Source organism: Podarcis melisellensis, assembly GCF_964234715.1.
Source record: "Podarcis melisellensis genome assembly, chromosome: 7".
Lineage (NCBI taxonomy): Eukaryota > Metazoa > Chordata > Lepidosauria > Squamata > Lacertidae > Podarcis > Podarcis melisellensis.
The window spans coordinates 15,071,437-15,282,308 of record NC_138539.1 but is presented as its reverse complement, the minus strand read 5'-3'; the positions used below and the strand labels follow the sequence as shown (position 1 = coordinate 15,282,308).

At 44.8% G+C, this 210,872-nt stretch overlaps 3 protein-coding genes and 1 long non-coding RNA gene across 4 annotated transcripts; 2 read left to right on the top strand and 2 right to left on the bottom strand.

The window, feature by feature from the left end:
- Positions 1-6,627: 6,627 nt before the first annotated feature.
- MRPL13 (mitochondrial ribosomal protein L13) lies at positions 6,628-43,776 on the bottom strand. Its single transcript, XM_081919061.1, has 7 exons — positions 43,642-43,776; positions 41,437-41,560; positions 39,619-39,712; positions 38,178-38,238; positions 26,610-26,696; positions 25,620-25,741; positions 6,628-6,896 (listed from the first exon to the last, which is right to left on the bottom strand). Exons 1-7 carry the CDS (start codon positions 43,666-43,668, stop codon positions 6,872-6,874), a joined length of 540 nt encoding a protein of 179 aa, XP_081775187.1. The 5' UTR covers positions 43,669-43,776; the 3' UTR covers positions 6,628-6,871.
- Positions 43,777-43,805: 29 nt separating this feature from the next.
- MTBP (MDM2 binding protein) lies at positions 43,806-77,720 on the top strand. Its single transcript, XM_081918725.1, has 22 exons — positions 43,806-43,925; positions 45,193-45,273; positions 45,818-45,891; positions 45,975-46,126; positions 47,745-47,803; positions 49,087-49,231; positions 49,829-49,943; positions 51,453-51,593; positions 52,190-52,284; positions 53,132-53,204; positions 54,727-54,844; positions 55,804-55,977; positions 57,664-57,774; positions 59,871-60,029; positions 62,450-62,537; positions 62,654-62,788; positions 65,954-66,049; positions 72,379-72,645; positions 74,172-74,421; positions 75,453-75,566; positions 76,851-76,916; positions 77,341-77,720. Exons 1-22 carry the CDS (start codon positions 43,856-43,858, stop codon positions 77,377-77,379), a joined length of 2,622 nt encoding a protein of 873 aa, XP_081774851.1. The 5' UTR covers positions 43,806-43,855; the 3' UTR covers positions 77,380-77,720.
- A 479-nt stretch (positions 77,721-78,199) lies between these two features.
- On the bottom strand, positions 78,200-186,326 carry SNTB1 (syntrophin beta 1). Its single transcript, XM_081918849.1, has 7 exons — positions 185,461-186,326; positions 120,574-120,790; positions 109,474-109,681; positions 93,228-93,367; positions 84,002-84,198; positions 82,361-82,551; positions 78,200-81,294 (listed from the first exon to the last, which is right to left on the bottom strand). Exons 1-7 carry the CDS (start codon positions 186,104-186,106, stop codon positions 81,202-81,204), a joined length of 1,692 nt encoding a protein of 563 aa, XP_081774975.1. The 5' UTR covers positions 186,107-186,326; the 3' UTR covers positions 78,200-81,201.
- Positions 186,327-186,382: 56 nt separating this feature from the next.
- Positions 186,383-187,140, top strand: LOC309374272. Its single transcript, XR_014170477.1, has 2 exons — positions 186,383-186,662; positions 186,718-187,140. It is a non-coding gene; the product is annotated as an uncharacterized lncRNA (long non-coding RNA).
- The last annotated feature ends 23,732 nt before the right edge of the window (positions 187,141-210,872 follow it).

The following is a 210,872-nucleotide window of genomic DNA, read 5'->3' as shown; positions in this document are numbered from 1 at the left end:
AGTTCAGGGCCATTTCATAGCTCACAAGATGTACCTCTCCGCTGCATCAACCCTAAATCTGTTCTGGACAGATTTGGGGAGAACATGTTGCACGCACGGGGGAAATAGAGGACGGGAAGTTCTGTTGTAAGTGCATAAATCCTTGCACTGATGGCAGTGGTGTAGCGTGGGTTGCCAGTACCCAAGGGGGTGGGAGGGAGGGAAAGGGATGGAATACACATGTGCATTTAACTGCCTAACAGCATCCACCTCACCCAGATCGCAGCCGCAGAGATAAGAAAAGAGGGGTCGTTTTGTTGTCTGGAGTGGTCACTTCCTGGTTCACATGGAGAAGCCCAGCAGAGCCCAGTGACAGAAACACACAGCTGTATTGAGACAGCACTGCGTGTTGAAATTTTGCACCCCCTAACAATTTTGCGCCCCAGGCAACCATCCCTGTCCCTCCTATGTCCTCTGTGGGGCACACTAGTTGAATAGCACCCTACGTTTCCAGAGGGTTTCTCTGCCTTAGCAGAGGGGCAATGCTGTTGCTGGTTTTTGGCACTTTCCACAACGCTGGCATGGATCCCAAATGCACCATTCGAACAACATCAGTTGCAGGTAAGCAACCTGGCATTTGTTGTACAATAACTCCCACTTATCACCCATCTAATCTTTGTGTTTCCCCAGCCTAGTATGCTACAATCATCTGTCTTGTTTATCTGAAGTCATGCTCACCTTGAGTATTTAGATGCCTCGTGCCTGTATATTGCATTACTATAGGAAAATACCTCCCCTGCAAGTGAAAACCTTTTCCCATATAAAACTTGCTTAAAGACTGCCATGAGCTATTCTCCAGCAAGATGGCCACATATGTCTATGTGCTGCATATTTATTCCAGAAATGGTGTCCTTTGTAGCCAACTCATTCCTCTCATTCTCTTATAATTAGGTCAGAATATGTTGGAAAACTGAGGCTGCTGAAAGACTCTGATTATTTTCCCCACTGATAATTTATGTCAGAAATGTTGGAATGATATAGTATAGATTAATTGATTCTGATTACATTTCATGCCATGATGTATGTACATTCTTATGCTGATATTCTTTGCCAGAAAATGCTGATTTCTCAAGCTTCTGCACACCAGAAGAAATAAATGAGGGTCTTTCTTCTAGATTTTAAAAGCAAATTGGTGGCCTGATAGCCTGATGTACACTGGGATCTGGAATAGGAGGCCTTGGCCCTTTGCTGTGCACTAGAGTTCTGATCCAGATCATCAGGCCTCAAGCACATGCTGTTTGCATTGGGGGTAAAGCTTCCATTTGGTCCAGTAGGAACTTTTATTTCCAGTGCAAATAGCAGGGACAAAGATGTGCTTCCCCAAGTCCACATTCCCAGCATGTTCACATTCTTGTTTCACCTGTGCTGCCTTGGTCATCTCCCCAGAATGGAAGATGGCAAGATCTCCAAGGATGTGCTCTGAAGGGAGTTGGCTTCGGGTACAAGGCCTGTTGGCAGACCAACTCTGCACTACAAAGATGTCTGCAAACGAGATGTGAAGGCTAGCAACATCAATGACCGCAGTGCCTGGAGGCAGCCAGGTTTTGCATCTGCAGCAGTGACCGGCAGAGGAAGGACGGCTAAGAGAAGCACAGACAGAAGAAACACCATGGTACACCTGTATCAGCACAAGCGGAGGCCTTCAACTGCCTTAGCTGCAACAAAACATGTCTCTCCTACTTTGGTCTCTACAGCATTGTATCTCTTCAATGGTTCGACTTCACCCCATTGTCTCCTGAGGTCAGATGAGTGCTAGCTTCTGAAATAAGTCCATGTCTGTGTTTCCCAAACTAAGATGCTGCAAGAGGGCCTGAGATGTGCCGTAAAAGTAAACTACCATGTTGGGCAGCCAGCACTCTATGGCTGTCAGAAGCATTGTAGTTAGGGGCGGGGAGAGTGAGGAGAACCTATTTGGTTACTGATCTGCCTCCTCTTTTTTTAATATTAATTTTTATTAATTTTTCAATGTATCATTTTCAACAATAATTAAACATACTTTCATATCTTATACCCTATATCCATCAATCACATCTGAAAAATTTCCAATCTATCCACTTAATATACATTTCTTACTTCCACTATTACATTTAAATGTCATAACTAATATCTCTATTCTTTCTGTACTTTGCAATGTTTCATATATTTTTCCTTACAAAACTTCTTGTAGTCCTACTAGCGTAATTTGTTGATTACAGTTGCTCTTCAAATAGTTCATATATTTCTTCCAATCTTCTGTGAATCTCTGGTCCCACAGGTTTCGAATCCTTCCTGTCATTTTGTCCAATTCTGCATAGTCCATTAATTTTGTCTGCCATTCTTCTTTTGTTGGGATTTCTTCTTGATTCCATTTCTGGGCTCTTGCCGTGATCTGCCTCTAGACCAACATACATGCATCATCAAGTGGGAGTAAGGAGGTACCAAGATGCCATAGCAACAGCTTGCACGGCATCTCATAAGCACAGGGAGAGCTGCCCTAGAAACGTCACCATTGGCCCAAATTAGGGTCCACCCTTCAGTAAGGACTATGGCAAATGGAACAGGAGGGTGCTAGCAGGGACTAGTTAAGTGCACTATCCCACAGTTGCCAGGAGTCCTCCCCATTGCTCTGGAAACTGATTAGGCAAATTAAGCAGATATATTGGTTGGGTCCCAGCTAAGGTTGGTTTAGCCGATTCCTGTGTTGCAGGAGGTTGGATTGCATGACCCTCTGGGTCCCTTCCAACGCTACAGTTCTACGATGATATGAAACAAAGTGAAACTCAGTTAATCTGGATCAAATATGAATAGAGAAAGGGAATTAAGTGTGGCTTCGGTTTCAGTTTCGGAGGGAAAAACACTGCACCAGATGGCAAAGTCTGGAAAACAACGCACTAGAGGTTGTAATAAATCAGTGCTGCCTGTTACTGAAGACATCTTACAGTTTGTAGGCTAAAGATCAATTTTGTACCCAAAACGAAATGGAATCCTTGTATAGTGGCTTGAATTGGTATGCACACACACCTGGCCAAAGATGCACTGCGCCCAAATTGCCTCAGTAGACACACATATTGGTCCACATTATGTTCCTTGATGCTGATTTTTGTTGCTCCGGTAAGGTTCCTAAAATTACATACTCTGTAATATCCTGTCCAAGATTTTGACAGTATGTTTTAACCCAACCCCCCACAAAATCATGACCTAATATTGCAGCTGGTGGGTGTTTTTTTGCAGTGATTAAGATTTACCTTAGATGAATATCTGGACTATTAGCTAAGCATACAGTATTAACAAGCAATCTGAAAGCAGTGTAAATTGCAGTTCATGACTGATTGGCTGTAGACAGCATCCAAAGATATGCTAGGACCTGTTGGAACTGTTCCCAAAATTAAATGTGAGAGGGAATGGCTCCTAGTATTTCATATGCTGTGCAGGATTACGCACAGTGCAAGGCCAATTTGCTAAATGGCCTGCAATGTAAATATTTGCATAAACAGTTATGCAGGATTGACAATAGGAGAGGGCCAGAACTTTCTCTGAAAAACTTCCTCACTGAGTATGGCTCACTATCCAACAGCAAGCAGAGGGAGAACTCAGAAAGACAAAGAAAGTAAAATAAGATACTGTATAGGATTATGCCCAAACCTTGCTGTGATACTCTGCACATTCAGATATCCACATTCAGATATGCCAATTTCCTTTCATTCTTGTGCTTTGCTGTTTGGCGTCCGTCATTTTCAGGCAGAGACCATGCAGGGAGGGAGGGAGGGAGGGAGGGAGGGAGGGAGGGAGGGAGGGAGGTTGGACAAAGCAGAGATTAGAAATATTCCCACAGGTACCAATGGGAATCGTGGATTTGTTACGCAAATGCTTGCCTAATGATTTCCAGGGAATGTGTTGCATTCTGTGAGCAGGACCTATTTATTTGTTGTTGTTGTTTAGTTGTTTAGTCGTGTCCAACTCTTTATGACCCCATGGACCAGAGCACGCCAGGCACTCCTGTCTTCCACTGCCTCCCGCAGTTTGGTCAAACTCATGCTGGTAGCTTCGAAAACACTGTCCAACCATCTCGTCCTCTGTCGTCCCCTTCTCCTTGTGCCCTCCATCTTTCCCAACATCAGGGTCTTTTCCAGGGAGTCTTCTCTTCTCATGAGGTGGCCAAAGTATTGGAGCCTCAGCTTCAGGATCTGTCCTTCCAGTGAGCACTCAGGGCTGATTTCCTTAAGAATGGATAGGTTTGATCTTCTTGCAGCCCATGGGACTCTCAAGAGTCTCCTCCAGCACCATAACTCAAAAGCATCAATTCTTCGGCGATCAGCTTTCTTTATGGTCCAGCTCTCACTTCCATACATCACTACTGAGAAAACCATGGCTTTAACTATATGTACCTTTGTTGGCAAGGTGATGTCTCTGCTTTTTAAGACGCTGTCTAGGTTTGCCATCGCCTTTCTCCCAAGGAGCAGGCGTCTTTTAATTTTGTGACTGCTGTAACTATCTGCAGTGATCATGGAGCCCAAGAAAGTAAAATCTCTCACTGTCTCCATTTCTTCCCCTTCTGTTTGCCAGGAGGTGATGGGCCCAGTGGCCATGATCTTCGTTTTTTTGATGTTGAGCTTCAGACCATATTTTGCGCTCTCTTCTTTCACCCTCATTAAAAGGTTCTTTAATTCCTCCTCACTATCTGTGGAAAGTAACACATTCCTCTGTTTGACCAGGCTTGGATCAAAGATTTCCAAGAAGCGATAGAGCAGAGTTAAGTGGACAACTGAGTAGACTTGGGAAAATGCTCAGAGAGAAACTGACCGTAGTTCACCAGGAGGGCAGCATGCCCAAGTCACAGCTTTTGCGTGAGAATGATCATAATGAACAGTGGGCTATAATTTTTAATGACGGCTGTGCTATGCAGGCTGTATGAAGTTCACACCGCATATTACTCTCACACGTTTTTTTCCCCTTGACCAAAATTTATCACTCGTAACTTGGCTTCTTTAACTCCAGCCAACAGTGTTAAGACCTAAGTGCATGTCATAAAACAGGAACAACTGCCAAAACATTTGTTATGGCCACTGGGATTGACTTTTTGTAGCATCAGAAGAGGTAAATCATACCTGTAGTCTTGATAACTATATTCGATTTGTTCAAATTATTGGACAAATCACAGGGAAACTGTGTTGCACCCAGGAAAGGAGAAAACCTCATGCCCTCTGAAAACAGTTCAGTAAGAATGCCCATTTTGCAGATTTTAGAACATTTTTATTTATCATTTTATACATGTGCCAAAAGAAGCAAGAGGCAGATGTGTAGCTTCAAGATTTCTTCCAAAACCCAGTCACTTTTTAATCTTAGGAGAGTTGCCGATTTTGCCAGATGTTCTAAAAAGTCAGAGCAACTCTGAAGCATTTAACACAGGAGGAACAACTAAGAGGGCCTAACTCAAACACCTAGATCTTGTCCTCTCAAAAGATTCCTGCCGAACAAGAAGTTCAGATTCAGTCTAGGTGTGCTCATTCCATATGCTGCCAAGACACACCTTGTGTTCCATGGCTGGAATTTTGCTGTCAAGAGTCTCCTGGAACTGTTCCAATATGCTGGAGGAGAGGTCCGACAGTAGACCTCATTTCACCGCTGCAAAACTCTCCCCATAAGCAGAGTGGCATTTCAAGGCTTTTCAGCCCAGCAGACCTCAGGAACAGAGCTACACCCCGAGTTAACTACACTGGCGTTAATCCAGAGCTATGCACCTAACAGCAGTGTGCTGAGTGTTTCTATCTACTTGTCACTACACTTTTGTCTTTCAGTGGATGGCGAAAACCATTCTCTCTTGTTGGGCATCAGAATGCTGCTGTGTTCCTTCTCTAGTTTCCTTGCTTCTATGTACCGTATTTTTCACTCCATAAGACAATTTTCCTCTTAAAAAGGGGGATTGTGTGTGCGTCTTATGGAGAGAATGGCGCTGCGCAGAGATGGGGAGATTTTATTTTTTTTCTCCTCTAAAACTAGGTGCGTCTTATGGTTGGGTGCATTTTATAGAGCGAAAAATATGGTAACTGGTTACTGTATTGTGGTGTACGGAGCTGGATTGCTGTGGTTTTTATTTTTGTTTGTACTTTAATTGCATGCATTTTTACTGTTTCTGCCTTAATTGCCTGCATGCATGCTGCTCTAGGGGCCTATGGAGAAAGCGCAGCAAACAAAACAAATTCCAACTACAGCTAGCTACCCAATAAATGGTTGGTGATGTTAACTTGTACACTGGTAATCTACTTTATATGTGAGACAAGGGACCCTGAATCCAAGTTTAACCTCACTCTCCTTTTCGGCAGAAGGAAGCACGGCACTGTCTCTAATGACAGCCCTAGCTGTCTATCAATCCTGTTCTGCATGCCCAGTTCCCGCTCCAGTAAGGGGATGCGTGTACAAAAGTCTTTGCTAGAGCAGGATGCCTAAACTTAAGCGTGAGATCATTGGCTAACTGCAGGCTTCAGCAGGAATACGACAATCTAACAGCCAGCACACTTGCTCAAATGTTTTACGTATTATACAGTTACGCGTGCCACAAAACAAGTTCACCCAAAGGCCAGTACACTGTATAAAAAGAAGTAGATACTGCAGTTAATTTCAGAAAAGTATTTTTTATTGTCAGCCCCGTTCCCCCGTCCACGGAAGAAAAAGGGAATTACCAAGCATAAACAAATGAAGTAATACTGCCCTAAACCTGAAAAAAAAATCAAGTTTGCTTTAGAGGAGACAATTAAAGCTTTATGCAATTAACTAAACTGTGAAATGCTGGATGGCTTTTATCTTCTAGAAGACGAAGCATGTAGGCTCCTGTTCCCATTCTTTCACACTCTTCCTGCTATGCTGGTCGAAAATCTTTAGGTCTGCAAATTAAAAAAAAAAAAGCAGGGATGAATAGATGTGCTAGGACAGCTTGTCAAATAAAACAAAGAAGAAGAAATAAAAAGATCATAAACTATTATTACGGCGGTAATATTACTCTTATTACAGGTTGGGAACCTGTGGTCATTCCTCGCCCTTATTGGTAGCTAAAATAACAGAGCATCAGTCTGTGCTATGGAAAAAATATATGTGAAAAAATGTACCAAAGAACAAGCAGAAAAATTAGGAGGTGGTCATTTATGGAGTTTCTTCTAACTTATTTCTGCTCATCTAAAGGCAACTAACAAAGTGAACTGTGTAGTCCTGGTCCCATCCCACTCAAAACCAAACACACATACACTCTCTCCCTGCAGCTAAAGATGCTTTGGGACACAATAACCTGAAATGAAATACAGCGGACCCTCTGGATACAAATTTAATTCGTTCCAGGGGTCCGTGCAGACCCCGAAAAATCTGCATCCAGAGGAGCCGCTTCTGTGCATGCGTAAGCGGCGAAACCCGGAAAAATAATTTTGAGTCTGCTGCTTTCATAACCCGAAGTTTACGTTACTCGAGAGGTATACTGTATTCAACTTGCGTTTTTCTCAGAACAGACCAACTGAGAAGAATGAGTATGACTCAAGTTAGGTCCATTAATTTCAAGAAACCTACTCGTGAGCAAAACTTAGTTGACCACCACTCATGGGAAATAAACAAGCCATTAGCAGAGATAAATGAGATAACTGCAACATACAGACCGAGAACTGCATAATATGTTGGATATGAAAACTGGAAAGCACCATCAGATCATCTCGTTTCGCAAATACAACAAGGGAGGGAGCCTCCCAATTCCCATGACCCAGGAGAGCTCTGGGTTCTGCTGAGCAGATGGGAAATGCAGAAATTGGCAATCACATTGCTCAGCTGATAAAAATGAAACAAGGCTGCATGCATCAAATCAGTATACCACACAAGCTCTCCAATGATCTGGAGGCCAGACCCTGCTATTTAACCCCCCCCCCCCCCGTGCAAATATGGCAGTTATTAAAAAGTGTTTATAATAGTTAGACATAGACTATGATGTAGATGCTCACCCGGTGCTGCTACATCGACACATATTTAATTAAGTTCTTTACCCTTCTCCCCAGTGATGCATGGGAATCCACTGGTCAACATTATTGAGTTGCTTCACTCCCTCCCTCCCTTCCCATTCTCTGCTTCTGCTCTTGTAGTGGAGTCATGAGCTGGCAGCTGTAAAAGACAAGTGCTAATTGGAACATTACTATGCTGTTTTGTTACGTGGGGCTGGGAACAGGCTAGGCTATTCTGCAGCATTTCAGAGTCAACACCAGCTATCTGAACAGTGACTTGAGAAGCAGCTGCTGCTCTAAATACAGTGGTACCTCAGGTTACAGATGCTTCAGGTTACAGATGCTTCAGGTTACAGACTCCACTAACCCAGAAATAGCACCTTGGGTTAAGAACTTTGCTTCAGGATGAGAAGAGAAATTGCGCGGCAGCAGCAGGAGGCCCCATTAGTGGTGCTTCAGGTTAAGAACAGTTTCAGGTTAAGAACGCCCTCCAGAATGAATGAAGTTCTTAACCCGAGGTACCACTGTACCACTTTCCCCCCATTACCAAAGGAGCGCGTTAGAAACTGAGATATGAAAGCTAGGAGCTAAATGGCACCTTAAACCTAGGTTATGTGTGCCACAAAGCCGATTCCCCTCGCAGGGAGTTGATGTTGCGGGCAGATCATAAGCCCAACATGTGCATCACAGGGAGTTCCTGGCTGCATCATTTCATATCGGCCAGTCCGATCGGCTGAGGGGGGCATGGCTTAGCTCATTTAAACGAGCCGCAGCCAGGCTCTCACCCTCTTTTACCTTGCTCCCGTTAGGAATCAGGGGGCGTGTCCTCTGTCCAAAGCCCAGACGGTGGCCAGGGCCATAGCAGCACACGGAAACGCCATTTACCTTCCTGCTGGAGCGGTACCTATTTATCTACTTGCACTTTGACGTGCTTTTGAACTGCTAGGTTGGCAGGACTGCTAGTTTAACCCACAGTTTATTAAATGGAAATGCTGCATCTCACAGGCAAATGACTAGGAATGTTTTCATCACTCCTGCAAATTTTCCTTGCTGCTTTTTAAGCATGCTCGATATTCACGGAATATAATTAATCTGTATGTGTATATATATATATATATATATATATATATATATATATATATATATATATTTGCTTTCGTAGATTTTCACGGGTACAGGAATGCAGGTTTTGGTGTCCTCGGGTGTCTTCCCGTGTAGAAGTTGGGGTGTCTAGGCGACGTTTCGACGAGGTCTCACTCGTCATCTTCAGGCTGGTGCTTTCGGCTTCTTGTTACTGGAACAGAGCAGGATCTCAGTGTTTGAGTTCCTATAAATACTGTTGAGGGGGTGTGGTGTATAGCCTCCAATGTTCTGGGCAGAGAGGAAGTTCCCAGGCTAGTGTGCCTTTTCTTCTTTTGTTCCTTAATTACTTGAGGGATATCTTGAGTGATTTCTTGAGTGATATCCTGAGTACCACTTAGGTGGGTCATTAGGTGTGGATTGGTTGCTAAAGTCTTTGTGTCTTGACCTCTTGAACTTTGTGAAGAGTTTTTCTGAGAAGATGGCTGTACTGCACTTAGTTGTGCTCTGGCTTGGCTTCGTGTATAGGGGCGAGCTGTGGTCTTGTGGCCTGTGTCAGCCAGATCTGTGTAGGGATTGCAGGGGGGTGCAGCATCCGGAGGTGCCACCATGGTTTGGCTACTGGATGGTGTCTGTAATTTATCTGTGGAGAGGGTCTGGGTTTGGGTCTGGTGTGGTTGATTGGTGATGGCGTTCTGTGTGCCTCTGGATCTGGTGTCAGTTTTTGTGGGGAGGGCTAATTTCCAGATGTCTGGCAAGCGGGATGTGTCGTCACGCTTGTTCATGTTGTGAGGGTGTTTCTATAGACCCTCTCCACAGATAAATTACAGACACCATCAAGAGGTCAAGACACAAAGACTTTAGCAACCAATCCACACCTAATGACCCACCTAAGTGGTACTCAGGATATCACTCAAGAAATCACTCAAGATATCCCTCAAGTAATTAAGGAACAAAAGAAGAAAAGGCACACTAGCCTGGGAACTTCCTCTCTGCCCAGAACATTGGAGGCTATACACCACACCCCCTCAACAGTATTTATAGGAACTCAAACACTGAGATCCTGCTCTGTTCCAGTAACAAGAAGCCGAAAGCACCAGCCTGAAGATGACGAGTGAGACCTCGTCGAAACGTCGCCTAGACACCCCAACTTTTACACGGGAAGACACCCGAGGACACCAAAACCTGCATTCCTGTACCCGTGAAAATCTACGAAAGCAAATATATATATATATATATACACACACACACACACCCGAGGACACCAAAACCTGCATTCCTGTACCCGTGAAAATCTACGAAAGCACACACACACATATATATACAGTGGTGCCTCGCAAGACGAAATTAATCCGTTCCGTGAGGCTCTTCGTATAGCGGTTTTTTCGTCTTGCGAAGCAAGCCCATTGACAGCTTAGCGGATTAGCTGTTAAGCGGCTTATCAGCGGAACAGCGGCTTAGGAAAAGGGAGAAAAAAGCGAAAAAAAACCACGGGGGGATGCAACCCCATAGGGGAATTCGTTTTACGAAGCGCCTCCAAAACGGAAAACCCTTTCGTCTAGCGGGTTTTTCGTCTTGCGAGGCGTTCGTCTTGCGGGGCACCACTGTATATAGAGCCATTCAAGCATGTGGAATTTGGCAGAACTGCAGGAGTCTAAAGTTTGACAGCAGGCGACAGAATAGAGGGAAGGGTCAGGCAATGGTGGCAGGAACTGTGTGAACTCAGTTCTTAGGCTTTAAAAAAATTTGCAGATGGGTTTAAAGAAAAAGATCACAAGCATCCACTTCCAACTTAACAGAAGTGAGCGGAACTTCTGGATGAGCTGCAGAGAAAGAGTTAATGTGCCCCAAAATTTAAGGCGACCAATCCCTTTCTCTGAAACCCTGTTAGGTTTTCAAAAGCTACTGGTACTTTTTTGTCCTTTCCAAAGAGTTTTAGGCACAAATGCAGCCCAGGCCCAAAGAAGACTGCTTGTGGCAGCAGAGGTCTCCATGTTTTTTCGGCAGAAATATAGATTTACGAAACAAAACATCTCCAATCCCAAGAAAGCCCTTAAGAGCGTTAATCGATATCCCTATGAGCGATGGCCGTATGAAACCTGGGGCATTCCTCTTTCACTCTCTGAGTTTCCCTTAACAAAACATAAAAATTCTTCTGCACTTGGAACAAATCAGCACAGTGTAATCGAAGAAAGTACATGACCTTGGACAACTGGAAGCTGTGGGTTAGAAATCTGGGCAAATGGGAGGGGGAAAACTGGTTTAGAGAATTTATGAATAAATGGATGCCTTATAGGGCCTGTGAAAGCCTCTGTCTTCATCAGAGGATAAAAAGTGGGTTGCGATGAGGGCCAGTCTGTTTTACCAGTTCCTCACCACCCTACTGTGCCCATAACTGAAAGCTATAACTGAAAGAACCACCTGATGTGATCGCAATTAATTTAACTCATCGAGCATTAATAACTTGCAGCTTTGAAAAAGTAGCCCAATGGACTGATCTAGAGACCTGTGTCAGGTACTGCTTCTGCTATGGATTTCTTCTGCATAAAAGATATTGCATTACATCCTTCATTAAATTATCTTCCCACTGATATATAATTGTATGGTATCACTCCAAAAGAAAGTGGTGCTATGAGCCATCAAACCTCAGAAATGCACTTTTTCCTAAAGGTTCCCACAATTTTGGCCACCAGTGTAGCTTAAAAATGATCTCAGGGCCAAGAAAGAACATTCTCCAAAACCATGAACATAGGGTAGATAATACTGGCTTAGATGAAGCAATAGACTGACTCGATTTAAGGCAGTTTTGTATGTTCGACAGCCACTATTTTAAAGGGAAAAACACTTCCCAAACTAAACACTGTCTTCCCGTCCTGTGTACGATGCTATTTAACACCCCCAGAGCCTTGTTAAAACGTATTTTCAGTGGGTACAAAAAATACGTGCACTAGAAAATTTGCTGACGAAACTGCTGAAATAAGTGAAAGCAAACCGTGGTAGTTTTTAGCCCAATCTCAATAGAGTCACTGTGGAGTTTGCTCCTTAGCAAAACTGCAGGCATCGCATTCCAGTTAAGGTGACCCTATTTTTGCCTAGCAATGCTCTGCAGACCAAAAGCTGGGGTTTGGCTGAAGCTGTATGGTGGGAGTAGCAGCCTATTTTATTTTTAACAGCATAGTAAACATAATTAACAAGACTCTGCGGTCTCTAATGACAAGGCGTATCCCCACATTATTTCCATGCAAATAAGCACAAGGGCGGATAAAAACTGGAACTGTGTTGTATAAAGGCAGGAAGAACGCCCAAGAGAGAAAGGATGCATCTCTGTGTTCCTATGCAAAGCTAGTTTTAAAGAATGCCAAAAAAAAAATCGCATTAACTATCATAGGAGTTGAGAAGGAGGGTGAAACCCTCTTCTCCATCCCAATTATGAAAATACAAGAGCGGAGGAAATCAAGGCATAGGTCTTTATCCAAATGGCATGGTGCATCCAACACAGAGAGATAAGCCAACATTTCACTTGGATAAATGGGAGTTATTCCTTCTTTCTGGATTATAGTGACACAGAAGGTGTCCAGATTTCAAAAAGCACAGTGGTACCTCTGGTTATGAACTTAATTCATTCCAGAGGTCCGTTCTTAACCTGAAACCGTTCTTAACCTGAGGTACCACTTTAGCTAATGGGGCCTCCCACTGCCGCACGATTCTGATCCTGAAGTAAAGTTCTTAACCCGAGGTACTTCTGGGTGAGCAGAGTCTGTAACCTGAAGCGTTTGTAACATGAGGCACCCCTGTAATGGAATCTTTAAAAATGTTTCTCAGATTATTTTCATTCAAAACTCCATTACATCACAACATCAAGGAACATATTCAACGTTATGTCAAAATTAGCAAAACCAATTTCCCCTTCACTTCTAACACGTACTTGGAAGACTATCACAGCTTTCTTAGCTGTCTTTAAGTCTATGAAACATTACCCCACAAATACAGAAATACCAAGATTTGTCAGCAGAAGTTGCTTACTAAGCCAGCAATATGCACCTGGCATGACGACTTTGAAGCCTTCAAAATGGCATTTTTTCTATTTGCCTGCAGGTCCTTGTCAAGTGAGAAAAATGACTCCCATCCGTGTAGTGAGTGGCAGGTATTCATCACCTCCTTGCCGTGGACAAACCTGACTTTTCTGACAGGGCTTAAGTTTTTCTGAAGCACTGCATGAGGTCAGTGCCTTGCAGCTAATCTATTAGCGGTGTACACCAACAAATCTGACACGAAGAGATTAAGTAACAGGACAAACGCGAAGTTGAAAAGGGCACTAATGAGTCTGAACTCCGGTTTGGGTGAATGGCTGGGAGAACTTTTCCAGACATGGAATCGAGAGAGACACTCAGAAAGTCTCTGCAGAGTTGTGCAGCCGTTTCACCCACAGGGCTGCTCCTACTTCCATTCATGCGGATTTCTTGCAGAAATAACTCCCAAGTGTTTTACAATCCATGGCTGGCTCCTGAGGGCAATGCCAGTCTTGACAAACAAACAATAACAATGCACTCTCTCTACAAATTCTGCACTGAAATTAGTGGTTGGACAATTTCTGCAGAAAAAGCTGCTGAAGTCTGAAGACTGGGTGGTTAAAGAATACTAGGCGTTTGAGCTACATATGAATCCTGCCCAGTTCTAGTACAGCAGGAGGACAGCCAAAACTGGAAGGGAGAGGAGACGCAAGAGGGAAGGGAGCCAAAGAATGGTGCACAGAGTGTGCAACCTGAAAGAGATCCCTCTCATCTGTGCTATCCAGAATTGGCCTCCAGTCATTTACGGACTCATAGTTAAAACCGTGTTTATGGAAGACAATCTTACTCAGCAACGAGTGATTGAAGAAGACGACGAAGAGGAAGAGGAGGAGGAAGAGGAAGAAGAAAGCCAAGAAAGTGGGGGAGGCTAAGCAGCGTGCAAAAATATAGCTTTTTGAAAGGAACAGAAAGAGACAAAAATCCGCATGATTCAAAATGGCCAACCAACTCTAAAATGTCTAGTACAGTCATACCTCATGCTACGTTTGCTTCATGTTATGTTTTTTCAGGTTGCGTTCCGCAGCGACCCGGAAGTACCGGAAAGGGTTACTTCCAGGTTTCGTCGCTCACGCATGGCAGACGCAGGCGCACAAAATGATGTCACGTGCATGCGCAGAAGCGGCGAATCACAACCCGCGCATGCACAGACGCGCCACTGCGGGTTGCGTTCTATTCATGTTGCGAACAGGCCTCCGGAACGGATCCTGTTCGCAACCAGAGGTACCACTGTATGCATCTTTGAGCTTCTGGTCTTATTAGAGCGAAAAGGGACCTGAAGAATCAAGATCTTTGTGCTGTTGCTGGTTTATGTTTTTCTGCACATAGAATTGAGTATGGAATGGATGGAACACGCAGCCTGCTCCCCAAATGCCCCCTTCAAAGCTGCACTGGCCCTGGCGGTCCCAGATGACAAGGAGAAAAGAAATTCCATCTCCTTCAAGAACTTGAGATTGAATCAGGCCATTTGCTTTGCTTTAGACCAGTCTTTGTTCCAGCTGCAGTCGAGAAATTAAAAACCATCAAGGAGAAATCCATGCTCACAAGAATGTGGAATTATTATTAGTTGATGACAGCAATGCTGCCCTGTAATAAAGTGTCACTACTTCTCTTTCAGGCTTGCTTAACAAAATATGTTTTCAACAGGCTCTTTAATGTTCTATTTTATCTGTATATATAAATAGAGGGGGGCGGGAATGTAAATACCAATTTATTTCAGTCAATGTAATCATTCACGTACCACACTAAGCCAAACCATAAAGGTAAAGGTAAAGGGACCCCTGACCATTAGGTCCAGTCTTGGCCGACTCTGGGGTTGCAGCGCTCATCTCGCTTTATTGACTGAGGGAGCTGGCGTACAGCTTCCAGGTCATGTGGCCAGCATGACTAAGCCACTTCTGGCAAACCAGAGCAGTGCACGGAAACGCCGTTTACCTTCCCGCCAGAGTGGTACCTGTTTATCTACTTGCACTTTGACGTGCTTTCGACCTGCTAGGTTGGCAGGAGCAGGGACTGAGCAATGGGAGCTCACCCCGTCGCGGGGATTCGAACTGCCGACCTTCCGATCAGCAAGTCCTAGGCTCTGTGGTTTAACCCACAGCCGCACCCATGTCCCACCTCCCTTTAGGAGTCAGAGCCAAAATGGCAGTACTGTTCTACAGTCACAGGCCAGATTAGAACCAGACTGCAACAGGTCCTGTGTATATTGAGTCCCATCAGGGGAAAAGGCAGGGTTGCCATTAATTTGATTCTGAATTGATTTTAGAATGAATTGGTTTTAGAATGTATTTCAATTAATTGATTGTGATGTTATGTAAACTGTGTTATTTTTACTGTTGTTAGCCACTCTGAGCCTGGCTTCGGCTGGGGAGGGCGGGATATAAATAATTTATTACTATTATTGTTATTGTTATTATTATTATTATTGATGCATATATTGTGATAACAATATTAAGAGAGCAAAGTTTTCAAGAATATACTGGTGGGGAATGGGAAATCAATGCATTGCTTATTTTTTACCAAGCAATATTCCTGCTTCAGTTCCTTCTGTATCTGTTTAATCACAAGAGAATGTAAATATTTTACTATTTTGATGCGCCTCTCATGGTTCACTAGGTAGTGCTTATGCACTTCATCTGACAGGAACAAAGACATCCTTGCAAACTGGAATTTTAACCTGGGGGTAAGGTTAGAGAGAAAGGCAGTTGAAGACTTAAAGAGGGGTGCATTACAGGGATAAATAAATCATGGGATTAAGTTTAAACAGCCAAAAAGGCTTATATGTGGATTTGCTGACCTTTCGGATTCTTAAAATTTTATTTTGAGCCTTCATATTAGAGCAACACTCTTGGCATCTAGCCACTGGGCAAATTTGAGAGCTCCAAGGGAATGAGAGTCCCTCTTTAGAAGTACCTGATTACCTGTGCAGTGCTTCCCCGGGGGAAAAGCGAACGTTGGTACTTAACCGTGATAAGTTCCTTCTCTATACGGACAACTGGGTTGTTTCTGCCCATCTCACCACTGGCAGGAATTTTTTAAAAAACAAAACTTTGAGGATACTTCAGGGCAGGGTGGGTTTGATTTAAATCAAATCGATTTAAATCATGATTTAAATCACTAGTCAGTAAGACTTGATTTAAATCACTAGTCAGTAAGACTCAATTCAAATCTTCTTCTTTTTTACAGAAAGACTCATTTTTGCTGGTATAATCTTAATATTTACAACCAGATGAAGGTTTCATTTTTGGAATATTAAATTATCAGAGTAGTTTTTACAGTTATATCAAAAATTACTGATTTGGTTGTATCATTAGAAATACGTAAGACAGGTAATTATGAAATTATTGCGAGGTTTTGTAAGGTTTTCTGCTGTACATTATTGGACAGAGAAAAACAATCATTTCCTTAATAACAATTTAAGCAATTTATTGAACTAAAGCAATGACATTATAGCATATGTATCCATGATTGTTAACTGATGTGCTTAAGCTTTTTTAAAAAACAAACAAACAAAAACAAAATCAAAACTTAGACTGAGTTTTAGCACACATGAAAAACCTAAAGCAAATCCTGATTTCCTGATGAATAGCCTTTGGACTATAATGTAACTTAAATAGAAAACTATCTTTAGAAAGATTTTTCCTCCAAAAGCATTTTATTTTAAAAATCATTTAAATAAAAAAAATATGATTTTAAAAAAATGATTTTATTTTATTTTTTAAAAAATCATTGATTTTTATCCACCCTGCTTCAGGGGAGAGACAAGTCCCTCGTCCCAGCTCAACTCATGCTTAAGCAAGTAACTGCAATAGCGACTAAGGAATAGGAGGGGAACACAGCGATTTCAAAGAAACTGTTATGTACTGAGTTGAATAGGATCCAAAAGGCAGCAGTCTGATTGGCCCTAGAACAATAGGATTCAGAATGCAGCAGTCTGATTGGTCCTAGAACAATAGGATTCAGAATGCAGCAGTCTGATTGGTCCTAGAACAATAGGATTCAGAATGCAGCAGTCTGATTGGTCCTAGAACAATAGGATTCAGAATGCAGCAGTCTGATTGGTCCTAGAATAGGATTCAGAATGCAGCAGTCTGATTGGTCCACAGACATTCTGGGGAACCTTCATTCCTCCTCACCACTATGAGCTGAATAAAGAGCATGAAATCCACTCTCGACTCCGAGTATATTTCAGGAACATGCCCCCCTGATCACTGCATGAAAGGAAAGGTTCCTAGTGGACCCTTTAACTAGCACAGGAGAAAGGGAAAATGGAAATAAGCCTCATAATGGGCTGAGAAGGCCAGAAAAGCTGGGATGGAAAGATAGGAGGCCCCTGGACCTTGGGGCAAAAGTCTCATACCCCACTGGGCAACCCTCCGAGATTCAGTGTCCAATAGTCTGATAGGTCTGTAGCAAGCAGGGTGGGGAGACTGTGGAGGCCATGGGGAGGTTCAAAGTCTGTCCTAGACAGGCAATCCACTCGCCCAACTTTCCAGCCCAACTTCCTGAAGTGCTGGAGCTGCAGTTTGCCTGAAACCTCCTCGGCTTGGGCTGCTGTTAAATTCAAGGGAATTCCGCAGGCGGCCTGGGATCCCAGATTCCACTGAGGAACAAATAATAATAATTATTATTATTTATTTATACTCTGCCGATCTGGCTGGGTTTCCCCAGCCACTCTGGGTGGCTTCCAACACAATATTAAAATACAGTAATGTATCGAACATTAAAAGCTTCCCTAAACATGGCTGCCTTCAGATGTCTTCTAAAAGTTTGGTAGTTATTTTCCTCATTGACATCTGGTGGGAGGGCGTTCCACAGGGCAGGTGCCACTACCGAGGAATCCAGAGGAAGCGAGGAAGCTCCATCTCTCAGAAAAGAAAGTCTCCTCCTTTCTGCTGGGTTTCCCCTCTGACCCTTTCCAAGGCTTTCCTCCCAAGTCCGGAGGCCTTCCAAGGGCTGTAGGCCCGAAGGGAGCTGAAAAAGTGGTTCCAAGAAACGAAGACAAAGGAAGAACAAAGGAAAGAAAAATCCCTTCCAATATGGCTCTCCCGCCTTCTTCTTTTGCCCAGAGCACGCAAGAGACCTCATACCAGCGGTGAATGCAGGAAATGGAACAGGGGCATACTTCTTGCCTGAAGTATCCCTCAAATATATATATTTTAAGACTTCCTGCCGGTGGTGAGATGGGCGGAGACAAGCCCACATCATGGATCCCAATTTTCCCCCAAGGGAGAAATAGCCTCTGTTCAGGTTTAGGCTGCTTGCAGCAAAGTACTTCGTTATTTTCTATCCCCCTAGAGTGCTTGGTTTTTGCAAAACTCCACTGCAAAATTTAGTTATGATTCAGGTATGTTAACCCAGAGCTCAATATTTCTCACTGCAATTTGTACTTAGTGCAAGATTTGTTGAGAAGGTAATTAACTGTGGCATTCATAGGGGTACTCAAGGATTAAGCAGATTTTGAACCGGGGACTCAAATCCATTTGAGTTCAGGCTTAGTAGGCTGGTTATAAAATTTACTGCTTAGGTTCTGCTCAAACCCAAGTTGGAACGGTTCGATTTAACCTGCCACATAACAGTTTCCAGAAGAAGCAGAGTGAAAGCCAATAGCTTTTATTTCAGCTTCCTGTCTCACACTTGCATTCATGACTGAAAGCAACCAAAATTGAAAATGGGTAAAAAAGCCTCTTGCTAATGCAGTCTGGTGAACATTCAGCCTGGACAGAATAAAAGGATAGCTCAACAGAGGAAAAATTTGGTCACGTAAAACTTACTTTGCACTTCAAAATAGTGAACAGTTGCACAGTTCAAAGCACCTCAAGTAAAACAGAATACAAAAAATGTGGCTTTGCTAGTCAAGCCAAAATTTATGGTCACCAGGTTCCTTCATGGCAGAAGCAATATTACTGCCCAGTATCAGTTGGTTACAGACTCTCACAACCCAACCCACCCTACCTGTGAAGAAAAGAGCTGGGGAGCATGTTGGCTTTTGTTGATGTTTGGCAGAGCAGCTCAGAGCACCTCATTTGAGCAGCAGCCAAATAAAACCCACCTCTATTTACTGTGGGGAGGAAAGATGAATAATAAGAAGAATAAATTTTATTTATACCCCGCCCTCCCCGGCTCAGGGCGGCTAACACCAGCAAAATTACAATAAAAACATAATGGGGGGGGGACACACAACAAAACAATTTAAAATACAGCCTCATTTTAAAAGTAGCCCATGGATCAAAACCGTAAGGGGAGGGAGAAAACATAAGAGTCAGACTGAGTCAAAACCAAAGGCCAGGCGGAACAGCTCTGTCTTGCAGGCCCTGCGGAAAGATGTCAAGTCCTGCAGGGCCCTAGTCTCTTGTGACAGAGTGTTCCACCAAGTCGGGGCCAGTACTGAAAAGGCCCTGGCCCTAGTTGAGACCAATCTAACCACCTCGCGGCTTGGGACCTCCAAAGTGTTGTCATTTGTGGATCTTAAGGTCCTCCGCGGGGCATACCAGGAGAGGCGGTCCATAGGTATGTGGGTCCTAGGGAAAGAGAACACCAGTTTCGTCTGCTGTTGCTTGGTGGGAGCGGGGGGAAGAAGGGGAGACGCTCAGCGTGCTTCTGCTGAGCAGCAACCATCCTGGGTGATTTGGCCATGCAGCTGCCAAACAACCCCAGTCTTCCTCCTAACCTTGGATTGCTACACGGCTGTTGGGATGATCACGCTTCAAAGCTGCAAAGGAGGCTACTCATTTGGCACGCACAGCAAATGAAGACACTCATTAAGCTGCGACCCAGCAAACGTTGTGCTCCCACTTCTGAGAAACAAAAGCCAAAATAATTTTGTAGAACTTTTACTACAGAGAAACCAGGAAACACAGCCATGCTCAGCTCATCTTTCCTCTGAAGTAACAAAAAACAGCAGGTAAGCGGGCACTTACCGTGCATGATTCCCTGGGGCAAGTTATTTTATGCTCAGTCTCTCTCAGGCAGCTGGAGTGCAAGGGGCCTGTAATTTTCCAGTTAAAACGGTGCCTAATATTCACAACTGAAGGCAGACACTTTTCATACACATTTTACTAATTATAAGCTGTGCCATTAAGTACCATTTCCCTGCTTAATTCCACATGGCATTTCTCTGCGTTAAAACCACTGGCTTCCTGTAACCTTCTTAATTGTGGTGGTAACAGACTCCAATTTCACAGCATAAAACTGCGAAGGTCTAACATTAGCAGTAGTTTTATGAAAACATATCCTGGCTTCCATGTGAGGAGAAGCTTCAATATCAATTTGGCTGGAGTCTTATGGCATCTCCCAACCCATTTCCATTCCGCCCCCCCCCCTATATTTTTTTCAGAACTCTCCTTTCTGCACTAAGGATTCTTGCCGCCTCTTAATCCCCAAGTATGTAGTGCTTTGATTGCTTCCTTGTTCTTACGCAACGAGGGGTCAAGTGCTTTCCCCCTTTCTCAGCAGTGCGAATAAAAGCTTTCTGACCTCTCTCACTTCCTCTTTTGGGCTAAGCAAGATACTTAAATGTTTCTTGAGTGGGGAGGGGGAATCTGAAGGAGAGTCAAGCCTAATAGTGTTGTTGTCAGGAGCTTGTCCTACACTCGAGTAGGACCCTGGCAGAGATGCATGCCTGGCTGGCATGTTCCCTCCCTCCTGGTTGATCGTCTGGGAGCTTCAAAAGCTTTCTTCAGCCCGAACATCACAGCGACCGATGCCAACCGACAATGGGACACTTAGGGATCCGCAGAGTTTGCGCATCATGTGTGACAGACCTCAGCAACTCAGCATTTTGGCTAGTCTACTTTATTTACGTATTAACACACACGGAGCACTGCAACATGGCTCCCTCTCTCTCTAGCATCAGACAGCAATGAGAAAAAAAACAAAGGACAATTGTCCCACTTCACGGAACAAAGTAACACAAACATCCTGTTTCCGTCACTTCCCACTCTGTGGAGTCAAAATATACACCGTAATGTGATAGACAAAAATCCCATGACTGCAATCGTGGAGCAGGAATTCTAACAGTTGTAACAATCACTTCTGCAGAAACAAGATAAACTTCGTATTTCTCCCCATCTCGATTCTGAAGGGAAACGCTAAGCCAAGACTCTGACTGCTCAGAGACCAAAGGGGTCCAGGACAGGGCACCCAGTGGTCAAGAGGCAGATACCGGTGTTCAAAATTAGCCAGGCACCAGGCACATTTTGCACCTGGCTTTTGACCACTTGCAACCAAGTGAAGATCTGGAGCTGCGTGCCTGGGGATCCTTGGATCTGGAGTAATACCCCATCCCGCAGAATTCTCTCAGTTATATTTTATCTGCACAACTGGAATGAATTTCTGGAACCTGAATGCTTTTGTCTGTGCATCCTGAGCAGGAGCTGTTGCCATTAAGAAAAAGAGGTCGGGATAGGCCAATATCTATGTGGATTGTCCCTGGATTAAGTTCTCAAAGTTCTCAACCTAGCTCAAGGTTGTGATATGAACTAAAGGTAAAGGTAAAGGTACCCCTGCCCGTACGGGCCAGTCTTGCCAGACTCTGGGGTTGTGCGCCCATCTCACTTAAGAGGCCAGGGGCCAGTGCTGTCCGGAGACACTTCCGGGTCACATGGCCAGCGTGACATCGCTGCTCTGGCGAGCCAGAGCTGCACACGGAAATGCCGTTTACCTTCCCGCTGGTAAGCGGTCCCTATTTATCTACTTGCACCCGGAGGTGCTTTCAAACTGCTAGGTTGGCAGGCGCTGGGACTGAGCAGCGGGAGCGCACCCCGCAGCAGGGATTCGAACTGCCGACCTTTCGATCGGCAAGTCCTAGGCGCTGAGGCTTTAACCCACAGCGCCATCTGTGTCCGTGATATGAACTAGCCAGATGTTTAACGGAAAATCAATCACAGTCTGCCCATCATTTGAAAAATAAGACTTTAGAGCTGTCTTGCCCCAAAATGGCAACTAGACATTCCATTTAGAGCCTATAACCTTGGTTTAAGGAGTCATTTGGCCCCTAGCTTAAATATCTGAGTGAGATACATGTATGTCATGCACAGTAACCACCAAACTGTCTCCACAACACCCGTTATCTATTTGTTTCTCATCCTCTGTGGGCAACAATCTAGAAACAAACCTTTCAGGCAATCAAGGAGGAAAGAAAGGAAAAAGAGACAAAGGACAACCAGGAACCAATGGTGAAGGAACCAGCAACTCAGGCATCAATCCTGGTAGACTCTTAATTCCTTGCCTTTTAGCTATTATAGTGCTCACCAAGGTATCTGGATTTTGAAACAACCAGGAATATAGCCAGATGAAAGTATGCAAAATGAAGTTAGTTTATGGAAATCTGCATGCTTTCCATTGTTCCAGACACTGGGTGCAGACAGAAGGATATATATTCAGCATTTATATATTGGGGCTTTTTTTTTTAATAGATGTTCAAAGTACTTCAAAAACAAGCTTCCCTCCTACCGCATTTTTCGCTCCATAAGACACACTTTTTCCCTCCTAAAAAGTAAGGGGAGTCTTGGCTTCTCCCACAGCCGCGTGCAGCCTCTCCTGTCTGAAGAGGTTGCGCACTGCTAAAAAGGGATGGATCCTGCTCGCTGTCTTGGCTTCTTTTCTCTTTGATGCTGGGGGGGGGCAGGCTTCCCCCGGCAGCCCCAGAAGCTCTTGGGGGGGGTGTGTGTGTGGGAAATAATATTTTTTTTTCTTGATTTCCCCCTCTAAAAACTATGGTCCGGTGCGCCTTATGGAGCGAAAAATACAGTATGTTATAGACCAAAGAGGGCTACATGGCCATTCAGTATCACTGTTCTGACATAGTGGACTGCAGAAGGAGAGAGACAAGCAGCTAAGGGGGTTTGTAGTTGTGGCGAGATTCTGAGATGTCTTGGCTCGCAGTCTAAGTTCATACACTACAGCAGATAATATTAGAAGGGTGAAATGCTTCACAGAGGGGAAAAGGGTCAGACACCTGGACTCTCCTGGAACTTTTTCCTTGACTCGTCGTTATTCCAAAGTTAGCAGACTGTAAAGTCCTATTTGGAAGGAGAATGGCTTTAAATAATCAGGCTCATAGGGAACCAGCTCCAGCTCTTGAGAATTCTCTTTCGGGTGGTCTCTGTCTTTCTGATTTTCTCTGTCCTACGTAATCACAGGATGGAATAATTCTGGATATGCCACAATAAGATGGAAATACTGTACTTGTAAACAGCAGTACATTTCAAATTCTGCTCGTTATAAGAGCATAGCAGGATTGAGAAAGAGGTAGGAGCATACTAAGTTTCCAAAACACTTTTTATCTCCTCCCTAAACAAAAGAAATTAAGCCCATATAATATACTGAATAAATAAAATAATAATTTTATTACTTATAACCCGCCCATGTGACTGGGCTTCTGCCACTCTGAGTGGCTTATAGCATATATAAAAACATAGTAAAACATCCAGCATTAAAAACTTCTTGATACAGGGCTGCCGTCAGATGTCTTCTAAAACTTGTGCAATTCTTTATTTCCTTGACATTGGATGGGAGGGCCTTCCCCAGGGAGGGCGCCACTACCGAGAAGGCCCTCCGCCTGGTTCCCTGTAACTTGGCTTCTTGCAGTGAGGGAACCACCAGAAGACCCATGGAGGAGGAATATCTGATTTTAACTTTTCCTTTCTTCCTACAACCACAATGCCCAACTATCTTTTTTTAAGTCCAAGGCTCAACAGTTAATGAAGGTGAAGACTCATTCAGTGAGCGAAATAACTTTCTTTAGGTAAGGCAGAATTCTTTCAAAGCATTGCAGTGAAAGGGAGGCTCCGTCCCTGCCATGTTTGGTACCTACGAAGAGCCTGTGGAAGACCAGAAAGCAGGATTTGAGCACAAGAGCATGCTCCCTTCCTGTGGTTTCCAGAAAACTGGTATTCAGAATCATTGCTGCCTCCAACTGTGGGTGCAGAGTATTGATTCCTTATGTTCTCCCATCACTCTTATATCACGTGCAGAGAATCTGAAGTGAAAGTAAGGTCAGTATGGAATTCTTATTTAGAACTCTGATGTATGGGCCTTGCTACTACAGTAGTACCTCGTGTTACGTACCATCCCCCTTACAAATGCTTCGGATTACACGCTCCGCTAACCCGGAAGTAGATGCCCCTTGCTGCGACCTTTGCGGATGTGAGCGGAAGTCACGCTCTGGCGGCGCAGCAGCAATGGGAGGCGCAATTAGTGAAAGCACGCCTCATGTTACGAACAGACCTCTGGAACGGATATAATTAATAATAATAATAATAATAATAATAATAATAATAATAATAATAATAATATATTTATATCCCGCCCATCTCTGGGCAGCTTCCAACAGAACACTAAAATACAATAACCTATTAAACATTAAAAGCTTCCCTAAACAGGGCTGCCTTCAGATGTCTTCTAAAAGTTTGGTAGTTGTTTTTCTCTTTGACATCTGGTGGGAGGGCATTCCACAGGGCGGGTGCCACCACCAAGAAGACTGGTACCCGGTAACTTGGCTTCTCGCAGCGAGGGAACCACCAGAGGGTACGTAACACGACGTACCACTGTAATCATATCATGTTCCAGGAAGCTCATCAAATGTTTTGCAAGACATTTTATTCCTGCATCATTACTGTACATTGATATCTCAGCAGTGGGTCTTTTACTAACAGATATCAGTTGCTTCCCAGATTGTCATTCGTAAAGGTGGCACCACGCAGAATGCATAGAGCTCATACTGACCGCTGCTGATTCCAATTGCACAGGTGTATTTTTATAGACACAGCGACGGTCAAACTTCTATGGCGGGAGAGATGGTCGTGGGAAGAGAAGAGGCATCTACCCTGCACTGAAAAACAAGCTCTGCTTGGGTAGCATCACCTCAAATGCCACTGAAAAGGCAATATTCTAGCGGGTAGATATTGAGCATGGAAGGTCTGCTCTGCATGCTAGATTTGGCTCTAGTGTCCTTCACAAAACACCCTTAATACTTGGCGCAAGTATTGGTTTCAAGATTGCATTCTGGTTTGGTAAAGGAATATCTCCTCAGCTTCCTGCTTTCTTCTCTTTGTAAATAAAGCTTAAGACACATATTATGGACTGCTTTCAAGGCTGCAACTTAATCCACCCAAAGCCTTACAAATACCTGTGTGTAAAGTATTCCACACGAAAGCAGGCTACTATATTTTATAACCATTGTGTTTATAAAACTATTCTGAAAACATTTTCCTAGAGGACCAAAAACAGGCATGCCTTGATTTCTATTATTTTAAAAGGAAATGCGCGCGCACACACCCTCTCTCACGAAATAAGAACAAAATCTACTCTCAGAGTAATCCAAAAACTGAAGAGACAAATCTATATGGCGTATCCGTCTTCATCTTTGCTTCAAAGGCATTTTTAAAAACATTTCTCTAGCCGCTTAGAAGCTAACGCATTCTTTAAAAGCTAATCCATCACGTGCGGTTATAAAAGCCCTGTGCAAGGACTTTTAGGCACTTACGGATTCCAGAGCCTTGGGAAAGCATCGATTTCCTCTTGCGTATATTCGTCAAACCTCTTGGGCACTCTGCGGGGCTGCGGAAGCACCTCTACAAGATTCTTGCGTATTTCTTCAGGGATTACCTGAGGAAGAAGGAAACACAGCCAGCCACTGGCCATCAATTGCCGTATTTTCTGCTCTATAAGATGCACCTGAACCTAAGACACACCTAGTTTTTAGAGGAAGAAAACAAGAAAAGCCAGCAAGAGCCGCAGACACGTTCGCTCGGCGCGGCTCTTTAAAGATAGAGCGGCTCTTGCTGGCTTTTCCGGGAGGTGGGAGAAGGGACTGATGGGCTGCCCTCCGTCCCTTCTCCCACCTCCCTGAAAAGCCAGAGCAAGCTGCACAGCTATCTCTGAAGCCAGCACAGCAAGAGGGAGAGCTGTGCAGCGGTTCTTGCTCTGCTGGCTTCCCAGTGAAGCAGATGAGGGACGGAAGGGAGCCCTTAGGCTTTGCACAGCTATCGCTGAAGCCAGCACAACAAGTGGCGCTAGAGGCGCTGTGCAGCTCTCCCTCTTGTTTTGAGTGTTATGCTGAAGTCTGTCTGTTTTTCCTATTTATTTTGCATTTCTGTGGCTCTTTTTGCACTGTGTGGAACCAAGTTCAGCTACTGATTGATTGATTGATTGATTGATTAGTTTGGTGACTGCAGTACATTGTTTATTGCTTTCATTTTATGGATCAGTGGTCTCATTAGATAGTAAAATCCATGTTAAATTGCTGTTTTAGGGGTTGTTTTTAAAAGTCTGGAACAGATTAATCCATTTTACGTTACTTTCTATGGGAAAGTGCGCCTTGATTTTGGAACGCTTTGGTTTTAGAACGGACTTTTGGAACGGATTAAGTTTGAGAACCAAGGTACCACTGTACATGGATTGAAAATGTAGGTTAGAATTTGCATGGATACAGTCGAGATTGGTACACAAGAAACAATACTGGCAACAAACTTACATCATCTGCAAAGATGTGCAGCCTTTGCATCATCGTTCTTCTGAGAAGGTTTTTGGGGAGCATTCCATACGTAGCCAGTTTTACAATCTGCAAAAGAAAACACATAACATTGGCTATCTCAAGGTCTCAGAAATCTTCAGCCTTCTAATACAGAATTAAATAAGAGAATTTTATTTTATCTTTCATTTTAAATAAAAAGATAAAGTTTTAAACACCCACCTCTCTTAATTGGCCTGACTTGAACCCCTAGCTGCACCTAAAATGTTTTCTCAAGGCTCTGTCTGCACCTAATTTTTTTTTAAAAAAAAAAAACCAAAAAACTTTTGTTTGCTGTTTTGGGCACTTTAAAGAAGTCATAGACAGCAATGCTTGTGTGTCAATGCTTCCTTCTTCGTCCCTTTACAATGTGGCTGGGAATGTCAGGTTGCGTGGTGAGTTCCCGCCCCCCCCAGTGGAAATAATGACACATGACACAATTATTAAGGCTAATGGGTTAAATAAGGCCACAACTTTATTGGTTACAGGTGATGAGCGGTATTGGCTTAGGCATTGGTCCTAACCGACTATATCCGACTCCAGCCCGTCCGCTTGAAGTCCAGGAAGGGTTTACCACCAGTAGGGGGAGTCCTGCTGATGCACATCAACTAGGAACTCCCCTGGGGTCACCGATTGGGGTGTGTGCCTTAGGACCTCACCTCCCCAGGCTTCAGACAGGGCCACACACCCCGGAATCCTTTATCGGACTACCCATTAATATGTGGGGCAGGTGATGGCGCTACCTCCCCTCTTCCATCTACAGAACAATACCAATGCCTAACCACCAATACCCAGGAAGTTGTGATGATTTGCTACGAGGTAGGCGAAAACCAAGTGGCTGGTGCCAATTTGCCAAGTGGAAAAATTCCTACCAGGTCCCTCAATGGCGAACAACCAAGGTCCATAGCAAGGTCAAGGAACGAAAACCTTATAGGGCAGAAGGGTGGGAAAAGCAGGAACAGATGGCGGGCGGCAAAGAGGGAGATCCCCGGGTGCGTCCTGCCTTAAATAGGGCAGGCCACGCCCCTGAGCCAGCCGATTGGCTAGCCAGGGGGTGATGCGGCTGGGAATCCCCCCAATCGCGCAGGAGCTGGGCTCCAGCCGCTGAATGTGTGGTGGGGCTGTGAAGCCCGCAACCCCACCTCCTCTGTAGGGCGGAAGTCGCTCTGCCTTCAAAGAGGAAGAATCAGTCCTTCGAGCTTCCTGTTGTATCATCTTCCCCAGCCCACCTCATCACTGTTTGCAATGAATCTCTTGCGTCTCCCCTAGCAGGCTCTCTTCCACAAATATTCCTGAAGGGAATGTTTACTATCGGAAATGACAAGAGCCTTCATTATGGGATTTCCCCCATTGCTCTTGCCAGGTAGCTATGACACTCACATAGCTACATTAAAAATCCCTGCTAAATTATGATTTATTTCATGTTATTAAACATGGCTGCATTAAATGTGTGCCAAATCTGTTTTTTAAACACAGAAAACCTTCAGTGTCTTTAAAAAGGAAATCCCTATATAATTTTAAAAAGTGGTGACCAGACATTCTGTTTTTGCGCCTACAATTCAAGACCCAGGGGCAGTGATGTTCCTTGCTTTCGCATCCCAGTTTCTAACCCTGGCCTTAACTATTCTGAGCTACAAAGCACTTTCAATTCTTCTCTCTCTCTTCCAATCCTGTTGGCACAACACACTAAGGATTGGTCAGTTAATGGCTGTTTCTGACTATCCCCATTATAAGTAAATGCTGACTACACTGTAAATATTTAGAGATGAACGACAGATACATTTATCTAAATAATTCTTTCCAAATGTACAAGTGTATTTGGTTTCAGTTTTAAAAACAGAGCCTGCACCCCTTGTAGCTACACACTCATAAATTCCCTTCCAAAATATAATATGTTGTGCCTCCTTAATCTGAATAATATTTTTAAAGAATCACATGTGAGCAATATATATCTGGCTTCTTTTTTTAAATGTAAGATCATTTTAGAATAATTTCAAGTTTTGATCTGTTTATAGAAAGACAGCTTTGCCTACCTGAAGAATGGCAGAAGGACTGCAATTCTAACCATGTCTATTCTGAAGTAGCTCCCATTGAACTCAATTGTGCTTTTTCCCTCTTAGTGAGGTTAGGACTGCAGCCTTAGACAGCACCACAAATCACACAAAACACAGTAATGTCTAGTTCATCTCACCTTGTATCCTATTATCATTATATGGAGTTGAACATATATAGTTCAAGTTATTTTGGGGGAGGAAGGGTGGGATGTCAAATGAATAAATAATGATAATAATAAATAGGACACAAAACAAATTTAACTTGATATTAAAGAAGGGCAGCAACAGGTGGGGAATGCAGGACACATCTCCCAGTTTTAAGGTACTGTGTAGCTTTGTCTTTAACTGCGGGTATTGAAGCCTATAAAAATTATTTGCTTAGCGATTTGCTCAAGATGAACAGGCCCATTAATAGCAAAGGTGAATAAGATCTATGGGCCAATATTCATCTATACAAAGGAACAACAGCTGAGTGCTAACAACAACAACAACAACAACAACAACAACAACAACAACAACAACATGCCAACCATCTGACCAGTGTTAAGAGACTCAGATATATAAGCTAGGGGCCAAATGACTCCTTAAACCAAGGTTATAGGCTTTAAATGGAATGTCTAGTTGCCATTTGGGGGCAAGACGGCTCTAAAGTAATATTTTTCAAATGATGGGCTGACTGCGATTGATTCTCCGTTAAACATCTGGCCAGTTCAGATGACAACCTTGAGCTAGGTTGAGAACTTTGAGAACTTAAAGAAGGAAAGTCACTTGATCCAGGGACAATCCACATATATACTGGCCTACTCCAACCTCTTTTTCTTAATAGCGACAGCTCCTGCACAGAAAAATAGCATTTTGGTTCCAGAAATTCATTCCAGTTGTGCAGATAAAATCTAACTGATAGAATTCCTGTAGGATGAGGTATTAGTCCAGATCCAATGATTCCCAGGCATGCATCTCCAGGTGGTGGAAATGGCAGGCCCATTCTGGTACCCAGGCATCTTCACTTGGTTGCAAGTGGTCAAAAGCCAGGGGCAAAATGTGCCTGGCGCCTGGCTAATTTCAAACACTGCACCTGGCTGGGTTGCGCCAGCTCTGGGAGACTTCCAGCGAATCATAAAACCACAGTAAAACATCACACCTTAAAAGCTTGACCCTAAAGATCTGAATATGCCCATATGCTCCTTTGCATAAAAACTGGAAAGCTGTACAGACTTTACCCAAAGGGAAACTGTTATATAAAAGCAAACCTCAAAACAGAGGACTTCTAATTCTAGAACTGTGGCTCTACCGTGCCGATCTGTCAAAGAGTGTACTTTTTAAAAAAATGCAATCAGCAATTTAAGATCAGCTTACAGGATCAAGATGTGTGTCTGCAGCTTAGGTTGAAAAGTGCGAAATAAAGTGATGAAAAAATAACCAACAAATAATCGGAATTGTGAAAATCAGAACAGACATTAGTCATTGCAAAATGCTGCTATATGTGTAATTTAATATCCTGTGTAAGGTTTCTAATTTAGGAACTAATCTAAAGTAACTTCCTCTGCAGTTAATAGTCACTAAACAATTCTGGAATACGGTCAACAAAAGTAATTGGAAAACTCTGGAGGGAGAGAGGATCCTTTGCTTCAATTTTTTTTTTTGCAGTGCATATCAATGTTAAACTTCAATTCCCAATAACCAGCTATGCAGAAAAACTCATGACGAGTGCAAGTTCTGTTATACTTGTCAGATCTCTTGAGCAACACAATCCTCTTCCTTTTTACTCAAAAATTACTGTTTCCAGTAAAGCTTACTTACTCCCAAGCAAGTGCATATGAGAACCATAAGAAACCTATATTAATTGCTGGTGTTCCCACTCTGAACATGGTTTAGTTCCCCAGCTTTTCTAATGAACACCCCAGAATTGAGGTCCTTGAGACCCTTCAGCCCCTGTGTGCAAAACACACTGAAAAATATTTTGCCCATTTTGTTTTAAAACGTCTACTTTTATTTTATTTTTTTTACATAAACCTGCCTTCAGATTTGGAGTTAAGAACTCTTGGAGTGCATTATAATAAGAACTGCTGTGTCGTTTTGCATCTGGAATTGCTTTCTTGTCAGGGCAGTTTCAACGGTTTTACGTCTAGGATTTGTTTACAGTAGAAACTACTATATTTTTCAGGTGCTTTTTGTGTGTGTGTGTGTGCATTAAATCCTGAATAAAAGCCACAAAAGATGCCATAAATGTTAGTTTTCAATAGACAGTTTACAAAGCCAGTAAGAGCAATGCAATCTGGAAGGAACATAAAAGCCACAAGTCAAAAGCCAGAAACGTTCACTTCCAAGCTTCAAGTCGTCACGTGCTCCTCTTTCAAATACAATGGAGAGAGCTCTATAGATTTCCACATATGCCGGCAGAGTGGTTTTACACAAATGCACCTCATATTACAGTTGGCTTAAAAAACCCACCTTGGCTAAATTAAGGGAGATTCAAGGTATTTTTCTTTTCTTCAAATCAGGCTCCTGGGGCGCTACCTTGAATCGGGGGGAAAGAGATTCAATCCTCGCCCTGTACTGCAACGGTCCTCAATACTACTCAAATTGCACCCCTGTATTCTGCCTTCATGTTTCCCCCTCTACAGTTTATAGCTGCTCTAGGGACATGGGTTCATTCCAGTCTCCTGATCCAAGCTGAGCCACCCTCAAATACGCTAGGAGATTCAATCGCAGAGTTTTCTCACATAACATGCAGTTCGGCCCTCTTGATGACATGGTTTGGACTGGAGGGGCATATTTATTCTAGAAATGCATACCCCTCACTCATCACCAGTGTGTTCCCATGTTGGCTTGCAAGCAAAAATGAAAACTACAATGCAGCTACTAAATATACTGCCATCAATAAAACAAAGAAAAACCACCACCAGAGATTTATGAACTCCCACTTACATACAGCGGGAGAACGTGGAAAGAGAGACTTTTCAGTTGCTTATATCCTCAGGACTCACTGTCAGTCCCAATAACATCAGAATAGCAACATCAGTTCATAAGGCAACATCTATTTCATCTTTAATTATTTGATTGTTGATATCATGCTCTTTAGCAACAAATTGCCACCTCTTTAAGTGAAACGTGCTCTCTGCTGGATCGTGGCACAACTTGTGAACAGGAGTTAGATGCATTAACCAAAGCAGAGAAAGATTTAAGTCGCAAATGAATTTAACTCACAAATGAGATGTGGGCGTATGCATCCCTTTCTCAACCCATGCAGAGTTCGTCACCTTCTGCATAGTTTGTCACTGACCCAGGTTTGGAAGATTAGCACTAAACATAATTTCTGAATTCAGACATCATGGTAGACAGTAAACCACATGCAAAGGGAGCAAGGGGCTGAATCCTTTCTCAGTTCCCCAAATTATGGTGTGGGGCATTGTCAGTACAAAGCGGACACTAGCTGAGTCAACCAACTCTTGATTTCATTTGGTTGACATTCTTCAAAAAAGTAGTTCTGTGGTTCTTCAGTTTTGCATTTCTATTTACATGTGTCTTGGCCTGTACACAGGAATTAGCAGCTGAGAAGCATTATGGGGTGAGGAAGTCCAACTCCTTGAAATCAGGGACTATCAGATGGGGACCCCCCTTGACAGGACGTTGAGTCCTTGGGCTGCTAGTTGCTTATCCCTCTTCTAAAATATAATATAAAAACTCAACAGGGAGAAAAAAGCAAAATGCTAACATTAAGCAGTTCCTGAAAAGTTTGGACAAGCTCTCTAGTAAGGAACTAATAAAACTGCCAAACAGACAGCTGTGAAGAAAATATATAATATATATATAATTTAAAAATGTGTATATATAAATACACCCATATAATAGTTGGAAAGGCAGAGATCTGGAAGAAGTAACTAAACTTTCCAAGAAAATCTGGCCGACTCATTATTATTTGAGAAGACATGGGTATAATGAAGCAAATTCAAGAAGAAAAATCTGGTTCAAAAATTGAATAATACTGATTCCAGCACACAAAAAACCACTGGGAAAGTGATTTGTTAAGAGAGATAGTGTATGGTATCAGCAAAAAAAGGTGAAAAGAGGAACTACCGACCCTTGAAGAGTGGAGAATGAAACTTATGGATTACGCAGAATTGGACAAAATGACTGGGGAAATTAGATACCAAAAGGATCACAAGTTCATCGAGGACTGGGGAAAGTTTACGGATTATCTGAAAAACATATGTGATGAACAGACGTTAGTGGGTTTTAAAGAGGCTTTGTGATAGTTAAAGGTGTATTGTAAAAAAGAAATAGAGATGAAAGGATAATATTAATTGGCAATATAACATATTGAAAATGGATAAAAATAGAAAATATGGATGATTGATGGAGGAGCTGGTGGAAGTACAAAAAACTGGAAATTTGAGAATATGGTTGTGTTGATCAATTTGAAAAAGAAAATTTAATAAAAACTTATTATAATAGGGAAAAAAGGTGAAAAGAAAACCCAGTTATTGATGGAAGTCTTTGGATAAAGTGCCATCCTTCTTTTAAATACGCTGGTGAGAGCTGGTTTGCTAATTGACTAATGGAAGCATTAGAACCAAAAAGCTGCCTGCATCAGCCCTAAATACCGTATTTTCCCATGTATACAGAAGACGACCTTTTCTTCTGATTTTTTTTGTGATAAATTGAGGGTCGTCTTATAGACGGGTTAATATGCTAAGTAAGTGAGGGCCAATGCTGCGGCAGTAGCAGGGAAATGTCGGAGAGGAGGCTGCTTACCCGCTCTTCCCAGCTTAGGAAGAGTATTTGGTTTGTGCCAGTATGCAGTGTATTACGGCACCAGTTCCATCAGCCACAGCGGGGGATCATCGAAAAGCTGCTCAACAGCTCAGCGAACTTATAAAAGAAGCTCAACAACTGTTGAGGGCTCCCAAAAAGAGGGGTCTTGTACATGGGGCATAGCTGTCAACTTACAGATTTGAAAATAAGGGACCAGCAGCCTCGAAAATAAGGGATCAGCAGCCAAAACAAGGGATCAACAATTACTTTGATAAAATACCGTATTTTTTGCACCATAACACTCACTTTTTTCCTCCTAAAAAGTAAGGGGAAATGTCTGTGCGTGTTATGGAGGGAATGCCTATGGGTGGCATGCCTACGGATTTTCCTCCTCTAAAAACTATGTGCGTGTTATGGTCGGGTGCGTGTTATAGAGTGAAAAATACGGTACATATTTTGTTGCATGCAAATGGCTCTAGATACCTATTAGGTCCATAAATTACCATATAGCATATATTCAACAACAACAAAAACAGCAACAATTTGACAAAGGACAGCTGGACATAGAAAGGGCCCCATTACCTTCAGTAGCTTATTTAAGGGACATCATCAATAAGGGACAGCAGCGGGACATGGCGCTGGGATAAGGGACTGTCCCACCAAATAAGGGACTCTTGACAGCTATGACATGGGGCCGTGTTATACACGAAGAAATACGGTAAAATGAAGTGCAAGGAATGAAAAGGAAGGTGCCTTATATAAAACTGGACCCCCTAGTCTATCTAGCTCAGTACAGTATCTTCATTGATCGAAACCTTTGAGAATCACTGCCAGTCTTTTCCAGCCCTACCTAGAAATGCCAGAGATGGAACTGGAGTCTTTCTGTGTGCAAAGTGTCGACTTCCACTATGCTACTGCCCTTCTGAGTCATTGGCTTTGTAGTTAAAGGTTAGTCTCAGACTGGGAAACCTCATCTTCCCAGAAGAGCTATAGGGAAAGAATAACAAAATGGGTGCACATTTAGGCAGAGAGGTTGTCTTACATAAGCAGAAGAGATTTATCTTAGAGAAGAGAAATTAAAAGAAAAAAATGTATATAGCAAGGAGTATAATAAAGGCACAGTTTCTCTGAAATACATAGAATTGCAAGGTGGGGGGGGGGGGGGAGAGACACGTTATAGAGGATTAGGCTACTTTTCCATTTGTAAAAACTATACAGTTTTAAGCTAAATGGACTTGCCTGCCAAATTTGATAGACCTTAGTTCCAACTGCCTTATTTCTGGATTTCTTCTACAAAACAATTTGACTTCTAAAGTAGAGTTGTACAGCCGTGTTTCTTTCAAGAAGGGAATTGCAATTATCGCATGGTGGAATAGAAGTTTGCATCTTTCCCCCACAATATCTTCTTCCAAATACATGAAGATAAGCAATTTTTATGGGAGAACAAATGAAATAAGTGCACATTCATTCCCAAATGAATGGAGCTCTTTCCGAGACAAAACAAACTTGTTAAACAACACAGCTGATTACAGCTCTGATCCTTACACAATTTATTCCAAATTTTACTTTCAAAACTGATGCTACATTCTGCACTTTTAGGCAGTGTGCCCCACCACCCAATGTCCTTTTCTCCAAAGCCCCTTTCACATCCATCTCCCTGCTTCATTTTCTTTTACTAGTCTCCCAGCTGATCTCGCTCTTCCTTTCTATTTCCCTGAGCTCTCCTTCTCCAAAACGCTCTGCTAATCAATGTACTCAGCTCTGAATATTGGGACAGAGGAAGACAAAACCAGAGCCCATTCGATATTAAAAGCAGACCTTTTAATGATTTTTTTGGAACAAGGTTTTTCTCCACTTGTTCCTCTGTTAGGCAAGTCTCTGCTGAAAAGTTATTAACTGGGATAGTCTATCACAGGGATGTCCAACCGGTCGACCGCAATTGACAGGTCAACCCCTGGTTGATATTAGTCGATCGCGGGGTCATTTTCCTCTGCGGGAAAAGAATACTCTTTCCTGTATTTTCGCACGATTTCAAGAACGGAAGACGGTGCTCCCCGCCCCCCCATAGGCAGAAGTATTTGCTGTTTCCCCTAAAAAAGTCAACATCTTAGGTCGCCCCCCCCCCAAATGAGTAGATCACTGCTAGATTTTTTATCTGGGAGCGGATCGCATTCTCTTGGAAGTTGGACGTCCTTGGTCTATTACATTCCCTGGGTCCTGACATGATCTAAGGTGAGTTTTAACAACCGCACTGCCAGCACGTAATCCAGAGCAAATGGCAGCAGCACAATTTTTCCGTGTCTAACTTTGAGGCATGTTAAGTTCTGCTGCCCTCAAGTGTTCACTGGCCAACATGTGCAACTGACGCAAAAAATAAAACTGAAAACCTATTTGTCACAAAAGGCTGATTTAGTCAAAGAATCTATCATTCATCTGTAAGCACCAAGTTGGTTTCTGAAAACTTTTATTTTAAACTGCATCATTATTATTACTACTACTGCTGCTGCTGCTACGTGACTTACCGTACATTTCCATGTATAAGACTATATTTTTTTTCTTGAAAAATCATGCTAAAAAATTGGGGTCGTCTTATACATGGGACGTGGGTGGCGCTGTGGGTTAAACCATAGAGCCTAGGACTTGCTGATCAGGTCAGCGGTCCTGTCGCTCAGTCCCTGCTCCTGCCAACCTAGAAGTTTGAAAGCACATCAACTGCTTCACCAGAAGTGGCTTAGTCATGCTGGCCACATGACCCGGAAGCTGTACGCTGGCTCCCTCGGTCAATAAAGCGAGATGAGCACTGCAACCCCAGAGTCGGCCATGACTGGACCTAATGGTCAGGGGTCCCTTTACTTTTTTATACATGGGTAGTGAATAGGGTGGACGTTTGATTGGTTGCTGCTGCATCTGTTAGCGGCTATTGTGCATGTGATTGGTTGCTGCATCGATGGGTGGTGTTGACTGGCTGACGCTGCAGCAATTGGGCGGGAGATCGGCAGCTTCTGCCGGCGAGGGGACAGACAGGAGGCGGATTTCGTGATGCGTGCGGGTGAGCAATTTATGGCAACCCCCCCAAAAAAAGTTCAACAACCCTGTGTAATGTCCCCCCATTTTCTGAATTTTGAGTCCCCCAAAATAGGGGGCATCTTATAGACGGAAAAGTATGTTAACTAACAGGTAGCTCATCTAGGAGAAGAAAAATTCTGATCCTAAACATCTACTGCCTTGCAGAATATCCATGGGGGGGGGGAAGGTTCAGGAGTAAACCCTGCACAAATCACTCAGACTCAATACACCAAGTACCCCCCAAAACATGGACAGAACATGGCCCTTAACAAGTGTGATAAATATCAAGGATTTAAGGTTTTTTTTATAAAAAAATTATTTATTAAAATGACTATGAAATTTCTCTTCAAAATACTTTGGCTAACGCCACAGAATCTGAATAACGAGAGGAGGGAAGGCAGTTTAACAAGAGATATAGAAGCTGTTCAACCACAGGCAACAGCATGGCAGAAGGCATGGAAAGGAGCTTTGGCGGCACAGAAACATTGAGAATGGCCACATGGGAGAGAACAGAAAGTTAAAAAGTTTGGCGTAAAGACTGAGAGCTGTAAAATGAGGACCGGAAAACTGACGTTGGTGGAATGCATGGGATGGAGCCAGAGGTGCGTCTTCAGAAGACTGGGGCAGCCGCTGCTTCAGAAACGAAATAAACACACGGCGTTTTGAATTGCATTGCATTGTGGGCACTTCCTGTATAGGGCCTGCAATGGAATTAACCACTCCCTCAGTCCCATATAATCTAGCCTCATAATGGCACTCCCCATTCATGCAATAAAGGAGAGCTGATCATGGTTACCCACCAACTATTATGTCCAATAGAGACACCACAGTTTTATCATTCTAATCTCATGCAGCAAGCACCTTCAACTGCAAAGATGTGACAGTCTTTTAATGATTGCATGGGAAGGCTCTCAATGCTAGGACCTAGCCACTGCTTCATGTGGGAGGCAAATGAGGCGCTGTGGGTTAAACCACAGAGCCTAGGACTTGCCGATCAGAAGGTCAGTGGTTCGAATCCCCGCAGTGGGGTGAGCTCCCGTTGCTCGGTCCCTGCTCCTGCCAACCTAGCAGTTCGAAAGCACGTCAAAGTATTGATGTTTTAACTTGTAACACGTGAGCCGCTTTGAGGTCATTTGTAACAGAAAGCAATATATAATCATAGAATTGTAGAGTTGCGAGGGATGCGGGTGGGGCTGTGGGTTAAACCACAGAGCCTAGGGCTTGCCAATCAGAAGGTCAGCAGTTTGAATCCCTGCAACGGGGTGAGCTCCCGTTGCTCAGTTCCTGCTCCTGCCAACCTAGCAGTTCGAAAGCATGTCAAAGTGCAAGTATATAAATAGGTACCACTCCGGCGGGAAGGTAAACAGCATTTCCGTGCGCTGCTCTGGTTCACCAGAAGCGGCTTAGTCATGCTGGCCACATGACCCGGAAGCTGTACGGCGGCTCCCTCGGCCAATAAAGTGAGATGTGCGCCACAACCCCAGAGTCGGCCATGACTGGACCTAATGGTCAGGGGTCCCTTTACCTTTATCGCCGAGATGAGAGCACATGCCACTGTGGCACTCTGCCTGCAATATGGTCCACTTGAAATGAAGGCAGAACATTGCAAAGGGAAGTCATTGAGAGAGGCAGGAGGATAGAAGGGGTGCTCACTTACTGCAGTTGGGTCCCTTAGATGAAGCTGAGCTGCCGTCACCTGTTTGAAGCCACCAGGGTATCTATAATACAAAACGACAATATCCAGAAAATTTTGGAAGCGTATCTAAATAAGAGAACGATAGCATAGATTGCCATCTTGCAAATAAAAACATGCATATGCTTAATGTAAGCTCGCTCACTAGTGAACTGCATTGTTTATGGTTTTATAAGTATTTTATTGATGTTGATTCATATCATCTCGTCGTTTCACTGATATTTTCGGAACCAACCATATTCAAGTGACTGATTTGTGTTAACTGCTTTCCATATTTCTAGTTGCGGGTAGGTAGCCGTGTTGGTCTGCCGTAGTCGAAAGAAAATTTAAAAAATCCTTCCAGTAGCACCTTAGAGACCAACTAAGTTTGTTATTGGTATGAGCTTTCGTGTGCATGCACACTTCTTCAGATACCCAAAAGCTGATACCAGTAACAAACTTAGTTGGTCTCTACGGTGCTACTGGAAGGATTTATTTTTATTTTTATTAATATTCCATATTGAATTTTGAATGGCTGTATCCTCTCCTGGGACTTGCTGGTGAAGGGCAGATAAGAATAATATTAATAATTTGTATGCTATGTCATGAGAGCTCCAAGTTTGGAGCTGGAAAGGAAGGCGGGGCTTGCTGGATTGGCCCTGTGTGCCTCAGCAGTGCAGAGGCCAAACATCCCCTTGCCTGCTTCTGCGTTTTGGAGCTGGAGAGGCAGTTTTCTCCCTCCCCTTCTGCAACTCCAAGGTTGGAAGGAAGGCTCAGACTTAGAATGGTTGCTCAAGGACGGCAGCGCATTTGCTGTAGTGAGCAAAAATGTAGACCACCCTGTCACTGGGATATTTGCTAAAAAAAACCCCACCCTTTACTATGGGAGTTGCACAAGCATTTCCAATAAATAGCATAAGGTAAAGGTAAAGGGACCCCTGACCATTAGGTCCAGTCGTGGCCGACTCTGGGGTTGCGGCGCTCATCTTGCTTTATTGGCCGAGGGAGCCAGCGTACAGCTTCCGGGTCATGTGGCCAGCATGACTAAGCTGGTTCCGGTGAACCAGAGCAGCGCATGGAAACGCCGTTTACCTTCCCGCCGGAGTGGTACCTATTTATCTACTTGCACTCCGTGCTTTCGAACTGCTAGGTTGGCAGGAGCAGGGACCGAGCAACGGGAGCTCACCCCGTCGTGAGGATTCGAACCGCCGACCTTCTGATTGGCAAGTCCTAGGCTCTGTGGTTTAACCCACAGCGCCACCTGCGTCCCTATAAATATTAGCATATCTTATGCTAAAAATACAAAGGTTCCCTTTTCCGACTTTCTACTAGTAACAACTTTCAAAGCCATTTACAGTATATCCGTATTTTACCAACAGTACTGATTTGTTCCATGTTTTTAATCCTTAAGATGTTAAAAGCTTACCCAGTATGTGATGAATACACCTTCTGCTCCCATTTGTTGCCGGAAAAAGCAATGTGCCTTGTGTTTATTATGACAACATGATCTCCAAGGTCACCTAAAAAAAAGAAAGAAAAAGGTTTTCAGTTAACAGGATCATCAGCCACCAAACTACTCCAAGGTGTATAGCACAATTTCCTCCGGACAAACCATAAACTGTAACCAAGGGCAAGACACGAAGTCAAACCATAGCTTAGTTCACAGCAGTGCAGCAGCAGCAACAGGACCTGAGGAGGAGCACAGTAGTGATTACCTCCTCTTCAGGAGCCTGCAAACTTGTGTGCTCACGCTAAGCATGATTTGGCTTAGTATTATGTGTGAACTGAACCCATATCAAGGAACTATTTATGATCCTGTGCAATGTTGAAGTAACACGCATCAAAAGCATTAGTTTTCATGGCATCCATTACAGTGGTACCTTGATCTAAGAACAGTCCTGTTAACGAATGATTCGGGCAATGCATTCACTCCACAAAACCGGAAGTAGGTGTTCTAGCTAGCAAACTTTGCCCCGGAAGCCGAACGGTGGAAAGGCACCGGCGGCGGGAGGCCTCATTAGGGAAAGTGCGCCTCGGTTTAAGAACGCTTTCGGCTTAAGAACGGACCTCCGGAACGAATTAAGTTCGTAAAGGGAGGTACCACTGTACTGGCAAAGCTCATAAGTCATGCCCTCATTGGCTAGAGAGGGGTGTGCAATGTGCAGTCAGCAAGCTACTCAATTTGTGAAGCGTGCATTTGGTTTAGGTTTCAGTAGCCGCAGCAGCAGCAGGGGCAGCAGCATTTCAACTTTTTTTTAAGAAGAGAACATGAGAGTAATTCTGCATTTGCTCTGCATCTATCCTCAGATCTACTACATACAAAATATATTCTGCTCATAAGCAACTGGTTTTCCTACATCAAAATGGGTGTATTTCACGGATAAGTGGCTGGGATTCTTGCAAAGCATGCTGAATTAGATGGGCCTTCATAAGATTCAGGAAAGTATTTCAGAAAGAAGGCATACCCGGGATCATTCAACACAGATTAATTATGCCTTAATAGTAAGGAGGGGATGTGGGTGGCATTGTGGGTTAAACCACAGAGCCTAGGACTTGCCGATCAGAAGGTCAGCGGTTCGAATCCCCATGACAGGGTGAGCTCCCGTTGCTTGGTCCCTGCTTCTGCCAACCTAGCAGTTCTAAAGCATGTTGAAGTGAAAGATAAATAGGTACCGCTCCAGCGGAAAGGGTAAGCGGAATTTTCGTGTGCTGCTCTGGTTCACCAGAAGCTGCTTAGTCATGCTGGCCACATGACCTGGAAGCTGTATGGCGGCTCCCTCGGCCAGTAAAGCGAGTTGAGCGCCGCAACCCCTGAATTGGCCATGACTGGACCTAATGGTCAGGGGTCCTTTTACCTTTAATAGTAAGGAGATGTCATGCAATGTACTTAATTTGAAAAGTTACATGCAGACTGCTAACTGAGAGGACTCCAGTTCAACAACAACAAAACTCAGTTCATTCCACTCCAGCTTTAAACTGTCAATGTGATGCCCATGGGATCACTCTCTGGTCACAGAGACCCCCTCTGATGCCCTCAGATTTCACTCTCTGCCCTCCCTCTGAAATTAGGCTTGAAAGAATTCTATTGTACCCAACAGAACAGGTGACAGTGTTTGTGGTGCCCACAATTCCTCCAGCCTGAAAATGTGTTCATTGGCCCAAAAAGATTGTTGATCCCTGCTTTAAACAATAAAAACAAATCAGTGCTGATATAGCAAACATTTGAATCCTGAGCAGAACTCACTTAGTGCATGGTACACAGGCTTATGCCTCCCCTGAAGTCTGATGGCAGTGATGGCTGCAATTTTTCCTGGCGGTTGCATCTTCGCATCTATAAGATACCAGGCTCGAGCAAATGTGGCCCATTGCTTTAAAGGAATAATGGATCATGGTTAGCATATAGAAATATTATTATTCCTAGTAAACAAAAATATTTGTGCTCATCTCAGTGAGCCATCCCCAGCGCACATTCCTAGATCCATATGACATTAAGGACTGTGGTTTGTCTATTAGGACTGGTTGCATTAAATAAAATAGAACACCAACGTGCCTAAAAACACATTTTTGATGCCCTGGGACACAGAAGATGGTCAACAATGAGAGATTCCAACATGTAGTTGGAAAGCAACAGTGGTATCCATGCCATAATTTCTCCAGGTTTTTTTTTTTTACCTCAATCCTATGCAGTATAGGTGCACCAATATAACTGAAAATAATAGGCCTAAGTGCACCTAACTCTGCATAGACCGCACACACCTACTTGGGAGTAAGACCTTTAAAGCCCTATGCAGCCTAGGTCCCATGTACCTACGGGACCGCCTCTCCTGGTATATCCCGCGGAGGACCTTAAGGTCTACAAATGACAACACTTTGGAGGTGCCAAGTTGCAAGGTTGAGATTGGTCTCAACTAGGGCAAGGGCCTTTTCAGTACTGGCCCCGACTTGGTCGAACGCTCTGTCACAAGAGACTAGGGCCCTGTGGGACTTGACATCTTTCCGCAGGGCCTGCAAGAAAGAGCTGTTTCGCCTGGCCTTTGGTTTGGACTCAGCCTGACCCTTATGTTTCCCTCCCCTTACGGTTTTGAACTATGGGCTACTATTAAAATGAGGCTGCATTTTAAATTGTATTTTAACCCGTATTTTAATTTTTTTTTCTTTCCTCCCCTATTATGTTTTTATTGTGATTTTACTGATGTTAGCTGCCCTGAGCCCAGCTCTGGCTGAGGAGAGCAGGGTATAAATAAAAATCTATTCTTGTTTATTATTATTATTATTATAGTCAGTGGGAATCAGTTCAAAGTAAGCATGCATCAGGCTGAAGCCATATTTTAAAAAGTCATTCAGAAGTTGACATTCAGAACAAATTCAGATGTAAAGAACAACATTATAATAAAAATGAAGTTCTGTAGCACGTTAATACATATGGTATATGCCATAATTAGAGTTCCTAACATAACCCTCAATTAATTAGTTAAGCGGGAGGGGTGTCAGGTAATTTCCAGATTTTCACTGATTCCGCAGCATACAACAGCCCAGCCAGCATAGTCAATGGTCATGGCAGTTGCAGTCAAGCAAAAAAATCTGGAGGGTCAACAGTGCCCAGCCTACTGGAAGTCCGCAAGCAGGACCCAACTTGTGACTCCCCAGCATACTGCCTCCGACAGTGGAGGGCAGCACATAACCATCTTGGTTGAAACAGGCAAGAGAAGGAACAAGTCCTTTCCTGGTCACTTTTCTGGGGAGTCTACGCAAGGAGGTGCCCCCGAAAGTCTACTCTTCCAGAAAGAGAAAGAAACCAGTAAGCATTGCATTTTTACACCCAGAAGGAAATGGGGAGACACTGTTATATGGCACCCCGACCTCAATGGTGGAGGCATAACATGGTTTTACCTAAAGAGCTTGGGCTTGCGATTTATACAACCGTGGAATCACACGTTCCCACTAAATATATATGAGCTTATTTGGTAACGTTCATATCTGACATATCTGGTACCAAATACAAACCTTGCGTTCCACTATGGGATATATTTTGCATCACCTGTTCTGCTCTGAGCATTTTTTATTATTATTATTATTATTATTATTATTATTATTATTATTATTATTATTAACGTTGTGATCTCAGGAGGAAGGGTGGTACAGTATAACAATTCAGTTAATAGCAATAATAATAATCATGTGACTTTATTCTTAACTACAACATCAACACATTTCAGCAACGGTTACAGATCCCTTTACGCCCCAGCTGCCCGATTTAAAACGGAAGACACATTTGCAGCGCGCCGAGTCCCTCCAGACCTTTTGCAATACATTAAGGGCAACCCCCCCCCCCTTAAAGAATGCGGATTCACTCCGGATTAAGGCGCGCAGCCAGCCCGGCCCGGCCCCGGACTCCAGCAGCCCTGCGTGGTGCCTTTCCGAGGGGGAGGCCGGGGCTCCCTCCTGGTACCTGCGCGGCCTTGGTGAAGCTGGCCATGGCGGCTCCCGGAGGCTGAGGCCTCGCCGTCCAAGGGGCCTCTCTTGCCGGCCGCCAGCGGAAGGAGGGCGGCGTGCGGCGGCCGAGGCCTGTAGCTCCTCCTCGGGAAGCGGAAGCGGCGGCGAGGCGGGAGCGCCGCCGAGGGAGAGGCGGAGGCGGGAAGCGGGCGCCCGGCGACGGGGCCCTGATGGACCGCCACCTCCTCTTCGTGAGCTGGCGAGGACGGCGAGGGGAGGCCGGAGCCGAAGGCCGCCCAGGTGCGCTTTCTTACCGTGTGAACCTCGCTGGCTTATGCCAGGTTTCGTTCACGTGTGCGCGTGTGAATGTTGCGTCTTTCTTGCAGGTTTCATTCACGTGTACGCGCGTGAACGCCGTGTATGTAATCACAGATTTAATTCACGTGTATGCATGTGAATGCGTGTTTATTCCAGGTTTAATTCACGTGTACACGTGTGAATGCCGTGTGTTTCTTGCCGGTTTAATTCACGTGTGGATGTGTGAAGGCTGTGTGTTTATCACAGGTTTAATTCACGTGTATGCATGTGAATGCTGTCTGTTTATTGCAGGTTTGATACGTGTGTGAATGTCGTGTGTTTATCGCAGGTTTAATTCACGTGTATGCATGTGAATGTCATGTATTTATTGCAGGTTTAATTCACGTGTATGCATGTGAATGTCGTGTGTTTATTGCAGGTTTGATATGTGTGTGAATGTTGTGTGTTTATTGCAGGTTTAATTCATGTGTACACGTGTGAATGTTTGTTTATTGCAAGTTTCATTCAAGTGCACACGTGTGAATGTCGTGTGTTTCTTGCAGGTTTCATTCACGTGTACACATGTGGACCTCGTTTGCATATTGTCTCCCTCCCATGTTGGCATGTGAACCTCATTTGCTTATTGCAGCGTAATTCATGTGCATGTGTGTGAACTTTGTGTGTTTTTTGCAGGTTTAATGCACATGTACAGTGTGAACCTATTGTTTATTGCTGGTTCAATTCAGGTGTACAGTGTGAATCTCATTTGCTTATTGCCGATTTAATTCATGTGTATGCATGTGAACCTTATTGGTTAATTGCAAGTTTCATTCACATGTATCTGTGTAAACTTCGTGTGTTTATTGCAGATTCAATAAACGTGTACGCATGTGAACCTTGTTTGCTTATTGTTGCTCGCTCATGCTAGCATATGAACCTCGTTTGCTTATTGCAGTATCATTCACATTTATGTGTGAACCTCGTGTGTTTATTGCTGGTTTAATTCATGTGTATGCATGTGGACCTTCTTGGTTTATTGCAAATTTCATTCACGTGTATGCGTGTGAATGTCATGTTTATTGCAGATTTCATTTATGTATACGCATGTGAACCTCATTTGCTTATTGTCATCCTGGTTCATAGCTATATACTAGAGATATTTTGGCATGCATACTACTGTAAATTTAAGGAATGCTTAATAAGGATGGAACGTGGATTCTTGTGTTCCTATGATGCTTCTTGCACATAAACAAAAATTCGTATTTTGCAGGTTTGACTGCTGAAAGTATTTATAACTTATTAGAAACAAACTGCAGTACCTCACTAAACACAAAAGTTGAAGATTTCCCAGGTAAGTGAAACAGCAAATATTAGCATATGCCATGTTTTCAGACATTGGGGACTCACAGGGGATGGGTAGGTCCAACCTGTGCTGCTTGTGAACCTCCCAGAAAAATCTCTATAAATTGTAAATGTTTTCAGGTCTGTGCTTGAGATGCCACTTACTGTAATTTATAAAGTCACAGCAGTCATTTATTGAGGGCCTCACAGGTTTAGTTAACTGTATATGGCCACTAGAAAACAAGGAAAAACAGCAGCAACTCGCAAACCTTTTTCATGCAAGAGCTGGGGTGATGGGGAGAAAAAAGAGGATAATTAATAATGTAACAAAAAGACAATTGTTTACAGTAATATTTTGCATTTTGTTATTTTGTGTATATTTTTTGACATAGCATCTTGCAGTTCATGAGTCAGCCTTTGCAGTCCATTAAACATATCTGAAGAAGGAAATAGGGTTTGGATACAAGCTACTAATACTCTTTCTTTCTTTCTTTCTTTCTTTCTTTCTTTCTTTCTTTCTTTCTTTCTTTCTTTCTTTTCCTTCCTTTCTTTAGCATGTTCACTTGTTGGGACTCCAGGTGTGAAAGGATGGTATTTTGCAATTCAGTCAATATGTGGGTTTTCTCAGGTAAGTTAGTACAAGTTGCATCATTATCTAAAATGTTAATATAACTTGGCCGACCCTTACAAAATTTCCTTTTGATTGGATAGTTTTGCAGTTGTGACTGGGAGGACATCAATTTTGACCTGGAGGCGGAAGAAAGCAGAATCTCTATTCAAAGAAATATCGAAGCGTGCCTTGGCGATTTTCAAAGTTTTGAGGACGACGACAGTAATAGCCGGGAATCCCTATCCCTGATTGAGTAAGCTGATTCAATATCTGATAATACACCCAAATAGTACAGTTTCAGGACCAGAAAACCTAGGCTGCAAACCAGAAAACCATGGGAATCATTGACTTTAGTAGGGTTGCACATAATTCACCTGGAGAGTCTGCAGTGGAGCACAGCATCTTAGGCGGGAGGCAATGCAAAGGTGGGGGGGAAGTAGTTTTATTGCCACTGTACAAAAATGAAGCTGGGATACATACCAGGGAAGAACAAGGGCAAGATAGCTTGTCTTAGGATGCTGTTAGCTGAGTGAGAACGGTGAAATAGCCAGGCTGAGGTCAGAAGGCCTCTGTGTGTTTTATAACTTTAGTTTCAACCAAATGAGTCCCTCAAGATAATTCACAGGAACCATAAGCAGTGAGACAATACAGGCACGCCAGTTTTACAACGCAATTGTGATACAGAAGCAGTTATAAAGAGGACATACCGTACCTTTTGAGAACTTGGCTAGCTTCTTCGGTTGTCAGAACACGTGAAATGCATTCGTGGACTGTGAAAACGTGATTATGTTAGGCTGTTATGAGGCTGCATACAACAGCAGTTTTGAATAGGTCTTGGCCTTGTAAGCCTGGCAGTTTCTTGGAGAGGTTTTGACTAGTTCAATGTTAAAACATTATTTATTTCAGATATAAATGGTGCATGGCAAGTCTTGTTAATTTTACAAGAAGACTCTAAATCGCAACACAAGGGGGAGCCAGTGTGTTTTCACTGAAACATGTCAAACAAAAGTTGCTTCATCTCTTTAGCCTGAAATTCTAAACGTACATACTTATGAATAAACCCAATTGAACTCAGTTAGGTTTGTTCTGAATAAACGTACATAGGATTGTGTTATAAGTAGCAAAACAGTGTTAGTAAATGACTTGTTAGAGGGACATTTTTACAGTTTGACTTGGCATCTGACTGCTCTAATAACCAGTGAATAATTTTTTTAAAACATAAAATTTAAATCATGGGTAGGCAAACTAAGGCCTGGGGGCCGCATCCGGCCCAATTGCCTTCTAAATCCAGCCCACAGACGGTCTGGGAATCAGCGTGTTTTTACATGAGTAGAATGTGTCCTTTTATTTAAAATGCATCTCTGGGTTATTTGTGGGGCCTGCCTGGTGTTTTTACATGAGTAGAATGTGTGCTTTTATTTAAAATGCATCTCTGGGTTATTTGTGAGGCATAGGAATTTGTCCATTTTTCCCCCTTCAAAATATAGTCCGGCCCCCCACAAGGTCTGAGGGACAGTGGACTGGCCCCCTGCTGAAAAAGTTTGCTGACCCCTGATTTAAATCATCCTTGCGTGGATGTTTTCATAGGATCTTTATGGGCTCCCTAACCCATGGGACTCTCAAGAGTCTCCTCCAGCACCATAATTCAAAAGCATCAATTCTTCGGCGATCAGCCTTCTTTGTGGTCCAGCTCTCACTTCCATTGGTACCAGACATCAAATAAGAAGCGAGCCTACTCGTCTGTTTCACACACTGAAAACATGTTGATACTTTGCAATTCAAATATGTGGATTGCATAACGCTTGGAATATTTTAAAGCATTTTATTCTTGAAAGATGATAGCTTATTTATTTTCATTGTTTGTGTTTCAGTCTCTATGAAGAGTCTGCAGAGAGTATACATCTGTTAGCAGATAAACTTCCTGCTCCTGGTAATCTTTTTTTAATAATCAAATCTTTCCCCCTGAAATATCTTTTTTAAAAATGCATTTGGGGTATAACAGATCTATTCCTTTTTTTTGGTATGGCAATCCTTTTTCAAATAAGCGTGCATGTCGTCTCTCCTGTATATAATCCACTCGTATTTGGCAAGTAGTTTTGCATTACTGGAAAGTTTGATACTGTCACCAGCTGTTCTTGTGCTTCCTTGTGTCAGGGAACTGCCCTCAGAGCCAGAGGGAGAGGGAGGGCTCCAGAGGGATTCCGGAGAGCGTCCCGGGAGGGAGAGAAGCAGCCCATCTTCTGGGGAAGGAAATCAGCGTAGCACCAGTGGAGAAGGGGAGCAGATGGGGGAAATCGGCGAGGTGGCTCCATGACTCCTCGCCGGGGACCAGCGGGGAGAGCACGGGTCCTCCGCTGCCCACACCCTCCCTGCGCGGAAGGCTTCCGCGCAGGGAGAGTAGGCAGAGACTAGGCGTCAGAGAGCTTCTTTGCTGGAAGAAGTTCAAGAAGCGCCCACTGACGGATTCTGCCAGCGATTGAGACAGCCACTCCGGACAGAAAGGGTTCACTCAGGCAACCCAGCCAGGTGTGGAGCCGATTTACGCACGAGCAACCCCTAGAACCATTACATTCTGCTTACGTATTTCCATAGTCTGGGAGCAAAATGGCAACAGGTTTCTGCAGCAAAGCAGTCTGGTAGAAGAAATACAGTGTGGCAAAATTTAGTTTTTTAAAAAACAAAAGTGATCAGGAATCATAATGGAAATAAGTCAACACTTTATCTGTGGCTACTGTGATAGACTTGCAAATGGACTTGGAAGATGATGCTGCTTGCTACAGACACAGCTGAACAGTATTTATTTAGCCATTTTTATATCACTGAGTTATCTGTGCCTTCCAGGGCATATTTACAGATCTGTGTTAGAGGAATGAAAGGGAGGGTCATGAAGCAAGAAGATTGATATACAGTGGAAGGAAAATTGGAACTGCAAAGATATCAAGAAGCTTAAATGCAGCTTTTTCTGGGGTTATCTGTAGGAGAATAGCAGTGAAAGTGTGATGTCTAAGTTAGGTCGCGTCTCTTAAAACATCTTTCTGAATTTGAGTGTTCTGCAACTAGATGTTTGAGAAATGCTGCAAACAAGGCTATAAATTTTGACAAACTGCTTGATAATAGCTTTTGGGGGATAAAATGGCTTTACCCTATCTTGTGCTTAATAGTGAGGGGTTTTGCTGCACATGTGTGTTTTATCTATTGAAATTGCTTCTACAGGAAGAACAATGGTTGATGTCATATTGCATTCTTCAGAAAGAGATGCCCCTAGATTAAAAGATTGCTTACCTGCCATTGGTGCCTTGAAACACCTGAGAGAATGGCATGGAGCAAAAATAACTATTGTAGCAAGTGAAAGCAAAATGTGAGTAGTGCCATTTAAACAAGAGAACTAATTTTAGTGTTTGTGTCACTTTATGTAAAAATATTTTAACGTCTCAGTTCATAAATTGTAATATTTTGGCAGGCACCCTTATAAACAAAATGTAAGTTTGCACTTAAAGAGGAAACAAGACCAGCACAACTCCAAAACATTGACTAAAGCTTTGTTTCTTTCTGGTAGATTTCTTCTCTGCTCTGATTTATGTTTAAATTGTATACGGGGTTTGAGGCTTTTCTGGCAATAAGGAATCGTGTTCTCAGGTGTCAGAGTGAACTTGTTATGCCCATCAAGCTGTCTTTTGATTTCCTAGAGGGTTAGGAAGTCTTGATCTAGACACCTGAATGCTAAGGGAGACTTGTGAGACCACTGAATTTGAATTATAAGATCATTGAGTGACTTTGGTTAAATGAAGGCATATAGATAATGCCTGCAACTACTAAGATATATTACTTTTACAAAATATAAAGCAGTACGGGGCTGATAGCTGTTGTTGTACCGTTGTCTTAAACATTGAAGTGTAAAGATATAAAGACTTGAGTAAAGAACGCACAACTCACTTGTGTTTTCTTTCTGCAACAGTTGGCAGAAAATCGCATGCTATCTTTCTGCAGATATTGTGGCTCCCGAGAATCTAAAAAACAGCATTGATTCCAGAGACTTGTGGAGAGGAAAGATTCAGATATGGGAGCGAAAGGTATCGGTGTGAAACCCTCCGTGGGTGCATGTTGACTCAACCTGTATCAAACTAATGAAAAATGCATGCTAAGCTCATACACGGAAAGGCTTCAAAGCTCTTGATTGAATTTAGTGAATCAGAGAGAAAAATGTGTTGCTTTAAGCATAGTGATCAAGGTGTGTGTGGCTGAAACAGCCTGGTATTCTGGTTTGGGTGGGCAGAGGTTGCAGATTTGAGATAGCAACCCAAGCATGCTAACTCTGTATGTCCTTGATTGTGCAGATGAGCTGCAAACCCAGAAAATGTTTTCTCCCCAGTTGTCCAATTGCTTCACTGGCAGAGCCCACACAGCCCGGTGCCAGATAGGACAAAGGAAGATAATAGGGCTATCCAACGATGGCATGCTTCAAGTTCCCTGCGAGAGAAACCATATTTAAGCACCATCAGTCACTACAAGCGCAGTGTGTAGATCCCAAATCTGCACGTACAGTCGTACCTTGAAAGTCAGACGGAATCTGTTCCGGGAGTCCATTCAGCTTCCAAAACGTTTGAAAACCAAATGGCGACTTCTGATTGGCTGCAGGAAGCTCCTGCAGCCAATCAGAAGCCCCATCGGATGTTTGGGTTCCAAAAGAATATTCGCACACCCGAAGAATCACTGTAGTGTTTGGGAGCCAAAAAGTCCAAGTTCCAGGGCATTTGGGGTCCAAGTTACGACTGTATATGCACCTTGGATGGTGAAGATACCAACACAGAGGGACAGAGAAGTGAAGGCGATAGAAAAGCATCTAAACAGTAAAGAGACTTGAGGCACACAAAGGAGGCAGGTCTCCCATTTCCTGTTGTGCACATGCCTTCCTCTCTTCTTACCACAGCAGGAGATTTTGAGTTGGGGTGAGGAATAATACTTGTGCATTTAAAGAAGGATTAGGTCCAGTGCCGAGGGCCTTCTGGCGGTTCCCTCACTGCGAGAAGTAAGGTTACAGGGAACCAGGTAGAGGGCCTTCTTGGTAGTGGCGCCCGCCCTGTGAAACGCCCTCCCACCAGATGTCAAAGAGAACAACAACTACCAGACTTTTAGAAGACATCTGAAGGCAGCCCTGTTTAGGGAAGTTTTTAATGTTTGAAGTTTTATTCTGTTTTTAATGTTCTGATGAAAGCTGCCCAGAGTGGCTGGGAAGCCCAGCCAGATGGGTGGGGTAGAAATAATATATTATTATTATTATTATTATTATTATTATTAGTCAGCATTCAGATCTGGACTCTCTGCTATCCACTTCTTTCCCCAGAATGAAGGGCAGGGGATGTAGGTGGGACCAGCTTATCTGAGCACACAAGCAAGGAAAAAGCTTTTGAAAGTGTTTTTTTTAAAAAAATTAAAAAATCTAGTAATGCATTGTTTTTAATTCCATTTGTTGTGTTTTCTTTTTTCACCTTAAGTGTTTTTGTCTAATTTAAAAAGAAATAAATGCAACTCCTGCTATAGATTTTTCTGCACTTACTTTTTTCTATTTCTGTTTTCTTCAGTTTGGATCTGAAATTACTTTTCCAGACTTCTGTATAAAAGGCACTGCATCAGGAAGGCAGCTCGGCACCTCGGCTTTAAATTCTTACTTTACTGCCGATGAAACTGGACGTAGGCAGAATACTAATGCTTGTTTGTCGGAGGTAAAGCCTGTGTTTTACGTGTCTTTGAAACGGCACCTCTCCTCTTTAGGAATCAATAGTGGTTAAATCTAGACAATAGGCATGCGGTAAAATTGAAGATTTGTTTTAAGGAGACTGGAAAACATTCACAGGCAAAAATGAAAGAGAATATTTGAAAATATGGCTGCAGGTTCTCTCTATGCTGAAAAGGGGGAAAGGATCACACTTACCTAATCACATGAAAACATCAAAGGGAAGAAGGGAAAGACAAAAAGTAGGGAAGAGAAATACAAGTAACTGTAGCAACATGTGTTTAAAGCGTGGCTGCTGTTGGGGATAAAAAAAATGAGGATTATTTTTGGGTTAAGAAATTCAGTTGAGCCTAGGTTGTGCTCATCGTGGTTGATTTTCCTTTCCATTACCTTGTGACTTGGCTGTTTCAGAGGGTATTTTAACTATGGGGCTTTTTGACTGTGCAAGAGAAAAGGAAGTACAGAAATCTCTTTGTGTGGTTTTAAAAAAATATTATGGCCATAAACATATAGAATCATCTCATTTAGAGGTATTGGTGGTATATGTGTTTGCCTAATAACCCTTTCATCTTAATTTCTTCTTAGGTTTTCCATTATTATTGCCCTGCATTGAAATTTGTACAGATAGTGATACTGTCACATCTGCCTTCATCTTTAGTGTCGGGTCTTCAGTTTGAGCTGTATCCTTTTGTTACCAGACTCATTTTGCGTGATTTAGATGCTTTGAGTGCATGTAGAGCAGGCACGTCCAAAGTTTGTTTCGGGGGGCCTAATCTGGCCCGCCGGTCGGTTTATTTCCTGGGGTAAAATCCTAGAAAAACCTCAATAACTTCAATCCTTTAAAAAAAGGTTAACAACTTTGGTTGGCCCCTACGGCCCTTTACTTCCTCAAATCTGGCCCTCTTTGAAAAAAGTTTGGGCACCACTGATGTAGAGCATGAGACCCTTGTATCTCAGGGTGGTGGGTGGGAGCCACACGTTGGGCATTGGAGAGAGTAGGAGTAGATGACCTTCGTTGGTCCCTTCCAACTCTACAGTTCTGTGAAGAAATGTGTCAGGGAACTGCCATCAGCTCAGAGGCGAGAGGTGGAAGGGCAGGTGTGTTACAGGGAGCCTCTGAAGATCTTGCAAAGCAGTTCTTCCTCTGGCGAGGAGGGAAGCCCCACCTCCAGTGGGGAGGGAATGCTGGGATCAGAAGATGCTAGGGAGAGCCTCAACACTGAGCCTGAGCAAAGCGGAAGGGGGGCAAGTCCCCCTTTGCCAGCGCCCATTCTGCACAGTAGTCTTCAGCGCAGAAAGGGGAGGAGAAGGTTGGGGGTCATACGGCTGTTATGCTGGGGAGGGTATAAGGACCACCCACTCCCAGATTCTGCTAGCGACTGAGCAGACATGAACTTGCGATGCTCTGCACTGTAAATAGTTTGTAAAGATAATAAAGCCTGGAAAAGACAGGTTGGAGTCTTGCCTGTTTGCTCTCGAGCAACCACACCAGCACCTGACAAAATGGTTCTTTAACTCTCTGTGTAGGAGCTTGGCAAGAACGGATGCTGAAGAGAAATCTCTGCTATTTTGGAATCAGATTTCTTCTCTGCGTGGAAAGGTATCTTGTCTCTTGCAGTGCTTTTTTCGGGGGGGGGGCGCATACCCCTAAACACTTTGTAAATCTAAGTTTGGCCTCACTGAGGGGCAGTATGTCAATATGAGTAGGAAAATAAGAGTACCCCTAAACATTTTTTTAAAGAAAAAAAGGATTGGTCTCTTGGGAAAATCAAGTACAGTGGTACCTCGAGTTATATACACTTCAGGTTACATACGCTTCAGGTTACAGACTCCTCTAACCCAGAATTAATTCCTCGGGTTTAGAACTTTGCTTCAGGATGAGAACAGAAATTGTGCTCCGGCGGTGCGGCGGCAGCAGGAGGCCTCATTAGCTAAAGTGGTGCCTCAGGTTAAGAACAGTTTCAGGTTAAGAACGGACCTCCAGAACGAATTAAGTACGTAACCAGAGGCACCACTGTGTAATGTTAAGTTTTATATGTATGCTGGTCTCTGGTGTGTAACTTTATTTCTCGGGTAAATATGAGGAATGAGCACATTAGCTTAAATACAAATAAGCATAGTTTCCATTTGGGGTAGAGAGTTTCTTGGAAAGGTAGAAAATGCTTTGCTTTGCAGCACAGTAGTATCTGAGGACTATTCACAAACCTTCTAAGTATAAATTATATATTTAATGCAGTGTTTCTCAACCTTTGGTCTCCAGCTAGACTACAGAACCCATGTTCCGTAGCTTGCAGTACCAGTGGACAGAGATAATGGGAGTTGTAGTCCAACAACAGCTTTGCCACTCTAGGTTGAGAAGCATTGATTTAATGAATGTACAGTGGTACCTTGGGTTAATTACTTAATTCGTTCCGGAGGTCCATACTTAACCTGAAACTGTTCTTAACCTGAAGCACCACTTTAGCTAATGGGGCCTCCCGCTGCTGCCGCACTGCCGGAGCATGATTTCTGTTCTCAACCTAAAGCAAAGTTCTTAACCTGAAGCAGGGAGATTAATTGGAAGTCGGTTTTAAATTTCTTTTCTATAAATTTTATAATTGTGTTCAATGCCAGGAGTGATAGTTATGTTAATCTTCTTATATCTTATAGTGTGGTGGTTTGTTTGATTTTTCTGTTATTTGTTTGTTTGATTGTACGTTTGTTTACTTGTATGTACGTCTGTTTTTCATAAATGTATTTGTTTTAAATGACTAAAGATATATTTTTTAAAAAGGGAAAAAAAGAATCAAGCAGATTTAGTGGTCTGGATGTTGTTGCTTTCACTTGATTCAGAACATGTAAGGCGTTATGGCAGCCATCTTAACATGTGCAGATAAAAGTTCACACAAGTGACCTGTTTGCATGACCCCCCTAATGCAGGAGGAAGGGATTAGCGAAGTTGCTCTTTCGTGACTAGAGAAGCCATGGGGTGTCCCCCCCCCCATTTTCGAGGTAGAGCAGCGTTCTTTTGTCACGGTTTCAACTGTCCTTGAAAGATCAGTCATACTACCTAACCCTTTAAAAATCTTTCTCCTATGATGTTTATTTGGTAATGGAAAAGTGTACATATGCTTTTTCTGCAGGTGGGAGCCTTATTTTTATTGCCTTGCAGAGTAAGCAGCGTGTTGGTTCCTTTACCCGCGCAGCTGAGCTCAAAAAAATGGAAGGAATATATAGCCCAGAAACCCAGACTCATTAATGGTACATTGTCTTTCTTTACTACATTTGCACTCTTTCGCTGTCCTGCTGGCCCACTTTTTCAATTACCCCTGCCCCCAATTGCTCTTTTTTTTCTCTTGAAACTCTTGGTAGATCTTTATTGATTGTATGTGAACCTTGCATAAAAAAAATACCTCTTTGGAAGCTTTTTTTAGGTAAAGGTAAAGGTACCCCTGCCCGTACGGGCCAGTCTTGACAGACTCTGGGGTTGTGCGCCCATCTCACTTAAGAGGCCAGGGGCCAGCGCTGTCCGGAGACTCTTCCGGGTCACGTGGCCAACGTGACATCGCTGCTCTGGCGAGCCAGAGCTGCACACGGAAACGCCGTTTACCTTCCCGCTGGTAAGCGGTCCCTATTTATCTACTTGCACCCGGAGGTGCTTTCGAACTGCTAGGTTGGCAGGCGCTGGGACCGAGCAGCGGGAGCGCACCCCGCAGCAGGGATTCGAACCGCCGACCTTTAGATCGGCAAGTCCTAGGCGCTGAGGCTTTAACCCACAGCGCCACCTGTGTCCCTAAGCTTTTTCTAAGCCAGTATAAAAAATAAATGCTTCCATTTCCTTAAGTATACAAATAAGAGCTCACATGCTAGGATGACCTAATAACATAACCTTATATGTGTTTACTCAGAAGTAATCCCCAGTGTATACAGTGGGCTTGCTTCCTAGCCAGCAGATATAACATTGCAGCCTAAATATATTAATCTAAATAATTTATCAGGTTTTCTTTAAATTTATGAAGAAATTTTGTGTGTGTGTGTGTTTTTAATTAACGAAAGTTCAAATGTATTTACTTCTCTTATTAGAGGAACCCTGGCTATCCTAAATCTAGAACTTATTAAGGTTTATTCTAGATTTTCTGTATGTGTTTATTGAACAAATTACTGTTTACTTTAGTAAGGTCTGAAGTCTTTAGTTGCACAACTTCTTGTTTTCTAATTAGTTCCAGAAGTTGAACTGAAAGGAGAAACTTGCAACTATTATTTCTTGGTACAAGGCAACGGCCGTGGAGGTTGCAAAGCAACATTGATCTATTCAGCCAGTCAGATCAATGGATCACTCACTCTTGCGAAAACAACCGGGAAATTTACCACAAAGACAGGAGAAAGTGAAGCATGTAAGTATTATGGCGCATTACTTTCCTTCCAAGTAGAACAAGATGTGGACTGCACCAATTTCTTTTTAAAAATAGAGATCTAATATGTTCAACGTTTGGAGTCTTAGATCCAAGATAATAAGGATATTAATCATTTTAACCAATTCTAACGTCTAAGAACTAATCAAGCCTGTGAGCTTGCCTGTTAGTCGGGGAATGAGATCTGTGTACAGGCTTGTTCTCCTGAGTGTTTTCTCACTGACTTTGATGAGACAGATCTTGGAATAGCTATTATACACACTGCTATGTATTACAATTGCACGGGTTAGAGGAGCTTTTGCCAGTCTGCAGCCCTCCTGGTGGGAGTTGTGGTCCAAAACAAACAGAGGGCACCAGGTTGTCAAAGATGGAGTTAGATGTTTTCTTTCATTGCATTTCCCAGCAAAATATGTCTCCGAATTAGAACATTGCAGGGGGTTTGCTAGAGCTGGCCAGGACATTGGTGACTTTTCCCGTGTTTGTTGACAGATCAAACAACATGTGGACAAGGGTGGCCCATCTTAACCGGTCCGGAAAGCTGCTAATAAGCATCCCATTCATATTTATTCCCAATTTTTTTTTGGGGGGGGGCTTTTTCAGGTATAGAAAGGGATCAGTCTGAATATAGAAATACATCATTGAATGTTAATAGTAGTACTTATTAGGCATCTCGTTAAGCATTGTCAGTCGCATTGCTAGATTCCATAATTCAATATGCAGTGGTACCTTGGATTAAGAACTTAATTCGTTCTGGAGGTCTGTTCTTAACCTGAAACTGTTCTTAACCTGAGGTGCCACTTTAGCTAATGGGGCCTCCCGCTGCCATGCGATTTCTGTTCTCATCCTGAAGCAAAGATCTTAACCCAACGTACTATTTCTGGGTTAGCGGAATCTGTAACCTTGAAGTGTTTGTAACCTGAGGTACCACTGTATTTGCATAATGCCAAACTAGCACTTTGGTAAGCCTTTAGAGCTTAAGAGGGACTATTTCAATCCTACTACAGTGGTACTTCTGGTTACGAACTTAATTTGTTCCAGAGGTCCGTTCTTAACCTGAAACCGTTCTTAACCTGAGGTACCACTTTAGCTAATGGGGCCTCGCACCGCCGCCGTGTGATTTCTGTTCTCATCCTGAAGCAAAGTTCCCAACCTGAGGTACTATTTCTGGGTTAGTGGAGTCTGTAACTTGAATCTCCTGTAATCCGAGGTACCACTGTAATGCTTAGCCTGGTAAAGAGGAGACTGGGAGGAGATATAATAGCTATCTTCAAATATCTCAAGGGCTACTACATGGAATATGGAACAAGCTTGTTTTCTCCTGCTCTGGGGGCTAGGACCCGTACCAATCGATAAGCTGCAAGAAAAGAGATTCTGGCTAAACATCAGGAAGAATTTTCTGACAGTCAGAGCTGTTTGACAGTGGAACGGACTCCCTCGGGAGTTTGTAGACTCTTCTTCCTTGGAGGTTTTTAAGCAAAGGTTTGGTGGTCATCTGCCCAAGAGGGGTTGGACTAGATGGCACTTCGTGTCCCTTCTAACTCTACGATTCTATATTGCTTTCTGTCATAAATGATCTCAAAGCGACTCATGTGATTCTAAGATTCTAATTTGATCAGCATTTTTTAAGAACACCTCTCATCTCTCCCTGCCCTTCCCCTATCAACACAGGTTTGTTTGAAGAATTCATCAGATCTCTCCCACATTTCTGCGGAGAACAGATTCTACAGAGAGAGAAGAAATTGGCTCGTGCCCAAGCATTGGCTTTGAATCACTGCCGGAGTGAGTAACAGAGAGAACTGATATAAACCACATTTATCTTAATTTGGAGTTTAATTTGACACTATTTACATTAATAAGCCCTGGAGAAGCTCGTAAGTTCAAATATTGTTTAAAAGCGTTGTCATCAAGAAAAATTACAACTGCACATCAGGTAACTCAAACCAGGCTTAGGATAATGGGTCCTGTCACCCCTGAATTGCTTCAAATCACATGTTCTGTTTTGTTTTTTTGAGGGCAGGGGAGTCTTTGCCTGCTTGCAAAGCAGATAGCCGCTCTGATTGCAGGGCAGATAGCTAAATCAGAGGGTGCGATGAAAGTTTAAAACGAAAACCAAATACCCAGTACAGATTTTGTCGTTTCAGCAGGGCAGAAGTAGTCTGTAGGAACACCAGGATAAGTGGTTTGTTGTATATTGTTGAAACAATCACTTCCTTACTGGAGCTAACGTAATACGAAGATTAAATAAAAACATTTAGCAAGCAAGAAATAGAAAACAGGGCTAGTTATGAACCCAGTGCTCTACACAGTGAGAGGAGTTTAAATGATCACTTCAGATTGTCACCCAGCTCCTGGGAGGGGGGACACTAGGGGAAGCAGAGCTGCCATTCTTCTCCCTACCTCATGGATTAATTCAAGTCAAGGAAATAAATGCGTCTGTACAGCTGCACTTGAAATTCAATCCCATTGGGACCATTGACTGACTTCTCAATTTGTGTGAACCTCGTTAAGATTGACTTTAAGGCTGCAATCCTATACAGGCTTACTTAGGAGTATGTTCCAATGAAACCCCACTAAGATCAATGTGATGTGTATTCCAAATAAATAAAAAATGCTGCGTGAATCTTTCTTCGGCTGACTACAAGCACCTTCCATTTTCTTCTGAACAACAAGCTAAGCGCTAAGGGAGGATATATTTTTTTTGGTACCCATTTGACAAAAGCTCCAGGTGAGGCCTTGGAAAAGGAGCACCCCCTGCAACCTCTTTTTTAAGCATATGTGGGGAGCAGCCACATAGCCTTCAACTACAGGAACAGCAGAAGCAGGGGGAGAATATAGCTGCCAGCTATTTTCCTGCATGCTTTGGTGAATTGATAGAGCAAATAGCTAAAGGTAAAGGGACCCCTGACCGTTAGGTCCAGTCGTGGCCGACTCTGGGGTTGTGGTGCTCATCTCGCTTTATTGGCTGAGGGAGCCAGCGTACAGCTTCTAGGTCATGTGGCCAGCATGACTAAGCCGCTTCTGGCAAACCAGAGCAGCGCACGGAAACACCATTTACCTTCCCGCCGGAGTGATACCTATTTATCTACTTGCACTTTTTGGCGTGCTTTCAAACTGCTAGGTTGGCAGGAGTAGGGCCCGAGGAACGGGAGCTCACCCCATCACGGGGATTCGAACTGCCAACATTCTGATCGGCAAGTCCTAGGCTCTGTGGTTTAACCCACAGCGCCACCTGTGTCCCAGAGCAAATAGCTAGGCGGTAGCAAGTGGCCGGGTTAAAAAAAACCACACTTCCCACTGCTCCTTCCCAAACTTCCTGTGGCAACTGTTGGAAGTAGACACAAAATTCATGAATTGATATGCCTCATTTGCTGAATTAGTGAACGGTTTGCATTTTATGTAGATTACACTGTTGAGGTTTGTGACAGCCGAGAGATGGGAATTCTATCCATATTGCTTGACAATTTGTTCTTGACTGGTTCCTTCTGATTTCAATGCTGCACCGGAATCACTGCTTGTCTTAATCTAGTTCAGTGAATCATGAAGACTTTATTTAATTAAAAGAATACCTTGGAGAAAAGTGCATTATTAATTGTCTGCTAGAAACGACAAACATACATTGTTGTTATTGGTTGCAAATGAGAAGAGATTACTGGAACAAATGCATATTTTTTTCCTAGGTAGCTTTTTGTAAAGGTGGTTCACATTTGCCTCCAGATTGCTTTTCTTTCTTTTCTTGGCAGCAACATTTGGTCAGAGGTGATGTTGTTACTTTAGTAAATTGTTATTGATTAACATCACTACATACCTTGCATTGAGAGTACCATGTCAGTAACCGAAGAAGAAGAAAAGCTGAGGTTTTGTGTTCTCTATTGCAGAAAGGCAGGAATCTGCCAGACAGCTCCCGGCGGTTTCAAGCGACGAACTGAAAACCTTGCTGACATGTACCAGAGAACATTATTTAGAGTTGTGGAGCACCAGCCAGCTAAATCGTCCTGTAGCACCTGTCAAAGCCAAAGTCCAGGGTACAGCTTGTGGTAGGCATAATTTGGTTGCATAGTTATTATCACTTGGGGAAATGCTGGCTTTTGATACTTGAGGTGTATATTTTAGGATCTGCCTGATTTCTGTGATTGTCAGTTGTTTTAAGCTGTTTTTAATACAGTGGTACCTCAGGTTACATACACTTCAGGTTACATATGCTTCAGGTTACAGACCCCGCTAACCCAGAAATATTACCTCAGGTTAAGAACTTTGCTTCAGGATGAGAACAGAAATTGTGCTCCGGCGGTGCGGCGGAAGCAGGAGGCCCCATTAGCTAAAGTGGTGCTTCAGGTTAAGAACAGTTTCAGGTTAAGAACAGACCTCCGAAACGAATTAAGTACTTAACCCGAGGTACCACTGTATTGTGTTTCAATATTGCAACCCACCCTGGGACCTTAGGGTGAAGGGCAGGTAATAAATCATCCTCATCATCCTCAATATGTATACAGTCGTACCTTGGAAGTCAAACGGAATTCCGACTTCCAAAGCGTTCGGAAACCAAAGTGTGGTTTCTGATTGGCTACAGGAAGCTCCTGCAGCCAATCGGAAGCTGTGGAAGCCCTGTTGGACGTTCAGGTTCCTAAAGAACGTTCACAAACTGGAACAATCACTCCCAGGTTTGCAGGAGCCGAAACATTCGAGAACTAAGCTGTCCAAAAACCAAGGTACGCCTGTACCTATCAATCATGACATTCTTTCCCTTAAGGATATCAGTGAGCGTGCTACTCCCTTGGTGAGAGCAGGGAAACAAGCTAGAGAGCAGCAAAAACTGGAGAACTAAGCAAGTCAGAATGTGAAGACGTGATTTAAAGTTTTTAAGCTGATTTAATATCCTGGCTTGTTTAGAAGCAACTAATCATAGTTTCCCTCTTCAGATGTAACAGTAAGCTGCAGTAAAAGGCAGCTTACTTGGCGTGGCTGGAATGAAGCGAGTAAAAGAAGTTTGTTTGTATCTTGGCTTTTTAATATTACTGTTCATCCAACTTTTGAACCACACTCCTTCAAATCAAGCTCTTAGTGTGGTTTACAATTGTGTCATGTAAAACAGCCTAAAAGCAATAAAACATGGATTACAGAGTTAAAACGACCACTGTAACAACCAGCAAAAATGTTAAAGGGAATGCTCATCAACACCCTGGTACAATGCCAGCAGAATTAAAGCAGCAGGCCTTAACCAGTCAAATCAGATTCCTCCAACAGCCTGGGTGAACAAGTGTGCCTTAATCTGGCACTAGAAACACAGAGATATAGGATGCAGTGGCTAACTTCTCTCGCCTTGAAGGCCACATTGAGGGTTCACCACCTTTCTTGAGGGCTGTGCGCCAGCATGTGCACACACTCATGGGGCACACACAGTACACAAGCACAGAGGGAATGGGGGGAAACAAGCACCTTAATTCCAAGAAAGAGGTGCAATGCAAGTCTTCCAGACTAGTCATGAGAAAAAAAAGTGTGCCTTTTTAATGAGTTACCAAAAAAGTGGTGTTTGGTTGATTTCTTTCTTTGTTTGAATCCAATTATTCCAATTGGTTGAGCAGAGCTTAAGATTGACATTCAAGCACAGTGGTACCTCGGGTTAAGAACTTAATTCGTTCCGGAGGTCTGTTCTTAACCTGAAGCTGTTCTTAACCTGAAGCACCACTTTAGCTAATGGGGCCTCCTGCTGCCGCCATGCGATTTCTATTCTAATTCTGAAGCAAAGTTCTTAACCCGAGGTACTATTTCTAGATTAGCAGAGTCTGTAACCTGAAGCGTCTGTAACCCGAGGTAAAGGTAAAGGGACCCCTAACCATTAGGTCTAGTCGTGACCAACTCTGGGGTTGCGGTGCTCATCTTGCTTTATTGGCCGAGGGAGCCGGCGTCCAGCTTCCGAGTCATATGGCCAGCATGACTAAGTCACTTCTGGCGAACCAGAGCAGTGCACGGAAATGCCGTTTACATTCCTGCCAGAGCGGTACCTATTTATCTACTTGTACTTTGACGTGTTTTTGAACTGTTAGGTTGGCAGGTACCACTATGCCGAGGTACCACTGTACAAAATGCATAAAACAAAATGCACAGCACATGTTTTAGAGAAAAGTTAATATTTTAAGATGCTTTTCTGATCTTGCTATGTTCTAACGCTCTTCGTTGATCATTCCAGCTGTTTGCTTTTGTTGATGCTGCAAAGTACAGTCGGAGCTAATAGGATTCATTATAATGGTGTAGGCAGTAGTTTCCATAGGTGTTGCAGAAACTGTACAAAACGCTTAGAAAAATGCAAACTTTTGAGTTATACAGGACTCCCATGAGGTATAATGGGACGCTGGTATATTCTCTGCTACATTGGATTTTGCAAGGAGTTATGGTATTGTTTTGACTTTATTCCTCCTCCCCCACCCCCTTTCCCCCACCTCCAACGTCTCACATTTAGAGCTGAAAGATTCAAATCCTTTGAAGTGGCCAGAAAGAAATGTCCTGCAGAACTTGGAAAGCACTGAAAAAATTAAACAAAAAGCGAGGTAACATTAACGTGGCTTAAATGTTGGCAGTTTTTTTATAAACCCCACTACCTATTCAACATCAGCTATCGGTGTAGTTAGTGATTTTTGTTCATCTGTTTTGTTTCCCTCGCCAGGGTTTCTGAATTACTTGCCCGTAAAGAAGGCCAAAAGGGCCCTGCGATATCACTTGATGCCAAAGAGCTGCTGAAGTATTTCACCCCAGAAGGCCTGCCCATTGGGGATCTGCAGCCTTTACACGTTCAAAAAAGGTAAGGCCTTGTTAGGCATACAGCACACTGTTAAATAGTTCATTCTTTAAGATGGTAATCCTGAAGGATAGGATTGCCTTTTAGAATCTATGTGAGATGTTTTTTCTAATACCTCCTTCAGGTGCCTAATAGTAATTTCTCTGAAGGATAGGATTGCCTTTTTGAATCTATGTGAGATGTTTTTTCTAATACCTCCTTCAGGTGCCTAATAGTAATTTCTCTGTGTACCGCACCTGCAAAATCAATAACAGGACGGGGGGGGGGGAATCTTTTCAGCTCCATAGACCATTTCCTTATCAGGATTGTTGGGGGGGGGGTGCAAGTTTAACGGGTGGGTGGGGCTGCCCACTTGTCAATCACCTGGCATCCTTTGAGAGTTTGGTTGCCCCAACCATTTGCCAAAACTCCTTGCGTGGGGTTCCCACATGCCAGCTGACATGTCAGGCTCTTGGGAACTGCAGTGCAAGGGGCATTGCAGTTCGGAAGTGCTCAGCGTAAGGCTGGCAAAGCGCTTTTTTCCCTCCCCTCCCCCTGAATGGAGCAGGAAATATGAAGCCTGCATTTTACAGGCTGCGCGTGCCTGCTTTCTGCTGGGATCAAGTGCACACAGCCAAACTGAGCAGGATTTCACCCAGCTGTTTGTCAGCTGTCCAGCAGGTTGAATCCTGACAAGACAGAAGTACTGTTCTTAGGGGACAGGGGGTGGGTGGGTGTGGAGGACTCCCTGGTCCTGAATGGGGTAACTGTGCCCCTGAAGGACCGGGTGCGCAGCCTGGAAGTCATTTTGGACTCACAGCTGTCCATGGAGGCGCAGGTCAATTCTGTATCCAGGGCAGCTGTCTGCCAGCTCCCCCCGGGTACGCAGGCTGAGACCCTACCTGCCCGTGGACTTTCTCACCAGAGTGGTGCATGCTCTAGTTATCTCCTGAAACTACAACTAATCCACAATGCGGCAGCTAGACTGGTGACTGGGGGCGGCCGTCGAGACCGCATAACACCGGTCTTGAAAGACCTACATTGGCTCCCAGTACGTTTCCGAGCACAATTCAAAGTGCTGGTGTTGACCTTTAAAGCCCTAAATGGCCTCGGCCCAGTATACCTGAAGGAGCGTCTCCACCCCCATTGTTCAGTCTGGAAGCTGAGGTCCAGCGCCGAGGGCCTTCTGGCGGTTCCCTCACTGCGAGAAGCAAAGCTACAGGGAACCAGGCAGAGGGCCTTCTCAGTGGTGGTGCCCACCCTGTGGAACGCCCTCCCATCAGATGTCAAAGAGATAAACAACTATCTGACGTTTAGAAGACATCTGAAGGAAGCCCTGTTCAGGGAAGTTTTAAAGGTCATCACCAACACTTTGAATTGTGCTCGAAAACTTATTGCGAGCCAATGTAAGTCTTTCAGGACCAGTGTTATGTGGTCTCGGCAGCCTCTCCCAGTCACCAGTCTGGCTGCCGCATTCTGGATTAGTTGTAGTTTCCGGGTCACCTTCAAAGGTAGCCCCACATAGAGCGCATTGAAGTAGTCCAAGCGGGAGATAACCAGAGCATGCACCACTCTGGTGAGGCAGTCCGCGGTCAGGTAGGGTCTCAGCCTGCGTACCAGATGGAGCTGGTAAACAGCTGCCCTAGACACGGATTTAACCTGTGCCTCCATGGACAGCTGTGAGTCCAAAATGACTCCCAGGCTGCGCACCTGGTCCTTCAGGGGCACAGTTACCCCATTCAGGACCAGGAAATCCTCCACACCTGCCCGCCTCCTGTCCCCCAGAAACAGTACTTCTGTCTTGTCAGGATTCAATCTCAATCTGTTAGCCGCCATCCATCCTCCAACCGCCTCCAGACACTATGATTGTTTCCCCCTGTGTTTTTAATTGTTTAGGGATGTTTGTAATGTGTGACATTTTAATGTATTTTTAATCTTTGTTGGAAGCTGTCCAGAGTGGCTGGGGAAACCCAGCCAGATGGGCGGGGTACAAATATTATTTTTATTTTTATTTTTATTTTTATTTTTATTTATTAATTTCCTGCTGCATTGTCTGTGCACACTTGTTTCCTGCTGGAAATAGGCACACATAGCCCAAGAAAGACTGTAAAGCATTCTTGTTTCGGCGCTCTTTCCCAGAGCTAGTGCAGAAACAAGCACTTTGCAAGCTCTATGTTTTTTTCCAAGCATTGGCTTGGGTGGCATGGGGGGGGAGAGGGGGTTTGGCTGTGCATGCCTGTTTAGGGAAGTTTTTAATATTTAATGCTGTACTGTTTTTAACATTTGATTGGGAGGCACCCAGAGTGGCTGGGGAAACTCAGCCAGATGGGCGGGGTACAGTGGTGCCCCGCAAGACGAACGCCTCGCAAGACGAAAAACCCGCTAGACGAAAGGGTTTTCTGTTTTGGAGGCGCTTCGTAAAACGAATTCCCCTATGGGGTTGCTTCGCAAGACGAAAAAAATCTTGCATCCCCCTGCGGTTTTTTTTCGCTTTTTTCTTCCTTTTCTTAAGCCGCTAAGCCGCTTATCAGCTGTTCCGCTGATAAGCCGCTTAACAGCTGATCGCTGGAAGCCGCTTGACAGCTGTAGCGCTAATCCGCTAAGCTGTCAATGGGCTTGCTTCGCAAGACGAAAAAACCGCTATACGAAGAGCCTCACGGAACGGATTAATTTCGTCTTGCGAGGCACCACTGTATAAATAATAAATAATAATTATTATTATTATTATTATTATTATTATTATTATTATCTGCTGGGAACAGGTGCGCACAGCTAAACTGAGCAGGATTAAACCCTGGCTTGTCAGCTGTCAATTGGGTGTTAACTCCTCCTACTTTTGGCTGCGCATGCCTGTTGCCTGCTGGGAGTCAGGCACCCAGGACCAATGCAGAATTGAACCCCACCTTCCCACCCGCTAGCTGACAGCATAAGTGACACCCACCGGTTGGAAGGTGGGTGTGGTTTGGGGGAAACGGCCTCACGGGCCAAGATTGGGCCATGGGCTGTAGGTTCCCCACCCCTATTGCATACTATGAATTGAGGTTTAACCGTGCCAGAGTAATTTTAATAATATGGTGCCAATGTGGCAGACAGTTGCCGTTCTTCCTGTAAAAAGGTTATCCTCCGTTCTAGAAATAAGCCATAGCTGCAAATTAAAATCACTTCTTTCTCCCTCCCCACCCTGTTCAGTGAATATACTTTCCTTCTGACGCCAGAGCTGACTCCTCGAAAACTCAGAAGCTTGCCCTTTGAAAAGGCTGCTGGCTGCCATTATCACGGTCTCGAGTAAGTTCCTTTATAAGTGAGTGATGTGACCTGTTCACGCGGTCCTCTTACTCAGTGTAAATCCAATGTACACACACACTTCACATTTAGTCCTATTATTATGCGAGTGGAAGCATCATTTGAATTTGCTAGCATCTTGCAATAATTAATTGTCTGGAATGAAAGCGTTACGCCTTTGATTTGAATAGTTATACGTTTTTATGGTAATGGGTGCTTAAGATGTTATGACAGTAACGTTTCACTTTCAAATCAAAGCAATAAGGAAAATTGCTGACAGCCCATGAATTAAGTCTGCGGTTCTATTATGCCAGGATGGGGAGGTAGACAGCGGAGGAGGCCTTGGAACAGAGAATATATGCTGTGATGCCTACATTAAAGGATATTGAGCCCAGTGATGGGCTGAGACTCCATGCACATCTTCTCTAACAGCAGCTCTGCATACTCACAGAGGCTGCAGGGTATTTATACTACATCTGGATCCTGCAATGGAAAACACAGCTGTCCTGGGCTTCTGGCATTTTTGAATCATTCCATGCTTGGAAACGGGGCCCCTATCATATAACAGAGGAGCAACCATCATTTTCTTTAGAAGTACAGTGGTACCTTGGGTTACATACGCTTCAGGTTACATACACTTCGGGTTACAGACTCCACTAACCCAGAAATATTACCTCAGGTTAAGAACTTTGTTTCAGGATGAGAACAGAAATCGTGCTCCGGCGGTGCGGTAGCAGTGGGAGGCCCCATTAGCTAAAGTGGTGCTTCAGGTTAAGAACAGTTTCAGGTTAAGAACGGACCTCCAGAACGAATTAAGTACTTAACCCGAGGTACCACTGTAGCAGGTTGACCATGTTCTATACACTAAAAAAAGCTCTCTGATAGTTTTATCACAGTGGGTGTCATAGAATCTAGTGTAGTGTACCCTATTTGACATGAAGATGGCTCTAACTCAAACTGTTAGAGTATATTGAACTGGCTAGATTAAGTTACAGATAGGTAGCCGTGTTGGTCTGCCATAGTCAAAACAAACAAACAAAAAATTCCTTCCAGTACCACCTTAAAGACCAACTAAGTTAGTTCTTGGTATGAGCTTTCGTGTGCATGCACACTTCTTCAGATACCGAAAGCTCATACCAAGAACTAACTTAGTTGGTCTTTAAGGTGCTACTGGAAGGAATTTTTTTTGTTGTTGTTTTGACTATGGCAGACCAACACGGCTACCTATCTGTAACTGGAACTATGGAAGGCACCACATTGAGCCGCATGAAATGGAAGTCCATGGTATCTGAAGAAGTGTGCATGCACACGAAAGCTCATACCAAGAACTAACTTAGTTGGTCTTTAAGGTGCTACTGGAAGGAAATTTTTTTGTTTTGCCTAGATTAACAGAGGCAATTAGAGATCACACTAGACAAGCGTTTCAAAAAGCATGGGGGAAATGCAGGGAATACTTCACAAAACAGTGCCCTAAAATACACACCTGGACTTGTTTCGATTAATGTCTGCAGGAGACTTTGTGGATACTTAAGTTATAATTAGAAAAATCTTAATAATTATTCATAAAGGAAACGGTTTATAAGAAGTAAATAAGGAGGCCAGATACAGGATAAAAGAAGTATTTTATTTGGTTATTTGTATTGTTGTATGTTATGCTCACTGTATGTTATGCTCACTGTATGTTATGTTCATGTTTAATGAGGGTGGATTTGTGTATTGGGGTGGGAGGGTATGTTATGTTGTAAATAAAATTCTAATAAAAATTTAGAGGGGTGGCGGGAGAAGCAGATGGCTCTAACTTACTAGTGGAAAATGATCTGAATTTATCAGACTGCTCACTAGGTATCCAGTATGGCACAAGAATGTCCAAAGTGGATTCCTTTCTGGGAATCCCACAGTGCCCTGTGCTTGTTTTAGTTTCCACTGTGAGGATGAAGGTAAATCTCAAGAATGCCCAATGCATAGTAGCAGTGGTGGAACATTCCAAGAACGTCTTATTAGAGCCAGGGTATTTCTGCTCTTCTCCCTGCGAAATGCCCATCTTACCCGAGAAGTCCGAGTACGAATGGGTGAAGTTTAGTCCTTAATCCCTTTGTCCTGGAGAAGTTGGTCTGTTGTGATGATTGCCTGCCTTATTGAAGTATGAAATAGAGGAAGAATTAAGTAGAACAGGCTGCTTCAGACGGTTTGGTATCTACTTCAAAGGACTTTCCTCAAGCTTTCATGGACTAAGTTGGTGGTTGTCATTGATCGTTAAACACTTTGAAGGGTTGGGAAGCGCAACGTGCATACTGAGAAGCAGTATAAGTTTCTTACAGAAGCTCTTTTCAGTAGCTGAATACAAATGAAAGAGGCAGTTTGGGGTAAGCAACAAAACCACATCTTCCATAATTGCAAATAAACTTCCATAGCACTGTAGCTGTGCAGAGCCCATGGCATTAGGTGGTAACTTGCCCTCCTCTATTTTATTTGCATGATGAGACCTAAACTCAAATTCAGGAGTAGTCAATCTTGGTGCCCTCCAGGATTTGTGAACTACAATTCCCAGTGGAAGCTACAGTGACAGCAACTGGGCGTCACTGCATTGACTGTTGTTGGTCAAATGTTTTGCCTTCTGTATCCAGGGCAGCTGTCTACCAACTCCACCTGGTACGCAGGCTGAGACCCTACCTGCCCGCGGACTGTCTCGCCAGAGTGGTGCAGGCTCTAGTTATCTCCCGCTTGGACTACTGCATTGCGCTCTACGTGGGGCTACCTTTGAAGGTGACTCGGAAACTACGGCTAATCCAGAATGCGGCAGCTAGACTGGTGACTGGGGGCGGCCGCCGAGACCACATAACACCGGTCTTGAAAGACCTACATTGGCTCCCAGTACGTTTCCGAGCACAATTCAAAGTGTTGGTGTTGACCTTTAAAGCCCTAAACGGCCTCGGCCCAGTATACCTGAAGGAGCGTCTCCACCCCCATCGTTCTGCCCGGACGCTGAGGTCCAGTGCCGAGGACCTTTTGGTGGTTCCCTCATTGCGAGAAGCAAAGCTACAGGGAACCAGGCAGAGGGCCTTTTCGGTAGTGGCGCCCGCCGTGTGGAACGCCCTCCCATCAGATGTCAAAACGATAAATAACTACTTGACATTCAGAAGACATCTTAAGGCAGCCCTGTTCAGGGAAGTTTTTAATGTATGATATTTTAGTGTTTTCTGGTTTCTATGGAAGCCGCCCAGAGTGGCTGGCGAGGCCCAGCCAGATGGGCGGGGTACAAATAAATTCTTCTTCTTCTTCTTCTTCTTCTTCTTCTTCTTCTTCTTCTTCTTCTTATTATTATTATTATTATTATTATTATTATTATTATTTGCATTTGGATGTTCATCCCAGGGCGCTGTATCTGTTTTCCAGAGTTCAATAGGGCTTGTAATCCTTTTGGATTACACCCAGCATACCTGAAGGAGCATCTCCATCCTCATTGTTCATACACTGAGGTCCAGCGCTGAGGGCCTTCTGGTGGTTCCCTTGCTGCGAGAAGTGAAGCTACAGGGAACCAGGCAGAGGGCCTTCTCGGTAGTGGCACCCGCCCTGTGGAACGCCCTCCCACCAGATGTCAAAGAGATAAACAACTATCTGACTTTTAGAAGACACCTGAAGGCAGCCCTGTTCAGGGAAGTTTTTAATGTTTGGTTTTATCGTGTTTTTAATATTTTGTTGGGAGCTGCCCAGAGTGGATGGGGAAACCCAGCCAGATGGGCGGGGTATAAATAATAAATTATTATTACTATTATTAATTGGTGTCTGGGACTTATAGCATTTTCTCTCTCTCTGTCTGCCAGTGTCTCTCTCTTTCTCTCCATGTTTGTGTGTGTGTGTTTTGGAAAGTAATGTCAGCTGTTTTTCCATTACTTTATGAAATCCATTTAATTTTACTATTTAGTGTTCTTTGATGGCAGTGGTATTGGCAATTCAGCTAGGAGAACCAGATGTACAAAGTGCATTCTGGCTGGTATGGGGTGGGACAGCCAAACACCATCTTCAGCAGATTGTGGAATGATTATTAGCACCTGAACATTTTAGTAGGGCTATGTACAAAAAAAGGGACAGTTTGGAATTTCTTGATTATTATTTTTTTAATGTTTCTTTGGTGCTGCGCCTGATCAAAACCAATTTGCATAACCTTTTCTCATTATCATGAATCAGACACAGCTGGATTGTGGGGGCTGGGGGGGGGAGAGAAGGAGAGGAAGATGTTGCCATAAAAAGAGTGAGCAAAGTGATGGCATTACTCAGGATAAATTAATATGTCAGCTCTGTAGAATGGGCAGCAAAGCTTAACTCAGAATACAAACAAGGAAACTCAAAATACCATGAAATGGATAAGCAATAAGTTTTTTTGTCTTATCAGATAATGAGCTTGTTTCTAGTGGCAAAATTGAATTCATTACTTACGTTGATTAAAAACTCTCTTTTTAGAGGAGGGAATAGACTTCGGGCTATGTATGACAATATTATCTTGGTAACAGAAAATGACTTGATTTGTCCTGACAGTCTGGTGGAAGCGCGATGTACTGGTGCTCAGATAATTATAATAGCCATGTGCCTCCATGTTGATTGAATTGTCAGGCAAGCCAATCCCGCCCATCTTATCTGCTAAAGTGGAAAGTATATGCTTTTAGGCGTAATGGCCAAATTGAACCTCCCTGTTGAGAGAACAAATGATCAGAGAATGGTTATTGCCCTTGGGTCCTATTTGTGCACTTCTTGGAGGCATCTGGTCGGTCACTTTTGGACTCAGAATGTTGGCCACTTGTCTAAACCAGCAGGACTCTTCTAATCCATATGTGGATGTGCTCCATTGATTGCTATATCTGAGATTGCTTTGTGCTCTGAGATTGATTCATCCATGCCTGTTGGCCCCAAATATTTGTAGAAGGACCTTCTTTCACCTCGATATGGGACTCCACAAATAGCTGTCATCACACACATTCCATCTCCTCATCTGAATGAGTCTTTAAAACAATCCACTGAGGGATAATACTTAATAATACTTTTGTATAGTGCATGTGAAGCATTTACGAATAGCGAGTTGTAAGCCTTGCAGCATCACTGTTAAGGCAAGTCATTGTTGTTGTCGTTTAGTCGTGTCCGACTCTTCGTGACCCCATGGACCAGAGCACGCCAGGCACTCCTGTCTTCCACTGCCTCCCGCTGTTTGGTCAGACTCATGCTGGTAGCTTTGAGAACACTGTCCAACCATCTCGTCCTCTGTCATCCCCTTCTCCTTGTGCCCTCCATCTTTCCCAACATCATGGTCTTTTCCAGGGAGTCTTTTCTTCTTGTGAGGTGGCCAAAGTATTGGAGCCTCAGCTTCAGGATCTGTCTGCCAGTGTGGTGTAGTGGTTAAGAGTGGTAGTTTCGTAATCTGGAGAACCGGGTTCGAGTCTCCACTCCTCCACATGCAGCTGCTGGGTGACCTTGGGCCAGTCACACTTGTTTGAAGTCTCTCAGCCCCACTCACCTCACAGAGTGTTTGTTGTGGGGGAGGAAGGGAAAGGAGAATGTTAGCCGCTTTGAGACTCCTTAAAAGGGAGTGAAAGGCGGGATATCAAATCCAAACTCTTCTTCTTCTTCTTCTTCTTCTTCTTCTTCTTCATTACTATCCCCCATTTTACAGATGGGGAGGACTGAGGCCAAGAGACAGAGGTTTGCATAAGGCCATCTGACGAGTTCATTCATGGCAGATATAGGTTCAAACGGGATTATCTGATAGATGGAATATCCATTCCTTCATTTTATTTGTATGCTGAACACACACACACATCACGCTCAAAGCAGCTTACAACGAAGAAACGGGGGTGGATTTCAAACAAACGCTACAAAGACAATTTCATAATAACACAGCAAAACAACAACTTCGTAACAGCATTGCTGGAAACATGCTGAGGAAGAGAACAGTTGTAAACCATTTGGCTTCTTTTAGGCTGGAATCCAAAACCCACTGACTAGGAAGTAAGCTCCATTGAGCCTAGTGGGACCTACTTCTGAGTAAGCACGCATAGGATATACAAATAGCATTCTTTTTGATGCCAGCGAATTGTGGGTTGAGGTGTGGCACTCTGAAACTAAGGTGGAAGGCAGTTTGATCCATGAGGTCAGTTTTTGCCCCGTATCATAGCAGACTGCAGGAGGACCTTTTCAGAGGTTCACTAGCAATTCAAATAAGGAGAGACATTCTCATACCGAAACATAAACAAGGGGTACTAAGTTATCCCTTAATTAGGAAAACACCTCCGTTCTTCTGCAGTGCTCCTCTCAGGCTTCTGAAGCTGTTTCATGTTTCGCTTTAGATACTGCCTCGACAACAGGAGAGCTTTGGAGAGAGACGTGGCGTTTGCTGAACTTCAGACTCGCCTTATCCGTTACGAAACGCAGACCACCTGCACAAAGGAGTCCTGTCCCGTACCCTGTGCGTTGAGCCCTCTGCCATCTCCTGCGGTTTTGTCAGAGCCCGGGAGTGTCCCCGATGGGGAATCTTTGCAGAGGGAGCTGCAAGCAGAGGCATCCAGGTTAAAACGCAGATCAAAGGACCTGGACGGCTTTCATTCCAACAAGAGGTAATATAATAATAATAATAATAATAATAATAATAATAATAATAATAATAATAATACAAAATTTTATTTATATCCCGCCCTCCCCAGCCGAAGCCGGGCTCAGGGCGGCTAACAACAATAAAACAGTACAAAAGTACAGCATAAACAACACTCTAAAATCATTCATTATAAAATTAATTACTGGTAATTCAAGCCACTGGCAACCATTGGGCCAGAGCTCCGCGAAGATTGCCAAGGGAGGGAGTCAGGCTGTGCCCTGGCCAAAGGCCTGGTGGAACAGCTCTGTCTTGCAGGCCCTGTGGAATGATGTCAAGTCCCGCAGGGCCCTGGTCTCTTGTGACAGAGTGTTCCACCAGATCGGAGCCACAGCCGAAAAGCCCCTGGCTCTAGTTGAGGCCAGCCTAACTTCTCTGTGGCCTGGGACCTTCAAGATATTTTTATTTGAAGACCGTAAGTTTCTCTGTGGGGCATACCAGGAGAGGCGGTCCCGTAGGTACGAGGGTCCTAGGCTGTATAGGGCTTTAAAGGTTAAAACCAGCACCTTAAACCTGATCCTGTACTCCACCGGGAGCCAGTATAGCACCGGGTGAATATGATTTCGCAACGAAGACCCCGTAAGGAGTCTCGCTGCAGCATTCTGCACCCGCTGGAGTTTCTGGGTCAGTCTCAAGGGCAGCCCCACGTAGAGCGAGTTACAATAATCCAGTCTGGAGGTGACCGTCGTGTGGATCACAGTGGCTAGGTCAGGGCGAGAGAGGTAAGGAGCCGACTGCTTAGCTTGGCGGAGATGGAAAAATGCCACCTTCGTTATAGCTGCAATCTGCGCCTCCATGGAAAGGGAGGTGTCGAAGATTACACCCAAACTCTTAACGGACGGTGCTGGCACTAATTGCGCCCCCGCAAGAGATGGGAGTTGCCCCCCCCCAATCCCATATCCCAATATGCAGCGGTGTAGCTAGCTGCTCAGGCATTCGGGCTCAGGCGTGCTGCAGGCGCCGCCCCCCAAGTGGTAAGTGGCCGCCCAGCGCGCCCCCAATCCCAGCTATGCAAGTGGTAATATGCTACACTTTTTTTAAAAAAAAAGTGAGATATTTTGAGTGTGGGTAAATTCAGCTCTCTTTTCATTCCGAAGAGATTTCTGTGGCATAATGTTCAGATAATCTTAATCCTCTTTTGCTAATTCCTCCCTCCCTGCCTTATTTTTCCTGTGCGATAACCTTTCGTTAGCTTTGAATATGTTGAAACAGGAGCCAAAGGCATTTTTGCTTGAGCTCCATAGGGCTGCGTGATGCAAGATGCTGAGTGAGGGTCACGCCCCACCAAACTGGTTCTGTTTAGATAACTCACTGCCAGATTGGATGAAAGATCAGATGCAGAAATGTGTTATGTTTTCTCTCCTGTTTCAGATGAATAATTTCTAATTGCTGGCGTCTGACATGATCTGAGGTGTTTTAATGACAAATCGAGCCGCGCACAGAACAGAATAATCTTAACATCTGTTTTGTTCCCTCAACTCTTCTTTCTAGGTTGCGGAAATCTGAAAGCACAGATTCTCTCTTGTCCCAGGCAAGTGGAAGCAGCGGGAGTCGCCATTCAGGAGTTGTCACAAGTCAATGCCAGGAGATTTCAGTCTCTCTGCCTTCAGTAGCTGTGAAACAGTCTCACAGTCGGATGCATAAAGTCGCCCTAAAGAGCAGCTCAGCAAGCCAGAGGTGTGGGGGAAAGCCAGAAACACCGAAGCCCACAAGGGAATCGAGATCTCAGAAGCATACACGGGTAAATAACTTTTTCCGGATAGCTAAAAATGAAGTTCTGTCTTTGCTTTTGCTGTCCCTAGATTGAATAAGGCAGGGCGAAGATTAGACCCATAAATACAACAAATTACTTGCCATCCTCTTTAGCCAGACTTTTGAGTCTCTTCTTCAAATTCCCATGCTGATCCTGTTGCCAAGAAACTCAGTTCCGCTTGTACTCTGCACATGCCCCAAGGATATGTGTATTTTAGTTTTGTTCTGAGCGGTGAGCAATAGCACCGCATTATAAATAGTTCGTATTACAGAGTTAGGGCACAGTTTCTTAAGCTCTGGGAAATGCTTGTTTATGCACTTAGGCAGCAGAAGACAATATCCGTTTTATCCCTAGATGGAGAATAGTTTCAGTACAGGGAACTGTCAGCTTAAGTAATTAGTCAAAGGGGGGGGGGGAGACATTAAAAGAGGATAAAACAACAACAACTAAATAAAAATCCAAACAAGGATGTTGTGTGTGTATGTGAATTTTTTTTTTATTTTTTTTAATGCCTAGCAGCTAGTGTTTCATCTTCAAAGGACAATATGAATATTTTATTCATATTCCTGTGAGGTAGGTAAACAAGCGATCTGTTTGCTTGTTCAAATAAAAAAAGAATTGGAACAAGTTTTGTTACTTGCTCTAGCATGAGGGGGTCACGTCATAATTACATCTTTCACTGGGACGTCTATCATGTTTTAGTCTGGCACCTAAGCCTGCAAAGATACGATTGCAGCAAAATGTGTGTAGGTGTCCACATGCAACATAGAGTTTATATTCATCAGGCAGCTTTGATCTTTGCAGCTTCCTTTTGAGCGGATCGTCAGCCTAAATTTCGTTTAGATGTGTTACCTGTGAAATGCTGCAGGCACTGACTATATAGCAGGGCTGAGCTGAGAAATGCTGGTGCCCAGGCCCCTTCGTTAGTAGCATGGTTTTGCTCCGATAAAAAAATGTGGATTTGAAAGTGGGGTGTTGGGCCTCAGAAGTGCAATCCATTGCCAATGCTTTTCTTCAAGATGCTGAAGGAGGTGGTGGCGAAAACCCTCAAGGAGCACGGCATTGCTGAAGATCACAAATGCTTTGCGGCGTGCAGCCAGCGTCTGTTTGAGATATCCAAGTATTATCTAAAGGTACTTTTCTCCAGCTTCCACATGCGCAGAGCAGTGTGTGATTGTGCTATGGTTTGATATGTTAACAAGGAAGAGTGGCCTGTGTGATTTACCATACTTTTCCATGTATAAGAAATTTGGGAACTCAAATTTAAAAAATGGAGGGAGATGGCACAGAGTTGTTCAGGGTTTTTTTTTGGGGGGGGGGAGCAGAAAATCGCTCACCCGCACGCATCCAAGAATCTGCAGAATCTGCCAATCACCTGCCCGATTGCCACAGCGTCAGCCTATCAACAACAACGCAGCAACCAATAACACACCCAATAGCTGCTGACAGCCACAGCAGCAACCAATCAAACGTCCACCCTATGCACTATCCATGCATAAGACGACCCCCACATTTTAGCATTATTTTTAAAGAAAAGAACCAAGTCTTATACACGGAAAAGTACGGTATTCTGCCCTCAAACTGGCCTTCTTTTTATCGACTTAGAATCATAGAATTGTAGAGTTGGAAGGTACCCTGAGATTAAGAGTATTACGCACTTCTGATAGGGATGAGCCAAAGTGCCTTGTTCGGTGTCCTTTTTCATTCTATTAAAGTGGCGGTTTCTGTGCACTTGCTGCAATCAAATTCACATTGCTTGAATACTATCCTCTGTGCCATTTTCCTCCACCTGTGCTTTTAACAGTCCTCAGCCCTGCTCTGCCCCATTTGCCCATGCTAGTGTTTCATTGCATAGGTCACCCACGTTGCATCACAACACCGCACCTGGCACAATGATTTCAGGAATGCTCACACACAAAATCTGGGGGTTGAAATAGCAAATTGGCTTCAATAGCAATGTGGACAAATGAGAGGAGTGCAAAGACAAGATGCAAAAATATTCTAAGAGGACTCACTAGCCAGGGAAGTAAAAAGAAATAAAAACACTGAGCATTGGGGATTTTTAATTTTAATTTTACTAGTTCGTTTGGCTGTGGAATATCAAAATTAGGAAATGTTCAGTACAGCTTTTACTACCATTTGTTGCCATTTTCAGTGGGATAGCTGTGTTGGTCTCTTTGTGATAAAAATAATAATCAAAGAGGCTTGTATCACCTTAAAAAGTAACTCATTTATTATGGCATAAGCTTTTATGAACTACAGGCCAGCTGTCATCCATTAAAGTTTATGCATTTTGGTGTTACAGTAGTGCTTTGTTTTCCAGAATATTAATACATCTATTCCTTCTTGCTAACCTTAAATCTAACACTGCAATCCATTAAGGTTTCCGCTTGTGATGCAATATGGTTCTTATTTAGGATCTGAAAACATCTAGGGGACTATTTGATGAAATGAAGAAAGCTGCAACCAGCAATGTTAAACAGGTGAGATTCTCTTACCTGTGCATGTGTCCAGATTATGTTTTCTGTACTGGAGAATATTACAAATAGCACTGAGGCTTGGCTTGGCTTATCAAAGTGGTTCTCAGGGTTATCTAGATTGAATTGCCTCAAATAGCGGCTTCATTGGGCTGCTGGATGAGTCTGTAAGATGACCAAATTGTCCCCTTAGTATTAATTTGTGGAATGTGACCTGTAAAATGGTTTGTTTGCCCAGCAGAATATCTGCCTTTGTTTTGCGAATTCAGAGTTTGGTAAGAGTTGTTGGCTATCATTTTCTTTGAAGATCCTTGAATTATAAAGAACTGCCCCAGTATTAATTAGATTCAACATTTCTGTATTGCATCATTTTACACCTCTTTATGTTCATTTTTAATTCTAAGTGCATTTCTTGGGATGTGTTTTACAGGTCATTGAATGGGTTTTAGACAAGAGCAAGGAGAAATGACATGTGCTAAAACCATTGCTATTCCAGGATGGCAATTTTGAGCAAGCACAGCACATTAAGTGGACAGCGTGGGAGTGCCTTGTTACATTGTGGAAGTCCCTTAAACCAGTGATTCCTGCAGTGTAATACCCTCAAAGATCTCTGACATTTAAAAAAATGGCTTTGAATTGAGCCTTATGTGTATATATCTCTCTCTGTGTATATGTATATACACACACACACACAAGTATTATTTCCAACTGTATAAATAACACAATCAAATCTTCTATGCTTTTTTTTATATTTGCGGCTTGTACAACTTTTTTTTATTTAGAAAATAAAAAGCCAGGTTTCTAAGTGGTTGACAGCGTTATCTTCTTTTCCTGTTTGCCTGATTTACTAGGCGCATAACTCTGTCAGTACCTTCCTTGTGGTTAACCAACTAGCCATAAAAGTTTTACAAGATAGACAAAACCCTCTTGCGCTTGATAACAAATTAAGTGTCAAGAACAGTGGCTTTTGTTGAAAAACCCTGGACCAAAAGGCCACCAGGAGGAATATTCTTCCTCTAGTCCTCACTGCTGACCCCCATAGATGAACCAAGATGAACCAGAATGCCTCAGTCACAGCAAAGATGTGCACAATAAGTTTCAACCAGTTTCAGAAGATTCAAGGGAGAAAATTGTAAAAGGAGACTTAGCTAGAATAATTGCTGCTATCAAGCCAAAACTCAGTTGTAGAAATTCCACTGGGGTTAATCAAGCCAGCGTCACTGAATGTAACTATAATGCTTTCTCAGAGCATTCTCTTCTTTTCATATAAAATATAACCCCACAAAAACTCCAGTAAATGAATTTTTTATTAAATATAGTATTTTTTCCTCTAAAATATAAATATTTTAAACTAAATTCTTACAAATCTTGAGTAGCGCCGTATAATTTGTTCTATCAACTCCAACCAAATATGAGTCGATCCAAAATCTGTATTTAATTTGTCTATAAATATATAACATTTTTTTCTCTTTGCAAATTATTCGCTTATTCTTTATATTGTAATCTGAGCACCGTAAATTACATGACATACTGTGTTATTTATTAATTGATAACTAACAGATAAATTCTGATTATTTACAATGAAGGTATATCTTTAACATTCCAGTGATTTTTTAAAAAGTGTTTAAGGACAGTATAATTTACACATGCATTTACTTTCCCTACAATACACAGTAATTCTGGGTTATTTTCTGTCATTCAAATCCGTAAACACTCTCCCTTTGCAATTTCAGTTGTATTGAACAAAGGACTTGTATTTTGTGTGATGTTGGCAAGTGCATGGATTGATGGCTCTCCATCTGTATATTTGCATGTTCCTTTATTTTTCACAAAAGGAAAAAAATCCAGCCCAGCCTCATATATCCCTCTATCATCCTTCAACTGACATGGACACCCTTATTCCACTTACGGAGATCTCTTACCTGCAAAGGTGTTCCTATGCTTTAAATGCAGGAACGAGACCTACCCCTGGATGTATTCCACTCCTAAGTCCATTCAAGTGAAACATGGAAGCCCATAGAGTCTTCTGTGCGCACATGGGGCTCTAGATCAGAGAAATACTACATTGACAGAAAGGGGTCTTTATGGAAGACCGCTATTATCATATCCCTCTCTTCTCAAGGGCTTCAGTATTTTCCCTCCCCTGCCTGCACCAAGCCTGTATTTACCGTCAATAACAATTACACCAGTATCAGGCACAGCTGTTATTAATACTAAGCAAATACTCTATAACCAGGGTTTTATTATTAGCTTCAAACCCTGGTTAGGAAACTCTGGCTTAATGCTCAGTTCTGGATGAAGTTAAGTGCATGATGTGCTTAGCAACATTTGTTCCGTTAGCCATGGTTAAGATCTGCACCGTAATACTGATCCCGTTCGGTATCTTCTGTATATAAAACAATGTATTTCCCCCCATGTACAAAAATAACTCTGAAAAGAGATTTTGTTGCCGTGCCCCACTTCCAGGGAACACAATTAAAATGAAACACAACTGAGCTCCCTTTTGTCTGTCAGAGGGAATCAACATCGAAAAAATGAGCAGTGTTCCAGGAAGCATGAATAATAAGGATAATTGTTATACTGAAAGCCACCAGCTCAGGGTCTCCCGATCACATTTTCTGCCTCTTTGTGTGTGTGTGTGTGTGTGTACAAGATAGGGTTTTAGTGTTGATGCATTTGGAAGACTGCATTCAAGCAGGATTCTTTGTGGGTCATATCCAACCAAGTCATACTCAGAGGAGACCCATTGACATCAATGGACAAGTTAGTCATGAATTAAGTCCACCCGCTTTCCTGGGTCTGCTCCAGCCCAATAAAACGGTACTTTGCCATGGCGATTGGCTTCTCCCGAGTGCTGCTGGTGTTCTTACACCGCAGCTGTTCAGATCTATACTTGGGTCAAGAAGCCAGCAAATGGGAGTGAGATGGCATAATATAGGGTTGCCAAAGCTTGTTGCTGGGAAGGAAGGAATTAAAGAACCTTTCCCTTGTGCCTTGGCTCATGGGAAGCCTATCAGCAGAAAGCATCACCACTGAAGGACCTTTAGCCGAAGCTCAATTCAAAATGAGCCTCCCCATCTGAAAATTCTTCCAGAAGGATCTTTGCTGCCTTCAATGTCTTTAGAGTAAAAGATTTGAAATGCATCACATAATTTCATGTAGACTGTTTCTCTCACCACACGTTATTACTGAGCAACACCATTTTACGAAAGTTAGCTTGGATTTATTAATTGAACGGGCACAGCAGCTTCTACAGCTGAATGTTACATGTGGCCATTGTAACCCTTAAGCTACAGTACTTAAGGGCAATTCTGAGGTTTCCTCCTGCTCAGGTCTGGCTTGGCAACGCTGCCTCAGTCTGACCTCTCCACCTGGGAATAGTGCCCTTTTGTGCAATGTTCACAGAGAACTAGATTTCCAAACCATTTCCACCTTTTTCTGGATAAGCAAACTACTCTGGCTGGTGCATTAATGGCAGGAAAGTGGAGTTTTCTGGAAACGGAAAGATGGCTCAGCAGAGACAAAGTCCACGGGTGCACAAGAGCTTGACAACTTTTCGCCAGATCTTCTGTCTATCTGCCTAGCCCTTATTTTCACTCATCAGTGGTTTTCAAACTGCATACTCTCAGAACCCCTGCCCACATCTGTGTTTAACCGATTCTCCTCACCCACAATGGACTGCAGATTTCTGGGATGTTTTGAGACACAGTCCACAAAGACTGCCAGCCCCATCTGTGGGGAGCAGTTGTTATGCTACATAAACAGAGAGGGGCACCCCAAAGTTGACTGTTGCTCCACTGCGGCTGGCGACGCCAAGGAAAATGGTGGACTTCAGGGGAGCTGTTCTCGCATTGCTGATTTTCTAACTGAGGCATCCCACAGTTTCTCAGAGCCCAGCTTGGAAACCACTGCTCTCTTAGCACTGCTACAGGCACAGTTATGTATACTGGAAATGCCACGCTGTAGTATTACGCTATTTACTCCTTCAATTATTTATTTATTTCCTTTATTTACAAGCACATCAGTTTTGTTTCCCCTGCAGTGTGTTAGTCAAAGCAAATGTCCTGCTCTTGAACGTCTCGGCAACTCTTCCTCCTTTCTGTGCTCTGTTTTTGTAGCTGGTCCAAACGTGGGCATTGCTCCTGTGTAGAATATTTATATATATATATATATATATATATATATATATATATATATATATATATATCCCTAGCAGCTTCTGCTGTTGCCGAGATGTCCCTTGCCACTTAGATTGTGCAGGCAGCTCCTCCATTCTTCCTTCAGACTGTGCTTATGCTACCAACCCAAGTCTTGTAATCTTGGCCGAAAGGAATGAATGAATGATGAAGACAATTGGCTTTGGACAAGAGTGAAGGTCCAGTTGCTGAAATCAGAAGAGAGAAGAAGTATGACTCAATAAAGGATGTACACAGAAGGAAATCTGGGTTGCATCCGAAGGTGCCTTGCTAACAAAATGAATGGTTCCGTAAGCAGAAATGGGATCTTTCGATGCAACCCACAATTTTATTTTTGATCGTATGGGGGAGGGGAGTTATTAGTATCCTTACAGTAAGCTCAAAACTAGATTGAAAGCATCACTTTGAAGGTGACTTATGCAGCAGGCTAAATCAGACAGGTGGTCCACAGGGCTGCAAAAAAGCAATTCTGCAAAGCAACGGCTGGAGATGTCAAATGTAGCTCTTCTCTCTCCCGACTATGCAGCTGATCCTTGTTTTTGCTGATCTTTCGGTAGTTGGAGCAAGGTGGTGGGGGAGAAGCTAACCTTAGGTGCACCTCCAGTAGCCGGTTTCAAAGTAAAGGAATAGGACATTAGACTCCTACCCTTTGTGGGAGCATTTGCCCATCTGACTATGGATAAAGAGGAGATGAATTGTCCTAAGCTGAAAATGAGTGTGTGCTTAGAAATGGGATTCCCCTAGCTGAGCTATCCCCATTCATTTTCCAGGAAAAGATAATGGGAACTTTGCAGTCAAGCTCCATCGTTTCTCCCTCTAGGTTGTTCACTGGCCCTGTGCAATGGTAATGCACATTAAACCTGTGACTTAAATTACTTTGCTATATGGTAGGCCTATAAATACTTCAATCAAGCGAAAGCTGTGCGTATTTGGTTTTGTATATTTTATATAAGCGGCAGATATTCTTGCTGCAAAATTTGTGTTGCTCAGGATCAGAAACTCCATCTTTAAAAAAACCTGTAGCGTACACATAGCCTTGCATATCTACCTTCAGGCCTGCAAGGAGCTGTCTCCCGATTACTAGGAATTGTGACATGACACCTGCTTTTTCAAAGACTTTCCAAATTCCTAAGCACCTAATTCGCAGCACAGCGCTGCACAATCACTGTCACCCAGTAACAAAACGTTTATCGAAGGATCAGATGCTACAAATGACAACAACCTATATTCACAATGCAAAAATAAAAATCTTACAATTTCTCCTTCCTTTCCTCCAAAGTCTAAGTAAAGCATCCGAATCCCATCGTCCGAGGACATTTTTAGCTTCTCGTAGGGAAACTGTAGAATGGTTTTGGGGAAGGCACCATCTTGGGGTTCAGCTGCGAGGGAGAATCCATGTTCGTAATGAATGGTCAATCGGCATTCCTGGCTTTTGTAGGTGCAAGCTGAAGAGAAAAACACACACGAGTTGGTAATAGTTAATGGGTCACAAGCCTATTTCAAGGCTTTTGAATATTTTGGTTCTAGCTTGCAGAGAAGCTTGGGGAAGGGGGAACTAATTGGCTCCATGACAACTGAAAACAGACTCCGATAACTGCAAGCAGGAAAACAGCGTAGCACTAATATTTCAGCATATGTGGCTGGGCATCAGCAGGAACCGAGAAGATACCTGGAAGGCAGGAAGTAATACCGACTGCAGCTGTATATAATAGTAATAATTAAAAGCATGGGGGGTTAATAGGCTCTCTGAACCTGCAAATTGTTCCTAGCCAGGCAAAATTTCTGTGACAGGCGCCTTGGCTCACAATAGCTGGGACACAAACCAGGAATCACCTGGTCTGTGAACTGCACGGTGAAGGAAAAAACAACGCTGTCCAAGGTTGTAAAGGCTGCAGAGAGAATAACTGGGTGCACTCTTCCCACCTTGGATCAAATCTATGCTTCCAGGTGCTATAAGAAAGCTGCAGAGATAGTGCAGGATAGTGCGCACCCCGGAAATGATCTCTTTCAGCTTCTGCCTTCTGGAAGAAGCTACAGGGTTATAAAGACTAGGACCAGCCGCCTGAGAAACAGTTTCTATCCAATTGCGATTTTGGTTTTAAACGCAGTGTAAAGTAGTCTCTATGTGAGTATATTGTATTCAATTATGGGGTATCAGAGTTTTTAGGGGGCTAACCAGGCTGGGATAGTTGGGATAGCAGGCTTGTTGGTTTTTGAATGTCTGATGTAGATTTTTTCAATTTGGTTGTTCTGTATGGGACAATGACAATAAAGATTATCGTGTCGTATCGTAGTCTTCCTTATGGCAACTGCGGGTCTGGGAGCCCACCCCATAAGCCCAGCCTCTGTGGCTTGCAGCAGAACTCCTGAACTCGAGAGTTCTCCTCGATTATATAATTCAGCTCTGCGTGAACAGAGCAAAAGGCTCTCAAAACACACTTCTCCCTAGTGCGAATAGCAGCATACAGTGGTACCTCGGGTTAAGAACTTAATTCGTTATGGAGCTCTGTTCTTAACCTGAAACTGTTATTAACCTGAGGTACCACTTTAGCTAATGAGGTCTCCCGCTGCCGCGCGATTTCTGTTCTCATCCTGAAGCAAAGTTCTTAACCCGAGGTACTATTTCTGAGTTAGCGGAGTCTGTAACCTGAAGCGTCTGTAACCTGAGGTACCACTGTACATTGTGAGAGAACCCTTCGTTTTGCTCACTCCTGGATATAGCAGACAAAGGGACCTTCAGCACCCCTTGGCCATTTGGACAGCAAACAGACCTGAGGTAAGCAATATGGTGCCCTCTTCTCCCACCTAGGGGGTCATGGCTGCTGGGGAGCTGTGGGTTCCCTACCCCGATTTCAAAGGTTAGTTGCCGACTGTGGCCCTATGGCTTTGGCTCACCGGTAGTGATTTCCATTGAGAGTTCCGCAGCGTTGTGGCAACCCTGAACTATGCTCCGCGTCCACAGCGAGAGGTCCCTGCCGGTCTCTGTCCTGAAGAGATGGCTTTCGATTCCTTGCCGCGTACCCGTACGGGTAGCAAAGGACAAATCCATCCCGGCCTGGGGGGAGCCTTTCCCGGGTCCTGAATGTACCAACCTAAAGGAGAATGAACGGGACAAGAAGTTGGCATTAGAGGGAGGGTTTCACAATAGTAGATTCCCTGCTTGGTATTCAGAAGGTCCCAGTTGCAGTATCTGCTATATAAGTCAATTTCACTTAAACTGGAGGTTGCATCAAGCAGACGAGATTGGATCAAAGTATATTATTCAAGGTTTCCTTGCAAAAGCCGTGACACTTATCTAAAGGTGGCGAAACGATTAGATGAGAAGCAAGTATTTCCTGGAGCGCCATTGAACTTGGAAGTTGATAGTGACATCACCTTGCCCACAAAGGTCCATATAGTTAAAGCCAAGGTTTTTCTAGTAGTGATGTATGGAAGTGAGAGCTGGACCAAAAAGAAGGCTGATTGCTGAAGAACTGATGCTTCTGAATTATGGTGCTGGAGGAGACGCTTGAGAGTCCCATGGACTGCAAGAAGATCAAACCTATCCATTCTGAAGGAAATCAGCCCTGAATGCTCACTGGAAGGACAGATCCCGAAGCTGAGGCTCCAATACTTTGGCCACCTCATGAGAAGAGAAGATTCCCTGGAAAAGACCCTGATGTTGGGAAAGATGGAGGGCACAAGGAGAAGGGGACGACAGAGGACGAGATGGTTGGACAGTGTTCTCGAAGCTACCAGCATGAGTTTGACCAAACTGCGGGAGGCAGTGGAAGACAGGAGTGCCTGGTGTGCTCTGGTCCATGGGGTCACGAAGAGTCAGACACGACTAAACAACACAACAAGTGACAGGACTGTTAGGAAAGGTGCTGGTCTGAACTTCTGAGGCGTGATTTAATCTTGTTTAACTTTGTCAACATGGAATGGGTACATCGACTTTCTTCCTGAATAATATGCTAACTAATCCAAAGAGTTTGCTAATTGTTCTGCAATCTGACTGACTGCGTCATCACAAACTCACGTAGGTAATTTTAATAAGTAAACTTAAAAGCGTGACTCCAGACCACAGGGCTCTCAGGCACTGTTCCACCATAACACCCTTTGAACAGACAGGTTTCATCTCTACCAACTGAGGTCTCTAACTAATTGCCTCCTTTTAGTAAGGAAGTCTCCCACCTGGGGCTGCATGTCACAAAGCCTGAGGGTTTCTACAGGCTAAGAGACACAGCCATACACACCTTTGAGGACAGAGGATGGACCAGAATGTTCTGTTGCTCAACTGAGATTCTGTGGTAGGCAAGTCAATACGGGAAGGGTTCCCTCAAATGCCATAGCCCTTCTGTTACAGAGGATATGTGTGCGGGCCTAGCCAGGTCACAACAAAAATCCAAAGGGAGGTCTACCATGAAAGTGTAATTTCTTTCCTTTTCTTACACCTCTTAACAGCATTTGCAGCTGTCTGTACTCAAAGGGAAACTGGGAGCAGCAAACCTTTGCCACATCTTGGTTCAAATTTGATAGGCTCACGGCGGAAACTGCTCTGAGGAACCAGCTCGGCCTCTCAGCCAGCTGGCTGACCATGCGTCATACCTCCTGTTCCTTTTCTTGAAACCTTCCAAGGAAAGGGAGCCCGCAACCTCTCCCATCAAGCCGCTGGGTCAGAATTCATTTGCAAATCTGACACTATTGGGCTTCAGCTCTGCAGAAACAGAGAGAGGCCAGCTCATTACAGAAAGTAATTGCAATAATTGTCCCTTGAGCTCTTTGAGCAGAAGTATGTAAGACGAGTCTGACCAAAGGCTTTTCTAAGTCTGGCATCATCCTGTTCTCCACAGATACTCTTGCTTCATCAACACTGCAACAGAAGCAGAGCAGCAGGTACCAGCCTGATGTGTGTTCACATAAAACACTAGTTTAATACAGTGGTTCTCAAACTTATTTCTCTGAGCCACACTTTCAGAATAAAAATGTTCTCGTGGCACACCAAATTGTTTATGGATAAATACACTGGAAAACTAAAACAACTCCTGGCAGTGCTTGATTTATAACACAGAATCCTAGAATACAGCTCATTTTCAACATACTTTATCATGTGCTGATGTTAGAAGAAGATGATAAAAGGAAGGAAAGGATCAGCAGGAGAAAAGACAGCCAAAGAATCATTTGGACTCATGTTTCTTTAGTGGTCCAGCTGAGCCAATTCAATTAAAAGCAGTTGATGTTGCATTCAGAAGATAAGGGGGGAAAGCCACAAGGCATTTTTGCACATGGGTTTAGTACCATGAGAGAAACCCAAAACACTTGTTACTCATGTAGCAGTGCTTTTTGGGGTTTGTTTTTTAACCCTTCAACAAGCAGGGCCATTCAGAAGTTGATGAACAATTGATATACTGCAGGGAACTGTATGAGCTCAGAGCTTTCAGCTCTCGGTGAGAGAGTTCACCTGAAGATTAGCCAGATGGAGAGGCTTTGCCAGGTAAAAGGTCCATCTCAACAGGGTGTGTGCATTCAAGGACCAGCACTTCCCAGCAGAGGGCGCAGGAGAGCTAAAAATCCAAAACAAACGCAGCGTTTTCCAGCATGTTGAGTATCATAGACTTGTGGAGTTGCAGGAATATGGGGATCAAGAAGAAACATTATTTATTATTATTATTATTATTATTATTATTATTATTATTATTATTATTATTATTATTTTTACTTATACAGTGCTACCTCGGGTTAAGTACTTAATTCGTTCCGGAGGACCATTCTTAACCTCAAACTGTTCTTAACCTGAGGTACCACTTTAGCTAATGGGGCCTCCTGCTCCTGTCGTGCTGCCGGAGCACGATTTCTGTTCTCATCCTGAAGCAAAGTTCTTAACCCAAGGTACTATTTCTGGGTTAGCGGAGTCTGTAACCTGAAGCGTCTGTAACCTGAAGCGTCTGTAACCCGAGGTACCACTGTTCCCCTGATGGGACTCAAGGAGATGTAGACCCATGGCTCATGCTTAAAGCTTGATAAGGATGGAATAAGTCCATTTCCTGCCCATGTCCTCTCTGCATGTGTCTCTCACCCCACCCCACCCCACATTTCTGCATTAACCTGAGTACATTTTAAACCCACAACTAAATCTGCATCGGAATATTGTCACTCAAGGCACTGCATTCCTGAAAGTATTCTCTCTTGCAACACACATTTGAAATGCATTTTGGTCCCCCCCCTTTTTTTTAAAGCTGAGAATGCTGTCAAAACAACCAGAGTGTTAGGAATCACTGATCTGCTTGTTTATATAGCAGCCAGTCCACGGACCACCAATTGGGAACCGCTAATGGATCTAAGGGATAACCGAGTTTCAATTCATACACTAGTCTGGGATCAGATCAGCCCACGCTGGAATTGGCAAGGAGTCCTCAGTTCCTCAAGTACTGTAACTTGCAGAGGATTCACATCATGATGGTGAAACTCGCTTACTTTCTTTTTCAAGCTTACCTGCAGCCAGGATCGTCCAGCTAGATTTGAGGTACAGACCGGTGTTTAGAAATGCAAATAGCTTCAAGGTAGGGGAAAGGCAAGGGATGCAGGTGGCGCTGTGGGTTAAACCACAGAGCCTAGGACTTGCCGATCAGAAGGTTGGCGGTTCGAATCCCCGTGATGGGGTGAGCTCCCGTTGCTCGGTCCCTGCTCCTGCCAACCTAGCAGTTCGAAAGCACATCAAAGTGCAAGTAGATAAATAGGTACCACTCCAGCAGGAAGGTAAATGGCATTTCCGTGCGCTGCTCTATGTGACTCATAGAATCACAGAACTGTAGAAATGGAAGGGGTGCCAAGGGTCATCTAGTCCAACCCCCACAAGGCAGGCATCGCAACGAAAGCATCCATGGCGGATGGCCACCCAACCTCTGCTAAAATACCTCCAGCAAGGCAGCTTGCTGTGCTCCTAAGCACTTCCATTTTTGTGTGTTGGTGTGCCGGCACTCTGACACAAACAGCTGCACGCTTGTGGCAATTTAGTTGTCATTCCCTGAGTGGCTGTCCTAAGATAACCCTCCTGTCAGTACAAAGAAGGGATTGGGTGTTCTAGACACCCTTACTAACTCGCTCGGGGTCACTGAGAGGCTACAGAGTCCCTCACGCCACTATTAGCAGGAACATGCCGACTCGCCAGCCTTGTAACATGAGAACCTTCGTGTCTTGTGCTGTTTCCTCGCAGTGCAGGAATCCCACACTATTTGGGCAGGTTAAGTCTTCTGCAAGCCGGGGCCAACACTTGCCTCCACATTTGTCTCCATTTGCTGTCCTCAGATACGTGAGAAATGTTTCGCCTAGCGACAGCTTGGCAGTTGTCACTACATGTGGCCGGCTCGAAGCTAGACGCATGAGAGCATACCCTAAGCCACCAAGTGCTCAAAGAGTACCTTTGGTAGTACACAGTGTTTTAACGGGATTGTGTTCAGAGCCTCACGGCTTTAGCGAGGAAATGGTCCATGCATTTGGTGAACTGGGCAGTGTTAGAAACTGAGATATCAAAGCTAGGAGTTAAATGGCATCTTAAACCTAGGATATGGGAGCCGCAACAGAATGTCTAGGCGCGCTTTTTATGACAAGAATACAAAGCTGAAAATGAATGAACTGCAGATTGGCAGACAAAATTAATGGACTACGCAGAATTGGATAAAATGACAGGAAGGATTTGAAATCTGTGGGACCAGAGATTTACAGAAGATTGGAAGAAATATATGAACTATTTGAAGAGCAACTGTAATCAACAAGTCACGCTAGTAGGACTACAAGAAGTTTTGTAAGGCGAAATATATGAAATATTGCAAAGAAGAGAGACATTAGTTATGATATTTAAATGTAATAGTGAAAGTAAGAAATGTAAATTAAGTGAAAAGATTGGAAAATTTTCAGGTGTGATTAATGGAAGTCAAAAAAATTGTATAAGATATAAAAGTATGTTTAATAATTGTTGAAAATGATATGTTAAAACACAAATACACACATGAAAATGAATAAACTGCAGCTAAAATCTTCATTTTTCACATGGTCTGAGGCCTGCTAAAAACAAAGCCACGCTTCCCCTGCCCATCCCCTAATATTCTTATGAGGGTCTCTTCTCCAGCCTTCAGAGAGTGGCTGGAAGTGGACAGGCAGAAAAAGGTCCTCCTTTCGTTCCAGCGGTGGCAGTTTTAAGCTGGAATCTTAGGTGCAGTACCGCGCCCAGAGCTCAGAAACTGCTCACATGAAAGAAGTTCCCTGTCGCAAAATGTGCCTAGAACAATGGGAGTTTCAAACGCTGAAATGGGATGGTGTTCAACTAACATGTTCCACTAGTGCAAGGATTGCTACTTGTGCAATGCAATTACACACATACACCATGCATGCCCCAAATCTGTTCTGGAGGGTTGGATACGGGGGCCGGAAGGTGGGGGGAGAGAGTTTGATTGCGCAAGTGGAAATCCTCACACTCCCACAACATATTACTCTGCACCAGATTGGATATAATGGAAAAATTTGCGGCGATCTTTATCAGTAAACCAGTATCAAGCTAGGAAAGAGCTTCTTCATGCTTTATGCCAGATGTGGTTTGGGCTCTGGCTCCCACAAACATTTGGGGTGCAACGTGGACTGAGAAGTGGGCCAAGAACCAAGAAGCCTTATGAGGAACAGTTGAAGGAGCTGAGTATCTTTAGCCTGGAAGAGAGGAGACTAAAAGGAGAGGGGATTTTGGTGTTGTTGTTTAGTCGTTTAGACATGTCTGACTCTTCGTGACCCCATGGACCAGAGCACGCTAGGCACTCCTGTCTTCCACTGCCTCCCGCAGTTTGGTCAAACTCATGCTGGTAGCTTCGAGAACACTATCTAACCATCTTGCCCTCTGTCGTCTCCTTCTCCTTGTGCCCTCCATCTTTCCCAACATCAGGGTCTTTTCCAGGGAGTCTTCTCTTCTCATGAGGTGGCCAAAGTATTGGAGCCTCAGCTTCACAATCTGTCTTTCCAGTGAGCACTCAGGGCTGATTTCCTTAAGAATGGAGAGGTTTGATCTTCTTGCAGTCCATGGGACTCTCAAGATGGGATAGCCACCTTCAAATGTCTTAAGGGCTGTCACATGGAAGAGGGAACAAGCTTGTTTTCTCCTGCTCTGGAGTGTAGTACCCAAACCAATGACTTCAATTTATAGGAAAGCAGATTCCAACTAAACATCAGGAAAAAATTTCTGATAGTAAGAACCCGTTTGACAGTGGAGTGGTCTCCCTCAGGAGGTTGTGGACTCTCCTTCCTTGGGGGTTTTTAAGCAGAGGTTGGATGAACATCTGTCCAGGATGCTTTAGCTGAGATCCCCGCATTGCAGGGGGTTGAATTAGATGACTCTTACGGTCCCTTCCAACTCTACAATTCTCTGATTCTAACCAGTAACTGGCTGAAGTTCCCACTTGAATTTTTCTGCACGTTTTAATTCATTTGCGCTTCACATGTCTAATGTGGCAAGCATCCCAGTGTAACCCCCAGCGGCCTGAAAAAAACTGAAGTGGCCTTGCACACGTCATAATTTTTAATTTACTATCTGGCCTGTTGATAGGAGTTGCAGCCCAAAACTTCTAGGGTACCAGGTTGAGGAAGTGTGCTTTAGAGTGTGCCCATAAGCCAAAAGCCAGCTCTTCGTGATGTTCCCTTTGTCCCACCTTATCCATCTACTTGTTCTTGCTTCCTGACACTCTATGGTAACCATCTGTTCCTCTGTTATCTCCTATCCCAATGGGAAAATGTCTTCCTTATTGCAGGCTTGCATCTCTGGTGGAAACAGCTGGCAGCAGAAAGAAGCATGAAGAGTAAAAAAAAAACAACAACCAAGGATGATACAACACCAGGAATGTTTCTGGAGGGCTTGGCAATATCCAGGGCTGATCAGCCTCTTTGGTGGCAGCAGTATTAATTCCAGAAATCGAGCAGGAATAATAAATTATAACGCTCGCAAGCAGAACTTATTTACATACTAAAATGTTACAGAATCAAAGAGCAAAATTCCGGTTCCAAAAGCGAGGCACACATGGAGTACCAGCCAAAGAAAGCAAATCTTACAGGCTTATAAAATCATTTGGGGCACAGAGAAACAGCGACTGGGGAGAATTCTGCTTCTCCTTCTTTTCCAATAGTGGAATCATGAGCTACGAAAACCGTTTTGACACAAGGCAAAATTCTCTGCATTGACAAGGGACACACAGGGTCAGGCTCTGCAGAAGTATGCAAATAAATGCCCTGCAACGATGTCACGCAGGTGATATGCATCGCTCCATGCAACTGGGAACACTGCCTTTCCAGGGTACCTGGCCATGTGGAGCACTGGGCATACACACAGATCTGCATTTGAAGACATGCACAAAGGGAGGCAGAGCCTGCTGCTTGCCGCCATATTTGCATTCATGGTTCACAGAAGGCCTTTGCTCCACCCCCAGATACAAATTAAACACCACCTCCAACTCCTTGAAAGATTCCATCAAGGGTGTCTCTGAAAATTTTTACACATCACTTGGGAAGACAGGCGAACTAATGCCAGCGTACTGGAAGAAGCAAAGACCACCAGTTTTCTTCAACATCAACTTTGCTGGACTGGTCGTGTTTTGCGGATGCCTGATGATCGTCTTCCAAAGCAACTACTTCATTCCGAACTTAAAAATGAAAAGCGTAATGCTGGTGGTCACCAAAAGAAATTTAAAGACTCTCTGAAGGTGAATCTAAAAAAGTGTAGTATAAACACCGACAACTGGGAAACACTGGACTGCGAGCACTCCAATTGGTGAACAGCCTTTACCAAAGGTGTCATGAACTTTGAAGACACTCAAACTCAGGATGAAAGGGAGAAACGTGCTAAGAGGAAGGCACGCTTGGCAAGCCCTCACCGTGATCAACCTATGTCCCCACTGTGGAAGGATATGTGGATCCAGAATTGGCCTCCACAGCCACTTACAGACTCACTGTTAAAACCGTGTTTATGGAAGGCAATCTTACTTGGCTATGAGTGATCGCCAAAGAAGAAGAAGACCAATTAAGAATACCTGAAGAGGGTTTCGCTTTGACAAATGTTTCTCGTTAACCTTAGAACAGAATTCCGAATGCTTCCTAAGAAAGGAAGCGATGTTCTACCTCTACAGAAGTACGCCTCCAGATACCAGTTGCTGGGAATCACAGGTGGGCTTGTTGTGCTGATGTTCCCAAATGCATCTGGTTGGCCAAGGTGAGAACAGGTACTGCACTAGATGGACCACTGGCCTGATGCAGAAGGCTCTTCTTATGTTGCTGCCTCATCAAAACGCATCTGCCTTGTAGCAAGTGCCCTTTTAGATGTTGCTGGACTACAAATTCCATCACCCCTGACCATTGGCCCTGGGAGTTACTGTTGTTGGCATCTGTCTGTCTCAAGAGACAACTGAGTGAGCCTCCAGGTGTAAAGTCAAACTGCTGTGCCAGAAGTGATCTCCCTGGGCAGTGTGTATGGAGGTCGGGGGCTGCCCATCTGACCCCCCCTCTCAGCCTTGCTAATGCAGTCCAAAGCAGTGTTAAATATATAAGCCAGGCACTTAAGTCCTCTGTGACATCAAACGTGCCAAATGAGGGTCTGGCTTGCCCTCTGTGATGCCAGAGCTTATCAACCACTAGCTATCTGACTTTTAGAAGACACCTGAAGGCAGCCCTGTTTAGGGAAGTTTTTAATGTCTGATGTTTTATTGTCTTTTTAATATTTTGTTGGGAGCCGCCCAGAGGGGCTGGGGAAACCCAGCCAGATGGGCAGGGTATAAATAAATGATGATGATGATGATGATGATGATGATGATGATGATAGTGAGCGGCCTGTGGACATGACTCAGCATCTCAAGGCTCATTGCACAGTCGCTTAATAATAATAATAATAATAATAATAATAATAATAATAATAATTTATTATTTGTACCCCGCCCATCTGGCTGGGTTTCCCCAGCCACTCTGGGCGGCTTCCAACAAAGATGAAAGATACACTAAAATGTCACATATTAAAAACCTCCCTGAACAGGGCTGCCTTCAGATGTCTTCTGAATGTCAGGTAGATGTTTATCGCTTTGACATCTGAGTTATGGAAGCAGTGACAAAACATCAACAAAGGTACCTGGTGGCCAGCAGAGGGTATGAATGAAGAGGACCGAACCAAGCCTCTTTGATCCGTGGCATGCTCTCGTACATCAAGAGATCCTTCTCAGTCAGTACAACAAGCACAGCTTTCCAATGCCTCTCGTTCTCTCCCAGCACCTGGGGAGGAAAAGAAGAAATGGAGCCTGTGAAATGATGGCAAGGAAAGAAGTCAAGATTGCAGTTGCCAGCTAGTCTGAAGTGGGGTGGACAAGAAGCACATGCTGCCAGGAAGGCAATGAGTTCATTGATTGAATCACTTCTCTAGTAGCGGTCATTTATGCATAGCTCCCCAAGAGCGCACTGATTTGCGTAAAATTGTTGTATGCATAGATGCAAAGAAGTAACTGCTGTAATTTCAATACAAGTGCATCTCAGAAAAATAGAGAAGACCTGTCGGCATATGCAGTCTGCAGTCTAGGTACAACAAGGGAAGCTACATTAGACTTGAGTCTAATCGGTACTGTTCAGCCTGACTGGCAGAAGGTCTCCCGTATTTCAGACAAGGAAGAACCCCGGCCTGATCTGTAAATGCCAGGGATCTGCTGCTTGTTCTCTACCTCTGAGTTCCAACAGGTTTGCTATGGGCAGCTACAAGGCCTCTGCTCTCTTCTTATGATCCTTTACCTTCAAACCAGACTTGGACTACACAGCCCTCCAAACAGAGGTTGCCTTCAAGGAGAGGACTATCCTCTGGCAGACCTTCAAGTTAGAGGACTGTCCTCTGACTGCTCTAAGAGTGATATGTATCCCATTTTTAAGGAAAGTATTCCCCCCACCCACCCAGGGGCAAATCATTCAAAAATTAGCTACTGCTGCCATGTTTTTCTTTCTAAACTCCAGGTTTCTTGCGGGACACACATTTTGTTCTTAAATCAAGTGACTCACGCAATCTAGACTTTGCCAAATGGTTTAAAAGCATATTTTCAAACTGTGAAGCTAATCGATAATTAAATTAGAGTCCTGTTTTGGAAAGCCATTCTGTATTTTTCATTAATTGGAAAGGGCCACTCCAATTATAATTCCTTTTTATTAAACTAATTACACAGTATCAGCAGGCTGAAAATTTCACCAGGCATTCAGCCTGTGAGATTTAAGCAAAGGGTGTGTTGCTTTTGGGGAAGTCTCATGTTTCATAAAGGCTAGTTTTCAGGATATAAAAATCCGTGTTTCACTAGATTTACAGACCAGCTATGAATAGAAACTTTTAAAAAAGAGAAATTTTGATTATTATTTTTTGTTTTGTTCTCCTGTTTGAAAGAAAATGGGTTGTTTTCAACAAATTTGCATTGATTTTTTAACGTATAGGAAAATAAAATATGTTTTCAAATACACAATATAAAAGGGAAAGCAAAGCCTAGGTTTAAAATAAAGTTGACATTCTGGACAAGTGCCTAATAAACATCTTCATGAAGTGATCTACTCAGGTGAGTACATCAGGTAAAGAATTGAACCAGTGCTTTAAACTTTTTTTCCCCTTTTTCCATTTCAGAGTATAGCGGCAGCAGAATTAAAGCCACTATGAGGAGGCCTCTCTGCTTAAAGGCTGCCGGTAGAGACTTTCCATATTCCTAGAGTGAGTTTCAGACATTAATAAAGGGACCCCTGATCATTAGGTCCAGTCGTGGCCGACTCTGGGGTTGCGGCGCTCATCTCACTTTATTGGCCGAGGGAGCCGGCGTACAGTTTCCGGGTCATGTGGCCAGCATGACTAAGCCGCTTCTGGCGAACCAGAGCAGTGCACAGAAACACCATTTACCTTCCCGCCGGAGCAGTACCCATTTATCTACTTGCACTTTGATGTGCTTTCGAACTGCTAGCTTGGCAGGAGCAGGGACCGAGCAACGGGAGCTCACCCCGCCACGGGGATTCGAACCGCCAACCTTCTGATCGGCAAGTCCTAGGCTCTGTGGTTTAACCCACAGCGCCACCCACATCCAGGCAACTAATCCCTTTGGATACTCTGCACAGTGTGGAAGTGGCCCCGTTTTGACAGATATTAGGCTATGTATTTTTATTTCTTTTCTTGCTGGTTGCTGAATGACAACGTCCACATTTTTATTTTTATTTATAGTAAATAATCTTGATTCAAGTGCAGGAGGCAATTCCGAATACAAAAATAATGAAATTTGATTGGCCGAAGCAAAATAAACTGCAATGCAGAAACGCATCGCACAACATCTACAGTGTCCTGTCTCCCTCTGAGCTGCATTTGTGAACTCACTGAAACCAAGGCGATTTCCAGCGGTGGAGCTGATTAGAGCAGACAGCCGTAAGCACAGGATGTTGGTACATCCCACGCGGCAGGAAATTGGGCCGCACTATACCTCTGACCCCAGCCACAGACGAAGGAGGCAATACAGGGAGAATTATTTCAAGAGGGAAATGAAAAGAAGCAAATGGCTACATTTCCATTGCTAATCTCTTCCTGATCCCAATGCACACTACAATGCAGGCTTGTGTCGCTATCAGATCTGGGCGTTTGCCAAGGCATACAAAATTCCCCGCAGGGCACAATAGGAACTGCTGGAAGTACCTAACGAAAACAAGAGGTGCGAGTTGAAGGTGGGGAAGGGGGGAGATTATGCAGCCTGGGCTGTGGGTCCATTTGGGTGCTAGGAGTCTGAATGCTCAGGGAAGACAGAAGCAGATAAACGCATAATTGTAATGATTGATTGATTGATTGATTGATTGACAAAGCCACTTCCAGCCTGCCCAGGAGGTGGGGTTGCGGGCTTCACGCCCACCCCCATGTGAGCGGGGGCTGATTTCAGCCCCCGCGAGAACAGGGGAATCCCGGCCAGATCTGCCCTATTTAGGGCCGGCTCAGAGGGGGCTCGCCCTCTTTCGCTGGCTAGCCCTCACGTTTTCCCACCCTCCCTCCCTTTAGGAAGGCTTTAGGTAGGTGTTTGCCTTTGCTATGGACTTCGGTCTGTCGCCGCAAGGGGCATGGTAGGAATTTTTCCCAATTGGCAATTTGTAGCCTTTTGGTTTTTCGCCTACCTCGTAGCAACTCGTCACAACTTTTCTGCATTGGCGGTAGGCATTGGTAAGAAGGGGTTAAGAGGATGTGGGCGGGGGAGGAACGCCATCACCTTCCCCCCAGTGAGCGAAGGGTGGTCCGTTAAAGGACTCCGGGGGGTGTGGCCCTGTCCGAAGCCTATGGAGGTGTGGGCCAAAGGCACGCCCCAGAGCGGTGACCGGGGGAGCTCCTAGTCGATGTGCCTTGGCAGGAGACTCCCCCGATAAAGTGTTAACCCTTCCCCGTGTCTCCAGCAAATGGGCTGGAGCCGGATAGGACCAATGCCTAAGCCGATGCCTCTCATTCCTGAATTCAATAAAGTTGTGGCCTAATTCGCCCAATTAACCTTAATCATGGTGTCTTGTGTCTTTATTTATCCTGGTGGGGGGCGGGAACTCGCCACGCAATAAGTAGTGGTCCAAATTTGTTTGTATCGCCAAGCTGAGCGCTCTTAAACCAGCTTCACTTAACCGCAGCGACATTGTCATGTACCCGGACCAGACTGTCTGCAAAGCATCGTGACTTCATAAAAACACTATGTGATCCCTGATTGTGTAGGTTCACTCTAGAAAAGAGAAAGACAAAGCAAACAGGGGGATGTAGAAAATGATGAAATGACAGCAAGTTAAGGAAACCAATGGCAGCAAGGTAGCAAAGTGAAGATTCACATTAAATTAGGCAGAAGGTGGGATATGTAGGAGGGAAGTCTGCATTAGGTGAAGTCTTGGGGTTATTTCAGACTCAAAGCTGCCCATTGAGGCACAGGTTAATTCTGCGTCCAGGGTAGCTCCATCTGGGACATCGCTTAAAACTCTACCTGCCTGTGCACTGTCTTGCCAGAGTGGCGCATGCTCTGGTTATCTCCCACTTGGACTATTGCAATGTGCTTTACGTGGGGCTACCTTTGAAGGTGACTCGGAAACTACAACTAATCCAGAATGTGGCAGCTGGACTGGTGACTGGGAGTGGCCGCCGAGACCGTACAACGCCGGTCCTGAAAGACCTACTTTGGCTCCCAGTTTGTTTCCGGGCACAATTCAAAGTGTTGGTGCTGACTTTTAAAGCCCTAAATGGCCTCAGCCCAGTATACCTGAAGGAGCATCTCCACCCCTGAACACTGTCCTCCGAGGGTCTTCTGCTGGTACCCTCACTGCGAAAAGCGAAGTTACATGAAACCAGGCAGAGGACCTTCTTGGTAGTGGCGCCCTCCCTGTGGAACGCCTCCCTTCAGAAGTCAAGGAAATAAACAACTATCTGACTTTAAGAAGACATCTGAAAGCAGCCCTGCTTAGGGAAGTTTCTAATGCTTGAAGTTTTATCACGTTTTTACTATTCTGCTAGGAGCCGCCCAGAGTGGCTGGGGCAACCCAGCCAGGTGGGTGGGGTATAAATAATAAAATCGTTGTTGTCGTCGTCATCTAGGGCAGCAGCTCATTGCACATAAACAATTTTTTTATTGTTGTATTTTTCCTCCTGAGTTTTTAGGGGAGACCTCTCACAGCCAGGATCTCTCTGCTGCTTGGCTTATGAAAGATGACAAGATCACAACCCTAAAATCGGCATCTACGTTCCTATTGGGTTTAATCAATTATCTGAGACAAACCATTGCTTGCAAACTAAACGCTAGATACTCTCAACATTATAACTCAAGTCTACGTGAGGTAGCAGCAGGAGGATTCTTTATTTATTTTTAATCTTCTCCTACCTGACAGTTATGTGGAGTTTTAAATTAGATATGCACACCACAAACAGATGGAGTGCAATACAGCATTATTTCCTCCAGATTACTGAACGATGGAAGATTGCTAAGGCTGTCAATCTTTAAACAGAAATCCTATTAGGAAATTACATGCTATCTGCAATGGAGACTCTAAAGTTTAATGCTTTTAACTTGACTCTCCAGTTCTCTGGGTGTTTTCCGAATTTTTGCTACACAGTGCTGCAGTATTCCATGATCTGAAAAGCCGTGTTCCTCTGACACGCAGATCACATTAGGAACATAGGAAACTGCCTTTGTTTGGAGTCAGATCATTGGACCACCTGGTTCAATGCTGTCTACAATGACTGGCTTAATAATGCAAGCAGAGCTCAGCATCCCATTCCCATAATGACCAACCATAATTAATAATAATAATAATAATAATAATAATAATAATAATAATAATAATAATAATTTATTTGTACCCCGCCCATCTGGCTGGGTTTCCCCAGCCACTCTGGGCGGCTTCCATAGAAACCAAAAATACACTAAAATATCACACATTAAAAACTTCCCTGAACAGGGCTGCCTTAAGATGTTTTCTGAAGTTGTTTCACGTAGTTGTTTATCGCTTTGATATCTGATGGGAGGGTGTTCCACAGGGCAGGCGCCACTACTGAGAAGGCCCTCGCAATGAGGGAACTGCCAGAAGACCCTCGGCGCTGGACCTCAGCGTCCAGGCAGAACGATGGGGGTGGAGACGCTCCTTCAGGTATACTGGGCCGAGGCTGTTTAGGGCTTTAAAGGTCAACACTAGCACTTTGAATTGTGCTCGGAAACGTACTGGGAGCCAATGTAGGTCTTTCAAGACCGGTGTTATGCGGTCTCGACGGCCGCCCCCAGTCACCAGTCTAGCTGCCGCATTCTGGATTAGTTGTAGTTTCCGAGTCACCTTCAAAGGTAGCCCCACGTAGAGAGCATTGCAGTAGTCCAAGCGGGAGATAACTAGAGCATGCACCACTCTGACAAGACAGTCCGCAGGCAGGTAGGGTCTCAGCCTGCGTACCAGGTGGAGTTGGTAGACAGCTGCCAATGGGAAGCTCACAAGCAGAACAGAACTCTCCCACTACCAAGCGACTGGGATTCATAAAGCATTGCTGCCTCTAAAAGTGGACACAGAGCACAGCCATCGGGGTTAGTAGCCATTGATAGCCTGTGGGGACTGATCACAGAATTGCAGAGTTGGAAATGACTGTGAGGTACAACCCCATATACTATTTTCCCCAATCTGGGACTTGAACACACAACCCTGAGATGAAGAGTTTCATGACTTACCAACTGAGCTGTCATGTGGCAAGATCCACTGAGATGAGCAGCTTAGGATGCAGCCCATCTCTGGCTCAGCCAGCTGATTCCTGGCTCAACAAACCGCAACCCCAGTCCAGCCAAAGATATGCCAACGGATCTTGGCCCAGTATACCTGAAGGAGCACCTCCACCCCCATTGTCCAGCCCGGACACTGATGTGCAGCTCCGAGGGCCTCCTGGCGGTTCCCTCACTGCGGGAAGTGAGGTTACAGGGAACCAGGCAGAGGGCCTTCTCGGTAGTGGCACCTGCCTGTGGAATGCCCTCCCATCAGATGTCAAGGAAATAAACAACAATCTGACATTTAGAAGAAATCTGAAGGCTGCCCTGTATAGGGAAGTTTTTAATGTTTGATGTTTTATTGTGTTTTTAATATTCTGTTGGGAGCCGCCCAGAGTGGTTGGGGAAACCTAGCCAGATGGGTGGGGTATAAATAACAAATTGTAATTGTTGTTGTTGTTGTTATGTCCCACCCTGGCTTAGTCAAGGTTGATGAAAGCCCTAAAATGGGGTGTTCTGGGGGTGGGACTTAGGCTGGATATCTGAATCCCATTGAGCTTGGACACTTGACCTAGCAACCTGGCGCACAGCTCTATTTTACAGGGATCCAGGCAGAGGGCCTTCTCGGTAGTGGCACCTGCCCTGTGGAACGCCCTCCCACCAGATGTCAAAGAGAACAACAACTACCATACTTTTAGAAGACATCTGAAGGCAGCTCTGTTTAGGGAAGCTCTTAATGTTTAACAGACCACTGTATTTTAATACTTTGTTGGAAGCCTCCCAGGGTGGCTGGGGAGACCCAGCCAGATGGGTGGGGTATAAATAATAAATTGTTGTTGTTGTTGTTAATCAGAGGATCGTAGAATTGTGGAGTTGAAAGTGTCACCAAGGGTCATCTAGTCCAACCCCCTACAATGCAGAAATCCAGTCAACCTCCAATTAAACGCCTCCAGCGAAGGAGAGGCTTGTTGGCCAGGCTGTGACTGAGCAGCAAACCTCACTGTTGAACGGGGTTTGAATCCGGTGTCTCTTTACACTGGCTTCCTTTACACCAGCTTCTTGTGCATAGGATTACTCCCTCTGTCTAACCTGTCAATCCTCTTTTAAACCACTCAAAGGCAGCAGGTCTTTGGGGTTTGGGGCAGCCGTCTCTCTTAGCTCCACCTTGAGAAGGCAAGGTTGAAACTAGGAACTTCTGCATGTAACTCATCTGCCGTAATCTCCCAACTTCTTTTTCATTCTGCCTATAATAACGATGAGGATAATAAAACTTGTCCCTAAAGTTTTATCCGTTGATTAATCAGCCCATTAAACCGAGCGGTCCACATCTGCACAATTGTAAGGTTAAATACATATATACATACTTTACAAATAAAACTGCTGGTATTGGCAGATGTTCTCCTTTTCCTTTCCTTGCTCTGAAATCTCTGAGTCAGATCTCTCTTTTTCCTTTTGGAGCCAACTCGCTGGTCACGAATCGTTTGAGGTAACAGGTGCATAACCATTATCAGGCAGCATTTGGTTCCCATTTCAAATATGTGGGGGACTTTCCCATTCCTCTGGACATGATCCCAAACCACATCCCAGAGCTGCTGGTTATCCCTAGTAAAACATCCAGGCAGCTGTGAAAAGCGCTTTTGAACCATGTAAGGAGTAGCTCAGGCTGGATGTTCCTTTAGGCCATTGGGAAAGTCTGAGGGTAAACAAATGCAAAACAGATGGGGGTGTGAAGAATAACTGTAAAAAGCCCCTTCCCCCGAAGATAAGCTTGCGATAAGAATGGCCAGATTTGTCTGCAAAAATCAAAGCATGTTCCTCTGGATAAAATGGGTCCAAACTTTGGTCTCAGCTGGAAGCAAATGGGGATCCCAGACTAATCCACAAACCACTTAAGGCCTGTGCTTAGATCTACAGTCGTACCTTGGAAGTCAAACGGAATCCGTTCCGGAAGTCTGTTCGACTTCCAAAAAGTCCGAAAACCAAATCGTGGTTTCTGATTGGCTGCAGGAAGCTCCTGCAGCCAATCAGAAGCTGTGGAAGCCCTGCCGGACGTCCAGGTTCCAAAGAACATTTGCAAACTGGAACAATCACTTCTGGGTTTGCGGTGTTCAGGAGCCAAAGTATCTGAGTTCCAGGCCATTCGAAAACCAAGGTACGACTGTTTGTTTGTTTTACAAAATATGAACTGCAATCTCCAAACAGTATACAACCATAGAAGAGACATGACTAAAATATACAAGCCAATTAAAGAAAAGTTTGCAACCATAATAAAAAATAAAGATAATTAAATAGTCTAAGACCAGTTTTTCCTGTTGAGGTCAGTGAGGCTGAATTGGGCTTAGAGCCAACCATACTTTACTGAACTATGAAATCTACCAATAGCCTCTCCAGGCACATATCTGTTTATATTTAATCTCAATAAATCTTCAGCCTTGGTTCATGTTCCACCTTCCCCTGGTATGTGTTATGTCCCCCTTCTGAAAATGGCCAAGTCTGTACACCACAGTAAACCATAGCTAACACTGTACCAGAGCAGCTTTGACTCCTTGTTGCTCACACTGGGAGGTAATAAACCATAATCCCTGCCTTGGTATCACATTCGAAACAGGGGTCGCAGTTTGCTTTGCCCTTCTGAAAACTGCCCAGTTTGCACACCATGATAAACCATGGTTAATGGTTTATTGCTGTGTTGTCTAACTCCTTTAAGTTCAAAGCACAATCCCTGGCTAAACATGACATCCAAGCAAACCATGATCTCCAAGTCCTGACTTTGTCTACAGGTTGTGGTCTCTTGTGAGTCAAACCATGTTCCCTGGGTTTAGATGCACAGGCCATAGTTTGTCTTTTCTAGGGCAAGCAGATGCAAAATTGCTTGTGCATGGTAAAAACCATGCAAATATACATGTGCAAATATGGCTGAGATTTCTGGCAGACAAGTCTACTTCTGGCCTCACTCACAATTGGGGTGGCTGCTCTTATTCCACACAGAACGTTCTGGAAGGGGGCAACATCTTCCTTCCTCCAATCTGTCTTGTGACCTCATTAGAAAACATGTTTCTTTCCGGAGCTATGGTAGTGCATTAAGAGGAGGGAGCAACTCCTTGACTCTTTGCTTTGTGTGTGAAATGTTTAAGGCCGGCACTGACAATTGACCTCTGAGGGTTTTTTTCTATCTAGTACATCCCCCCACCGCCATGTTCAAGTTCCCTAGCTTTTTTCCTTTAGCAGGGCAGGATCGCTTGGTGTGCTCTTTCAAAGGCTTATTTCATCTGCTGCTCCTTGCTTAGCTGTTCCTAAAATATACCCAGGCCGTTTTTAAACACCTTTGCCTTCATCTCTCCCCATTGCGCCTTCTGCTTGGAGGTTCTGTGCTATTTTCTTCCCTCTCTCCCAACTTCTATAGGCTTCATGGGGAGAGACCACAACTCAGCGATGTCAAAGGTCCCAGATTCCAAGCCCTTGTAGTACGTCTGGTTAAATATTCAAGTTGCAGGGCAGGCTGGGAAAGAGCTCGGGATGAGACTCTGGACACCTTCGTTGGAAGTTATGCTGAGCCGAGCACAGGAAAAGCTTGCCCCGTCTCAACAGCGACTAGGCAGCCTGCCTTCCAAGTTCATCCGTCCTGTGTCCCACTTTCTGTATCTGTGCAAAAGTTGTTGTTGTTGTTGTTTAGTTGTGTCCGACTCTTCGTGACCCCATGGACCAGAGTACGCCAGGCACTCCTGTCTTCCACTGCCTTCCGCAGTTTGGTCAAACTCATGCTGTTAGCTTCGAGAACATTGTCCAACCATCTTGTCCTCTGTTGTTCCCTTCTCCTTGTGCCCTCCATCTTTCCCAACATCAGGGTCTTTTCCAGGGAGTCTTTTCTTCTCATGAGGTGGTATTGGAGTCTCAACTTCAGGATCTGTCCTTCCAGTGAGCACTCAGGGCTGATTTCCTTCAGCATGGATAGGTTTGATCTTCTTGCAGTCCATGGGACTCTCCAGAGTCTCCTTCAGCACCATAATTCTAAAGCATCAATTCTTTGGCGATCAGCCTTCTTTATGGTCCACCTCTCACTTCCATACATCACTACTGGGAAAACCATAGCTTTAACTATACGGACCTTTGTGGGCAAGGTGATGTCTCTGCTTTTTAAGATGCTGTCTAGGTTTGCCATCGCCTTTCTCCCAAGGAGCAGGTTTCTTTTAATTTTGTGGCTGCTGTCACCATCTGCAGTGATCATGGAGCCCAAGAAAGTAAGAAAACAGGGAGCTGAGCCAGAAAGCTTCCCACTATATTCATCGTTGCTCCAGGCTTTTAAGCTGGGGTCCCTTTGGTCCTTATTGGTCAGTGTGAGCAATGGGCGGCCTAGAATGGCATTTGGTCCTCTGGCTGGTCCTCTGCTTATTCTAACCTCCGTGTGCCCAACATCCTGCTGCCGTCGGATGGTTTCAGCTCAGGCTCGTTTGCTCCTTGCTTGTGTGTGCTGTGTTTGTTTTTCTTTCCTAAACTTCTGGACAAAGCAGATCCTGCAACTTTCTAGCAAGCAAGCTTTTCAGGCCCAGAACTTTCCTCACAGTTTAGCATTAGGTTTGCATTGCGCTGCACAGGCAAGCATAAAAGTCCTCCATCATAGGTAAAAGGTAGAGGGACCCGTGGACATAGGCAACTATGGGGTTGTGGGGCTCATCTCGCTTTCAGGCCGAGGGAGCTGGCATTTCTCCACAGACAGCTTTCTGGGCCATGTGGCCAGCATGACTAAACTGCTTCTGGTGCAACGGGACACCATGATGGAAACCAGAGCGCACGGAAACACCGTTTACCTTCCCACCACAGCGATACCTATTTATCTACTTGCACTTTTGTGCTTTTGAACTGCTAGGTTGGCAGGAGCAGGGACAGAGCAACAGGAGCCTGAAAAAGAGGTGGCTGAGAGGAGACAGGATAAGTAAAGGTGAAGGGACCCCTAACCATTAGGTCCAGTTGTGGCCGACTCTGCGGTTGCGGCGCTCATCTCACTTTATTGGCCGAGGGAGCCAGCGTACAGCTTCCGGGTCATGTGGCCAGCATGACGAAGCCACTTCGGGCGAACCAGAGCAGCACATGGAAATGCCGTTTACCTTCCTGCCGGAGTGGTACCTATTTATCTACTTGCACTTTGACGTGCTTTCGAACTGCTAGGTTGGCAGGAGCAGAGACTGAGCAACGGGAGCTCACCCCGTCGCGGGGATTCGAACTGCTGACCTTCTGATCAGCAAGTCCTAGGCTCTGTGGTTTAACCCACAGTGCCACCCGCATCTCTCCTCCATGATGTAGTCATCTTTTAAAAAAAAAGTTAGGAAAAAAAGCAAGGGACAGAAAATGACTTGTTTCCCCACCGTTGATTACATTGTACAAGCAGTAAACCTGCGTTCTGCACCACTGTGCCAATGGCCCACTTCAATTAACATGCCAGCATGGTGCGTATTTCTTCCTTCTTTAAAAAGCCCTAAGGTGATCTTGCAGTGTGCTCTGCATCTAAATCACCTGAGGTCTGAGGTTAATGTCCGCAGCGTACAACTCATTAGCTGCGCATTACTGTCCAAGCCAACCCCCTCCCCCCAACTAACATGATTGATCCAACCACATGCTTAGTCCTGGGACTCGTTCTCAAATGAGAGTTTATTGCAAAAGGAAAGGTCAGCACCTTTGCAGAATGTTCTTTCCGAAACATGTTGCAAGCTTTTGCTTTTCGAACTAATCACCGGGGGAAGGGCGGAATGACAACTAATACAGAGCCTCATTAAAAATTGAGAAGAGAGACAGGGAAGGGAGAAAAAGGAAGCTCTGGCGCGGCCAGTTCCTTTCTTCTTACCTCTGCTTGAGAATATTTTATGCTGCAATAAGCCTTACACCACAACAGATGCTTTGTCCACCTAACCCAATGGCTGCAGCTCTTAATAGGAGTATAGCATCTAGATCAAGGGAAGTAATAGTGCCACTGTATTCTGCTCTGGTCAGACCTCACCTGGAGTACTGTGTCCAGTTCTGGGCACCACAGTTCAAGAAGGACACTGACAAACTGGAACGTGTCCAGAGGAGGGCAACCAAAATGGTCAAAGGCCTGGAAACGATGCCTTATGAGGAATGGCTAAGGGAGCTGGGCATGTTTAGCCTGGAGAAGGGGAGGTTAAGGGGTGATATGATAGCCATGTTCAAATATATAAAAGGATGTCATATAGAGGAGGGAGAAAGGTTGTTTTCTGCTGCTTCAGAGAAGCGGACACGGAGCAATGGATCCAAACTGCAAGAAAGAAGATTCCACCTAAACATTAGGAAGAACTTCCTAACAGTAAGAGCTGTTCGACAGTGGAATTTGCTGCCAAGGAGTGTGGTGGAGTCTCCTTCTTTGGAGGTCTTTAAGCAGAGGCTTGACAACCATATGTCAGGAGTGCTCTGATGGTGTTTCCTGCTTGGCAGGGGGTTGGACTCGATGGCCCTTGTGGTCTCTTCCAACTCTATGATTCTATGATTATAGGTCTCAGACAGGACACTTAATCCATTTAGGGGAGGGACAGTAGGTCTGTGGTAAGAGCATCTTCTCGGTGTGCAGCAGGACCCAAATTCAATCCCCAACATCTTTGGGTAGGGTTAGGAGAGACTGCTGCTGAAAATCCTAGAATTGCTACCGGTATAATAATAATAATAATAATAATAATAATAATAATAATAATAATAATAATAATAATAATAATAATTTATTTATTTATACCCTGCCTATCTGGCTGGGTTTCCCCAGCCACTCTGGGCCACTTCCAACCGAATATTAAAAACAATACAGCACCAGACATTAAAAACTTCCCTAAATAGGGCCGCCTTCAGTTGTCTTTTAAAAGTAAAATAGTTGTTTATTTCTTTGACATCTGGTGGGAGAGCGTTCCACAGGGTGGGTGCCACTACCAAGAAGGCCCTCTGCCTGGTTCCTTATAACTTAGCTTCTCACAGCGAGGGAACCACCAGAAGGCCCTCGGAGCTAGACCTCCGTGTCCGGGCTGGATGATGGGGGTGGAGATGCTCCTTCAGATATACTGGACAGAGGCCGTTTAGGGCTTTAAAGGTCAGCACCAACACTTTGAATTGTGCTCGTAAATGTACTGGGAGACAATGAAGATCTTTCAGGACTGGTGTAAGCAACATTGAGCTGGACAGACCAGTGGTCTGACTCAGTGTAAGGAAACTTCCTATGCTCTTGCAGGTTACATGCTGGTCATATTGTCATGGATTGGTTGGATGCAGAGGACTGGTGGAAGGAACCAGCTGGGAAACCACCAGGGGAAGAAGGCTCTGAGCCTGGGGACTGGTGGTGGGACAACGAAGAGGGAGAAGCCTGGGAGGAGGAGGTGTAGGAAGCAGAAGAGGTAACAGGGCTTAGTGAGCAGAGAGAGTCTGTGGCAGAAGAAAGTCTAGAAGAAGAAGCTGAAGCAGGAGAGAAAGGAGGCCAAGAGGCAGAGGTGGGTCAGGCTGGTGAAGAAATACAGGTGTCTTCCTCTGCTGCTGCAACTAAGCTCCTTTCCCTCCCTCGTCTGCCAGAACCAGAAGAGGCATGAAGAGGATGGAGGGAAGATTGGTGACACAGTCTCTGATTATTTGAGGGGGCAACCCTGGAGAGGAGGGGACTTAAAGCAAGGTCTAAGCTGCAATGCTTCAAAACATCTTTGTAAATAAGATGATGGGTCTTCTTTTCACTAGGTAACATTTGCAGTGTGACTTGAATTACTGCTGGCTAAGACCAGCGACTACAAAGGTCCACTGCCAACTGAAGCGTTGCACGTGAAACATTTATCCCTTTCTTTCTTTTTTAACAAAAACTGCAAATGAAACTGTGATCCAATTACCATTTGGGTGGTGATCGGTCCCTGTTCTTCGAGGCACATGCAACCACATGGGGAATCATGCATGTGTAGAGCCCAATTTTAGCCATGAACATGGAACTCATCAGAAATCTTGGAAAACTGAGACAGCTTGAAAATTGTCCCAGTATGCTATACACAACCTGCTTTTTGAACAGTTGGAAGCACCCCATATTATAGTTACCGGTGGCAGTCACATGTAGATAACCACACTGAACCAAAGACTCTGTGGGAAAGGACTAAATGTGGGTTTTAAATGAACAAACCGTAGCAATCCTGTATGGCTGGATTGCTCTTTACAGCAAAAGCTGCCTAAACTTGTCAGGTTCTTCTCTGAAGTCCCAAGAGCTAGAATCCTGCGTTTTGGGGTTTTTTAAAGCATAACAATCATAGCCTTGCAAAGAATCCAATTTGTTTCAGGTGTCCCGGGAAGCACTTGCAAGAATAACAAACCAACACCCCAGTTTATTTGTGGTAAGTAACTCCTGGCACTTCATCACAAGATCAGAAGCAGTGACCTCCAAGGAAAAAGTGAAGGGCGCAGGTTGCATACCACACAAAGGGCATCCCAGCCCCAAACACTACCAAGTGTTATGAAAGCATCACACATTGGCATCGACTTTCAATTCTGGGTCCTGTCCAAGATCCATGCCTCTTAAAGCCCTAAATGGGCAAAGAGCTCAATATCCACTGGGACCAACTTTCTCTTGCTAAGCTTCTGTCTTAATCAAGAATGCTGAGTCCATGGACCCAGGGCAGGGAGAACAGCTGAGGTACCTTGAAGTGCCCATGCCATCGTTGCTAAATATACTGCCACCACCTCCAACCGAGCAGTTGATCACGACAGAATAGAATGCCTGCTGTCCTGAGCATTAATGCAGCAACAGCACATTGCATTTCATAGACGGACACCCAAACGCCAACTGGGATCTGCAAAACGTTACTCTAGTGGAGCCCCATTCTCTCCAATAAAGCGGCCTTTGCCCCAACCGGCTGTTTTGGACTACAAGTCCCATCAGCCTCAGCCAACACAGCTGGGCTGGAGCTGATGTGAGTTGAAGTTCAAAGCAGCAGCTGGAAGTAACCAGCTTGGGCAAATTTTGCTATGAGGAGTTCGGCGTTTTGCTTCTAGGAGTCCATAGGAGGAGGAGAAAACCATGATGCAGGGAGCTGGAAAAATGCCTATCATGAACAAAGAGTCCCCAACCCTTAGAAAAAGATGCTCAGATGTTGGGGTAATTTAAAGTTATCCATAGGAGGCCCTAGATGAAATCCCACAATGCTTCAGAAACATCTGGAAGAACTATGGGAGCAAAGGTCAGGGTCAATTGTGCAGCGATCAAAATGGAAGTAGAGCAAGACCCCTGTGAGGAAAAGCTACAGCATCTGGGACTTTAGGCAAGCCAGAGGTGACATGAGAGAACCTTATAAAATTATACATGGCATGGAAACAGTGGGAACAGAAAAGCTCTTCTTCCTCTCCTGTATCACTAGAGCTTGTGTGCGTGCAACGAAGCTGAAGGTTGGAAGATTCAGCAAAGTACATCAATGGAACTTGTTCCCAAAGGTGGAAGTGATGGCCACCCCACTTGGGCTGCTTCAAAATGAGGATTTGACAAATTTGTTGTCCCGAACCCCCAGCATACCTGGCAGAAAGTTCCCAATGGTGTACACAGCCCCCAAAAGTACCATGTCGGAGTTCTCCTGGAACAACCAAGCCGTGGTCCATCAACGTGGGCAGCTGAGCAGACACGGCACCTCCGTTCTGCTTCCCTTTTATACCTTGCATGCTGATTGCCACATCTGGACTTGACCAGGCCAGTGACCCTCACCTATCCTGAGCCTACTCCAGCTGGGGAAGCTGAGCTGGGGGCTCTTGCCTGCCTCTGCCTCCTGGAGCGCCCTTCTCACTGCTCCCTCAGGATACTCAGAAGGTAAAAAATAAAGGACCCCTGGACGGTTAAATCCAGTCAAAGGTGCAGCGTTTGTCCACAGACAGCTTTCTGGGTCATGTGGCCAGCATGACTGGACGGCTTCTGGTGCAATGGGACACTGTGACGGAAGCCAGAGCGCACAGAAACGCCGTGTACCTTCCCGCCACAGGGGTACCTATTTATCTACTTGAACTGTTGTGCTTTCAAACTGCTAGGTTGGCAGGAGCTAGGACAGAGCAACGGGAGATCACCCTGTTGTGGGGATTCGAACCGCTGAACATCTGAGCGGCAGGCCCCAAAGGGAAGGCCTGTGGACAAAATGAGGAATTTGTTACCTTTTCTGCGAGCCAGCCAAGGTGCCTGATCTCTCGAGCTCCAGCAATTCCTGCTTTGCCCAGCTGATCTTTGACCTCCGAGATGGCCTTAGGAATGAGATCGCTGACGCAGGAGTGGATGGAGTGGAACCAGGCCTGCGCTGTGGCGGAATCCTTACTCCTTAGAACTAGAGTGTGCCTGGCATCTGGCGAATGAACTTCTACGAGCCTGCGGGAGAGAAAAAATCAGAATGAGGATAACGGCTGGAGGTTTAGTCTAAAAATATTTAGGATGGCTATCACAAAGCAGCCCAATCCTATGAACCTTGCTAAAATACAAGAATTAAATATCCATCTGTCTGTCTGTCTGTCTGTCTGTCTGTCTATCTGTCTATCTATCTATCATCTATCTATCTATCTATCTATCTATCTATCTATCTATCATCTATCTATCTATCTATCTATCTATCTGTCTGTCTGTCTGTCATCTATCTATCTATCTCATTGCAGGTCATGTTTTGTGCAAATTGCACTATTATATTCTAATAGACTATTCAATATTACTTTACAAGTCGTTCCACTTTAAAGTTATGTTTTATTATGATATATATTCTAATAGCGGGTGGTGCTGTGGGTAAAACCTCAGCACCTAGGACTTGCCGATCGCATGGTCGGCGGTTCGAATCCCTGCAGCGGGGTGCGCTCCCGTCGTTCGGTCCCAGTGCCTGCCAACCTAGCAGTTCGAAAGCACCCTCGGGTGCAAGTAGATAAATAGGGACCGCTTACCAGCAGGAAGGTAAACGGCATTCCATGTGCTGCGCTGGCTCGCCATATGCAGCTTGTCACGCTGGCCACGTGACCCGGAAGTGTCTGTGGACAGCGCTGGCTCCCGGCCTATAGAGTGAGATGAGCGCACAACCCTAGAGTCTGGCAAGACTGGCCCGTACGGGCAGGGGTACCTTTACCTTTATATTCTAATAGACTATTCAATATTACTTTACAAGTCGTTCCACTTTAAAGTTAGGTTTTATTATTATTTTTCGTATTGCATTGGATTATTAGAAGGGGTGTGCGTTCTTTATTGCATATTTTGTTGCTGCAAACCGCCTTGTGTATAAAGGTAGGCTGTATACAAATTAAAAAGCAAAAAGAAATGAAAATGAAAATACCGCAGGGTGTGGGTCGCGAAGTTTAAATTCTAGTTAGCGAAGTGAAGAGGAAACAAGCAAGCCACGAATTATCACAGGCTGGTTGTGGTTGGCTTGAATTAACTAGAACTTGAACAGAACTGGATGTGCTTTGTTCAAAAGTAGAAATGAAAGTTTTCCGCTTCCGAACCTTGTGCTCAAGAGCAGAGAGCCCATCAGGCCAGCAATCGCTGCAGCTCCGTCACAGAAGAGGAAAACATGGGAACTCTCCTCAATGTGCAAGAAGAACCCTGAGCACTTGAGGAAATTGTTGTTATTGGGGAGTGTCTCCAAATAGCAAAGAATATGCTAAAGACAACAAAATGAACTGGACTCCTTGGCTTTGAATAAACTTTGGCTTTGAAGGTTTTGAATAAACATGTACAAATTTATTGGGTTAATATGGTGGATAGATAATATAAGGATATATACAATTTTACAATATGCAGAGAACAATATGAGTTGAGAAATCAGAGAGAGGAGCTGAGGAAAGTCTTGGGGGGGAGGGAGGGAAGGTTTGTTGGGGAGGTGGGAGAGGGAAAAGGGGAGGAAATAATGAAGGTGATTTGTATTGATGATTTGTTATGTTGCAATTGTTAATAAAAAAATAAAAATACCAAATAGCAAAGAATACGCTAGACTTAATGTACGTGGTGCTTTACAGAATGACATGAGGAGGTCACTGCCCGCAAGGCATTTACAGGTGAACTTTTGACAGGTGAGAGGAACCATAGAATCACAGAATTGTAGCGTTGGAAGAGACCCTGAGGATTATCTCATCCAAACCCCTGCAATGCAGGAATATGCAGCTGTCCCAGACGGGGATCAAACCTGCAACCTTGACATTACCAGCACCATGCTCTAACCAACTGAGCTATCCATGCATCAATAACAAACACCACTATTGGCTAGTAGCAGGTGTCCAGGACTTCAGGCAGCGTCTCCAGGTGCCTGGGATTGAACATGGGACCTTCTGCATGCAAACCAGATGTTCTCTCTGTGAGCTGTGGCCCTTCCACATGCAGAAGATTTCCCTACCCATCCTGTCCGCATAAATACATCAATGTGCTAGGCACGGTCGCCGAGGTGCCGCGCAAACGTTTTGCAAGCAGAGCACATTTGCCAAATGGACGGGACAACTCCAATTTGAAAAGGGCTTAAAACGTGTTACGCTCTTTGGCAACCTGCCTTCTGAAAGGCAACATTATGTTTATCTGCTATTTGGCGATAAAAGTTCCCTTTTCCACTCTCCCTGGCCTAGAAATATTTCAGGCAGTGCCACAGCTGTGTTTATCCTCACACGCCACCGCAGTTATGCAAACACAGTGTGCGGAATGGCTTTCGATAAAACCCACACCAGCCCAAAGGAATGGCACGTTTAAGCGCGAGGTGGCTGCCATGATACACACTCGGCCACGCACAGGAATGGTATCACGTTTTCCCAGGGGCTGCTTGGCTAACTTTGCAAAAACAAAGAGTCCGAGTTGCCAGTGGTCATTTCCCAGCATTCCTCCTTTCACTTCCAAAATGCTTCCCGTCTCTGACATACATTTAGCCCTCCCATAATCAGGCAAAGAGCCTAACAGGGAAGTTTGGCTGGCACCTTCATGAAACACTTTTAGGCGCCAGGCAATAAACAACTACCGTATTTTTCCCTCTATAAGACGCACCAGACCACAAGACGCACCTAGTTTTGGGAGGAGGAAAACAAGAAGGAAAAAAATTCTGAATCTCAGAAGACAGAACAGCAAGAGGGAATGCGCAGCCTGCATTCGCTCCATAAGATGCACACACATTTCCCCTTACTTTTTAGGAGGGGAAAATGAGTCTTATAGAGCAAAAAATACGGTATTTTACTTTTAAAAGACAATTGAAGGCGTCCCTGTTTAGGGAAGTTTTTAAAGTCTGGTGCTGTATTGTTTTTAATATTCAGTTGGAAGCCACCCAGAGTAGCTGGGGAAACCCAGCCAGATGGGTGGGGTATAAATAATAAATAATAATAATAATAATAATAATAATTATTATTATTACTCTAACCAGGCCTTTGGCTGATTGACATCCAGCGCCCTTTTAAAAATGGGGGGGGGAATTACTGGGTTTTTCTTCTTTTTTATTTTCATTATGTATTTTGTGTTTGTAGATTGCAATTTTATGTGGTTGTACTGCCCTGAGACCTGCAGGCATAGGGCAGTATACAAATTTAAATTGTTGTTGTTGAACGGGCAACATAATGGCAAACAGGATTTAACATATGCAACTGCAAATTACAATCATAGCCTCCCTTGTCCATAGCAGAACCATTCCAGCTTTCTATTATTGGTTTCTTTTTTTCAAATGCCCATTGTTACAACATGGTGCATTTGGTTTCTGTTCTCCTGGCTGCATCAAACAAACGCCTAACTCTGGTCTGTGCAAGTGCCTTGTATGGCGCTGTGGTCTAAACCACTGAGCCTCTTGGGCTTGCTGATTGGAAGGTTGGCGGTTCAAATCCCAACGACAGGTTGAGCTCCCGTTGCTCTGTCCCAGCTCCTGCCAACCTAGCAGTTCGAAAGCACAACAGCACAAGTAGATAAATAGGTACCCCTGCGGCGGGAAGGTAAACAGCGTTTCTGTGTGCTCTGCTTTCCGCCACGGTGCCCCGTTGCTCCAGAAGAGGTTTAGTCATGCTGGCCACATGAGATGAAAAGCTGTCTGTGGACAAATGCCGGCTCCCTTGGCCTGAAAGCAAGATGTGCGCCACAACCCCATAGTCGCCTTTGACTGGACTTCACCATCCAGGGGTCCCTTTAAGGAAGCTCGTCTCCAGCCACGCTCACTGCAGCTCCCACAGCCTCACCCCAACACTCGCACGCACAAAGGGGGCGATCCCATGGCAAAATCTACTGGGATGACTAGCTGAGGATGCAGCTGATCTCCAGCTGCGCCAGCTGATTCTTGCTCTGCCAAGCTCAGAAATCTCAAGTCCCCAAGCCTGATTCAGCCAAAGAGAAGGCAACATAACTTGCTCAGTCAATGTAAGCACCAAAAAACGGAGTGCAGGATCAGAGAGGGGAGAAGCTTAGGCTGAATCTTAAGTCAATTCAGCTTCATCTGGCAACTTGAAAAAGGACACTTTGTCAATGCTTGGTCAATGCTTGCTTTCCCTCTTGTCAATGTTTGTGCAAAGCAGCAGCAACAGCCCCACTGCAGAATGGGTTTTCGATCCAGGGTTAACTTTTCGCTGGCTTAATGTACACCTTCTTGCTTTGGACCAGCTCCTTGCACACAGGATTGCTCCAACACACAAACACACACTCAATATTTAGGTTTTAAAACGTCATTTCATACCATGGCTGCACCACGGTCGACTTCAGGTTTTTGAAAGCTTCGTTATTTCCGTATATGGATGCAAGCTGTACTTCAAAGTTGTATCAAAGACGATTTCCAGACGTATTATTATGCACATAGCTGAAGTGTATAGGCTCTGTCAGCCGGCTGATTTTGCTTTTATGGGCATGGATGGCCAAGTTACTTTGCTAGAGAGCCTGAACATGTCATGGGCTGCGTTCTAAAATAGCAGAGCACTTCTCATCGGAGCAGCGAGGTATGCTCAGGGACATTGACGCAAGACAAAAAGCCAAACTCCGTGCCAGGAACATTATGCAGATTAAGCAGCAGATTTGCATCGCTTGTACAAACCATTTGTTTTGATTCCAATATTTGAGATTTCCCTGGGTGGGTTCCTCTTCTATACGCTCCCTGAGCAGAACATCTGAAGCAGAAACTTGAATATCTTTCCTATTATTCTACCTTCCTTTCCCTAAGGCAAAATGTCCAAAAAGGTACTATCTGATAACTGAACAGAGGAAACAAGCCACATTCTGCAAGGGGAGGCATGTGTAGGGTCTTAAAAAACAACAACCCTGTAAGGACCGAGGCCTGAAATTGGACAGGTTCCTTATGAACATAAAAGAGAAGAAGAAGAGTTTGGATTTGATATCCCGCTTTATCACTACCCAAAGGAGTCTCAAAGCGGCTAACATTCTCCTTTCCCTTCTTCCCCCACAACAAATACTCTGTGAGGTGAGTGGGGCTGAGAGACTTCAGAGAAGTGTGACTAGCCCAAGGTCACCCAGCAACTGCATGTGGAGGAGCGGGGAAGCGAACCCGGTTCACCAGATTACGAGTCCACCGCTCTTAACCACTGCACCACACTGGCTCTCCATAAGAAGACCTCTGCTGGATCAGACTGCATTGGGGGGGGGGGGGCGCAGGGAGACTCTCCCCACAAAAGGCCACAGGATGCCAAGTTTTGTCTTACAGGAACTGTCTGGACTGTATGTGTGTTTGTGTGGTGATAAAATGCTATGCAATTCAACATCCTATATTTTAGGCCCTATCTACACTTCATATTTAAAGCAGTATCATACCACTTTTATGGCTTCCCCCAAAGTCTCCTGGGAACTGTACTTTGTTCTGAGAGCTGCCAGGAGATAACCCTCCCCCAATCCAATTCCCCCCACAGAACTACAATTCCCAGAATGGCTTAACCATCAATCCCTCTCCCCCCAGGGAACTTTGGGAATTCCTCATGCCCTCAAGGAAAGAGAGGAAGCAGAGAAGCAATGGATTAGGGAGAGATCCTAACCCAGCCTTTCTCAACCTGTGGGTCCCCAGATGTTGTTGAACTACAACTCCCATCACCCCTAGCTAGCAAGGCCAGAGCTCAGGGATGATGGGAGTTGTTGTCCAACAACATCTGGGGACCCACAGGTTGAGAACCGCTGTGGACCTAACCCAAATGCGGCTCTGGCTGAAGCCTTGGAACAGAAAATGATTTCATCCATCAATCTCCACCAAGAATGGAGTTGCCAATATTTTAACTAGACTCGTTGACATCGCATAAGCTGCAGTTATGTTTTGATTTGGGCTGGAGGAGCTACAGAAGCTGCGGAGGTCTCTTAAAGTGTTTTTGCAAGACCTTCTCCCCTCATTTGGGGGAATACAGGACACAGCAAGGTTTCACACGGCATCTGATGTCAACTGAGAGCTCAGAGTTTCCACAGGAAATAAATGCCACAAGAACTGATAAACCCTCTTTTAATGTGTGGGAGACTCAAAACTACTTGTTTCCTGCAGATAGCAAAGGTTATTCATGATGGTGTGAGCTCTTATCTAAAACAGAGCATTGTCTCACACCTGAGCGAGATTGAAGATCTCTTTCCCCAGGGTCTGAAAGTCATGGTCCGTTTTGAAGCCCCAAGAGCCCAGACCTGGCTCCATTCATGGCAACAGCATCAATGATGGATTGGAGGAAAAGGGCACCATCCTCAACTTATTGTGATCCAATTAGTCTCTGAGGTTCTTGCCACCGCAGTGGATGGAGCAAAGGACCAGGTAAGGACAATTTTCAGAAGAGAGGCTGATTATTAAACCACTCTGGGAACTGTAGCTCTGTGAGGGGAGTAAGGGGCTATTGGCAATTCTCAGCATCCTTTTTGTTGTTGTTTAGTTGTGTCCGACTCTTCGTGACCCCATGGACCAGAGCACGCCATGCACTTCTGTCTTCCACTGCCTCCCGCAGTTTGGTCAAACTCATGCTGGTAGCTTCGAGAACACTGTCCAACCATCTTGTCCTCTGTCATCTCCTTCTCCTTGTGCCCTCCATCTTTCCCAGCATCAGGGTCTTTTCCAGGGAGTCTTCTCTTCTCATGAGGTGGCCAAAGTACTGGAGCCTCAGCTTCACGATCTGTCCTTCCAGTGAGCACTCAGGGCTGATTTCCTTCAGAATGGAGAGGTTTGATCTTCTTGCAGTCCATGGGACTCTCAAGAGTCTCCTCCAGCACCATAATTGAAAAGCATCAATTCTTCGGCCATCAGCCTTCTTTATGGTCCAGCTCTCACTTCCATACATCACTACTGGGAAAACCGTAGCTTTACCTATACGGGCCTTTGTCAGCAAGGTGATGTCTCTGCTTTTTAAGATGATGTCTAGGTTTGTCATTGCTTTTATCCCAAGAAGCAGGCATCTTTTAATTTCGTGGCTGCTGTCACCATCTGCAATGATCATGGAGCCCAAGAAAGTAAAATCTCTCACTGCCTCCATTTCTTCCCGCAAATTATAGTTCCCAGGATTGTTTTTTGGGGGGTGAGGGGAGATAGCTGTTTAAAGTGGTATCACAATGTTTTAAATTGAGGGTGCGGACGTGGCCGCAGCTGAGCCAAGGATTTCCGCAAGGATTTGAGAGATCCAGCTGTTCCGCTGTCGAAGTCACGAGAACGGCTGCTTTCCATACTCCTAGCCCTCTCCCTAAACTTGAAAAACTTCAGCTTTCAAGCCCCCTTCAGACGGAGAAGTGTTGAAAGCCAAAGAACTTGCAGCCAATTTCTTTAAAAGCCTCTGTACTGGGTAGGAACAAAAAGCTCATTGATGTGAAATGGGGGGGGGGTTGAATATTCTCTTTCCCCTGACTTCATTGGTTTCTTTTATTTCTTTTTGGTTAGCAACTGCGAGAGAGACAATGGCGTTGAGCTGCCGTATGCTGGGATGCAGCTGGTTCCACATATGTTTAAAACAGGGACCAACAAGCTCGTCCTATTTTTAGCGCCAGGAAGCAAAGGACCATGGAAGTCCCGTGTGCTGTCCTGCCTTTCTCACTTCCCCTGTGAGCAGAAGATTCCCAAGGCAAGGCGATTCAAAATAATATGAGGATTTTAGGCCCTCCGCCTTATCAAGACTCTACATCTTGTAACCCTAGGGCAGGTATAGGCAAACTCAGCCCTCCAGATGTTTTGGGACTACAACTCCCATCATCCCTAGCTAGCAGGACCCGTGGTCAGGGATGATGAGAGTTGTAGTCCCAAAACATCTGGAGGGCCGAGTTTGCCTATGCCTGCCCTAGGGCCTTCTCCTCTTGCCCGTTTCCTTTCTAGAGGTACCCTACTCCTGTCTCAAAGCTCTAGATGAGAGATTCTCTTGCAATTCACCTTCAGTTTTAGCTCCTGATCCATCTTCCATTTCTCCACCACCCATTGTTGCTTCAGATCAGGGGTCGGCAAGGTTTACCTCGCCTGGGCCAGTTCACTCCAGCGGAGATCCCTCCATGGGCCGGAACGCGTACCACGGCCGTAATTTCCAGCATCTGAGCAGATGCAATATCTGGTACTGCAGAAGCAAGTCCTTGCGCCACGCTGCGCCGGTTTAGCGAAACGTGCGGGGACTCGCTGAGTGGGTGGCTCGGTTCAGAGGCGGGTTGGGGGGCCGGTTAAACAACCCCCATGGGCTGCTTGTGGCCCGTGGGCCTTAGGTTGCCTACCCCTGCTTCAGATCCTTGCTTTTTACCCCATCACGTTCTTTCTCCCCATCCGCTAATTCCTTTAACCACCTGCGTCCTTGCACGTGCAGTTGGAATGTTCACAATCATGCCGTGGCATCTTCCAGGCTCAGCCAGTTTGCTGAATGCAGGCTTCATTGCCAGAAGCGCAATGCACTGCACAAACGGCTAGTTTCACTGTGCAGAAGAGGAATTTGCCTAAAACGTAACCACCTTTCTTTCCAGAATTCTCTCGTAATGCGGTAATGTAGGTAGCTGACCCACGGCAACCCCAAGCAATCAGCTGGCCTACGATCTACAGCGGCGTCAAGCAATTTCAACAGCAAATCGGCTGGCCTGGAGAAGCCTCATGTATGACCCAGTCAGGTGATTTATAGGAGCATTGTGGGTACCATTACAGTGGTACCTCAGGTTACAGACGCTTCAGGTTACAGACTCCGCTAACCCAGAAATAGTACCTTGGGTTAAGAACTTTACCTCAGGGTGAGAACAGAAATAGCTCCGCCGCAGCAGCAGGAGGCCCCATTACCTAAAGTGGTACCTCAGGTTAAGAACAGTTTCAGGTTAAGAACGGACCCCAGAACGAATTAAGTTCTTAACCGGAGGTACCACTGTATTAGGCTTTGGGTGTGGTGCTTCTGGGGATAAGGCAGGGCTGGGTAAACTATATTCCCTGTAAATGTACCAGATATGCTCGTGTTTTCTGTGGGTTTCTCACGATCACTGTGAGAGCTGAAGGCTGCTCTACGTGGACTTTTTTCTGAACCAGCAGAGATCCTATTATGTGTTCAGAGTGAAACAAACGCGGTCGCATGACGATGTAGCTGTGGCATGCATTCTTCCCGGCCCTTGCCCTCACTTAGAAATATTATCTGTGTAAGAAAAAGGGGATGTTGGAAGCATCCTTCTGTGAGTCATAAGAAAGTTGCCCAGCTTTGAAAAGGCTAGATATAGTTTTAAGAGGTGTATTTGCTCGTACTCTTTCCCAATCTGAGCCAAAAAAATAAATAAATTCCAAAACCTGTTGCATGGCGAAGTCTTTGCAGAACACCCAAGAGATTCCTGAACAGTGGGGTTGTTACAGGATGACAACATGGGAATTTTCACCCAATTAATCTGGTAAAATGTGTTCATCTGATTCACTTCAGCCAGCAGAAATCACACCCACTCGTTAGCACACTAGAATTGTGTGAATTCTTATATAAGGCCTAGAACTGGAATCCCCAACCTGCGGCCCTCCAGATGTTTTGGCCTACAACTCCCATGATCCCTAGCTAACAGGACCAGTGGTCAGGGATGATGGGAATTGTAGTCCAAGACATCTGGAGGGCCGAAGGGAATGCCTGGCCTAGAATAAAGATCTGGTGTACAGACTTCCACGTGTGTGTTTTTTTAATAAAAAGAAAAGGGGAAAAAGAAAAAGGAAGGTTTTGAATAAACATTCACAAACTTTATATTGGTAATATACAGATAGATAAATTAAGGATCCATACAATGTTATAATATGCAGAGAATAATATGTGTTGAGAAACCAGAGAGGAGCTGAGGGAAGTCTGGGGTGGGAGGGTGGGTTTTTCTTTTGGGGGGGAAGGGGGAGGGAAAAATGAGGGGGGTGGAAGGAGGAGGATGTTTTTTTTTTTTTTGATAAATTGTCATGTTGAAATTCCTAATACAAAATATTTTTTTAAAAAAGATACTTTGCAATGGGCGTGCATTTTTGTTTATCTATGAATAAGTATCAATAAATCAGCTAATTAAAAAGTGGAATATTAATATTCAAAATGGAGTACTTATAGAGCCACAAATATATTCCATATGAGTTTCTATTAATTCTGGATACATACACCGATGATATTATTATTATTAGTAGTAGTAGTAGTAGTAGTAGTATTTAATAATAATGATGAAGGTGTAATGATTTGTAAGTGTATATGTATTATCATCATCATTTTATATAGGGATCATCCACACTTCTGTTTATCCCATGAATTCTAGTCGTGGGTCCAAGAGGTTCTTGTTTTGTTCCATGGATTTCCCCCCGGAAAACCCACTGCTTACCACTGAATCAGAACAATTGTCAATTGGGTTTCTTGACCTTCGTTCCAATTCAGCAGTACATTGTGGGCTTTCCCAAAGAAAGCAGCGGGACGGAACTACCGTATTTTTTGCTCTATAAGACTCACTTTTTCCCTCCCAAAAAGTAAGGGGAAATGTGTGTGCGTCTTATGGGGCGAATGCAGGCTGCGCAGGTATCGCTGAAGCCAGAACAGCAAGAGGGATTGCTGCTTTCACTGCGCAGTGATCCCTCTTGCTGTTCTGGCTTCTGGGATTCAGAATATTTTTTTCTTGTTTTCCTCCTCCAAAAACTAGGTGCGTCTTGTGGTCTGCTGCGTCTTATAGAGCAAAAAATACGGTAAATCCTCTCGGACCTGTGACAAGAAATCAAAAGACAAATGGAATAAATCACGGAAGAAAGAGAAGCGTGTCTCAGTCCCCGGTTGAAGATGTTGGTGCTTCCTTTGATCTGTCGCTTTTGTGCAAGTGCATATTATCTCTCCCCTCCCCCCAAAAGTCAAACACCTTCCCCCTGCCCCGCCAACTTCCCCGGCAACGCCCATTACCTGTTTTCTGGGTCTGACACGGCCATGTTCCGCGTAACGTAGCACATTTTGAGCGGGATCGTCTTCTTGTCTCTGTGGATGGAGAGGGACAGCTGAGACAGGGGGTCGGTGGACGCATTCCCCATCCGTGGAGATTCAGGTGGGGGGGTCTCCCAGCCGATTTCGGAAACCGGAGACCCTTTCTTGACGTAGGGGGTGGCTTCCCTCATGTACTTCACTGCAGCAAAGAAGCAAAGAAGAAGAATGAAAGGTGAATATGCGAAAAATGTTCCGAGAGCCAAACACTCCTTTGCTGAAGCACTAGACCATGAGTAACTCATGTGGTTCCCTGCTCCTCCATTGGCCTAGATGACCCTCCTCTGTTTAGCCCCTCCCTGCCTCAACATTCGGGGTCAAATTCATCCTAGTCGAGACAAACGTTAAGGCACACTTGACAAGGAGCGCACAATGACGTAGAGTGGAGTAGGAGAGCTGAAAATAACGAATACATTTCGCATCTGGCAACCCATGTGTCCCTTTCATTTCAGATAGTACATGGGCAGAAGAGTCTAAAAAGCCCGAGAGACACAAATTGTCACAGCCCTCTCTAGCAGCGATGGTGGCTCATTTACCAGAAATAATGTATTTAGCATTAACTCTGGACAGTGGCGTAGCGTGGGGGGTGCAGGGGGGGCTGGCCGCACCGGGCGCAACATCTGGGGGTTAGGGTTAGGGGGCGCAAATCCACGGGTTAGGGGGTGCAAATTACTTGCCTTGCCCCAGGTACTGACAACCCACGCTACGCCACTGACTCTGGAAGTGTATACAGTAGTACCTCGGGTTACATACGCTTCAGGTTACATACGCTTCAAGTTACAGACTCTGCTAACCCAGAAATAGTACCTCGGGTTAAGAACTTTGCTTCAGGATGAGAACAGAAATCGTGCTCCGGCAGCACAGCAGCAGCAGGAGGCCCGATAGCTAAAGTGGTGCTTCAGGGTAAGAACAGTTTCAGGTTAAGTACGGACCTCTAGAACGAATTAAGTACTTAACCCGAGGTCCCGCTGTACAGTCGTACCTCGGAGATTGAACGGAATCCGTTCCGGAAGTCCGTTCGACTTCCAAAGTGTTTGGAAACCAAAGAGCGGCTTCTGATTGGCTGCGGGAAGCTCCTGCAGCCAATCAGAAGCTGCGGAAGCTCCATCAGATATTCAGCTTCCAAAATAAGTTCAAAAACCAGAACACTCACTTCTGGGTTTTGATCGTTCGGGAGCCAAAACATACGAGTACCAAGGCGTTCGACAACCAAGGTATGACTGTACTTGAACTATGCCTCCTAGATCAAAATATACACAGGAGGCTGTTTGTTTGTTTGTAGCCTCCTGTGTATATTTTGCTCTAGGAAGCATAGTTTGGTCAGAATTGAAGAGACACTTCCAGAGTTAACATTACGCACAAACATACATACACCAAACTCAGTTTGCTAATTGTTTTTAGATTGTGCCGACTTAGCAACAGTTTTAAAGAGGCAAGAATTGCTTTTCCTACAAGTCAATCAAAGCCGGACGTGCTTTGACCGTTCTTCAGAACGGCCACCATGCAACTGCAAAGCAGACCTACTTCTGGCCTTGCAAAGCTTAATGCTTCGTGGAGCAACTTGAGCTAAGCTCTTTAAAATGCAGAAGAGGAGATGAGAGGGGATGGGATGGGAGACCAAAACCAGGGAGAGCAACTCAGACTGAAAACTAAACAACGGGCTGGAACATTCAGATGTGAATGCAGTTCCCAGGACATTGTCAACAAGAGTGAAACATCCTTCCACTTCGTCCTGCCAAGTCCCAGGTTCTGTTTCTCAGTTCTCAATTCTTAAATGTAGCATGTCCCAGTTGAACATCAATTTGCAATATTTTTTCTTTTTTTAAAGCAAAGCCTGCATGAAAACTGGCATGGATTTTTTGGGTGACATTTTGCTCAAAAATAGGCTTCTTCTTCTTCTTTTGCAAGCCATTTCCTTGAATATGATACATTTTTGTACGCTACTAATCACTAATATATTGATTTTTGTGTGCACTTAGATTATATACTTTTTAGGGCAGGAAAGCCACAACACAAAATTCAGAGGAGGGCAAATTTGAATAACCACGTTTTAACATAAAATCAATTGAATTGTGCTACCACAATTCCAATAGTGCATAGGGTTGTGCATTTTCTGGAGTTCTGTTGCTCCAGTATACCACAAAACTACTCTATTTCTCTATAAAAATATTATTCTGCTGCCTTCTTTCCTTCATCCTTACTATATTTGTCAATTTAAACATGTACAATTTCTCCTAAGTGCGTAATCCAGTCATCAATTGCTGGGAGTTCTTATTTTCTTCCAATTTGCAGTAATCAACATTCGAGATGCAGTTAAGAGATGCTCTCACACTGTGATGCCTTCAGGTAACACTGAGTGCTTTACAAAACTGGACAATATAATCAAGGGGTCTAATAATAATTGATAACCTGTTATAATTTCAATTTTGTTTATTATGTCTACACAAATTTTCTTATTTTGGGACAAAACCAGAAAATAGGGGCCATATCTGCGTTTACTGTTTGACAGCTCCAGCACATATTCCTAGTATTCCTATAAATACCTTCAAGCCTTTTCAGATTCTGAAGACCTGGCAGTAGCCAGCGGTGAATGATCCTAACATCTTCCCAAAGGGTACAGAATTTTTCAGAAATACATTCCTGTTTCTTTTATGATTTGAAGTCCAAGCAACCTGATTTTCTATAAAGCTATTTTTATTCATTGTACTCCAACTGCCTCTCTGAACTTGAAGCTTCTATATCTACCTATGGCTTTAAATGCTTTATGTTACACCATAGCCCGAAAGTGTCCTGGAGAAAAGAAGGGCATCCCATTTTTTTCTCCTGAGAAGATGGCAGCCATTTTGGGCACCATGATCTCATGTGATTTCATTCTACAATTTCACCCTGAAAAAGTACTGGGGGGGGGCTGTGATCTTGCACGGTGCCCCAAAACATATTTTTTGGGGAGCTGTGCCTGATAAAATGCTTTTTTCAAAGGGAGGGGATCACGGTGTGAGATTGTGTGAGATCACAGCGCCCAAAATGGCCGCCATCTTGTGAGAAAAAACAGGAAGATGGCGTCCCAGAAGATCATTTTTGCCTTTGATGTGTTGGAAGCTATGATTGCACACCTGGTAAAAGGATGTTTTGGTTTTACACAGGAAGCATGATACACCAGAGTGAGTCTGGTGTCTCCAAATTCCAGATTGGTCAAAAGCATGAAAGAGCAGCAAATAATGATGACATCTGTCGTATGAACTTTGCATTTTTACAGCCCATCTGAAGGTGCAAGGCTGGGAGGTTGGTTATGAGAAACCCCGATTGCCCTCCCTCCTTGCACTTCCTACTTTAAAAGACCAAATTCTGTGTTACAAATCCCACATACAGACAGGTATTGATAGCCACATTTCAGTTTCATACTGGCTGGCCTCTTGTCCCGTCAGGACAGGATGCATTGTGGCTTTCAAAGAAGTTTAATAAAGTTTATCAAGCGGGCAGGATCCGTTCTTGTCTAATACACCAAGTGTTTTGACAGCCAACCGTACAGTGGTACCTCGGGTTACAAACACCTCGGGTTACAAACACTTCGGGTTACAGACTCCGCTAACCCGGATGTAATACCTCAGGTTAACAACTTTACCTCAGGATGAGAACAGAAATCATGCAGCAGCAGTGGGAGGCCCCATTAGCTAAAGTGGTACCTGAGGTTAAGAACAGTTTCAGGTTAAGAACGGACCTCCAGAACGAATTAAGTTCATAACCAGAGGTACCACAGTATTAGGAAATACCCACTCTGCCTCAGTCTCTGTTTCGTCTCTGTATGACTATTGGGTCATCATTTGTAATAAGCTGTGATTTAGCACAGCCTTCACCAATCCTGATGCCCCATTGCTTTTAGGTTTTTTTGGACTACAAATTCCCCCAACCAGCAGGGAGTTGTGCAAGAGGTGTACTCCAGAAACATCTTGAGGGCACCAAGGTTGGTTAGACCTAACCAGTGTTAGAAATTAGCCAGGCGCATTTTGCGACTTGTGTGGCTGCACTTGCAACCAGATGGAGATCTCTGGATTCCAGGCTGGGCATCTGCATCTGGCTGGCTTACTTTCTTAAGAAAGTAAGCAGAAGACATTATTTACTGCATTTGTATTCCACCTTTCTCTCCAAGGAGTCTACGGTTCACCCCCGTTCCCCAGTGAATCCCTAAAACGACCCTGTGAACTAGGCTAAGAGGCTATGGCCAGTGAGCTTCATGACTGAGTGGGGGATTTGAACCCTGATCTCCCAGCTTCTAGTCCGACACTCTAACCACTACACCACCCTGGCTTCCTGGAGCACTTCTGCAATGGGACAGCTCTATAAAATGAGTTGGTAAACAAACATGGCGAAAGCAAAAGGCCACTTAGAGAAGGACCCGAAATATTTTTTCTTGAAGCTTGAATTTGTTTTATTCTGGATTGTTTTATTTGATGTTTGAATAAGTTGTAAACCACTTTGAGATTTTTCTCTTTAGAATAAAAAGTGGAATAGAAATGAAACAAATAATAAAAAATAAATTTCATTGCAAAAAAAGGCACCTAGACATTTGTGTTGCGGAGACTGCAACATAGGTATACTGTTTTTAACACTTGATTGGGAACCGCCCAGAGTGGCTGGGGAAACTCAGCCAGATGGGCAGGGTATAAATTATTATTATTATAGGTTTAAGGTGCCCTTTGGTGATTAGCTTACATATCTGGGTTCCTAACACTTCCTCGGTTTCTCGGTTCTGACCTGATCCGACGCTTACAGACACATGCAGGCTAAAAGCGCCATCTAAAAAACTCACATCGCTGACCCCACAGCCTCTTTCAGGCAGAGGCTCTAATCATCACATACTAATTAATAATCCACGGTCTCTTTGTGCATGACAAATTACAAAAAAAACAAAAAAACAATGATATTGCGGTCAAGCAATTAAAATTCCAATGCTCAGTTCCTTCCTCATGCCCACTGCCGGTACTTTCACCCTCCACGCCGAAAATGACAGGAAATGAGGAAGCGGCAGTTGAACAAATTAATCCTCTGGCACTTGCCGAGGGCTCAGCGATTGTTGCTTGCTTTGCAGAGCCATTGTGTCAAAAGAGCACTTCATTTGTGCGCAATCCTGCCAAGCCCCGAAAACATCTCCACAATTAATCCTTTGTTACTATTCGCAGATGACATTTGGGGAGGTGGAGGGGGGCGGAAGGAAAGAAGAAAAGCATGCGTCCAACGAAGGGAAGTCAACACGGCAAATTTGATCAAATATATCAGACTAAGGGGCTTCTGGAGAGTCTTATGACTCATGCAGGTTAGCAAAAAGCAGCAACAAACGGGACTACAGTTCATTGTCTGGGGAGGGCCTGTAGCTGAGGGGTGGGACAACTGCTTAGCATGTAGAAGGTCAGGATCAATCCCCCAGCATCTCCAGTTAGAGCTGTCTATGTAAACAGAATATTATCAATCAAAGATCTGATTAAGAGCCATCAGCCCAGCTTAAAAGAAGTCATCGTTTGCAGCAGTCGCCTATTGAGATCCTTATTCTTCTTCGGCGATCACTTTTAGTCGAGTAAGATTGTCTTCCATAAACACAGTTTTAACAGTGAGTACGTAAGTGACTGTGGAGGCCAATTCTGGATTCACACGTCCTTCCACAGTGGGACATAGGTTTCCGGGTGGGAGTTGATCATGGTGAGGGTTTGCCGAGCGTGCCTTCCTCCTACCACGTTTCTCCCTTGCGTCCTGAGTTCGTGAGTCTTCAAAGAACCATGACACCATTGGTAAAGGCTGTTCTCCATGAATGGTGGTGGCCACAACCTTCTCAAGCAAAAAACTTGGGATAGAGGATGATCTTGAGCCTGCAGAATGCCGGAATCCCATAAAAACCAACTGGATCAGGGCGAGTTTTGTTAAGCATCATGCTTCCCGCAATAGTCGACGTGCCCACCATTGGTACGTGCGCCCTCAGTGCAACCTTTGAGCCAAAACAGGTGGGCCAACCCTGATCAGTAGCTTAGGACCTGGCATCTGGTAGACTACCCCTGAACATGGAGGCTCTGTAACTTGTCACGTATTGCTGAGTGGGGGAAGCACATATTGTTAACCCCACCCCCAGTTTTAAAGCCTATGCATGTAGGATCTCCTCCAATGATCTCTCAGGTACATGGCAGAAATTCACAGAAGCCTGAGAAAGAAGCAACAAAGGTTTAAAGGTAAAGGGACCCCTGACCATTAGGTCCAGTTGTGACCGACTCTGCGGCGCTCATCTTGCTTTATTGGCCGAGGGAGCCGGCGTACAGGTGTACGTGTATGTGGCCACCATGACTAAGCTGCTTCTAGCGAACCAGAGCAGCGCACGGAAACGCCGTTTACCTTCCTGCTGGAGTGGTACCTATTTATCTACTTGCACTTTGACATGCTTTTGAACTGCTAGGTTGGCAGGAGCAGGGACCGAGCTCACTCCGTCGTGGGGATTTGAACCGATGACCTTCTAATCGCCAAGTCCTAGGCTCTGTGGTTTAACCCACAGCGCCACCCAGGTTTAACAAGGGTTTACGGAGGGCAAAACATGCAGCCACCTTTGCAAAGCTGCCCCCCCCCCAAGGCTCCAATACTGGGTAGCAGAGAGACCTCCACTGCTCTCCTTTCCCTCACTACATAAAACCTATTTCTGTTTTACCAAGTCAGATGAGCAACTTGATAATTCACAAGGGACTTGCCCTTTACGGCGCAGAAATGCCACATACCAGGAGTTCAGGCATAGCGCTTTCAGTATGTTTGAGTGAATCTCAAATATTTGCAGAGCAGCATGGCAGGGAATGCCAGGAGTTGCGAAACAAGACAAACTTCTTCTCGCAAAATACTTTAAAAAGAAGTTTTCTGTTTGTGGGTACCTAGCCGTAAATTCAGAATCTTTCTTGGCTGCAAAGTAATTTATGCTTCCTACAGTTGAAATATTTCAGTGTGTTTCATGTTGAGCATTTGGACTCCCCTACCTTTGAATATTTCATTCCAAAGTTGGTAGGCAACCTCTGTCTTTCCAGATGTTACTAGATTCTTAACTCCCATCAGCCCCTGCCAGCATAGCCAAAATAGTTTTAAAAAATCAATTCAGGTAAGATAGGAGAGAAAATATAAGAGAGCGAGGGCTGTCATGAATCACTATCGTAGCACTGAAGGATGAAAGTAGTTCAGTAAGTTTTCACAACAAGGAACTTGGTTTTATAATGCTACAAAATAATGAAAGCTACAGGACGCTTCTACTACATATTGAGATGAACACCTTTCACCATACACCATCTCAACAAAGGGTCCTTCAGTTTGGCAGGGTCATAACAATGAAAGCTCATTGACAAATATTTGTATACAGACTAATAATGTATTTGGCCCAAATTTCATCCCACTGAATGTTGACTTCACTTTCCCATGCTTACAGTAAATGTACTAGCAGTCTCATACCCAGTACAGTGGTACCTCAGGTTACATACGCTTCAGGTTACATACGCTTCAGGTTACAGACTCCGCTAACCCAGAAATATTACCTCGGGTTAAGAACTTTGCTTCAGGATGACAACAGCGGCGCAGCGGCATCAGGAGGCCCCATTAGCTAAAGTGGTGCATCTGGTTAAGAACAGTTTCGGGTTAAGAACAGACCTTCAGAACGAATTAAGTACTTAACCTGAGGTACCACTGTATAGCTCAGGAATCCTAAGAAAGCAAATGATTCACTCAGTTCCTAATCAATGATTAAAATCAGTGTAGTTTTGAAAGGCTCCACAGAAGCATAGAATTGCAGAGTTGGGCCCCAAGAGTCATCTAGTCCCATCCCCTGCAATGGAGGAATCTTTTTGTCCAACATGGGACTTGAACCCACAAACCCGAGATTAGGAGTCTTGTGCACTACCAACTGAGCTATCCATCCGCCATCTTAATTTAAAATGGCATTCAACTGTATACAAACACAGACCCAAACCTGCTCCTTGGTCTTTGGAAACCACCATGCAAAATTGGGTTACGATACGTTGAGAGCTGTACAAATGAACAGCAAGCAGGTGAGTCACTTTGCAAAATAAATAAGCAGACTGGCAGAAGGTACCCAGAGTTGCCTGGGAATTCTAAAGAGCCCAAAATTGCTGTGATTTATAAATCGAGCATTTTGGTTGCCATTTTCTGAACCTTTTCCAACTCTACAATATCCTTTTTGAGGCGAGGCAACCAGAACTTTACACAGTACTCCAAATGCTGTTGTGCCATAGATTTGTACAATGGCATTATGATATTGGCAGTTTCACTAAAGAAAAGGAAGGAACTTTTTATCACACGTGGTGGGAATGTAAAAAAAGTGGAAAAACGTCTGGGAAATTATTTATAATGAGATGAAAAAGATGTTAAAATATACATTTATTAAGAAACCAGAAGCATTTTCACTTGGCATTGTAGGAGATGATATTAATAGACAGGATTGTAAGTTGTATTTATATGCAATGACAGCAGCAAGAATATTACTGGCACAAAAATGGAAGCAAGAAGAATTACCAACGAAAGAAGAATGGAGGATGAAGTTGATGGACTACGCAGAATTAGATAAATTAACAGGAAGGATTCGAAACCTGCGGGATCAGAGATTCTTAGCAGACTGGAGTAAATATATGAACTATCTGAAAAGTAATTGTGATGAACAGATTATGCTAGTAGGACTGCAAGAAGTTTTGTAAGGTGGATTATTTGAAATATTGCAAGAAAGACTATGAAGAGAATTATTAGGTAAGGATAATTAGATGTAATACAGAAATTAAGAATAAGTGATAAAGAACGGAAAATCATCAGAGGTGTTGACGGAAGTCTAAAATATTGTATGAGATGAGAAGTTATGTTGTATGACTGTTGGAACGGATATGTTAAAAAATCAATAAAAATGTACATATATAAAAAAGATATTGGCAGTTTCATTATGAATTTTTTTCTTGGCATTTTCACTGAGCTATTAACGATGACCTCAAGGTCTCAGTAAAAAGTGTGGAGAGCTGAAGGAGGAAGTTGGATGAGCGAAACTCTTTCCTGCTTCCTCTTTCAGTTCTGTGTGCTTTTTCAAGGCTCAGATGTGTTCTACCTTTTACCCAGAACCCTTGGAAAAGTGTTATGTCTGCATGTGTGTTTCCTTGGGTGACCTGATTTGGGGAGGTGGGGGGGGGGAATGATCAGAGGAGGTGATGCCAACAACACTTGCTCTAAAATCCACATGTGCACACAAGCCAAAATGGCCTCTGATTGGAGGCCAGTTTCCTTGTTCAAACTTGGATTGTGACAAATTTCCTGTCGGTGCACCATTTCTGTGCATTTGCATGCTCACGCAACAGGATCTTTCCAATTGTTGTATTTTGGACTGCAACGACTTTTCCCCTAGGGGAAAAAAAATTGCTTAATATGTCTAGGCAGGTTTTTTTCATTGTCTGGAAACACATTATGTAATCTGGGTGTTTTACTGAAGTTGTTCCTGATTCTTGGGCCCTGCAGTTTTCGCTTTGCCGTAAGACCATTTACTGGGATTATATGAGTGAGCAAATTGGAGAACGGAGGCGCCTGTATGTCACATGTTCTTGGCCATGAGACAGTATTTGTCTTACCTTCTAACAATCGCCGTTTATCTCAATTAGCCCTGGTGTTAGAAATACTTACATAACTTGCAGATAACCCTTATCGTTACATCCGTACGGCATGAGCTGGCAAGTGTCATTATTCCTTCGGAATCTCTTGCCTGAACATACTGAGGACTAGGAACAGAGGCCCATCAGAATAATGCCAGTAATCAGAGAACTGCAATTACAGATAGGTAGCCGTGTTGGTCTGCCATAGTCAAAACAAAAAAAATTCCTTCCAGTAGCACCTTAAAGACCAACTAAGTCAGTTCTTGGTATGAGCTTTCGTGTGCATGCACACTTCTTCAGAGAACTGCAAGTTAATTTAATTTACTGCTAGATCTCTGTCTGATTTGCAAAGATTTCTGATTCCCATGTCTTTAGCTGGAGAGGAGCTAAAAGTTGTGCCTTTCTCTGTGTGCTCCAGTTCTTGTGCTCAAAGCAAATCCCTGGACTCATAGTTCTTTGACTTGTACATCTTTTGAACCAGGTTTCCTCAGAAGTTTGGGAGAGGAGGTCTGGAAGAGGGCTATCTTTGTGGCAACCTCTAGATCAGGGCTTCCCCAAAATGGGTCTTCAGCTGTGTTTAGACTACAACTCCCATCATCCCTAGCTAGCAAGACAAGTGGTCCGGGGTGATGGGAACTGTAGTCCAAAAACAGCTGGAGAGCCTTTTTTGGGGAAACCTTGCTATAGATTGTGGAAGACTCTCATGCACCCCCAAAATAGATGCATCTAGCATCTTCATTGATATACGATATACAATATATGATAACTTTATTGTCATTGTCCCATACAGAACAATGAAATTGAAAAACTACATAAAACATTCAACCCGCCCCCTAAAAACTCTGAAACCCCATTTTAAAATACACTATACTATACTATACTATAAAATTTGTTGTTGTTGTTGTTGTTGTTGTTTAGTCGTTTAGTCCTGTCCGACTCTTCGTGACCCCATGGACCAGAGCACGCCAGGCACTCCTGTCTTCCACTGCCTCCCGCAGCTTGGTCAAACTCAAGCTGGTAGCTTCGAGAACACTGTCCAACCATCTCGTCCTCTGTTGTCCCATTCTCCTTGTACCCTCCATCTTTCCCAACATCATCAGGGTCTTTTCCAGAACTATAAAATACACTATACTAATAAAATAAAATAAAATACACTACACTACACTAGAGACCCCTTATGCTGCGTTTAGAACCAGAATTGCATTTGCGTAGAAACTGTTTCTCAGGCGGCTAGTCCTGGCCTTTATAACCCTATACCTTCTTCCAGAAGGCAGAAGCTGAAAGAGATCATTTCCGGGGTGCGTACTATCCTGGGTTATCTCTGCCGCTTTCTTATGGCACCTGGCAGCATAGATTTGATCTAAGTTGGGGAGTGCACCCAATTATTCTCTCCGCAGTCTTTACAACCCTGGATAGCATTGTTTTTTCCCTGGCCATGCAGCTCCCAAACTACACACACAGACCATAAGTTAATACTCTCTTCACAGTGCAATGGTAAAATGTCATCAACAGGTCCTTTGAGAGATTGTTTTTCCGGAGGATTGTATAGCTTCTGCCCCATGCTGAAAACACGCCACTTACCCATGGGTTAAGGTATTTTTGTTTCTGTGTGACCCACATCTGTTGTCAATTTTATGCCGTTCTGCTCCATTTGGAACGGTTTTACTTGTTTTATAATTACAACTGTTTAATCCCTCTTTTTATAATTGTCTATTCTGTTGCTGCAACCTGCCTGGGGAACTAATGGCAAAGGCGGGGAAGACATTTTGGGTTGTATTTAGTATTTGTCATCCTCAGAGTAGATACACAGGTCCATTAATTTCAAGGGGTCTACTCTGAGCATTAACGAACACAAAATGCAACCTTGTGCGCTCTCTCTCTCTCTTCTGTATAGTGTAAAAAACCACCCCAAAACAAGGCAGATTCCACAAGCCTTGAGTCCACCCAAAAGTACATTAACAAGAAGTTTAAAAAAATTAGCTGGGAAGCTATCTGGAGTTTGTCCTTATTCTCCAACTTCCCTGACCTTTTGTCTCGTTTTTTAAAAAATGGTGAACCTGCCGGGAGAAGTTTGTGTTGTTGCTTACTTTAATATCTCTCTCTCTCTCTCTCTCTCTCTCTCTCTCTCTCTCTCTCTCTCTCTCTCTCTCTCTCTTTCCCCCCCTCTCTCAGGTGTCCAGCACCTATTAGTGCTTTTGGGGGGGGTTGGACTACATGACCCTTGGAGACCCTTCGAATCCTATGAACTTGGGGCACCAACTCTGTCCAGCACATTCACCATCTGAGCAGGAACCAGAGAAAGACCGATGGACACACACACACACACACACAGAGAGAGAGAGAGAGAGAGAGAGAGAGAGAGAGAGAGAGAGAGAGAGAGATACTTTAGATTGCATTGCTCTCATTGACTATTAAGGAATGAGATAGCTTAGTTGGTAGAGCAAGAGACTTATAAACTCAAGAGACATGGGTTCGAGCCTCACGTTAGACAAGATTCCTGCATTGCAGGGGGTGGGACTAGATGATCTCTGTCGTCCCTTCCAACTCTACAATTCTATGATTCCATTATACACCTGGATGTATAATGCCTTATATATCAGCCCCAATCCTCTCCGAAGCCTTGTCATCTGGGAAAGGACAACAGAAATAAAGCAAACACAGTGCTGGTTGCCATCAGCAAGCTGGCCTTTAGGGTCCTTGCCACTGTCAATTTTTCTCCTGGTTTTTAAAGGACGACAACGAAGTCCTAGCTTTCCCGCAAATGTCACAGCAAGATAAACAATTTAACATTTATAATGTCTCTCATCTGCAGTTTCTCAGATCTCTCTCACCTGCATGCAAGCACACACACACACACACACACAAGTTCCCTGGGTGCTCCCAGTGTTAGAAAGTCAGATATATAAATGCCAAAAAGCACCTTAAACCACAGGTTACAGTCGCCACCACAAAATGTCTAGGAGCCATCCCCAGTGAGATTTGTTGTGGCTATTATTATTTTTCATTCCATTTCTATACTGCTTTATATTTTTAAGGGAGGGGGGAAATCTCAAAACAGTTCACAACAACACAGTTAAAACAGGCATGTCCAACAAGTCGATCGCAATCTACCAGTTGATCAGTTGATCACAGGCCGTTGCTGGAAGCCTCCCCCAAAAAAGCTCAACAACTTTCGGAGTAGATCCCCTGGGAGTTGGACATGCCTGCATTAAAACATCAAATCCGGAATAAAACAAATTCTAGCTTCAAGGAAAATATTCCAGACCCTTCTCCAAGTGTTTGATTTGTAAACTGCTCTGAGGTTTTTTTTATTTAAAATATAAAAGCAGTATAGAAGAAATAATAGTAAGAGTAATAGTAGTAGTAAAATCCCGTGGGGGAAATGACACATAGACACTGATACGATACGATACGATACAATACGATACAATACTCTTTATTGTCATTGTCCCATACAGAACAACCAAACTGAAAAAATCTACATCAGACATTCAAAAACCAACAAGCCTGCTATCCCAGCTATCCCCAGCCTGGTTAACCACCTAAAAACTCGGATACCCCATAATTAAATACAATATACTCCCATAAAGACTACCTTACACTGCATTTAAAACCAAAATCACATTGGGATAGAAACTGTTTCTCGGTTGGCTAGTCCTAGTCTTTATAACCCTGTACCTTCTTCCAGAAGGCAGAAGCTGAAAGAGATCATTTCCGGGTGCGCACTATCCTGCACTATCTCTGCAGCTTTCTTATGGCACCTGGCAGCATAGATTTGATCCAAGGTGGGAAGAGTGCACCCAATTATTCTCTCCACAGTCTTTACAACCCTGGACAGCATTGTTTTTTCCCTGGCCGTGCAGCTCCCAAACCACACACACAGACCGTAAGTTAATACACTCTCAACAGTACAATGGTAAAATGCCATCAACAGGTCCTCTGAGAGACTGTTTTTCCGGAGGATTCTCAGGAAATATAACCTCTGCTGGGCTCTCTTCATCAGGTCTTTGCTGTTTTCTCCCCAGGTTAGGTCATCTCTCAACTCCATTCCTAGAAATTGAAACACCGAGAAAAATGCCAAGGTTGCAAGTTCAGTCCCCGTATGGGGCGCTTGCAAATTCCTGCATTGCAAGGGGCTGGACTAAATGACCCATGACCCTCAGGGTCCCTTTCCAATACTATAATTCCATGATTTATCTATGATTCTGTTGTGGCGGCTGCAACCTAGCTTTAAGGTGTGGCTAGTTTGCATATCTGAGTTTCTAACACGGACTGCAATCCAGACAAAGTGAGGCAGGAGTGAATCACACCAAAATCAATAAAGTTTTTATACTTAGCTATGTGATTGCTTTTGCACACGCAACTTGTGTGCTTAACTCCCACTTCGGTGATGCGATCAAGGGATGACTCGCAGGTGCCAAGCAGCTTGCAGCAAAGACACCAGAACGTTTCTCTAACCCCGGTTTAAATCACGAGGGGAATGCGGTTGCGTGACTAGCACCTAAAACTTCAGCTGCCGAGTTTGGTTTCCAGGAGAACTAGAAACGCATGCTGGCTTCCAGACGATTGGGGAAACCATCTGCTTTGCATGCAGGATGTCAGGGAACTGCCATCGGAGCCAGAGGTGGAGGGAAGGCTCCAGAGGGATGCCGGAGAGGGTCCCAGTAGGGAGAGAGGCAGCCCATCTGCTGGGGAAGGAAATCAGCGTAACACCAGTGGAGAAGGGGGGCAGATGGGGGAATCGGAGAGGAGGCTCCAAGACTCCTCGCCGGAGACGAGCGGAGAGAGTACGGGTACTCCGCTGCCCACACCCTCCCTGCGCAGAAGACTTCCGTGCAGGGAGAGTAGGAGGAGACTTGGCGTCAAAGAACTTCTTTGCTGGAAGAGGTTCAAGAAACGCCCACTGACGGATTCTGCCAGCGACTGAAACAGCCACGAAGTGAGAGGCTGTCCAGACAGAAAGGGTTCAACCAGGTAACCTAGCCAGGAGTGGCGGCAACTTACGCACGAGTAACCCCTATAACCATTACACAGAAGGTCCCAAGTTCAAGTTGCAGTATCACTAGATAGGGCTGGGAATGTCCCCTGCCTGAAACCATGCAGAGATGCTATCAGTCAGTGTTGACAAAGCCTCTCCTCCTCCCAGAGGGGAGGGATTGTGAGCGGGAGTAGCCTCCTGATTGGTTCTGCTGCCACAGCCAAGCCTCCCAGCCAACCAATAGGGCCGGCTGGTGTGAGGGGCAAAATGCATTTAAACAGCCGCAGCAGCCCTCTTATCCCATTCTGTTCCTGTTCTGAACCGTGCAGTGGCCCGCAAGCTGCTATATATGAATGGCCATGTGACTGCACACCCTGACATCCGATTCAGCGATGTGTTTTTTGTTATGTACTGAAGTTCTCACCCTGGGCCAGCAGGGGGATACTGTAGATAGTTATGCAAATAAGGGATCGAAAGTGACGTTCAGTGATTGGATAGTTTTAGAAAATTGTTACAGTTACGTTGTACTGGAGCTCTATATAAGCAGGCTGGCTGAACCCTTCAGTTCAGTTCTGTTCCGGCCTCTGAATAAACAAGAGCTGTTTGAAGAATCGCTGTGTCATCTGATATGTTCACCCACAACTTAACATGTGGGTGAACATATCAGGGAAATGATGTGTGGTTGGCAGACACCATCAGAAGTATTAGGAATTGGTTGCAGCTGTGAGGGTATTGGCGGCGAGCCTTTTGGCTCGGGTGGCAGTTAGGCATTGGAATATGTGTGCTGTGTTGGAGGATTGGGTATGCGCCATCATCTACCCCTCCTCTTTTGGGTATTCCGTTAAAGGAATCCGGCGGTCGTGGATCCTGTCCAATGCCCTGCTGGTGGCTAGGGCCATGGCACGACCCCCGGTGACATCATGGGGGAGCTTCCAGTTGTATTTGCACCAACAAGCTCCTCCCATTGGTTGTTAACCCTGAGATGACTCCCTGCTGAGCGGGGTGGAGTCATGTATTCGTGTTTCATCCAATGCCTAAGCCAGTACTACTCACATGCTGTAACCAATAAAGGTTGTGGCCTAATTTTGCCCATTAACCTAAAATAACATGTCTGTGTGTCTTATTATAATCCTATGCGGGTGGAGGGTCCTCGACTCAAAATGCTGAAGTCGATGGGCCAATGGTCTGACTCTGTGTACGGACATTCCCTAAGTTCCTAACAGCTTGCGGGCAATAAAGAAAAGTACTCCGTTTATTCAGCAAGACAAATTCTGAACGCTTGATTTAAACGATTATATTTCACATTTTTAAATTTCCCTGATTCTGCCAGGACGCGTAACTCTGCCCAAGGATGTTGACTCTCGCCTGCTGGGAATCGTTTTATATGCTTCCACTGAGTTCTAAAAAAACGATACTGCAGTTTCCAGACAATTCATCTTCCTGAGTCACTGGCTCTTATCAGATAACCGTTGCCGGCGCAGTCCTTTTAACACCTGTCCTTCCCAAATTGGTGTTCTTATCTTGCTATTATGGTAAGGTTAAACCGATAGTTCTGCTTCTTGCGTTCCATGTGAGAAACCTTAGTGCATTTTCCCAGCAAAGAATACAGAAAGCCAGGATCAGTAAACAGGAGAACCAAACACTAATAAAGGTTTTTCCTAAACTGTGCTGCACACTACAGGGCTGCCGGCTTGAACGCCAGGTTTCCCCTCTTGAGGGGGGGGGGGGAAACCTCCCTGCACATAGAAAATTAGCACACCCATCACCCTGACATGCTACTCTTCTATGTGCAGGGAATGTTTGCATGTGGGGTTAGCAAACAAGCATGTGACTCGCACTTCTGTGGCCCAAAGTGTCATGTTCTTTGAAAACCTTTGTCTCTTTATACTGCTGATTGTACTACAGCTGGATCTAGACACATAAAAAAAAAGTCTCAGGAAAAGCGTGTTGTAAACCTCATAATGGGAAATAACATTGGCGAAAGACGGAACTCTGGTGTCACCGTGTTATAACACATTTAAAGCGCTTTTTCTTTACTAATGTAGCAGAGTCCTGCCTTTGGTTCAAAATTCAGAGTTAGAAAGGACCATAAAGGGTGTCCTGGACTCCAAAGTAAGACCAAAAGTGGAAAGAAGTCCCAACAAAGGAAGAATGGATACAAAAATTATGGAATATGAAGAAATGGCAAAACTTACAAAGAATGGAAATGGTTTATTGAATATTTACAAATAAATTGTAAACAGATAATCTCCTGCCCTCTTTCCACAGGTTTTGAAGAAGGCAGGGTAACCTCAACACTAGTGGTGCAGGGAATCAAGTTCAGAGTACCGTATTTTTCCGCACTTTTTTCCTCCTAAAAAGTAAGGGGAAATGTCTGTGCGTCTTATGGAGCGAATGTACTGGACGGCAGAGGGATCCCTTGGCTGCCGCTGCAGTCGTGAGCTGAGGGATGCCTCCGGAGTCGGAGCCATGGCTCCCGTCCGTCACTCACTGTGAAGCCAGCAGAGCAAGAGCCGCTCTGCGAGACTCTTGCTTTTCTTGCTCTGCTGGCTTTACAGTGAGGCAGGAGTAGGGATGGACGGGAGCTATGGCTCCCAACTGCCCCTCCTCCTGCCTCACTGTAAAGCAAGGTGGGAGGAGGGATGGACAAGCAAAGTGAGAGCTGCACAAAGCGGGACAGAAGCCATGTAAGCGGCTCTCGCTTTACTTTAAAGCAAGAAAAGCGAGAGCCGCTTACATGCTCTGCACAGAATATTTTTTTCCTTGTTTTCCTCCTCTAAAAACTAGGTGCATCTTATGGTCAGGTGTGTCTTATGGAACGAAAAATACGGTGATCTCAGAAGACCCTCAGAAGAGTGGAGAGAGGATGCTCATGGCAAAACCAAATTCTGCCTGACTACCAAGGCAAGGCTAGATTTGGGATCATAAAATCATAAAGCTGTAGAGCTGGAAGGGACCACAAGGGTCATCAGTGTCCAGTCCCTTGCAATGCAGGGATCTTTTGCCCAACGTGGGAATAGAACCCACAACCTTGAGATTCAGAGTCTCATGCTCTACCAACTGAGCTATCCCAGCTGGATGAGAAGTGGGCTGCTGGATCTGCCGAATGGCCCATCTTGTCCAAGAGCACTCTGCCTTCCTTCCGTTTCCAGCAACTGATTTTCAGAAGCATCGCTGCCTCTGACTGCGGACGCAGAGCAGATTCATCAAAACCGGTACCCATGGATCTGCTGACCCACCGCAAGGCACAACACTGCACCCCATCCCAATTCTTAACCGTTCCGCACTAAAACAAACACCGCTTCAATCTTCCAAAGGGAAATCTGAGGCCAAAGAGGAGATTCCGTTCTACCGGACATACAATCCACTCCCTAGCTGCAAGGCCAGGTCTTGATGTCCGTGAGAAAGAGTGGGAAACATCCCTGGTATTTAAGCTCATATTTTATCACTTTCTCCGCTCAGGTCCTGTTTCGGAACAAAAACACAGCTGCAATGTTAGATGAACTGGTCGGGACAGCTTGTTACGGCCACACTCTGCACAGGAAGGAAAGAGGCTCCTTGATTATTCCATAAAATGTTGCCTTTACGACACTATCTAAATCATAAAAGCAAACCATCTTATCTCAGGTTTCCCCCCTCACAGGCTGCATTCGTCCTTCTCTTCAAAGGAAGCAACATTATATTAAAAACGAAGTCGGAATCTCTCCAGGGTCATTTAAAAGAAGAAGAGTCCAGGCAGACAGACAAAATTCGCTGTGGCTTTCCTTTCTAGAGATTTTACCCGATGCAAATTCATTTAGAGAACGGCACAGAGGCAGTTTGGCCTGAGGGGAACTGGAATCTATGATCTGCCAAATGCCAAAGGTTATAGGGTCTCTCTCCTCATGTCCCTCTCTCCTATGATTCTTTATTCCTTGAAATAAATATCCATGATATACTTATTCTGGCATCTGACACACACACACACACACACAAATTTCCACTGAGAATCTAAACTTTTTACAAAAGAAAGTAAAACCAAATTTCTAGCCCTTTTCGTAAGATGTGCGCGACTGTGACCTGGTTTGGATGTTAAACCCTAAATCACAGGTTTAGCATTATGTGCATGAACTTGATCCTGTCTCTTCTTCCAGTACGGCCAAGATGAGGAAACGGGAAGCAGCTACTTCCATTTTCAACTAACTTCAACTTGCCGTTTCACTCAAAGTAGGAACTCTGGTTTTAAGGCTTGGCTTGTGGTCAGAGAGGTTATCGGGGGCAAGGCTGAGTCGAGACGTCCGTGAGACGAGGCACTTTGGGCTGCCTCTGACTTGCATGAACAATTCCAAGTCCATTATGGTGGGGGCTTCTCCATGGGGCTGATACCTCACTCAGTAGAGCGTGGGAATCTTAAATCTCCTCACGTTAAAGCCCCACGTTGGGCCAAAAGATTCCTGCATTGCCAGGGGTTAGACTTCAGGGGTCAGCAAACATTTTTAGCAGGGGGCTGGTCCACTGTCCCACAGACCTTGTGGGGGGCAGACTATTTTTTTTTGGGGGGGGACACGAATTCCTATGCCCCACAAATAAACCAGGGATCCATTTTAAATAAAAGCACACATTCTACTCATGTAAAAACACCAGGCAGGCCCCACAAATAATACAGGGATGCATTTTAAATAAGAGCACATTCTACTCATGTAAAAACACGCTGATTCCCGGACCATCCGCGTGCCGGATTGAGAAGGCGATCGGGCCGGATCCAGCCCTCGGGCCTTAGTTTGCCTACCCATGAACTAGATAAACCTCATAGTCCCTTCCAACTCTATGACTCTTCAGGGTTAGCCAGGATCCTGGCCATTACATCTGAAAGCATCCTATGTGTGTCTCAGAAACAAAAGAAGAATTTCACATGGCAGCACGTCAGCAACCTGCATAGTTCTTTGCAGTTTTCCCTGCCTTGCAGAAGCAGAATACTGTATTTTTCGCTGTATAAGACGCACCAAACCACAAGACGCACCTAGTTTTTGGAGGAAGAAAACAAGAAAAAAAATATTCTGAATCTCAGAAGCCAGAACAGCAAGACGGATCGCTGCGCAGTGAAAGCAGCAATCCCTCTTGCTGTTCGGGCTTCTGGGATAGCTGTGCAGCCTGCATTCGCTCCATAAGACGCACACACATTTCCCCTTACTTCTTAGGAGGGAAAAAGTGAGTCTTATAGAGCAAAACAAGCGCAGAAATGGGCAAATCAGCTCAAGTTGCATACTTTATGCTGGTCACAGAATCCAGCTTCTCCTTACTGCAGAATTTTAATTTCACTTTAGCAATGAGTCTATGCACAGCCCTGATTACTGGGCATGCATTTTTATTCTGACGGTGGCGTTGGCATTCCAATGACGGAGAGCATTCTGAGCTAATGGTTTTCGACTGTAATTTCCAATTGAATTAGGCACACAAACCCCTTTTACTGGAACACTTTATTGCCAATGCCAAGTTCTGAGCAGAAGCCGTTTGTTTTGTTTTTTTCTGGATGGGGAAAACAAACAAACTACAAACCCAGTTTCGCCATCTGTTCTGTAAAGTCAAGACCAGCAACAGACGTCCTCCAAAACATCCCCAAGGGAAACTGAGGTCTGGTCTATGTTATTTCTGTTCACGATTTATGAGTTGCCCACCATCATAGAGATCTCTAAAAGAACACGGGACCAGATCAAAATTAACATTCCTAATATGCTAGAGCTAAAAGATGACTATCTTCACCGCACGCCAAAATCTATATAATGTCAGCATCTGTATCATTCCCCCTTCCCCCCTGGAAGGTGTTGCATAATGCGGGAGCTATTGCGCCATCTGCTCTCTTCTGCATATAGAGAAGTTTAATATATTTCATAGACTTGTCGGGCACGAAGATGACCACAAGGACCATCTAATCCAACCCTCTGCAATGCAGGAATTTTTCACCCAACATGGGGTTCAAACCTGCGACCCTGAGATCAAGAGTCCCAACCGAGTTTCAGGGGAAGGGCTATGTCTCAGTGGTAAGAGGATCTGCTTTGCAAGTTCCAAGGTTCAATCCTCAAGATCTCCGGGTGCACCAGAGAGAAACCCTTGTCTCAAATCACAGAGAGCTTCGGCCAGTCAGTGTAGACAATATGGAGCTGGATAGACTACCGTATTTTTCGCTCTATAAGAGACCTTTTCCCCTCCTAAAAAGTAAGGGGAATTGTGTGTGCGTCTTATGGAGCGAATGCAAGATCCATGGCTTCAGCGAAAGCAACGTGAAGCCTCCGGAGTGCAGCGGGTGCGCACCGATCCCTCTTGCTCTCCTGGCTTCGCTTCGCTGGAGAGGCGCTGGGCAGCTTTCCCTCTCTGTGCAGCGCCCCTTCAGCGAAGTGGGAGGAGAAATGGAAGGGCTCCGTTTCTCCTGCTGCTTCGCTGAAGGGGCACTGTGCAGAGAGGGAAATATTTTTTTTTCTTGTTCTCCCCCTCTAAAACTAGATGTGTCTTATGGTCATGTGCATCCTATAGAGCGAAAAATACGGTATTTCATGAGGGATACATAGCTCTCCTCCCCATTTCTCTCTCTCTCTCTCTCTCTCTCACACACACACACACACACACATTCTGTTTTACAATTTAGAGTACAGTGGTACCTCGGGTTACATACACTTTAGGTTACATGCGCTTCAGGTTACAGACTCTGCTAACTCAGAAATAGTACCTCGGGTTAAGAACTTTGCTTCAGGATGAGAACAGAAATTGTGCTACGGCGGCGCGGCAGCAGCAGGAGGCCCCATTAGCTAAAGTGGTGCTTCAGGTTAAGAACAGTTTCAGGTTAAGTACGGACCTCTGGAACGAATTAAGTACTTAACCCGAGGTACCACTGTATTCATTTAACCTTAAAATATTACTGACTTCCCTTCTTCTCTTTCCATGGTTCATTTTGCATATCATAAATCCCTGCATATTTTACATAAACTAACATTCAGCATTCCATTATTACATCCATCAAAACTTATTTACGCTGTTGATTTTATCTTAATTCTGCCAACGTTTTCAAGTGGACACAATTTCCCCCATATATTCAAGAAACATATTCCAATCTTCTTTAAACATATGTTCTTCGTGTTCTCTTATTCTGTATGTTAAGCCTGCAAGTTGTGCATATTCTGTCAACTTAAGCTGCTGTTCTTCTTTGGAGGTACGTTAGGCTGAGAGGCAGTGACTGACTGCAAGGTGGACCAGTGAGCTTCATGGCTGAGTGGGGATTCGAACCCTGGTCACCCAGGTCATAGCCCAACACTCTAACCATTATGCCATACTATTCCTTATTCTATTCTCACAGCAACCATGATAGGTCAGTAGACTGGGCTGAGAGATAAGGGCCTGCTCGGTCAAGGTCCTACAGTGAGCTTCATGGCTGAGTCGGAGATTGCATTTGAGTCTTCCCAGTCCTCTTCTAGGCCTCTAAACCCAGGACTTAGTAAACTGTGCCCCCACGGCAGCAGTTGGTTGGACTGTAAATCCCATTATTGCAGGGAAAATATATGAAAATAACAAGATGAGATGTGGAAATCAGCAAGAAAGGACTGGATAGAATTGTGAACATTATTTGGACAGATTTGTGGACATTAAAGCAGCGGCAAGAAGATGATTGGATCCCCTTCGGAACTTGAAATATGGGTACCCCCAACAAAAATTTAAAATTCGGCTTTGTAATTTGGAATTTATGTGATTTTTATTGATTTGATTTGATTGGTCGGTTAATAAAAAATATATTTTTAAAAAAAGTAAATCCCATTATTGCTGGTACCACTGGTCCTGCCAGCTGGAGCACATGGAATTTGGACTCCAACAACATCTGGAGTGCTCAAATCCCTGCTCTAACCACTACCCCACACTGCCAGCATTCTCTCACTTCATTCTGCTGCGTGTGCAGACCAGGAACAGGTGGCAAGAAATATTCAGCAGTATTTGGCTGCTGCCACTGCAATTCTTCTTCTTCTTCTTCTTCTTCTTCTTCTTCTTCTTCTTCTTCTTCTCCCCCTCCTCCTCTGTTCCCTGTTATAACATAATCCACGCAAATTCCGCTTCATGTGCATAACTTATACATGATCCGCAAACGCCAGCTTTTTTGGGGTGTGGGACAGAATTTGGGTCAGAACAGATTCCCTCTCCCCTGCCCCACTTTTAAGCATGGTGTTTCCTTACAGCATTGGATGAGAGCTGTAATAACAGAACGTATCTGCGACCTGGTGGCCTTGTTTACAGCCAGCTCTGGGTACTCTGTGCTTCATCGAAACTAAAGGACAAAAAGAATGATGGGAGACACAGCGATAAGCCACAGCAAAAAGCGGTGGGAGACTAATGCTTACTTCCAGATCCTTTATTACCACCCACCTCAGCCTGGCAATTATGGACTAGTAAATCCCCTGGAACCATCCAAAGGACACGGATATTTTGCTATTGTTGTTTTAAACAATGCAGGCTTCGTCGGTGTTCATCTACAGCAGGCACTTCCACAATTGCACTCATGTCCTGCTTGCAGGTTTTCTGCAGACAAGGGCTGGGCAATCTCTGGCTTTCAACGTTGTGATACTCCGATATATCACAATGTCTGAAATAAGGACAGAGCTCAGTAGAGGCACTGGCTGGCTTCACGGTTTTTCCTGTATCGTGATTTTTGACAGTGCCTGCTCTCATGATTTGCAGCCCCCTGTGAGATTAGATGGGCTGGATCACATCCAGATCCTGGATCTAGATCCTGGCCAGATCCAGTGCGACACTTCTTATGCACCCACATGACTAACTGGCACAAGCAACTTCCAGAACGGGGTTCCTTTCAACTCTACGATTCATTTCTGCAGCACATCACATTTTTTAATAATAAAAAACCTTTCAGTGTTTAAGCGCAACTCCCACCAAAACCACATTTTTGCATGCAGTTTTGACTAATATGCCCATTTTTACAAACTATTTCCCCTAACGTAATGCATTTTTGGACACGCTGCTTGGGTGGAGAAGCGTATTGCAAAACTCAGAGATGTGCACATTTTGAAACCTTAGCTGTGTTTCGGTTTGTGTATTGGTGCCAAGAGTGCCAACTGGGTTGCTGTTTCTCATTAAAACGCAAACGAAACTGAACTTTTCCATCTGCAGCAACCTGTGAGGTTTGAGGATGTTGTCAGAAGTGTGAAAATGAGTTCGTGCAATGGAACGTCTGAGCAACGGAATCAGCGAGGAAGAGCGACAAAAGCTTAGTTTCCCCTGAAAGTGTAGTGTGTGTGTGTGTGTGTGTGTGTGAGAGAGAGAGAGAGAGAGAGAGAGAGAGAGAGAGTCAGAATATTCAGGAGGAACACCGAAAGGACCACCTCCTCCTGCACCAGCATGCTTGCTACCTAAATATCTGATGCAGAAGACCTTGCCTGCATCCTGTCTATGTTCTCTGTAGAAGCATCCAGTTTGTGCATCACCTTGCCCCAGTTCTGTGTGCCCCTCTCCTGCTGTTTCCCACCAGCTAGTGAAAACCTTTCTACCCTGGTAGGCAAACACTGTAAAGGTAAAGGTAAAGGGGCCCCTGACCATTAGGTCCAGTTGTGACCGACTCTGGGGTTGTGGCACTCATCTCGCTTTATTGGCCGAGGGAGCCGGCATACAGCTTCCGGGTCATGTGGCCAGCATGACTAAGCTGCTTCTGGCGAACCAGAGCAGCGCACGGAAATGCCATTTACCTTCCCGCCAGAGCGGTACTTATTTATCTACTTGGCACTTTGTGCTTTCGAACTGCTAGGTTGGCAGGAGTTGGGACCGAGCAACAGGAGCTCACCCCATCACAGGGATTCGAACCACCGACCTTCTGATCGACAAGTCCTAGGCTCTGTGGTTTAACCCGCGTCCCAAATTCACATCCCAAATGCCTTTGCTCAATGTTAGAAACACAGGGAAGAAAAGACAGTGGCAATTTTTCTTCCAAAGTACTGCTACACACAGCCATTCTGCTAAGGTTCAGTTGAGACATAATGCTCAACCGTGGTTAATGGTAAGCATGGCTTGCCACCTTCAGACTGGCTAGCATCCCAAGCATATGGTAGAACCATGGATGAGTCTGCCAAGCTTTCCCTGGAAGAGAGAGGTACCAGCAGGATATGCTTCATAACTCGCATGTAGGTTGGGAAGGAAATTGCCTTAACCATGGTTTCCTCGATGCAGCTGTAGTACTTAACCATGGTTAAAGGAAACCCATAAAATCATGTCTGCGTGGGAGCTGAAGAATAATAATAATGGCAGCCTTCTAGAAGAATCAAAATTACCTCTCCCTTTCTCCAACTCTGAGGGACAGTGTTAGCTGGATTCAGCACTTTGGCACAGCCCCTGCTTAAGAATTTTGTTGACATATTAATGTTGCTCTTTAATACCAGGCCCAGCATAATCAATTTCCACTTGGAGTGATGACTCATGGAAAATATCTGCTAACATAAAATAAAACAAGTGCTATACATGGAGAGGAACAGTGGACAAAGCGGACATGAAAGGCTCAGCAGATTCCACTGGACCAGAATGTGTTTGATTTCAACTTGAAAGACATTTTTAAAGATATATATATATATATATATATATATATATATATATATATATATATATACACACACACACACACACACACACACACGGAAATGCTAACTAATTGCACATTCTTAAAAGCTGATGCAGCACTTTGAGAATCTAGGAAGCAGTAAGACGGAAGTAATTATTGATGCTTACAGAAGTTTCCAGAACAGGGATTCTTTGCAGCAGAGAAGTGATGAGAATGAGCAGTAAGGCGGGAGCACTTTGTACAAATTTCAGTTCAGCCAAGAACTGAGTACCTTAAAAAGCACTCTTCCTCAGCATTGGTCTACCTTGGTCAGTTTACAAGATAATGCATTTGAGGCACTTCAAGTATCTAGAAAAACTCCTATATGAATGTAAAGGTAAAGGGACCCCTGACCATTAGGTCTAGTGGTAACTGACTCTGGGTTTGCGGCGCTCATCTCGCTTTATTGGCTGAGGGAGCCAGCGTACAGCTTCCGAGTCATGTGGCCAGCATGACTAAGTCGCTTCTGGTGAACCAGAGCAGCGCACGGAAACGCCGTTTACCTTCCCGCCGGAGCAGTACCTATTTATCTACTTGGCACTTTGTGCTTTCGAACTGCTAGGTTGGCAGGAGCAGGGACCAAGTAACGGGAGCACACCCCGTCACGGGGATTCGAACCCCCGACCTTCTGATCGGCAAGTCCTAGGTTCTGTGGTTTAACTCACAGTGCCACCTGCGTCGCTTCCTATATGAATACTAAGCATGACTGCTAGGTTGGCAGGAGATGGGACCGAGCAACAGGAGCTCACCGCGTCACGGGCATTACCCTAACAATATTTATACAGTGGTACCTCAGGTTACATACGCTTCAGGTTACATATGTTTCAGGTTACAGACTCCGCTAACCCAGAAATAGTACCTCAGGTTAAGAACTTTGATTCAGGATGAGAACAGAACGAATTAAGTACTTAACCTGAGGTACCAATGTACGTATATTCTCGCTCAGCCTTCAAAAAATCTCAGTAAGGTTTTCCATGGCTTGAGCACTTCATCTCTTGATGGTGATTCCAGAAAATATCTGTTTTTGCTACTGGTGTTCTGGAGATGGCAGCAGGCCCTGTTTCGTCAACCTTGTCCGCAAAGCCGCCCCCAAAATTTTCAGCCTGTTGTGAGAGCAACTGCACGGCATTTTAGCAACTTCTCCAATTGCTCAATTGCCCAGAATGAAGATTACTCTCCTGAACATTTCATTTGAACTGGACTGGGTCTCTCCTATAGTTTCTAGGTTAAGTAACTTATGGAGAAAACACTGTGCTAAGTGGAAGCAAACTTTACAGTGAAACATCCTTTTGTGAAATCAATCCACTTCTGTTCAACGTTTCCTAATTCTAATGAAGATCAGCAAGTTTTTACTGTTGACACAGCATGGCTCAAAAAAAGAAAAAGAAAAAAAGACCTGCTTGCAGTAAAAGTGGAAATAATTACATCAGAAGTTTCAGGCAAACAAAAATTCACAAAGGACATAAAATGTACCAAGCCACTTGCAAAAATGAGGCTCTTTGGGGCAACTTAAACCAGGGCAGAGACTCATCAAGCAATATAGTCTAACACTTTGCTGAAGCTGAGCAGGTTTAGGTCTGGGTCAATGTCCAGATGACGGAATGCCTGCAAATCACTTGACAGAAGTAGGGAATGTTAGAAACTTAGATCTACAGTGGTACCTCGGGTTACATATGCTTCAGGTTACAGACTCCCCTAACCCAGAAATAGTGCTTCAGGTTAAGAACTTTGCTTCAGGATAAGAACAGAAATCAGGCTCTGGCGGCGCGGCGGCAGCAAGAGGCCCCATTAGCTAAAGTGGTGCTTCAGGTTAAGAACAGTTTCAGGTTAAGAACGGACCTCCGGAACGAATTAAGTACTTAACCCAAGGTACCACTGTATACTGGACAGTGTTCTCGAAGCTACAAACATGAGTCTGACCAAATTGCGGGAGGCAGTGGAAGACAGGAGTGCCTGGTGTGCTCCGGTCCACGGGGTCATGAAGAGTCGGACACGACTAAACGACTAAACAACAACAACAACCACTGTATAAGCTAGCAAGCAAATGGCTCCTTAAACCACAGTTGCAGTCGCTGGGGTGCTGGGGACAAAAGTTTAAGCCGGGGTGGTCATCTTAGCCAGGCTGTTTTTTTGTGAACTTTCTGGAAGTTGGCCACCCAAAGAAAGAATGGAAGCAGCCGTTTCTGAGAGGAGCCTGCCTGAAGATAAACAGAACCGTCCACTTTTATTTCCTTTTTAAATGCTTTGCGGCAATCGCACAAAATGTTAAACGTGCTGCGGTTGCAGTTTTGTCCAAAGCCTGGCCGTTTATTGAAGACACAATGTAGGCCTTTGTTTGCCACCAGTGGAAAATATGGCATGGCGGCAAAGGCTGAAAGAAACACAAAAGGCTCTTTAAAAAGGGGAGAAGCCTTCTAAGCTTGTGGCTGAAACCTACATTGCTATTGTAATCCTTGAGTGGTTTCCCAACGAACACTTCCTCTGGTGCATTAAGACATTGCCCACTGGGATAGTTCAGTCAATAGAATATGCGATCCATAATCTCAGGGTCAAGGGTTCGAGCCCCCACACTGGCCAAAGACATGTTTAGGGAAGCTTTTAATGTTTGATGCATTACGGTATTTTAATATTTTGTTGGAAGCCACTCAGAGTGGCAGGGGAAGCGCAGCCAGATGGGTGGGGTATAAATAAATTATTATTATTATTATTATTATTATTATTATTATTATTCATGCCTTGCAGGGGGTTGGACTAGAAGACACTCATGGTCCCAACTCTACTATGGTTCTATGGGCAGAATGCTGATTTTTAGCCAATTAAAGATCCCATTGGGGAGATCTGGTGGATAAGCTTCTCTCACACTAACTCACCATCATATTTGGAGTCGCAGAAAGAACTCCTTCGCAACCCCTGCCTCACCATCAGATTGACTTTGGAGCGCAATCAGTTTTTCACTAATATGCACGGCTTCGCTTGCTTCCAGAGGAGCCCAAGGAATATTTGCTCCACAAGGAATACTGTAACTCAGACGACCGTCTGCACCATAAATCTAAAGCACTATTAGACCACTTTGACAGGAACGGCTTCCTTCAAGGAACCCTGGGAACTGTAGTTTGTGAAGGGTGCCAAGAGTTGTCCAGAGACCCCTCGGAGAGCTATGAATCCCAGAGTGGTGTAACAATCAATCCCTCTCCCCATCGATCTCAAAATGTATGGGGCAGTAGTCAACTAAAAAGTTGTTTTAGTACAATGACTTTTAGCTGTGCAATATACCGTATTTTTCGCTCTATAAGACGCACCAGACCACAAGATGCACCTAGTTTTTGGAGGAGGAAAGCAAGAAAAAAATATATTCTGAATCTCAGAAGCCAGAACAGCAAGAGGGATCGCTGCGCAGTGAAAGCAGTGATCCCTCTTGCTGTTCTGGCTTCTGGGATAGCTGCGCAGCCTGCGTTCGCTCCATAAGACACACACACATTTCTCCTTACTTTTTAGGAGGGAAAAAGTGAGTCTTATAGAGCAAAAAATACGGTAACTTAACCAGTCTCTCCCTTCCCCATGTATCCCCCTGAATCTGCTCCAGGGATTAGGGTGTTTGTTTGTTTGTTTGTTTGTTTGTTTGTTTGTTTGTTTGTTTGCATGGGTGGGAGGTTGGAATATCCCCAGTGATACCAACTGCTGATGTTTCACTTGCAGTTTATGGAAGAAAAACTTTGTTTCCCTTTGCAAGAAGGGCAATCCAGACAGCTCTGTTATTTACTACCAAACAAGGTGCATCATCAACAAGATTATGACGCCTTCTTATTCCCGCCGGGTCATTTAGTGCTGGCATTGCACTGCAAACATAGTTCAGGGAGCAGAAACTTTGCTGTTCTCGGATTCTCTCTCTCTCCAGTCTAATAATGCCGCTTTTAAAAAAACGAACTTTAAAGGACACAGGGCTTGCATTGAAAGGGGGAACTAAATCACCTGTAGCCCTGTCGTGGTCATGTGTAGAAGATTCAGACAAATCCTGAATCTCTCTGAAGAGCCTGGAATGGAAGAAATTTAGGGGCAATTCAGCCAGGGACGGATTTAGATTTGATGAGGCCCTAAGCTATGGAAGGTAAAGGGCCCCCTTTATATGTCCAGCTGTCCTTTGTTAACAACAAATTGCCACTGTTTTTTGTGTTGAATATATGCTAGCAGGCTAGCAGGCGGGGCCCATTACTTACATCATAGGAGCCTACACAACACAAAAAAATGTTGCTGCATGTAGGTTTTGTTTTATTTGTTTTTTATCTTATATTTTGGAAATGCACATCCATGTTTTTTTTTCTTTTGTTGTTTTTTTTAGGGGCCCCCAAGAGAGTAGGGCCCTAAGCCGGGGTTGGCAAGGCTTACCGGTCACGGGCCGGATCACTCCCATTGAGATCGCCCGTGGGCCAGACCGGCAGAGTGCGACGCCAAAAACCGTGTCTGCTCATGTTCATGCACTGGAAATTGCTTCTGTGCATGCCCAGATGCCGAAAATCACACCTGCACAAAAGTGATTTTCAGCGCAGACGCAATTACTGGTATCTGCGCATGTGCAGACGCGATTTCTGGCGCCGCTCGGAGATTCTCCGCACCGCACTGTGCCAGTTTTTAGAGCAGTGCGGGGGGGACTCGCTGAGCAGGTGGCTCGGTTCGGGGCGGCTTGTGGGCTGGTAAAACAGTCTTCGTGGGCCGCATCTGGCCCATGGGCTGCACGTTGCCAACCTCTGCCCTTAGCTATAGCTTGTTTAAAAAGGTAAAGGGACCCCTGGCCATTAGCTCCAGTCGTGACAGACTCTGGGGTTGTGGCGCTCATCTCGCTTTATTGGCCGAAGGAGCTGGCATACAGCTTCTGGGTCATGTGGCCAGCATGACTAAGCCGCTGCTTGCGGACCAGAGCAGCGCACGGAAACACCGTTTACCTTCCCGCCAGAGCGGTACCTATTTATCTACTTGCACTTTGACGTGCTTTCGAACTGCTAGGTTGGCAGGAGCAGGGACCGAGCAACAGGAGCTCACCCTGTTGCGGGGATTCGAACCACCAACCTTCTGATCGGCAAGTCCTAGGCTCTGTGGTTTAACCCACAGCGTCACCCACGTCCCGTCATGTATGAGCTTGTTTGGCTCATACATAAATCCGGCTCTGAATTCAGGGATTATGATTTTTTAAAAAACAACAACACCCATTGCAAACAGCATGCCTGTGTATCTCCTTCCAATACAGTGGTACCTCGAGTTACAGATGCTTCAGGTTACAGACACTTCAGCTTACAGACGCTTCAGATTACAGACTCTACGAACCCAGAAATAGTACCTCGGGTTAAGAACCTTGCTTCAGGATGAGAACAGAAATCGTACGGCGGCAGCAGGAGGCCCCATTAGCTAAAGTGGTACCTCAGGTTAAGAACAGTTTCAGGTGAAGAACAGACCTCCAGAACGAATTAAGTTCTTAACCAGAGGTACCACTGTATCTCCCTACCAGTGGCAGTTCTCTTGTTTCCTTATGGTGTCAAGAACACCTCAAACAAGAACTGAGAAGCGCCAAGCTCTGTGCTTTGTTCCTTCATGCAGAATAATAATAATAATAATAATAATAATAATAATAATAATAATAATAATAATAATTTATTATTTATACCCCACCCATCTGGCTGGGCTTCCCCAGCCACTCTGTGCAGCTTCCAACAAAATATTAAAATATTTCTAATTTCAGGTTAGGAGGTCTTCGGGGTTATCCTGTCCTCTCTGGCTCCGCCAAGCCACACAGTGCATTGGTTCCTCTGACCCGGCAGAGCTGCAGTCGATCCATCAATTTTATTGCAATCCAGCAGCCAGCTAACGATACACAAAGTCAATGAGAGCAACAGCTACTGGTGCATTCCAGGAGGAGTTATAAAGAGAAATATAACGGCGGTTGTAGAGATGCACTGCCAGGGATATCTGAACTACCTCCAAACGAACCAAAAGAAAAAAGGGTAAAACAGTCTGGGAAAGATGGTGGCCATCTGTATTCATTAAATGTCTGTGAAATGCTTTGTCATGGTTTGCATTAAAAAGTGGGGCAAATTAATTGATTACCAGCTGGCCAAAGAAACACCTGGATGATAAAAAGTTATCATTTATTTTAAAATATTCCTAAGGTGCCTTTTAGGGACAAAGTATCCAAAGGTAGTTTTCAGCAATATGTCACAATATACAGTTGGCTCTATCGGCAACATGTGATCATAGCTTCAATTTGGAAACTCTCTACCTGCTCGTAAAGTTGTTTGAGAAGTCTCTTCCCGGTTGTGATTAATGGTGGCTCTCCCTCTAAGCTCTTTAGTATCTCTATTTATTTAATATACCCTTTCATCTGTTTAAACAAGTCCTTCTTGCAATATATTCATTTGAATGATGACTTTTTCCTTGGTTTTGTTTTTATTAAGGCAGAGAAATTGTACATTTACACAGGAGGAAACAAATCTGAGTTGCAAAGCTCAAGAGCTGCTCCTCATGGCCAACGTGCCTCATTTACAATATCCAAGTATATTTATTTAATCAATTAATTAACAATTAAGTGCTTAGAAATCAAGACAATCCATTAAAGGGTCAGCTAATCCCTTAAAAACCTCAAATTACTGGGCTGATCATCCTAGCGTTTGTTTGTTTTTAATAACAGGTGCTGTTTCTTTCTTCTGTAAGTACAAAACAAGTATGTCAACTTTACACAACGTCATTTGACAGAAGAGTCTAGTGAGCCATAGAGGCGACTGGGAGGAAGATCAGACACCAGCAGAAAATCAGACATGCTATGACGCTTGTGAGCCAGAAAAAGCTACCTATTGTGCAAAATGATATGCTCTAAAAATATACAAAGCAACACACCCTAAAAATGACAACACCCAACATAATAAAACTGCATTAACAAATGCTACAGGATCTAAGTGTAACATCCACATTTACACAGCTGTAAAACTTAGTCCGGCCCCCAACAAGGTCAAAGGGACAGTGGACCAGCCCCCTGCTGAAAAAGTTTGCTGACCCCTGCTTTAAAGTGTTGTTGGACACCAACTCCCCATCAGCCCCAACTAACATGGCCAATGGTTATTTATTTATTTATTCACTTCATTTTTATTGTATACTATAAATTCTGACCCTGATGTTGGGAAAGATGGAGGGCACAAGGAGAAGGGGACGGCAGAGGACGAGATGGTTGGACAGTGTTCTCGAAGCTACCAGCATGAGTTTGACCAAACTGCGGGAGGCAGTGGAAGACAGGAGTGCCTGGCATGCTCTGGTCCATGGGGTCATGAAGAGTCGGACACAACTAAACAACATAAATTCTGACATGTTGCTAGAAGCTACCTTCAGAGAGTTTCTCCTCTGAAAGGTGCCATATGAATATTTAAAATAACTGATAACTTAAAACAAAACAAAAGCCTATCATCCAAGTATCCAATTGTTTCAAAATGCTGGAGTTGGAATAAATAGTCTTTAAATTTAATTTAGTTTGTCCCAGCTGGTGTGGGGAACACCTTGATACAGCCTCTCGATGAGATACTTGGGTCCCATTTTCTGAGGCTGACAGAGAAATATGGATAAGGAGGCCGCAGAATTATCCTTACAGTGGCAACAAATGAAAAGATTAGGAATGTAAAGTGGATCATTAGGGGATACTTCCCAGCAAGCTAAGTGGGGGGCAGGGGGTGGGCAAAAAACAAAGTCTTGGCAAAAACAATGGAACCCTTCTCATCTCAAAAGTAGCCAACAAGAATCCTTGAGTTATATCAAAGTCTGATCAATCAAGCCAGATCAAATGAAAAGCAGAAGAAGAAGAAAAATACTTTATACTAAGCATTTCACTCCCTTTGGGGTTTAGTTTTCCAGCAAATGCATCTTTGAACCCATCTACCCAAAGGCTTGCCTTGATTCATTCTTGAGCCAACTCTTTAAAAATTGCTTTTATCTTAGGATGTTTTAACCCAGATCAACTTCTAGACTGGCAGAACATGCAATGAAAAGGACCGTTTAGGCTTACATTTGAGCACGAGTGATATATTAAAAGCCCGTGTAATTTCAATCCTTTTTTTAAAGGTTTGCAAAGCTGAATTGCTTCTCCTTGCTCCAGGCTCCCTTCTGTTTCTTAATGGATTCTTTACTAAATCTATAAGATAACACCGGATGAGTTGCAGATATTTAAACAGGAAACCAATTAACTTAATGTAGCCACCACCTTTGAAGTCTCTCTAGTTGGCAACGTTTCCCCCCTTTTATCTGCTTTTTCTCTCATAATATATATGTGAACCAAAGAGAGTTGCGAAAACTGGTTTGTTTGTTTCTCCTTTACTCAGAAATTAAGGGTTTTATAATATACCACTGAATCAGAAATTCTACCAATAACAGATTATAATGTCGCTGGCTTAAAACTGGCGCTTTGATTATTTTCTGTGACTTTCCCTGACAACTGAAATGTTATGCTCACAAGACGTCAAAAAGTAGAGGCAAATGCAATGTATATGGAGTTGCAGAGCTGATTTGCAAGTGTATTTGCTGGTTCTGTCTGGATGCAACGGTGAACTATGGTTTAGGCTAGCTTTCCGTGGATGGGGTATCGTGCACTTCCCCATAGCTGTCAACTTACAGATTTGAAAATAAGGGGCCAGCAGCCTCGAAAATAAGGGATCAGCAGCCAAAATAAGGGATTTTCAGAGCACAGGAAGGTTCAACTTCTGAGCCCCTCCGAGCCAAAGGCAGAGAGTCCAGCCAGCAGACAAACGAAGCCTCAAGCGGTGGTTCCCACAGCACAGCAACCAAGCAAAGGGGATGCAGCAAGGAAAACCACCGTCACCTCTCCACTGGGAAGCACAAGGCATGCAAGCTCCACCCCCCAGTCATTCTTAGACTCCTTCTTGGATGAGCAATGCAGCCAAGCAACACAGTTGCCTGGAGCCTCCCTCCTCCCTGGCCAGCAGGGAGGGAGGGAGAGGAGCTGCTTCCTTTGAAACCTGGGAAATTTAAGGGACATCATCAATAAGGGACAGCAGTGGGACACAGCACTGGGATAAGGAACTTTCCCGCCAAATAAGGGACGGTTGACAGCTATGCACTTCCCACCCGCCGTGTTGGGCTTGCCAATCCTAAAGATCTTGGCCTGCTGAACTGAAAAGGTTCCCCATTCAGAATGGCAGATGAAATTAATGGACTATGCAGAATTAGATAAATTAATGGGAAGGATTCGAAACCTGCAGGACCAGAGATTCTTAGAAGACTGGAGTAAATATTTGAACTATTTGAACAGCAATTGTAATAAAAAGATTACGCTAGTAGGACTGCAAGAAGTTCTGTAAGGAGGATTATGTGAAATATTGCAAGGAAGATTATGAAGAGCATTATTAGTTAATGATAATTAAAAGTAATAGAGAAACTAAGAAATGCAGAACGGAAAATCTTCAGAGGTTGTTGACGGAAGTCTAAAATATTGTATAAGATAAGAAGTTATATTAAATGACTGTTGGAAATGATATGTTTAAAAATTAATAAAAATGTATATACATATAAAAAGAAAAGGTTCCCCACTCTTGCTGTAACTAAATTCATTATACCCACATTGCACAGTTGGACGGTTCGCTGCAAATACGTGTCCTTGAGCAACTACAGCAAAGTTTGTGCATTCTTGCTAAAGCATGGGTGGGCATCCTCTAGTGGCTCTTTGGAATTCTTGGCAGGGGCGGCAAAAGAAAAAATGTCCTGATCAGTCAGCGTTCTAAGCAGCGAGGAGGACGGAAGCTGTTTGATGGACTGGCTTGCCACAAATCAAGCTCTCCTGGAAAGGAAGGGTGAGCAACTGCCGCTCCTCCAGTAGACTGAAAGCCAGTGGAAATAAAGTGAAAAAGCCCTTCAGGATTTTATCACTTCAGAGTTCAAGGCGAACTAATGCCAGTGGAAGAAGCAAAGATCACCAGTGTTGAGGCAACGATTCTTCAACATCAACTTCATTGGACCGGTCAGGTTGCGCAGATGCCTGATGATCGTCTTCCAAAGCAACTACTCTATTCCGAACTTAAGAATGAAAAGTGCAATGCTGATGGTCAACAAAAGAGGTTTAAAGACTCTCTCTAAAAAAATGTAGTATAAACACAGACAACTGGGAAACACTAGCCTGCGAGTGCTCCGATGGGAGAACAGCCTTTACCAAAGGTGTCATGGGCTTTGAAGACACTTGAACTCAAGACCCAAGACTGGCCCAAGGTTACCCAGCAGCTGCATGTGGAGGAGCGGAGACGCGAACCCGGTTCCCCAGATTATGAGTCTACCACTCTTAACCACTACACCAAGAGATACAACATGTTTGAACACTCAGAATCCTCCTGCATGTGCAATAGGTAGTTCATCAGGGACAAGGCTAGGCTGGAATCTTCTAAGGTGTTAGCTTTCTACATGCAAGGAGCTTCTGATTTGACAAACGTGCCCCCATACATGACTACCGTCATTATGTTGATGATGATGATGATGATGATGATGACGATACCCTGCCCATCTTACTGGGTTTCTCCAGCCACTCAGGGCGGCTTCCAACATATATAAAAATATAATAAAACATGGGACATTAAAAACCTTCCCTTTATATAATTTTGGCAGTTTATTATAGTTCCTTATTATTATTAATTTCATTTCTATACCACTTTATATGTAAAAGGGGGAGATCTCAAAGCGGTTTACAACCCACATTAAAGCATCAAATAAAACAATCCTCAACAAAACATTACCGGAGAAAGTCAAATATAAATATATATCCCAAACAACAGAAATAACAAAACAATCTTGGAACATTTCAAAAGAAAACATTACTAAAGGAAGTCAAATATAAAGTATGTATCCCAAACAACAGAAATAACAAAACAATCTTGGAACATTACTAAAAGAAGTCAAATATAAAATGCACAAGTACATCCTTTTTTGGAACATTTTGCTGCTACTTGGTTAAATAGTTCAGTTTAGCTTGGAAGAAAATGTTTGCTGGCTATCCAAAGGTTCCTATCTACAACTAGCAAAATAATACCAGGAGAAAGAAAAAGGGAATATAACCGGCTAAAGAAACATGAAAGAACATCACTGGGCCCAGTTGAAGGACAGAGGAAAACATGCGAAAACATAGCCTGTCTTTAAATGAAATGCTCTTTTCTTGCATTTTAATGTACAGTGAGTTGCAAATGAATTATTATTATTATTATTATTATTATTATTATTATTATTATTATTATTAAGTAGGCAGAAAAGAGAAGCTTCAGGTCCCTCACGGTCTTGATCTCCTCCTGTGCACTCATGCTAAGCCATGGTTTGGCTTCGCATGTCATAGAAGGCAGGCCAATGCAGAAATCTCACAACAAAAGGCATGAGAGTCTTAATGGGTCATGGGTTCAAGCCCAGTTATGTATTCAGTGGTCTGTGTTTGCCTGAGCTTGAGTCTTGACTAAGGATTCTGAGCTCTTGTGCTCTGATTCGATACACGTTGTCCAATCACAGAACATTTCAGGATTTGGGCCTCTGCCATTGGCCCTTGAACTCTGAGTTGTGATTCGCAGCTTGGAAGTTTAGATAGCCAATCACGTTGAGAGTGGGAGTGGCCCAGGGTTTCAAGAATGCATATAAGCAGTTGCTTTGCCCCTGTTTCCCAGTTATGGCATTCAATAAAGGTTCTTGCTGTTATCACTGTGTCTTGCCTTGTGGGAACCCACCTACACATCGAGCCCCACATTGGGCAAAAGATTCCTGCATTGCAAAGAGTTGGACTCGATCACCCTTGTGGTCTCTTCCAACTCAACGATTCTATGAGAACATATTGGGCTATGTCACTTTTAGCAGAAATGGCATATATATTACATCACAAATTGCCATCCTCCTGACATGCACCCAGATGCCTTTCTTATGAAAAAGGCCTCGAGATTGGATTAGCATTCAATTTGCCTGGAATCCAATCGTGCACCTGGCTCAAACAATGAGGCTATGTGCTGCCTTCACTTCCCGACCAAAAGAGCCTGAGAATTCTCGAGAAACTTTCAAAAACTTTCTGCCTTCAGAGAAGGAAGGCCTGTTTAGGGAAGCTTTTAATGTTTGATGCATTACTGTATTTAAATATTTTGTTGGAAGCCGCCCAGAGTGGCTGGGGAAGCCCAGCCAGATGGACAGAGCATAAATAAATAATAATAATAATAATTATTATTATTATTATTATTATTATTATTATTATTATTATTATTATACATCAGCTTGCTTGCAGAGGGCTCTCTCCGAACATCACAGGGGATCCTTGGGTATATAATCTAAACGTGGATGCGTGCAGATTTCAGACTTGCGATATTTCGTTTTCCTTTCTTTACTGAAACCCTAAGGGGTCAACCTGTGGGAAAATACAACGGTGGAGGGCCAGAGCCCAATACAAAAAAGGTGGCTCAGGTAGCAGAGGCAATAACCGACACCGAATACAGGGCCAAACCACAGTGGACTTTGATGGGCAAGGTTTCAGTCATGGCAGCTGCCATCTGCACTGGCGCAGCGCTGGCAAAGATCTCACAATAACTAGCACTTAATCCCAGTAGGGGTTGCCAACATGGTGGCTGCAAGGCCTAAGGTCTCGGATGCTGGAAGTTATAGCATGATTCCTGCATTTCAGGGGGTTGGACTAGATGACCCTCGGTGTCCCTTCCAATCCCATTACCTTGAGGGCACCCCCCCAATCTAGTTTATTCAATCTGATTTAGCCACTTACTTGCCTAGTTGCCTCTAGGACAGCGTTTCTCAACCTTGGGTCCCCAGATGTTGTTGGACTACAACTCCCATCATCCCCGAGCTCTGGCTTTGCTAGCTAGGGGTGATGGGAGTTGTAGTCCAACAACATCTGGGGACGCAAGGTTGAGAAAGGCTGCTCCAGAAGAATGGTTTCTCATTTCAGGCAATTAATACACTACAAATGGCTAACACATATGCCCTTGGGGAAGTGTGCCTGCAGCTTCTGCAGTGCAGATTTACTGAAGTATATTATTATTATTATTATTATTATTATTATTATTATTATTATTATCACACTGCCCTTCACCCGAAGATCCCAGGCTGGTTCACGTCAGAAAAATACCAAATGAGAATGCAAAATACACAATAAAAGAAAACAAACCACTAATCCCCCGTCCCACAAATGCATTTAAAAAGCCGTAGAATGTTAATCAGCCAAATGCCTGGCTGAAGAGAAAGGTTTTCACCTGGCACCTAAAGATATGAGCCAGGTGAGCGTCCCTGGGCACAGCATTCCACAAAGGGGGAGCCAGCACAGAAAAGAAATAATTCTCTCATTTATTTATTTAATAACCAGCAGTTTTTATTACCTAAGCTAGCAACCCCCTGCTAACTTCCCACCAATTTCTCCCCGGTTAGCGCGAGCGAAGGAACTGCTTTTCGGCAAATGGATTTCACCACCTCAATCTACCCTGCGCCGGTTCCTTCCTTCGTTTGGGGTTAAAGATCCCACAGAGCTACGCCATGCCATTGGCAGGAAACGCTGCGTTATATCAGACAGCTTTTGGCCCCGGCAATGAAAAACATTCCACAGTTTATTACAACTGGCTTATGCTTATTCATTCTCGCCGACTTCCCATGTGATAAGCAGGCTGCTTTAAGATCCACGGCAGCTACGAGAAGGATTCCAGAAATTCCACAAGGACAGAAAGACGCAGAAGAACACAAGCTGATAAACATGCTGGAAGTTTCCCCCAGTTTCTGACAACAATGCGGCACATTTGCAGTCTGGGAGAAACCCACCAGTGGGGAGGCAGGTTTTTTTACAATGGCATATGAACCCCCCAATTTCCATACATTCATATTTCAAAGACTGCAGCCTAGTTCAAGAGATTCTGGAACAGACCTAGACAAACTTCGAGCTGACATGCCCTCTCTTTCCTCACATAGGAGGCTGAAGCCACCTGCTTTTGAACTAACCATAGTTTCCCCATGATGCACAAACTTAGGAAACTCTGGTTTGTTTTAACTGTGTTTAGTACAGAAACCAGGGTTGTGACTAGTTTCCATGTGATTCAGTGAGGCTCTGGAGCTGATCAGGATTTGAACCAAAGTACCTCCTTCCTAAAGGGAAGCAGGTGGCACTGTGGGTTAAACCACAGAGCCTAGGACTTGCCGATGAGAAGGTTGGCAGTTTGAATCCCAGCGACATGTGAGCTCCCGTTGCTCGGTCCCTGCTCCTGCCAACCTAGCAGTTTGAAAGCTCCTCAAAGTGCAAGTAGATAAGTAAGTACCGCTCCAGTGGGAAGGTAAACGGCGTTTCCGTGCGCTGCTCTGGTTCGCCAGAAGCGGCTTAGTCATGCTGGCCACATGACCCAGAAGCTGTACGCCGGCTCCCTCAGCCAATAAAGCGAAATGAGCACCACAACCCCAGAGTCACCCATGACTGGACCTAATGGTCAGGGGTCCCTTTACCTTTACCTCCTTCCTGGACCAAGACAGGCACTTTGTTCAATGCCCTACAATGGATTCCATGCTGAAAAAGGGTCAAGCATGCCAGCTGGCCTATCTTGCAGGAATTATACTCGGTCACACTGAATCTGCTTTGCCTTGGCACAGGTTTTTTGCCTTGCTTTTTTAATCCATACAACATATAGGACCGTGATAATAACTCAGATCAAGTCAGCTACTGAAGATCTAATTGGTTTAGCCAATATTCATTTACTGGGAAGGCCCCTGTTTCAAAAAGGAAGGGGGGCATTGGAAGAAGCAAAGACAGCTTTGTTAAAGGAACACAATGCCTATGTATAACACAGTGTTCCATAACCCAGACAACAAAGCCAGGGTAATTCAGATTCAAGCAGGTTGTTCTGGGTCACTCTACTGAGAACAAAAGCCTTACCAATTAAAGGCCCTGCACAATCTTATGATAAAGCTGGACACTTAGAAATAAACCACGTGCTTTTGACGTTGTTTAGATGTTAAGACCACTGGTGTGTTTGCTGCCATAGACTCTTTTAGGAGGAAGGGTGGGGTATTAATCAAAGAAGCCAACAAACAATTTGCATGGCTTATGTTTAGGGCTGGTCCCCAAAGGCTATACACCCCAAATCTATTTGTGTGCAATGATCCAAAGTAAACTCAATGGCTTTAATTCCACACCCAGAAGATCTAAAGCTTTAGACAAACCAAACATCTCATGCCTGGAGGACAGAAGGTCTTATGGGTCCTTCTTCTTCATGCCATAAAGAGGAGTATCATTCTGAAACTTAATTTTTTCTTCCAAAATGTTCATATTTATGGATCCAATGACTTGTGGGGAGTGGGAATTCCCCCCCTCAAACTTGGTGCAGGAAGCAAAGAAGCCGTGGGTAACAATGATCTTGACATACCAAATCTTACATACTATTTTTATATCTAAAAAATTCCTTCCAGTAGCTCCTTAGAGACCAACTACCGTAGGTTTGTTATTGGTATGAGCTTTCATGTGCATGCACACTTCTTCAGATACTATTTTTATGATATAACTAACAATTGCTATTGCAAAATCCATTTGCATCTGTAATAAATGATGAAGAGTTGGATCTTGATGAACATTTGGGGGGATCATTGTTTGGATCTCAGCTGACTCAAACCCTGGGGAAGAAGAAGAAGAGGACTGGTGGCCTGCAGTGCACCCTCTGAAGACACGCTGCAAAAGTCACAGGAGAAGTACTTGCTTGGCTATTGCAAATGGTGAGTTTACATACCCATACTGCCAAAGAACCAAGCATTTACTCATAAGCACTCCAAATGCTTCCTTCTCTTGCAAAGTCCCAAGAACCTGGTTTCATGACATAAAGGTAAAGGGACCCCTGACCATTAGGTCCAGTCGTGGCCGACTCTGGGGTTGCGGTGCTCATCGCGCTTTATTGGCCGAGGGAGCCGGCGTACAGCTTCCGGGTCATGTGGCCACCATGACTAAGCCACTTCTGGCGAACCAGAGCAGCGCACGGAAACACCATTTACCTTCCTGCCGGAGCGGTACCTATTTATCTACTTGCACTTTGACGTGCTTTCGAACTGCTAGGTGGGCAGGAGCAGGGACCAAGCAACAGGAGCTCACCCCGTCGTGGGGATTCGAACCACCGACCTTCTGATTGGCAAGTCCTAGGCTCTGTGGTTTAATACACAGCGCCATCCGCGTCCCTTTTCATGACATACCAAGATTGTAATAAATAAATAAAAATGTCCAGTAGCACCTTAGAGACCAGCTAAGTTTGTTTCATGCATGCACACAAAAGCTTATACCCAGAACAAACTTAGCTGGTCTCTAAGGTGCTACTTTGGACACAGGTGGCGCTGTGGGTTAAAGCCTCAGCGCCTAGGACTTGCTGATCGAAAGGTCGGCGGTTCGAATCCCTGCTGCGGGGTGCGCTCCCGCTGCTCGGTCCCAGCGCCTGCCAACCTAGCAGTTCGAAAGCACCTCCTGGTGCAAGTAGATAAATAGGGACCGCTTACCAGCGGGAAGGTAAATGGCGTTTCCGTGTGCAGCTCTGGCTCGCCAGAGCAGCGATGTCACACTGGCCATGTGACCCGGAAGTGTCTCCGGACAGCGCTGGCCCCTGGCCTCTTAAGTGAGATGGGCGCACAACCCCAGAGTCTGTCAAGACTGGCCCGTACGGGCAGGGGTACCTTTACCTTTACCTTTTTAAGGTGCTACTGGACAATATTTTTATTTATTTCGACTGCGTCAGACCAACACGGCTACCTACCTGAATACCAAGATTGTGTCACCCAAGAATGTACTTGGATTGAAAAACCAGAAGCCTTGAAAGCCTAAAGCTTCTCTCCCCCAACCCCCCGGGCTTCCACCTCTGCAAAGCTACTGGTATGAAGAATGGACATAATGACCCCAAATCTGGGCTTAGCTCCAGAGGCAAGAGATTTGGACAATTAAACCGCATTGTACTGGCAGGATTGGGCACTTTAGAACCCTAAGAGGTGCCTTTTGTTAAGAGTTTCTGAAAAGGAACAAAGTCTCCCTCCCTTCACCCCCCCCCCATCCCAGAACACATTTACTACTGAGTTTCCAAGCAGTTATGGAGACTGCAAAAAAAACACAAAATCCACTACATCGGGGGCGCCAGCTGGGCGTCTGCAGGCACCATGGCACTCGTGAAGGGTTTCACTGGTATTCCCAGCAGGAGCCAAAGACTCTGAGCTTTCTTTTTCAAGTAAGTCTCCAGCCCTCCTAGGAGGAAAGTTATGCAACAAAATGTGTAGGTACCCTTCCACAGAATTTTGTAGAATGGGCCAACCTGGCTGCTCCTGGCTTTCTGTGTTTTTAGCCAATGAGTGAAGTCAAGGCTGCAACTGGTAAGTGAGTTGTTTAGGCAAGAGGAATCGCTTGGGTCCTTAAGTGCTCATATATGGATGGTTTGAGCATACAGTGGACTCTCCAGATACTAATTTAATTCATTCCAGGGTTCGTGTGCACCCCAAATAATTCATATCGAGAGGTGCCGCTTCTGCGCGGGGCGCAATAGAGCGTTTCTGTGCATGCGCAAGTGGTGAAACCCAGAAAAATACTTCCGGGTTTGCGGCTTTCGCAACCCAAAGTTTACGTTACTCAAGAGTAACGTAACCCAAGGGTCTACCGTACATGTTTTTGCATGTATGTGCCACCCACAAAACATAACCCTTCTGTAAGATGCAATTGTAATTTATACTGCTATTTTTAAAATATACATCAGGAGGTTTACAAAAGTCACACATAAAGCCATACCAAAAACCCCCCAACAAATATCAATTTTTGAAATCAGATATCAGGTAACTGCTATGGAACTATTCTGCAGTTTTACAATGGGCCTCATGGAACTAAAAAAGAAGGAAGGTTTGCATGCAGTGTAGATTATTTCTAAACTCACACTCATTTCTTGACTGTGTGTGTTCAAATCTTTATTCAGTTTCAATTGATGCCAAAGATGGACAAACATGAGGGAAATGAGAAACAAGAGTTGACAGTTGCATCCGAAAACACCACGCTGCAGGAGAAAAATGCTTAACAGACTCAAAATTTGCATTTTCTGGGCCAGATGCTTGAACTGGTTTCATATTCTGCAGTTTTCGGAAGGATTTGAGGAGAGAAATGTGCCGGGGAAAAATAAAAATTAACACGCTGCCCTATTGGAAGGAGAAAAGGGGAAGAAAGGAATATCAAGTTCACAAATAATTCCTTGCAAGCAGAGGCATCTGGTCCGAGAAGCATACATTTTTAGCGCCTGCAGAGGCAAGAGACTCTGCGTTCCCACTGCTTTTCTGACACTTGGGCAGAGCTTCATGCGAACAATGAGACCGCTGACGCACACGAGAGACCCTGAACTGGAGTGATGGTCACTAACACTACCTTGTAAGGATGAAAAAGAGTGCATTTCAACTGCGGGCACTACTGTATTTCACCTACCTATTTTTAGCAAGCTATTATTCATGGTAGGGATGCGGGTGGCGCTGTGGGTTAAACCACAGAGCCTAGGACTTGCCGATCAGAAGGTTGGCGGTTCGAATCCCCGCGACGGGGTGAGGTCCCGTTGCTCGGTCCCTGCTCCTGCCAACCTAGCAGTTCGAAAGCACGTTAAAGTGAAAGTAGATAAATAGGTACCACTCTGGTGGGAAGGTAAACGGCGTTTGCATGCACTGGTCTGGTTCGCCAGAAGTGGCTTAGTCATGCTGGCCACATGATCCGGAAGCTGTACGTTGGCTCCCTCGGCCAGTAAAGTGAGGTGAGCGCCGCAACCCCAGAGTCGTCCGTGGCTGGACCTAATGGTCAGGGGTCCCTTTACCTTTATTATTCATGGTAATGTTACATTCATTACCTTTATTATTCATGGTAAATGTTACAGCATGGCATGCTCAAGGCAACCAACCATGCTGTATTCCACACTACGTCATTCCTTTGCCCCCCTATCCTGTAGCCAGTCACTGTTTAAGCATTCCACAGCTACCTAACATGCTCAGCCCTCCGTATATAGGATTAATAACCTAGTAAAACAGTATCATTACCCGATAAAAGATTGCAGGTTGCCAAGAGCTCTTGCAGATAGGTTTGACCTGCAAATCTTAATAAGTTAATGACTCATTTCAGTGGTGATTAAGGCACAAGGAAGGAGAAAAGGACCTTTTGCCCATTTTTGGTGCACACCGCAGGGTTTGCAGAAGCAGAGAAAAAGATTTAAGGGAGTGGGGAGCTCAGAGTGGGAGGGAGCCCCCCAAAAAGTGACCAGTAAGGACTGAGCATGCTGGACAGCTACAGAAAGCTGATTGGCAGGTTGTGGCAAAGAAAAAGAGATAGGAAATGGTAGAGGAGGAAAGGCAAAAGGCCACGAATGGGTGGTATTGTGAACAGAAGCTCTTTCACGGGGCAGCATATGCTTACATTGAGACTGCCAAGCCTTCAGGGCCTCAGCCAGACCTTTCTGCTGCAACCCCTGTGACCAGAGATCCCTCTACAAAATAAAAGAAAATGGGCACAAGATATCGGTCATGACATTATGTTTGCGGACTGGGAACAGTTATGGACCACTGGTGTTAAATACACGGCATGTAATGCCTTAAAAGAAAATATAATGAAAATGATCTACAGGTGGTACATGACCCCAGTCAAGCTTGCAAAAATTTATCATTTGCCCAATAACAAATGCTGGAAATGTAATGAGACTGAAGGTACCTTCTACCACCTTTGGTGGACCTGCCCGAGGATTAAAGCCTTTTGGGAAATGATCTATAATGAAATTAAGAAAGTCCTTAAGTGGACCTTTCCTAAGAAACCTGAGGCTTTTCTCCTGGGCATGGTGGGCCAATTGGTGTTGAAGAAGGATAAGACGTTTTTTATGTACGCTACCACAGCAGCAAGAATCCTTCTGGCAAAGTATTGGAAGACGCAAGAACTACCTACTCTGGAAGAATGGCAGACAAAGGTGATTGACTTTATGGGACTGGCAGAGATGACCGGCAGAATCCGTGACCAGGGGAAAGAGAAAGTGGAAGAGGATTGGAAGAAATTTAAATTATATCTTAAAAACTGTTGTAAAGTTGAGGAGTGTTAAGATGTCAAGGAATAAGAAACAGAGAAATACAGCTGTAACTAATAAGTTAAAGAAAATTTAATGAAAGGGAATCAAGAAGTTAATTGATTGGAGGAGTTGCTAAAGAAATGTAAAACAAGGATGCAGCGAAAGGGAGGTATGGGGAAGTCAGGGGAAAGAAGGTACATGAAAATAAGAGTATGAAATTATAATATGTAAATGTTTGTATGTCTTTGTTTTGTGCTTTGTTTGTTTTTTATTATGTGTTTGGAAAATGAATAAAAAAATATTTTAAAAATAATAATAAAAAAATACAAAATAAAAGAAAAAAGGTAAAGGGACCCCTGACCATTAGGTCCAGTTGTGACCAACTCTTGGGTTGCGGCGCTCATCTCACTTTATTGGCCGAGGGAGCCGGCGTACAGCTTCCAGGTCATGTGGCCATCATGACTAAGCCACTTCTGGTGAACCAGAGCAGCGCACAGAAACACCGTTTACCTTCCCGCCGGAGTGGTACCTATTTATCTACTTGCACTTGGACTTGCTTTCAAACTGCTAGGTTTGCAGGAGCAGGGATCGAGCAACGGGAGCTCACCCCATCGCGGGGATTCGAACCACCGACCTTCTGATCGGCAAGCCCTAGGCTCTGTGGTTTAACCCACATCTCACAAAATAAAATACAGATACACAACACCCAGCAAATGTCCTGGAACCCTTTGTAGTGAACCACAGTCAAAAGCTCAGATTCTTACAGTAAAACAAAAACAAAAAAACTGGCAGAAGCAACTCCCAAAATGCTTGAGGGCAGAACTTGCCGTTTTGCTACATGTGGTTGACGCCGACTGTGAGCAATCTCCCTTCCAATTAATTTTTATGACAATGCAGATGAATCACAAGGAAACTCCTATTTCATACAGGCCTTTTATTTGCCGAGTTTCCTTCCTTGTCTTAAAAGCACCCAAGCCAGTTTGGGCTTGAATTTTCACTGTTCCTTTAAGAACGGACTGTTTTCCATTCTGACCCCCCCCCCCCCCGGAACTACTGTTTATTCCATGAACACACAACAAAACAAAAATGCACAGAGGGAGAGAGAGTAGAGAATTTGCAAGCGCTTTTGGAAACTTGGCTTGGGAGCAGAATGATGAATCTGTGTTACTTGTTTGGTCAACTGCGTTCTACCGCACTTCTAAGCAAACGTCTCAATTACAGGGGCGGGCAGCATACAGCCCACAAACCACAGAGTGTCCGCACGGCACTTTCATGTGGTAAGTTTACAGCTTGTTAGAATGAGTCAAAAAAAAACCAACCCTTCCAACATTGCATGGATTCCAAGGTGCACACTTATATACAATGGGACTTGCTGCCTAACCTGAAAAATACCTACTGAGGAGCAAGTCACTTAAATAGGTCCAAGTGTGCTCAGGGTTGCATACTAAAATTAAACTAAGGACTCCATTTGTACTGATTTCTTTGGGGCTTACAGTGGTACCTCGGGTTAAGAACTTAATGAGTTCCGGAGGTCCGTTCTTAACCTGAAACTGTTCTTAACCTGAAGCACCACTTTAGCTAATGGGGCCTCCCACTGCTGCTGCGCTGCCGGAGCACGATTTCTGTTCTCATCCTGAAGCAAAGTTCTTAACCCGAGGTACTATTTCTGGGTTAGCGAGGTCTGTAGCCTGAAGTGTCTGTAACCCAAGGTACCTAGGGACTTCTTAAATCGAGGTTGCAGTCGCCAAGACGGAATGTCTAGTTGCTCAACTCTTGTTTTTAAAACAATGGACTGATTGTGATTGATTCTCAGTTAAACATCTGGTCAGTTCAGACGACAACCTTGAGCTAGGTTAAGAGCTTTGAGAACTTAAAGAAAGAAAGTCCCTTGATCCAGGGACAGTCCACATCTATATTGGCCTATTCCGACCTCTTTTTCCTTAATGGCGACAGCTCCTTGCTCAGGCTGCACAGAAGAAGCAATTTGCTTCCAGAAACTCATTCCGATTGCGCAGATAAAATATAACTGATAGAATTCTACAGGATGAGGTATTAGTGTTTGAAAATGGTCCAGATCCTCCAGCCCTAGGAGTCCTCATAAGGGAGCTGTTCCTGGAGGAAGAACTGTGAGGGGAGAGACTCCATCAGGCAAGGCCTCCTTCCACCTGCCTTGCTCTACCCTCTGCTTCTCAATGTGTATTGTATTGTTTTATGTACTGTGGCTTGTCGTTGTTTATAGTTTAGATATTATTGTAACTGTTGAGTGGATTTCTGTTTAACTTTTATATGTTGATATTATTATTTTATACTATTCTAATTGATGGTTGAATGTTACTTTTTTGATGTAGGCTGCCTATTTTAAAGTTATGTTTTATTATCACATTTTTGTATTGCATTAGATTGTTATCAGATGTGCGTTTTTTGTTTCTTCAGCTTGTAAACCGCCTTGAGTATTGTAAGACAGAAAGGCGGTATACAAATTAAAAAGGATGATGATGATCCCCAGGCATGCAACTCCAGATTCTGGAGAGATGTCAGCCTCCATCCTGACACCCAGGTATCTTCACTTGGTCGCAAGTGGTCAAAAGCCAGGTCCAAAATGCCCCTGGCTGATTTCGAACACTGCCAAAGTGGCCTTACGTTTTGTCCAGGTCATTCAAGCGAGGTCTAAAATCTAGTGTGAAATGATTAGAAGCTACAGTGGTGCCCCGCAAGACGAACGCCTCGCAAGACGAAAAACCCGCTAGACGAAAGGGTTTTCCGTTTTGGAGGCGCTTCGTAAAACAAATTCCCCTATGGGGTTGCTTCGCAAGACGAAAAAAATCTTGCATCCCCCCGCGGTTTTTTTCCGCTTTTTTCGCCCTTTTCTTAAGCCGCTAAGCCGCTTATTAGCTGTTCCGCTGATAAGCCGCTTAACAGCTGATCGCTGGAAGCCGCTTGACAGCTGTAGCGCTAATCCGCTAAGCTGTCAATGGGCTTGCTTCGCAAGACGAAAAAACCGCTATACGAAGAGCCTCACGGAACGGATTAATTTCGTCTTGCGAGGCACCACTGTAATGTGGAAAGTCCAGCACAATGGAAGACACAAGATCTACCCACCTTGGAAGAATGGCAGAAGAAAGTGATAGACTATATGGAATTGGCAGAAATGACTGGCCGAATCCGAGACCAGGGAGAAGAGTTGGTGGAAGAAGATTGGAAGAAATTTAAAAACTATCTACAGAAACATTGTAAAATTAATGAATGTTAAAATGATGTTGGATTGAAATGAAATGGCTTTAGCAACAAAGTTAAAAAGAATATGTAAAAATGGATTGATAATCAGATGAAGATACGAAGTTTTAATATGTTAAGATATAGAATTAAGATAAAAACAAAGAGGGAAAGGATTTGCTGAATTAACTATGTGAACTGGAATACAAAAAATGGAGGTGTGAGGAGGTCAGGAAACAAGTAATTGAAATATAAGACATGAAAAGATTGATCTGTTTTTTATTTTATTTTTTATTTTTCATGTATTTTGTATTTTTCTTTGTATTTTTGTATCTTTTTTCTTTTTATTTCTATTTTTCTCTTTTTACTCTGTAATTTTCTTTTGTTTGTAAAATCTCAATAAATATCTTTTTTTTTTAAAAAAAGGAAAGTCCAGCACAAACACAGACATGCCCCCATGCTGCAGCCAAACCTACAGAAGACCATTCACAAAAGTCCCATGAGAACATTTCACGCTGGATGGAGAGAGGCATGGGGATAATTGCGTTTAATCATTTTATTATTTGTACCCTGTGTATCTGACTGGGATGCAAAAACTTTTGGATCTCATTGTTTGGATGTTAGGCTGCTGTACAAAGGCACTGAGCAAATTAGCCACAGTTTGCTCCACCTACTTTTGCCCTTAGCTCCACCCACCTATGGTGTGTGTCCCAGCCACCCCCAAAGGTTTATCATAAGGGAATGTGGCTGTTCCTGGCCTAGAGGGAGAAATTTCTCAGATTTGGGGTTTGAGAAATTTCTCCCCCTACACCAGGAACTGTGCCATTTTGGGCACCTGAGACACACATTCTAGTACAGTGGTACCTCAGGTTACAGACGATTCAGGTTACAGACTCCGCTAACCCAGAAATAGTACCTCGGGTTAAGATTTTTACTTCAGGATGAGAACAGAAATCGTATTGGTGGAAGCAGTGGCAGCATGAAGCCCCGTTAGCTAAAGTGGTACCTCAGGTTAAGAGCAGTTTCAGGTTAAGAACAGACCTCCAGAACGAATTAAGTTCTTAACCCGAGGTACCACTGTATCAGAGATGTTGCAAGGCTTGTTTTTTTAAAGTGCAAACCAAGAGGAGGGGTGAGGGGGGAAAAAACAACTTGGCCAACACCTCTAGAACTGACATAAAATAATGCCCTGCAAAAAAATTTAATAATAATCTCAGAAATTTCCCATGCTTTCCCCCCAACTTTAAAGGGTGTTTTCATTCCTTTTCCCCACAACATAATATTTGGCACAGCTTTCCTACAAATAGCTGAAGATGGCTTGAAACTGGAGAGATAGATCTCCAGTCCAGTGTCTTCCAGATGTTTTTGCTGATCACATACCATCTTTAGCATAGGAAAAATTATCACAAAAACCAACATTATTTAAAAAGCTAACTTTCCTATCCCTTCCACCTTTTGCAGCTCCCTTGGTAATGTAGCACGAGGGAAGCATAGCTGTCAATGTTTTCCTTTTTTTTTTTAAGGGAAATCCCCTTATTCCGAATAGGATTCCTCACAAGAAAAGGGAAAAGTTGACAGCTATGGAAGGATGGATCATGGGGCGGGGGAAGCTTCCTGCATGCATAACAGATCTCCTTGGAAAAGGGTTAGAATTCAGTGGAATTATAGAATGCAAACTTGGCACTTATGTTGCCTCAGAGTTACTATATGCGGTTAAGGAACACATGTTTAAAATTCAGGCGCTCTGCACACAGAAAAAGCCACAGGCAGAAATACATTCTCTGTACATACCATCTTTTATTTTTGGAGAAGTTTATTAGGTTTATTAAAACACTCCTAGGGATGAATTCTATGCCGCGTACAAGATACATTAGGTCTTAAGATAATATTCTTCAATAAAAAGAATATAAATCTTTACATGGCCCTTCTACAACTCCAGAGAAAGTAGATTTCTCAGAGCAGACTTTTCAAGTGTTCCAGCACATGATTCTCATTTCCTTCCCACCTTCTGCATCTCATACCAGAGCTGACTTAAAGCAGGGTGTTTACAATATAAAAATACAAAAATACATAGTAACAAACAAAAACAACAACCTCCACACACTGTTTAAAAGGCCATTACTTCTTCAATGAGCCAAAGTACTGAGAGAAGAGGAACATTTTTGCCTGGCACTTAAAGACTTATAATGAAGGCACCTGGCGAGACTCCCTGGGGAGAGCATTCCACAGACAGGGAGCCACTGCAGAAAAGGCCTCTGGACTCTCGCAGAGGAGGCGCACGAAGACGGGCCTCAGATGACGATCGCAGGGGCTCAGCACTTTGAATTGGGTCCAGAGGTTAACTGGTGACTAGTGCAGTCGGACCAGGATACAAGCAATATGGTCAAATCATCTGAGCAACCTGGTTGCTGAAGTCTGCGCTAGCTGAAGTTTCCGAAGCATCTTCAGAGGCAGCCCCACATATAACAAGTGGCGGTAATCGGACCTAGAGGTTATCAGAGCGTAGACAACAGAAGGCAGGCTGTCCCTGTCCAAATATGGGTGCGGTTGGGCCACCAGCAGAAGCTGAGGGACACCACTCTGTGCCACTGAGGCCCACCTGAACCTCAAGCGACAACAAAGGATCCAGAAGAAGTACCCCAAGCTACAAACCTGCTCCTTCAGAGGAAGTGTACCCCCACCTTCCAGCTATCCGGTCTAGGGAACCACCCACTAACAAGGCCACAGTGTTACCTGGATTGAGCTCCAGTTTATTAGCTCTCATCCACTCTGTTACCGAGGCAAGACAACCTGGTAGAACAGGGGTCGGCAATCTAAAGCCCATGGGCCAAAAGCGGCCCACGGGGGTTGTTTAACCGGCCCACGAGCTGCCCCTGAACTGAGCCACCCGCTTGGGGAGTCCCCGGGTGCTGCACTAAACTGGCGCAGCATGGTGCGGGGACTCACTTCCGCGGTGCTGGAAACTGCGTCTGACACCGGAAATCGCAGGCACACACAATCACGCGTGTGCGCGATCCGTCCCACGGTGAGGTAAACCTTGCCAACCCCTGTGGGAGAAGTTAAAAATCCATCTGTCACTCGCTCATGTTACACTTTTTGGTGCGTTTCCCTGTCGCTTTCCTAACCACAAAAAGTTGTGTTCTAAAGTTGGGTTTGTTGCCAAAGAGTGCTTTCGTCCACTTCACTGCATAAACCTAGACTCCCCCTGCCGAAACAGTGACAGTCTGGAGGCAACCTCACGCATCCGCTTTTCTCAAATGCCTGGAACGGAGCAAGGACAAAAAACCCACAAGGGGATTTCTGCTAAGTATTTATTGTACAGGAATGTAGGGATCACAAAGCCCAGAGTCAGATGTGCAAGTTACCCAGCTAACAGCAAACGCCTAGGGAATAACGGAGGACGTGCTTCTGTCCCCTTGTGTGTACACAACAGACTTATAAGGAAATGCTTCAGTTGTGCAAACACTACAGCTATGCATTCTTTGCTGTACAAGAGTCTCTCTGCGCAGCCCTAAGCCGGCCAAACGTCGTTCTGAGCAGCGATCAACATTCCATTCCTCTCCGCATGCCTCCTTGCCTTTTCCCTGCCCACTTTGCAATTCTTTACGGCCATCAACATGGCCAGCATCCGAATCCTTTCACCAGCACTGTGTATTCGGGTCCCCCACCCTGCCAAAAAAAGGAGGGGCTTTCCTCTCCAATCCCCTTCAAATCCCTTGCCCTTTCAAAAGTACGGGGTCCATGGCTTGGCTTTTGAAAAAACAGGGGCTCTGCAGTACAGCGGTACCTCGGGTTAAGCACTGAATTCGTTCTGGAGGTCCGTTCTTAACCTGAAACTGTTCTTAAGCTGAGGTACCACTTTAGCTAATGGGGCCTCCCATTGCCGCTGCGCAATTTCTGTTCTCATCCTGAAGCAAAGTTCTTTACCTGAGGTACTGTTTCTGGGTCAGCGGAGTCTGTAACCTGAAGCATCTGTAACCTGAGGTAAAAAGGTAAAGGGACCCCTGACCATTAGGTCCAGTCGTGACCGACTCTGGGGTTGCGGCGCTCATCTCACTTTATTGGCTGAGGGAGCCTACAAGATGCAAATGGTCCCCAACCCTAGCATATGGCTTGTCTGATCTATAAAATCTTATTGATGCTTTCAGATCACCGCCCCCGTGTCAATTGTGATCTCACTGGTCATTGGCTACTTCCCTGCCGAGCAAAGTGACCAATTCCAGAGGGGGCGGCCTCATCAGAGCCACAAAACCCTTGTTTCTGCTGCAAAGCTGGCCAGCAACCTTATTCTGGTACTGTATACTCTTTCATGAGCTTGAGAAGGGAGTGGGAAAACTTGCAGCCATCCCTGTGTTCCTGAACTTCAATTCCCAACATACCTGACTACTGGCTGTTTTGATTGTGGGTCTTGTAGTTCGACAACACCTGGAGGGCCAGAGGCTTTCCACCAGTGCGCTCGAGCCTTTGTTTGACAAACGGGGATCTCTTCTAGATCACATAAAATACTGCCGCAATATGATTTATGAGGTGAAAAAGATGTTGAAATATACATTTATTAAGAAACCTGAAGCATTTCTACTTGGCATTGTAGGAGGTGATATTAACAAACAGGATTGTAAGTTGTTTTTATATGCAACAACAGCAGCAAGAATATTAGTGGCACAAAAATGGAAGCAAGAAGCTGATGGACTACATGCAACTGGCCGAGATGACTGGCAGAATCCGAGACCTGGGAGAAGAGAGGGTTGAAGAAGACTGGAAGAAATTAAAATTTATCTACAAAAATATTGTGATTTGGCTGAATGTTAAGAAGGATGCTAGATCATAAATAATTGCCCACCACTAAATTAGATCTGAATTTGACGATAAGTGAGATTAAGGAAAATATAAACCTTTTGGAGAAATGTTAGATGTATTTAAATGAATGGATATAAGATTGTAAACAAGATGATAATTTACATGGAAAAAAATTTTTAACGATGTAAGTGGGAGCGGGAGACGTGAGGGAGTCCAAAGAAGTGAAGAAACTATGTTATATAAGTAAAGTTGTTTATTATTTTATGCATTTGTATTTAAAAAATCTCAATAAACATTTATATATAAAAAAAATGGAAGCAAGAAGAATTACCGACGAAAGAAGAATGGAGGATGAAGTTGATGGACTACGCAGAATTAGATAAATTAGATAAACAGGAAGGTTTTGAAACCTGCGGGATCAGAGATTCTTAGAAGACTGGAGTAAATCTACGAACTATTTGAAAAGTAATTGTGATGAACAGATTACGCTAGTAGGACTGCAAGAGGTTTTGTAAGGTGGATTATTTGAAATACTGCAAAAAAGACTATGAAGAGAATTATTAGCTAAGGTCAATTAAATGTACGGTAATATAGAAATTAAGAAATGCAGAATAAGTGATAAAGAACGGAAAATCATCAGAGGTGTTGATGGAAGTCTAAAAATAATGTATAAGATGAGAAGATATGTTGTATGACTGTTGGAGCTGATATGTTAAAGGTAAAGGGACCCCTGACCATTAGGTCCAGTCGTGGCTGACTCTGGGGTTGCGGCGCTCATCTCGCTTTACTGGCCGAGGGAGCCGGCGTACAGCTTCCGGGTCATGTGGCCAGCATGACTAAGCCACTTCTGGCAAACCAGAGCAGCGCACGGAAACACCGTTTACCTTCCCGCTGGAGCGGTATCTATTTATCTACTTGCACTTTGACGTGCTTTCGAACTGCTAGGTTGGCAGGAGCAAGGACCGAGCAACGGGAGCTCACCCCATCGTGGGGATTCGAACCGCTGACCTTCTGATTGGCAAGCCCTAGGCTCTGTGGTTTAATCAATTAAAAAAAAAATACTGCCACAATAAACATGTTGGGGTTGAACTAGATGGCACTCAGGGTCCCTTCCAAAACTCTTCAATTCTGTAATTCTGTGTTAGTCTTTAAGGCTCCAGCAAGCTCTTGGTTGCTTTTACGGCACAACGCTCGAAGGTTTCCCAACTTGCACTCTCTGGAGATTGACAGGCTATTGTGACAACTTTGCAGCTCCCAGGTGTTAAAAGAGCACCTTGCACCAACTTTTGTACCTTTCACCGTAACAGTGGAAGGAAACAAGCAATACCTTTGGCACAGCCGTTGGCAGAATCCCTTTGTCCTGCCAATTTTCTTCTTCTTAATCAAGGACGACTTTCTGGAGGTTTGACTTCTGTCCATACCCATGTACGAGTTTCCTACAGGGCTGAGTGTTTTTAATATGCATCCACCCCCCACCGGGAGGCCACTTTTCGGGAGAAAGGAAGATAAAGGACACAGGCTCCAAATTGCCATCTACTGAAATGGGAGCTAGATGGTTCTCAGTGTGAGGTCTGAGCCATCTCCCTCTCTTTGCCCAAGCTTTTAGTGGTGGGGAAACCAGTGGATGCAATTTCTGATTGCGGTTACGAAAGAAGGTTTCAAAACAGCCCCAGCAAAAAAAGATTGCTCGGTGCAGGGGAAGCCAGATCTCATCAAAAATTGCTTCGAAGGAACTTCCTAATTTGCACAATACTTTTTTGCAGAGGACAACACACACACATCCAACACACACTTCCCTCTCAAGCCTTGTAGCCTGCAAAAGCTGTGTGGTGGTGCCTGGAGGGTACACAGCACTTGTGGCAGGAGAAGCTTAAAGGTAAAGGTAAAGGGACCCCTGACCATTAGGTACAGTCGTGACTAACTCTGGGGTTGTGGCGCTCATCTCGCTTTATTGGCCGAGGGAGCTGGCGTACAGCTTCCGGGTCATGTGGCCAGCATGACTAAGCTGCTTCTTGCGAACCAGAGCAGCGCACAGAAATGCTGTTTACCTTCCCGCCGGAGTGGTGCCTATTTATCTACTTGCACTTTGACGTGCTTTCGAACTGCTAGGTTGGCAGGAGCAGGGACCGAGCAACAGGAGCTCACCCCGTCGCGGGGATTTGAACCGCTGACCTTCTGATCAGCAAGTCCTAGGCTCTGTGATTTAACCCACAGTGTAGTCAGAAACCGAATCAGTGCAGAATTCAGGGAAGGTCTGTGGCTCAGTAGCAGAGGATCAGTTTGACATCAGTGTTAGAAACTCAGATATGTAAGTTAATCGCCAAATGGCACCTTAAACTTGAGCTGCAATCGCCACATTGGAATGTTTAGGTACCTTTTTCTTCTTGCAATGGCACTTATTTATTTATTTATTTATTTATTTATTATTATTATTATTATTATTATTATTATTATTTTCATTTGTATATGGCTTTATATTTTAAAGAAAAAGTCTCAAAGCAATTTACAACACATTAAAACATCAAGTAAAACAATCCAGAACAAAACAAATTCAAGCTTCAAGGGAAATATTTCAGATCCTTCTCTGACATTTTTATTTCCTCATATTTATTTACCCACTTAATTCGTATAGATGCCTCATAGCAGAAGTTCTCTAGGAAGCCAGTGTGGTGCAGTGGTTAGAGCACTGGGTAGGCAAACTAAGGCCCGGGGGCTGGATCTGGCCCAGTCACCTTCTAGATCCGGCCCACGGATGGTCCAGAAATCAGTGTGTTTTTACATGAGTAGAATGTGTCCTTTTATTTAAAATGCATCCCTGGGTTATTTGTGGGGCATATAAATTTGTTCATTTTTATTATTTTTTTCAAAATATAGTCCGGCCCCCCACAAGGTCTGAGGGACAGTGGACCGGCCCCCTGCTGAAAACGTTTGCTCACCCCTGGGTTAGAGTGTCAGACTAGGACCTGGGAGATCAGGGTTCAAATCCCCACTCGTTCATGAAGCTCACTGGAGTCAGTCACAGCCTCTTAACCTACCTCACAGGGTCGTTGTAGGGATTAACTGAGGAGGCAGTGAACCATGTACTGCTTGGAGAAAAAGGTGGGATATAAATGCAGTAATATGCCCTTCTGCTTAAGACAGCTGGGAGAGCCAGCCAGACGGAGATGTCAGTCGCCAACCTGGCATCCATGTGGTCACAACTGGACCAGCATCAGTAGCAAAACGTGCCTGGCGCCTGGCTAATTTCTAACACTGCTTGGTGTGCAGCAGGTCCTAGGTTCAATCCCTAGCATCTCCTGCAGGGACTAGAAGAGACTCCGTGCCAGAAATCATGGAGAGGCGCTGCCAGTCAGTGTAGACAATACTGAGCTGCATAGTACAATGTCCTTCCTACCAGAACCTGAATGCAGGTGAATAGAATTCTATAAGTGCATTAAATTATTTAGGTGTGGTACCCTCCACAGTGGGACATGGGTAGTGCTGTGCCTTAAACCACAGAGCCTAGGGCCTGCCGATCAGAAGGTCAGCGGTTTGAATCCCCACGACGGGGTGAGCTCCCGTTGCTCGGTCCCTGCTCCTGCCAACCTAGGAGTTTGAAAGCACGTCAAAGTGCAAGTAGATAAATAGGTACCACTCTGGTGGGAAGGTAAACGGCGTTTCTGTGCGCTCCTCTGGTTCGCCAGAAGTGGCTTCGTCATGCTGGCCACATGACCCGGAAGCTATATGCCGGCTCCCTCGGCCAATAAAGCGAGATGAGCGCCGCAACCCCAGAGTCGTCCGCGAGTGGACCTAATGGTCAGGGGTCCCTTTACCTTTACCCTCCACAACATCTGGACTACAACTCCCACGTTGGCAGGGGCTGGGGAGAAATGAGGAGAAGCAAGATATCTTGCCTAGGGCTTCTCAGTTATTCTGGAGTCATGCAGAAGGCTGAAAGGCAGGAGCCGGACTTCTCCTTAATGAGATACTGGGAAGAATACTGCCTGCCTGCTTTCTCCCAAGTAAAAAGGAACAGAGACTTGCTTGCTTGTTTTTAAATGAAAGCTAAACTTTCAGGGAAGCTTTTCTTTTCTTTTCCTGGGGACACAATACGCAGCCAATTTTCAAAAACACACTGAAATTCCTGCCCTACTTCTGCATGCACTGGAATAGTTTAGGCTTGTAAATCTCATGGCAAGCAAAGGAAACGTTTATGAAATTGAAAAACCAGTCGGTTTTTTCCCCTCAGGTCCTTAGGCCACCCTTCCCAGCCGTTGTCACAAATTTTGTGTGCAGGCTGGTCACTTGTGCAGACTAACTTTGCACTGCTAGGAAAGTTGGTACCAACATCTGGATGGTCCCTGTTCACCTCCCCTCTCAAGAAAGTGTCCTTATTCAGGTTTGACCCGAGTACCTTCTGGGCCTTTAAAGTTTGCTGCACAGCACTAAACTTAGGAGAGAGGGACTCTGCTCTCAATATACCTTCATATTTTGCTCCTCAAGGAAATATAGCTGCCTCTGAAGTACAGCATGTCCAGGCTGGAGTGTGAGTTGCTGCAGCTGTGGAAAAGTACTTCAGAAAGCAGTGTTTGCTCACATCAATCATCAACTAAACAGCAAAGGCCAAATTCTCTCCGAAGTTATGCCCACATACCCATTCATCCCCACGAGGCTGTGGCAGAACATGGTCCCCTTTCTGTGCTCCCTGCCACAGCAGATATTTCCAAGAACTGCCCAGCTCACCAGAAGGGTGGAGGAGGCAGTCAAATGAAGTCTACCGTAAGGCCAGGACCAAATGGATGAACAAAAAGAGTCAGATGGGCCCATTTCTACAGGATTGCAGGCCAGGGATCTCACTTTCCGTTCTCACAACATACAGAGTTCATCAGCCTCAGCTGCCAAAGTCTCGGCTAAAACGCTCACTCTTCATTTTTAGTTTGTCCTGGGGCCGATATGAACTGAAACCACTCCAAAATACATCGCCAGTGCCTTCAGTCTGCAATCAGCTGTCTGCGGCAACGGATTTTAATTAATCCTCCGCACCCTCTCTCCTGTGGCAGGCACTCGTACACAATAAAAAATAAAAAAATCATGCATGAATCGATTTGTCAAGATGAGAAAGGGCTAACTGGCCATGTGCATAACGTAAGCAGGGTGGGACAGTTCATCTGGAGAAAGTTAAGTGCCTAAATCTCCAAGACTTTAGTGGAATGTAAGCAAGCACCCTGGGATCGTGCATATAGGAGACACACACATGGCCTTGTACTAAAGGAATGCTGAAGCTCTTAATCTTTTTTTTTAAATACAAGAGTTTCAAATGAGACAACACGGTGCCAATTATGTTCTCAGGAGGATCGGGGATCAGGAAGGATTTTTTAAAAAGAGGGAAAAAACCCATAACTACCCTCAAATGTTTGAGGGTTCTCTCTAAGCCAGTCTCATGACTTCAGCAAGCTTGATTTGCAATTCTGAACCTCGCCAGTTATAGCAGTACCAGGGCACTGGGTCATGCCAACCAGATGAGAGGCTAAGCCAAGGCGAAGCAGATGTTGCACGATCTGCAACCTGCCAGGAATTGTTCTCTGAAAATGAAACACCGCACAGCGCAATGCAAACCTCGCTTTAACCGCCTGGGCATCTGTTTAGCAAACGTGCCCATTGCCAGACATCCAAGTAGGAATCAGCAGCCCAGGGCCAGATCCAGACCCCTGCAAGTTTCTAGTTTGCAAAGGAAGCAGAGAGCGGCAACAACGGGAAAGCAAGGTGGGTAGTGAATAATAATAATAATAATAATAATAATAATAATTTATTATTTATACCCCGCCCATCTGGCTGAGTTTCCCCAGCCACTCTGGGCGGCTCCCAATCGAGTGTTAAAAACAATACAGCGTTAAATATTAAAAACTTCCCTGAACAGGGCATGTCTTTTAAAGAGAAGATAGCTGCTTATTTCCTTCACATCTGAAGGGAGGGCGTTCCACAGGGAGGGCGCCACTACCGAGAAGGCCCTCTGCCTGGTTCCCTGTAACCTCACTTCTCGCAATGAGGGAACCGCCAGCAGGCCCTCGGCGCTGGATCTCTGTGTCCGGGCTGAACGATGGGGGTGGAGACACTCCTCCAGGTATACAGGACCGAGGCTGTTTAGGGCTATAAAGGTCAGCACCAAACTTTTAATTGTGCTCGGAAACGTACTGGGAGTGCATGCGAAACGTGCAAGCAAAACAAACTTCTACAACTTTCCTTGAAGAGGCCCCCCCCCATGGCACACTCCTGAATAGACTTTAAACACCATCTCTAAACTGAAATCCCATTAATTACCTAATGGCTCTGACAGTTGAGGCAGAACATAGCCATTGATAACCTTTCAGATGATTGACTGCAAAGCAGTTCAATGACAGCCCAAATCCAGAGTAAGCTGCATTCCAATTCTAGGCATGCTTACTCAGAAATAAGTCCCGCTGAGTTCAGTTGGGCTTACTGCAAAAACAAACCAACCACGGATGGTATTTTAGCCTCCTTGTGCCATCCTAAACACACCTGCTAGAGAGCATGTCCCATTAAACTCTTTGGGGCTTATTTGCAATTAGACATACATAGGATTGCAATATGTTCCACAGTTCCCACAGTGCAATGCAGTGAAGAAAGCAAACACAGTTCAGTTCCTGATCAGCCTCAAAACTCATTCTGTCATCTTGGGCCATTCACCAATACTTGGCCAAGTCTACCTTACAGGGTTTTTGTGAAGGGAAAATGTGGTGTGGACAACAATACAGTAGTACCTTGGTTTTCTGTTTAAAGCTTATGTTTAATGCAACAGGTGTGTGTTGATTTTGTTCTGGCCCACCTGGCTTTCATAGCATCACTAAAGTTTCAACAGAGGATTAAATCTCTAGACGGGAAGGGGGAGGGCGCAGATGCCTGTATAGTCTCTTAGGACATATGATTCTGCCTTATGAGGAGTTCTATGAAACACAAAAGCTTGCAAACTCCAACCCCGTGCTCAGCTGATCCAACTACAGAGAAGGTTTTATGAGTTTTACAACTTCCTGAAGCACAGTTACTCCATCATTCTCTTCCAATCATTTTTCAAGGCTTCAAGTGCTGCCATTTATTTGAGCAACCCTTTTTCAAAAGAAGACAGGAGATTTTGAGTGGCGTTTTGCCTGTCAACCTTCTTCACAAATGCCAATGAACTGGAGGTCAGGAATCTCTAGGACAATGAACTCATGTGTGTGCAAGCAAGTTATCACCGAGGGCATTTTCTCTCTCTAAAAAAACAGAAAATGGATGTTTTGTTCCTGTAACCTTTTGCTGCTTGGCTCCTGGGGGTCTGCCCTCGCAGGTTACTTTTGACAAACACCGAGAGGAGAGCAGCAACAACTTTTAGGTGTAACCCTTCTTCCAAAGCCCCATTTTGGAAACCTTTTAAAAATGCGGTCCATAGTTTTCAAAGTTATGGAAGGAGGGGCAATGAAGACAAAGATTCCCATAATCTCTCTTGAGGGCTGACAATTATCATCTCTGTTCTCTTACCCCCAGTCTTCTCTAACATGGTGGCATCCATATTGTGTTGGACTACAGCACCCACCAGGGACACGGGTTGCACTGTGGGTTAAACCACAGAGCCTAGGACTTGCCGATCAGAAGGTCGGTGGTTCGAATCCCTGTGACGGGGTGAGCTCCTGTTGCTCGGTCCCTGCTCCTGCCAACCTAGGAGTTCAAAGGCACGTCAAAGTGCAAGTAGATAAATAGGTACTGCTCCGGCAGGAAGGTAAACGGTGTTTCTGTGCGCTGCTCTGGTTCGCCAGAAGCGGCTTAGTTGTGCTGGCCACATGACCCGGAAGCTGTATGCCGGCTCCCTCGGCCAATAAAGCGAGATGAGCGCCGCAACCCCAGAGTCAGTCACGACTGGACCTAATGGTCAGGGGTCCCTTTACCTTTACCTTTTACAGCACCCACCATCCATGAATCAGCCACATTTGCCAAGCCCGATGCAAGTTCTAGCCCAAAACAGCTGGAGGGTACTAAGCAGAGGTTTTGCACACCCAAAGTTGTGATTTCCTCAACTTTGGTCCACAGGGCAGTGCTCTTGCAGGAGAACACTGTTAACCTTTGCTTATCACACAGACTGCTCCTGCTCAAACAGAGCACGCAGGACAACCTTGTCACTCATCACTGATCAAGCTTTGAATCTAGAGTTGCACAACCCTTAATCTCTGTGAGTCTGGAGAGGGAAGGGTGCTCACGTTTGCGACCTGAACAACTTCTCACAAGCGTCACTAAATCTTGCATGCTCTTATTTGGAAGGAAGCCTCACCTCGCGATTAAATATCACTGGGCCGTAAGACAGCCTTTTTTAAAATGTAGGAGGCCTGGAGGGTTTGTTGACAGCAGGGTAAAAAAGCAAACCGTTTTGCATGCAGCATATAGCACCTTCTTAGCCAATGCAGTTCTGACATCTGCATTCACATTTTCAGTTGTGGGGGCGGGCAGAAAGACACTTGCAAAAAGAGCTGAACTTTAGAGTAGTTTAAATGAAAAAAGTGCTCCTCGGATATGAGGAAACAAAAAGTATCCAGCCAAGCTTGCTTTATCTACTACACACCTTGCCAGAAAGACCTGATCTGACCCACTGTTCTCTGTTTCAACAGATAAGATGGCAAAGTTCTAGAAGTTAACCCCTTATGAACTTACAAGGTGTCACACAGGGTTGGGGGGGCAGCAGAGGGATCTTCCGAAAGCATCTCCCAATTGTCATCCTTTTTTCTTTTTAAGTAAATAAATAAACCAGTGTTTCCCAACCGGTGTTCCGCGGCACACTACTGTGCCGTCAGACATTGGCTGGTGTGCCGTGGGAGGGAGGCGGGCGAGTCGGGCGGTGAGAGGCGGCGGCGGCGAGGATCCGCGTCGAGCCGGGGGCGGCTCCGCGGTGGTGGTGCCGAGCGGCGGGGCAGCGCGTGCAAAAGGGAGGAGCGCGAGACAGCGGAGGAGGAGGAGGCCGGCATGTCCGGGCAGCAGCAGCAACAACAGCAGCAGCAACTCCCGGCGACGGCTCCTCAAGCCCCGCCGCCGCCCCCTCCTCCGCCCGCTATCGCCGCCACCACCACAACAGCCGCCGCCGCCTCAGTTGCCGCCGTCCCTCAGTCCCTCGCTCTGCTGCCTCCTCCCACCCCCAAAGCTTGGAGGTTCCCCGGCAAGGGGGAGGGAAAAAACTTTCACTTTCGTGCGTCCCTCCCGGCGTGACGCTGCGCGCTGACGTCACGGGGCGGGGCTTTAATGGTGGTGTGCCGTGAGATTTTTTTTCAGTAAACAGGTGTGCCGTTGCCCAAAAAAGTTTGGGAAACACTGAAATAAACAAACAAACCCACCTCTCTTTACCTTTGGTGAAGCCCCTAATCCTGTTTTTCTAGATGTGCTTGCTAATGGCTGTGAGAGGCTGTCAAACTTAACACTGAAGGTATCTTTGCTCAGCTGTTTCCCCCTATTCAGATGAAACAAATCCTCATGCTTTTTATACACACTGAGTCGTTTCAATATTCACATACAAAGGCTTGAAAATTCCTGTCTACCCTTGACTTTTCTCCTGGCATACTCTACCTAAACCAGGAACCCCCAATGTATGTTGGTCTTTTGTTTTTGTTTTGCTTTGGTTCTTGTCTGTTTTTTGTAAGTTTTGGCGGTTTTAAATTTGGAGGTTCAAGTACATTATGGTGGTATGGGAAACTGTCGTGTGATGGGCCAATGGCCGTAATAAAGATCAATCAATCAGGAACCCCCAACCTTCGGCCCTCCAGATGTTTTGGGACTACAATTCCCATCATCCCTGACCACTGGTCCTGCTAGCTAGGGATCATGGGAATTGTAGGCCAAAACCTCTGGAGGGCCGCAGGTTGGGGATGCCTGCTCTAGACTGTCTCTCATTTCATTTTTTTAAATTTTATCTACTGATTATTTTGATATCCCTCCGAGGAGATAAAGACACGGTTGTCTTCCCTCCTCAACTTTATCCTCACACAACAATCCTGTTAGGTAGGCTGAGCTGAGAGAAGGTTATTTGGCCCAAGGTTGCAAAGTTGGTCATGGCTGAAGGTCATGGCTGAAGGTGGGGATTTGAAACCTGGCCTCCAAGCATCCTAGTCCAGCAATCTAACCACCATACTATGCAAGGCAACATTGCACATAAAAACATGGAACTATCCCCTAATTTTCCTCTCGCTCTTCTTTCTACAATCCAAAGCCAGAATCTGGAGTGAGCAATTGGGAGCAGAGGTTGCAGGGAGGGGGGGGGGTTGCAGATAGGACACACACTTAACACTTTCCCTGCCGCCTGTTCTTCCTGCTCCAAAGAAGGCTCCACACATGCACAAACCAGGAACGGTTTCTCAGAAACAGAGAGGTCCTTTCCAATCTCAGTTTATAGCACAATCCTATGTGTGTTTACTTGGTAGTAAATCTCATCCTGTTCTGTCGGGTTCATTTCTCCCAGGTAAGTGTGTGCTTAGGACTGCAGGCGCCAATTAGGGGATTAACCCCTAATTGTGTATTTTGCTTCAAGCCCAAACACCTTAACACAGCCAGGCAAAGAACACACGGCTCTCCCCACCTGCGCAGTAATAACAAACCATATCCTAGGAACTTAACACCATAATATGTTTTCAGGGCGGAGGCTCAATACCAGCAAGAGAATGATAAGAGATGCTCAACCAGCTCTGGTTAAGAAGTGCTAGTCCTGCAGCAGTAGCTTCAAAACCCACCTTGCCAGTTCCCTAGGGGCTCCGAGCACAGCAAAATCCAAAATCGTTTTTCTCATTTATTGTTATTATTACTATGTATCTTTAAAAGATAAACATTCAGCGTAACAAAGAACTTAAACCGGAAGCCTTTCTTTAGCACACATGCCTTTAAGGGGATGATCCACCACTCATTTACTCGTGAGCAAGCCCCGCCAAACTTGTCGACTGACAGGCAACAGGCTGCACCACGGGGGTGAGTATAGCAACGTTGGCCAAAGTGGGGGCCCCGCCAGATGTTGCTGGACTACAACTCCCATCATCCCTGGCCACGGCAAGTTGCGAGTGCAGCTGTATGTGGAAGGCACCCCCCCCCCCCGGCTACCGCCAAACACCACAGGCGAACACTATACTGTGGGTGTTTCTGCAAGCAAGCGCAGCCAACTACCTTCCAGTGCCCTTTCGGATGCCAACGGGCGAAATGCTTTGCAAAGTCAGAGCGGCGTCCGCGCGCGCGCACATTCCCACGCACCCCCAGCAGGTGGACCCGACGTTGCCCCCCAGTCCGTCCCGGGTGCCTTTCACTCAAAGCGATTAAAAGCGCAAGAGCGCCTCTCGGCATGTGAAGACCGCCTCTGGCGCACAGTCCAGATTTAAACCAAAAACAAGGGACAAAACACACGCGCGAAGCGTTTCACGATTTGGGGGGCCAGGGCTGTGCGCTCCACCAGCTCACTATTCCTCCCCCCCCCCCGCCCCGTCTCTTTCTTAGGAAACTTTGCAGGACTTGGCCCTGTTAACCCCTTACCTTCCAGCGCCACCTCCTTGCCCGCCCTCTTGAGCGCTTGCACCGCTTCGTCGTGGGTGGCGTCGCGCAGGTCCGTGCCGTTGACGGCCAGGATGGCATCCCCGACGTAGAGCGCCTGGGTCTGGTCGGCGGCCAGCCCTTTGAAGATCTTGCTGATCAGGATGGGCATCTTGTTCTCCTTGCCCCCCTTGATGCTGATGCCCAGCCCGCCCATCTCCTGCTTGAGCACCTTGACGCACCGCTTCTTGTTGGAGATAGCTTCGGGGACTTGCTCGGGCAGGTCGGTGAAAGCCGTGCGCACCCCGCTCATCAAACCCGATTTAGGGCTCATGCCGCCGCCGCCGCCGCCCGACGGCGACTCCGGAGAACCCCCGCTGGAAAGGCTGCAGGCGGCCGAGGCGCCCCCCGACGCCGGACCCAGCGCTGCCCCGCTGCAGAAAGTCCCATTGCCGTTGCTGCCCGACGCCCCGATGCCGTTGTACGCGGCGGCGGCGGGAGCGCCACCGTCGTCGGCGCTCAGCACCAGCGCCTCGTCGCTCAGGCTCACCAGCACCCGGTGCCACCGGTCGCGCACCAAAACTTCCAGCGCGCCACTGCGATGCACCCGGCCGACGCCGCCTCCCCCTCCGGCCGCCGCTACCGCCATCTTTGGAGCATTTCTCGAAGCACCATGTGATCGAGGGCGCGCACAGACAGGCGGACGGGCAAGGGAAGCGAAAGAGGGCGCGCGGAGGAGCGCGCAAGACTTCTCCTCGGCGCCCGAGCGAAAGAGAGCGAGAGAGGCGTCGAGGACGAGGGAGGAGGAGGAGGAGGAGAGGGAGGGACCAGAGAGAGCCCCCGAGCGCTCCCAGCCTTGCAGCGTGGCGAGCCGAGGGGAGGAGCAGTGGGGAGAACCGGGCGGGGTGGGGGGAAAGGACGGACGGGGCGGGCGGAAGGAGGAAACTCCGGCGCAAGGGCGCAGGATGCAGCCCGAGTTTGGAGACGGGCGCGCAGCTCGAGACTTCGGAGTTGGGTAAAGCAGAAGGGCTCCCGCGCCGCCGGCCCGCAGAGATCAAGCATTTCCTGGAAGGGCAAAGCTTGTTTTTGTTTCGAGATTCTTGAGGTTTTCAGTTTTGCGTATTTTTGTGTGGGTGAGCCGCTTTGAGACCTAGGCGGTGGAAAGGGGTGTGTGTGTGTGTGTGTGTGTGTGTGTGTGTGTGTGTGTGAGAGAGAGAGAGAGAGAGAGAGAGAGAGAGAGAGAGAGAGAGAGAGAGAGAGTTTAACAGAACAAACATAAGTAATAATAAGCCCATAGGAAATGTGGGGCTGCTTTAAAAAAACAGGTTTTATTATTATTAGACGGAGATGCGTGCAGCTCGAATGGAAGGCAGAAGAACCTTGCGTGACCTTGGCGTTGTTAATCCTGCCTCGGTTTAAGGGCACTCCTGGTCGTGGCTGCTCAGAAGTAAATGTTATTTAGTTTGACGGGGCTTACTCCCAGGTACGTGGGGATAGGATCGAGGACTCTGCTCGCTTCACACTTCGTGAGGTTGTGTGGTAACAGACTCTGCCTTTCTCTTTCTCTTTTACACATAAAGTACACACTGTTCTGAGCTCCTTGAAGACAGAGTGGAATGTCACCCCGTTAATGTTCTTATATAGGCGAATTCACGGAGGATAAAACTATCAGTTGCCACAAGCGATTGTTGTGTCTGTGTTCTGTCTCCATGACCAAGACAGCATAGTCCTGAATTCCAGTTCCTGGGAATTGCAAGTGGGGAGAAGGTTGTTGCACTCTGGTTCAGCTTCCCATAGAAGAAGAGTAGTTTGGATTTGATATCCCGCTTTATCACTACCCAAAGGAGTCTCAAAGCGGCTAACATTCTCCTTTCCCTTCCTCCCCCACAACAAACACTCTGTGAGGTGAGTGGGGCTGAGAGACTTCAGAGAAGTGTGACTAGCCCAAGGTCACCCAGCAGCTGCATGTGGAGGAGCGGAGACGCGAACCCAGTTCACCAGATTACGAGTCTACCGCTCTTAACCACTACACCACACTGGCTCTGTAGTTGGCTTCTCGAACAACAGGGTGCTGGACTAGATGGTCCTTTGGCCCAAAGGCATACCTAGGCTCCCTTGTGCCCTTGGCAAAGAGTCTTATCAGCACCGAGAGAGACCATGGACAATAAACTTCTCTCACCTGGCCTCCCAGAGCAGTGGAGGAGCAGACAGGTGGGCAGGCTCATAGCCACTCCGAGACAGAGTGGAGAGGTGTGATTTGTGCGACCCCCCTGCCCTTGGGCCTGCACCCTTGACTGGGGCCAACCTGACCAACCCCTAGGTTAGGATTTCCCAAACCTGGGTCTCCAGCTTTTTGGGACTACTACCCCTATCATCCCTGACCAATGGGATCTTACTAGCTAGAGATGATGGGAGTTGTAGTCCAAAACAGCTGGAGACCCAAGTTTGGGAAACCCTGCCCTAGGTACACTCCTGCCTTGGCCTGATCCAGCAAAGCTCTTCTCATGTTTTTAATAATAATAATAATAACAATAATAATAATAATAATAATAATAATAATAATAATAATAATATAGTTCCAGGGAACAACAGTTTGCACGTTACTGTTTTTGTTGGCCTCAACTAATGCAATAATTAGTACCTACCCAACTGTTACTTCTGGATTCTTTTTCCCACCGTTGTCATTATTCTTAACTGCCTCAGGTGTCTGGCACTGGCTCCCGAAAACCCAGCAAACTTCAGAGTTTGCCAGGCTCCACCCACAGCTTAGCAGATTCCACTGTCTCACAGTAGAAGCGTTCAAGCAAATACCCTCATCCTGAGTGCTGTCTGAAAATTGGCTACTGGGTGGCAGAGGGCCGGTGCTTCTAGATCAGCAAACCTTTTCAGCAGGGGGCTGGTTCACTGTCCCTCAGACCTTGGGGGGGCGGACTATATTTTGAAGGGGGGGAATGAGAACGAATCCCTATGCCCCACAAATAACCCAGAGATGCATTTTAAATAAAAGGACACATTCTACTCATGTAAAAACATGCTGATTCCTGGACCGTCCGTGGGCCAGATTTAGAAGGCGATTGGGCCAGATCTGGCCCCTGGGCCTTAGTTTGCCTACCCATGGTGCGCTCTTCTTGCAGGTAGTCACATGCTTGGCCATCAGAGCCCCGAGTTTTCCCCTTTCTTTTTCCCTAAGGTAGATCATGTGTTTTGGGGTGTCCAGAAGCAGTCTGAGCCAACCTTAGCACCTGGGCAGCTGCTGCAGCCCCAGAACCCAGCTCTAGAACACTCTTTGAAAGAATAAAGAATCCGTCCCGATGCTTCGAGTGGCGCAAGCTGCCAGTTTAATTTTCCACAGCAGTTTTGCTTCAGGGAATTGCGAGGAATTAATGCAGGAGTCTCCGTCCAAATGGCACTACTGCTTGCTAGTGTGCACCGTTGCTACTAGGCAAGTCCACAGTTCAAGAAGGACACGGACAAACTGGAACGTGTCCAGAGGAGGGCAACCAAAATGGTCAAAGGCCTGGAAACGATGCCTTATGAGGAATGGCTAAGGGAGCTGGGCATGTTTAGCCTGGAGAAGAGGAGGTTAAGGGGTGATATGATAGCCATGTTCAAATATATAAAAGGATGTCACATAGAGGAGGGAGAAAGGTTGTTTTCTGCTGCACCAGAGAAGCGGACACGGAGCAATGGATCCAAACTACAAGAAAGAAGATTCCACCTAAACATTAGGAAGAACTTCCTGACAGTAAGAGCTGTTCGACAGTGGAATTTGCTGCCAAGGAGTGTGGTGGAGTCTCCTTCTTTGGAGGTCTTTAAGCAGAGGCTTGACAACCGTATGTCAGGAGTGCTCTGATGGTGTTTCCTGCTTGGCAGGGGGTTGGACTCGATGGCCCTTGTGGTCTCTTCCAACTCTATGATTCTATGATTCTAAGTCCACCAGGGCCCTACAGCAGAGGAAGGGCTCATCAGAGGGCATGTTGCCTAGCCCCCTCAAATGGGGAGCCTGCCCCACAGGGCTGTTTGCATGTGTGAGTGTGTGCATAAGCAGAACTTGTACTGTTAGAAAATTGAGGCTGGGCTATTATTGATATCCATAATTATAATTATTACCACTACTGTTATATTTATATGTCGCCCATCCGACTGGGTTGCCAATCTGGGGGACTTCCAGCAAAATATGAAAACACGATAAAAACATCAAATATTAAAAACTTCCCTATAGAGGGCTGCCTTCAGGTGTCTTCTAAAAGTCATATAGTTCTTTATCTCCTTGACATCTGGTGGGGTGGGGTGTGCTACTACCAAGAAGGCTCTCTGTCTCGTTCCCTGTAACTTCACGTCTTGCAATGAGGGAACTGCCAGAAGGTCCTTGGAACTGGACCTCAGTGTCCGAGCTGAAAAATGGGGGTGGAGATGCTCCTTCAGGTATGCAGGGCTGAAGAGGTTTGAGGCTTTAAAGGTCAGTACCAACACTTTGAATTGTGCTCAGATATGTACCGGGAGCCAATGTAGATCTTTTAGAACCAGTGTTATATGGTCCCAGCGTCTGCTCCCAGTCACCAATCTAGCTGCCGCATTCTGGATTTGTTGCAGTTTCCCAGTCACCTTCAAAGGAAGCGCCGCGTAGAGCGCATTGCAGTAGTCAAGATGACCAGAGCATGTGCCACTCTGGAAAGACAGTCTGTGGGCAGGTAGGGTCTCAGCCGGTGTACCAGGTGGAGCTGGTAAGACAGCCGCCTTGGATTCTAGTTCAGCTGCAGTGAAGAGGTAAAGCAAAGGCTATTCCTACAGTTTTGGTGAGAGTTAAGATCCATCCCAAAGTATTGTAACATAAACTTCAGCTTTCAGTGAATTTTGTTGTTGAAAGCCAAACAAGCAATCCTAAAAATAAATGGTTATAACTAAAGTGTTGGCATATCCTTAGTTACAGTGACATTCCATCCCTTCCCCTCCAGCCTGATTTGCACTGCAAGTCTCTTTCCAGCGTTGATTGCTTCCCAAGGCACCAAGGTGGCAAGCGATTTGTTTCCAGGAGGGGCTTTGGTTTGTTGCATTTTTATATATTTAATCAGCTGCATCTGTTGCTGCATTAAGAGGCACATTGCTTAAAACGACCAGATCAAAGGTTGGGTGGTGGTTGTGACAGCAGCTGTTGAGCAAATTGGAATTCTTAGCATAGTAAGAGAGAGGACGAGAAACAATTCCACATGTCACCGCTTCCTTTGTCCGCCTGTCAAAGGGAAGGCTTGTCCAGAAAACAACGTACCGCTTACTCTGAGCTTGCCTGCTTCACTTTGCAAAAGCAGAAGAGCGAGCCTGAACTTCACCTAGAAGGCAGCTCTCAACAAATTCTAGAGGCCCTTGGTTAACCAAATCATTCAAGGAAGGTTGAGGGACACAGAACCAGAATTTAATTGAGAGTTCCTTGGTATCCTGAAGGTATGCAAACCTATAAGAACGAGAGCAGCTAGAAGCAAAGTCTCCTGAACCCTTGGCCTACCTGGCGGCTAGTCAGTATGTCAAGTCCAAAGTTAAAAGACCATCCATGCAAGCAAGGTCGAAGGTGAATCCAAGTCTGAAGTCCAGCAGTCAGGATACAGTCCAGAGTCCAACACAAAGCTCAGTCCCATCTGGGGCATCCTGGCCAAGGTCCACCAACATGGGCAGCCAAGCAGACACAGCATCTCTGCTCTGATTGCCACATCTGGGCTTTATGAGGCAGGTGACCCTCACCTGTTCCAAGCCTAAAGCTGAGGAATCTCACACCTTCTCCCAGAGCTAGTGAGCCCCACCTGGTCAAATAAGGAGCTGGGCTGGGGGCCCTTGCCTGTTACAGCCTCCTAGAGCAGCGGTTCTCAACCTTGGGTCCCCAGATGTTGTTGGACTACAACTCCCACCATCACTCTGAGCTCTGGCCTTGCTAGCTAGGGGTGATGGGAGTTGTAGTTCAACAACATCTGGGGATGTTGAGAAAGGCTGTCCTAGAGCCTACCTCCCAATGCTCTGTACACCTGAGAGCCTGCCATATCTATAGAGAAGCTCTGGCTCTCGTGATGGGTCCTGCTGCTCTGGTTTCTGTGCATTGCCCTCCATCCTCTTGTCACCCTGTGAGCAGAAGAAGAGTTTGGATTTGATATCCCGCTTTATCACTACCTGAAGGAGTCTCAAAGCGGCTAACATTCTCCTTTCCCTTCCTCCCCCACAACAAACACTCTGTGAGGTGACTGAGGCTGAGAGACTTCAGAGAAGTGTGACTAGCCCAAGGTCACCCAGCAGCTGCATGTGGATGAGCAAGGAAGCGAACCCGGTTCCCCAGATTACGAGTCTACCGCTCTTAACCACTACACCACACTGGCTCTCTGTGAGTACTTCCTTCCTCGGCAGGGCTCTTCCTATTCCATGTCTCAAACCAGCGCTGGCTGCAAGGGGTTCAGCCTCTCCTGGGTTTTTAGGCCTACCTGGAGATGAACCTGGGGCCTTTCTTTGGCATGCAAAGCAAATGCTCTACTGTGGAGCTACAGCCCTTGTGAAAAGCATAGCCAGATGACATTCCTGAAGCCCAAGCTGGAAGGTGCTTCATCTACAAAGTGCACAAAAGCCGCTGCCGCTTCGATTCAAAGAGCCCAGCTAGATAAACGGAGAGAGTGACCGTGAAAGATGAAGGAGAAAATAGTTCCATTAGCATCTGGGCATTTTGAATGGCAAGATTTCCCCCTGAACAATGGCCCCCATTGAGGCCGTGAGTGCCTGCCTTGTGTCTGCTACCCATCAGACAGGCATCACTTTCTTTTGAGCAGCTGTGCACTCTAATTGGAAAAGAAAAGGCTCCCAAACTCATAAAAGGGTCTCTCATTGCAACGCTGGAAATCACTCTGGAACAGAACTGAGTCAACTGCTCCTGCGCTTCTCCGCCCCCTTGATTATCTTGGCATCATGATGATAATAGTTTTTTTGTTTATTTTTAAACTGCAGGATGCCTTTTAAGACCCTAAGCAGCATGGACTCGCAGTACCTGTAGCATTGCCTCATCCTGTTTAAAGGTAAAGGGGCCCCTGACCATTAGGTCCTATCATGACCGACTCTGGGGTTACGGCGCTCATCTCGCTTTATTGGCCAAGGGAACTGGCGTACAGCTTCCGGGTCATGTGGCCAGCATGACTAAGCCGCTTCTGGCGAGCCAGAGCAGCGCACAGAAACGCCATTTACCTTCCCGCTGGAGTGGTACCTATTTATCTACTTGCACTTTGACGTGCTTTCGAACTGCTAGGTTGGCAGGAGCAGGGAGCAAGCAATGGGAGCTCACCCCGTCGCAGGGATTCGAACCGCCAACCTTCTGATCAGCAAGTCCTAGGCTCTGTGGTTTAACCCACATCCTGCTTATAATGCTGGCACTTCTATTTTCTAGGGTTCCCTTTCTAAACCCACGGGATTCTGGGTAGTCCTGGCTGCTGGAGTCTGCTTAAGAATTTCTCTCAGCATTGGGACCATTCCTCGTTAGGCCCAAGCGATAAAATCATAGATAGTTTTCACCTCATCTGATTCAGCAGGCCCACAAGCCTCACTCCTATTCTCCTGCTGCACCTCTTTTTCTCACAGTTCTTATTAGCCTCAGAAAGCATTGCCAACAGCCAGGGATGATGGGAATTGTAGTTCAGAAACATCTTGAGGCTGAAGTTTCCCCACAGCTGAAGCAGACCCTTTGCTCCCATCACTCAAGAGTACCAAACTGTCTCCACTCACTTTTACCACTTATCATGGCATAATATTTCAACAACCAATCAGTTTTGTACATGTCCTTCCCATTGCAGCCCTTTGTTGCCATAGCTATCCATAAATAACACTCATGTTTGTATCCAAACCTCTCCCACTAGACTTACAGTAGGATTCCACCCAGATTTATCTGCCAGCTTTTAGAGCCTGCTACTTCTCAAGTCTTTCCCAATATATAATATCAGCCATCTCTGTGTAGGGGTTACATTCACACTGACACACAAAATCAACTCATGATGAGGTAAAAGAATCTTGCCATGGCTTTCGCACATCGTAAAGTGAGATCAAAAGGGCAGCAAACAACTAGATTAGGAGATTAATCAGGGCTTTCCCCCTTTTAAAATGCTGTAGTCCTCTATGAACTATACTGCTTTTTGGTGTAGATGGCAAATTGTTAGAATCTTCCTCATTTCATATGAAAATCAGGCAGAAGTCTAGGATAGATCTGCTTTCGCTCATACCCTGGTTTTCTAACAGCAGGGAGATGATTCAAACATATGGTTCCCCAACTGCATCTTTTAGTTATACAGTCGTACCTTGGAAATTGAACGGAATCCATTCCGGAAGTCCGTTCAACATCCAAAATTTTCGAAAAAATGAAGCACGGCTTCTGATTGGCTGCAGTAAGCTCTTGCAGCCAATCAGAAGCCGTGGAAGCTCCGTTGGACGTTCGGCTTCCAAAAGAACGTTCAAAAACCAGAACAACCACTTCCTGGTTTCGATCATTTGGGAGCCAAAATGTCCGAGAACTAGGCTGTTCGACTTCCAAGGTACGACCATACAATCCTGGAAACACAGCTCTTGAAAAAAATTCTATGTTTGTTATTATTAGTGGCAGCAGTAATATATCACCTTCCACTAATATGATGTCCTCAGGTGATGTACACAATATAGTGAAAAGCATTTTAAAAAGCAGTTAAAATCAGCACAGAAAATAACAGCAAATTAACTGGAAAAAATAAGAGACACAGCCATAAATATTCATCCTGCTGGGAAAGATTGCCAGAACAAAAATGTCTTCAGCTGCTTCCAGGAAGGACAGAGAATGGGCACCTGTTATATCTCAACAGGAAATTGAATTCCACAGAACGGGGGGCAGCCAAACTAAAAGTACTGCTTGGAGTTGCTTAATACGGGGTCTTATGAATACAGAACGTAGAAGTGCATTTACCACATTTCTTCTTACACTAGGTTTGGGCAATACAAGATGGTGGCCTGTAAGCAAAATGGAGACCCAGGCCCATTTTTCTGTGTGTGTGACCTCTTTCCCCCCTTCTGTAGCTTGGTATTTGGCTGAAGGGAGTGGCTAAGGGAAATACTCCTCATACTCCAGTATGAAGTGGCCAAGGGAAGCAGCTGCAGGAGTGAATCAACCAGTGGTATCCCCCGGAACAATGTGGGAAATGTTGGGATGCAACCCTTAGCTCACATACTGTGACTAACACTGGTAGCCCCACAAACCGTTCTCATGAGCTGTGGCTGGCCAAGCTCCAGGTGGCCAATAGAAGCAGCCAATGCGGACCCTCTGTCACGGTCTGGTTCACGGGCGATCAAAGTCCCGGCTGGGGACGTCGGGAGCGGGAGCAAGATGGTGGGGTGGGAGCAGGAACGGGAGTCCAGAAGTCAGAAAGCCAAGGGTCTGAGGATCAAGAAGCAAGGAGTCATGAAGTCAAGGGTTCAAGAAGCAAGGAGTCAAGGAGCTAAACGCAGCAAGGCAGGGAATGTGTTGCTGTGGCAAAGAGCTGAAGGGAAATGCTGACCTTATATCCCTTCCTGGCTCTTGCCACCAGGTGCTGTGAGTTACCAATTGGCCTCACCTGTGCGGCCATACCTTGCCTCTTCAGAACCAACTTAGGAAGGCCCCAGTCCTGCAAAGTCCTACTGGTCACAGGGCCTGGCTCCTGCATGCACTTGTCAGGCTTGTGCATGACAGAACCAGGAGATTCTCAGCTTCTCCAGACAGTCTACACATTGAACACTCATCCTCATTTTCTTGCACAAAACTTACACTGAGATTCGATTGTCTCAGGCCTGTCACCTAGCTTTCGTTGGGATTTGTTTGTGGGGCGGTTATATGACAGCGAGCATCCGAGCTGGATTCGTTCCGATTTGCTTGCAGGCTGTTTACACAACTTCCTGTTAATCATTTGCTCATTCCGCACCGTTCAATGTGTATCCCCTACCTGCAGAAGTTCAGTTTCTTTTAAAAAGTGGTTATGTTATGTTGGGGCAGCAGAGTGCTTTATCCACTTTGATTGCAGAAACCCAAATTTCCCAACTCTCATCCTTCCTGCAAAACACTGACTGGGGATACCTCCAGGGAAAACAAAATCACGCAAGTCTGCTGATCCACTATTAGAAAGCCACCCACTCTTTCATCAGTTCATTAAAATGAAATTTCAGAGCAAATAGTGGTTGCAAAATAGTGGCTTGAGCACTGCGGGGGCCCCACCTCCCTAAGCGCCACAATTGCTCCATGAAGACTTTCTGCAGTGCACATTCCTACCTACCAACCCCCTATGACATTTGGCAGCTCTCGATGCCACGTTTTGCAAAATGCCTCCTCCGAGAAGTGACAGACGTCTCGCTGGCCGACCTTCTGGTTTTGACATGCGACGCAGACCACCCTTTTGCCTTTTAAAAATGAACAGCTGCATGCCCCTGTTTCCCCCCTCTCCTGTCTCTACACGTCCTGCTGCCACCTGCCAAAAGACGGTGTGCCCGCCTACTGACATTTCTCAGCATTTGTTATGCCATATCTGCCTCTTCCTTGGGTGTGGGTGTGTGTAGGAACAACAAGAGTTCATTTTGTCTGTCTCTTGGCAATAGCACACAGAGTGCCTGCCAGCGTATTGTTTATTTCTCCTCTCAGGCAAATCTCTTCTTCAAACGGGATTCATGATTACGTTTGGACCATGTAACAAGCAGGGGTTCATTTGTAAAGGAGAAATGTTGGAGCTCCTATACAGTGGTGTAGCGTGGGTTGCTAGTGCCCCAGGGCAAAGCAAGTCTTGCACCCCAAAACCCACGGTTCCTGTCAGGGCCAGGCTGCAGTGATATTGGTGGGGAAGGGTCTTCCCAGCAAAGAGAGGGAAACGGACAGTGGCAGCGGTCATTTATTTGATTAATATTAATTATTTCATGAACTTTTTACACCACTTGATTGCTTCGTTTTTGTTTTTTAAAAATAAAACCTGCAAAGCAGTTGCGCCCGGAAAAACAGCCCCTCTGCCCCACGCCCCAGTGCTACACAACAGCTCCTATATAGCTTAGAAAAAGGGGTATAATAATAATTTATTATTTATACCCCGCCCATCCTGTTGGGTTTCCCCAGCCACTCCGGGCGGCTTCCAGCTGAATATTAAAAACAATATAGCGTCAGACATTAAAAACTTCCCTAAACAGGGCCGCCTTCAGTTGTCTTTTAAAAGTAAAATAGTTGTTTATTGCCTTGACATCTGGTGGGAGGGCGTTCCACAGGGCAGGCGCCACTACTGAGAAGGCCCTCTGCCTGGTTCCCTGTAACCTCACTTCTCGCAATGAGGGAACTGCCAGAATGCCCTCGGAGCTGGACCTCAGTGTCTGGGCTGGATGATGGGGGAGGAGACGCTCCTTCAGGTATACTGGACTGAGGCCGTTTAGGGCTTTAAAGGTCAGCACCAACACTTTGAATTGTGCTTGGAAACGTACTGGGAGCCAATGAAGATCTTTCAAGACCGGTGTTATATGGTTTCAGCGGCCACTCCCAGTCACCAGTCTAGTTACCACATTCTGGATTAATTGCAGTTTCCGGATCACCTTCAAAGGTAGCCCCATGTAGAGCGCATTGCAGTAGTCCAAGTGGGAGATAACGAGAGCATGCACCACTCTGGCAAGACAGTCTGCGGGCAGGTAGGGTCTCAGCCTGCGTACCAAATGGAGCTGGTAAACAGCTGCCCTGGACACAGAATTAACCTGCGCCTCAGATACATGGCCTCCATGACTCTCTATCTGGCTCTTGGGAGTCTCCCTGTGTCAGATCCTCTCCCCAGCCATACTCTTCACTGGCCCTAATTTCATTGATTCAAATTACAAGAAATGGGATTCCAACTAAACATTATGAAGAATTTCCTTGCTTGGAAGATGGCAGACTCTCTTTCATTGCAGGTTTTTAAGCAGAGATCAGATGGCCATCTGCTACGGATTCTCGAGCTGTGATTCCTGCATTGCAGCTGGTTTGACTAGATGACATTTGGGGTCTCTTCCAACACTACAATTCTATGTTTCTATGATTCTACTTCCTACACCACTTCTCTATTTTCATCGAAGAAATGTTGGAGTGTATGGAGTTCTGACCCCTAAGCCAAGGAGACAAGTAACTATACAATTTTTAGAAGGCATCTAAAGGCAGCCCTGTATAGGGAAGTTTTTAATGTTTGGTGTTTAAATTTGTGGGAAGCTGCCAAGAGTGGCTGGGGCAACCCAGTCAGATGGGCAGCATAGAAATAACAAATTACTAGTAGTAGTAGTAGTATATAGTAGTGTATTAGGAACCCGTGTGGATTCTCACAAATCAGTGTCATTCCAAGATAATGGGAGCCAGTTAGTTTTCACTAGTTGAAAATTCTGAACAAGGTCGCTCCAGAAAAAGCACATTGTAATCATCTAGCCAGGATGTTTTTTGTTTTTTTTAATATAATATTTTATTAAGTTTTAAGAATACAGTAACAACATACAGAAAAAAGAAAAAACACAAGAAAAACACAAAAGATACACAAAAAGAAAAAACAAAAACCCCTCTTTTTAAATTCTCATCTTTGATTCACCTATTTTCCTGACTTCCTCACGCCTCCCTTTTTTGTATCCCTTTTTTAAAAAATTGTTCAGCAAATTCATATCCAATTAATTTATCTGTTATCAATCCAATCTTATTTTCCCCCCTTGTTGCTAGAACCCCTTCAGTTCATTTCAATGTCATCAACATTCAAATTTTTTTACAATGTTTCTGTAAATAAATTTTAAATTTCCTCCAATCTTCTTCCACCAACTCTTCTCCCTGATCTCGGATTCTGCCAGTCATTTCCGCCATTTCCATATAGTCCATTACTTGCACCTGCCATTCTTCCAGAGTGGGTAGGTCTTGTGTCTTCCAATGCTTTGCGATGAGCATCTAGCCAGAATGTTACTAGAAAATTGACTATATCTCTTCATGAGTGGCTGTAATCAGCAAACTGGGTGTAACTGATAATAAGCACTTTATGCCTTCCCGAGCCTACAGTGAGAAAGATGGATCAAGCCCCAAGCTATGCAACTTCAAAAAGAGTGAAGCCTCATCCGGAACAGGCCATCTACTCAACTCCCAGACTCAAAAAAACGCCAGTCCACCTCCATCTTATTCATTTGGCCCTCATCCAGCCTACTGCTCCCTGCAGGCAACAACCTCACACCTGCAATAAATACCTGTGGCCATCCCTCTCTTCAACGGACACAGCATGAATCGTCTTGAGATCATTTACGCTAAAACTGGAAGTTCAAGTTTAGAAGCACGATGCACCCAGCAATGCTAGAAAATTAATTATAACCAGTTTCAAGTGATTGGACTTTCTTGATTGCTATATTCAGTCCCTATAATTAGGGAGTTATAGGTGATGCAACTAATCATGGCTTTTAGTAGAATTTTAATTGCATCTACTTTCATCCATGGGAGTGGTTGGAACTTGGAATGTATAAAGATGCACAATGAATATCCGCCCCCCCCCCATGGTGTAGATGTGAAAACCAGAACACAAAGACCAGATCTCTCTCTCCCCCCCCCCCACTATGTTTTTGAAATGTTCTGTATCTTCTGCAAAGGTTAGGTTACCATTTCATTTAATAGCCCTTTGCACTTTTATAGTGCCTTGATGTTTGTAACTTTCTTTTCCTCTTTTTTAATGGCACTGTTTTTCAAAATCCAGACATCAACATACAAAACATCTTTCTTTTCTTTTCTTTTTTTAAAAAAGTCATTTGTTTGAAACTGAGGTACTCTAAAAATATCCCTACAAAATCAGCAATAAAGCAGTAACTACAGCTAATTATAGACCCCCAAATAAAGATATAGCAAGCACGTGACATAACAGAATCAAACTTCAAAGCTGGTTATGCATCTGTCAGCGCAAGCATATATTGCTTTGCATTTCTGAGGCTTTGATGCTGTCTATCAAGTTATCTGAGAGACTTAATAAATAGACTCTGGGTAAGAAATAACAGGAAGACTCCAATTCAACACTACAGGGGCAGAGGGAAGCCAAAAAATGGGGAGTTGAGGAGGGTCAGTTGGGGCGGGGGAGAAATGTCCCTATTTTCATCTGAGGAACGTTGGAGAGTATGCTTGTGATCATTATGTACCACTATGTAAGGAACTACAGTGGTACCTTGGGTTAAGAACTTAATTCGTTCTGGAGGTCCGTTCTTAACCTGATACTGTCCTTAACCTGAAGCACCACTTTAGCTAATGGGGCCTCCTGCTGCCGCCACAGCGCCCGAGCACGATTTCTGTTCTCATCCTGAAGCAAAGTTCTTAACCCGAGGTACTATTTCTGGGTTAGTAGAGTCTGTACCCTGACGCGTCTGTAACCTGAAGCATCTGTAACCAGAGGTACCACTGTATAGGGAATTGGAAATGTAGATTGATTATTTGTTAAATTGTAGGATTTATTGGGCACATGGTGGTTAATTAGTTAATTACTGGGACCATAGGATATGTGTAATTTGTTTGTATATAATTAGTCTTTGCTTATCTGCTTGCTTAAGTGACGTTTTGTCTCGTTCATAGGTGACATTCTAATCTGATGACTTATTCCTTCCTTGTACAGTGGTAAAGGTAAAGGGACCTGTGACCATTAGGTCCAGTTATGGCTGACTCTGGGGTTGCGGCGCTCATCTCACTTTATTGGCCGAGGGAGCCGGAGTACAGCTTCTGAGTCATGTGGCCAGCATGACTAAGCCGCTTCTGGCAAACCAGAGCAGCGCACGGAAACTCCGTTTACCTTCCCGCCGGAGCAGTACCTATTTATCTACTTGCACTTTGACATGCTTTCGAACTGCTAGTTGGGTAGGAGCTGGGACCGAGCAACAGGAGCTCACCCCGTTGCGGGCATTTGAACTGCCGACCTTCTGATTGACAAGTCCTAGGCTCTGTGGTCCTCGGGGTTAAAAACTTAAATCGTTCTGGAGGTCCGTTCTTAACCTGAAACTGTTCTTAACCTTAGGTACCACTTAAGCTAATGGGGCCTCCTGCTGCCTCCACACGATTTCTGTTCTCATCCTGAAGCAAAGTTCTTTACCTGAGGTACTATTTCTGGGTTAGCAGAGTCTGTAACCTGAAGTGTCTGTAACCCAAGGTACCACTGTGGTGCCTTTTAGTTTAGGTAAATTGAAGCCTTCTCAGCCTTGGCAGTGTGCAGTAAAGACACGTTCTTCTAAGCGGCAATTAATCGCTTGCAGATTTGATTGCATGGATTGTGTTTGCGTCTGGCTTCCAGCCTAGCTGCTTGAACAGGAAAGTTTTGCTTGCCCCTCTCCCTTAGCTTCCTATCATGGGAAGTCTCACCAAATAAATGCCTTCTCCGTAACGCCCCCCATCTGACAGAAGACATCATGGGTGCTGTTGACCCCAACTTTGCAGCCAATCTCTTCCTTTGGTTGTCAGAATATTTGCTCATTGTCAGAGGTGCAAACTTGAATAAAATATTGGAGGCCCCAGGTAAGCCCCATTCTGCATAATCAATCACAAGACACAGACCATTTGAATGCCCATTCATTGGCAGAGCGGCAGCCCCCTCAACTATTTTATGGAGGTGGTGAAGGGACCTCTGCCATTAGGAGTTGGCTGTTATGCTCATCATGAAATAGCAGTTCACAGCACCTTTTCTCAGACCCACAGTCTGATATATGTTTCTAGCACTAAGGTAAAGGTAAAGGGACCCCTGACCATTAGTCGCGGATGACTCTGGGGTTGTGGCGCTCATCTCGTTTTATTGGCCAAGGGAACCGGCGTACAGCTTCCGGGTCATGTGGCCAACATGACTAAGCCACTTCTGGCGAACCAGAGCAGCGCACGAAAACACCATTTACCTTCCCGCCAGAGCAGTGCCTATTTATCTACTTGCACTTCGTGCTTTCGAACTGCTAGGTTGGCAGGAGCAGGGACCGAGCAACGGGAGCGCACCCTGTCATGGGGATTCAAACCGCTGACCTTCTGATCGGCAAGCCCTAGGCTCTGTGGTTTAACCCACAGCACCACCTGCGTCCCTGTTTCTAGCACTAGTGCTACCAAATAAAGTATGCGCAATAATAACAAAGAGGATGAGTTGAATTACATGCAGAGTTTATTTCTTGCAATCTGGAGATTGTCCTCTCTCCCAGCTGACGTGAAAACAGCCTTTTGAAGCAGCCTTTTGAAAAAGATTAAGCACAATTCCCTCCACTCTGCAAGGCTCCCCACTGGCACCCCAGGCTCAAAGATCCCTTGAAACTATATCATAAAGTTCAGCCTACTCTTGGGGTTTACTTCTGTTTCAACGTCTGAAGAAGCCCTTTGATCAGTGACTTGATATCTTTTATTATAAAATCTCATATTCTCCGCTGGAGACCTAAGCGTCGCCACCGCCGCCTCCTCTTGCCCTCCTGACTTTGCTTGATCACTTGATATTGTTGGATTGTTGACAAACACTAAGTCAAAACAGGACTTGGAAGTCGTTCTAAAGGAGCTTTTCAAAGAATTATCCCCTGGAACAAGATTCTCCCTCTTCCCTTCCTAATTAGCAGGAGAGGAGTCAAGTTAATGCCATCCAATCTGCAATCTCAAAAAAAGGTTAAAAGGTGAGAATTAAAAGAGAGAGACAAAGCATAGGGAACACCCACAATCTACAGAAGTCGTAAAAGTATAAATGCTCCTTTTGTGCTTGAAGGCTTTCAGATCTATATATATTTACTGGCTGGAATTACGGTTTTCCTTTTCTTGACCTCTTTTCATGAGCAAGGAGTTCAGCTATGCAAATACTCTGTGTGGATGAAATATAGTCTTCCGTGGGAAAGGAGACAGGTCCTTCTTCCCCCACTTGTAGGGTCCTGTTTAGTCACACCAAGCAACAGCAAATAGATCTACCAAGCGATCTATTTTGTGGCAGTCTCCGTTTATGACCATAAGACCAGGGAAGGGATCATTAATTCTTTCTTGTGCCCTTAAAAACACCATTGTCTCCTCGATAATTGCAATAAGGCCTTGCCAATATCATCATTTTGGGATGGCAGGATCTTGTGGAAAATTCAGCATGTTCCAAATTTCCCTGTGAAAAGGATCTAGGGGTATGTCACTTTCATATTTGAGAATAAAAGGATGTCTTTTCCATTCAGCGATGTACTAAAAAGGCCTCCTTGCTCTCACCTGCTTAGCCTCCGTCCAACAAAAACACCAACTGCACTTCATTTCAGTTCAACAGATTGCTTAAGTGCTTTTCTGGATGGGATTCAGTTCCAGGACCGGGCTGTTGAATTGTACTACTGTCTCTGTACATAAACACAAATTTGCATATATATATATATATATATATATGCTTTCGTAGATTTTCACGGGTACAGGAATGCAGGTTTTGGTGTCCTCGGGTGTCTTCCCGTGTAAAAGTTGGGGTGTCTAGGCGACGTTTCGACGAGGTCTCACTCGTCATCTTCAGGCTGGTGCTTTCGGCTTCTTGTTACTTGTTATATATAGATAGATAGATAGAGAGAGAGAGAGAGAGGTTTCCTTTGCACTATCGCTGGATTGAACAGAATGAGGGTCAGCTGAAAGTCCTTCTCACTGAGTATACCTGGGGTCACCGATTGTTTGGAACCCATGGCTGCATATGCAAATCTGAGACAGTGTTGTGGTAGGCTGGGAGAGCTTGGGTAGTCCAGGGGACAGGTTGCTTACTAGGTACAAAACAGAGATTGTGTCTGAGCCCCAAATATCAAACCAGTAAAGGTAAAGGACCCCTGACAGTTAAGTCCAGTTGTAAACGACTCTGGGGTTGCGGCGCTTATATCGATTTCCTGGCTGAGGGAGCCGCCGTTTGTCCACAGACAGTTTTTCTGGGTCATGTGGCCAGCATGACTAAGCCGCTTCTGGTGAAACCAGAGCAGCACACTGAAATGCCGTTTACCTTCCTGCCGGAGCGGTACCTATTTATCTACTTGCACTTTGATGTGCTTTCAAACTGCTAGGTTGGCAGGAGCTGGGACCGAGCAATGGGAGCTCACCCCGTCACGGGGATTCAAACCACCAACCTTCTGATCGGCAAGAAGAGAAGAGTTTGGATTTGATATCCCACTTTATCACTACCCTAAGGAGTCTCAAAGCAGTTAACAATCTCCTTTTCCCTTCCTTCCCCACAAGAAACACTCTGTGAGGTGAGTGGGGCTGAGAGACTTCAGAGAAGTGTGACTAGCCCAAGGTCACCCAGCAGCTGCATGTGGAGGAGCGGAGATGTGAACCCAGTTCACCAGATTACGAGTCTACCACCCTTAACCACTACACCACACCACAGCGCCACCCGTGTCAAACCATTAGCTGTCACCAAAAAAAGCACAACACGTTACCCATACACAAGCTACCTTTCTGAAGACCATTTCCACCCATTTCACTGCAGTACTGAACCGTGGTTTAATATTTTGTCCAAACATGGCCTATGTGTCATGAAATTAAAGTCATGATGGTATTCAGAAGCGTTGCTGCCTCTGACAATGGAGGCAGAGCCGAGCCATCACAACTGGCCCGCGAGTGCTCCAATTGGAGAACAGCCTTTACCAAAGGTGTCATGGGCTTTGAAGACGCTTGAACTAGGGACAAAAGGGATAAATGTGCTAAGACAGAGGCCATCAAACGATGGCCCGCAGGCCGGATATGGCCCACCGGGCTCGTTAATCCAGCCCACAAACTTTGCGGATTCTGCCGCCCGCTCGCTCAGTCCCCGTGCTAAACAGGTGCGACGCAGCATAGCTTCTGATTGGCTGCAGGAAGCTCCTGCAGCCAATCAAAAGCCGCAGATGCCTCTGGGTAGGCAGTGATGCTGGCATGGCTTCTGATTGGCTGCAGGAAGCGGCGGCGGTGCCTCCACCACCCAGGCCAGCGGCATCTGGTTACCGCCCTGTTATGTACCGAAGTTCTCACCCTGGGCCAGCAGGGGGATACTGTAGATAGTTATGCAAATGAAGGATCAAAAGTGATGTTCAGTGATTGGATAGTTTTAGAAAATGGCAACAGTTACATTGTTCTGGAGCTCTATATAAGCAGGCTGACTGAGCTCCTCAGTTCTGTTCCAGCTTACAATTAAAGAGCTGCTTTGGAAGAATCACTGTGTCGTCTGATATGTTTGCCCACAACTTAACACACCCCTTCCTTCCCGGTAAGGTGGCCAAGTGGGAGGAAGCGGCCAAGTGGGAAGGAAGCAGCAGTGGTGTGGAGGCTGCTTCTGCTGCCCAGGTCAGTGGCATGGGCTCTGTGCCCCGCTGAAACGGGGCCTTTCAGGAGTGGGGGTGCTTTCAGGAGGTGGTGGGTCCTGCCCTCCACAAGGTCTGAGGGACAGTGGACAGGCCCCCTCCTGAAAATGTTTGCTGACCCTTATGTTAAGAGGAAGGTATGCTTGGCAGACCCTCACTGTGATCAACTCGCACCTGGAAACCAACATCCCCACTGTGGAAGGACATGTGGATCCAGAATTGGCCTCCATAGTCACTTAAGGACTCACTGTTGAAATCATGTTTATGGAAGACACTCTTACTCAGCTCCAAGTGATCACCAAAGAAAGAGAAGTTGCCAAAGATAATCTTATATTCCACAAACTTGTCTAATCCTCCTCTAAAGCCATCCAAGTTGGGGGCCATCATTGCCTCCTGGGGGCACAAATTCTGTATTTTTAACTAGGTACCGTGTGCAGCAGTATTTTCTTTTTTCTCTCCTGAATCTTTGAACTTTCAGCTTTATTGGATGCTTGCAAGTTCTACTATCATGAGAGAGGGAGCAAAACTTTTCTTTCCCTACCATCCCCCTGCATAATTTTGTAAACTTCTGTCATGTTGCCACTTGCTTGCCTTTCCTGTAATCTGTTGTTGTTGTTTAGTTGTTTAGTCATGTCCAACTGTTCGTGACCCCATGGACCAGAGCACGCCAGGCACTCCTTGTCTTCCACTGCCTCCCGCAGTTTGGTCAAACTCATGCTGGTAGCTTTGATAGCATTGTCCAACCATCTCGGCCTCTGTTGTCCCCTTCTCCTTGTGCCCTCCATTTTTCCCAACATCAGGGTCTTTTCCAGGGAGTCTTCTTTTCTCATGAGGTGGCCAAAGTATTGGAGCCTCAGCTTCACGATCTGTCCTTCCAGTGAGCACTCAGGGCTGATTTCCCTCAGAATGGATCGGTTTGATCTTCCTGCAGTCCATGGGACTCTCAAGAGTCTCCTCCAGCTCCAAAATTCAAAAGCATCAATTCTTCAGCGATCAGCCTTCTTTATGGTCCAGCTCTCACTTCCATACATCACTACTGGGAAAACCATAGCTTTAACTATACAGACCTTTCCTGTAACCTAAGAAGTCCAAAACTCTGCTACCATTCTTCATAGGGGCGTCGTTCCATGCCCTTGATCATTTTGGTTGCCTATATATATATATTTAAAAATCACACTATATAATTGGATTTGAAGCCAATTGGATTAAAAACCAACAATCTGAAATGTGCTTGCATTAATTTTCATGGCACATAAGAAGGACCACTTCTCTCCAAATGAATCTACCCGGACTTCTGATTCCCTTCTTCATGTGCCTCTAGAGACCCAGAGGGTGGAAACACGAGAATGGGCCTTTTCTGCAGTGACTCCTCATTTGTGGAATGCTCTCCCCAGGGAGTGTTATGCACTTTTAGGCGCCAGGCGAAAACAATTCCTCTTCTACCAGAGCTTTGGCTGACTGACATCCAACGCCCTTTTGAAATGTGTTGGGGATGAGGGATTATTGGGTTGTTCTTGTTCTTATTTTTATTACATATTTTGTGTTTTGATATTGTGATTTTATGTTGCGAACAACCCTGAGACCTGCGGGTATTGGGCAATATGTAAATTTAAATAATAATAATAATAATAATAATAATAATAATAATAATAATAATAATAACAACAACTGTTTTTAAAAAACATTAAGAGCATTGACTGTAGACTCAGATTGTTTCAACTCATTAGTCAGATCCCTCGCTTTTTTCATAGCGAATAACAAAACTGACCTCCTCCAATGCAACGTTAAAAGTCTTCCTGACAATAAATGCGCTTTTTAAGAGCTGTGTTTCCTTTATGGCTGCACACCCAACATGGGCTGTATTGCTGAGAAGTGCTGAATTCACATATCTCTCTTCTCCCTCATCAGGTTCCCCCCGATTCATAAGGACACAGTGCAGACACTATTGTGATAAGGAAGAGCAACGAACAAAGGGCTGCCTCCCGGTAAAGTCGGAGAACCTTCAGCAGCGAAGCCTAGTTTCAAAATCAATTCTGCTGAAGAGAGAGTGAAAGGCAGAGATCATACAAAAATAAAAAAATCCTTGACCTCCTTTCCCCACCCCATTCCAATTTGCACTGAATAGAAAACTGTTCTGCAATTTTAGATGTGCTATTGAGTGGCTTAGTGGGTGCCAGCTGTGCTCTGTAATTACTTGGCAAAATATCTGCACACGATAAGAGGGAAAAATCTGTGCTAGTGGTAGAGATAACCTGGCTAATGATCTGTTGTCTTCCAACCTGGTTAAAGTCAGGGTGCAGTATTACCAGGTGAGCGGTGATCGTGTTAGTATCTTCCAGGAAGCCATACCCAAATCCACACCTGAGAGAGCTGGGCATCAAGGTTTGACACGGTCATTCAGTGAGGGGCATCAGAAATTTTGCAATACCCTCTGACTCAATCCCCTGGCACTTGCCCTGACAGCCAGGGTTGGTTGAAGTCACAGTGTTTCCCAAACTCGGGACTCCAACTCCCATCATCCCTAGCTAGCAGGACCTGTGGTCAGGGATGATGGGAACTGTAGTCCTAAAACAGTTGGGGACCCAAGTTCGGAAAACATTATGTGCTGCCAGGAGGGGGAAAGCCAAAGTTGTTGACTTTATTGGGGGGAGGAAAATTGCTGAACTGTAACAACGATGCAGCGGAAATAACTGCTTTTGTTTCCTGACTTGGGAATATTTGACACTACGAAGTAATAGAGCGACGAAGGAGGGGGGCAGGGACTTTTGCTCCATTGCTTTTTACTGCCGCTGAACGAGAGGGACCGGTATACAGTAGGTATACATTTGGCAACCCCCAGAATACACTTGGTCCCCCCCAGAATTCGGCGCCCGGGTGCACCACACCCCTTGCACCCTGGGTTAAAGACAGCCCTGATTAAGATATAGCATAAGATGAGTCCTGATGGATCAGTCCAAAGACCAGCATCTATTGTAGCAGCCTATTCTCACAGTGACTAACCAGATGCCCTTGAGAAGACCTCAAACAGGGCCTTAGTGCCACAGCGCTCTTTCCACTTGCAGTCGTGAGCAATTTTGATTCAGAGGCCTACTGAATAGTCACGAGTAGCCTTATCAGTGGCTAATCCCCCTTTAAAGCTTTTCAGGTTGGTGTTTATCACTACATCTTGTGATGTTTTGTTGTGTGTTGAGGTCTCCAAGCCACCCCCTAAATAAATCACAGTTCACACAGAATTTTTGTTTAAGGTTTTTGGCATAATTTTGGCCACAACTTTATTAAAATACATAACGTGAGTGGTTGCTTAGGCATTGGTTAAGACTATCTGTCTCCACCCAGGGACAGAACTTACTTCCACAACCCTGTGAAAGTCAGTAAGGGAAAACATTTGGGGAGAGGATGGAGCTGGGCACCGGACCCTCACCTCTCCCAGGGGCTTGAGCGGCCCAAGTCCCTTACCAGGGATTTGGACAAAAGCATGGTAAGCCCCTGGATTCCTTTAACGGAATTTCCTTTTTTTTTTTTATAAAATTTTTATTGGATTTTCACATTTTTTTAAGGACACATACACACATAAAAAAGACAAAACATGTATAATTTCATATCCTTACTTTCTTAACCCTCTTTCCCTGACTTCCACCCACCCACCCCCTCATACATCCCAATTTCCATAATTAGTTCAGCAAGTTCTTATCCCTCCCTTTAACCTATTCTTGTTATGTTAAAACTTGATTCTTTTTGTTAGGCCAAATTTTACTTATCCCCTTCTCTTATATACATTAAATTCTTTTTCTAAGATCAACCTAAATTCTCATTCCACAAATTTCCCCTATTTTATATTAAGGTATAAGTCAAAATAACCCAACACAAAAGTCCTAAATTTTCCAAATTCTGCTCTCCCCCTCCCTCCCTACCCCGGTTTTCGTCCCTTCCCAAATAAGTGTCCACCCATATAGTTCCTAGCCCGGATTCCTCACATCTGAGGCCTTCAAATCTCTGTCAGTCTCTCTCTGTCGGTTTTGTTGGTAGTCTTTTTTGTTGGTCCTCAGGTCTCGAGGGAAATCTGTCACAGCCACATCGCCGTCTCTTGCGTCCAAAATAATTAAAATTACTTGCTGCCAAAGTTCCCCATTCTCAAACTCAGAAAGAAAGAGGAAGTCCCAGTCATTTTTCTTTGCTCTTTTAAGTTCCTGTATTCCAACAAATCCAGTGACTTCCTTCTTTACTTTTCTCATCTTTCCCAAATTTGTAATCCAAAAATCTTCTTCTTCGTTTCCAGACAACGTAGGCTTCTGCTTGATTTTTTCTGTCTGTACTTTCTCCCCTCCTTCTTCCTTTTCCACCAATTCAAAAAATATTTCTTCTGATTCAGCTGCAGATTCTTTCCCAGTAAAGTCCTTTGTTTCATCAGCAGGATTGCTTGTTTTGGAAATCAAGGTCGTAAGTTCTTTGTTCATAGCCATACTCTGCTCTTGCAAGATTCCCACAAGAAAAAAGGCTCTTTCTATTTCTGCCAGTAATTTTCCCTCTGCAGCCATTGCAATGTCACTAGTCCCCCCAGGGGGATTCCAGTTACTCAAGTTCTTTTCCAACAGTCCGTTACTTTGTTATTTATTGTTACCTTATTTCCAACCACTTCTTGTTAAATGTAGCACTTTTAGTCCAGAGAGATATAAAGTAATGCAATTTTTAACTTTGTCCACCCGTTTGACAGCTCATTTGACAGCTGTCAAACTCCTTGTTCTTTTTTGCTAGACTCGCACGCAGGACGCTCCCGGGTCCGGGGGGGGGGGTCACACAAAAATTTCCAGAGTTCCTCTCTTCTCTCCAGCACAAAAAACTTATTTTGTCAAATTCATGGAATTTCTCTTATCAATCACCGAAAACGCACAGTTTTTTCGACCTTAGTTCTCCGTTCCTTGCTTTAGATTGTCTGCATGTAGGGGGGTGCGGACTTCCCTTTAGCACATCCCCCCGATCGTTCCAGATTAAAGATATAAATTTTAAAGTCCGAATTTTCTTCTACTCACGGGTTATTTGTTTCCAGTCCGAATTTCAGGAAGAAAGTTGACGCTCTCCGGCCATGGCTTGCGGCTTCGCTCCGCTGAAGTAGCGGTCTACTCCCAGCACCACGCCACTCTCCGTACCCTCTCCGCAGCCTTTAGAAAGGCTCTTCGTGAGTCGGGGAGGGCGCTTAAGGTGCCCACTGAGTCACCAAGTCCACAGGCATCAGCACCTGTGGTTTCTGAGGGTCCCCGCGTCGCCGGCGCGGCAAGACCCGTCTTCAGCGGAGCCGATTCCCTCCGGGGCTCGGAGGGAATCCGCCATTAACCACTTGCGTCAACCCGGAAGTCCCTTTAATGGAATTTCCTTGCAGGAGCAGCATTGGTGGGGCAGGGACTGCCAACCACATCCCCTCCACCAACCAGTTTTAACCAATGCCTAACCGCAACCTTACAAGGTGTGACGATTTGCTACACAGTAGGCAAAAACATTTGGTACCCAAATGGTCTGAAATGGCAGACCAAATGGTCTGAAGCTAACATCAAAAAAACAAAGATCATGGCCACTGGTCACCTCCTGGCAAATAGAAGGGGAAGAAATGGAGGCAGTGAGAGATTTTACTTTCTTGGGCTCCATGATCACTACAGATGGTGACAGCAGCCACAAAATTAAAAGACGCCTGCTCCTTGGGAGAAAAGCAATTGCAAACGTAGACAGCATCTTAAAAAGCAGAGGCATCACCTTACCAACAAAGGTCCGTATTGTAAAAGCTATGGTTTTCCCAGCAGTGATGTATGGAAGTGAGAGCTGGACCATAAAGAAGGCTGATAGCCGAAGAATTGATGCTTTTGAATTATGGTGCTGAAGGAGACTCTTGAGAGTCCCATGGACTGCAAGAAGAACAAACCTATCCATTCTGAAGGAAATCAGCCCTGAGTGCTCACTGGAAGGACAGATCGTGAAGCTGAGGCTCCAATACTTTGGCCACCTCATGAGAAGAGAAGACTCCCTGGAAAAGACCCTGATGTTGGGAAAGATTGAAGACACAAGGAGAAGGGGATGACAGAGGATGAGATGGTTGTACAGTGTTCCCAAAGCTACCAGCATGAGTTTGACCAAACTGCGGGAGGCAGTGGAAGACAGGA

What these genes read in the sequence shown, in the direction of transcription:
- SNTB1 (XM_081918849.1), bottom strand. Translation starts at nt 186,106, where the DNA reads ATGGCGGTAGCGGCGGCCGGAGGGGGAGGCGGCGTCGGCCGGGTGCAT. An exon ending in TACCCTCTGCTGGCCACCAG is followed by an intron (nt 84,199 to 93,227) that starts GTACCTTTGTTG and finishes ATTCTCCTTTAG; the next exon opens with GTTGGTACATTCAGGACCCG. An exon ending in CTCAATGGAAATCACTACCG is followed by an intron (nt 82,552 to 84,001) that starts GTGAGCCAAAGC and finishes TTTTCTCTTCAG; the next exon opens with CTTGCACCTACAAAAGCCAG.
- MTBP (XM_081918725.1), top strand. Translation starts at nt 43,856, where the DNA reads ATGGACCGCCACCTCCTCTTCGTGAGCTGGCGAGGACGGCGAGGGGAG. An exon ending in GACAGGAGAAAGTGAAGCAT is followed by an intron (nt 55,978 to 57,663) that starts GTAAGTATTATG and finishes CTATCAACACAG; the next exon opens with GTTTGTTTGAAGAATTCATC. An exon ending in GATCTCAGAAGCATACACGG is followed by an intron (nt 74,422 to 75,452) that starts GTAAATAACTTT and finishes CTTTTCTTCAAG; the next exon opens with ATGCTGAAGGAGGTGGTGGC.
- MRPL13 (XM_081919061.1), bottom strand. Translation starts at nt 43,668, where the DNA reads ATGGCCAGCTTCACCAAGGCCGCGCAG. An exon ending in GCTTCACCAAGGCCGCGCAG is followed by an intron (nt 41,561 to 43,641) that starts GTACCAGGAGGG and finishes ATTCCTTTAAAG; the next exon opens with CAATGGGCCACATTTGCTCG. An exon ending in TGCACATCTTTGCAGATGAT is followed by an intron (nt 25,742 to 26,609) that starts GTAAGTTTGTTG and finishes CTTCTTCCTCAG; the next exon opens with GTAATCCCTGAAGAAATACG.